This window comes from Triplophysa dalaica, chromosome 12 (assembly GCF_015846415.1).
Source record: "Triplophysa dalaica isolate WHDGS20190420 chromosome 12, ASM1584641v1, whole genome shotgun sequence".
Lineage (NCBI taxonomy): Eukaryota > Metazoa > Chordata > Actinopteri > Cypriniformes > Nemacheilidae > Triplophysa > Triplophysa dalaica.
Window position 1 is genome coordinate 18276041 of NC_079553.1, and position 225791 is coordinate 18501831.

General features: G+C 37.7%; 16 protein-coding genes and 1 long non-coding RNA gene across 26 annotated transcripts in view; 5 read left to right on the forward strand and 12 right to left on the reverse strand.

Annotated features, from left to right (window-relative positions):
* The first annotated feature begins 37760 nt into the window (after positions 1 to 37760).
* Positions 37761 to 45917, forward strand: dpy19l1l (dpy-19-like 1, like (H. sapiens)). Its single transcript, XM_056762866.1, has 22 exons — positions 37761 to 38101; positions 38627 to 38651; positions 38738 to 38825; positions 38934 to 39071; positions 39182 to 39302; positions 39617 to 39710; positions 39852 to 39909; positions 39990 to 40081; positions 40347 to 40446; positions 40965 to 41042; positions 41279 to 41365; positions 41531 to 41590; positions 41685 to 41765; positions 41877 to 41978; positions 42066 to 42137; positions 42908 to 42978; positions 43243 to 43267; positions 43385 to 43504; positions 43692 to 43866; positions 43986 to 44085; positions 44192 to 44317; positions 44393 to 45917. Exons 1-22 carry the CDS (start codon positions 37894 to 37896, stop codon positions 44562 to 44564), a joined length of 2193 nt encoding a protein of 730 aa, XP_056618844.1. The 5' UTR covers positions 37761 to 37893; the 3' UTR covers positions 44565 to 45917.
* A 2484-nt stretch (positions 45918 to 48401) lies between these two features.
* slc4a7 (solute carrier family 4 member 7) lies at positions 48402 to 84683 on the reverse strand. Of its 3 annotated transcripts, none has more exons than XM_056763522.1 (26): positions 84575 to 84683; positions 72321 to 72402; positions 69291 to 69434; positions 68211 to 68349; positions 67732 to 67892; positions 67483 to 67632; positions 66431 to 66832; positions 64399 to 64514; positions 61626 to 61783; positions 61433 to 61520; positions 61081 to 61227; positions 60393 to 60496; positions 59365 to 59539; positions 59023 to 59156; positions 57244 to 57489; positions 57009 to 57114; positions 55785 to 55946; positions 55589 to 55702; positions 54925 to 55086; positions 54599 to 54850; positions 54421 to 54489; positions 54140 to 54313; positions 53880 to 54011; positions 53604 to 53695; positions 51416 to 51511; positions 48402 to 50313 (listed from the first exon to the last, which is right to left on the reverse strand). In XM_056763522.1, the coding sequence occupies exons 1-26, from the start codon at positions 84617 to 84619 to the stop codon at positions 50229 to 50231; spliced, it is 3735 nt and encodes a 1244-aa protein (XP_056619500.1). In that variant the 5' UTR covers positions 84620 to 84683; the 3' UTR covers positions 48402 to 50228. The 3 variants fall into 3 exon arrangements, 2 of the variants coding, with proteins under 2 accessions (XP_056619500.1, XP_056619501.1); XR_008908610.1 differs by having other exon boundaries at positions 50261 to 50313; positions 51416 to 53416; XM_056763523.1 differs by lacking the exon at positions 66431 to 66832 and having other exon boundaries at positions 67444 to 67632.
* A 9755-nt stretch (positions 84684 to 94438) lies between these two features.
* Positions 94439 to 106413, reverse strand: LOC130432815 (ankyrin repeat domain-containing protein 34A). Of its 2 annotated transcripts, none has more exons than XR_008908485.1 (5): positions 106281 to 106413; positions 105849 to 105925; positions 103682 to 104554; positions 96580 to 98338; positions 94439 to 95031 (listed from the first exon to the last, which is right to left on the reverse strand). XR_008908485.1 is itself a non-coding variant. In XM_056762322.1 (5 exons), the coding sequence occupies exons 4-5, from the start codon at positions 98238 to 98240 to the stop codon at positions 94966 to 94968; spliced, it is 1611 nt and encodes a 536-aa protein (XP_056618300.1). In that variant the 5' UTR covers positions 98241 to 98338; positions 103682 to 104554; positions 105849 to 105925; positions 106281 to 106413; the 3' UTR covers positions 94439 to 94965. The 2 variants fall into 2 exon arrangements, 1 of the variants encoding a protein (XP_056618300.1); XM_056762322.1 differs by having other exon boundaries at positions 96696 to 98338.
* On the forward strand, positions 105102 to 109127 carry polr3glb (RNA polymerase III subunit GL b). Of its 2 annotated transcripts, XM_056762324.1 has the most exons (9): positions 105102 to 105296; positions 105817 to 105927; positions 106299 to 106428; positions 106639 to 106704; positions 106788 to 106844; positions 107352 to 107422; positions 108321 to 108437; positions 108536 to 108658; positions 108746 to 109127. In XM_056762324.1, exons 2-8 carry the CDS (start codon positions 105820 to 105822, stop codon positions 108620 to 108622), a joined length of 636 nt encoding a protein of 211 aa, XP_056618302.1. In that variant the 5' UTR covers positions 105102 to 105296; positions 105817 to 105819; the 3' UTR covers positions 108623 to 108658; positions 108746 to 109127. The 2 variants fall into 2 exon arrangements, with proteins under 2 accessions (XP_056618302.1, XP_056618301.1); XM_056762323.1 differs by having other exon boundaries at positions 108536 to 109127.
* Positions 109128 to 116300: 7173 nt separating this feature from the next.
* On the reverse strand, positions 116301 to 120459 carry txnipb (thioredoxin interacting protein b). The gene is made up of 6 exons (XM_056761622.1): positions 118367 to 120459; positions 118099 to 118174; positions 117850 to 117997; positions 117404 to 117763; positions 117018 to 117317; positions 116301 to 116934 (listed from the first exon to the last, which is right to left on the reverse strand). The coding sequence occupies exons 1-6, from the start codon at positions 118620 to 118622 to the stop codon at positions 116926 to 116928; spliced, it is 1149 nt and encodes a 382-aa protein (XP_056617600.1). The 5' UTR covers positions 118623 to 120459; the 3' UTR covers positions 116301 to 116925.
* A 480-nt stretch (positions 120460 to 120939) lies between these two features.
* hjv (hemojuvelin BMP co-receptor) lies at positions 120940 to 128167 on the reverse strand. Of its 2 annotated transcripts, none has more exons than XM_056762504.1 (5): positions 127972 to 128167; positions 123670 to 123742; positions 123201 to 123374; positions 122562 to 123067; positions 120940 to 122000 (listed from the first exon to the last, which is right to left on the reverse strand). In XM_056762504.1, the coding sequence occupies exons 3-5, from the start codon at positions 123301 to 123303 to the stop codon at positions 121398 to 121400; spliced, it is 1212 nt and encodes a 403-aa protein (XP_056618482.1). In that variant the 5' UTR covers positions 123304 to 123374; positions 123670 to 123742; positions 127972 to 128167; the 3' UTR covers positions 120940 to 121397. The 2 variants fall into 2 exon arrangements, with proteins under 2 accessions (XP_056618482.1, XP_056618481.1); XM_056762503.1 differs by lacking the exon at positions 127972 to 128167 and adding an exon at positions 125594 to 125747.
* LOC130432909 (uncharacterized) lies at positions 127530 to 129519 on the forward strand. Its single transcript, XR_008908503.1, has 3 exons — positions 127530 to 127880; positions 128741 to 128920; positions 129431 to 129519. It is a non-coding gene; the product is annotated as an uncharacterized LOC130432909 (long non-coding RNA).
* thbs3a (thrombospondin 3a) lies at positions 129193 to 140722 on the reverse strand. 3 transcript variants are annotated; one of them, XM_056762500.1, is made up of 23 exons: positions 139846 to 140721; positions 139034 to 139240; positions 138706 to 138962; positions 137769 to 137871; positions 137634 to 137660; positions 137471 to 137553; positions 137308 to 137359; positions 136809 to 136957; positions 135969 to 136109; positions 135349 to 135423; positions 135111 to 135263; positions 134916 to 135026; positions 133991 to 134098; positions 133742 to 133901; positions 133545 to 133663; positions 133359 to 133411; positions 133016 to 133218; positions 132746 to 132924; positions 132285 to 132333; positions 132003 to 132199; positions 131352 to 131524; positions 129739 to 129878; positions 129193 to 129557 (listed from the first exon to the last, which is right to left on the reverse strand). In XM_056762500.1, exons 1-23 carry the CDS (start codon positions 139916 to 139918, stop codon positions 129496 to 129498), a joined length of 2874 nt encoding a protein of 957 aa, XP_056618478.1. In that variant the 5' UTR covers positions 139919 to 140721; the 3' UTR covers positions 129193 to 129495. The 3 variants fall into 3 exon arrangements, with proteins under 3 accessions (XP_056618478.1, XP_056618480.1, XP_056618479.1); XM_056762502.1 differs by lacking the exon at positions 139846 to 140721 and adding an exon at positions 139424 to 139493; XM_056762501.1 differs by lacking the exon at positions 137634 to 137660 and having other exon boundaries at positions 139846 to 140722.
* Positions 140723 to 144719: 3997 nt separating this feature from the next.
* Positions 144720 to 154757, reverse strand: mtx1a (metaxin 1a). The gene is made up of 8 exons (XM_056762694.1): positions 154663 to 154757; positions 148389 to 148458; positions 147881 to 147960; positions 146686 to 146778; positions 146426 to 146608; positions 146129 to 146205; positions 145844 to 146001; positions 144720 to 145572 (listed from the first exon to the last, which is right to left on the reverse strand). The coding sequence occupies exons 1-8, from the start codon at positions 154741 to 154743 to the stop codon at positions 145352 to 145354; spliced, it is 963 nt and encodes a 320-aa protein (XP_056618672.1). The 5' UTR covers positions 154744 to 154757; the 3' UTR covers positions 144720 to 145351.
* Positions 154758 to 171963: 17206 nt separating this feature from the next.
* On the reverse strand, positions 171964 to 175538 carry nudt17 (nudix (nucleoside diphosphate linked moiety X)-type motif 17). The gene is made up of 8 exons (XM_056762573.1): positions 175249 to 175538; positions 174218 to 174334; positions 173946 to 174129; positions 173683 to 173708; positions 173298 to 173390; positions 172818 to 172916; positions 172603 to 172739; positions 171964 to 172455 (listed from the first exon to the last, which is right to left on the reverse strand). The coding sequence occupies exons 1-8, from the start codon at positions 175321 to 175323 to the stop codon at positions 172284 to 172286; spliced, it is 903 nt and encodes a 300-aa protein (XP_056618551.1). The 5' UTR covers positions 175324 to 175538; the 3' UTR covers positions 171964 to 172283.
* A 456-nt stretch (positions 175539 to 175994) lies between these two features.
* Positions 175995 to 180235, reverse strand: si:dkey-7j14.5 (uncharacterized protein LOC556563 homolog). 3 transcript variants are annotated; one of them, XM_056763217.1, is made up of 8 exons: positions 180080 to 180235; positions 179822 to 179915; positions 179185 to 179295; positions 179046 to 179102; positions 178618 to 178734; positions 178164 to 178232; positions 177337 to 177450; positions 175995 to 177218 (listed from the first exon to the last, which is right to left on the reverse strand). In XM_056763217.1, exons 2-8 carry the CDS (start codon positions 179879 to 179881, stop codon positions 177132 to 177134), a joined length of 615 nt encoding a protein of 204 aa, XP_056619195.1. In that variant the 5' UTR covers positions 179882 to 179915; positions 180080 to 180235; the 3' UTR covers positions 175995 to 177131. The 3 variants fall into 3 exon arrangements, with proteins under 3 accessions (XP_056619195.1, XP_056619197.1, XP_056619196.1); XM_056763219.1 differs by lacking the exon at positions 178164 to 178232 and having other exon boundaries at positions 180080 to 180225; XM_056763218.1 differs by lacking the exon at positions 180080 to 180235 and having other exon boundaries at positions 179822 to 180072.
* A 921-nt stretch (positions 180236 to 181156) lies between these two features.
* si:dkey-7j14.6 (uncharacterized protein LOC556585 homolog) lies at positions 181157 to 185113 on the reverse strand. Its single transcript, XM_056763216.1, has 7 exons — positions 184958 to 185113; positions 183412 to 183614; positions 183111 to 183212; positions 182713 to 182769; positions 182004 to 182159; positions 181776 to 181877; positions 181157 to 181539 (listed from the first exon to the last, which is right to left on the reverse strand). Exons 2-7 carry the CDS (start codon positions 183580 to 183582, stop codon positions 181474 to 181476), a joined length of 654 nt encoding a protein of 217 aa, XP_056619194.1. The 5' UTR covers positions 183583 to 183614; positions 184958 to 185113; the 3' UTR covers positions 181157 to 181473.
* Positions 185114 to 189130: 4017 nt separating this feature from the next.
* On the reverse strand, positions 189131 to 197312 carry LOC130432314 (semaphorin-4A). Its single transcript, XM_056761624.1, has 14 exons — positions 197170 to 197312; positions 195676 to 195836; positions 195312 to 195368; positions 195112 to 195207; positions 194512 to 194605; positions 194172 to 194291; positions 193836 to 193969; positions 193505 to 193680; positions 192800 to 192938; positions 192528 to 192717; positions 192304 to 192419; positions 191983 to 192146; positions 190769 to 190845; positions 189131 to 190470 (listed from the first exon to the last, which is right to left on the reverse strand). The coding sequence occupies exons 1-14, from the start codon at positions 197303 to 197305 to the stop codon at positions 189800 to 189802; spliced, it is 2331 nt and encodes a 776-aa protein (XP_056617602.1). The 5' UTR covers positions 197306 to 197312; the 3' UTR covers positions 189131 to 189799.
* A 2084-nt stretch (positions 197313 to 199396) lies between these two features.
* Positions 199397 to 213820, forward strand: rundc3b (RUN domain containing 3b). Its single transcript, XM_056762266.1, is given in 12 exon segments — positions 199397 to 199627; positions 202148 to 202263; positions 204102 to 204235; positions 204729 to 204814; positions 205066 to 205081; positions 205083 to 205156; positions 205378 to 205458; positions 205547 to 205718; positions 205907 to 206064; positions 209335 to 209481; positions 210358 to 210485; positions 211144 to 213820. Coding segments are annotated over 12 exon segments (1353 nt in total). The 5' UTR covers positions 199397 to 199532; the 3' UTR covers positions 211290 to 213820.
* A 166-nt stretch (positions 213821 to 213986) lies between these two features.
* slc25a40 (solute carrier family 25 member 40) lies at positions 213987 to 217519 on the reverse strand. Its single transcript, XM_056762268.1, is given in 12 exon segments — positions 213987 to 214714; positions 215046 to 215126; positions 215236 to 215317; positions 215661 to 215743; positions 215746 to 215766; positions 215854 to 216027; positions 216130 to 216254; positions 216354 to 216421; positions 216550 to 216656; positions 216742 to 216801; positions 217026 to 217133; positions 217242 to 217519. Coding segments are annotated over 11 exon segments (1083 nt in total). The 5' UTR covers positions 217126 to 217133; positions 217242 to 217519; the 3' UTR covers positions 213987 to 214532.
* Positions 217520 to 217805: 286 nt separating this feature from the next.
* On the forward strand, positions 217806 to 222651 carry dbf4 (DBF4 zinc finger). The gene is made up of 12 exons (XM_056762265.1): positions 217806 to 218059; positions 218311 to 218471; positions 218941 to 219129; positions 219554 to 219604; positions 219694 to 219769; positions 219972 to 220048; positions 220400 to 220445; positions 220547 to 220592; positions 220680 to 220811; positions 220974 to 221094; positions 221228 to 221343; positions 221508 to 222651. The coding sequence occupies exons 1-12, from the start codon at positions 218023 to 218025 to the stop codon at positions 222331 to 222333; spliced, it is 1878 nt and encodes a 625-aa protein (XP_056618243.1). The 5' UTR covers positions 217806 to 218022; the 3' UTR covers positions 222334 to 222651.
* Positions 222652 to 222871: 220 nt separating this feature from the next.
* The window catches only part of LOC130432771 (uncharacterized), a 4763-nt gene continuing 1843 nt past the window's right edge, over positions 222872 to 225791 (reverse strand). Inside the window, exon 2 of the mRNA XM_056762267.1 lies at positions 222872 to 225326. Coding sequence (XP_056618245.1) covers positions 223886 to 225124 — 1239 coding nt within the window. The 5' untranslated portion in view covers positions 225125 to 225326 and the 3' untranslated portion in view covers positions 222872 to 223885. The remainder of the gene's footprint in view (positions 225327 to 225791) is intronic.

Sequence of the window (225791 nt, forward strand, 5' to 3'; positions counted from 1 at the left end):
TGGGGGGCAGTATTTCATTGATACATACCCCCTCCCTCCCACCCACCCCAAATACTGCCACCAGTCTGTGGAGTGTTATTAAAGAGCTGTCATAGCCAATGAGGTGGCACCGATAGGACGGCATAGGCTGGGTGTAGTGGAAATTAGATTACAATAGCAGACAATGTTATATTAAGAAATTCACCAGATTTATGCTTAGGCTGGCGAACGTGTTGGCTGCAATGTTCTCAGTCTGCTATACCTCTTTTAGCTTGTTTTATATCCAAATCTGCCATGATTTATAAGCAGACGTTAATTGGTTGACATGAGTAAGATTAACTGGAGGGTCAGGGAAGATATTGTAGAAGCACACTTTTCTGATTTGATCTTGGCTCATCATAGACCCTGAAAGAATACAGTAGTTTATTATATTGATTTAGAGTTCAAACAAGTTTTAAACAAACTCATATCATTGAGCCAATATTGTTGCATCTGGCCTGGTCAGGCTGCTCAAACAAATAACAAATCTAATGGCTAACACAACTCGTATTTTCTTCTTTGGCCAAAACAGTAAATGTTAACTGTCAGCAATTATAGTTTGGATAATGGGTCATCAGCCACACCAGACCCGCTCCTGATTCTCTCACACACCAAGTCTGGTCCTCTCATTGACGCACAATCGGGCATCCCATCCATGTGACCTAGGTGCAGACGGCCGAGCAGGTGCAGCTGTTTTAGAGAGTTCTGCAAGAACCGGGTCTGCTTGTTTGTTTTGGACAGAAAGGGTGTCACAGCCCTCAGGGCTTTTCTGTCCAATGTCACAGTCTTAAGTGTTTTGGTTATTTCAGGCCTGTTTTAAATAAAGAGATTAAAGGGAACATTGATTGGTATTATGGTGGCTGGTTTAACCAAAACATATCTTGTTCACCAGCTTTATTAACAAACAAGTCAGATTTTACTGAAAACAGGCTGGATTGTTACCTTACAAATAAAAAGTGTATTTCAAGTTTATTAAGTAGGCTTAAGTTCAAGGAAATTTTAATAAAAATGTGTGTATTGAGTATAATACTACTATGAATGTACTGGAGGTATACCTTTTAGTGCCCACTTTTCAGTTTATAAAAGTATACTGTTAGTACGGTAGTAGAAAAATTTGAGTACACAACTAGTTTACAAGTGAACTAATAGGTATACTAAAAGCATAGTTTAGTCATTGTAGCATATTGTTAATAAAAAAGTTTGAAGTGTACAGTAAATTTAGAAGTATATCTCAGGAAAACACTAGGCCTAGTTAAGTAGTTTTTGTACTGCAAGCATACTTTACAAGCATGAACGTGTTACTGTACTAATATTATATATTATAGTATTACTTAACACACTTTTGCATGTTTCTAGTAGATAGTATGAATGTGGAAACCACTTGAAAAGTATTTAATAGGCTAGTCAATCAATAGAGGAAACACATCTACAAGCCAAGTATACCAAGAATACTTCATTACACTTTTGAGTACAGTATATAACATCAAAACACTGAGAAGAATTAAAGCGGCCCTAACACACTGGGTTTCTGCCAATCTCATATTAATCTTGAGTACCTATAGAGTAGTATTGCATACGTCGTGTCTTCCAATAGTATTTAGTTGATCACATTTATAAAAGATAGAAACAGCTGTAAGATTGTTTCCGAAATCTTACGGCTCGTGCGGGGGGAGGGGTAGGCTGAACTAAACCACATTGTCAACAATACACAGACATCATTTTCCCTCACCCCATACAGCTTCATATATCAGTTTCAAACGATCTCCAAATCCAGCGATATATCCACTGTTAATATAGCATTCATCACCCAAATCCAGTGAACAAACACCTCTCTCTCTCCTGCACACAAGTGGAAGTGACGTCTGCGGATTTTGCATGCTTTTCCGGGAGAATTTTCCAATAAGGGACTAAGAAAAATTGTTACAAAACAGTTTTATATGTTCGAATAAAAAATCCCCGAAACCTGTACACGTTTTTTGACAAATTGAGCATGTTAAGCATGAGAAGACAGCACGTTTAACATTGTAAAGAAGTCCGACTCCATGACACATCGTTGTACAAGTCAAGTGTCATTTTAAGTACACGTCTGAGAAGCACATAAAAAGTAGACTGAAAATGTAATTTTTATTTATTTATTATTTAGAAGTATACTAAAAGCACAATTGAATAAAAAAAATTATAAGGGTGTGCTATCTATCATCTTGACCAGCATAAACCTTGCTGAATAAAGAGTTTGTATCCAACCTAACCAAGCTGGACCTGATCATCTGACAAGTGTTTAAAACCCTTTTAAACCAGACCACACAGAACAACACCAGCAAACCAATTTAGGCAGTTTTATAGGAAGCGTTTTGGAAATGTGTGCTGATCTTTTCAACAGGGTTGCTGTATAGAACATACAGATGTTGACTGAGGATTTGATCATTGACAGGAGAATAATGCGTCCTCGGCGCAAATGATGGATAAAAGCCAACGTGATGATTTTTCTCTCTGCTCCGTGGTGCTACTGTGGTGAAAAGGCTTTGAGTTTGGAATGTCTTGTTTAGGTTTAGAGTGATTAAGGGCTGTAGAGATGAGTGTTGAGGATGTTTTTTACTACTCTGTCGTATGTCAGTGGTTGGAGAAGGAGAGAGAGAACCATGGTGCATTACCTCTGCCCAGCTTAGTTTTAGAGATCCTGATGAGAGCCAGGGATTAACTTTGGCTCCTGACTCCAGATTCCATTGGCTGGGGGTTTGGAGGTCTGGGGTCACTGACTGATTGGATGAGACATGGTGTCTGCTCTTGACCGATCTCTGACATCATAACACTGAGCGTGGAGGATTGGGGTGAATGTGCATTCAACATCTGCTACTAAATCAGAGTGTCAAACTGTAGCATGTTATGCATATCATTTAATTTGCAAATATTTCCATAAAAAACATGTCATGTCAGACAGAGTGGTGCGCTAAACATGACTCTCTCTTCTCTAGTGTCCTTTTACGTTTATCCCTAATTTGCAGGAAGCCTTCCTGACATCCTAAAGATCTTCGTAACCCGGGAAGAATACTTCTCAATGTTGAATTTAGGTCAAAACTACACCTTTAACATATAAATTTATATATTTTGAATGTTGTAAAAATGCATAGGATTTTAGACTCAAGATGTCAATATGATATACTGTTATTCAAATAGCACTTTTTGTTGAACAGTTTCTATAACTTGTACACTTAAATATACATTTAAATGATTTTTCTATTTTTCTTGATAAAATACAACCTTAATACATTTAAAGGGATAGTTCACCCAAAATCATTTACTCAACCTCGGGTTGTTTCAAACCTTTATAAATGTCTTTGTTCTGTTAAACGAAAAGAAAGATATTTGTAAGAATGTTAGCTGTTTTCAGTTCGGTGACATCATCCACTTCCATAGTAGGAAGTTCATATTTTGTTGCACCTTTGACTACCATACATGTTTTCTTACTATGCAGTCAATGATGTCACAGAATTGAAAATTGCTAACATTCTTCCAAATATATTTTTTCTGTGTTCATCAGAACTAAGTAAATCAAATGACAATATTCATTTTTGGGGGAACTATCACTTTAATGGCTAATTTACCAGAACTTTCAAAAATATACTCAATTGAAGATTTGAGTTTATTTTGATTATAAATTTCTCACAACATATTAACAACATAAAATATGTTTTTAATAATGCATTGAAGTTCAAAAGAGTCCGCTCCATCAATGATGTACGTGCATGGCAGACTCTATCCCACTCTATCTAATCCCAGTCCAGCCTCTCTGTCCCCAACACTGAAGAAGAGAAAGAGGCCAAGAAGAGAATGAATAGCACAGGAGACAAAGTGGAAACAGGCCTGCTTTCCCAGACTGTGGCGATAGACTTATCTGCCATGGGCCAGTCAGGAAGGTCTAGTCCGGCTTAAAGGTTCTCATCAGGAGCCAGCCAATAAAACATAAATCTGAGAGGAGCCGGCCAATAAAAGATAAGCTGCGAGCATATCTGTGACTTCCGGTGGATAGCGTACTGATATTCCCGCTGCAGATATTTCATGCTCTTTGCATCAGCTATGTTTTGTTTTATGAAACTGGCTGCAGAAAACATCCCTGTTTCCTAAAAGATAGACATTGAGATAGGTGTCCTGAATATTATTATTATCTCTGACACAGCCCAGGACTTTCTAAAAGTCTGCAAAATCGTTAATGAATGCCTTGAAGTTCATTGCAAAGCTGGAGTCCCTTGTTGAGGTTTATATGATTTTGCTTGCGTTTTACATTGAGATGATGCACTTCAGAAAAAAGTAAAACTCCAGTCGTTCTGTAACATTTATATAATACTGTTGTTTAATGATACATACACACACATGTATGTCACGTCCCCAGGGCAGGGCTCGCTCTATTCAACATATGCACTGGGAATAGTAATATCAGGTCACAGAGAGTCAATCCTGTTACAGATGAAAATGTACCTCTTATTGATCCCGCAGACTTCTATTGATTTCGGTCCTTTCTTGTCTCTCCTTCCCTCTTTCTTTCACCTTTTTCTTTTTTCACTCCCCACTGTCATTCTCTCTATTGTCCAACTCTTGTCTGCTCATTTGGCCTCTCTCTCTCTGTTTCTCTTTTTATATTCCTGTATGGATTCCTCAGTCAATTTGTTTAGCGACCACTGTAACTGCATCCATTATTCTGACCCTAAGAGCTTGAGGACAGCCTTGCGACAGCCATCAGACTAATGCAGCTCTGACACAATAATTACACAATGACCTAAAGAAAGAGGCCCTGCTGTCCCGTTGTACTTGCGGCAGGCAAACCTGGTTACCGTTGCATCCAAGGTTTTGACCACTGCAACCCCCACCAGCTCCAAGAAAGCCCCTTAGAGACACGTGTTTGTGTGATCAAAGGATGTGTTTATCAATTTTTGGTTAAACTAACAGGATTGCCGAAATTAGCTTGCCAATAATCTTACTCCCGTCTGTTGATTTAGCAGATCTGATGTTTTCAAACCAAGTATGTAATGAAATATTCAAAATGTTGCTGTTATTTCAATTTAAAAAATATTCTGAATATTGTCGTCTGTATGTGTTTATGGTGTCTATGGTGAAAAGTGCACTACAATTAAAATGAAAATTTTCAAACATTAATGGTGTACTTAATCTTTATATAATGTCTTTAGTACTTTTTAAGATAAACTTATCAAGATATACTGAACTGTGCTAATTTGAGACACCATGAATAGAAGTACAAAAGAGTATATTTATAGTAAAAGTACAAATTTAATGTGTGAATAAGAGCTTTGAACACTTATGGAAGTATATCATAAAAATGATGCCATCATTTATTCACCTTCACGTTGTTCAAAACCAGTATGTGACTCTTTCTTTTGTGGGACACAAAGGAAGATATTTTGAGAAATGTCTCTGTGGTTTTGTGTCCATACGATGCAAGTCAATGGGGTCCAGTGTAGTTTGGTTTCCAACATTCTTCAAAATATTTTCTTTTGTGTTTTGCAGAAGAAAGGAAGTCATACAGGTTTGAATGACATGAGATGAGTAATTAAAAAAATAATTTTTGGTGTACTGTCTCTTTAAGTCATACAACTTTGAATGTATAACTCATCTCTCTCAGATTTTAAAGGCGTAACTGTCTGTTTTATGGACTTCTGTAAACAATTATCTTGATATTTCTATGTTAAGTGTTAGATGCTTATCGCCTTGTATTCTGATCTCAGTCCCTACCTCTGCTATGAAGTATGAGCCCCCACTCACCACTCGCTAATGACGGACAGCTGAAGGCACACTCCTAGGACTCCAATCAAATTTACAGCCCTCTAATTGTATTAGAAAGAGCCAGGGGGAGGGCTTTTATGTCTGTGTGTTTCTTTCTCTTTTTCTTCTCTTGTTTACGCTTCAGCTTGCATGCCGGGCCGGCTTGTGGCGGACTGAGTGATGGACAAAAGGAGGAGCTGTCAGCGGAGCAAGGGGTTTGAGACGAGCCAATGAGGGACAGGTTCGCTTGAGTCAATTGTGATGGGTGACGGTGTTTTGTCTGGAGGCTGAAGATCTGGCTGAATGAGAGGATGCTATCCACGGCTGACATCGGGAGCGGAAATCAAAAAGGCAGGGTAAAGAGTGAAATATCACTTAGCTCATTCCCGCACTGCCAGCACATCTATTCTCCTGTACCGAGAGTCCAATACAAGACAAAGCATGTCATTCTTGTTTTTCTTGCTGTGGAAAAGTCTAGGAGAGCAAATATCAGAATTAAAAATAGAAAAGGAGAAAAAATCTGACAGTTCCTTACGCTTTTATACAATGGAAAGTTATATTTGTGTATATGCTTTACCATGCCTATTTTTCACAAGACACAAAATTTGAAGAATTCACTGGTGCTAAGATACTGTCCAAAAAACTTAACACATTGCTCAAATTGAGGGGGGGGGGGGGTGAGGAGGGAATGCCCCCATAAGGCATCCCTATCAACAGAAAAAAAAGACTTTTTATATTATAATATAAAAATGAATGACTTAATGTCATTGTAACTAATACGTTTCTGCAGTTAAGATACAGTAAATATTGCAAATAATTATTTACAATAATGAATATGTCAGATTTTAGTACTCTTGTCATGTCTCTTCAAAAATGTGCCTGTGGTAGTTTTGCGCCTCTCTGATAAACCGAAGAAAAAGTATGCTAATAAATCAAAAACATAAAGTTTCAAACTCATTTTAATTTGGATCATTGGTAAGAAAGCTTACATTTGATTCTCTTGCACAGAACTAAATAAGATTCATTTATTTAGTATTGTCTTACAACATTTTATATGAAAAACTAGTTAAGATAATTTAAATGAGTAGTTCACTTTCAAAATATTTTTTATGATAATTTACTCACCCCCATGTCATCCAAGGAGTTTATGTATTTGTTACTTTACTCACAGAGAAATTAAGCTTTTTGATGAAAACATTCCAGGATTTTACATATAATGGACTTCAATGGACTCCAAACGCTTGAAGGTCAAAATTACAGTTTCAGTGCAGCTTCAAAGGTCTTTAAACGATACCAGACGATGAATAAGGGTCTCATCTAGCGAAAAAATCTGTCATTTTCTAAAAAAAATAAAAATGTATATGTTTTATAAACATAAATGCTCGCCTTGCTCTGTTCTGCGATGCGCGTTCATGACATCGCAGAACAGAACAAAGCGAGCATTTGTGTTTATAAAGCATATCCATTTTTTTTTGTGAAAATGACCGATTGTTTCACTAGATAAGACCCTTATTCATCATCTTCAACCTTCAACGGTCCATTAAACTCCACTATATTGAGAAAAACCCTGCAATGTTTTCATCAAAAACCTTAACTTCTTTTCTACTAAAGACACAAATACATAAACATCTTGGATGACATGGGGCCGAGTAATCTATAATGAAAATTTATTTTGAAAGTGATCTACTCATTAAAGAAATATTTTGCTCCCCCCATAAAACCATCTCTTGGCGGGGACCCCCAATAAGACATGATTCAGTTCAAACACTGTCTATATAAAAACACAGTCACCCGACTGCATGGTTACAATATTCCTGCAGGACCTTGGTTCTGTTTCCTTCTAGATTTTATGATCAAAGTGTGAATTATTGGCCATCAGCACCTCAATTGAATTAGTCTGAGAGGTTACAGAAAACAGCCGTGTGAGACAACAACTTCAGCTCTGCCCATGATGTTTGTGTGTGTGTGTGTATTTCTGTTGATGTGTTTACACACACGTGAGGTCCTTGCTTTGCCCCTTTAAAAAGGTGACAGTGGACACGCTTGTCACTTTCTATATTGTCAGCACACTTGCAGGTGTGCCTGACACCCTAGAATACGTTTTTGGGTCGGCCCGTGGGAATGGGCAGAAATAGCTTCCTCTATCAGCCAGTACACACAGGGTCCTGTCACCTTCCTCATCTAACACCTCACTACTGCCATTTTTATCCCAGCAAGACCTATACCGTGGACTCACATCACTGCACGTCACTAGGGACACTGTCCATGCTGAGCACAAGAACCCAAGCTACTGTGAGGGGCATCATAGATAAGAAACAGCACACTGCTATCTGAATGTTTAGAAGAAGAAAATTTGCATTGATGCAAAAAAAAGTATATCACAATTTACCGTTGTCAGTAACCGTGATATTAAAAACCATGTTTATCGATATTGTGTAGTCCTATATATTACAATATATATTTATTGTATTAAATAATTCAGAAACCAGTTACATTTTTTCCTCAAGAGTCAAAATGGTTACAAAATCTCCACCACCTTTCATGTAATTGAGTGTGATTCATTGGCCAAAAAAAAATAACAAAAAAAACACATTCAAGATACATTTCAATGATAAAATTTGGCCACAATAACTGTGTGAAAATCTGATATTGACATAGTCGTAGTTGGAAATCTTCACACAAAAAGTAGCACAAATATCACAAACATACAAAAAGCAGCGCAGAAATAAGGAAATAAAAATAATATCATATAAGCATTAAAATGGTAGAATACATGGTATTAAAATATTTGGTAAAGGGATATATCCCACAAAAATCTAAATTCTGTCATTATTAACTCACCCGTAAATTGTTCCAAATCTGTACGAATTTCTTTGTTCAGATGAACACAGAGACAGATATTTGGAAGAATGCTTGAAACCAGACACATTTTGCCCCATTTATTCTCATAGACCACTTTTACATGGACAACAATAATCCGATATTAACACAATTAAGACTCTGATTAAGAATGGACCACGTAAACTGAACTCTCTGATTAGCCGTATGCATCTAAACTCATAATCGTAGTACACACAAATCGAATTAAGATGGGTGGAGAACTCCTTTAGTCGCATTATTTATCGAAGTGTGGTATCGACATGTATTACCGGCACGTAGGAACTTTCATGGCACTTTGCGACAGGTTACACAAATCCACGGCAATGGACAGCCGTTCCGTTTTATTGCAAACAACATGACTTCACGCAAGAAAGCACATTTTTGGTCTGAACGGGAGACAAGAAAGATGCCAACAACTCTAGAAAATAAATGAAACATCAAAAACTGTATTTTGAAATTAGGGAACGTCGAACGGCGTCGCTTAGGGAGGTAATGACGTATGCCATTAATCAAACTATGTAATGCAAAATGGGAACATGAAAGGTATATTCTTTGAGCAACTCTTATTCTCAGAATAAGGCAAATAATTTGATTACTGACGTCCATGTAAACGTGGTCACAGTAAGAAAAATACAATGGTAGACAAAATTGTCCCAGAACTGTTTTGCTGTCCTACATGCTTAAAAATGTCTTCTTTTGTGTTCAACAGAACACAGTAGGAAGGTAACTTTTCCTACTATGGGTTTCAATGGGGGGCAAAATCTGTCTGGTTATAAGCATTCCAAACTTTCTCTGTGTTCATCAGAACAAATACATGAATACACATTTGGTCAACTTGAAGTTGAGTAAATGATGACATAATTTTCATTTTTGGATGAAGTATCCCTTTAATATTTAATCAGATATACATTAGCAATATTTGTGAATCATGTGAGTGTCTTTGCGTGTGAACCGCTGTGCAGCTGGGCTGTCTGCATACAGTTGAAAACAAACAGAGCATCAGAGCAGGACTCCTGTTGATAAACACTTCAGCGGCTGCCACTCTGCCATGTAGACCCTCAGACAGACTCAAGACAACTTAATCCCATCCCACTTATCTTCATCCCTCGCTTTCAATCTCTCTCTCAGTTTAACTCGGCCGCTCGCTCTCTCGATCTCCTTAGCATACTTAGAACCGGGCTGCGAGCGTGTGGGGTTGAGGGGGGCTGTTTGTCTTCATGAAAATCAACCCAGGTAACCTATGGAAACCTCAGTGCCCCGACACCACAGCTAACGTGCCGTGAGAGATGAGTGCATTAGCAGGCGTCTCACTTTGCGGGGTCACATGGCAGACTGAATTGTCCTATATAATGTTGTTTTTATATAAAAAAGAAATAAAACGATTTTTTTAAACACTAAAATAAAATACAATTTCATAATTTAATTTATATTTATATAGGAATACATACATAAATTACATAAAATGCTATTTTAATGCATTATGTTTTACCTATAAAACATGTTACATGTTATAGTTCTAATAGTTACAAATTATGTCACAATATTACATTTTTACTTTTTTTTTTTTTTACTTTTTTTTTTTTTTATTTTATTGTTTGCGACTATCTCTAGCAGACTCACTTCTAGTGGACTGTGTGGTACTTACTACACAGGGAAGAGTGAATGATTTTAACACGGCATTAGACTGAGTTGTTTAGGAACTGATCCAGACCCTCTCATTCGATAACAGAGCGAAATGCCTGAGGATTATCGCCGAGCACAGAAGTGGAGGCTCTGTTTTCTCTCTCGATCTCCATTAGACACTTAAGTACCTGGTGTTGTGAGCTGGTAATAAATATGCAGAGGCTTTACTGTGGTGTAAACACATCTCTTGTACCAGAAGGTGTAAACCTCCCAATGGTTTCTTTGGGGGGAGTTTGAAAGATGAAGTGCACTCGACGAGAAGTCTGTCTCCACCTGCTGCTTTACGGTGTGTTTGTTAATCTGTGATGTCATATGTAAACTCAGGTGTTTATGTCTGCGAGTGTGAATGCGAGCTCATCCGAGTACACATTTTTCCCACATAGATCTGTGTGATCTGTTTAGAATGAGCTCATCTATACAGCAGGCCATGGCGTGAGCAAAAGGCATTACAGCGCAACCCAGAATACAGGGATACAAGTGAGGTAAGAAGCTTTTTAACCTCTAATTTATCCTGATGTGCATAACTCCCCTGAAGGGATGAGGTGGGAGATGGAGGGCACAATGGCCAAGAGCAATGACTGGTGTTGTACTGGAATGCATCCTAAACCTTCCTACCCATCACTTTCAGAATTGTCAGCCTGGTGCCCTTGAAGTATGCTGGGGATTTGGCTGGGATTAGCACCGTAAAGTTTGTGATTCTGCCTGATTCTCATTAAGCTGCTAATGGAGACAGGAGTCGACCCTGTAGCATGACAAGTCTTTACTTTGGAAGTTAAGTAACTGTCATCATTAGTGCTCTTCTGGAATGCATGTCTTCAGAGAGTAATGTATTTGTAAATATCTAAGAAACCCTGTCAGTGAAATATCACTTATTTAATACTTAATTAAAGGCACAACCTGTAATTTTTGTTAACAAAAAATTAATGTTCAAAATAGTATTCTTACCCTACCGCGAATCACAACGATAAGCTTTTAATAATGGTTTATAATTTGAGCTCGCACAATTTTACAAGAAATGTCAGATTGATGTCATTTGACTTTTAAGCCACATAAAGATAAATAGGTAGATGACAAATAGACGTAAATGTGTCCTATGGCGTGACAGCAAAAATGTAGAAAAAACTAACAATGAATATTCATTTCTCTTATGCAATTTTAGATTATGAATTTAAATGTTAACAATGTAAAATAATAAATTGTTGAAAGTTTTCTAAATGTTGGCAATGTCTAACAATAAGACACATGTAGAAACATTGAAAAATAAATGGAAATATAGAGGCAAAAATTAGGAATTGAAGCTTTAATGATGCATATTTATAACTCATATTTAGGGTTAGGGGTTTGTGTGGCCCACCATAACAAATCCTTCTCTTAAATCCCTTGTCCCAGCGACTGCTTACCACTATTCTGGCATTCAGTCAATACACTGCACTAGGGCTGTCAAACGATTAATCGCGATTAATCGCAACCAGAATAAAAGTTTGTGTTTACATTGTATACATCTGTGTACTGTGCATATTCATTTGGTATTAACATATTAACATTTTCAAACATATATTATATAAACACAAAAACTTGTATTCTGGATGCGATTAATCCCGATTAATCGTTTGACAGCGCTTCACTGCACACTAGAGAAACATGCAAGTTACAGTTTGCCATGATTTTTTGCTATTTTATTAAAATGATGTCCTGTTCCTAACTGTTTTATCTGCAGTATAAAGGTCAATGAATGTATGTCATTTTTTTCTATTATTTCAACCTCAATTACTTATTAGTTAATATTAGTTGGCCATTATCAGCAGGTGCAACTCGATATAATCACTGTATGTATACACGTGTACGTGATGCAAACTTTCAGCCACCGTTATTGTCTCTGCCATTTAAATCAGATGAAAGTAGTAGATAATGCCCCCCTCCAGAGCTTGATCAGTCTGTGCTGCCGGGTGGCGTTCTAACTGGTCTGTGATTAACAGAGGAGACCTGCGGTCGCCCCCTTTTCTTAGTGAAGAGCTGATAGCTATCAGAGCTCAAGTGTAACGTAATTACCTCTCCTCATGCAACACACTCTTTACATTATTTCACATAATCTCTGGGTGTCAGCGTTCAATCACCGGAGACTTACACACAAGTAATGTTATTAATTGTACTATTGTAAAATCAATAACATTACTTGTGTGCAAATCTTGTATTACACACATTTATTAATTGTGTGTTATAAATATGAACAATGTATTCCATTTTTTTTTATTGTTAAAAAACATCAGAAAACGATGTTGTCCATAACAAAGGACATTGCTTAGTCTCCCTTTATGTTTGTCAATCGGTTTTGCAAGTATATCAAACCAATAAAAAGTATTCAAAAGTACTTGTCAACTTTGACAACACAGTATTTAATCATTTAAAAAGTACAGGGTTTTTCCCTTTCCTAAAAAAAACTATGAATTAAGGCATCTGATGTTTCAGAAGAACTTTAATTGGAAATCATAAGTATAACAAACTGAGTATAAAGTTTCATTGAAAATTTCAAATGAATTTCAGTTTTTGGTATTTTGCCTTTCTAACTAAATGTGATTTCATTTGAAATCTTATTGTGTCATCTGGAGATCATCTTAAAGTGTCTTTATTCTATCCATGGGGGCCTTTGCGCGGCCAAGCACTACGGCTTTTGTTAGAAAGTCCAAAGAGAAATGCAAAGTGTGCTCCATTATTGTTTTCAAATCGCCGCAAATCTTTAGCTGTCATTACTCTTTCCATATCTGTGTAAATGGCGTAATTCCACACATCAAAGCATTTGAATGGAAACGATGACAGTTTGACTTCACACTAGCTTATGTTCTTACTGAAAGAGAGCGACGCGCCTGAGGCGTAACTGAAACGTTATTCATATGAATGAATTTGAAGTCAAATATTATATTCCTCTTTAATACCAAAACAAAAGCTCGGGTTCACCTTTGTGACCATCAGATGTGAAATAAATAGGTTACTTACATCCATCAATTAACACTTCTTATCATACTTGGAGTATCTGTTAAAAGCAACTGAAATCCTGTCGGGAATTACGATGTCTTTGTGGTTTCCGAGGTGTGCCTGTGCTTGTCATAACACACGGTTTTAGATCCTCGAAGCGCTTTGGGGAAGTCAAATGCAATAATTACCCGACTGCTTTCATTTGTGTGGTTATTTTTTACACGTTATCGTGATGGGTTAAGACTCACTCTCATCACAAGCCATATCTTAATGGTAAAAATAGCCGTTTAGTTTTTATCATTGACAAGAGGAGAGCTACCTGCCTCTTTACCCATTGATGAACGGCAAAACCGCTCTCTGCAAAATGTTTGAGGAACTGTCAAGTTCAGAACAAAGGTGCTTTGCATAAGAGTGTTAACAAGGTTATTGATGCAAAGCACCTTCTGTTCCTGAGCGAGACGGTGTTGCCAAAAGGTTTGAGGCGTTAAGCACAAACATCAGATAGCATGTGAAAGCAGCGACCTCTTCATTCATTCGTACTCTGGGAAATCGGATGTAGCGTTTTACTCAGATGTTGTTTTCATCCTGGGTATTCAAAAGGGTTTTCCTCTGGTTTGGCACTAGGCCGTGGCTCATGAGCTAAAGAGCTGATTCAAGCTGGCCTACTTCCAGAGAGAATCTGACTCATAGGCCACACACAGACCTTCTCCAGATACGAACTATTTTTGTGTCGCATGGACTTGTTCCAAATCGGTCATAAAGTTTGGATGCCTTCTAGAAGGTGGCTGCCTATGTAGGTAGTAGGCAGCATAGCTGTGTACTAGAATGCTTTCTATTTAGTCTGATCTCGTATCTTCTTGCTATATGGGTCTGGTACAACATGAGGTTTAGTGAATGATGGCATTATAACTCTGACCATATTTGAGGTTTCATTTTCAGACATTATCCTACCATTACCATTTTTATTCAGCTGTCATCACTTCTTGAGCTGTGAGCAAAAAACTACAGCTTGAAATGGAAAATTTATGCTTAGACGCCGTATCAGTTATTTCTCCAGTGTATCAGAAAGACTTTGCGTGTATATGTGTTGTAGCGTGAGTGTGTAGTGTGCTAGGAGGCACGAGGAGATGTGAGGAATGCAAACAGACAGTCGGCTTTATAACTCTATGGCTCCAGTGCTTATCTGGGCTCTTTTGAATAAACCACAGGGCGAACGTAGAATTTACACAAGTGTTAAGAAAAGTCAAAGTAAAGTCAAAGTAAAGCATTACAATATTGTGTTTTTAAGTAACTTACTGCACCATTATGTGTTATGAAAATTAACATGCTAGTTCAACCCAAAAATGAAAATTCTTTTGTCATTTACTTACCCTTAAGTCCAAATCTGGATGACATTAAAGAATATATTTTGAAGAACATTGCCCTCCATTGACTTTCATTGTGGGAACACAAAACCATTGAGACATTTCTCAAAATATCTTCCTTTGTGTTAAAAGTGTCATATAGAGCATTTGAAATGACCTGAATTTTCATTTTGGGTTGAACTTTACCTTTAATCTTATATTGGTAGCACTATAATATAGTACGTTTGGCTTGCAGGTATGTTTCAATTCTATATTCTGACAGTTTGTATATTATAGTTTATTTTTAGAGTTTTTCTGAATATTATTAACTATTTTTCTTGGCACCTGTTCTCAAAGAAGACAGTAGTTTAGTACCACATGTGAACATTTGTGACTTTGAACCCAGCGAAAGTCATTTGTGATTTGTTTCCTGCATAATATAATCTTAAATAATGTAAAGAACTTTCTGTGCAAGTATAATATTTATGTCTTTAATATTGACTGAGTAAGACCATGTCAAAGATTAAAATGACAGTGAAATTATTGATTGAAATCAAACTTTGATGTTCATTGTCTCATTGTTATATTATGAGACTTCAGCCTGGTTTTTACAGACAGAGTCGCACATGTCACCTTATTGAAGAAAGATGACATCTAAGATAAACCAAAGGTAAAATGTCACATGCCAGTCAAAACGGTTTTGTCACTTAAATTATACCAACATGATGTCACTAGAAGAGGTTGTGCATTGTGGGTCATCTGGAAGCGGCGGTCGCTGACTGGCCCTCCCCTCATCACAAGGTGAACCTGGATCTCAGGTCCAGCTGACCTCTGCAGCTTCTCACCCAAATTGTTTATGGAGCCAGACTTGAGATTAGAGTGGCTGCACTTCTCTCCTGTCTAACTCGCTTTCTTTTCCTTCTTGTGAACTTGTCGGCTGCCCCTTCCTCCCTCCCTCACTTCATGTTTTCCAGACATGTCACTCCGGTAACTGTGCCTCTTTTGCCAAGGACACAAAGGCTGCAGTAATTCGATTTTCTGTGGCTCCGGCTAAACATGTGTGAGAGAGTGAGCGTAAGCAAATCTGTTGGGCTTAATTGGAAGAAGTAAAATTAATCAAAATGAAGAGGCAGTCATACAGAATTGTTGCAAATAGCTTTAAAAACAGCTGCACACTGGTGGATGTATATTTTCGTAAGATGTCTAAAAGTGCAAACATTAGCAAATACAAATGTTTATTATAATTATAAAAGGAATAATTTACCCAAAAAATGGTCCCCATTGAATTTCCATTGTAGGAATAAAAAATGACCATGGTCAAGTGAATAGGGACGATGTTTGGGTGAACTATTCCTTTACATGAGAAGTTTATCTAATAATGACAATACTGTTTGTTGCCGTTATTTTATGGGATACACAAAGAAGTTAATATGATGTACTTTTTCTTTTTTGCAGGAATGCAATAGCATAGGGAAGGCAGTAATACATGTTTAGAGTGAAATAAGGTAATGTAAATAATGACAGTTTAGATTGAATATTAAATAAGATTAATATTTGACTTTAGATTACTTAAAATGCTGTTAGGATTATTTATGTGTAATATACAGTGGTGTGAAAAAGTATTTGCCCCCTTCCGGATTTTTTTTTTGCATATTTGTCATGCTTAAATGATTCAGATCATCAAAAAATATTATATTTCTCAAAGAAAACCAGAACAAATACAAAATGTATTTTTTAAATTTTAGTTTTGTTTATTAAGGGAATAAACAATCCAAACATTTCTGACCCTATGTAAAAGAAATTGCCCCCCTTGGTAAATCATGAATTAACTGTGATGAATTGAATAACTGAGTTAAATTTCACTAGCCACACTCAAGCCTAATACTGCCAGACCTGTTGAATCAAGAAATCACTTAAGTAAAACCTGTCTGACAAACTGAAGTAGTCTTAAAGATCTCAAATAGCAACACATCACACAGCAATCTAAAGAAATTCAAGAACAGATGAGAAACAAAGTAATTGAAATGTATCAGTCTATAAAGGATAACAAAGCCATTTCTAAGGCTTTGGGACTACAGCGAACCACAGTGAGAGCCATTGTCCACAAATGGAGAAAGCATGGAACAGTGGTCAACTGTCCCAGGATTGGCCGGCCTACCAAAATTACTGCACGAGCAAAACAACGACTCGTCCAGAAGGTCATAAAAGATCCCAGAACAACATCTAAAGAACTGCAGGCCTCTCTTGCTTCAGTTAAGCTCAGTGTTCATGATTCTACAATAAAAAAGAGACTGTTCAAAAATGGCATCCAAGGGTGAGTTCCAGGGCGAAAACCACTGCTGACCAAAAAGAACACAAAAGCTCGTCTCACATTTGCTAAAAAACATCTTGATGATCCCCAAAACTTTTAGGCAAATATTCGGTGGACTGATGAGCTAAGGTTGAACTTTTTAGAAGGTGTGCGTCCCGCTACATCTGGGGTAAAACGAACACAGTATTTCATAAAAAGAACATCATATCAACAGTCAAACAGTGTGGTGGTAGTGTGATGGTCTGGGGCTGCTTTGCACCTTCAGGACCTGGACGACTGGCTATAATTGAGGGAACCAAGAATTCTGCGCTCTATCAGTAAATCCTAAAAGAGAATGTCCATCAGTTTGTGACCTCAAGCTTAAACGTACTAACCCTAACCCTAAACACACCAGCAAGTCCACCTCTAAATGGCTAAAAATATCAAAATAAAGGTTTTGGAGTGGCCTAGTCAGAGTCCGGATTTAAATCCAATTGAAATGCCGTGCCCTGACTTTAAAAAGGCTGTTCATGCTCGAAGACCCTCCAATGTGGCTGAATCAAAACAATTCAGCAAAGAAGAGTGGGCCAAAATTCCTCCACAGCGATGTGTAAGACTTACTTGGTTTTACTCTGGTTTTCTTTGTGTAATATAAACATTTGTTTGATGATCTGGATCATTAAAGCATGACAAATATGCAAAAAAAACTAAAAGTCAGAAAGGGGGAAAATACTTGTTGACACCGCTGTATACATTAAGTGCTCATTTGCAAAGACTTAGTTTATTTACTTTAAAAAGTTAATTTAAATTAATAATATTTACCATTAAATTAATTACAAAATTATAAAAAAAATGTAAAGCTGTTTTTGTAAAAATTTGAAAAAGGTTGGATCAACTCATACACATATATCAATTAATGACTTAAACCTGTTTTAATATTAATAAATGTCTTTTAATGTCAAATTACAGAAATATAATGCACATTTCAAAGGTCAAGTGTAAAATAACATAAAGCAAAACATTTTATTTTTTTAATTATTTTTCTGGTGCCCTAGCTGCTGGAACAGTATTACAATTTGCGTCTCACTTATAATTGATACCTTTTTTTAGCTTTAATGATTAAGGAATACATTCATTTTCTGTACCGCTTATCTAATATAGGGTCACAAGGAATTATGGAGTCTGACCCATCATATCTCAAGCCGAAGGCACCCTGGACAGGTGTACAATCCATCACATCAAAGTACGAATGATTTTTTCCATCTGGATTTCATTTATCATTTAATTTGCATTAAAAAGTATTTCTCAGACAGGCAAAGTTTCACCATCACTTATCCATAAATTACTTTAAATGAGATTTATATGTCTCTGAAGTTATACATGCATGAATGTTTTATATTTAGATGCATTCAATATTTTATTTATGTCACATATTTTATTGTCTATATGAACGTATAAAAAAGTGTGTGAGTGTGTGTTCGACTAGCTGGATAAGAAAAGGGTCTTGGCGCCCCTGCGATCATCTTCACTGCTGTTCTGGCTTTCCCGACACTCCCTTTTACAGTGCCAATATCTAAGTACCACACAAACAACTGATCTCACAACTAGGCCTACTCATCTTTCAGCATTCCAGTTTTTACTTGGGCACAGCTTCAAAGCTGTGTCATATCTCGCTCAAGAGACAACGTACTTTACTCTTTGAGATGACAGCCTTCAATGTTAACCTGGCAAGGAAATTAATTTTCCTAATCCGCACGACTCATTATTCTTGTGACCTTAATGCCGAACTAAAAACACAGCGCTGAATACTGGTTGTTTGAAAATCAACACAGATAATCACCACGACAGCACACATGTGGCCAAAGCAATCGATGGCGTGGCCGCTCACGGGCAAGGTCACACCGTGACATGCAAACAAGCCCCAGTTTTTCACGTCTCACATGCTAAGCAGCCGTGACTGCTGCTTGGGAGACGCTCATCCCTCGGGGAAGTCATTGCAGTGCCTTTGTTTGTGAAATCTAATAGGCTTGTGTTGTATTCGTTGGCTTTGTGCTGAGCACTGAGCTTTATTCCCTCGTCGCCTCAGCAGCCTGTTTCCCCATTAATGCTCCATTAGGGAAATTAGTGCTGTAATTGGGGAGGCGAGAAGAGAGATCAGGAGCCCAAACCAAAGAGGATGCGACTCACGTTGACGTTAGTCTTAAAGGGATAGTTCACACAATAATGAAACTTCTGTCATTCACTCACCTTCGAGTTGTTCCAAATCTGTATACATTTCTTGTTCTGATGAACATAGAGAAAGATATTTGGAAGAATGTTTATATTTTGTTACCACAAAAGTATAATGAAGTATTTTAAATATACTTGATTTGTAGTTGTTTACTTGTAGTTGTCTTTTGATTGAGTATCCTATTTAATTTTACACATTTTCGCATAAATGTACATGTTTAAGTTTAATATAGCATCATTAATATTTAATAAAATAATAGAAATAGTTAACTTTAAGAATGTTAAGATCACTTAAAGAAAACTTACAAGTACTTGGAGTGTAAAAATGACAAAACTAATAGTTAATTGTGATGAATAAAGTACACTTGCTACATAAAGTGTATTAAAAAACACACTTGAACTTTACTTAAGTATACTTGATAAAATATTTTTTGTTGATAAATCAGTAGTTGGTAAACATGAACTATAAAATCCAGATACAGTGACACTATTTAGGAAATTTGTCACACAATGTATGAATATAATTTCAATATATAACAAAATAACCCACCTGTTGATATTTACTTTAAAGATCTATAGCTCACACTTTGCATGCAAAATACTGATAGATTTACTTTTTAACTTTTTTTACATTTAATGGTTTTCTGGTTCGTAATGCTTGAGAATCTTTACCTGTGGACATCTGTGTGAGGCTCCAAAAATTAGTTTCGAATCTAGAATAAAGTGACTAGCAGAAATCATTTGTTTGCATATTGCACTAATTTAAGTCTTTTGTTATGTAATCCGGTAACGTTCATTTTTAAGCGTGGCTTAAATATAAAGACTTTTTAGGCCTGTATTGCATTTGCAAGTAGATCGTCTTTATCTATTCATGAAAAAAATCTGTTTCTTTTTACAAAAGAGAGGTGGCAGGTGTGCACGTGTGAGAGATTGTGTCAGTATTGCTTGCATCTTTCAAAGCGTCTGTTTGTGTGAAATTCTCCAGGTCTGACCTCTTTGTTGTATGTGGACTCAGAGTAGTTGTTTGAATGAAAGTTTAGTAGTTGAGTGAAAGTTTACAGTAATCCCTATTTTTAGACACTGGGATCTTTTTAAAAATCCATTCCTTTTTTTAATATCGCCTTGCTTTGTCCATCAAAACCACCTAGACATTCCAAATATTAAAAATTGCATGTTTACTTTTTCTTCCAAAGAAATAACTATTCATCTCAGTTTTTTACTGCCCCTCGTGTTTGTTTTGTAAATGTCTGCAAAGTTTTAATAACCTCATATCATTTCAAACATTTATGTCCAGGTCACTGCCCTCTGCGCAGTAGCCCTTGTGAAAGGGAGTCGGACCCCGTGGCTTCCTGCCAGACTAATTTCCTCAGGCTCTTCCTGAACAAGACACCACTAGCACATTTAAAATGAAATACAACCACTTCTTTCTTAGCCCCAAAGCTTAAAATAGTGCATCTGGGGACACCAGTTTGTCCCACCACCCACAAGCATGGCCAGTGCCCCCACCATGATGATTCATGCTCTGTTTTCTCTCGAAACAGCTCGGCATCCTGGCATTGTGACGAGGGCCTGAAACCGGGTCGAAAGAGGCATGAAAAGTGTGGATATGGATTTTCCCGGGTGGTCGAGGAGATGTCCGTCACCATGTCGGAAAATGATTTCTGCTCATGACAACTCATTTCCAGCTCACTGTTTATTTGTTCTGCTCTGTTTTGCCTGAATAATTTTTAAGATCTAGAGTTAACTCGGACCCCTTCCACCTGTCTTGTGAACGCCTTCAACCTCCCAGCGGCCCCGGGAACATCTCACACGACTACTGAAAGCTATTGATGAGCTGCTAAAAGGATTAGTAGCGTAAAGGGGTAATAATATTCAGATATGACTAATGCCTGAGCAGGACACACGAGGTAGAGAGGTGTTAAATCTTTGAATCGTTCGATCGGGCCTACATTAATCCCCTGCACCAAAAGGACCAAGGACAGCAAAATCTAATATAATCTCTTGTCTGAAAAGCATATCGTGTGAATGCATACATAGCCGCGGGAACGTGTTTTGAGCAGGGGGTGCTGTGATTTTTGTGAAGTTATGACTGTACATGGGCGAGCCGCGATATACAGTCTTTACACCTCACGCCACTGCAGTCATTGTTTCAAATGAAGTCATTCCTACACTTTCTCTATTCCGATCACATATTGGTGAGCAGACCTAGTGCATATAGTCTCTGCTTTTATAATTTATCTTTCACACTGTTTCAGATTTTCTTTCGCTCGACCCCAGGAGTTGCTGCCCACTTCCCGCGGCTATGAATGCTTTTCTCTTATCATCATCTTTTCTTTGCAAATGAATACCTGTGCTCTCCCCACTTGGCTAATTTAAAGGAATAGTTCACGCAAAAAGGAACATTTTGGTATCATTTACTCAACCTCAAGTGATGTCATACCTGAATAAATTACTTTGTTCTGATGAACACAAAGAACAAAAATGACAGATTTGCAACAACCTGAGGTTGATGACAGAATTCACCCTCAGGTTGTTTCAAACCTGTACACATTTCTTTGTTCTGTTGAAGATAAACAAAGCTATTTGGAAGAATATAAGAAATTCCGGTAACACTTTCCTTGAAGCATGTATGTATTTTAGTATTTGAATGAACTTCTATTGTATTACAGACCACCACATACATTACGCTCTAAGGGGTCCTAAGGGGTCCTAAGGGGGCTCTAAGGGGTTGGTAATACCTAGAATTTCAAAATCAAGTGCAGGTGGTAGATCCTTTTCTTATCTAGCGCCTAAACTTTGGAATATTCTTCCCTGCACGGTCCGGGAGGCAGACACACTCTGTCAGTTTAAATCTAGACTAAAGACTCATCTTTTTAATCTTGCATACACTACACCTCCATAATATTAATCCTCAGAGGATTTAGGCTGCATTATTTAGATCAACCGGAACCAGGAACACATCCAACAACAAATGATGTACTTGTTGCATCAAAGAGTGCAGAACAGTACTCTACTCTCAGCCAGTCTTGTCTCTTTGTTCCAAGGTTACCGCAGGATGCAGTTCATGCCCAGACCTGATGGCAGAGCTGAGAATGGGAAGCGGTGACCTGACAAGTGCTAAGAGGATAGAGCTGGATAATTGTAAAGAGTTATTAAAGGGTAAATGCATTATAATTCTTCATAATGTTTGTTGTAATGCATTATATTTAGTTGTAAAGAATTATATACCAATTTAAAATATGTAGAATAACAATGAAATGCAAAGTGTTGTATAAACTGACAAAAAGACATTTCCATGCATTAAAAGGTGCATTACAATGCTTTAGAACTACTACTACTACTACATTTTATTTATATGCGCCTTACTGACACTCAAGGACACCGTACAGCAAATAGTCACGACAGTCATCAAATAAAAACAGTTAATACAAGGTAGATATAAACATGGGATAGGCACACAAATAAAATCACAGAAAAGCCAACCAAAAAAAGTATGTTTTAAGACGAAAATTAAGTTTTCACTACTTATAACATCCTGCGGTAATTAGTTTCAAAGGTAGGGAGCTGCATGACTTCATTATGTATTATATGCATTATAATGCATTATACAAACATGTTTTCAAGGAAAGTGTTACCACAATTCCTAACATTCTTCCAAATATCTTTGTTTATGTTCAGCAGAACAAAGAAATGTTTGCAAGTTTGAAACAATTTAATTTGGGTTTTATAGCACTTTATTGCAATGCAAAGCTGCTTTACGAGAGGTAGGCTACAGATGTTGACAAGATTAAGATGTTTTTAAAAACAGACAAACTTTCTCTGTGTTCATCGGATTAAAGAATTACAGATATGCAACAACCTGATAGTAAATGATGACAGAATTCAAGCATAATACTTAATTAGAGGTTTGTTCAAATATGTTTGTTAAGATAGAAGCAATAATATAACTCTATCCCTTTCGTACAAGATAGCTAGCTTAGCTGTCATTCACATGCTCACATCGGTCCATGTGGCGCTATGTTTTTTCAGAGGGGGTGAGGGGGTGGGAAAAGCCCTGGCACTTTTATTCCATTAGATGATAACAAAAGGGATTATGTGTTAAGAGGAGTGGCATTGGAAGGACATCACCCATTAAAGGCCTTTTCACTTTTACCGTCCAGTTTGCTGATTCCACCAAATACTATTAAAGAGCCTTCTGTGGCAATACTCGTTTCACAGGGCTTCACTAAGCTGTACGAGGGCAGCAATGCTTTAATCACGGGTGTGAATAGGAAGATTATTCCAGTGTTTTGCCTTTTTATGGGATATGGAAAATCTATAGGTGTTTCTGTGAGGTCAGAGTGCAGGTAAAGGACAAAGAGGGTGCCTTGACGTTTAACATAATAGACACGATGTGCTTTACTATATTGCTTCACAATTGGTCACCAACGGGACAAACTTTAATATGAAATGTTTTGATGTGAATATCACGGCAGTTTTTGCACTTTTTAAAGGATGTTTTAAGATCCTGCGCAATCTCTACATACATATACAGGCAAAGTGAAAGTTCCCAGAAACACTATTCACCCTATTTTTTAAAACCTTCTGTGGAACACAAAAGGAGATATTTTGAGAAATGTCTCAGTGATTTTGTGTCCATACAATGGAAGTCAGTGGGGTGTCACTGTTGTTTAGTTACAAACATTCTTCAAAATATATTCTTTTGTGTTCCGCAGAATTTTTGGGTGGACTATCCCTTTGATGTAACATTACATAAATCACCTTGTGTTAAAGGAACAGTTCACACAAAAATAAAAAAATCTGTCTGATGACCACAGAGAAGGATTTTTGGAAGAATGTTTGTACAGTTCTTGGCCACCATTGACTTCCATAGTAGGACAAGTTAAGATATTTTGAAGAATGTGGAAAAGCAAACAGTTCTGGGGTACTATTGATGACTATTGTAATTTTTCCTCCAACGGTAGACAATGGTGGCCAAGAACTGATTGGTTACAAGCATTCTTCCAAATATCCTCTGTGCTCGCAAAAAGAAAGACATTTTTCCAGATTTGGAACAACTCGAGGGCAAGTAAACGGTTCCCTTAACATGAAATAAAAGAATCACCCAATTTTTCTTTTTTATGCTTAACATCTCACTGATGGTGCATGTTGTTCCATACAAAAATCATAACATTTACCTTACAACCCCCCCCCCCCCATTCACAGATGACTACAGGATAAGGGTGCAATTCTACCATGGGCTTGTAATAGAATAACTCAATCCCTATAAAAGCAATTGTAAGGTTATTATCTTCTTAGGGTTCCATTTGTACCGAGTAGCACTTAGGAGAGCTGGAGACTAATCTCATAGTTGGGTTTCTTAGTCATCAGATTTACCGGCCTCGGTGAATGTCATTGTGGTTTACATCCATCCTTGCGTTCCCCGGAACGCTAGTGATAGTAGGCAAAGTGGATGTTGGTGGATGGTGGATGACCCTGCCAAGGTGTGAAGGTGTGGTGCACTTGTACTGTGTGTGCTGGAAAATTTACCAGTTTCAATAGTGCGTTTTTCTCTGGCTTTGATTTAAGAACATGTATGTAAAATCTTCAAATTCGTGCCGGTTATACTTTTGTTGAATTTTAGATTAAAATGTTTTGATGGTCTTTGTTAGGTTAGTAGTAGTTTTGGTGGTTAAAGCCTGTATGTTCCTCAAACAGGCCGGCTGTCACAGAGCTTTTATAGACGATGGATGTCACAAGTGTCAGACTAAATAAACGGAGTGCAGCGTTGCTTATTTGTATGGCGTTAACAGGCGCGCAAAACCCCAAAGAGCCACGAAAGAGCCGGGCCGCCACCCAACAAGCAGGTAAGCATGGGAGATGGCCAATTCCCACACACAGAAGAATTTACTGGCAAAATATACACCGGACGCACACACGAGCGCCAGCCCGCGCATACACGCATTTTAGCAAATAAAAAAGGGCCTATGAGCAGGCCAGCTCATATTGATCTTTTAACATAGGATTATACAGTCTGGCTCTATGGGCTTACCCGCTTTAATTCCCTCACAAAATAGATAGACTGACTTTGGCTCTATACATATATGGATCAATGCAAATGTACTTATGCCGCCATGGTTCAATTTTAAACGAATTCCATTAGCCATAAGTAAAAGTTTTCTAGGGTAATGCGATTAGCATTCCCCTCACCAACAGACTTTCTACTCAAGCAATGAAACGCTTCTTGTTTTTTCCTTTGCGCCAGTTGCAATATCCCTCTGACAGACGTTGCCGTGATTGCGGTAGTAGTGTTGTAAATACCACCTGTCTCTTCCTTTCTTTGTTGCTCTTTTCCAAACACCAGTTACGCTCACCCTTGCAGGCTCTCCGGTGTCGGCTTCGCTTATACGGGAATCAGACTGCTCCAAAGGCATCATCTAATAAAAGCTACCTGCGCTCTGCATCTCATTCCCTTAAAACAAGCCTTCATTATTAGATTTCTTGCAAGAGCTGGATGTCAGCTGACATCTTTGCTTCCATCGTAAATGGCGAAACAGTGAGCTGCTGCGACAAATGGGATACTGAGTTATGCACTAACTATGGAAATGGCTGTGTTCCTTTTAGCTCATTAAATTGTATTTCTTATGCTATACATTTTACAGCTGTTGCGGATGCATTTTTGCTGTTTGCAGTAGAAAGAATTGTGGCCCTGCATTACTAGTTCTACAGTTATTCAGTAAATATCCCCCAATGTTTTTATTTTTAAAAAACATTACTATGGAAAAGGCTGTGTACCTTTTTGGCTCATTAAATTGTATTTCTAATATTGAGTTTACGGTAAAGAAAATATATTTTTTATATATTAATTCATTTTATCTTATTCCAAGATAACTCCATCTGATTTATACATATCTCTACGTCTTTTTCCATTTGACATTCTGTACTGCTGGGTGTTAATCATTTCAGACCAGATCATGATCTATTTTTTTATAAATGCATCATCAATGCAGACTGACACTTACTCATAATCCTGTCATGACATCAGACGAGCGGATGCCAAAGCACACAAATAACCATTGTTCGTCGTCCCCGGCAACACATTAAGGAAAATAAACAGACCAAAGAGAAAGATCTTCCACCCTCTGAGGCCCTCGGCCTGACCCAGAGCGAGAGATGTTGACCATCAGGGAGAGAATGATGCTAAGGATGATGATGGCTAAGTACATACAGTACAGACCCGCAAAAAACACATTGTCATCGCCAGAAAAATAGAAGCCATTCAGTTGTAAAAATTTGCTGACAAGGGACATTGTCTCGGTTTGAGCAGAGAGGATGAATGTGAAGATGGATCCAAGTCATTAGGCTCAACATAATCAAATCACTTTTGGTAATTCATAGCTCTTCTGGCTTCTTGAGTGATGCAGAGTATTGAAAATTATTTTCTTCCTGCGACAAACTCATCCCAGATTGTTAAAAGGAATGAAGAATAATTTTCTCATTTTTACTAAAGATATCCACACCACAACATTTGCTCTCACATTTGACAGGCAATTAAATCAAACGTTTTTCGAGCTATAAACATGCTCGTTTTTTTATTCTGAAACATCATATGGTCACCCCGTGAAACAGCAAGCGCTGTATTTAGTCTTCTGTTGATTTCCTATTGAAACCTTAAATATGGGCTGAACCTGTAGAAGCTTTAATCCTTCTTTCTAAATAGCCAGATTTTGGTCAACTTCTCCTTCAAAGTTAGACAAATTGAGATCAATTTTGAGAAATATTTAGAAAAAGTGCACCATGTTTTCTAATACCATGCATTCTATGTTTTATATATTTTCACTATTACATCTCTATGCTTGTGTTACTATTATCTTGTGTAAAGCTGCTCTGCAACAATTCAAAATTGTTAAAAGACGTAAACAACACTGGACCAGAATCGCTTCCTGTTTCAGTTTTTTTACGCTACACAAATGTTAGAACAAAATACAACCAACACAACATTCAGAACTGAAATGTTAAACGCACATGTATGACACACAGAAATATCTGTGGGAACACGAACGGGACAGATTGGTGACTCTTCTTGTCAAAGGAAAGACTGCAAATCTGAAATGCCTTTTTGCATATTTTAGTACGCTTTTAGCAAATAGATGGCTTCGGGTCTCGTAGGCATAAATGAAACAACAAAATTATGTTGAAACAACTCCAAATGTATGTGAGCAGCATTGGGTCAACAGATCTGTTTGGCCAAACAATGGAAGTAATGGGTAGTGTTTGGGAACTGTACAATTTTGTGACGCATGTTTACTTGTGGAGTTTTGTTTGTTATCTTAAGCGTGGTGTAGAAATTACACACTTCACTTTTTACTGTCTCTATTTTTGTTGCGCTGGCCAGTTGTGTAAAACTCTATGAAACGTTGATCTTCATACATTTGTAAGGAGAGACATGAGCCACATATAACACCATCCGACATCATTTCACGTTTCAACGCTCTACAACTTTTTCCGTTTTCTTTTCTCCCCGCTCAGTATCTCCATCCAGCGTGAGAACATTCTCCACCCAGAGTTCCTGGCATTACACTGCAATATAAACACCACACAAACCCAAATGCTGCACTGTATAGTGATTCCGCTGTTTGTCCTATTTATATTAGACATTTATCTCTTAACATATACTTTTTCCTTGTATCCTTGCCGGTTTTGGCTCTGAACCATTTCTTAACAAACACAGATTAAACAAAAGCGCACAGCAACACACATTCGCCCACAGAACAGCATGTTCAAATGTGGCAATATGGAACCAGAGGTTTATGTGGGTGAAGATGTATACCCATAATTGTGACGTGTGTGTGTTTCTGAGAAAGAGAGTATATAAAGGTGCAGGTCCAGCTGTGGATGTTTGTTTGTCTTTGGTCTGTGTGCCAGGATCTGACCCACTACACTGACAGACGGCTCAGGCCGGTGGACGCCCGTGTGCCGCGGCCATGAGAGATATATGGTTGTGTGAACTTGGGTTCACGTCGAGCCGTGCCGTGTAGTTCTCAGATTAGCGCGTGTGTTTGTCAACGCCGTGCCCCTCCATTTGCTAACATGTGGGTGTTTCCGTTCAGAGCACCCGAGGTGTGTGTATTAGTTTTTCCTTATTGCTCATGACATTTACAGTCTCTGTGAAATGCTGCCATTTTATGATAGCATTGTTCAGGTTCCTGTAAAACTGGGAAGTGACTGGCATTTTCACGATCGAACATACAGAAAAGCGTACTGTATATAGAGTCGTTTCAGCCCTGTAATTCTAATCGCTAGAGGTACACAATAGAGATTCCAGAATTCCTAAAAAGTGTCACCAGGAACCAGGAAGAGTAGAAGCTTGTTGTTTATATAAAAAATATATATATATATACAGCTGCTGAAAAATGAAGAGACCAGCAATTCCAGTCCAGTGTTTGTTGACATTTAACAGAAAAAACCTCAGGAATGGCATAGTCACCCAACATTAGTGTGAAAGACTGACAGAATGCAAAGACGCATTATATGTTGTAAAGAAAGTCAGGCTTATTCCATCATATATTCATTTCAGTAACACATAAAACATTTGTATTATTTAATTATGAACTTGTTTACTATTTTTGCAAACATTGCATTTTCTTTCGGTATTTTGACCAGTTTGTTTCAATTTCAAATTTTCTGCAAATAAATGAAAGAAAAACAATATGGAATTTAGTTTAAACAATGTTCACAGAATGAAACAAAAATTATAATTTTAATTAAACAAATACTTATAAATAGTAAATTCAGAAGGACTTAGAAACATTTTAAGCACTCTTGTCAATAAAACGGAAAATATGCTATGGGTTTTTTCAGACTTCAAATACTGCAAAATAAACAAGTTTATATATACTTTTAAGCAGTACAACAGTAACATTTTGTACATGTATAAGGAAAAGGTCAAAATCTTTTTTTATGCGATAACCTGGATTTTTATCACAGGTTTCATGTGTTTTGTCATGATGTCGGTCATTCAAATTGCTGTTGGATGACTTTATGTCATGAAATTCAACAGAAACTTGACTGGAATGGCCAAGCAATACATCTAGAAATGCTGAACAAATGAAAGATTGCAATGGTCTCTTTATTTTTTCCGTGTCTGTATGTATATGTTTCCCATAATATCTGATGTTGGATTGAACATGAATATTGAATATACTGTTCATGTGATAAGTGATTTGAATTTATGCAATGAGAATATGACGTAAAAATAGAACCTGACTCTGGTTGAACAAATTAGCGTCTCAATAACAAAATTAACATTTGCGAATACTAGCGAAGATAAAAAATCACCACATTGATTTTATTCGTAATGAATGGCTTAAAGGGAGATATAATTTGCTCTTAAACGCTCATATGTGCGTCTCGCATCCTCTTTGTGGCCATGATAATTTATACTAATGACCTCAGTTGTCAGTACCAGTAATTTCATAATAGGCTTCAGATGACATGCTCATTTATTTTGGAGAATTAATTAACGTCTCATAATTATCAATCCTATTAATCACAATATTGTCAATATTTGGACCTGAATGAGCATCATGGTTTCACAGACTTTATATTTGGGGTAGAAAACAAAACAGGCTGTTTGTCACTCTCTCATATAAACAGTAGGCCTATACGGTCAGATAAATGAGCGCATCGAATTCAAACGCAGGGAAATAGCCTCTGTTCCGGGAACGGCCATAATCTGTTTCTCTTTATCATTCGTCCAAAGTGACACGGTTTAACATTCGGAAGGACCCCTGTACTCGGCCGCTCAGAATTCCAGGGGCGGGCGAGCCTCCTCGGATGGCGAAACTAAATAAAGATGTTTAGTGACAGGCTAATGAACAAATGGGCCCTCTTGATTTAACCTTGATGAATGGTTCAGCCAGGTGTTTTCAATAACGACAATAAGCACTGCAAGCCACAGGCCCACTGATACTGGTATAATGCATTATTAGACCATTAGAGGCTGGGCATGGGAGACCACTTACGTACTGCCCTATCAATAATGCCGTGTCCCAGTCTGCATTTAGGCCCGGGGAATTAGTCATACTGATATTCTATTTAATAAAAAATCACGAGAAGACGCATAAAGAATCTCATTACATTTTAACAGGGTTACAGTAACCCTGGAGGACCGCAAGTTTAATTTTCATAAGAGCATCCATTCTTCAATTATGTCAAGCAGAGAAAATGTAAATGGCAAATGGAATGCTAACAATATCTCTACAAGCGCATTGGCAGATAGAAGCCCCGGGTTCAGATAGCGAGGGGCGGCTCGCCGTTCGTGTGCGCATGGGCACATGTTTGTGTGAAAGTATTTCAAAGAGAGCAGAGAAAAGTGGAGAATATTATGTCAGTCCGTAATTAAATGTCACACCTTAAGCGATACAAATTTTGATTTTATACGCGCTCAGGTAATACACATTTCAGGAGACTTCTCTATGCCACAATGGCACATTGTAGGTAGCCTAGTTGTTTAAAAGATACATCCATGGTGCCGGCAGGGGTGTAAGTGAAAGGTGTCAGTCCCCCCCCCCCACCTCCTCACTAAAACCGCATACCCCCGAGTGTCAGTAGCTGTATTGGCATGTGGCTATCAGCGCCAGGGCTGTGGGGCCTCTGTAATAATAAACTGCTAATTGAAAGGCGCTCTCAGAGCAGGACTGTTAGCGGGGAGCCAAGTTGCTGAAAGATTACTGCAGCACGCCGGCCTACTTAGGTGCTGAAAGAGGCTATTACGCTTCTGTGCTCTACCTGTGAGGGGTGTTAATACAAACCTGTGCTCTCACTTTCTCACTTCTTTTGCCACGGCCACCAACAAATGAACTAACTGTTAGGGCCAGTTGTGAATAATATGGTAAAAAGCTTTCATAAACAAACATTTCAGTTAGCGAGATTACTTACTATATTTTTCTGATTATGTAATATAATATAAGAAATGACCATAATACTACACAAAGTAACCCAACAGTAATGTGAAAGATATGAAATAAAATCAAGTCCATCATATACTCGTTTATGAACTGATCCTAAAATATTTGTTATTTTTGTTGTTTTGATTGTTATTTTCACAGGTTTTTCCTGTTTCAGTTTTCTTATGCAAATAAAGAATATATGTAATTTGGGAAAAATGCTGTCACAATAGTTCACAGACTAGAACAAAATGATTATTTTACTTAAACAAGTCCTCAAAAATCTTAATTTGTTTGTGATATAATCTTGAATTACAATAAAATAATATTTTTTTGACAAGAATATAAGAAATTACAATTATACTACATGAGCTGAGCATTATCTGTAATAGGTCTGGTGATATCTTACTAAAATGATAAAATTGTAAAGAATATGAGATGTAATTTGCTTAAAAAAAATACTTTGGACCATTACATAAATATTGGATAGCTACTGTACTAATAATAATATATTTTTACATAATAATCCTCTCAATTCTCATTACTGTAATGCAATGAGTTATATTTTTGTTTATTTAAATAATTTACAGTTTGTAAATTTTAAGATTGTAAAACATTTATTAACTGAACTACAGTAATGAAATCAAACCAAGAACAGCAATTGAAAATAATTACAAAAAACTTTGGACATTACAGTAATGAAAATGTGTGTTCAACATTCAAAACAATGTCACAATCCCCCAAATGTTAATGCTTATAAAAAGTCTTCATTGTCTTAACACAAAATATAATTCCTAGATCATATTTCTTGCCCCTTCATCCAGAATTCTCAAAAAAAAAGCCTCTGCCATCCGCCCTCATCTGGGCCTCTCCATGTGCTGGACCCTTTAAAAACCTGCAAAACAAGGGACTGTGTGCCACTCAACCATGCAGAAAGCTCTTAATCTTTTAATACACACAAAGGAAGGAAAGATTAAAACATCTGGGTGTTGACAAGTCACAGGGAGTCTCTTCTAGCGTACAAAGTCATCACACACCAGGAGTTTCAAGATCACCGGCCCTCCACTTTAATTAAATTAATTGGCTTTTTACATTTCAACCTATAGACAATTAGGTATAAGTTTGAGTAAGAGGCTTAGAGGAAATACATGGGATAATTTGCTGCTGGGTGCAGAAGCCATGAAATAAATTGGTTGGATCATGGTACCTATATTAGATGACATCAGTCAACGGTTTTGATAAATAAGATTTGTTTAGTCTTTCTGGTTAAATTTGTGCTTCTTAAACAGCATGGTGAAGACATGGCATCCATCGCTCAGGACCAGCATCTTTAACACAACATATGATGGTGACCATCAGGTCTGTTCAGCAGGGTCCAAACTCCTTTCTATAAGCTACAATGAAACTCAACCTGTTACTGTTTGTCCACTCCACCCAACTACTTAACAATTTGCTCGTATTAACTCAATAGGAGCAGCTGCAACTTTACAGAAAGCCTTCTACGTATTGTGCCGGCCCTGAATGAGAAGACATCTCGCAGGAGTAATTGCATTACAGACCCGACGTCTCTCAGCTGGGGTGCCATATGTGTTTCTGTGTGTGCAGAGGAGGAGGTTCTGTGCTATTTCAACAAATAATATTGTCATAGGCTGGTGACAGAAATATCTTTGCTTCTGCGGCATCAGACCTGATGTTAATACCTTCTGGTAAATTATGTCGGGTTTTACAGCTCTGTCCCAGTAATTATCCCGTCTCCCCCAAAGCCTGATGCACTTCATTTCTCTTAATGCTCACGCCCACTGAGGGCCGGAGAGGACTTGGCCTGTGGCGTGAGCCCATCACATGACGGTATGTTCTGCACATCGGTCTAATCATATGGAAGAGATGATCACAGAGCAGGAAATCGCTGAACACGGCCAAAGGAAACAATCTTTCTGCACTGGATTAAGCCAATCATGTCTTTTCTCAACCTCCAACCACATCTTGTCCACAAAATGCTTTTGATTAAATGCTCGCCTGAAAACCACGTATTTATCATCACAATATGTTTACTTCGGGGAGATTTTGATTTCTCTAAGTGCCGCAGATCGTGTTAGCTTTGGTAGTAATGTCGAGTTTGTATTGTATCATGTGTAATGGAAGTCAATGTACTGTACGGTTTGACAATTTTAAATATGGATACTATAGGTGGAACTTTTGTAGCACTTGTATCACCACACTGAATTACAAAAATAAGGTTTAAAAACATCTCCCTCGTGTTCCATTATTCGGCCAAACAGATGGACAAGTATACTTAGTTTTCTCTGTGTATTAAACTGATAGTTCATCTCAAAATGTACTTATTTACTCATCCTCATCTCATTTCAAACCCGTATAACTTTCTCTCTTCTACAGAACACAAAAGAAGATATTTTGAAAAATGGTTGTAACCAAACAATGGCGTTACCCATTGACTCTACAAAATAAGTGAATATGTACCGCCGTTGTTTGCTTACCAAATTTCTTCAAAATATATTATTTTTTGTTTTGCAGAAGAAACTCATAAAGTTTTGAAATGACCAGATAATTACAAAATGATGACATAATTGTTATTTTTGGGTGAACGATCACTTTAAACTGGGATTAAAGAAATGCTTAAAAGACAGAACATTTTAAGAGAAAAAATACTAATCATCTCAAAAAGATACGATTTAAATGCTTTTGGTTGTGTTTTTGCCATCTAATCTGAAACTCGCAGTGGTCTGAAGAACATGAAACCAAAAGGATAAGCTTCCCATAATAATCATGATGTGTATCTTGGGGATAAGCAGGGAGAAAAGAGAGATAACAAAACATGCGTGATCACCTTGGTGAGGCAGCAGGTGACTGTAAATACAATACAGAGAAAAGAAAGCAACTGTAATCCTAAAAGCGCTGTATTGTAACTAAAGCAAGGTCTTAATGTTAGTAACCCCAAGAGCAGGTGTGCATTTACATTCAGGAGCAAATTAATATAACGGTATACTCAAATATAAAACTGTGACAAAAAATGGATAAAAGAACTGTATGGGTACTATATAACAAGATTATTTACTTTGTGTGTGAACTATTCGTTTAAACTAACATTTCTTAATTCAGCCTTTTTGTTTAATAATTAAATAAGTTATACATAAAACATGTCACAAAGGGAATTAGGCCACAGACACACTTTTCTTGTGCTTTGCTCAGACAGCTGATAAACTCTCACTTTGATTGATGCTCTGTTCTCTGAGATAAATGGCATCTGCGGGACCCAGGAGGGATCTAATTGGATTGGTTTCCAGAGAATACTAATGGGGCGTAATGTTGAGATAACTGAAGCCCTAAGAATAAGTGATCATGGACAGCATGTGTTTCTTGCCAGTAATAAACATGTCACACAGACGGCCAGTCAGTAGCTGCAACACAATTACCTCACTGCACCACACACATTGTTCTTCAACCACAGCATCAAAGATATTACAGAGACGTGCAATTAAAACAATTATTTCAAAATTACACACTGTCTTACAGTACAGTATATTCAGTCAAAATGATGATATTTTATAGTTTTAATACCTATTAGATTAAAATGTGGTAAATACTAACCCCGAGTGTTATAAAACTTGAGACTTTTGAAGTACAGTGGACCAGTTTATGTTGTTTTACACCTGTAATACTGGTGTCAAATCTAGAATGTTTTTCTCAAATCTGATTCCACACATCAAACTCTTTTGAAACTCACATTCATATAAACACAGTACAGCGGGAGAGAGCTCAATGCCAATTCTCACTGTCCCATGGTTACACTGGCACGGTTTTATCCCATCTGGGAGATATTTGTGTGGATTTTTGGGGTGCGTTCAGGGCACTGAAAACTCTTTACATAAACACTGATCCCTGTTTCACACTTCATCCAGCAAAACCTTTCATACATGGCTTTGCTGATTATCCATTTAAGAATAATGCATTTTTTGATTAACGTATTTTTTGGTAACCAAGATTGTCATGACTGAATAGGATTTCTTAGAAAAGATTTAAAAGTAAAAAGTGAGAAATTATTGTTCACATAAATCAGCATGTATTTGTATAAGAAAATTATCTGGTCTTTCTAAAAAATTAAACAAATACTCATATACATAAATTTAATATAAGTCCTCCACCAAGGCACAAAATATATGAATAACGTCAAACATAACATCTGTACAGACTAACGTACATTGAATGTGAATAAACAATCCTAATGTGCTTTGAATGACGACACATCTGTATCTGCTTCTTGGCTTTCATGATGGGCCAAGTATACTGGCAACCCGACCGCCTGGACAGGAGGTGTCATCAGCTAGCAGCAGAACATACGCTCTCGGCCTCTAAACGGGCCAGATCTCAGCTATGTTTGGTAAAAAAACAAATTCCCTCAGTGTGGCCACAAGCTGTGCTAACACCACACACATTTTCAATGGCACCCCAAACCATAACTTTCAAGATTGGCTCAGATTCTACTTACTGTATTTAGGTTTTGTCTAGCACCAGTGATTCGCTCTGAGGCCAGAAAGGGCCACAGTGAGAACACTACAAAGGTAGTACACAATGCATCACACCTGCGATCACACTACAGATATTGACATGATGGAGGTTGAGGGGACTGTATCAGTTTACACATTGTGATTAGACTATTTAAAACATGATAATTTAAACAAGCGAAATGTTACAATTTATATGATAAACCAAAGAGATTAAAAGGATAATTTACCAAAAAATGAAAATTCTGTCATCATTTACTCACCTTTGAGTTGTTTCAAATCTGTATACTTTTTTTTTTAAAGAATGCCTATAACCAGACAGAATTGACTAACATAGTAGGAAAAATTACAATGGTTGTCAAAAGTGCCCCAGAACTGTTTGCTGTCCTAAATTCTTCAAAGTGTCTTTGTTTGTGTTCATCATAATACAAATTTATAAAGTATTTTTTCTTATTATGGGACTTGATGGGCGTGAGATCTGTTTGGTTTTAAGCATTCATTCAAATATCTTTCTCTGTGTTCATCATAACAATTTATACAGATTTGGAACAAATCGAAGGTGAGTAAATGATGTCAGAATTTTTGTGTGAAGTATCCCTTTAAGTGTATGTAATATTGCATTGGAGGGAAAAATATAACTAATCTTATCTTAAGCTTTAAAATGTTTTCATAATATTTTTTTTGTATAGTCAATTTCAAGTTTCCCAGGGACAGTGAGATCCTTTTAATATTAAGACAAAAATTTTTTTTTGAAAAAAGTGGGTGTGATGTCAGCATCAGCAATAATTCCAGCTATATTTCTCAGCATGTTATAATAATCAAAATGTATCATTCATGTTTTTTTTTTTGCCAATCAGCTTTATTTTGCTGCAATTTTTCTACCATATTGTTGTACCTTAAAATAATTACACAGTACATTCCCCACTTATACACATATATTGTGCTGACATATGGGTAGTTGACTATATGTCCTATGGCGTGACACCGCTTTTTTTTAAGAAACGGTTGATTATTTAATATTTTATATTATTAATATTTATAATATAAAACAGCATAAGAGAGCTTCATCTTCAATGTTAGTTGTTTTAATCGATTTTTTGCTCTCACACTATAGGACAAATGTGCATATTTTTCAACTACTCATATAGAGTGGTCCCACAATTGAATCTATTGTATTTTAAAAGGTTTTGAAGCTGAAATTGTATTTTCTTTTTAAATGTGTGGCTTTATTCTTTAAAAACAAAAAAAACGATTTTTTTGTGTAAGTCATAGTCATTGTGTAAGTATGTACTAATAAAAAGATACAGTTGCTAAAATCATGAAACATTTAAATACTTTTTATCATTTATCGTAAACAAAATGATCGCTGATCGTTTAACGTGTTCAGATTTAAATCAGCACTGTACGACATAAACTATAAATGGTGTCCATTTCAAACGTGTGTTGTTAGGATCGTCACACAAGATCGATTTGCTGTTCTACAGCGACACCAAGTGGTTATTTCTTCGAAGTTCTAACAAAAGTTCCAAATTTTTACTACGTCACTACGTCTGGGTTGCATAGCAACCACTTCGTTGCATCGTTTCTGAAGATGTCTATTTCTTGGCCGATTAATACTTTTATTTGAACATTAAATGTTTTAACAATGCTCCTTAGCTGTTCCAAATAAGTGTTTCAACCAAGGGGCGACTTTCAGGGGGGCTTTAATAAGACACAATTATTATTTAGGCCTTTAATAAGACAAAAAACAAGATATGGAATATACATTTTTCTAGTAATGCCAATCTCATTGTGTGGACATTGTGAGTTGGGGACAAATATTCTCCCAACATTGGTTTGGACGAAAGTTCTTAAACTTTGATCTTTTACAATCACAAGACCATTGTTTATTTTCCTAAAGGTTGTTGCTTTAATAAATCGTAGCGGTTGGTGTGTAGGTGAGTCCGTTGTATTATTTTCGTATCAATTCAATGTAAATGTACGATCATGTGCGGGTAAAGAGACGTTGCCATGGTGATCAGGAGGTCTTCTATACCTCGGGTCATTTAAATGCGTTGCCATGGTTACTCACTCTCACTGTTGAGCGCTGCGTCCAGATGGGGGCGATGCCCGCTCCATTCAACAGATCTGTAAAGTCCCAGAGCGCAGGATCTGTGCAGGACTAATGTAACAGATGTGAGACCCTTTAAAGAGTGAAACAACTGATTTAGCACACACATAACCTCCTGTCGCTCCTTCTTAAGAGACATTATTGTGAAACAATGGTAGTTAAAACGAGAAAACCAAACGCAAAGGATCTAAACAGCGAGAAGGACAGGAGTCAACCTGTGTCTGGCAAAAGCAGGCGTGGAAAAGATGGAAAAGGCTCGTCTTTCCAGAGTAAAAACGGAGCGGTTACTGGGATCATAAGAAGCAAACTGGGCTTGAGTTCATCCGCCTTCACGAGAGGAATAACGGTCCTGGTTCTCGGTAGGCTTTGCTTATTAGCCGCTAGGTAGCTAACGGTTGATATTAGCATCTAGCATCTTCTTCTCAGTATCGATAATATAACAGTATGTAGTAAACATAAAAGTTGTCGAATGTTCATTTTTTCAGAGGTTAAAATTATTCTTAAATAACACCAGACTAACGTTGTCAGTTTTACCTCCAGGGTGTGCATGAATTCTCACGTGTTTACTGTGTGCTAGTAACCAATCAAATTTGATTCACTTCACTTCAGTTACTAGCCAATCATTATTGTGAGGATTAACGTGTAATTTCAAGTATTTCCAGTTCAGAATTTATTTATTAATCCAGTTAAAACACGAACACAATTTAACACAAACGTTAGTTGACAATAATACGTATTGTTTTATTATTAATAATAGGACATTTGGGTAAACAATCTCACCGGTGTTCTGGTCGGTCAGAATCGATATGAGCCAGTGTGGCCACAGATCAGCCTCTTTGATCGAGGCAAAGTCTCCAAAACTAACTTGTTTGTTTTTTTCACAGCTTTCATTGTTGGATATTTACACTGGTTAGTATCTTTAAATCTTTTAAAATGACCTTAAAGTTCCACATAGAGATTCCTGTTACAATAAATGAACTGCTTTGAAATTTTAGGTATCATCTCTCACTTCTATTTGAAAATGACAGACACTTCTCACACATGTCATCGCTGGAGAAGGAGATGGCTTTTCGAACTGAAATGGTTAATATTGTTTTACATATATCAATATATATGTATTTACAATATGTGCCATGACATATGACGGCATCCCTCAAAGCTTAATGTCTCTTGTAAATTATTATACTTTAGGGACTTTATTATTCATATTTCAAAACCATCATTGAGGCGCCTTCTTTCGCGGATGGTCTTAACATGATCATGAACGACAGACTCACTGAATATCCGCTGGTGATAAACACTCTAAAGAGGTTTAACTTGTACCCTGAGGTGAGATGTATCTTCACTCTGCTGTTGCATCTTCACTGTGTTTTTATTCAATCTCTTGTTGTCACGCTACAGTGTTTGCCTTCGCTCCAGAGTCTTTTTTTGTACTGCAGGTGGTCTTGGCCAGCTGGTACCGAGCATACACCAGCACAATGAGTTTCTTTGGAGTCTCTACCAAGTTGTGTTGGACCATAAACAGAGGCGAGGGTCAAGAACCTGTGGAGAGCTGTGAAGGTATCACAAAAGCTTTGTTTGGCACAAATATCTATTGAGAGTTTCTGTTTTTTTTCTGATCTTGTCATGTGTAGAATCTTCTCTCCCTAAACTGTTTACAGTTTGGCCATGCTTTATTTAAATGTGTGCTTTATAAATTGTTTGCACTCTATTTATATGGAATGTATTCTCACTCATTATCACATCTGAAAAGTGCCAACAGAGAGCTATTCCTGCACTGAAAGGTTTTGTTTATTTTTAAAGCGAGTGTGTTTATTTTGTAAGGAGGATAATTCTAACAGATCTTTGTACCAACTTCTATGACTTTTCTTCAGGTTTGGGAGATCCTGCATATTTTTATGTCACTTTTGTGTTCGTCTTAAATGGGGCAATGATGAGCCTGTTCTTCATTTATGGAACATATCTGAGGTAATGAAACACTTGTTATCCTAGATAATACATCTCTAAGGAGAGCCAATAATGTACTTTGTTCAATATAGAAAGAAAGTAAAGGTCAATCTGAGCTGTTACAGTTTTATGAAAAAAAAAAACCTTTGTATTCTCCTATAGTGGCAGTCGACTGGGTGGGACCGTGACAGTTTTGTGTTTATTTTTCAACCACGGAGAGGTAATATAATGTTCTCCAGATCTCAGATTGGCAGACATCTGCTGTATTTAAAGCTGTCGTGTCTTTGTTTTAAATCCCAGAGCACACGAGTCATGTGGACCCCTCCTCTCAGAGAGAGCTTCTCTTACCCATTCCTGGTTCTGCAGATGCTTCTGCTCACACACATCCTGCGGTAACTTCACATTTACTGCAATCATTGGATCAGTTACTGAAGTTTCACACTTGCTCTTTTTATCCACGCCACCATTAGAAATGACTGTAGATCGTTTGATGTTATTGCCTATAAGAGCACACCTGCTGTCAGGTGTTAAAACATGATGTTCAGCAAAAAGTGTTAGTATGTCTTTTGTATTTGTGTTGGTATCTATGGTACTTACCATTAAACTGGATGTTTAGACTAGTTTTTCATCTAATGTGCTATTTGTGTATTTTAAAAGGACAAGGAACCCGTGCAGAAATACTATGATGGCTTTGGGTATCTCCAATGTGTTCTTCATGCTGCCCTGGCAGTTCGCACAGTTTGTTTTACTTACCCAGGTGAGTGACCTAAGAAAGGTTACCACTGCCGGTGACATGAACTAAATCAGTGCTGTCTATTTAACTTAAAATCTATACTCCTGCTTTTCAAGTGCTTTCATTATATAAAGAGGATGTGTTGGACAAGTAGCATATTTTTTTTTTTAACGTTTCATCCTTATAGAGACAGTTACCCCCAAAAATGAAAATTCTGTCATCCATTATTCACGACTTGTTTCAAACTTGTATAAACGTTGTTGTTCTGTTGAACACAAAATAATATATTTAGAATAATGAAGGAAACCAAATCGTTCTAGGGCACCATTGACTACCATAGTAGTTTTGTTTCTTACTATGGAAGTCCATTGGGCCTCAGAACTGTTCGGTGACAAACATTCTTCCCAATATTTTGGTCTTTGGTCTTTGGTGAACTATCCCTTTAAAATTGTAAAACATTATTTATATTTCAGGAATACTTGTTCTCTTTTTCAATTTCATGTGTAATGGAAAGTTGTGATGAGTGTTGATGTGTTTTACAGGTGGCTTCTCTTTTTGCTACATATATCCTGGGTTATCTGAGCCCTGCGAAAATGCAGTCTGTCTTGGTCACGCACATGGTAACTGATTCATTGATGAAATCATTGTTTGTTTAACAACTCAACAAACTAAAATAGGACAAATCAATACTACCATTTAAATCATTCTTAAAATGTTTGATCACATAACTAGCAACACAGGTGCTAATAGTATTCAATATGTAGGGGTTTATTTGAAACCCATCTTTTGTTCATTTTAATGTAATTTTAATGTGCTATTGTGTTTTATGTTCTATTATTTTTTATGCACCTCACAGATCTCTCTGGTCGTCTGTTTCCTTCTGATGTTTGGGAACTCGATGCTGTTGACGTCCTTCTACGCCTCTTCACTAGTCTCCATCTGGGTGAGTTGGACAGATGGACCTCAAAGGCTGATTTGTTTAAATTTGTTCATTTGTGGCAATCCATCATAACTACCCAAAATAAGTACCGAATACATGACCTGTAAATTCATTCTATGAAGAAACCAATGATAGCTTGGTTTAGCCGATATTGATCTCTTGTTTCAGGGTATTATTTCTCTCCGGGATTGTTTTGCGGCTGTATTGAAACCTGGACTTCTCACGTGGGTAAGAGTACATCAGTTACCGATGTATCATGCCAATTGAGCTCTACAGCACTGAATGGATCGAGTAACGTCTCATTTTGTTGTTTTGACTGTAGCTCATGCAGTGCCTTGCGTGGGTGGTCTCCACTGTCATCCTGAAGTTCATGCTCTCAAGGATTGTTGGAGCATCAGATGATGTGAGTAAAATGAAAACAGCAGTATGCTCCATGCGGCGATGTTTTCTCTAGCTGTGAACATCGGTTTGCTTTAGCCAGAGGAGTCCATCTAACATTTTGCTTTTGTTACAGGCTCATATCAGCAGTCTGATCAAATCCAAGTTCACAAGCTACAAAGATTTCGACACAATGATGTACACATGCGCAGCCGAGTTTGACTTCCTCGAAGCGGAGGTTTGTCACGTGTTCTCATATTGTAAATTCTGTTCATATTGTTTGGTTTTCAGTTCCCTCTTCAATATTTTTTATTGTGTATTTCAGACTCTTTACCGGTATGTCAAAACCCTGCTGCTTCCAATAAACCTGCTGATTGTGGGTTTCATTGCTGGATGGGTGAGTTGTGTTTTGGTTAGATAATCAAATTCATACTAAATGAAATTATTACAAAATGATTTGGTGTTGGTCAGTTTAGAGCAGTGGTTCTCAACTCTGGCCCGCGAGACGGTCCTGACGAGTTTAGCCCAAACTCTGATATAAATCACCTGAACAAGCTAATCGGCATATTGAGGAATAGATGCGTTCAATTTAAAGCAGGCTGAACCAAAGAACATGCGCACCCATTGTCAACAAAACACAGACATCAGTTTCACTGATTCAAAAGTTGTTGCGAAACAATGTTGAAAAAAACTTCCCGAAACCTGTACGATCGCTGGGGGAGTTTATTGAGCACAGAAATACTACATAATACAGCCAACTCGTTTTGTGACAAGTTGACCATATTAAGCATGAGTAGACAGCACGTTTAACATCCTAAAGAAGTCAGAAAACATGACACATCGTTGCATCGCTGCGCAAATCTAACAGTTTATGAGATTTAAGTACCGCAATAGCATTTCAAGTACAGATTTCTCGGAACTTATTTGAATCGCTCTCGCTGTACTTTAATGCGATATACCAAACAATCTGGGCACCCGAACATTAAATTGAATGCGTCTGTTCCTGAAGTCGCTGGTTAGCCTCTTCAGGTGTTTTATCAGAGCTGGGGCTAAACTCTGCAGGAATGTGGATCTCAGGGGACAGAGTTGAGAACCACTGGTTTAGAGTTTAGTCTCCATACCAAAGCACCCCTTCATATGGTTCCCCTATTTACTTCCTTACTACAGATGATACGAGACGTGATTGTGTTTCTCAGAAGCGAAAGGAAAGACAAATCGGAGGAGGAAGAAACGGAGCAGTGAGTTTTGATATGCACCATAATCCCTGTTGGTTACATTTCAACAGTTCAAATTTATTTTCGAACAGTTTTTAGGTTGCCAAATTATAATAAAATATATGTTATTATAATAATTAAAACATTATCGCTATAGTCAAGAAATTAATTATACTTTTTAAAACATATTTTATGTTGGTGAATGGTTAAAGTACTTGCAGATCATTTTTTTATAATTGCCGGATAAAAATAACAGCATGTTCTAAACGTTTCTTTTCATAATTTCAGGGCCCACGTTTTGGCGAAGGGTGTGGTAAGATTGCTTTAATATTGTAAGGAATGTTGTCGTTTTTGTTAGCAATTCTAAATGAAGATGAATGAGACACTTAGATACACAGGGTCATATGGTTGTGTGTTGTTGTGTGTCTAGCTGGTGTATCACAGTCTGCAGCTGTTGGCGTTTGCAGTGTTGGCTGTGCTCATCATGAGACTGAAGCTGTTTCTCACTCCTCACATGTGTATCATGTCCTGTTTAATCTGCTCAAGACAGGTGACCATCCAAACATTCACTCTTTATCAGTGACCTTCCCACACGTACTATTTTACAATATCACATTAATACTCATCCACTAAAAAGTATGTTTTTTGTAATGGAAAGAAGCTTATAATTCAGAAACAAGCTTGTGGTTACTATCACCTGGTGATTTTTTACCGTAATTTTTTTGCTTTAACCACAGTTGTTTGGCTGGATTGGAGAGAAGCTTAAACTCCAAATGGTAGTTTTTGCAATATTGTCCATGATGGCAGTTCAAGGAGTCACCAACCTACAGAGTCAGTGGGGCGTTATAGGAGAATTCAGTAACTTTCCACAAGAAGAGCTTCTAGAGTGGATTAAGGACAACACGAGCCCTAGTGAGTCATTTTGTTCTAAGCAAACAATATTTTAGATGTACTGTACCTTTAAGATGTACTGTGTCTTTTTTAACAGCCGAAGGATGTGATTTCTATGTAATGGTATTTTTTTTGGCTAGATGCTGTATTTGCTGGTGCTATGCCCACCATGGCAAGTGTAAAACTATCCACCGACAGAGCCATCGTGAATCATCCGCACTATGAGGATGCAGGATTGAGGTAGATATTTGTCTCCCTTAGTCTTCTACTTAAATTTTGAGACGATGATCCAACTAAAATAAAAAATTTTGATACCAATTATGTGATTGAAATTCTTGTTATTCAGAGAAAGAACAAAGATGGTATATGCCATGTACAGCCGCAAGCCACCTGAGGTTGTAAAGAGAAACTTAATAAAGCTGCAGGTGGATTACTTCATCCTGGAGGACTCGTGGTGCACCAGACGCACTAAGTAAATACCTGCTTGTTCATAAACCTAATGATAAATTATATCCTTTATCTCACACATTTATGTGTTCGTTTCCAGGCCCGGTTGCAGTATGCCTGAGATCTGGGATGTGGAGGACTCTCACAATGCTGGAAAAGTGCCACTTTGTACCTTGATGTCTAAGGATTCTCGTCCGCACTTCTCCACTGTCTTTCACAACAGTATTTATAAAGTCCTTCGGGTTCCCAAAACAGCGAAAGATATCAGATAACAGCAGTTTATTTACTCGGTCGAACCTGTTTTTGATATGGTGTATACACACAGCAGTGATTATTTTTGTAAAGGTCACTCTTGTTTTTCTTGCATCTTGCTTGTGACACTTTAGAATCCGTTTTATTTTGATAAGCTGTAACAGATGTTTAAATGTGGTGATTCACAGCAGATCGTCAGTCAGTATTGAATCACCATTTCCCCCTAAACCATCTACTTACTGAAACGTGAGTATTTATTGTATTAGGATGATTGTGATCTTTGCCATCCTGGGTGCTGCTGTTTTATCTTTTAGAGGTGAAAGGAATTCAGCGTTGTTTACCATCATCATCTCACTTTTTGAGATGTAAAGTAAAAAAAATTTGGGGCAGATGCTGTCTTACCAAAGTGACCAACAAAAGATGTATCTATGATTTAAAGGGGTCATATTAAGATTGGCCAGTTAACCAGTGCGTAGTGATATACTGGAAGAGTGTGACGGAAATATAACGCCTCTTACCCTATTTGGAACATCAGGTACTGACAGGTACGACCACCTTACTTAGTCTTAGTCAAGTCATACTACGAACTGATGTAGATTCGTGGGGGTGTGGCTACACGAGGCGTTTCAGGCAGGTCTGGGTGAGCATTCGCTTTTAGATAGAATGCATCTTATAACACACCAAAGCCACAGAAAAACACGTATTCTCGTCATATGACCCCTTTAAACGAACCGTTTGTAGTGTTACTTTTAAAATCGACCAATTTCAGTGTTTATCTGTAACTGCTTGTTACTTCATGTAAAGATTTTATGTGCGGAGATCATGGTTAATGTTTCGTATTATTGTAAGGTATGGTTTTGTGAAATAATTCGTTTTAAAAATTATTTCGTTTGTAGCAGACGTTTACTTTACAACTCCTTCATTCCAATACTGTACAACTCTTTCATTCCAATACTGTACAACTCTTTCATTCCATAACATTTCAGTGTCATTCTCTCTGTATTGAAGTTTATATTCCAGTGTTAAGCGTTTTTCTCATTTCCTAGCCGTCAGCGGAATGAAACAAGGAAACCGCAACATGCAATTAACTGAATTGCGCAATATGTTTTCTTCATGTTATGGGTTTAGGGGTCTTAATGATACAGTCAGTATTCACTGCCATAGGTATTCATTTGTACTATTTGTTTGGTTTTAAATCTAAAGTGTCCTTTACATTTTATTAAGATTCCTTTAATTGTACATGCAGAGGTTTAGGAATGTTCACTGTCTTCAGGAACTCGTTACTCTTCTTGTCCTTTTTATCTGTAAGGTATAGCAGGACTGAAGCCTTTCCTATTCTGGATCTTTCCTCTGAATAAACGTTTTTATTTGAATCATGTCGTATTGCTTTGCAAGTTCTTTTTGAATCTGATTGTGCAAATGCAGCAGTATGACTTTGACAAAAGAATTTCTACTGAATTGGATGAATTTTTCTACAGAGCAAGAGGAAGGTGGTTAGTTGGCTTGCATTTCACTGTTGTTGTTTTTTTCCAAATAAATTAGTTAATTTTTGTCTGATCTTTCAGACAGGCAGATTATGTTGCCGTTCTCTTTAGCTTTCTGAAGCCTTTAAGTGATTTACGAAGGTCACGAACTGAATCAGTTGACACAAGGCTCGGAAGTCATTCCAGAATCAATCACGCATGAATCTGCGGGGCTATCAGTCTCATGTATTTGACGTCAGTCACGCACTACCCTACTCTGTCCTGCGTTGTCATTCTTCACATTTTTTGTGAAGCACTTTAAAAAGCAGTTTTATATAATATTTAAAGATTCATGCCTATTGTTTTGTGTAGATGTACATTTACACAGAGGTACGGTACCGTGATTTTGAAAAAGCAGACCGTTATTAAATCACTTATTCCTGAAGACCCCCAATTGTGTCACCTTTAATGTATCAATATTTAATAAATATAAGTTACTTGAATGTATTGATAGAATGAGCAGAAACTTCAGCACTGGAAGAAAAGATCACTTGCAAAATAAATTTGTGAGTTGATATAAACTCACAAGTTTAAAAATAATCCGATGACAACTACTTGCATGAACGAATATTAAAAGTGATACTAAATGTTAAGTAAGTTTTGTTCATTATTGTCAACAAACACAATCTTATTCTAAAGTGTTACGGGTATGACGAAGTAACAGAGAATAAGTAAACATGAAAAAGACAGCAAACACGAGACGTCATTATTGATCGCTTCAGTCAGTCAGAATGGCCCCAGATTCATGGGGTTCAGAGATTTCTGGTCTCCAAATGGAGGTGTGGGTTCAAATCCCACTTCTGACAGTAGACTTTTGGAGTAATGGAATGCATTTACCCATTAAATTTTGCATAGCACCTATCTATTTATGCAGCAGTTTATTTTTGTTACAGAAGAATTAATATTGCCATTTACAGGGCATTAAAGGTACTATAATCTTGTGGATTTTGCCCAAATTTACTTAAACTGTCAACGTGGCTTCTTTATGTGAATACGAGTGCATTGTCAGGTGGTTTCCACCATTATATGTGAAAGGCGGACATGATTGCACCTGGCGATGAGGGTAAACCAGCATGTCCAGTAAAAAAGGTTTTGACTTTTTAATTTCACATTATTTTATTCATCCGTTATATTGAAGAGACCATTTTGAAGGAAATTTAAGCACTTGAGCTTAAATGACACTTGGGCATTTGTAATAGATGTAGGTTATGGTGTCGACCATGATATGCTGCAATTTTAAGGTGTTCAGTCATATTATGATTTAAGAAAATAAATGCGTTTGCCCTCCGCACGAATCAACGGTTTCTAGTTTTCTACTGACATGTCTCTTTAGTGTTGAGGACTAGTGCTCCTTTGAGCATACATTCAGTACGAGTAAAATACTAAAGTAATGTTAAAATCAGATACTTCAAGGCCCGGTTTCAAAGACACGGTTTAGCTTAAGCAAGGACTAAGACTAAATTGAATAATGATATGCATGTCGCTTTTATAAAAATGCCTTAGAAGAATACATTGTTTGTATGCATCTTGAGACAAAACAATGGCACTGATATGTTAAGATATTTCTGCGCAAGTTATATTGAGTTAAGACAGGTAACACATTCACTTTAGTCTGGGACTACCCTTAAACCTCGTCTGTGAAACCGGGCCTAAGACTTTTACTGAAGTTGTTTTGGAATTTGCGAACTTGTAATGGATGATTTTCTTCAAGGTATCTGTACTTTTACTTAAGTATGGTTTTCAGGTACTCTTTACACCTCTGCATACAGCCATGGAAAAAATTAAGAGACCTTTTCAAATTTTAATTTAACCTTTTTTTTTTGCCATTCAAGTCCAGTTTCTGTTGAATTTCAACAAAATCAAACCTTATGTGACAAAGTGATCCAACAGCAACGTGAAAGACTGACAGCATGACAAGACACATGAAACCTGTGATGAACATCCAGGTAATCACATAAAAAATATTTTTGAACTTTTCCTAAATACATGCAGAAATATTAGGCTACTGTTGTAAGCGAATATGAACTTGTTCTCTTTCGAGAATCTTATGAAAAATTATAGATATAATATATCTTCCTTTTCGGCAAATAAATAATAGAAACAATACTTTTATTTGAAATTTGGGAGAAATATTGAAATGTCAGGAGTTCTCAGAAACAAACTAAAATGATAATTTTATCTAAATACTATAAAAAGTAAATTCAGGAAAACGGCTGAAATATGGCTGTATTACCTAATACTAATTCCCCTAATTATAAAGATTGTAATAATTAAGAATAAAACATATTTAAATTAATAAAAAATTGGGATTAGGTAAAAGAAAAGAGACTGAAAAAACGGAAACATTAGTTTTATTGCTTTAGTTTTAAACAATAAACAATTTCATCAACATTACAAAAGACGACTCCCTCCCATGTGTGTATACAGTATATATATATTTATATTGTACAAATCCAAAACTCTCCTACATTTTTTTTGATAAGGTCAGTTCACAAGGTTAATGCCTCTCTGAACTGGGCTGAAACAGTGAACAGTTCATTTTCATACAGGACAGAGTACATACATGTTGAGCAGCAGAACACTATTGCAGCAATACTTGTTCGGAGTCTTGAGACGATACTAGACAATAGATCACATGTAAATTGTTGTTTTCAAGATTCTCCTCAGAGTTATTCTATAGCGACAAACACGGTATTAATAACTTTACTGAATGAATAAAGTGTTGAATAAACCTATTCATTTAGACGTTTGAAAAAGAAGTCAGAAATCAGAGGTATTTCATACTAAGTTGGAGATTTATGAAGGTCTTTTTTGATCAAAATTAAGAGCATGGGGCAGGCTATATGCTGGCAATTTTGCAACCGAAATCCATAAGTAAACACATGGCGAAGCCAACTCTAAACCAGTTCAAAGTATATACAGAAAAGAATATCAAAATAAAAAAGTTAATTCCTTTAATGTACTATAAATATTGGGAAAGTGTAGCCTTTAAAAATGTTATCCGGCTTAAGAAAAGGTGACAAAAAGTGTCTGCTATCACTTTTCTGTCCAGTGTCAAATTAAAAGACAAGAATTAAAAAAGGGCTTAGAGGAAGGCATTCTTAAAGTGAAAAAAAGCTGCGACCAATAGCTCTATAGGAACAGTAATGTGGGGAAAGAGTGCAAAGGGAGGTTCCTGAGACGGTTCTAGAGTAGATACATTAAATAAGTTGTTTTCAGGCCTATAGCCGTGATGGCAAGCCTACCTAAAGTGCACAGTAACATTAGTAACAGGAAAGAAAAGAAATGATAGACCAACAACACTAGTCTTCCTGCTGCCCTATCGCCTCTGTGAACTTGACCATTACATGACCGTTAATAAATTAATCCAATAACACATTGTAAAAATCATAATTACTAAACAATAGAACATTCCATTTCATAACACGAAACCATGTAAACACATGAAAACGAAGGGGGAAACCGATATCGTAACACAATCTGCAGCAATATACATTGCAAAAAACATGTCAGCAACATTGATACGCTGAATTTAAACATTAATCTACAGAGGGACTGGAAGATTTGAATTTGTTCCCGTTCTGTGCCATCTCACCTGTATTTTCATATTTCTGTTTTAATAAAGGATTAGTATATCTTTTATATAATTGTTCAAGTAATTTGTCAGGGCTTCAGTTGGAGGAAAGTTTACTATTAAAGTACAATAATACTTTTAAAAAAGTCATTCATCCAGCTGGTTCTCTCATCACCTGGCTATGAGAGGTTTCCTTATGTGTGCATTCTTTTAAAAGCAGTACTCAAACTAAAAATAGATCTCGTAACGTCTAAGGTGATCATTTGAAAATCATGGTACCACAAAAAGCACGTAAAACTAAATCTAAGAGACTCCATGTCTTTAGATCGTGAGAAAAATAAACATAAAATATGAAACCTAAGATTCTGGGTTCCTCATAATGTACCCTATGTTCTAATCACTTTAAAAACAAATGATACAAAATAAAAAAGGGCTCATTTGTGTGATATTAAAACAAAAACTTTGATAAATACCTGGAAGTAATTGTTTGGCCCTCTATCGGGCGTGTGTCTACCTTTGGCTTCATTTGGGCAGGCTGGTAGGGCACAAAGAACAGAGCCACACTTTTACAGACCAACTGTTGGCTTTCATAATGACGTTTCTGTATCGACACATTTTTTCCCCAGATCATCCTCCAGGTTGATCCTTATGCAAGCCGTCTTCTCTTTACAGCTACAAAATGGGAGAAAAATAAATAAAAATACGACTTTGTCCTGAATTAGAATCAGAGGATGCAACAAAAAAAACATTTCAGAAACATGCATAAGCATCCCACAAACAAAAACACTGAAGACATTTTTCCCATCAGTATAAATACCTGTCAAAGTTAGATGGAAGTGAAAGATTTTCATATTTTACCTTTTTTTCACAAGAAATAGCAGTGTAAAATTGAAATATTCCCTAGTCCCTGAATTACAAAAACAATGCATCTCCATATTAAGGGCTGTTGGAAATAATGAAAATTAATATACTAAATTATTTTTTTAGGATAACAGGCCAAATTATAAAAATAAAATTAAATGTGATCTTTTCTCAATGTCTCTTAAAATGGAAATATTCCTTGTCCCTGAATTACAAAAAGTATTGGAAATAGAAGAAAATAAAAAACTTCACTAGTGGAAAAAATAAAGAAAGCAAATAACATTTTTTCACAAAAAATTTACATTATTAAGTTTTAACTATTTGAATTGTCATTTCATTTTAAAATCATTTTAAAATAAAATGCAAATTCCTACATATCAATGGATCACTACCGTTTACATACAGTGCCTTGCAAAAGCATTCACTTCATTTTATTCACATTTTCTTATGTTGCTGCCTTATCTTAAACTACTTTAAATATTTTTTTTACATGAATCTACACTCCATGCCCAATAATGTCAAAACAAAAAACAGATTTGTGACTTAGAAGTTTCAAATTTATTAAAACTCAACATTGCATAAGTATTCATACCCTTAACTCAGTAGTTGGTTAAAGCATCTTTACAGACTCAAATCTTTTTGGGTATGATGTGACAAGCTTTACACATCTGCATTTGGCAATTTTCTGCCGTTCTCCTTCTCAGATCGTCTCAAACTGATGCATACTTTTGCAAGGCACTCTATTCTGTTCAAAATCATGGGTGTTTTTTCTAGATGTGGTGCCAATAGACCCAGGACAAAGAGAAGATGTAATAAAACTGAGAAAACAGATATGAATACTGTGGGAAAGTCAGAGTATTGTGACGTAAGTAGAGCTTAAAAACAGAAGTGAGGTTAGAGGATCAATAGCTACCTGATGCTAGGTTTCAATACTTTGGCACTGGAAACAGCTTTCCACATAGCAGTTTTGTCCATCTCATCAGATATGTTAACCACAGAGGGGTCAGAACTGCAGAAAAGACACATCACAGCACTTAAAGCTGGTCAAATATAACAACTATTCCACAGACTGGATCTCTCTTTCTCTTCACCAGCAAAGTGCTTGATGGCCATCCGATTGTTTTAAACATGAAAAACACCTTGAACCTTCCCAGCTCACATATCTTATTCTGAAGCCTCTGTGTTGCATGTTACTTAAAATGTGATACATTTAGAAAGATTAATGTTGCTGTGATTGTGCTTTTACGGGAAAGTAGTTCTTCACATGTTAGGACTCCTCGAGGGCAAATTGTTAATTGCTTCTTGCCGTGTTAGTACTTAAAGTAAATCTTTGCTCCAGTCCATCTGGAATTATTAAATCAGGCCAATACCCTTATCACATCAGATAATCAAAAGTCAACAGATTTTACATTGGAAGACCTTGCACAAACAAAAGAAAATCAATGCAAATCCTTGAAAAAGGACTTGAGTTGAGTTGCATATAATCATCATAAGACAACCCATATTTGAGAGATCTAAAGATAACTGCAAATTCAACGCCAACAGGCTAATAGAGAACTAATATTTTTAGTCCAATATCCTACATAAATCATATATCATCAGATATGACCCATTATACAATAAAATGATATTGACAAATGCAGGGCCACGTAATGTAAATGAATCTGGTTAAAGGAGAAGTTCAATTTAGAATTAAAATTGTATGCTTATTTACTCATCCTCATGTCATCCAAGACGTCTATGTCTTTATTTCTTATGTAGAAACTAATCCAAGTTTGTTAAGGAAAACATTTCCGGATCTTTCTCTAAATAATGGATTTCATGGGGGGCAACCTGATTGAAGGTTCGAATATCAGTTTTTTCTTAGCTTTAAATGGCTAAACGCGACACCAGCCAATGAATTAGGGTGTCTTCCAGCGAAACGATTAGTCATTTTCTATGCACAATTGTACTTTTTAATCACAAATACACTGCTTGCACCCAACCGTATTGTGCGTTCGTGACTTCCCGTAATAAAATATCACGTTGGTCACGTGTCTGAGGACCATTTAAACCATAATCTGGCTCAAAAACATAATATGTTTCGCAAAACATCCAGCAACAATTGAACCAGCTCCTTCTCACCACTCGTTCACAATAGGTCGGTACATCCCATTAACGTCAGACGTGTGACTTTCCAATGTGACTATAAATAAAGACATGGACATCTTGGAGGGTGAGTAAATAATCATAAAGTTTTCATTCTAAAGTGAACTTTTCCTTTCATTTGTTGGACTTTGTTCAGATTTCGGAGGGCACAGATTTACACTGCTTACACATGAAATAACACATGTCTGTGGTGAACTGTAAGCAACAAGCATCTTAAAGGGATAGTCATTATTTTTTCATTATTGTCACTTTTGTCAAATTGAAATGAAATGATATTCTTTCTTTTTTCTGCAGAACACAAAAGAACATATTTAGAAAATTGTTTGTCACCAAAAACCATTGTTTTTGTGTCCATACAATAGTCAAAAGGGACCAACGGTTTTTGGTTTTTAAATATCTTCTATTATGTTTAGCAGAAGAAAGAAACTTGCACGGGTTTAAAATGACTACAGGGTGAGTAAATGATGAGAGAATTTTCATTTTCTAGGTGAACTATTCCTTTAAGCTTTTCTGTATTGGAAAATGATTCCCTCTGCTATAAATGCATGAGCAGTGTATGAGCATGAATGAGCATTCAGAGACTCTTGACCATGCTCATACAGCGCCGGCTGTGTTAAAATCTGAGTATTCTGCGTTAATCAACCGTAATGGATGATTAACTCCAATAGCCATAAAGAGGGAACAAGCACGCCTCCAAATACACAAAAGACCAACCGCTGTGCCTGTGTCTTCCTCATATGACGTGCCAGAGGCTATGCCATCAGATCTGTCTCAGAGGAAAACAAGTCGCATAAACTTACCAAATAAGCCTTTGGATGGGCAATGACCAAAACAAAGTTTCAATAAAACAGAAAGAGATTTTACATGAAACAAATAAAGGTATTATCTACAAAACAATAATTGTAAAATTACTCAAACTACATTATTTGTGAACAATGAACTACATCACTGACCTGATTTTTATGGCCTTTACAGGATCGCCTAAATAATTTCCACCATCGCAGGGGATCTCTATGCCTACGTCCTCCATCATGAACTGTGCTTCCTGGGCAGACAAATATTTTAAATTATTAATAATTATTAAATTGATAACTTTCTGAAAAATTCTACATATTCTAATTGTAATATATATGTATTATATTATCCACAAAAGAGCTCAAACGAATCATAACATTAAAAAGTCCATCCTTTAGATGAGTTTAACAGAGCAACACACAGAGCATAAGTACCTCCTTAGCCTTTTTCTTTTTGTCATCTTCCTTTTTCTTCTTGCTTTCAGGTATGAGATCATCCAGCCAGCTGAGCTCCCTCTTCGTAAAGCAGAAGTCTAGAAGCTTCCGTATGAACACCAGAGCCAGAACCTAGAACAGACAAAAGTAAAAAACAATATAAGAAATGCAACCTGACTGCCTGAACAAAATCATTTTCACGTTTCTAGATATAATCTAGGAATAAGATTCCATTCAATTCATAACATGTATAGACGCACCATCATTGGGAAGACCACGGCAGCCGCAGAAGCTTTGATGACCCACAGGAGCACCAGACAGGTGAGTTGGACTAAAGTGAAAATGTGAACCTTCCACAACGGCACGTATCTCAGGTAGATCAGATCTGGCTGGTGCTTCGCCGGCATGCTAAACAGCTTAATCCGGTCAAAAAACTACACATGATGACAGAAGAATACGAAACCAGCGCTGTTAGAAATCCATCTGGGGCATTTATTTAGATTCTAATATTCGATCACCTCTGTGGTGATGCTCAACTAACCTGTATGCCTTTGAGAGAGGAGACTCCCATATAGAGGAACACACCATACAACACAGGCATCGGTATAAACTAGAGGAAATGATAGATTTATAGTTGTCAAATGTGCTGCTTATTATATACTATACAACTCCAATAATGCAAAATGGATCCAGCAGGCTTTAAAAAAAAATGAAACTACCTTTAGAATGGATGTCATGAAGACAGATAAACCCATAAGTACAAAGATCATCAGTCCGGTGACCCTCTGCTCACGGATACCCAGGAATTTGGGCTGCTCTCCTGGGGCCGAGCATTCCGACTCCACCTTCAGGCTGTTGACGTGAGAGATGGAGAGGACGGTGGCGGCGACGAACCAGGGCAAGCCCATAATAGAACACACGCCGAGCATCACCGCCACCACCAGAAGGTCCAGGTGATACCCGCAGCCTTTCTGCAGGGGAATGAATCCATCAGCACAAGAGATTTAAACAGCTCTGATATGAGCGGACGGAGAGTTGAATCAACCTTGAGTTTGTGTTCTTTACGGTTGATGATCACGGCGGTGATCTGTTGATCCATGAAGATCAGAATGGTGCATAAGAGGGCAGGAATGGCTGCCGCCAGCAACGTCCATGGGGGGTTGTCGCCCAGGGGTGAGATCAGCCAGCCTCGCTTGTTAGAGGTGGGCTGTAGGTCAGAACACAATATGGTTTACATTAACCTTCATCACAAACATAAACTTCCTTTAAAGGTACAAACACCTTTTCGATGGGGCTTTACCGATGGTAGGGATATTTTGTAAACCCTACATCATCGGTTTGTTTGGTTTTGTAAAAACATGATTGCGAGGTTAAATCAACAGTCAAAGTCCACTAGGAAAACAGACAACAGAATCAGACAGGGTGGATCAAAAGCAGCTAAACCTCATTGGCTGCTTGTTTCTTGACAACTAAAGTGACACTTTTCGGTCTTATCACATCATTATACACTTACAACAAGAATCTGTTTTGGTTACACGTACATACAGTATTACAGTAAGTTACTGCCATACGAAATACTGATTCCTAAAGGATGATACTAAAAGTGTTTAACAGTAGAAAAATACATTTGATTCATTTCCTAAACATGGTTCCTAAATTGTTTAAACATGTTATTAAATTAAATCAGTGAAAAATTGCATTCGTTGCACCTCAAACCTGTCCGGGACATGTAATTTAGGAGACGGGACGCCCACCAAATAATCAACCAAGACCATGATCATGATGGTGAGAAAAACTGCAAAGTCACTGATGGAAGAGCGGACCTGCAGAGGACAGGGAGTTATCGTCAGATTTTGACACTGTTTGTGCAGCACACACTCAGGCAGAAGGGACAGAGCCACTGACCTTAGTGGGAAAATAGCGCTTGGTCTTAAACTGCTTGAGGAAGGATGACAGGAAGAAGGTGGTAAAGAAGAGGATGACAGACCAGAACAACACGTCAGGGATATACGGTCCGCTGTGTCCGCAAGCAGGACCAACAAACTGGCCATAGAGCTCCTTGCATGTCTTTAATAAAGGGGAAATTAAATTAACAAAATGTTATCAATTCTGTGTACATATATATATATATATATATATACACAGTGGTATGCAAAAGTTTACACACCCCTTGCAGAATCTGGAAAATGCTGAAACTTTTGGAAAACTAAGAGGATTTTTGAAAATGAAGGTTTCATTTTTAATTTAGTCCTGCCATGAGCAAGTTATTGCACTAAAGAAATGTCAGCTCAGTACAAAAGTTTAGACGCCCATGATTCTTAATACTGTATGATGTTACCTAAACAATCAATGACAGTTGTCATGTTTAGTAATAGTTGTTTAAGGGTTTCTTGTATGTCATGAGTCATTAAGACTGTCCACTGATCTTAAGAAAAATGACCCAGGTCCAATCACAATCTTTCCTCACAACATGATTCATTTAAAGTCAGGTGGGTGTAAACCTCTGAAAATGGTTTTGGTGCAAATTGTTACTATTTCATTTATACAGCTTATTTTTTCATTTACTAATGTCCTTGAGAAGATTTTTAAATAAGGAAATTAAATATACATATTTTTTTACATCAAAACCATTTTCAGAGGTTTACACCCACCTGACTTTAAATGAATGGTGTTGACTTTGCGGGCAGCACTGAATGTTTCTATCTATTGTAATAGTTGTGTATGAGTCTCTTGATAGTCCTCAATGTAAAAAGAGGAAACTCAACATCATACAGTTACTGCTGGACATGAGTAAAATAACCAGAAATGCTGAAAAAGCAAAGATCGTGGAGGACCTGGATAATTTTCTTAAGGAGAAAAGTTTCAGTTTTTTCCAGATTATGCAAGGGATGTGTAAACTTTTGCATACCACTGTATATAATAAAATATGTATAAACAAAAAAAACACAACATGTTTCAACACAAAAATATAAAATCAAATAAAATGTAATATACTGTTAATATTTAAACATAATATTAAATAAAAATTAAAAACAGACGATTTTATTTTATTTTTATTATGTTAACTGTTTTAAACATATTTAATCAAAGCGTCTTTTGGGTAGTCCTGCTATGACATTAAACTCTTACCGGCACGTCTAGCTCACTCCATGTAATGTTATCGGGAGTAAAACGCGACTGATTCCATGACTGGATCATGTTCTGTGTGATATTAGCTGGTGGTGAACACTGACACCTGAAAAAAATAAAAACTTTTATAATTTTTCCAAAGACTCAAGCATTCGCATAGCTGTTACATTTTGACACCTCATCTATTCTCATTTGCCCTTTTATTTCCACAGTGCAATACAGGACAGTGTCTTACGTGTAGAAGGTGAGATTGTCTAAATTGTCATGCATGTTGAAAGGGAACATCTCTCCCAGCTGAAAGAGTTTCTCCAAGGCTTCGTAGATGAATATGATGCAGATAAGAGCAGCAAAGGCCTCCTCTGTGAATCGAGTGATGTAGCACACCAGAGAGCTGGCGTCTGTGGCAACGAGCAAAATGCACAATAAAGCTGTCCACAGCCCGATGCTAGTGCGCAGAGGGAGGTAGGAAAGACCGAATTCACTGGGAAGAGAGAGGATGTTATTTCACTACAGAAAACATCAGTACATGAAAATTCCATAAATGGACAAATAAACAGCTATTGGCTTTATAATGATCTTTTCGAAGCACTTATAATTTATTTTAACACACTTTATCCATTTGTACTGGTAAAGGAAAATGTTTTTAAAAACCTTGACTGCTTTCTCAAATGCAACCTTGACTTCTAACCCTTGGTTTAGAAACAAAGTATACAATACCAAACAAAAACAAGATTGTTGTTGTATTATTGTTCAGGGTATGTTTCAGGGAAAGCTATTCTAATCTTGAAATGCTTCTAGAAAAATCACTTGAGTCATTGTAACAAGGCACACCTCTCACTTTTTGATACACCAGTAGATGGCGCAACAGCATGGTTTAAAACAGATCTATGCTGAAATAAAATAACAGTGACATTTAAACAGACCACTGTTGCAAGATATACTCAAAGTAAAACATTTTGCACAATTTTTACGTCCAGTAATTGGATCGGACAAGTTTAGATATGGTGATACATGACTGGAATGTGTTTTTGATCATTTTAATTTTTTTATCTGTATTTGCTCATTGATCCAGCTTTGGCTTGTTTAAGAACCAATTTGGCAGTGAAGAATGAAAAATAATTATACTCTATATAAACTATACTCTGTATAGATTATAGATGGTTTCAGTGACAACAACATAAACAAACAGTAAGTGGCCCAAACTTAACTTCAGGTAGACCTCCGCAAAGAATCTATTTATGTTATGTGGATTTAATTTAAAACAAATAATCTACAATAAAATAGGAATATAAATAAACAGTTATATTATAACCAAACACAGACCAGAGGTTAACTTCAGGCCAGGCGCGTGTATCTGATGAAACCGTCAAACTATATCACACTAGTAATTATACTTTATGTCTATAAACATATAAAAATATAAAGTGAAAATGTTGTTTAAAAAGGCATTTCACATGATACATACGAGTATTTTATATTATAGCTATTATATATTATATATATATAGCTGAGAGACTACATGGATTTTTTTATCACACAGCAGGTGCAGGATTATTTAATTATTTCACAGTGCTCTGGAATACTTGATTCTGATTGGCCAATCGCAACATTCCAAGGTATGATATTCCCAGCTAACAACAGATCCAAACCAATAACACATGGTAACCCAGATGCTGCAAATCATTTCGAAAGACCCAGTGTAAAACTTTTAATAACATAAATGATATTCTATTTACAAACGATTAAACCAAATAGCCTGTTCAAGTTACCTTGAAACTGAAAGTAAACTTATTTTTCTCTCTGCATTCATTAAAAATGAGCTAATAAAATATTTCAAATCAATATTTTAATTTATTAATTTCCTTAAAACTAAAATCAACAGATTGAGTATTATGTTTTTGTAGCTACAAAAAGGTTATGGGTTTGATTCCCAGGGAAGATACTTATCAAAATGGAAGTAATGAATGCGCAAGTCACTGAAATGGGAAAATCACAAGTGGTAAGTGTTTCTCACCTGCAGAACTTGAACAGAATCTTCTCGAACACCAAAACAGGCCCTGTGCTGCCCAGTATCGTCAATGGCTGCCCGGCAAACAGCGAATAGGCCACACCGGTCATAGAAGCCCCAAACAGAGACTCAATGGCACTCTAGAATAAACACAGACAAACCGCTATAAAAACACCTTCAAATATTATTTGGATGTAGAAGTACATACTGTAAAATTCTACATTAAGAGAGTGAGGAAGGAAGCAGTGAGCTACTTGATTCTAAGCAGGCGATCTAAATCGCGCTCAGATTCACCTGCCAAGAGCTTTAGTGCTCCAATGCTCTTTTAAAACAAAGCCAGCAACTCACTATGTTGTTTTTGGTAGCTTCCCCCAGAAGGCCTCCAAAGGTGATGACAGGAGACATGCAGGCACAATAGAGGAACAGAATAGAGGCCAAGCACTGCAGGCTGAAAGCATCTCGCACGTCGCTCCAATAAAACGGAGCTTTCCGTTTTAAGTCTAGTATCAGACCCCCAAATATCCTGGGTGGGACAGAGAAAGTGTGTTATTTTGTGAATATACCACTTATTTATGATATCTAGTTAAAAAAAACATTTATACAGGCTATGCATTTCTCATTTGGTCCTAATGGTTATGTGTGTCAATGTGTATTTGCAGAGCACTCTGAGGGTCTCAAAACAGCTCTTAATGGAGGGCTCTCTTTCACAACAGTGCCTGCCTGGCCGGCCCTTTAAGCTTCACATCAAAGGATGGATTCCGCTGTTAAATACACCTTCTAAATTCAATGCCTCCAAGATGAAAGGTTTACAAAATTTGCACCATAAAACATTTTTACCCCCTTCATCTAATGCTTGTTTAATAAGGACCCCATTCTGTCGGTTTTCTTTATCAAAAGAGACTTAAACAAATGTAAAGTTCCCCCAATACTTCTTCCTAATGGTGTGTTCAGCAGGGTTCGGCTTTGACACACACTGATCCAAAGCCCAGACACCAATAACACATAATATAAAAGTAAGCTACGCCAGCACAACATTATGTATTTCATTTAACTAATCCCATCAGCCATGTTAAAGGGATAGTTGACTCAAAAGTGAAGTTTTTTTCGTCATTTACTCACACTCATTTTATTCCAAACCTGTTTGACTTCCTCTCTTCTGCAGAACACAAAAGAAGAGATTTTGAAGAATGCTGGTGACAAAATAACATCTGCCCCCATTGACTTCCATTATATGGACACAAAACCACAGACACATTTCTCAGAATATCTCCTTTATGTTCCACAGAAGGAATAATCCTATACCAAATGTAGAGTAGGTGACAAATTTTTATATTCGGGTGAACTCAATAAATGCTTGATGTTGGACAAGCTCTCACCGTCCTGTCCTCTGAAGTTCAGGTCCAGTGTTGTGGTCTTCCTCTTTGATGGACTCCGAGAGCGGAGCAGACCCATTCGGCGTAGAAGGGATCTTTCTTTTCTCCTGTAAACACAAACATCAAAGTACAAGCAGAGATCAGTCCACATTCGTTTTAAGCTGTTACCACACACATGTCAGGAGCCAATACAAAAGTCATGATTCTTTATAACACCTTTGATATACCAGCAACTTAAAGGGACAGTTTACCCCCTCAAAACATTGACTGATCCAAATCTGATGAACACAGAGAAAGATATTTGGAAGAATGCTTGTAACCAAACAGTTCTTGGCCACCATTGACTACCATAGTAGGAAAAATTACAATGGTCGTCAAAAATGCCCCGGAACGGTTTGCTTTCCTACATTCTTCAAAATATCTTCTTTTGTGTTCAACAGAACAAAGAAATTGACAAATAAGTTTTTCCCTTACAAGGTCACTACGCCATATTCTCACTACAGTGACAATCGCCTCGTGGCACCTAACTTGATCCTGAGGTTAAGTGCTTTTCTTGAAGGGATCGTGATCATTAATCTTGCTCCTAGCATAAGTCAAACCAGCAACTTTCTGGTTATCTGCGCTTTAAAATTCTCAGCCCAAACCTTTTTACCATTTCTCTTGCGACAGCTACAAAAGTGTGGCACCTCACCTGAGATGGAACGCTCTTTGGTGGCTCGATTCGTATCGTGGGGTCCCACTCTCCTGGGGGCAGCACGGTCACCTGGTCCAAGAACTCGTCTATGCCGGACAGCAAGTCATTCCTATCTTTGGCTTTGTATGCAACATCATGAAATATCTGTGAAGATGCATCGTGTCACTCAGACAATGGATCATCAGTGTGAGATACAATTCAACTTATGTTTATCACATTTCACATCTTACATTTTAACAAATTAAACTGATTCGATAAAAACTTGGTTAAAAGCATATGTGGTCTTTAATGACATCCATGGAGAACGAACATGATCTCTTCAGAACCCATTCTGAGCTTGTCGGCTCACCTCATCAGTCATTAAAGTAGCTATCGACCTGCCAATCTCGTGGTACTGGGGCCCTTTCCCGAAAGGTCCCAGCAGCAAAAAGAGGAACCTGTTATGAGTGAGAAGAGGAAATAAATGTTAACAAAGATGTAATGGGCATAACAAACAATCAAACACAGATTGAGATGAATGGGAATTAGGGTGTTGGGGCTACCTTGTAGCAACCGGCACTTCCGTCAGTCCAGTGAGGAGAACAGCAGGTGAGAGGCGAATAAAGGCGATGATGGGACACTCCAGAAAATCAACTTCCCCCACCAAAACATTTGAAGCCTCCGCGCCCGCAGGAATTTTCTTCATAAAATTCATGTCCACCTTAACGGGTCAGAGATCACAGATAAGCACAGAGAGTCAGGGGCAGTTGAGAGCAGTGCTGACCTTTGTTTATTTATTATTTATTATACACATGGTTATACACAGTGGTTTACTACAGATACCCAGTTGCTAAAGTAGTTGAACCACATTCCACAACTAGTCATTAGATAACTGACAGAACTGTGTTTAATGTTGTTTTACTTTTGGTGTTTGTGTAATAATAAAGAAAGATTTTAAAACAAAAGACCAAATAACCTACTGCAAAACTCTTGTTGGGTTTTCTGTAATGCTCAATGGCACTTCACATGGGTAGATACGCCACAGAACAGAACAGCATACAGTATGTATATTCATAAGCATGCAATACTGTGATAAAATGGAAAAATATTGCATAACTACTAAACAAACCAATCCATGAAACAGCAGCGACATTTCACAAACCACAGGACAGTGAAACACAAAGACCAGTTCAGTCTGGAGAAATGTTTATTTTCCTGACGAGTAACGTTTTTCTAACCGGCTTCTGTACTCATGGGAACATGTCACTTAACTCCTAATAAAATAAGACGTCACATGAAGTTCAGTATCATGTGCAGAATCAAAATAAACTATCAATGAATCTCAGGTACTTTTAAATGCACATTAACATGAATATTATCTGTTTTCTTTATGGTCAGAAATGTTTGCACTCGTCTAAAACCATACGAGTGCAGAGCCTATAAAAACAGCGTCAATCTAGAGTTTCAGTTTACTTTGAAAGAAAGCTGATGATGTGACCGTGAGAATTTCATACTAATACAATTAGTAGCAATCTGAAGCCTACAGAAATGTGTCACTTCCATGACAAATTTCCCCCAGAATTTTCTTTTCTTTGTTTTACAGATCAATACCGCAATAAAACTGGAAGTCTGTGTTAATACTGTGTCTTAATACTAAAAACAATATTGTTTACTGGACAAGATGCATGTTTATATCAGGCATTGTGGATTATTATCAGATTTTTGACCATCTAGAAATTATTGCCTGGACGACTAAGCCAGGTAACAGAAAAAAGCCAGTTCCAATAATTAATAACAACCTTGTTTACTAACAGATTTGCTTTTATGTACTGCAACAGTAAAACATAGCTGTTCACTTTTAAAATCTTTTCCAAGAACAGCCGGGAAAAAATAGGAGACCATTTAAAAAAAAAATACAATTTACAGGTATATGTTTAGGTAAAATTGTTAGTTTTGTTTCATTCTGTGAACTACTAACAATATTTATCCCAAATTTAGATTTTTCTGTTTCTATTTGCATTTATTTTGCAGAAATAACACTCAAAATACTTAAACTAACAGAAATGATGCTCTATATTTTTAGACCTCAAATACTGCAAAGAAAACTAGTTCATATTCACTTTTAAGCAATACAACAGTAATATTTGTACAAGTATTTTGGAATACAATGTATTTGTATTAGTATTTTGGAAAAGTTGCAAAAACTATTTGTTTATGTGATATCCTTCATTTTATCATCTTATCATGCTGTCAGTCTTTCACATTGCTGTTGGATGACTGTGTCACTTCTGAGGTTTGATTTTGTTGAAATTCAACATACACTGGACTGGAATGGACACAATACATCTAGAAATGGTGAATAAATAAAAGTAGGGCATGATCTATTCATTTTTCCCTGGCTGTATTTTCAACAGATTTGACAAATTAAAAGCATTATCGTATCACATATAATATTTAGGAGGTTATCATACATGACATTTTAATTCAATATTATGCAAGTCTTACTTGACAATAAGCATTTTTTTCTTTTTAAATACTTTTTAATTCTTTTTTATTGAAAATGGTTTAAATACTTAAAAAACTAACACAACTTTATATACGAGTCATTGGCTAAACTGCTATTCAGCCTATATTGGTCATAATGGGCATCCTTCAAAACAACTTGTGATAACGTCCCACGAGGACACTAGTAAAAGGACAGCCTGTCTGAAGGCTTCAGCCAAAGAATGGACGTTCATGGAAAACATTTGTCCTTCTCACTCCGGCTTCACGAGACACAACGAGACACACAGCACTATAACCAATAGATAATTACCAACGTAGACATCACATCGACAAACACAACTTCATGAAGACAAGGGAAGTGACAACTATATAAAGACTTACAGCAGGCCTCCTGCTGGCCCCTCTGACAGAGCCAAAACTACAGCGAAACGGGGAACGCTTGTCCTGATACCAACCAGACAGACGTGGAGAATGTCACAACAGTGTTTGCGGTATATCTGCCATCTTGAATTACAACATACAGCCGTGTTACATTTCCATAACAACCTCAGACCAACCATCAAACACTTTCATTAGCTTATTTGGCTTATCAGGAAACCTCTGAAAACAGGGTAATACATTAATGGACAAATGCCTTTGATTTTAAAACGCCCTTGCAGACAGGTCCTCCAATTACGAAGTGTTTCTATCGCCTGCATTAGTTCATGGGTTGAACCTCTTTTATCAGTAGTTTTAATGAAGTTGAAGCTTCAACTTCATAAAATCCAATGTTTACAATCAAACAACCGTCGCCAACTGGGCCCAGTAGGGTTTGTCGTAGAGGAAGCCCACCTTGCTGAAGTCAACAGTGCTGTTTTCTCTGCTGCCGCTCGCACCATTCATACGGTGCTCACTGGGTTTGCTGTTTTCCAGGTTCCCCGGGGCCGACTGGGGGGACGCGAGGTGGCCTGGTGGGATGAGAAAACAGGACATAGGTGGATGTGGAGAGTTAGATGACTGCTAAACTGTGACTCAATACTTTAATATGCAGGAAAGGTTAGGTACACGCTCATTGTGTGGTCTGATCTGGACATGCAGCGGGTCACATGCTCGTCGATGCGATGCCGTACTGGCCAACATTTAAACATTTATTAAGTGGTCCTAGCAACTTTCCAAACGATTCATTAGAGAGCATCATTTTTTTTTATAAATCCTATTTTCTGAAACATCAAACTGTTTCTAGCTCATATATGACGTTTGGCTTTAAAGAGATGCAGCAAGCAAAACCTATCCATCCAATAACCATAAAGAGACCCTGTAAACATGTGCGAGGCTGGACTTGACAGTTCCTGGAAACAAGCTTGGCTGCTATCGGAGCCTGCCGCTTGACGTCACGCAAGCTTATAAATAAAGAGAGCAAAAGACCCTCCTTCTATGGTCGTCCATGTAAACACAAAGAGAAAAGTATGTCATTGTAACTCTCTGATGTCACTTCCTCCTGGCCAGGGCCCAGTCACACACTTAGAAGTGTGTTTGGGCCAAGAACGTCTCCAGCTGCAGATGGAGGCCCCAGGAGAAACTGATACAGACACGCGGAGTCTTTGAGTCGTACAGCAAGCAAACACCAGCCAACCGGGTTGAAGCATGCCCGCTGCACACTCTGCCAGCAATGTAAAGCACAAGCAACTCTATGACATCACCCAACTCTCATTTCAACAGGCTCCATTTACACTTCTGGAACAACGTATTCCAGGACCAGCTGACCTACACTGTCCCGAGCAGCTTTCTGCTATCACATGACGATTTATTAGCACCCATGAGGTCCTTTATACAGTAGTATGCTTCATTTGATCGGATTACTTTACAGATTTGTTTCCATTTTCTTCTACACGTGTGACCCAATAGCTTCAGTGGAAACCTTAAACCTTAGGCTTATAGCAGAACGTTGAAGGAATGAAAATGCAACAGATTTAAGACTATAACTAGTTCACTACAAATCAAACATTTGCCATCATTTATTCATTCAAAACCTGTATATGACTTTTCTTATGTGCAATACAAAAGAAGATATTTTGAGAAATGTCTCAGTGTTTTCGTTTCTGCACAATGGAAGTCAATGGGGGCCAATGTTGTTTGGTACCCAACATTCTTCAAAGTATCTTCATTTGTGTTCTGCAAATAGTAAAAAGTCATACAACTTTTGATTAATGAAGGTGAGTAAACGATAAACCGAATCTTTAGGAAAATGACCTTGTCAATTAGATTTACCTATTAAGCTACAGGGACCTTTTCACAAATGTCTAACCCCCAGAAACTGTTCAAACAATGTCTAAATACATGGTCGTCTTCAACATCAAATACAAATTTGTGCAGGTGTCTATGAGCCGGCAGGCGCGATGTGACTGGACTTTCTTTGTACATTTGTATAAGCGCATGGAAAGCAAGGACGACACCAACTAGAAACATTTTACAAGCTGTTCAACATCTGTGAATCATTGCTCATAGTGAAATTTAAAAAGTGGCCACATGGTGCAATGAAAACGTTTGAGAGAGATAGAAGCACAAAAGAGTGAAAGAGAAAGAGATATGGAGATAACGTGACAGAAAGAGTCGGGCAAATCGCGTCATAAGTAGCATTAATGTTACACAAGGAGATTATAAAACTAACAAATTTCCTTTTAGTAGGTTTTATAATAAGTTGGATTTTCTTTAGCATTTTAACAATCTTTTGTCACTTCGATATAATGCAAATCATTTTTGTATATAAAACCAATTTCTATAAGCGCTCCCTTAAACTGGTTGCAGATACAGGGAGTAAAAAGCTGAGCAAATGTGATCATGCAGGAGGCACACCGTCATGCTGATGGGCTTATGGGATATTTGCCTGACTGAGGTGGAGGCAGGAGCTGTGCCAGTCTGGCAGGCTCGGGCACCACCTGCTCCTCCTGACTGGCAGACAACCACGGTTCCTCCTCGTCGGGCGGGAACACCATGACCTTCGGAATGTCCGCTCTCTCTCCCCGCACCACGAGCAGCTCGGGCACCTGCAGGGAGGGTCCTGGAAAGCGGGGAGGAGATGGAGCTCTGCGGGGGGTGGGGGGCGTGTTGTGAGGGGTGACATTAGGGGAGGCGGAGGGGGTGGAGTTGGCACTGGGGAGGAGGTGGTTGAGGATGATGGAGGAGCGGGAACCGCGGGAGTCTCTGGAGGGACGGCGCGAGTTGAGGGGAGTGGAAATGGAGGAGCTGCGGAGGAGGAGAGACAGACGGGAGGCGGAGAGACCCTCACCTGATGGGACCGGTGCGGGATGATGAAGAGTATGAAGAGAGGAAAAGAAAGTAAACAGGCTGCGGATGGAATAAATTAACATCTATGAATTAAATGAGAAAAGATCAGTTGGACTGGGGAAGGTGGAAAAGCTGGAATGATGTGAGGAGGCAAAGAACGTACCGTGCAATAAGACGCAGGTTTACAAAGATCAGAGGTTAATCACACCGAAAAACTAAGTGAACTGAATGGTTTATTAATTTTGGTATTTTTTTATTTGCTGAACCTGGGTGCCTAACTGATCAGTGACATGCAACAACAACACTATCAATCAAACCTTTTCTTAAAGGCATTCTGGTGAGACGAAAAACACAGCACGCAATGACGGCCCGAAATCACAGTCAACGAAACTCCCCATGCACATGTCAAACACTGTTTTAGCCCTGAAGATATGCCTTGTCATGTTTACGCCCTGCTGGATACCTTTAAAAATGGCTGGACACAGAAGCAAGGAGCACCGTATTTTTCTTCATTCTTTCTTTGTGGTGGGAACGGAGGGTTATTATTGAGTTAAGAGGATCAAGAGTAAATATCAACACAAAAACTGGGTCAAGCAAAGCAAAAGCCCTCACCATTCCTCTCAAGCAAGTGCGGGTCTGAGTGTTTCTTGCCTATGTCGGCGAAGGAGCGCACGAGCGGGATGCGATTGCTCAGTTTCTTCTCGTTCTGGTGGTGGTGTCGCTTCAGCATGGCTTCCCGCACGTTCTCCCTCAAATCCTCGTCCAGCTGCCCTGAACCCACCATGTTGTCTAGAACCATATCTGAAAACGGCAGATTTTCGATTTATAAATGTTATTTGTGGCTAGATTTATAAGCAAGCTAATCTGAAGAAACATCCATGAGAAAGCTGGGGAGGTGACCTGCTATCTCCTCGATGGTGTTGGCTCTCATGTCCAGCATGACTGTGCCATTGAGAATGCAGCTTCTTAATTCAAATAAACTGTGCAGGGAAAGCGTGGCGACGTAGGGTTTGCTCCAGCGTTCACCTCCGTCCTCCACGTCCTCCTCGAACTTCAACCACCTGCACAAAATTGGAAGTTGAAACTTTTAGGCCCTGTTTCGCAGACAAGGTTTAGCTTAAGCCAGGACTATGCCTTAGTTGAATTAAGATAATTAACTCACTTTTATTTAAATGCTTTAGAAAGAAACATTACTTATGTGCACCTTTAGACAAAACAATGGCGCTGACATATTTTAAGATACGTTAGGGCAAGCTATTTTCAGTTGAGACAGCTCAAACATTCATTAAAGCCTGGGACTAGCTTTAAGCCTTGTCTGTGAAACCGGACCTTAATGTTTAAGTGAGGGGTGATTTCAATTCACAGAACTCTTTCCTTACCTAGCCGTTTCTTTCCACTCGTACACATGTCCTTCACGGAAGGACAGCTCGTCTAACTCTGTGAAGAGGTCGTGAGGGATGTGCTCTTCATCATCATCCTCAGTGCCCAGAATAAACTGGACCCTCTGTGAGGGGGTGTCTGTACCCATTAGAGAAAAGCAAACGCAGATGCACATTACCAAACAGGACACCACTTTTTATTATAAGTCACATTCAGGCCTGTCAGAATAGTTGACTTATCACGCGATATATAAATTTGACATCTGTAGTTTTTAGTGATGCAATAAATCGCAATTCTGTTTATATAAAAATGTTATATTGTTTACATAAAAATGAATGACATTAACATATTATCCGATCACACTTTTAGTGCTGCCCTATGTATGTGTGTCAAAAGCGTTGACATGCTCACAAACCCACAAAATCACAAAGTTATACTGGGTTTTCCTGATGAATAAAGCCAGTTAAATATGACAATATGACAAGGCACATGTAAGAATACACCTAAATATAATACACGTTTTTGGTCCTTTGAAAGGTACCTCACAAATGGAACACCACTTTTTTCGTTGCTCCATTAGGGGAAGTTCACATTTTGCACCTAAAACCGCGCTGAAAGCGAGAGCACTCTGAAAAGTTAAACCATTCCAGCTCGATGCGGCTTTTTGCGCATGCCTGTCGCGTGTCTCCATTTGAAATAACGCATGTGAATCGCCCTTTAGGCAAGTGAAGCTATTTTAAAAGGTCACATAATGATATACAATCGTGCTGGTCTCTTCAGAGTTCACATATCAAGGGCTATGCTTGCCCTTCATTTCACCACAACACCTTGTGACTTAAATCAACCAATCATAATTAGGGACCGAAAGTGTCAGTCTATTTATTTTAAAAAGCACTTTTGTCTTTAAAAGGGTGTACTTGCACTATTATATTATCATTACTTCATCAGTGGCATGAAATATTTATAAAATGGCAATAATATCCACTTTGGCAATTATTGTGATGCAATTTATCGCCAAACAAAAATTTACTATTGTGACAAGCCTAGTCACATTTGTATGCTGTATATTGTAGTCTTACCGTTTGATGGAGATTCTCTGCCGTCTTCTCTATCTGACCCTCTGTCCTTTCTTTTCCGATGGTGCCGATGACCACGGTGACGGTGTCTACGTCTGCCTTCTCTTCCTAGAGGTACATGAACGCCAACGTACACTGCCCTGTGACCTAAAAAGAGAGCGACTTCACGGTGATTCACCTGCCCAGAACTGCAAATGTCATGTTGAGGTTCATCACAGGCATGAAAACAGAGATCAAATACAAACAGTTTTCCAGACATTTAAGCCAAATGATTTCCTGACCCACATTTCAAGTTACATATGCCACAATATTTCTCTATTATGCTCTATCCAAAAACACAGACAACTTCATTCACAACTAAGAACAGAACCTTATTTATTTGTCGGGGAAAGAGACATAATGTCCAAAAATACCATGGTGATAGGGTCTTGGGCTTCTTACATAGTCTCTTTAGCAAACAAAATTACTGAGAACTAACAATTTTAAAACACTTACAACAAACGTGCACATTTTAATGAAAGTTTACAGGTACATTTCCTACCCACGCTTGAGCTTCTTTGTGAAAACACTTCTTGAAAACAGAGCTTTCACATGATCAGTGCGTCATCTCAGTGATGTCAAATAGGAAAGAAAACACCAAGCAATTTAAAGATAACTTCATTAAGTGGAACCTTGCACGTAGAAAAAGGAAGGGAGTGTTTGCAGCGTGAGCGCATGTGTGGTCTATGGAAACGCTTGCCGTGTCTACATCAGTTTCACACGCTTGCCTGCACAGAGAATGCATAGGAGGCTTAAGACGTGAGTACACACTTCGTTGGCCACAGCAGCACTAAAAAACATCTTACAAAACTTTTGGACACTTCTATCATGCCCTCAAATCTGCAGAGTGCTTCTTACATGCAGCACAACACCCATCAACACCACAAAGCACGCATTTTATTCCACAGCAAACAAACATGCACGGTTGACTTTAAGAAAAGCACCACACTGAGGGCAAAGGTCTCAAGGGTGCATGAATAAGACTCGAATACTAATAATAATAATAACAGGTTGGGATTGCATTTAAAACAAAGCAGCTTTTATGTTGATCTGCTTTGTGAAGCAAAAATCAGTTCAGAAACAAAGCAACACATTCAGTTGTGGGCTATAAGGAAAAGAGGAGGAGGGTCAGCCAATTGTAAACCTTCTTCAGATATATCTGTCACTCCCCTAAACAACAACCTTTGAAGGAAGAGCCTGCATGTGGAAAGCTATAATTAAAATAACAAATCAAACCATTGAAAATGATCAGCATTATAAAGATGCAACAAGGGAGCATTGTTTGGCACTAAAAAGAAACAAAATACTGATCTACGATTAACTCATGATACAAGTTTGGCAGAACGGAGTGCTCACGAAGCCTGAGATCCAACTTAACAGTCAGCATAATGAAATGGGAAAACATGCTATTACTATTATGACACGCTTGCAAAAAGTTCCCGCTACATGTGTGCCCAAAAACTGACGCAGAATGAAAAACAAATGAAAGAGACGAAAAACGTGCAGGATGGTGTTTTGCTTAAAGAATGCGTGTGTGGTTAATGCTACAGGAACCGAAGGCATAACCTTGCCAGGAGCAGTTTCGTAAATTAAACCTTGAGCTGGCTTCTGATCCATCTTAATGCTCTTAAAACAAGCGGGGGGTCAGCGTAAAGGCCTGTACGTCCTAGCATGAAAAAACGCTTTGAAAGACTCCAACTCATTACTATCATGTCAGAATTATATTAAACATCTGAGGCACATTGTCAAACGTTAAAACCAATCCTGAAAATCATTGTGAAACTGAACAGTTAGCTTATAGTCAAAATCGACCTATAGCCTTTTTAAAATCTACCGATTTTCTTAATAAAATTCAAGTAGATATTGTGTGAATTGTGATCTGAGAACTTTTGTGTGTGTGTTTTCATAATTAACTGCAAATGATCAGTTTTGCCTGTTTATCGGCGTCTCTGTTTGAAACACATAATTCCAGGTTTTTATGTACTTGCGTATACATGCATAATTAATTGTGCATAAATTGTATTAAAAAAGGCCAGATATTAAACGACTGCAAAAATATTTAAGTTTTCCTGAATTTCCTATTTAAAGACCTGTGTTTAAAAAAAAATCATTTTGTTCCATTCTGTGAACTATTGACTTTCTCCCAAATTCTAATAAAAAATATTTTTATTTGCAGAAAACTGAACATTCAAACAGGTCAAAATAATAAAAACTATCTTGAATACTGCAAACAAAACATGTTCACATTCATGTTTAAGGATGGCCTAATCCTGATTTTTTTTTTTACTTTCTTGGATCTTGGCATTATCTCAGTCTTTCCCATTGCTGACTTTATGTCATTCGTGAAATTTGCATCTATCGAAATTCAACAGACACTGTACTGGAATTTCCACAACACATGCAGAAATGCTTAATAAAGGCATAACTGGAATGGTCTCTCAATTTTTTCCACGACGGTATACAAGGCCAGCATTATATCAACCATTAGCCACCCTGTCTAAAACTCTCCATCCATCATAAAAAGGTCCACACTATATTTAAATCATCCAAAACTCTCAATTCTCTTGTAAGGTAATAAGTTCACTCAATATGAATGTTGTAAAAACCAGATATAGTTCAAGTGTCTCCTCACATGAGTGAAGGAATGAGCAAGTGGTTTGTAAGTTCAAGACATTTCTTGGCTTACTCTTCTGTTACTGAACACCTAATACCTCCAGCAGCCCCGAGAACCCCAGCACACTTCAGACATCTGATATAAATCACCTGAGAACATGGGCCGCTGGGAGATGCCTGAGGAACTTTGAGGTGCATTGGAGGTTGGTAACCTCAGTGAGCAAGCCAGATAGTAAAATGAGGTGACTGGATGGTTTTAATCAGTATGTTTTAAACACATAGCCCCCCCAGACATGCACATGCTTAAAAAACAGATGGTCCTCGAGAAGATACGGCGATGCACGAAAAAGTGCCATGTGTTGACAGTGTTGCATCACTTACTTTCAAGTTCCTCTTTTTCAAAGTTTGTGTTGATGGTGGAGCTGGTTTTCCCATGATCAACAACAGCTTCTTCATCATTGCCCTGAGTAGAAAGAGAGACGCAGATAAATGAATATATCTCATACCCGAACAAGCAAACAGTCCAACATGTGACCGTTCCGGTTTCTGCCGCTCTCATCTGGCTATAGTTTAGAATTGTGCAATAGTTTAGAGTTTATACCATAAGTAGTTTTAAGATTAGTCTCTTTGACAATGCACTATTGCGTTCCTTGGCACAGAGCTGCGGGAACTACAGCCAGTTACAGAACAAACAACTTGAGTTTATTTTCTGGACCCAAACACGTGGAAGGCACCGTCACCTCATCCGACGAGAACAGTCATTAAATATGAAAATACGATGAACTTCAAGACCTGTGAGAATAAAGCATATGAATGGTGCTTGCTTAAATAAATAAATTGCTCTACGTAGGATTCTTGATTTGAGCAAATGCATTTAATAACGTGTCTTACAGTTTTTAAGTCTTATTTAAAGCATTTCTATTTTGCATGAAAACCTCAGATGATTAGGGGTGTAGATTCATTATTTTTATTTGTTTCCTAACTGCATATTTTTGTACAATTGTACAACATGTGAAATCGTCATATCGTGAAGTTTTCCAGTGAAATCATGAAGTAATAATCTGTCTCTCAAATAAGTCTTGCTTTTAGAGCTTATTATCTGTGTGTCTTTGATATCTGCTTTGTGTAGAAAGGTGGGGGCTGAGGGGACGTAGAGCATGAGTCTTGATAAGGGATTGAAAAACAATGATCATCTTCCAAAAGTGAGGGGGACGTGTATCCCCGTGACTGATAATGGCCCCTACGCCCCTGCTGAAAATTTTTTGTCTGCGTTCCATCATTGGGGTCTGGGAACACAGTATACAGAGGATCTTTAATAAAGTATAATTTTGTCTAAGACAGTGCTTAGACTAAACTTCACCTACAAAGCCTTTCTTAAATGCATGTTGCACACGGAACCAGTATGTCAAATTCTAGTCCATAATAGGTCCACTATGATATTTTCCAGCCACTGCTTTTAAACGTTGAGTCATGTTTGGAGACCATATAAATGTAGGACTATAATTGTTGCATCCTGGCCACTAACTTTTAAACAAAGACAATTGGGCCTGAATCAAGTGAACTTCATTTCCTCTGCTATCGGGAACAAACCACAATCCACGGGCAGGAAGATTACCGTGAAATGAGAAACATTTTTCCATTTGCAGCCTATAAGGAATCCAAAAGTACAACTGGGACAGAAAAGAACGCAAAACACAACCTTATCCAGAAATTCTCAGCAGCTCCTCGTACTATATATTTGTGAGAACATTTTGGAGGTTACTTTAGAAGGAGATGGTATATCAGAGACTGTGTATATCAGTGATTATGAGACATTTTTCCAGATGCTACACAGGGTTCTCTAAGGACTATGCCCCTAAGTCCCCCTGGTGCGTATTTGTTTAAGTCCCCCAGACAATAAGACAATTCTCACAATTCCCTAACATTGCTTCTACAAGGTTCAAATCTCCAGATAGTGCACTTGGTGGTAGATCTGTAAGAAAACAAAAGAACCGCTACCTTTCCTGTGATGACACTTAAAAACAAAGCAATATCAAATAAAGAAACATTGCTACATCAATTAAAATACACCCAATTATTTGATAACCTACAAAGTAACATTCTTGTTCTTGCTCTGAATTAAATCTTAAGGGTCAGTGGTTCACTGTTTGAATCAATGGTGAAACAAATGTCACAGCATTCATGCATTTAGTCCCCTGCATGATTACGGACTACTGCAGCAACTTCCATGTCAAATGTAGAGTAAACATGCATAAAAGTACATTTTATCTAATTCTACATGTCTTTGTCTGCGTCTATTAATTGTAAAGGCATCCCGCCACGTAGTCATTTTCGAAAATATGTTGCTTACGTAGTTTTGCACAACGTAACTAACAATTATGTCAACTATTCGGTGACATGTCTTAGTCAAAGTATGATGTAACTGTGGTGAACTTGTTCAACCCAACATTCCCAGCTATTATTTCTTGAAACTATTTCAGACATTTCGTTTTCGTGTGCACCCAAAGTGCAGTGTAAAAATAAATCATGTCATATCCAACAGTTGTGTAATAATCACAATATCCTGGAAGGATAACAGGGATTTAGTTCCAGAGATGCCACATGTCTGTGAGGTTGTCTATGTCTATCTTAAAATAACCACAAGGCAGAATAACTACTGGAAATAAGTTTTAATAAGTTATTATTTTATTGCAAATACATAACAAAGAGACATAAAATAAAGTGAATGAAAATACTTTAACTGAGCATTTTGTCCCTAGTTTAACCAATAATTTTCTTCTCGAACTGCCAGGACTCACAGGAATTCGTAACTGTTTTGCGAGGTGGCTAATTCTCATGTATTTGTAAGAAGTGCAAAAAAAGTGTGAATACTTGAAAACGGCCATTCTGAAGCCTCAAACATCACTGCCCGCGAAAGTCCTACTAAAACGTACAAATATTATCATACGAATTCATACGAATTACTCAATATCAACCTTGTAAAATAGCTATAACTTTCCATGAGATGGTGATACACATTATCCCTGCATCTGCAAGATTGTGCCTGTTGTACTGTATATATACTACATAATAGGGATGTTCTGATCCACCTTTTTTGCTTCCGATACCGATTAGGATACCTGTAACCTCAAGTTAAGTATTGGCCAATATCGAGCACCGTTCCGATACTAAGGTAAAAAGAATTAAGTGCTGAATTACTTAAACTGTATGCATCACTGTGAATGGCATCACAGGGCTCCAGACTGCAAACAAATGGTCGCATTTTACAACCTGTTTTTGAGACGCGCAAAAGTACTCGCGCATGTGCTACCTGCCAATTTTTTCTAGTGGTTTTATGCCATGTGAAAAGACAAGTAAATCGCGAGTCCACCAGTGTAAGCCTATGTGTTTGAGAAGGGGAGAGTCCGGAGCTGCTTGCCGTACTGAGTGACTGATGTTACTCGCTGTCGTTGCTTTCCCATCATTGACAAGTTTACATGCAGAACGTGAGTGCATTTCTACGATTAGCTGTTTGATTTGACAGATTTCTTGAGCCTGAGGATGAAAGATTTTATATTTGAGACATTTAAAACGAAACTAACCAAGGAGGAGTTCAGAATTTTTTTTAACACTAAACAATAAAATATATGCTTTTTCATATAATATGACATGCACGATTTTCATGTTTTAACAAATTTACACATATTTACATTACTGTACAAATGTAAACGCTGCAGATTCCGTATGAATTTGTATTGAGTAATATCATATCACACTGAAATGTAAATAAAACAGCACATCGTAATTTCTGTGATTTGTATTTATTATCAAAGTATTTGTCAGTAGTACAGCTATTTTGTCAATAATTGCATTGCAGGCGGATTTAAGGTGTGCCCATAAATGTTCTGCTTGCGCTCCAAAACATTTTCAGTCATGGGCTACAGTGCCCCAGTAAAAAAAGTTAGTCTGGAACCCTGCATGAGGCTCGACTTGAACAATAATTTTCTAACCAAACAAACAAACAAAATAACAAACAAATTATTCACAAGTTTAGTGAATTATTTATCAAACTAGCATCACTGCAGCAATTGCAAAATAAAACAACAAGTTCACCAACTTAAACTTGACATTCAAAATTAAAGTGCAAATAGGAATTAAACATCCAAAACAAAAGCAGCAAAAAACAACAACAGCTTTACTAGCTTGGTAAACATGTACAGTAAAATAGAAACTAAATCTCTACAACTGCTTAGTTTATAAGATGCTCTTTGCAATGAAATATCTGTAAATGCTTCATTAAATTTGTTTTATTACATATATTGCAAAAAGCGGTGGAACTTGTTTGAATTGCTGTTGCAAAATACCTCTAAATTGCGGGTTTTGTTGCTTGCTCCATGCTGTTCTCTAAATGAGGCTCCATATGTTACTTTGTTCACCTGCATACAGAGCATGTTGCTTGCGTATAATGTCACACTGCGCAGTGCGGAGAGAAGAAGAGTGCGAAAGAGTTTAAGAGCCAACATTGCCCAGAATAAATTTTATTTCAGATTGGGCCAATTGTCACCAATACCCGATCTAGAATTATATTCAATAATCACATTGCATAGACAACGCGGTCATGCCGATATGCCTTATTTCACAATAGAAAGGTTTGATCCCATCTCACTGAGCATGCTGCACAAGTCCTTGTCCAGGCCCTGGTGATCTCAAGGTTGGACTACGGCAATGCTCTCCTTGCTGGTCTTCCTGCAAAGGCTATCAGCTGGTATGGAATGAAGCAGCATGCCTCATCTTCCAAGAGCCCAAAAGGGCTCACGTGACATCCCTATTCATATCTCTCCAGAGGCTGCCTGTTGAAGGCGCCCGTATCAGATTCAAGACACTAATGCATGCCTACAGGACTATAACTGGATCGGCACCGGCATACTTTCACACCCTTCGACAACCCATCAAGAACCCTGCGTTCAGCAAATGAGCGCATCTTGTATTGCCTTCTCAAAAGGGCAGTAAATCACTTTTCCGCTCATTCTCCTTCACAACTCCTTTCTGGTGGAACATTCTTCCTAACTCTGTCCAAAAAACGACTTAAGACAAATCTATTCTTTGAATACAAATAAAAAAAAAAACTCTCTCTTTCTCTCAACAAGTATCGTTCTATAAAACCAATTTAATTATTTCGAGATATTTTTAAAATATAAATATATTGTGTCAACTGTATATTTATAACAATAGCCATCATTGGTTACTTTGCATAACAAAAAAATAAACTACCTTTTAGTATTGGCAGGAGAATTTCCACCGATCATGTCATCTATGAACTCATCCTTACAGACAACTGATTAATATAATGGTGATAATGTTTAGATGCCAGTGACCAAATTAAAACCTCTTCCAGGACTTTCACAGTGACTCCAGTGTATTAAAAAAAACCAAGGTGGCCTTGTCCTACCAAGGGCCTCTGTCCAAGCATTCCTGAGTGTGTGGCATCGGATATCAGCCCAAAGGGCAAAACGTAGCAAATGTGTCTAATGTGGACATAGAATTGAAAGCCATAACCACATGTGACAGACGGGTGTCTCCGATCTAGTGAGAGATTCAGTCCCAATTCATGTGAAAACCACCAGATTTCACTCTCAAGTTAATTACATTTCATGCTAAACCCATGTGCCCTGTGCTCCTATGGCAATATTTTGAAACAGGATCCCACGAGCAAACTCTTGATACAAAGCCAAAACATATTTGATGAGCTACGCAGAATCTGAAATCTAAATCATGCTTAAATCATGCTCATGATAAAAAAATCATCTGCTCAAACACAATCATCAAGCACACAATGATGTGCCCAGAAACATACCGAGAAGATCGTAGCTCTTCTGGTGCTCCTCAGATTCACAATGTCTCCCCAGTAGTTCTCCATTGTTCACAGACCCTGGGGTGGGCCTGCCAAATGTTTTCACGGAGAAATCGAATGCCGGGGAGCACCACATAAAAACAATACTGATGTAGTCACTCAAGGCCAGAGTTAAGAATCATTCAGCAATGCTTCTCATCCAAAGTGTCCGCTACCAGAGTTACAGATGAAAAACACGGATGAATATGAAAGGTTAAAGCAAAAATGAAATAATAGTCTACACAGCTTTTGAAGTGGAAACCTCAACACACTTCCTCAAAACAGTGATTCTCATCTACCAAGACCAAAAAGTGAAAGGTCTGCTTCACATGCGCACCTAACCCGGCAACTGCTCCAAATCACTGGCAACACACTGGTAAGATGTAAGCGAAAGTAAGAGAGACCCGCATGACGTTCGGATGGGATCTTACTCCTGATTCCGAAGACCTCAACAAGAAGTGTTATTTATATCCTGGAGCAGGATCAGTGTGTGTTAATGGGTGTGTGTGTGAGTTGTGTTGTTGTGTTGCATGTATGTGTTTTTCCACAAATGAAAAGAGAGAGCGCTTGTACTGAAACACGACCGGAGCTATACATGGAGTGCGCGCTGGGAATGAGGGGACTGCGTGGCATTGCCCTGCAAGTGTTAAAGGACATTCAGGGCTGGAAGAATAATGTGCTATATACTGTATATATAAAAACACACGTGACCAGTACAAAACAGAAACATTAAAATGATTAATCAATGGATGAATTGTTTTTAATTGGTCATTTAGTCCATTTCAATGTTGTTTCTGGTGGTACAGTTGGCATTCACATTAAAAACTGCTGCTTTAATAATAAACATAATAATTTACAATTTAGTAAACAATGTAATGTAATCTAAAATTGCAAATAATAGGGGGGTTTATGACCTCACAAATGTATGTCAAAGCATACAGTAGAAAGTTAAGGGATTTTAATGGCAAAAAAAATCTGACTTTGTTATGTTATGTTATCTTATATATAAAGCAGTACAGAGACCAAATATTACACACACCACAAACTATGCTATAATGCTAAAAGCATGCATACTTATATTATGCTCTCAAAGAGGAAGAATGCATACTTGTTGCCACTGACAACACAGTTACCATTGTGAGAAGTTGTGCCCTTCAAGCAGTGAAGCTGTAATTAAATACGAGGAGCTGCGAAGTCTATTTGAATGAGGAGTTCCTGCTCTTACCCTAGTAACCATTGTAAGATGTTTGAATTATAAAATAGAACTGCTTGAGCTCCTGCAAAGAGCCACTTGTTGGGTATTGAGAAATGTCTTCATTAAAACTCCCAGAATGAATCTACCATTAGACCATCATTTTGAATTATCCTAATGTATGGCTGCTTTGGCACATTATAATCTAGGCATTTTATTTTAAATGTATTACTCAAAAGTGCATTTCTTTAGCAAAATATTTATAATTTGTCATGACGAGTAATTTGACTGAATGCGAGTGACACTAACCCAGAACATAGTAGGTAAGTTTAAAGTCACGAGCAGCGCATGCAGCATAAAGGTCATCCAGAAAGTTGTTTGACAAATAAAATGAATAAAGGCCATCTAAGTAATAATAACACTACACTCTTAACACACCGTTCGAAACAGTAAACTGAAATATCTACAAGCTCCAGGAAGTCAAGTATTTTCTGAATCATAATTGCAGAACTGATGCCTCTTTATATGGGACTTGTTTATGATAGTACAACCAGCAGTCACACTCATAATAACACCCCCCAACGGGCCAAAACAGTTCACCCGAGCTATTTTATTGAAGGAAAAGCTTTTATGGATTTTATAACGTTTAGGTTGTTCCTGGTTTTTTTTTATAATGTGTGCATGGACAATGTGATTGTGTACAGACTCGGCCCTATATCCTAACGTTACTGTAATACTGTATTCAGAGATAGCACTAGTGTTGCCATATGGATAGGGTGAAGTGTGTTTGTTTAATGATGCAGGATAACAGTTTACCCACACAGCACCCAGTGAGCTATGCATACGGACATCTTTGGTTGGACTCTGTCTAGTCCCATTCAAATAAACATTTGTAAAGATTTTGTTTCTATTAATAGAGTAGAGAAGTAACATTTACTGATGAGATTAGCACAGCAAACAAAACAGAGATGCCTAATACAAGACATGGATATAAATATTACCAATACAGACTTTGACCTGGAGTCTCAAATCATCACTCTGTGTTCTTACTTTCTTTATGTCATATATAACTAAAGAATAAAATATGCTGGAGAGTCTGGCTCTCAACGGTTTTCAAATCTGCAGAAAATGTTAGACAAAAGATGTCTGTACTGTAGATTGTGGTTTAACCTATTTAATACACGCATAGACCACCGTATTGACATTACACAATGTTTAATAAGAAGTTAAGGATTATATTTTCAAAGGATTACTCTAAACAGAAATAAACAAGAGGGACTGGAAAGACTTGTTGTGAATCAGCAGTAACAAACGAACCGTGTTGACTGCTGTATTGGCTGGATGCAGACAGGTCAAAGCGTCTGATAATTGTGTTCAGAACTGTTCTAAACCTGCTGAGCTTATGCCTGTGCCCTCTGTGGCTTTATCAACAGCATTGTCAGCTGGGTTCCAGCACCCCTGAGAGCTGCTGATTCTCCAGACAGACAACAATGACAAACCCCATGCCATCTAATCTTTCATCTGAACAAGCGCAGTACTGCTATGATAGAACACGTTCAACGGACCAAAAAAACTGATCCAGAGAATCTGTGACAATTGTTTATTTCTCTTTTTGGGATGACACTACAAGACTTTGTTCGTTAGCAGAGCGTGGGGATCTGGCGGGTTCATAAATCTGGATTAGCGAGTGAAGATACAGGTGTGTCGAACCGGTGGTGGTCTTGTATGCCCAGAGAAGAGCTTTTAATTTTAAGCGAGCGACTATAGGGAGCCAATGTAACTTAATGAAGAGAGGAGTCAAGTGTGTTCTCTCCGGTTCATTGAAGACCACTCTTGCTGCTGCATTCTGGAGAGGTTTGGTTTTGCAGGCTGGAAGTTCAGCCAGTAGCGGATTAGCGTATAATAGTCCAGTCTGAGCCTAGGTGAATGGAGAGGTTATGATGAATCTTTGGGTCGGGCGGCATTACAAGCAGTTCTGATTTTGCAAGGTTCAACTGCAGGTGGTGGTCCATCATCCAGAGGCAAATGTCAATCAGGCATACTGAGATGCATGCAGAAGCAGTCAGATCGTCTGGCTAAAATAACAGGTGGAGTTGTGTATCATTCGCATAGCAATGAAAAGCCATGTTTCCGAATGACAGAACCTAGGGATGTCGTATACGGAAAAGGGCAACGGTCCAATGACTGAGGCCTGAGGCACCCATGTATTGAGATGTTGGGAATCAGAGACCTCACTTCTCCAGGAGAGGTAAGACTTGAACCATTGTAGCACCATTCCAGAGACACTCACAGTCAAAAGCAGCAGATAGATCCAGTAGGAGTACAGACGAGTTAGAAACTGCCAGTCTCAGGGCATCAATGACCAAGAGAAAAAAAGCTTCGGTGGATTTTTTTTAGTCTCTGGCCATCATTGTCAAATAAATGTATAAAACACATTAAACAACTAAAGGGAATTAATACAACATAGACAATGTTAATATAATAGCAAAAACAATAACCAATTTCTTGTTATGTAACGCAATTGGCTGAAAAGGAAATTTGATGGTTTTTGAATGATTAGGTTAACTGATTAGGTAACACATTTAAGTATCAATATATCTTGGCAGATATTAAATTTTTGCTTAAATACTAAACCATTACTATCTTTAGAAGATATTAAAACTGTTTACAGAATAAACCAATGTAGCAAAGGCCCTCTGCTTGCTGTTTATACGAAAACATAAGCCCTTATGTCTCGCATTATAAACTATTAAGGTAAATCAAAAGTAACCCTATTTACAGACACAATGTTTTTAATGTAAATAAAAGCATGAGTATATCAACCGCATTCGAGTACTTTGGCCTAACTGGTGTCCTGCTAGCATGTCAAGCGAATTGGATGTGAAAAAGCCATTGTGTTCAGATTCAGAACCACCCAAGATGTTATCTTTATGACATTAAAAATCGAATTTTTGTGCCTCTCACTCTGGCTTTTTGATGTTTTGAAGAATAAGCTGTCAATCACCGCTAACTGATATTTTCCTTTCCCTTAAAGATAAAGACTTTCCCATAGCAAAACCACCTTTCTCATATTAAATTAACATGTACACACACAAAAATATATACACTAGCTTTAAACGTTTACAGGGACTGTAAATGGTTGTATCCATTGACAAAGCATGTACAGCAGTGGTGCAGTCTATATGAAAAGCAGGTATACGTCATATACCCATGAGAAAAGATCAAGGATACATAGCAACATCGTTTAGTGTCAGAAAACTGTTCAGTTGCAGCAGGTGCTACAGAAAATGAGCCCGATAAGGCTGAGGCTCATGCTACACTGTACGTGGGGGGTCCCCTTCGGTCCCGAGAGTGTCCCGGAGTTGCAATTGCGTTTCTCTGTTCACCAGTGTATCTTCTGCTAATAACTCAACCCCACATTTAAAACCACTGCGTATTCTTTAAAGCGGTCAGATGACACGGCTGAAATGAAGATGATCTTTTTTTAATGTAATCCAATGTGTATACATGATTTAAGGATAAAAAATGTTGTATTTTCCACATACCGTTCATGTCAGTATTTCCTCTTTGCCCCGCCTCTGTGAAACCCGCAGATTTTTTACTAAGCTCATTGCTCTGAAAAGCTTGGTGTGCTTTGATTGGGCAGTTAACCAGAGCGTAGTGATTGGTCGAATACTGCAAGCGTGTGACGGATATTTAACGCTTCTTACCATATTTGGAACATCAGGTAAAGCAATTGTACTGACAGGTACCCCAACCTTACTTGCATATATATTTGGACGGTCATAGTCAAAACATAACACAAACTAGATTTGAGGGGGTTTGGTTAGACACATACCAAAGACACATAAAAACATGTATTCCCGTCATATGACCCCTTTTATAAAATTAGCATATTTGTTATCATTAACATAACTGTAAAAGGATTATTGGTATATCAATTTGTCAATAGATAAATAGATAAATAGATGAAAGGGAAAGGGAGAGAAAACGTATACTACAATGTTCATTATTGTTTTAGATGATAAGAGATGATAACTCCTGGCCAGCCTTTTGAAAGTCAATCTATAGGCAACAGTATAATTTACTGTGAGTCTTTGATGGCCTTAGTCGAAATCAAACTAAATCCAAATCTAAATAGTACACTTTCACAGGATATTCTTTACATTTGTTGGTTGCCCTGCGGAAAAAAATAATAGTAGCCAGCCTAAAACACAACAGATGCAGATTGTAATCAATAGAACAGCCAATAATGCTGAAGACGTTTATTTACTTATTTTGTAATAGAAAAAAGTGTGGTTCATAATGGTATTTTGTTTGAAATCACTAGAATTTATACAATTGCTTCTATTTTTAGCAGGGTGACTTTATAGAAATAGTATATCACAAATAAATGACTTTATGGGTGGGTTCCAAAGACTGGATCACAAATGTGCATTGAAAATTGCCAGCTGAAAAAACCTGTACTTTAGGGATTGTATACATATAAGGTATACCATCTAAGACTAAATGTTACTCTTAACTGGCTGAGAGACAGTGATTACATATAGAGGAATACTCTCTACATTCGTGAGTGTGGTGGTGTTCATGGGTTGTTGATCTGGGACGGGTCAGTAGGCTGGGGGGAATCAGAGTATACTCTGAGAGAGAGAGAGAGAGAGAGAGAGAGAGAGAGAGAGAGAGACTCAAACCTGGCTGCAAGATCACGACCAAAGAACAACCAGCACAACACAACACTGACAGGACAACACACACAAACTGACACTATCACCCTCATTGAGAACTTTAATTAAAAGTATTTTTCTGTTTATATTGAGATGTATATATATAGATTTTTACTTATAGACTTTTAATTTTATTCTATCTTATTTTTTATCTTAATCTGTATTTCTGCATGTTTATATTTAACCTTGTGCTTTGGCAATGCAAATTTTCTTTTATCATGCCAATTAAGCTCCTTTGAATCTTGAATCTTGAGAGAGAGAGAGAGAGAGAGAGAGAGAGAGAGAGAGAGAGAGAGAGAGAGAGAGAACTTTCTTACTTTTATTTGCATTTTTGTATATCTTATTTAATGTTATTGAAAGCTACGTTTAACATAGTGCTTAGTCTACAATTGTGCCCTTTTTAGCCATTACAGCATACTTCTAACATTAAAACTGAGAGAGAGAGAGAGAGAGAGAGAGAGAGAGAGAGAGAGAGAGAGAGAGAGAGAGAGAGATATTCACAGACTACAACAGTCCCCTCTCTCTCGCCGTTTTTGTGACGCAACGATAAGCGCGATACTTCCTGGCAGAAGCGTGATCACCCCAAAACAATGAAAGTACATTTCCACGACAATATCACCTAAAAGAAAAAAAACATCTTCCAGACCCTTTAAGAAAATCCCCTGGTCGTCAACAACCCTGAGGATGTGATGCTTTAACCCAGACGACAACCACCCGTTCCCCTCATCCTATTTCTTTCTGCCTTTCTTTCTCTCACATCAACGGAAAAAGATTCCGCGCGCTGCGACCAGCGCCTCTGCCACGACTCAACATTCCACCTAACAAAAACAAGATTTAACTTTATTCTTACCGTAGTAAGGAGGGGTTTCATCTGTTCACCACTATCTTCCTCCATTTGTTCGAATTGTGAAGTTCTTCCGTCCCTCGCTCGAGACTGATTTGAATACGGTGTTTCGAAATGCCCCTTCAGTCACTGAATGGTATTTTTACATATATCGGGGCTTGACAAAGCCCGCCTTCAGTTGATTGACAGGGGATTTCATCCGTTTGCTTTTCGGCGACCGGCGTTTTCTGACCAATCACATCCTGAGAACGCCACAACTCATGTATATTAAAAGTAAAAGGAGGAGTCGATTGGCTATTGGTTGGTCTGCAAGATCCACAAGGGAAAAAGACGGGCGATGAAGTTAAGGATGTGGTAGCCAACTGAGTTTTGAAAGAATTATTGGGTTACCGTGCAATTTGGGTCAAAACAGTAGTTGTCACCCTTTGCAAACCAGGGACCATAAAAAAAGAATGAATAAAAGATTTTCTCTGCAACTAACGTTTCTTGAAAACACTAATAACATTAATACATGACAAGTTAAGCAGATCACAGACCACCTCCATAAAACACTAGACAAGTTCAAAGTGTGTTTTCCAGGCCTATTATACGACTCAATATTACATGTACTCTATATCATTATTATCAAATAAAAATATGTTTAAATTGTAGATTGTATAGCATGTTACAAATGTAGGCATGTCCCTTTATATTGCGTTTTAAAGCATCAGTTAAACGCAAACAAAATATCTCAAATTGATATGAGAATACACTGTTGTAATGTCATAGTTTTGATATAATGAGATAATGTGAAGACTACACAAAGTGCGTCAATCTACAGGCACAATGCTTATTTCTATTTTTACAAGGATGCCCCCTTGTGGTGTGTAATAGCTCTACATGTACAATCATGTGACGAGCCAAGATGTGAACTGTAAATGAAGTGAGACTAGAGGAATAGAAAGGTTCGAGTGTCTAGTACAATGAACTAACAAACTGTTTTATCGTAATATAAATATCATATAAAACTAGCAAATAAACGAAAAACATATAGCTAACCAGAATCCACATTGTCTTTTTGTCATGAATTAAAAAAGGAGACGAGAGAATATCAGGAACTGGACCGTAGATCCTTAGCAGTTTCTTAAGTAGTCACTGTAGATCCTGAATTTGATCCCTAAAGGTCAATTACTTAAGAGTAGGGATTAGGGATGAAACGATTCCGTCAGCTCACGACGCGATTCACGATTCTGATCTCACGATGCGATTAAATCACGGTTTTTACAGAATGAATTGAGGACCATTTAAAATGAACAATTGTTCTTTTATTATTTCTCTAATGGTGCACAATTCTTTGTAAAATAAATAAACATTGTATGTCAAATAACAAAGCTAAATTGCAGTTTTAAAACAAATTCCAAATCAAATATAAATAGAATAAAACAAAAGTCTCTTTAATATAAACAAATTAAGAATTTGTCTGTGCTTTTCCAAACGGTTACCTTTTAAGAAATATCAGTATACCATGTTTATCAAGTTTGTAGAAAAGCAGCGGCCCCTGGTGTCCAAAACATGTACCCCGATTTTATAGTTACATCCCTCGTAGGTAAAGTGAATCTTAATTACCTGAGATCACTGTGTTTACACAGAACAGTGGCTCTTCATGCCTTCTCTGAATATTTGGGGAGGAGGACTCTTGTGCTAATCGTGAAAATGACAAAAGAGATGCCACAAGACTCTCAATATAATTATGCAAGTAAAACACAGTTTCTTGACAAATTGCTAATGTGAATGGATTTGAAATTGAGGGAAGAGATATTATAACACACTGTTAGTATTCTGTGGGCCACATCAGTTCTCTCTTTCTGCTTCTAATCAAGGATGTTTTCTCTCATTTGATTTGCTCTTGCATGTGTACTGTTTGTACAGCACAACCTCAACGTGCTGGAAGTCGCTATGGGTTATGGTGTCTTTCAAAGGCATAAATCCTTTCTTTTCTTGCACACACACACTAACGCACATGTTTGTTTTGGTGTCTTTGTGGAAACTTGCCACACAGTTCTATTGTTTTATATTGAGTTAATAATGTTTTCTATTCCCTACCCCCAACCACAATCCTTATCATAACCCTCAATGAAACATTTTTGCAAGTTTCCTCAACGACTTCCTTTCATTTAGATCTCAGGTTGTGACAAACAAGAACACACACACAATTGCAATTGAAAAAGAAAGTTTAAGAAATGACCACCAACATAATCATTTACATTTATGCATTTGACAGACGCTTTTATCCAAAGCAATTTAGATTGTATTATATTATTGAATTTGAATATGTGAATTACCTGCTGAGTAACTTGTAATTCTTGATTTTAAGTTCTGAGAATCTGAACAGTAACACCAATTTCCTGTCAATTATACATGACATGAAAAAGAAAGCAGGTACGGTTGACAAAAATAACAAAACTGGAACCACATAATCATGACCATTAGTAACATTTTATTGTTATGTCTTCATTGCCATGCAATGAAAAACATACCGTGCAGCCAGTGTCATTTTTAATAAACTAAAAACAATATTATTATCAGTTCGAATAAGAGTACAAATAAAAATTGACCCAGATTCATTGATTTGCTTATGATTCCCATCCTGATTATATTAACACATATTTTTTTTCTCAGAATATTCAGAGATGTTAAGATGGAAGGATGGGATCTCTGTTGCAGCAGCATCATCATTTAACCAACATGTTTCTGAGGTCAGACCAAAGATTCTGGGGGTAAACCTAACTTTTCCACTTCAAAGGTTTTTAATACATGCTGATTTTGGTTTGACATATTGTGGAAACTAACATCTTGTACTTTATCGTACAGGCTTTCGAAATATCAATAGGTGTATTGCTGTTCTTCTTAAAGATCGCAACCAACTGCTCACTCCACCCCTCCCGTTCGAAACATTACGACGGCTGACATAACATGGCGAATTATATGCAAGGGGACCCGGGGTGAATGTAGATTGAAAAAGCTCATTCTAAGGTAATAAAAACTAAAGCTTCATTGTGTAAGCTCTTTACACACCTCTGGAGACATGGTTATGTATATTATATTGCATTTCTGTCAATAGATCCTCCGAAAAATGACACACTAGACCTTTAACAGTCTGGTCACCGCTCATTGTAAATCAGGACACTGTGCCATGAACAAATACTAAATCATATTTTTCTAAAATAATAAAATCCTTTTCTTCACTGTAGACTATTTTAACCACAGCTGTAATGCAGCTGCATGCACACACAGTCTTTTTCTGGTTAGTCTGAATATCTGAAGTATTTTACTTTGATTTCTTTATGTGAATGACAATAACAGTATAACAGCACAATACATTCGGTTTAAACCTTTTTGATTTACCCAGTGCAATGTTCGTTTTTTCAACTATCTTCTTATTTTATGTCAGAGCCTCACAATTTCTGATCTGTTTCATTGTTGTAACGTCAGCTATCTCCATCCTCTTTCATTTAAAGTGGCCCTGCAACGTTGTGTCATGCATTCTGACTTCTTTAGGATGTTAAACGTGCTGTCTTCTCATGCTAAACATGGTCTACTTGTCAAAAAACTAGTTGGGCGTATTACGTAGTATTTCTGTGCTCGATACACACCCCCAGCGATCGTACAGGTTTCGGGAAGTTTTTTTTCAACATATAAAACTGTTGGGCAACAACTTTTCTTAGTCCCTTATTGGACAATTCTCCCGGAAATGCACGCGGCACGGCCACATGAGAGCAGCAGAAGGATCATGCGCAGACATCACTTTCACTTGTGAGCAGGAGAGAGAGAGAGAGCATACGTTGTTTGTTCAATGCATTTGGGTGATCAATGTTACATCAACTGTGGAAATAACGCTGGATTTGGAGATCGTTAGAAACTGATATATGGAGCCGTCTCAGCGCTAAAAGATGCTGGATATGAACCAAATCAGTGAGTGAAACTGATGTCAGTGTTTTGTTTACAATGTGGTTTAGTTCAGCCTACCCCTCCCCCCGCACGCGTCGTATGTTTTCGGAAACAATCGTAAAGCTGTATCTACCTTTTATAAATGTGATAATACTACTCTATACGTACTCAAGATTAATATGAGATTGGCAGAAATCCTTTGTGTTATGCCAGCGTTAATTGACGCTAATGTAAGTGCTCCTATTTACTGTTCTGCAAAGTGACTGATTCCAGACCATTGTTTATTTTCTTAAAGAGATATTATTTCATCATTTACTCACTCTCATGCCATTCCAAACTGTATGACTTTCTTTTTTGTGCACAAACATATTTCAAAGAATGTGGTAACCAAATACCATTAGGCCCCATTGATGTCGTGTATAGACACAAAACCACTAAGACATTTCTCAGTGTTTTCTCATCCTCCTGTGAGTGTAAAACTCATCTTGAGGTTCAACATTGATTTTTATGCCAAATGAGCAAATGGAAGTGGACAGCGAAACATTTCATAGGGAAGTTAATGTGTAAATTGATCCTAACAATCAGAAAGTATACAATATTGGATCAAGTATTTAATTGTATGATGAAGATCTAATTGATGTGTATTAAACAAATTGGGTTCTGTTCTCCCTCCAGTCCAGACATGTTGCAGTCAGTTATGTAAACACGGCTGTCCCTAACATAACTGTCAACAATATTGGTTATTGACTCCACCGAATTTTAGTCCAACCCCATCTGCACCTCCACCAGACTCAGGGGCGTGTTAACTATTCTAGGGGCCCTCACACATTGCCTAACATTTATTTTTTAATTGTACCGCAGTATTGAGAACATGGAATCAATGAGACACATATACATACAAATATAAACTGGATTTATTTAACGTTGAACCACATAACAGCACATTCTCAACAATTATCTACAGTTTGTCATATGAATAAACCATCTTGGTTTTGGGAAGAAAATGTGACCTCTGTTTTATTCAGAATAATACAGAATGCTTTTAGCTAGGGTATAAGAAAGTAAAAGGTGCCAGATTCTTCTTTTCATGCATCTTTTCATAGCATTATTTTTTATATTCGTTATATTCGTAAAATTAGTATTATATTTATTTTATTTTGCTTTCTTTCGTTTCTGAGGACCGCTTTGATACGTGCACTTCATTGCGTATATCTGAGAGTCTTAATCAAGCGTCATATGATGTTACCGCTTGTAGCCACTAGGGGCCCCCCAAGCTTGCGGGGCCATACACATTTGCGTAATATAAAACAAGGGGCATATTAAATGTTGTAAAATTATGTTTGTTATAAGATGATAAAAATACAAAGCATTTATACAAAGATCATTACAAGCCCATGTTCCATCTGTTGCAGATATAAGTATGGGACAACCAGCTAAGACGAACCAGATCTCATCCATAAAGTCGCCCTAGAAGGGCTGGATGTGTCAGGGAAAACCAGGGCCGACAGAGCGTGTTTTCCTGAGTTGCAAAGAGGTGTAACTCTGCCTGGCCGAACCTCATCCAGATCTACTCCACCTCCTCTGGGTGGAGTCTCCATTCCCCCGGCCTCAGCCCCTGTCTCGACAGGATGTCTGCTCCTCGGTTCAGGTGACAGGGGATATAGACTGCCCTCAAAGGAGAGCAGCTCCCCCTGAGACCACAGGAGGATCTGACGTGCCAACTTGTATTGTTGCCGTGACCGTAGACCCCGCTGGCGATTTATATATGAGACCACAGCTTTGTTGTCTGCCCTGACAAGCACATACTGGCCTCGATCGAAAGTGGCTCCCCCATCGGTTTTGGCCCAGTTGGCCTTCCATAACAGCTCCGCAACCTGTGAGTGAAGCATCACTAACACTGGGATGCAAACGGCGAGCCGCGCCTGCATCATGATGGAAACCCATATTACTCCTAAAAAAGTGGTTCTCTGCACTGGAGAAAGCACACTTTTCTTGGAATTCAGCCTCAGCCCTAGCTCCTCCATATGTGCGAGAACAACATCTCGATGTTGAACCGACAGATGTTCCGGTTTTGCTAGAACTTCTTGTTCCATCACCAGAGTCTGCTCTGGGAAAAACCTCGGTGTACAAAACCTTGTTGAAGCGGGGCGGGCGGACTTGAAACTGGATCCGGTAACCCCGCTCTACAGTGCGCAGCACCCATTGTCACACATTAGGTAGACTTTTCCAGGTTGCTAAATGGTCTACTAAGGGGACTAGTCTCACGGGACCAGCTTCTGGTGACATCATAACGGGATCCGCTATGGCTCGGCAAACCTCGATTGGCAGAGCCGGCTGAACCCTTCTGGGGAACCGAGGAGGAACGGGCACCGTATAATAAGGTGCAAGCGCACGCTCCCCGGGGGGAAATGCTGACCTGCTGTCAGGACTTTTTCTTGTTTTCCCCTTTCCTTGAATGGCTGCCCTCAGGTCAGTCCTATGTTTGTAAGGCTGCGGATGATAACATCCTTCTGGGGTGGGGCTTGAGAAGCAACACTCTGCCTCTGACGCTCACGACAGCTAGTGGACGCCTGTGGCTGTTCCCGCCCAGCTGCCCCGGGAGTTTCTCCGCGGCGGGGGAGATAAAGTTTAAATGCCGCAGCCTGTTTCTTAGCGTCCTCGAACCACAGCGTTGCCGTAAAGGTCCGTAGGGGATAATGGGGCGTCCAGAAGAAATGATTTGTCAGATGGTTTCATGTCTGACAGGTTCAACCATAAATGCCTCTCAGTGGCTACCATAGCGCCCATCGAGCGGCCCAAAGAACAGGCCCCCTCACGAGTAGCACGAAGAGAAACATCTAAAGCATGACGGACGGGTTGTAAAACATCCGCCGCCACCAGCCCCGTATCGACCAATTCACGTAGCGCATCAGCCTGATACGCCTGAAGTAGTGCCACAGAGTGTAAACATTCCCCGGACTGCCCCGCTGCCGCACATGCCTTGCCGACCAAAGTCGTTGTCACCCTGCATGGCTTTGATGGCAAGGTAGGGGCTTTTAGGGACGAAGCCGTGGATGGAGACAGATAGCTCGCAAGCGTCTGTTCTATTCTCGGCATCGCCCCGTAACCTTGTTCTTTATAGCCATGAACATTAGAGTAAATGCAGGTCTGTGGCGTGAAAACTCACGCTGTATAAGGACGCTGCCACGACCTACACACCTCTTAAAGTAGCTCAGTAAAGAAGGGGAGCTTGCGTTGTGAGGGCTGTCATGACTTCCACCAGATCGGCGTGTACCGAAGCAGCAAGAGTAATCTAACTCTCCTGCTTCGATACTAGTTATATCTACATCCTCAGATGCAGAACATTGCCGACCGGACTCCTTCTCTGAGCGGGAGAAATCACAGTACGTGCTCCCGGCTCAGCAGAGAGAAAGGTGGAAGCCACGGAGGGCAGAGAGAAGTCTGAGCATGTCTCTTCAGCCTCCTTGACGTCCATCTGCGAGCCCCACGAACGAAGCCCTAGCTCTGCCTCGGCAGAAGCTGGACCATCACCGCATGGAGCTCGCACCTGGCCGTGCTTAGAAAATAGTTCCATGCGGGAACGGAGCGTACACCGTGGTAAAAGTCCACAGAGCTCCCTCGAGCCCTGACTGTGCATGCTCCGCTCCCAGACATTCTATGCAGAGATCATGCGTATCCTTGTTCGTGATAAAACGGGAACAAGGAGGAGCACAAGGTCTGAAATTTTTCCCTGACATGTTAGAAAACTGGCTAACCAAACACGCTTCTTTTACAAAACACACACTACACACAGAGCCGTTGCGGAGAAGAAAAGAGCTGAAGTTGACTGTTTCGGATGTCCTTTTATACCTCCTGGTCCATACGTCATCCATGAAGTATCGTTTCACTTCTGGACGATGTTCACACACATGCTCAGAGCTGGTCAGGCTGAGGCGTTCCCTAAAGCGTTGCCTTGGAGACGCAGTGCGAGTTCCCTCGAAAGGGAACATCCAATGTCTGACCTGAGAAATATCCTTACATGTCCGTAGAGTGTGATATTTATATGCTCCAGCAGAGGGCACAAATGAGCTGAAAAAACAACGCAATCTTCTCACACTTTATATGTCACGTTTGTGCTGTTATGTTGGAAGTCTAGCTGTTATATAAACACGTGTGAATATTCTGTTTTGTACCTGAGCATTTTTACACACGTGTACCTATGTTAACCTATGTCTCTCTGCAAAAGCATTTCATCCAAATACAGGCAATTCAGCCAGAGCATCATACTGGCCCTTCAGGACCTGAGATGCTTCATTTTAAATACTTATTAGCAGACTATGTAGAAGAGACGTATGCATAATCTGATTCTTAAAGTGTTAAAGAGATTGACTGTCAAATTTGAATGTTTCACCCAAAAATAAAAAAGGATGCCATCTTTTTTATTACTCTTTCTGCTGTGGAATAAAAATGTTTGGTGTCCATACAATGAAATCAACAGGAATTAATGTTATTTGGTAAGCAACCTTCTTCATGCATGTTTCATTTGTGTAAGAAAGTCATACATGTTTGGAATGAAATAAGTGTGAATAAATGATCAAAGAATGATCATTTGAATGAACTATCCATTAAAAGAACATATGTTAGTGAAATCTGTCAGGTAAAAGGAAGCGTATACATGCTTTTTAAAGAAATTGTTTACAGCCAACCTTTGCTTTCAAACCTGATCATGAGGGGCTTAAATTGGAGAACATTTTCAGTCAAATGTTTTACTTCAGTGGCTCAGAGCAGAGCTCTGTGATCCGTGCTATGTATTAAGGTGTCTCACAGAAGTGTCTCTGGAGAGTGTTTGTGTGATAAACAATGTTTTGCAGGATGTGTTCTCTGGTGTGTGTGACACCGCTGTGTGTCTAACAAACAAAGCTGAGATGAAGTTTTTGAAAAGGACCTAAAATAACCCTCCATTTTTAGAATGTTCATGTTGACTTTACGATATACATTAAATCGTAATGTATAGTATAGTAAAATAAATATAGTATAACATATCAGTAAAGTATTGTAGTATACCTCATTTATACTTTCAAAGCACACATGTTTCGTTTCATAACCTGTTTCGTGAGATAGCACACATACATCTGGTAGGCGTCTAAATGATGTCTGGATTTACATCTGTAAGACATCTACATTTACATTTACTTTAAGGCATTTGGCAGATGCTTTTATCCAAAGCAACTTACATTGCTTTACCCTATACATTTTACATAGGTATTTGCAATCCCCTGGGATCGAACCCACAACCTTGCATTGTTAACGCAATGCTTTTACCACTGAGCTACAATACGTCTCGAGACGTCAGATGTCATAAAGACATCTAAAATATGTCTGTAAGATGTTTATGATTTAGAGTGGATGTAAAACTGTTCTTTCTAAGATGTCTATCAAATGTTTTAACACTGCAGATACTTTTCCGATCTCCAGATCTTTAGCAGACGTCTTACAGACATACATGTGCTACACTCTTAAAAATATAGGTGCTTAAAAGGTTTTTCACAGCGATGCCATGGAAGAACAGTTTTTGGTTCTTCAAATAACCATTCAGTCAAGGGTTCGTTCTTGTTTTTTACAATCTAAAGAATCTTTTTTCGCCACAAAGGCTTTGAAAGGTTCTTCAGATGTTAAAGGTTCTTTATGGAACCAAAAGGTTATTCTATGGCATCGAAGAAACTTTATGTAGCTGCAGCTCCTCCCTTTACTTTTTTTTAGCATATTGAATACCATTCATATAAAATTGTTTTACTAGCATGGCCATGGATTCATTTCTGATAACCATGCATGCTTTAACAATAGCAGCCATGTTTTGGGGTTTTTATTTGTAACAAAACCATGGTTACTTTTAAGAGATGAGCAGAACAATTCCATCCTTTTCAACACAGATAAACCAAGACAAAATGTTTTCCGTTTAAATAATTTAATAGCTTTTAAAATTATTTGGCTTACTACAATTGACCTGTGTATCACATTGAACATACAAAATAATGAGAAATAGTTAATCCATGATCTTTTAAATGATGCGTTGATAGTGTAAATGTGACCCTTCTGAGTGAACGGAGAGCAGAACACTGCACATGACAGAGGTCTATTGTGTACAGCACCTAAAAAACCTTTTACACTAATAACATCATCTCAGGTACACCAGAACACAATTCAAAGTCATTTAAATAGATATTTTGTACAGCAGGTCTTTAGATATTTAGCTAGAAATACTTTAGATATGTAGATACAAAGATATCTAGAAACAAATCAAACTCCCGTGACTCAGTTTTCTGTATGTTCACTGAAGGACAACCGCTAAAATCAATGAATCCAGAAAAAGATGCCAAGATTCCCGTCAGAACATCAGAAAACATCCGAAACAATCTGAGATAACATCCTCATTTCAAAGAGCTTGATTTCAGTCAGTCAGTCAAAGAAACCACTGAGATTGTTAGTTCATATCACAATCGTTTCAGAAAGATTGCTGTTGTCGATGAGTTCCACATGCTCAGTCCATTCATGTCACTCTGAAACACAAAAGCTACCGTCAAAGTGAAATTGCACCACCAACAATTCAGTATTAAACATTAAAATTCATCTCAATATAAATAAAAAACAACAAGAATAGAACCCTACAGGCATAAAAAAATATTCCTCTTTTTGTTTCCATGATATATTTCAAGTACACTAAGTTTATTTCACATCAATTGTAGAACATCTTAAAGCAGAAGCACTAGATTAACTCACATCATACTGTAAGCTTGACGTGTTGGACAGGGACACACTGTGCACTGCAGCTTTTCAGGGAAATTATTTTCACATATTTTGTGCGGAGATCCTGTTTTCGAGTGTAAACTGAGCTTTCAGCTCAACTACCGCAGCATGTCAGAAACACGTCCAAAGTGATTGCTCACATTCACAATAATAATATGAAATCAGTGCTGTGACAGCACCAAATATTGCACGTTCAGACGCTTGAGACACAACTGTAGTCTGTACAGTATGTACACGATATCTTCGGCTCTGTTCCCAGAGAAAGTGTGCGTTAAATGAGGAGTTTTGCTTTCCACTCCTTTCAGGGGTCGGAAGTGGATCTATGTGCTTTTGGATGGGTTTCGTGAGCTTCTTTGGGATTTTGAGTTTAAAGAATTGCACTTTGCTTGTTTTATTTGAGTCCAAGAAAGATAAGCGCCCATCCAAAAGCCCCGGAAACATGCAGTGTGTTGAACAGGTGCCATTTTGTTTCAAATCACATAAAGATCCCTGTAAAAACACTCCTCATGCTCGCCTGGCTTAAATAGTTTCTGCATTTTCATAATGCAATGTTATGTTCAGTAAAAATCTGTTCACCAAACATCATTTTATTTCCGAGAGTCATCTCCGATCTTTTCTAGGGCACACCCTGTGGAAAAATCAGGAAGCTTGTCAGTGCCAAATTAAATGTCCCACAAGGACTACAATTCCTAAGCTTCAGTCCGAAAGAGCAAACTAAATAAATAATTATACATTTTAACTTAATAATGATATACTTTAAATTGACATTTTAATTCATCTATTTTTCTACTTATTATTATTATTATAATTATTGGCCAAGAAATTAGCCTTTGAGATCTGAACTAACCATTAAAACATTTAGCCATGAAAACCAGTGCATTTGAACATTTTCGTTATATAATGGTAATGTTATCAATCTTTAAAGCATTTAAAGCACTTCCCAATTATTCCATAGGATGTTACATCACAGAACCACAACAGTAAAGAAGCTAAAAGCCATAACAGCGCTAATACACAGAGAAACCTGCCGAACACAGAATCTGTGTGGTTTTATCTGAGAATTGCAGCAAATTGAAACATCAACAGCATTAGATTCCACCGACACAGGGTTTATCTTTACCCATCGGATATTCTAGATCTTTCATAGACAGAAAATAATCCAAGATATCATCAGAACGTTATCCATCATGTATGAGTAACAGATTATTTGGAATCATTTAACTGTCTCGTGACCATAAATAACAGCATTTTTCTCTTCCATAAACTGAATTTCAATCCCACAAGGCATATTTTTGACATACATGGTATGGAGTCGAATTAGAGCAGGTGTGCCTCAAAGAAGAAATGGATGAAACGGCCAGCACTGACTCTCTGTCTCTCTCCTCTCTACCGCTCAATCTCCGTTCATTTCCATCACCTTTTCCGTGAGGATTTCCCGGAAAGTCGAAAGCTGCTTCATTTGCTCCGTCTGCATCGAGTGTCTCCTTATCAGTTTCTTCTTCATCTTGAAGTCTGGCCGTTTTGGAGATGAAGGGGCGACCGGCAGCAGGATCTTGCTTCCGGAATGAACCGGAGAGGTGGGTTTTCCATTAGCCCGGATATCAGGAATGGGTCGCTGGGGGTTGACGTTGAGAGGAGGGAGGAACCCGGGCCGCGTATGGGAGATGTGATCCAAAAGGAGAGTGCCGGATCCCCGCCGTTCCAACAGTCCTGGTGGACGTCTCCTCATCGTGATGGGAGACACCGAGTTGGGAATGCTCTCAAGAGATTCTCGGGAGGAACTGGTGAGGAGGGACAGGGGTGAGGCGTTGTATTTGCGACGCTCCACAGAGACGCGTCCGGAATCAGGAGATCCAGGGATGGAGGTTGGACACAGATGGGTGTCTGACTCGTAGTGTTCCATGCGGGTGAGTTTGGGATGTTGTAGGCCACGTATGGCCTGTGCCGTTGCCTGTGCCGCATTGTCCTGGGTTTCAGGGGCCGTGTTTCTGCGATACAGGGACTGGTGTTGATGGACTTTATCAGCCCAGGATGAACCGCACAGCGCTGCACAGTCCTCAGAACAGGACCGATCCATGAGCTTCGGAGAGGATGGGTCATGGGTTTCTATGCTGTGTCTCCTTGACAGAAGAGGTCTGCCTGGACCTGAAACTGACAGCCCGTTCATCTCCGAGACCAACTTATCCTCTTCTGCTAAATCCCCTTCCATCCGCTCGACTCTCTCAGCTAGCACGGAAGGAGCCACCAGCCCCCAGGGCTCAGAATTCAGTCTTTTAAGAAGTTTGCGGGGTGGTGGTCTCCTCTCATTCTGTGGTCTGCTGGAGGGTAGAGGGAGCGCCGAGCTCAAAGTGAAGTTGAAGATACCGGCTTCACCAGGAGCAGAGCCAGATGTGTGGATCTCCACCTCGGATGGAGACATGCAGGCAGGTGTGATTTTGTCCACCACACCTGGAGATGGGGGAGAGTTCAGGTATTGTTTGGTCTTTTTAGTGCCAGAGGGAGATGTATCTGTGGTTATAATGATCACCTCTTTTCCCTTGGCTTTGCAAGCATCTAATAAGACCTGGAGAGTTTCTCTATCGCCCTTATTGATGGCGTGTACGAGCGCAGAGGCCCCAGCGTAGTCTTTCAAACTAGGATCGGCTCCATTTTCCAGGAGCAGGGACACCACTTCTTTACCTGCCTGTTCTGCACACGCATGCATCAAGGCAGTCCGACCTGATTTATCGGCTATATTTGGGTCAGCTCCCTTCTCCAGGAGGTACCGCACCATTCGCTGCCGGGTTTGCTGATCATCATATCCTGCCAGACAGGCTGCTATTACAGGCGTCTCCCCTCGCTCGTTCCCTTCATTGATGTAGGCACCGCCCTCCAGGAGGAGACGTGCGAGGCGGAGTTTGCCTTGGAAAACAGCTTTCAGAAGGGCATTGCCCTCTGTGTGCAAGGCCCCTCCGTCACCCATGATGTCTCACTCTCCGCCTCTAGAATCCCAGAATCCCTGGTCCTCTCCTCCTCCAGCCTCAGCACTGTCGACACATCGCAGCTTAGATCCCGGTCAAGCTGGAATAAAAATAGAAGACAAACTGCATATCGTTAAAAGTCTGAGATTCCAGCTCTGAATTGAAACAAAAAGAAACTGAAGGTTACGAATGTTCTTGAATTAACAAGTCTGTTAAATGAATATGGTGTATTGCAATTAAGTATGAATTAAAATGCCGTTTTTTTGTCACAGTGAGAAGCTTAGTTAAAGGTATGAAAATAATAATACATTGTAATTGAATTGTAATTGTGTAAAATAAAAATATATATATACAATTTGCTAATTATTCAAAATGAACATTTTACTGTATATTTTAGCATAACTTCAAACTTCCGTATTTGTATAATATTATGGTAATGTAATATTATAAAGAATCATCTTTATAATATTATATAATACTTAATTTATTATAAAAATACTAAATTGTGATTAATATAAGAATAAATGTACATTTACATTAAGGTATTTAGCAAACGCTTCAATCCAAAGCGATTTACAGGAGAAAATAGGAAAACAAAGCGATTTGCTGTTGTTGTTTTTTTATGATTTTCAACATCATCATTATAAGTAGTATTATAATATTATCATTCATAAATAGATTTTAATTGTAATTCCTGGTCTGTGTTATTTGGATATAATTTAATATAATACTATGAAGTATCAGTTTTATCATGTGTTATAATACAATATTTATATAAAATAATAGTAAATAATAATTATAGAAAGATTTGAATTAACTCTTTTAATAATTATTACTCTCCTCACTAAAGAAGGTCTATTTAAAAGTTTGGTCATTTCGAAGAGTATTTGTTTGACATGAATATTATTCCAGAAACAATATAAGATTTAGTAACACATCCCACTGTACAAAACACAGACACTAATCTAACACACAGCCACACAAATAAAATCACTGCACAACACTAAAGCATAATTCACAGATACTGTGCATTTTATAATGTGAACATTGTGTTCAGACACCGTGTGCAGCCCTGCTCTCTTTAACCCAGTCTCCTTTTTCTTCTCTGTAATGAAGGCAGAGACGATGACAGTCCACTAAGGAAAAGAAAATTGAATTCCTGAGATGCACAAAGAGCAGGACATGTGACAAGCACGGACGGTTCTGTAAACGTACAAATGACTTATAACAAGTATACTTTACCTTACACAGACACCATAGATTTAGCAATTAAAGAAAAATCTTCTTACACATCTAGTAATATCCCAATTGCAGGGCAGAGCAAATAACTCATGAAAGAAATAGTGATATTAATTACCAGATCAATAAAAAGCCCAAAACTCCTAAAATTTCACATGTTGCATTTACGATAGCCTTCAATTTCTTATCGGTTTGGCAATACAGACTGTTTGAAAGCAGATCATTACATTCACTATCTCGGCAAGACGATTAAAAAGTGACAAGCGATGGGGCAGGAGGGCATCCGGCGCAATAACAGCATTATTAACATGCCACAGCCCTCTGAATCAGCATGGAGTTATTTGAAATTCAATGAGCCCGAAGTCAAAGGCCATAGTGATACAGGCACAGCATGGAAGGAGTCCCGTGTCCTTCCAGAGAGAAACTGATCAATGAGCCAGACGAACACAGGAGGACAGGGGATTGAAATTGGTTGGGCTATAAGTGGATAGTCAATCACATATTATCCAGGAACCTGGTGACACTGACTGACCATTGACTGTAAGAACATTACAACAATCTGAAGCTTGATCTTTATTTTTGTATCTCACACCTGTATTGCAGGTATCCACAGTGTGAATGTGCATATCTTCCACAAATCTGATCCGACCGAAAAAGCGGTCCAATGCACAGAATTTTGTGTGCACATAATTTGTATGATTTATTCCTTACAGCCTTCCTCTCTCCATCACTCTGCAGAAATACCCTAAGCAGAGCACAGGCGATAAAACACAGCAATACGAGAAGACATGGCAGATTCGAGAGAGCAGTGTGTGAGCCGTGCAGCATTCGCATCCTTCCTGCATTACACCGATACACCCACAGAGCCCAAGCTGCTCTTCCAGTCTGCCTCTTTAAGAAATCTCAGAGCTCAGTCCAGGAATCCAAAAGCTTTTGCTTTCTGATTATGAGAGCTGGAAAAGAAGAGGGAGAACACTGTGCTTTTTTCCAAGTGCAGCCGAAAAAATGCGTCTTTAAGGGTCTGAAGTCTCAAGCAATCGAGACGGTGAGGTTAATCTCTCGTCTCACACGCGGGCAGCACGGATGAGTCATCCATGATAGACTCGCAGGAGAAATGTGGCACAACGACTTGGGGCAGATCGCTCAAAAGATCAGTCTCCTGAAATCCAACGTGCTGACCTGATGTCAAACGAGTATTAAAATTGGAAGACGGCGCTTTATACTTTAAAGCTGATTATTGCAATATGAAATGTTTTCTCCTGCCCCATTTTAATGTGACTTCCTAAGTGTGTCATTTGTAGTTCTTTTAAGAACCACAGAGCCCCAAATGTGTAAACACCATGGGCTTTGTGGTGCTTTGAAAACATTGCTGTTTGTTTAAAAATCCCATGCAGCCCAACATAGTAACAATGACTCCACTGATGGTGTTTATTTGGGGTGGGACTGTCTGCTCGGGTGATCAATGGCGGAGGGGAGAGCGTTTGTAGAAACCTGTTTGAAAATAATGATCATTTGTGCTATTCTGTTCTGTGACATTAGTGATGCCAGTGTGATGTCTTTCTCTTCACTCGCATATTCCAAAACAGATATTGTCACACGAGATATGTTGGAGACGCTGAACTTTTATCACCTCGCCTCGATTCATAGACCCGGATAAAATGTCCTGCAATTCATCAAGATCTCTCGCCCAATCATTCGTTCTCATCTTCCCAGCATACTGCGTGCATGCATGCATCTGTAAAGGGAATAGAGAGCTGTTTGACATTCATCACACCAAAATAAACTTGCCTATTTTGCAGTATGTTAAGAAACACTTGCGTGTTAGCACTGGGGGAAAGAGGGAGGGAGGGTTACACACAACGCTGTCTTGTAGGGACAAATCGTATCTAATTCTCTGCAGTCTCTAGACAGATGATGGAAATGAATATCATGTCTTAATCCTCACGCCTCTGAGAGACTCCACCTACTGCCTTTCTCCTTTATGTAACAACATTGTTCGTGTGAATCAATCCTGAATTAGAGGTTGTGCAAGGGACGCCCGTGACCAAAATGGGCTCCACAGTCAGGCGTTAACGCCCTCCCGCCCTTACCGTTAGCTCTGCGGTGCTGTTCGCCTCGTTAGATCACACATTTCCAGGCAGGTGCAATGACTTTTACGGCGTCTGAGAGAGCGCAGCATCCATCAGCAGCATGCCGATGACCCTGTGACCCAGTCACATCAGAAGCGCTGGGGCTCTTCATCACTCATATTGGCAGCTTTAAAGAGAATCGCACTGCAGAGAGGCAATGAGATTATCTCTGTCATACTAAACTTCCTAAGCGATGCTGACACGTCCTCTGAACCGCATTTATTGTTTTTTTTGTGTTTAGCATTTACGGTGGCATGTTTATGCTTGGCTGATATTTTCATCGGCTTGCAGGTTGGGCTGCCGTCATGGTGGACAACAGGTTGTTTGCTCCTACATTTAGTCTGTAATGAGATGAATGACAACAGAAGCACTTGACTCGTCTAGACTAAGTGTTTGTTGATTTATAGAGCTTAGGAATGAATTCTCCTCCAATTTAAGAGCAATCTGCGCCTCTCGTTGAACAACTGTACACAACTTCACTAGCCTCAAACTACAGACAATCAGACAACTGAACTGAACTGTTTCATGGGTATAGAAAGGTGATGTAGAAATGCAATGACTGAGAAACTATTTAGCATGGGTGATATCTTATGTAATTATTTTCATACACATTAGAAAAAAACTTAATCAGCCTTGAAAGATACAGAACCTTGGCATTTTGATGTATGGGTAATTCTGACAAAGATTGTTATTTTTTTACATAAAGGAACATTGGGATGTTTTGAATTTTTTCATTTTTGTCAAGACAGTGAAGAAAATAATTTACTAAAAATTTCACCACAAATTTTACCTAAATTTAAAATCATTTTTTAAATCATTTTTATATTAGAGTTAGAAAGTGAGCATGAAACTCTGTATTCTCTAATGATTATAAATAAGGGAGGAAGATAAGATAGGAAATACCATTTGTTCTGTATATTTAATCATTTGTTATTAATTGTGTCTCTACTCTCCGTACTATTCTGTATTTACTGTAAGACTGCTTTGAAACAATTCAAAACACATTTGAGCAAAATAATTTTTTAAAATTACGTAACAGTGCAAACAGACTTGCTAAAATAGACTCTATCCAAAATTCAACAAAAGCCATTTTTGTAAAGTCAAAAACTATTTAATTTACATGATCATATTCGCAGTTTCTCAAGTGAACACCGCAGTGGGTCGGAAAACATTTCATAATTTTTTTAATGCAAAAAGATTGGCTGAAGCTAAAAAATTTTTCCAAAACAATTGTGTGAAAATGTTCTGTCGCTGTCCGCGGTGCTGAACCCGTTACAGCAACTGGCTGTTAGAATTTCGTGGGCTCCAGATGAGATTTATGCGCCAGCTGCAAATATCTCGAGCTCGGACTATTTTTAGTCTCGAAGCATCAAATTTAGTGTCTACTCACGTCAGCTCTATGACTGACGCAAAGCTCCTGTGTCCACAAATGAACTTCCAATAGCCAGACCTGCATCATACAGGCTTAAAATGTAAGTTTCTGTCAAGTAAAATAAAAGAATGAACAATCTCTAAAAAATGTCTCTGTCCCGCTTCTGACATCAAATTCTCAAGGCTCATATTTGCGTTTTAAAACACCCAAATACCTTTACACGATGTTCAGTGTCAAAGCAGCGGAATCTGAATTGCGGTGCATGAATTCACCCGCTCTCCACATAGCAATAAACGTTTTTAAAACCTTACGAAGCTGCAGGCACATGATGATCAACATTTAATCCTAAAATATCAGCTTGTACATGCAACGATCCTAAAACGAGCAGCTCTGCATCATCTGGGAGATATTTTCATCCTCACACATGCATCCCTATAATGGTTTTGTTTTCATGCATGAAAGGCTACACAGCACCGCAAAATAGCTGCAAAACGCTTTGTAAAAGTGACAATGTAAAATTCAATAAAGTGCAAGAATTGTTTAAGATATGTAGGTCTAAAGTCTGCATACAAATTCTCAGCTAATATCTGTCCTACATCTCTGTATTTGGTTAAATTAACGAGTATAAATTGTATTCAATTAATAAACCTAAATATAATCAGGGACGCGATTTTATTGTCACTTGCAGGAGGAGAGGTTTTACCTTAGAGCTGTTGTCTTCACTCCATCCAAGCGGCTGGTTTTAGCCCGAGAATCCAGCTGCTGTCTGCTGATCCCCGTGTCTTACATCCCCCACATCATCTCTCCTCCTGCGACCGAGAGTTTGGGAGACTCTGCGGGGGCGTGGAGTGGGCAGTGAGCTGATGCGAGTCTCCCACGATCACGGACGGACACACCGAGGTCCAACTTCACTGTGCAACCACTGACTGACTGACACTTCACATAAGCCTCTCTGCTTTCCACTAGGGGGAACTTCTTTAATATTTGAATGTCATTTTTTTTCATTTTCGGTTGCGCCCCCTGGGTGTGGGTGTCATGGTGTGATGCTTGACATGTTTTAATATATAAGACAATACGTTTTTTTGATTTAAAAATCCAATGTCTTTTGATAATATTAAAAAGGGTGACATGGACAAAATATGGCTCTTGTGCATGTGACACATGGAAACATACATGCAGGCTAGGTGGGATGTTAATATGTGGAGATGTTGTGTCTCTGACCTCCGTGTGCAGGTGAGTTGAAATTGTACAGTATCATAGGTTACCTGTCTCTTTCGTAGGCTATAGTCTTCCAAATATTTCAGTTCAATCAAACATTTAAAAGGAAACCACATATTCTGCAGAGGTGCATGTCCTTCCTCAACAGAGACAAATAATTGTGTGATAATATTGCAGGGCTTTACACCTTTTTTAATTTTGGGGGCTAAATATATATCAAGGCCCTCTGCAGGGGGTGTGAAAGAATTCTCAGACTGCATAAATACTAATTCAGTGACTAGCTATTATTGAACACAGTTTCTATGGCAACTGATTCAGTGGATTCCGACAGAAGCGTTCCCACGGTGACATGCACATGCTGCAGGAGAGAGAGAGCCAGAGAGAGAGAGAGAGAGAGAGAGAGAGAGAGAGAGAGAGAGAGAGAGAGAGAGAGAGAGAGAGAGAGAGAGTTAGTTGATACAGAAGGAACTGATTGTTCTTTTTCTTTTTAATTATAGTTTTAATTCCACGTCCCACTATTTTTATTTTTATTTTCTCCACTTTGTTAAAAGATGTAACTATAAATGAGCACATTTCTAATTTCTCTCTCATACGCATATTTTATAAATGTGAGTCAGCAATATTGAACTTAGTTGTCTGTGTTATTTATTTTTTCCACATAAAGGTACTTTAAGCATACCTATAGTTGTGGGCCTAGTTAAACCATTTCTACCTTTCAAGAGGATTTCAGTGCCATATAGAAAAACTTTTTGAAAACAAACAGAACTACATGAACTGATCTTGTTAACGGCACTGTGTATTTTTTAAAGTGCTTAAATATGCTCATTTAATCTTTAAAACATCTTTAATAGTTCGCAGAAGCGGAACTATAAGTGTGCGCAGCACTTGTTTCCGACCGGCGGAGATTTGTGGCAGCGGACGAAAACAATGATGCAGATGTTTGTTTGGCAAACGATTTTTCGGTACAACGTTTCAATAAAATCCGAATTCCAATAAAAGGATTCTGCTAATGATTACTACGGATTTTACGAGATGCTTTGAGAACAATGAATCGAATTTATAACTAACGTTAAAGCAGAAAATTCGTCGCACAGCTGCATGTGAGTGCACGTGGCGTTTAAACGTTACATTTCCCATAAGATATCTAATGAAAATACCTTATACAATCTTATACAAATAAGATCTAATTCATGCACATTTAGTAAAATACATATTGCAAACTGTTCATCAATTCACTTGTATAGTCTGTTTTCTGACTGTGTTAATAAAAAAGCAGCATATTAATATTTACAGGGTACAGTAAGTTAGAAAATGCATTTACTAACATGAACTATGTAACGTTATGTATATGTGCGATATAAATTTCAGCATTTAATCTTTAGTTAATGCTAATACAATGTTATAATGTTAGTTCACTTTCTATTAACTTGTGATAACAGATTCAGCTTCAATTTCGTAAACTAATGTATATAAATTGTGTATTAGTATTTTCTTACTTTATGTCAGCTAATGCATTTACTATTCTTAACAAATACAACCTTATTGTAGTGTTACCATTAAAAGCAATAATATATTAATCACTTATTGAAATAAATCTATAATGTGGTGATTGTTTCTCAGATAATGGCAGGTAGGGGGAGAGGGCAGCTCACCTTCTCTGTGGAGATTATTGGGATCGGTAAAGGCGAAAATCTACCTCCATCCTGCATACAGCCAACACCTGTATATCCTGTGAGTTTAACAAGAGAATAAAAGCACTGATAGAAGACCTGTCTCATGCACATTGATCCAAAAAAGGGTTTAAACAATAAACCAAAATTTATGAAACTATTCATTTCCTGACAATAGGCAGCAAATAAAATGGTAATGGTAATATTATGGTAATGAAATTCTGTTCTGCCTGGCGCTGCTTCTATTGGTTCGTCATTTTATGTCAAAGATCCCTGATAAACAACCCAGTAATGTTGCTAATATCTAGAAATGATTTACGTGTCACATGGATTCAGTATTTCAGCAGGTGTTTGCGTGACCCCTGACACTCGGCAGATGTGCGCAGAAACATCAGCTGTGTCTAGTACTCACACCTGTGTTTGATGTTCCAGCCACTGGAGCAGAAGCCGGTGCCCCTGCAGACGGGCGAAGAGGCCGAATACATGCTAGCACTCAAACAAGAGTTCAGAGGAGCCATGAGAACGCTTCCGTTTTATATCCGCCCAACTGCACCCAAGAAAGGTCAGATTATGGTCGAGGAGAGGCTATTCACCTCTATTAGACATTCTGCTTTTTGATAAAAACACACACAGGTGCATTATGGGTAAAAATCGTATCACAGTGTGTTGGATATCAACTACATTTTTGATTTTAGATGGAAAAGTGGATTTCAGGAATATGTGTGTTTTTGGGGATGTGTGAACTAGACGGTTTTTTTTGTCCCCCAAACAGACGTGGAGCGTTATTCTGACAAATACCAGAAAATCGAGACGTCTGACATTTTGGAATGGAAGCCAGGTGAGTTAACACATCTAGGTTTGCACAGAGTGTCTCTTTACCTGTGAAAATCTGTATTCTCTACATTCATATGTGTATTTCAGACTGGAGACGCTTTCCAAAGGAGCTGCGTGTGCGGGAATCGAGACCATCAAAGGACAGTGAGTCTGTCTGATTTTAACTTACTCTAACTCTGGACACAGAGTTCTGATCCAGTCTAGTTCAGACTCATAAAGCCTCCCATTATAGCGAACACACGTTTGTAATCGTGCTCTTTTTAAAGGCCAGATAAGAGAGCAGGTGAGGCAGACGTGCTCATGAATGAGTGTGTAAAGATGTGCCGCTCCAGCAGGCCTGAGCTTCACTCTGACTCATCACCGTCTCAGGGGAAATCAGAGAGACAGCCGCACTACACACATCTCCAAAATGAAAGGGTGGAGAAAGAGAGAAAGATGTTAGAGAGAGAGTTGGATGAAGGTTTAGGCTGGAAGCGTGTCTGTCACTAAGAAAGGCGAGAGGAGTTTATTTTTAGTCGTTTTGTACCTTTCGTCAGACAAATCAATAGGGAGGCTGTGATAGGAGTGTAGATGTTTTTATGGAAGTCTACAGATGGATGTTGCTGATGTCATTTCCTCTGTTGCAAACACACTTGGGTTATGTTGTTGCAGAAAGCCCAGCTGTTCCCAAAAAAGTCAAAGGGCCGCGAGTGGACAAAGTGGAAATCATGCGTAAACTGGAGGTGCATAAACACACATATACACCTGTTTTATCTGTTGTGGTGGTGACATTGTATTTTTAAAGGAACAGTTGCCCCCCAAAAAAAAATCTGTTTTTGAAAGTTTATTTGAAAGATATTTGGAAGAATGCTTGAAACCAAACAATTCTTGGCCATCATTGACTACCATTATAGCAGGAATAATTGCTTTAAACATTTATTTTGTTTGATTGAACACAAAAAAAGATAGTTTGAAGAATGTTGGAAAGCAGACCGTTCTAGGGCACTTTTGACTACCATTGTCATTTTTCCTACTATGGTAGCCAATGGTGGCCAAGAACTGTTTAGTTACAAGCAAGAGCACAAATGAAGATATTTTGAGAAATGTCGACATTTGTGTCCACACAATGGAAGTCAATGGAGTCCAATATTCTTTGGTTACCAACAATCTTCAAAATATTTTTGGTGTTCTGCAAAAGAGAGAAAGTCATGCAGGTTTGAAATGACATAAGGATGAGAAAATAAGGAAATGATTTACATTTTTTGTTTAACTATCTCTTTTAAGATATCAGAATTGTATCTTTTTTATATTACTCGTGATTACAAAAAGATTTATCATGTGGACCATGATCATACACAATGTGGGTAAAATCTGACACACATATTCCCACACATTTTCCGTACAATGCCAATTATCTGTAATGCACAACATTTCACATTTGAAATCAAGTAAACGCTTTTAATTGACTTTAAACAAGCCATACATAGTTTTACCTTTTTTTTATCATTAACCTTATTGTGTGTTCTGGTTTCTCCTTCATTTTTGAAAAATGTCTTTTCTGCATGTAAATATGTCACTGTGAGGGTTAGGGGATAGAAAATCCATTAATCAGAATATTAACATCTGTGTTTTTGCATTCAGACTCTGGAGCAGAAAGAGAAAGAAGGGAGTTCTGACGAAGAGGAGGCAGAGAAGAAGAAGCCAGAAGAGGAAGAGGCTGATGGAGAGGAAGTCTACGACGAGGAGGAGTTTGAAGACGTAAGATCTTTTGATCAGGATTATCAGGGAACACAAGAATTTTTTATAAACAAAACTAGATCTGCACTTTATACATTGCCTGTATTTGTGTGTAACAGGAAACAGATTACGCCATGTCTTACTTTGACAACGGAGAGGAGTTTGGAGGTGACAGCGATGATAATATGGATGAAGCTGTTTACTGAAGCAGGAGACCGCTCTGTACCACACTCCTCTGGAAAGTGAGCATTTCTGGGGCTGTCAATCCTGCAGGACTGTTCTGTAATGGATCATTTTGTGTGGCAGCTCATGTTGAGATCTGTATGCAGTGAGTTTCTTTTCATCCGGTGGGTCGGCAGAGCTGCAGATTGCTGACGGGGAGCGTTAGAATCAGAGCGCTGGATCTGGAAGATGGAGAGAGACAGAGACTGAGATTTACTTTGATATCTGACTCTACACACACACGCTTGCAGCTGTGTTGTACTAGAGCTTAGTAAGTGATTATTAGAGTTTACAGAAATAGTTTAACCTATTTGTCAGGTTTTAGACCGTTAGACTTGTATAAATATATTTTATACATTTTAAGAATGTGATAAATGGCAGCAATTGTCGATAAGTGTTATGAAGATTATGTTTTACAAACACTCTTGTGCTTGCACAGTTTTATCTGCTTTTATCTAATAAATTGACACGTTGTCAAGACTCTTCAGTGCTAAATAGTACAGTTTGTCCTATTTGGCAATGTTTTTCACCACAAAACTACTGAGGTATGGATCTCTGGGACCTCAATGGTACGTACGGCCATGCCTATAGCAACCATTTTTTTTGTGGATTGATTACCATAGTTTTAATGTAATCTGAAAGTCTCAACAAAGATGTAATTTACTTGCTGACCACAATTTATTCAATTTGATAACTTAATTACAGAAGCTATAACATTAAATTGTTCTAAAATATATTTAGCCTACTGTTCACAAGAAAGAAAGAACTCTACAGAGCGCGTTTCGTAAATTTGTTATCTTATTAAAAGACATGAAGAATGGATAAATGGACAGGTGCTTATAAACAGGAACATAAGAGCATAGAATTATAATGACCTCTGCATGTGAGTTTTTTTCGATGTGGTCTGTAGGGGGTGCTACTAACTTTCTACACCACAATTGTGTATCCCCATACCAGCACTGCTTGCTATACACACATCTGATAATCAAACATAATCTGGACTAAAGTTTATGGTATGTCGTAAACATGTGGCATGCAAAAAATATATTTTGAGAAATGTTGGTAACTCTTGGACCCCACTGACCCATTTCTTAAAATATCTTCTTTTTTGTTCCAAAGAAGAAAGAAAGCCAAACAGGTTTTGACGGCATGAGGGTGAACAAATATATAGAACTATTCATTAAGGGTAACGTGTGTTTTTCTCTGCATCTCATTCACTTTGGCTTTCCTGAATTTGCATCTATTTCTTAAGATGAAAGCTGGGATTCCTTATTTTCTCCCACTTGCCAGGAAAGAATTTAAATACAAATAAAATAAAATAAAACTAAGCTCAGACAATGATAAGCATAGAAGAAAAACATCATTCCTGACATGACCCTTCAACTTGGTCGGTTGAGGTTTAATAGAGGAAAGGCTAAGGGATTCTTCCAGGAATAAATGTGGGCTTCGTTTCAAGGAAGTGGAGTGCTGCTCATGTCCAGTGGAAGATTACAGCATCCAGAGGCCGCTGAAATAAGAGCAAGGCAGAGGGTTGATCACGGAAGGAGCTGCAGGGACAGATTTACAGCAGACAGACTTAAAGTGAATGATCAGACGATACAAATGTACACATAATTTCTTAGGACATTGTAGAGTATTACTTTTACTGTCCTTTAATAAATTACAGTTTAAAAATATATTGACTGTAGTGTAGTTGCACCTAACAAAATCAGGTTTTGGATGTTATTTACATGACCTAAAATTCCTTTCTTTAGCGCAAAATCCAGGTTCTGTTAATTCCTTTATAGGGCCTTTTTCAGTGCTATCATTTTGAATAATCTTTCCAAATCCACGTGGTTAACTTTAAAACAGAAAGAAACAACACATTTTGATTTCAGTTAAGGACACCACATAAAAATGATGTCATTAAACGCAGGTCTGTGTTTTTTTCTGGGACTTTGAACTCAAGTTGTGTCGTCCCTCTCGTTTATATAAAAAAACATGACCCATAAAACATGATGTGTTAAAAAGCGCAACACAAACAAACCTTTTTGAGAGTGTACTGTTTTCGTTAAATATTATTCTAAATTAAACAGTACATGCTGATATTATACCCATTACGGCGCATTTATTCATCGCATGTGTTTCAACAAACCCATTTGCTGTTGTAAGAGTCCAGGTGAAGAGAGCAGACATGACATCTACAGCAAAACATGTACAAATGTGAGCTGAGAGTACACGTCTTCCGGACCCTGTGGTCTAAAAGCAGAGAGTAGGTAAAGTGCTGCAAATACACAAAGAGACACACTTACCGAGGCAGTTATCTAAGTAGAAGTGGAGATGTCCTTGTCCTTCATCACTGCTCATTAGCATGCACTGCTGCCTGTGGTGATCGTGGACTGAAAACAACATCAACCCAAGGACCCTCCGTAACAATCTACAACCTGTCCTGCCCTCCACAGGAGGGTGAATAATTGACTTTTATACACAGAACACTCCATCCATGAACACAAACGCTTTTCTTGGAAAATTTGACACTTGGGGTCTGAGATTGTAAGAAACTCAGCATGGTAAATTCTTCATTAGGCTTCATATGCATTTAAATGAATCTGAAAATATAAGCATTTGCTCCCAGCCATCATACTGGGTTGTGTGATTGACTGTCTTGGGTTGGTTTTGTGTCCATGCAATAGAAGTCAATGTGAGCCAATGTTTTGTTTACCAACGTTCTTCAGAATATCTTCTTTGGTGTTCTGCAGAAAAAGAAGAAGGTTTGGAATGACATGAGTGTGAATAAATGATGAAAGAATTTTCTTTTTTGGGCGAACTCTCCCTTTAAACACTGTCCGGATTTTCTCTAATATAGATCTGAGCACAAGAAAACTTCTCTCTTGGGCCGAAAAGGTCATTGTGTTCAGGTTTACTGTGTTTGTCTGTCTATCCGTCTGGCTGTCTACAGCTGATTATGGGGATCTCCAAATGCCATGATCAGTCATCTAAAGATCAGACTGTCTAAATCAAGTCTGGAGTGAGTCTGCACACTTACACAAATAGTAAAAGTAAAAAAAAACATTGAAGCTAGATTTCAAATGTAGGAAACTGTTAGTGGTGCTTCCCACGCAAAGAAAAGTGGGCACCATGATGCTAGGACGTTGTGGGTGGTTTTTAGCACATTGCTATGCGGTTGCTAAGGTGTTCTGAGTGGCAGTAATAACAGCTTTCAAAGGCAAGCACCACTAACAATCCACTTTTGGCGCTTCATAAAGCAGGACATCCATCATCTCTGTATGTACTATATAATCTTTTCTATCATATAAAATGTCTGCTTCACTCCAGCTATAGGTTATTGGTTACACGCTCAACTGACATCCTCTCTATGATGTATTTTATCAAATGCTTTGGATTCTAGGCCATGCTGCGTAATACAAATATCAAGGCCCATGTTGCACATGTCAGTCAAAGTGGAGAGTCCCGACCTTTCATGGGAATAGACAGCATTAGTCAGCAGTACGACCTGTACTCTGCTCACATTACACTCAAGTAACCAAAGGCACTGGTTAAATGAAAAAAAAGGGAGACTAATAAAGCAGTATCATGGTTTTTGGACACGCACCATGGTAATACCAGAGCAATCTTAGAGGTTCCTTGGTAAATGAATATGGTAAACGTTCAATACAAGTGGCACATTTATTACAGTCTGATATTAAAAATGTCATGGTACTGCCAGTACATTTTTGTAAGAGGAACATCTCTGTGAGATGTGGCAAAAAAAGACTTATAACCAGTCTTGGCCATCATTGACTAAAGGAAAAATGACAATGGTAGTCAAAAGTTCCTCAGATCTGTTTGCGTTCCTAGATTCTTGAAAATATTCTCTTTTGTATTCGACAGAACAAAGACATCTATAAAGTATTTTTTCTATGATAGTTATTAATGGTGGCCAAGAAATGTTTGGTTATAAGCATTCTTCCAAATATCTTTCTCTGTGTTCATCAGAACAAATACATACAGATACAGATATACAGATTTTGAACAACTCGAGGGCGAGTATAAATGATAACAGAATTTTCCTTTTTGGGTGAACTGAATTATAACATATAAAAAATATGAATATTAAGAAATTGTCATCTTTACTTACTTCAGATCTAATGCTACATGTAAAAATTGCTCTGTCGATTCTTATTGTCATTAGACAAAATGTTGAATGCACTCTCATTTGTTAGTCACTTTGGATAAAAGCATCTGCGAATAACATGTTATGATGTAAATGTAAATCTGTCTCACAGCATAAATGGAGTTGACTAATCTATGGATACATTATGTTTGTTGAAATAAGGAAGCTTATAGAAAAGACACGAAGAGAGTTTCACTTTCTAAAGTGAACATCTGAACTAGGCTAAAGTTCAAGAGCTGGATGGGCACAGGGAGAACGTGACGGCTGTCACGAGAGGCACAGATTTTATTCGAGAGCTGCAGTGAAAAAGAGAAACTTGTCTGAACAACCGCATCACGTTTCTGAGTTTCTCAACGTATGATTCCAAGATTGCTTGTGGTAAGATTGATGCAGTAAGTTGCAGGTGAAGATTCTGTGTTGGCTGCCAATTGTTTGTTTATTAGTAGTTGTGTTAAAGGCGAAATGTATCATTTCTGTTTGCCTAGGGTCATGAAACAGATGGACTCATACCGTTAGTTGAGCCAGTGTTTCTCAATTTTGCTATTAGTGTTTTAATAGCATCACAGATCCACAGTGTTTACACTTTCAGCGCATCCATATCTTACTCATAGTTTGTTACAGAATTAAGTGGGATCAGAGAAGGTCATTTAACACAGAAGAAAACACAGAAGACACTCTGTACCTTTATTTTGTTTGTTTTATGTCACTGTTCTTTTGCACAATGGCTGCTGGAGAAAGTACAATATGTCTTTTGCACCACACAGGAGACAAAGGATAATACATTTTGTGACTGACGTGTATCAAGGCTCATCTCTCACCTGTCATTTTTACAGGGTCCTGTCCTCTCTGTTGGGAGTAGACAGCATTAGTCAGGAGGACGTCCAGTACTCCACTCACATTACAATGGAGAAATCAAAGACACCTGGATTATAGAAGACATTAGGCCTAGATGACTGGCAAAATGAGTTGAACTCTAGAATGTTCTTGAATTTGAATGTGTTCCTAGAAACATATTCGGGTGAATGTTCATCGTCTAAGGGCACACATTTTATTTGTGACCCTGGACCACAAAAACATTCATAAGTAGCATGGGTACACCCAACAAAACATTGCATGGGTCAAAATTATAGGTTTTTCTTTTTATGCCAAAAATTATTAGGATATTAAGTAAATATCATGTTTCATGAAGATATTTTGTAAATTCCTTACAGTGACCAAAAATGGCCGGAAACACGCCTATAAACATCACTTGCTGCTGCCTGCTCTTCAAATAAAATAAAATCCCTTTGTTGTCACGTCACCAACACATGTGCCGTGGTGAGTGAAAGCTTGGGAGCGTGCCCCAGACAGTGCAGAATACAATTTACAAATTTAACAAATAACATACACGTTTACAATACACGTTTAACAAATAACATTACACACATTTAAAAATCACCAAAATATACAATATAATACACAAAATAAGCAATCCACAGAGTGGTTGTAGATGTAATGGTGGGTAAATAGATGTTGTCAGAGTATTATTGTTTTAAAGTGTTATTGTGTTAAAGTGCAGTACATGCTACATGGTAACAGGTCAAGTCGGTAAAAATTGTGGTGGTTGAGTTAAAGTGCATTGTGAATGGTATAGGCAGAGAGGTGTGCTGTGCGAGTGTACAGCAGCCTGATCTTTTCAACAACTGCCTGCTACAGCGCATGCGATTAATTTATTAAACTCTTAAAATCCCATGTTTTTGCTGAGTTAAAGGAAAAGGTCACCCAAAAATAAAATGTATTTGTTAACTCACCCTCATGTCATTTTAGACCTGTATTACTTTCTGTCTTCTGCAGGTCACAAAAGAAGATATTTTGAAAAACGTTGGTAGCCAAATAACATTTGTCCACATTGACTTCCATTGATTGGACACAACGCAATGGAGACATTTCTCGAAATATCTTCTTTTTCGTCGGCACAGAATATAGATACACAGGTTTTGAATGACATGAGTGTGAATAAATGATGACTAATTTAAAAGTCAATGGGAGGTGCCTTACTGCACTATATTCAGTACAACGTTAAATATACTCACCAATCTAAAACGAATCAATTTTAACACAATTTTATGCTACAGAACTGTAGATTTCATTACAACATTAAGAAAGTTTATAAATACAAGAGGACACATAAAGACACAGATCTTAGATTTCCAATCAAGGCTCAAGTTCAAGAACTGGAAAGGGACAGAGTACGTGAGAAAGAGATGGGGGGTCCTTGAAAGGTGCAGATCCTTTCTTAGATCTAAAGGAACAGCTGCATTGTGAGTAAACAACCCTATCAGGTTTCCAGGATTACTGAACCTTCCCGGCATGCATGAAGTTCTGCACGAGTGTTTCTGGACAGGGCTGCTCCTTTCGGGGAACGGTCGGATGGTATTTTGTATTCTGAACACTTTTTCACGTAAGTCATTTGATATGCAATCCGTTCTCAGTTTCATCAATACGCCGGGGTCCTGGAGCCACATTACAAATCGGAAATTAAAATATATATTTTTCATGAAATTTCATTTCAAATTTAAGAAATATTTTTTTGAACCTGCAATGTGTTAAAATTAGAGTATTAGAAGACTGTTGTATCCCACCAAAGAATGTTTTTGCACATGAAGCATTTCAACACACACAATAAACCCACAAAGACGTTAGTGTAGTGTACTGTAGATGGTTTGATCTTCCTGCTGAGCATGTGTGTTCGTTGTTACCAACACGTTCACGTTGCCCATTTGGATTACAGTTACATCACTCAAATGCTATTCTGAACGCACGCCCATGAATGGAAGTTTCTGTAGTGATGGATAAACAGCTCTTGAATGTTCTCCAGCTGTACAGAGCCTGTAAATAAACTCTTCCATATAGTCACAATAACAGGTGCTCATCCCGTACCGCTACATTCATTCCATTGTTTCCTGATGTCAACCTTTCCCCTGCTTACCCTCTCGCCTCATCTCACCTCATGAGTCTAAACATAAAATGAGCTGCTATAAACACACCGGATGTTTCATAACATAGCCACACAATGTGTAATAGAATGTGACCCTGTCTGTGCAATCCAGGCTTAAGTCTCACAATATAATCATGATTGTAGGAACATCAAAGTTTGATTTCAGTCATTCATTTTAATATGATTTCAATCTTTGACAAGACCTTACTTAGTCAATGTTAAAGATATCAAGGTTTAAAAACAGCTGCAGAAAAAAATAAGAAACAAAAATACCTTTTTTTGTTTCACTCTGTGAACTACTAGCAATATTTCCCCATATTTCAAATAAAGATACCGTTTCTCTTTGCATTTATATGCAGTAAATGAAAACTGGAGAAATGGGTCAAAACAGATGTTTTTTATAGACCTTAAAAACTACAAAGAAAACAAGATCATACTCACTAGAAAGCAATACATCAGTAATATTTGTACATGTTTTTAGGAGTTGTTTTATTTTTGATGGAGGGATAGATTAGATTTATGACACTTGATTGCTTTTGATTTTTTCAAAGGTTTTATTGTATTATGCATTGCAAACACTATTATATATAACACTGATGCAGTAAATAATGCATTGACTTCAAATAAGGCAAAAATAAAAAAATGCAAAAATATAAAATTCAAATAACAAATTTAGATTTGATTAATTGTTTGATTCATTATTCTACATAAATGCTCTGATTTAAAAATCAAATCAGAAATACAGTGCATGCAAATTGCGATATAAGGCATTGCAAATATCAAAATAATTAAACGTTCAATATTACTTTAACAAAACTGTTTGCAGTTATTAAGCATCTTCAAAATACACTTCACTTTTACGCTCACTTTCCAATTTGGAACAGCAATAACAGCAGACAAATTATTATACCAACATGGCAAAACTTCTCACAAATCCACAAACTCTCTCAGATGCTGAGGATTCGCAATAATGTGCATGAAGATGTGAATAATCTTTTTTCAAGAAGTGACAGCTTCCATAAGGACCATCAACTTGCAAACAGCTGCAATTTGCTGCGCCACAGCATTTCATAGACCGCAGCTCCGGGTAAAAGTGTTCGTCTGTATTCCGAGATCAGAATCTTTTCGTCAGGAACTGTGTTTGTTCTGCAGGAGTTTCAATTCACCTGTGTGATCAGAGGCAGAAGTAATCCTTAGTGCAATCTCAGCTTGACATTGGCTGTGTTTCTATGTGCATGTGTGTGTGTACCTCAGTGTACGCCGGAGGAGGGGGTAGATGGTGTCCGTTCATGCGTATGAAGATAGGACTGTCATCTTCGTCGAAATCTTCCAAGAGTGGGGCGAAGGAACTGTCCAGGTGGTCGTCCTGGGAGATCTCGCTGTAGCTGGGAGGAGATGACGGCATGGACACGCAGGTGCTGGAGTTGACACTGCCATCCTGACTGCTCATGCTGCTAGTTCGACTGTTCAGGCCATTGTAGGGGATCGTCCCGATGACCAGAGGCAGCTCAAGGATCAGCTTCTCGCTGCCTGGGATATGCGCATAGATCTGTCCCGGAGAAAGAGAAACCATGGAGGTTAAACCCTGGCCATACAGGTGCCAGCGGATTATCAATTATCAGATATGTGACTCACCCTCAGTGTGTAGTCAACATGGATGATGTGGCAGCCCAAGATAGTGGGCTTCAGCTTGGGCACATGGAGAACTCGACCCTGCCATATGTCACACATGCCGGAGATAATGTGGTCGCCCCTGACCGAAGTGAGTTTCTCATAAAACACTTTAGTGCGGCCGTTCGCTAGATATCTGTGCTTGGCCATGATGGCAGCTTTAGGAATGATGATCCGAGAGCAGGTGTTCTCAAACTTAGCATTGATGCAAATGTCCTCTCCCTCGCAGTAACCCTTCCGGTCAATGCTGGCCGCCAAGGAAACGCTGCCATCGGGAATAAACATGCAGGTGACTTTCTTCTCTTTTGCACCTGTAATTGGAAGCTGATAGGAAGCGGATAAGAATATTAGGAGCTGAACGATTGTCTCGCATTTCGATCACATCATCATGGCATCTCCGATTTACTCACCATCAGTTCTTGGGTGTTCACATCAATAGGTTCCTCCACCTGAAACTTTTGCTTGCATTCCGCATACGGCCGGCCTGATTTATCTATGACTGCTTTTACGTAGTACTGAACTGAGCCAAACTTCCCATCATATGAGGAAACTAAGCACCTGTTCAGGGGTGAAAGATCTTGCATTAAAAGTATTCACAGTTATGTATACATAAGTATTTGTATAGCTGTTTGTAATGTGCAGTTTACGAATACACTCACCCTGCCTGTGGAAGCTCAAATCCGAACATGAATTCATATCTGTTTCCAGGCCTCAGAGTGACAGAGCCGTCTGTTTCTGTGGTGTAGAGATTGTGCTTTGAGAATTGCAATTTTTTTTACATTTTCCCAAACCAATCTTGCACCAACTTTAGGATATTACTCAACAAATTATGGTTTTCAATATACGCAAGGCAAAAAAAAAGATCATAGACATCTGCCCCTCATTATAAAACTAGCTCACTAGCACATCTGCGTGATGGGGTCTCACCTGTCTGCTGATGATCAAGACGAAGAACTTCTTCGTATTTCAGGTAGTCGATCTCCTCTCTGCAGCGCTGCTTTCCTTTAGTATAATCGACTTTTGCGCATCCGATCCCGAACAGTCGGACGGCGGAGACGCGCATCACCTCCGACACCTCCACTATCACCCTCCCGGCCACTTTATCTCCGCTGACGTACACGAGCTTGCTCGGATCATTCAGCCGAACCTCGAGAGTCTTGAGTTTCTTGGTCAGCACGCCCATTTTTAACTTTTAACTTATGATAATTGGAACACAACTACTTAAAGTGTTGTTCAATTTCACCTTTTCTGCTTCCTTTGTAATGTAGTGTCCTGCGTAAAGCTCACCAAAACCTAGCGACGTTGTTATCTGTATTATTGTTATTATTCTCAATGTTGTGTGTTTGTCATTTAATAGTAACTCTGTTCTGTCGGTAAACACTGAGTTAGAGAGGGTGGTTATATAGTTTAGACGCGGCTCTGCTGATGATGGGAGTTAGAAACACATATGGGCATCGGCGAAGGACACTCACATGCGCCCGTGGACCGCTCCAGGGTCGTCTCTCTCATAGGACGCCCGGGCTACTCGCGTCGACTGCGGCCAATGAGCACTCGGCTGCAGCGCGTGGACAGCTCGTGGGTATGTGGCAATGGGCGTTCTAGGAGGTGGGCTAATTATATGGGCCGGGGTGGGGCACGAATGTCCACTCGAGATACACATGTTCCCTGCTCCACAACAACATGTTTGCGATGGAAAGTCATGTGTCTAGGACACATTCACAAAGAGCTAACTGTAAATATTGTTCACCACCGAAGGATCTGGTATTTATCTAAAGGGGTCATTTGAATAGTATTGTTTGCTTTAGGTGAAATACAAAGTCTATACACGATTTAAGGTTAAAACACGCAGTATTTTTCACATACCGTGCATGTTTATATCTCCTCTTTGCTCCGCCTCTCTGAAACGCGCTGATATTTTACAAAGCTCATCGCTCTGAAAAGCGAGGTGTTCTATGATTGGCCAGGCCACTAGTGCGTAGTGATTGGTCGAATACTGCACGGAAACGTAACGCCTCTTACCATATTCGGAACATCAGGCAGCGCCGGCGACCGTACAATGAGATTTACAAGACCGCCCACCTTACTTGCGGATACATTTGGGCGGTCTTAGTCAAATCATACCACAAAGTGACGTACATGCGTGGGGGTGTGGTTACACGAGGCGTTTCAGGCAGGTCTGGGTTCGCATTCGCTTTTAGATAGAATGCATCTTTTGTTCCGACACTTAAATTTGTGCAATTTTAAGTGTCTAATACATGCATGAGCAACTTATAACGCACCAAAGACACAGAAAAACACGTATTTACGCCATTTGACCCCTTTAACATCCAATGAACAAATAGACAAGGACATATAAATGACCGTTTATGGGCGCGTGATTCACGTGTTTGATAGTTTTTTTCCCTCTGCAGTTTGTGCTAAAATATATTTTGTGCAAAGCTGTTTTGCAACCATATTTATAAAGCATAGTGTATTTTTACACTGTAAATTTAGGCCTCAGCTTCAATCTTCTTACATTCAACATCAACATTTTTAGTAAAAACTAGAATTTTACTGAATTCTATAGAGTAGAAAGAACATTTTATTACTACAATCACATACCAGCACTGAACATATTACTACTCTTTTTGCCATTGCTTAATATTAGCATTAACCTCACTGTGCAGAGATATGAAACAGAACATAATGTAAAGTAAAGTGATGCCATAGGTCATCAGAGTGGACCAAACAATTGCATCCAGACTGTAAAACGTGTCTGAGAAAGATTGATGTTGTCATGGACACCTCTGATTGGATGGGCACTGCCATCTACTGACCGGTCCAACACACTTCACTGCACAGGTTCCTGCTTGAAGTTCAAGATCTTTCCGCTTATATAACCCCATCAATCACTGAGAGTAAATACAAAAACAGCTGCTTACCTTATACATGCTGGCATCATTTCTCCACAACAACACTCTTTTTCTTTAGAGTTATGAGCCTTTCTGAGAAAAGGACACCCTCCATTATGGAGCTAGACTGAAGCTGTCTACATTTATTAAGGGTTTTCAATTTCATACATTACACAAACATAAAACCAGTGAATGGCACATTTAAGTTGAAAGGAACACTATGGGTCACTGCTTAATGGTGTAGAATATCTCAGAATCTGTCAGTACTTGTGGATGACAAAGCACTTGCAGTTATGTATAGAGTGGTTATAGATTATACAAGTTGATTTTCATTCCATGTGGGTACAAGGAGTGAAACAATAAACCGATGTGACACACACAAAGATCAAAATACACCCTCTACCGCACACCACTATTTAGTGAATCAAAGTGAAAGACGCAAAATGAAGATCAGTGGTTAGAGCATGGTGCTAGCAACACCAAGATCATGGGTTCGACCCCAGGGATTGCAATAAAAAATGTATTGTATAATGCAATGTAAATTGCTATGAAGAAACTATTTTAATGGGCATCCACCATAAATAAGTGAGAAATCATATTATACAAATATTTCGTGGTTAATTGATAAATGCATTTATTTTACAAACAGCACAACATTTATATGATTATTTTAATTTAAATATTAAAATAATTTGCTGCTATGTAAAAAATATTTCACATTTTGTAAATACACTTATATCACGTCTGCAAAACCATTTAGAAAACACAACTTTCAATAGCATACGCATGCATCTTCAAGTCAAGTAAAAATTTTCATTTCAAATTTCATATTATGTTTCTCCTGATGGAGATATTCAGAAATGTATTACATTCATAGATAACACACTTCATGCAACAAAATAACAAATAAACAGTCGTTCCAAGGCGGTTCCAGACGGCCTCTGCATTCACAACATACAAATACCCAAACACGACTGAAATCATGTAAACGTTGAACAATTGTATAAATATGCATTAAACATCACACAATCCCTGGTCAGGCTTTCAGTACACCTGCTGCATTTCTATCATGACAAAGCACGTCTGAGGATTTCTGCGAGGACACTTATCACCACAACCATCGGCAGAGACGCAGGTCTGTTACCGGCCCTGCCCATCACCAGGTGAATCCTCTTTGGGTCAGAGATCATCGCTCGAGCGTCCTCTAACGCAGCCACAGCTGATGCACTAGAGTTCGTGCTCCCTGTGACCTTCAGGTCAAACAGGCAGGCCTGAAAATACACATCCCGCACCGGAAGCACAGACAAACAGTGAGAGTACGCAACCGCGGACGGAGGTGGGGTTCCTAGACGCTGTGAGACCGGACACCCCCATACACACAGCTGCAAGTCTTGCTCGGGTGTGTAAGAGTCTACGATCGCCCGAGGGGAGCGGACAGACAGGCTCAGCGACCGGTCTATCTGACGCACCACGAGCGTCGTTCCGATGTGTGTAGCGCTGATCTCAGCGTGTCGGCCGGGGTCACGCGAGGTGACCCGCAGGCTCTGATGGCCTCTGCGATCGCTGCCCGTCATGGAGCCATCCACAAATGCTGGCGGGACGTTATCTACCTCTGCTTGGTATATCTGTAGGTCAGCGCACTCACGCCAGTTCTTGAAGATAACGGTGATCTGATCATGAAACAGACATGAGAAATGTTACACAAGGGTATATAAAATATTAAAACATTCACAAAACTGATGTGGGCTTTGAAATTTTGTACATACTGTTATTCCATTATATTCTACACTTAAGAGTCAAAAACTTACACTTTACATATATTCATTTATTTGATTACAAAATTAAAATGTTACTTTATATAACTAAAATGTACTTTGAAAATCCTGCAATAAATAGCTTTTTCAACCTCAGACATTTATATTTATAGTAAACAGTTTTAAATCCTAATAAACCATATGTTTTCTATGGTTTCTATGCTATCTTTGTTCCTTGTGATAGAGCCATAAAATTTCATTTCGTTTCATTATTTAATTTTATTTAATTTTACAATTCAGTTTAATTTTATAATTTAATAAAAAAAAATCTAATAAATTGAACTTGAAATTAATTGAAAATTAATCTATTTATTAAAAAATAAATAATAAGTAAGTAACCCTTAATTTTGACTAGTGGCAAACATTACATCACTTTGCTGTCACACTACAAAATGTGTTTGTGATTTTTTTCCGCACCTTTGTGAGGACAGTGGTGTAAGAGCTCCCTCTAGTGGGTGAGCTGGTGGCCTGTATATACAGGTACTGATTATCAATGAGAGGCCAGGCTCCCTGCACAGCACATGTCTGGAACTCATCATTAAAGGTGCGGATATGAGGGTCCCCAAAAACCCCACAGTGCAGGTATTCTGGGGTCCGGCCTTCCCTCTTCACAAAGGCTTTCTCATAGAAGCATCCATCCCCTGAGAGAGGGGCCTGGGGCAGGGGTCGTGGCTGAACCGTGGGGCCTGTTTTGGGGCAGCGGTGCTGAATGAGCAGATCCTCAATGCCCTGCACTGCAGAATGGAAGGCCAGGTCTCCGCGGCACCTTTGGGCGGTCCGCTGGGTACAGAGAGCGTAGGATCGCAGGGCACTGCAGTAGCCGGCGTTACCCCCTTCCCGTCCCCCTCCTCCTATGACCCCCATCTCCAAAGTCGCAGCCACAAATTCGGAATTGCATTGTAAGATACGACACTGTGCACATTCTGAAGAAAAGGAAAACAAGATCAGTTTACTGTAATTGCATGTTTAAACTTTTTTATTTCGCACGTTGCAGGGAATTTTGGTAAATGAGGGCACTTTTTAGCACATTTTAGTAAAGTTTACATGGGACCTTACCAGAAGGGGCACTTAACAGCAGGACTGATGTAATAATGAGATAAATGTGTTTCCTTGATGTGTGTGAGTGATTCCCACAGGCAACTGGTGCTGCCATTCCCATCCATACAGACACAGGCGGCACGGCCTGCTCGCAGGGGTCCGCACAAGCCCTACAGCTCTTGCCACTGACCCCTGTTACATAGTAAAAAAACACACAGGGGAGACAAACACAACCAATTACAAATCTGAGAAAAACAAACGTATTATTATTTCTAAAAAATAATTTTGTTATTGTTCAGATTCTATTTCAAATATTATCTTATTTTCTAAGAGGTATTTATTTATTTATTTTTTAACAATTGTAGTGTTGGAATCGATTACAATGTTTGTTTTAACAAATATGTAATTCAATCTCAAGACCAAATATACGATTAATCATACAACAGATATAATAAATAATGCATATATTATAGCTCTTAAAACATACCTTGAGGTCATTGAATCTCTTCAGGTCTTGAGACCCATCAAAGAACTGGTGATGTCGAGAACATGTTGAACATCTATTGGAGGAAAACATGTCCATAATAAAAACATTAAGAAATACAACACCTCAGACAATCATTTCATTAGGTTTTAGATTGTTAAAGAAATTATAAAGTATAAGACATTTATACACTTTGACTCTGGATATTAAACTTTAAGGTCACTCTGTTAGCACACCTGTGTAAACTTCTGTGTAAATTAACATCCATACAAAATCACATGAGACCAGCTGGCTAACGTCTTTGCAAACATGGCTCAGAAAAGGTAAGTTTTGAGGGTTCAGCCTCACTTGGTTGCAGATGCCACTCGGTTTTAAAATTGTGTCTAAAGCTGTGGCATTCAGTCAGATCATTATTTAATTTCATTAACGTAAGCCTCTTCAGAGAGAAAAACAGTCAAACTTTTTCTGAAGATATTTTGCAGTTTGAACTCTCGCTCTCATGTTATTTACTAAGAGTCCAAAGCAAACATTGGTGGAACACAAGAGTAAACGCAAAATACTCTGTGTGTGTGTGTGAATATCTTACTGTAAAGTAAGCTAAATCTTACAATTTAGGACATAAGAGTTTTGTATTCTTCCATTGAATATGAAGAGTTAATTTGCAAAACAGATAACTCAGTATTTAAAAGTGCACAAAAATCATATTATTTATTGTGCATTCCAAGATATGTCAGTCAATCTGCAGTTAGGCTAACTAACACATTTAAACACAATTAAAAAGATGATTTTTGAACATGTATAAAAACAGAGTTATCAATTTTTGCAAATTAACTCTTAATAAAAGATTAATGTACGTTTAATAACTAAACATGCAGTGCTATATCTCCTTGATCCATTTAACATTTTCCGTTGCACAACCATCTCTTCTTACTATACTAATTCACTGCAGCAGAGATTTTGGATTTTACTGTTCTAGCACCGACAGCTGATATTTATTCTAGTTCATGGGATGGCTGGGAGCATATGGGGCAGTTACGGGAGTTGCAGGGCAGAAATAGAGGGGTCTAAATATACACCGCCACACCAGCACCTGCCTCAGTGGAAATAGTCAGAGCTGAGAGCTCTGCAGCACAGAAGCAGGTGTGAGACGGACTGCAGGAACTCTACAGCTCTGTTACCTTCTGCAGTCTAATTTCAGCGCTACATCTCAGATTCATTCTTACCGTGAATGATGTATAACTGCACATGGAAACTCGTTTTTAAAGAGAATTCATCTCTGATCCAAACTTCACACTAAATGTCCCAAACACTTTGTATATGTTGAAGACTGAAACATTATTGTCCTTTAAACTGCAACTTCTGTTAGATTGTGTTTCGGCATCAAGCTTTAAGTTTTAAGGATATGTTTGGCTGTATGTGCCATTAAGCATGTGAGCTTTGTGTGTGTGTGTGTGTCTATCTGTCTGTGAAAACTTTTAAAAAAGGCCCAAAAGCTACTTTAATACCTTATTGTAAATACATACATTTTTTCAAATTCTTTAGTAAATTTCCTTTTTCCCAAATCCTGATATCAAACTTTACTGATGCTGTTTACCTTTCAAGTCTTGGAAACAAAAGAAATTTAAAATAAATTCTAAACCGTCAAAAACACATTATTAAAACATAATATTAGTATAGGCCTACCATTACAACAGTATATTATATACCACCAATGGAGCCTACTTTAAATAAAAAAAAACACTGATCGTTGCTAGGATTGAATGCTTGGATTGATCACCATAAAATAGTAAATAGTAAAATATCGCTCATATTAAACATTAAAAAAGAAATGTACTCCAACTTGAGAAACGTACTAAGACTCCATACATGTAATTTATTATTAACACAACAGATATTAAATAAAGAATTCACTTTTAAATACACTTACAGAACTAGAAGACGCTCTCCTGTAGACCGAACAAAACGCTGAGATCTTTTCCCGTCAATAATGTTTCGTCAATGGGACACCGACACTCGAATGTGACGGAATCTTGTGCGGTGTGACCCCCACGTCACGTCACAGACCAGCACGAGTGAGACGCGTAACCACCCGCAGCGCGCACCTGCCACGCGCGCACCAGCTGACGAAGAGCATGCTCCAGTCTCACTGTTTGTCAACATATCTGAACAGAGGCCTACTCATACTTCAAGCAGATTAGATTCGTGTAGACTAGTGTTCAATAGTGTATACAAAAGTGTTCGATGTAGACTACTCTAACTCAAACAATATTACTATTAAATGATTACTTAAATGTATTCAGTTGGGAGCAGTGTTGGGTAAGTTACTCTAAAAGAGTAATTAATAACTAGTTACTGATGACATGTTCAATAGTGTAATTAGATTACTGTAAAATCACTCTCTCCAAAAAAGTATTTAATAACTTGTGGTAACACTTTACTTGAAGCATGTATGTATAATGCATTATAAAAATAGTTTTAAAGCATTGTAATGCATCTTTTCATGCATTTTAATGTCTTATAAATAATTTTTATTACAGTTAATGCATTATAACACTTAGCAATTTATTATTACACAACACATTTTAAATTGTTTATAATTATTTACAACTACATATAATACATTACAACACACATTATGAAGAATTATAATGCATTTTACCCGTTAATAACCCTATATAATGCATTATACATACATGCTTCAAGGAAAATGTTACCTTACTTATTACTAACTACTTTCTATATCCTATACTTCAACTATGATTAGAATTGATTCAATGATAGACATGAAAATGCTTATCATTTAATTCATTTAAATAAATAATAAAAAAGTACATAAATGATTCTTATTAACTTATTAGAAGAAGAATAAAGCATACACTTTAAAGTTAGACATGTCATTTTGATGTAATTTGCACTATAGAAAATATAACACAGTATTAAATTCAATTACATCAGAAATAACTGTAATTAAATTAAAGAAAAACAAGAGTAATCCCTCACTTTACTTTTCCAAGGGGAAAGTAATTAAATAACAGTAACTAATTACTTAGTAACTAGATACACCCAACACTGGTTGGGAGACGCTTTTATACAAAACATTTTGTCAATAGACTTATTATATAACATGATATTTACAGAATCAGACAACAAATGCATACAACGAAAATTATGCAGTCACCAAAAACCATAATTATAATTTAAAATACGTTGCATTGATTTGACTGTAGGCTACTGAACCAACTTGAGACGTTATAATGTCAGCTGCTGTTTTATCATGATGCTCAAAGTTGTCTTTTATAAAATAACATTAGGCACGTAGATACAATGTCAAGCTTACAAGCTAGAAACTTTTTAGATGATACATCAAAGCACTCCATTTCACTACAAGTGTGACTAATTCTTATTTCGCCTGCTCGAGAACACGTGTGTGGGTTCTCTGTTTGGCTATAGATGTGTGTGTTTGCACATCTTGATTTTATTTAGCGGGTGCACTACATCCAACAGGCATAAGAGAGACACTTTTACCGACTTGTGTTATCCAGTTTGCACATTTTAAATGTATTTCCTATTGTGTGTTTTGCGTAATGCGTAATCAAATGTGACGTAATTCAGTATGCTATCGGCAGATGGTACTGTTGACCAGCAAAGAAATACATGTGGGCGAGAGTTTGTTGTAAATAGCATTAAGTGAGTTACAACATGTGTTTCTGTGATCAGAATACTATATTTATTGTAACGCTGAAAACTTAAATAAAGCCGTTATAGATGTTATATTGTTTAGTGAAGCGGAATGTGAAGCTCTGTGCTGAGTTGTGTGCACGTATCGCCTCAGTGTATGCTGATGCATGCATTACTGTGTGTGTGTGTGTGTGTGTGTGTGTGTGTGTGTGCGTGTGTGTGTGTGTGTGTGTGTGTAGTATGCATGCATTAGGGAGAAAGTGCGATCCGGGTCTACTGTGTGTATTTGTGTGATCTGGGCTGTTGTCCACAGTATGCGTGCATGCATCACTGGGTTTCAGACTCTTTGTTGGCTAGTTGGAGGCGGGGCCGCAGGTCCCTTTGTGCCGCTCAGTTTTCGGTCAAAACCAGAACCACCGAGCTGCAGACGCGCCAAAAGCGTGACAGCGGACTATACCAAGTTATGTGTAAAAAGACAAGAAGTGTATAAACGGTTTCGTCAAGATGTGATTTTTAGATGAGTCGTTAAACAGTAGGTAAGTAAACGCTTTTTACGTTTTGTTGAGAAGTTGCGTTCAAAATGTAAAATATTTATTGTAAATGGTTAGGTTGGCGATCTTTACTCACATTATAAGAAGATTGTGTGTTTCTTACAGACAGACTTTCACTTTGGTGCTGTACATTTTGTCAACTACACAACTCGTTGTTCAACAGATTACCCCGTTACTAAGCAACCGGGCGTTTAGGACAGTGATTTCCAACCACGGGTTCGCGCAGACCAGGGGATTTGGCTATGCCTTATTTTAATAAACAATTATCAAGGACTTTGATTAAAAATATCAGAACTGTGAATAACCAGATGTGATTGATGTCATCATTTTTTGTCATGTTAAGGAAATGAAAGCAGTGTCTATAAAAAACCGTGTCTGTGAGACTCGGAGCAGAATTCACGTTATGTACACTGGACAGGTGCACGAGCGCGTTTTACTCTCGTCTCCCTACTATAGAACAGTTTTTCAAAACGCTATATTTAAATAACAATATTTAATTATGAACATAATACTTTATGGTATAAAGGGCAGTATACATTCATCATTTTTTTTAAGTTAAAGATGGAAAAAGTGGGGTTATTTGGGCTATCAAAAATATTCAATCGTATATATGATCATTTTGAAGAGTTTAAAGATCACGGCTAATAGATAACGCCTCAGTACAAACACGTGTATTCTGTAAAGTTTGGCTGTAGGGGCCCTCTGGGGGTAAAGTCCACCTGCCAGTCTGCCACATTTCCCTTCTTCAGTTTTGTAAGATAACACAAAGGAAAATGAATTTTTTGTTAAGAATTATGTGTGCTATTTTATTTAAAAGAAAGCTCATGTATGTCTCTATTTTATAGTTGTGTTGAGCTGTCCTGCGGTCTGGCAGGTGTGGGATGTTGTGCATTGTTGTTCAATCTCCCGCCAATATTGCACTCGTCCCGGCCTCCCTGACCACGAGGAACACGCGACTCCCCGCTGGAATCTCCCGCCACAGCACGTGCACAATGCGACCGCTAGGACGGCGCCAGTCTGCCTCCGTAAGGTTTTGAACTGCACTTCTGTATCTGCTATATTTTATGTTTACCGTTAAAATAATTTACTAGAAAAAAAACTAATGGTTTATAAAGATTTAGATAAGAACCATTATTTAGATCCCACAGTGGTCAAAATAATTGTACATCAATTTCTAGACACATATTTGGGTAGTTCAATTGTGGAATTGAGACAAAAGGTCAGGGTGACCTTTTTCAAATGTGATTTACATTTGTATCAATCATAATTATGGGGCTGAAGTACTGCAGGGTGTATGTTATGTTGTATAAAAACATTCCTTTATTTAAAAACATTGTTATTGCATACGCACCCTAATGGACCCTCTCACGCATACACACGCTCACAGTAGCACACGTAATACCGCCCCTGCATTAACACGCAAAATATAAAATAAAAGTCTTTTCTCTCATTTCACCCAGGCGTTTCAGTTCAGAATGACACAGGTACTGGGTAAATCTCTCTTGTGTCCTGATTGTTCAACCTCTCACACACAGGAGTTCAATGGCCCCATACTGAGTCTCAGGGGCACTATAGAGAGACGGAGGGCGTTTCGATCTCCTCACACTTTTATGTGCATTAGAACCTGTTTACGGTGTGGACTGAAGTCCTCCGGAACGGTATCTGTGAGAGAAAGTACAGATTTGTATTTCGTTCGTAAATGCATCATCATATTTCTGTTTTAATGATACTTTTGTCAATAAAGAACTTTGATTCAAAACTTTGAGATTGGTTTTGTGTTCAAGGTTGAATGTGAGAAACTGAGGATGACGATTTAAATAACAAAGAGTGGATTAATTCTTACCGTTGCAGCGGTACCGCAGATTAGACCAGATGATGTTCTCCTGAGAGAAGCAGAATACGCCCAGACGCCCCCCTCTCATAGTGGTGTCAATCACAACGTCTGAGTCAGCTACCAATTCTGTGCCCTCGTAGAGCTTCACTCTGCCACAGGAACACATATTTTACACAAACGTATTAACTTCTATTGCTTTTATACAAAGCTAATATTATTTTTACTCTTATACATTAGAATTCCAGTTTTTTGTGTATTTTTGTAAAAAAAAAATTGTTTTTTGTGTTAGGAATGTTGGGTCTTACCCTTCCACACACTCAAGAGTTGCTATTGGATGTGCTTTACTGCAGCTAGACTTTCACTCTATAGCATTCTTGACTTTATTATTGAATATTTTAAATTATGTTCATATTATTTTAAGGCTATATCTTTATTATATATTTGTAAAAAAAAATCCGCTACAAATTGTAAAAAAAGTAAGCTTGACTTGATCCAAAAAAAGCAGAGAGCTGCTACTCTCGGCTGTTAAACTCCACCTGCTCAGCCTGTAAGTAACTGATAATAAATGAGATCTGATTTGATTTAGCACCAGGCTGGTTCTACATAACATTATGTATGAGCTGAGCACGGCGCGGTGTTCTGAAGTCCAGTGTTCTCTATTCAATCCTCTGAATACAAAGCAGGTGTGTGTGTTTGAAAAGGGATGTACAAAGCCCAGGCTACAAATCGTCTCACACACACAAATGTGGATACACGTGGTAACACACACAATGTGAGCAGCAGGCAGCTCTTTCTGCCTCTGTAGGTATTTATTCAAACAGACTTTGTAAACCTTTGATCTAAACAGCTCTTTTACTCAGATAGATACAGTGTAAATGTGGGTAAAATCTTCAGAACTGTTTGACCGTCAAATAATTATTTAGTCTAACAGGAACATAGAATTTAGGCATTGGTATTGGGGAAAGAGCGTGTTATATTTACACAACAATGCCAAAAAATGATTTAGCACAGGAAATCATACACAATACATCTTCCACTGTCCTCTGCAGTTTGCTCCCTCTCTCTTTTCTCCTAACGCCTGTCCACTACAGCAGTTTCCATTGGATCTGCATATGAACAGGCACCAAGAAAATTCTTGCCAAAGGATTTCATTGGCATGGCAACCACAACAATGGGCAGCCAGGGGGCCCAACCACTCAACGGAGTCTCAGGGGTACGAGGGGGCAGAAAGAAGGGGCAACTGAGAAGAAATTTTAAGGATAACCAGAAGTACGCCCCCATCCATTCCTAAACGCCCATGCTTACTTCACATTGCCCCTATCTGATACAGCGCCCTCTTGTGACTACAGAAAAATATGAACGCAGTTTTCAATGCCAGAGACCAAAAGATGGCAAGGAGGTGTATGTGATAATTGGGCAATTTGTTGAAGTAGTTCTGAATAAACATAGACTAGTGGAGTCCTAGCTCAGAGTAAATATCTTAATCTCTAGAGCAGATATAACATCAATTGTATCTCGATGTAATCAATATTTTAAAATTTGTATTAAATACAGAATATTTAGTGAACATTTTAAAGGCATTGAGACAGAACTGATCAGTTAAAGTCAGTTGAGAGCCTCACCTTATGTAGCCGACCTGTGGCCGGTGAGTGAGATGCCAGCGGTATGAGGTTTTATCTTGCCAGCCGACATTTCGTGGGTCTTTCCAGAGCAGTTTCACCTCTCCGTCTGTGTGCCCCGTGTGCCATAGAGCATTACGAAGAAACTCACCAGGACCGGTGCGAGATTTCACCGCCTAGAGCAGATAAATACAAAACAATTTTTAAATAATAATAATATTATAGTAATATTAATTAGAATAAAAAATACAGATTTTCTGACTAACTCTGCCTAAGTATTTGATGGTCATATGGGCATTAGTGATCTTTATGAGGGTGTGCAAAATTCTGAGGCTAAATTAAAAACCAAGGATTAAAAAGCTAATTAATACTTGAAAAAAAATCTGTGGAATATAAGAAAGATAAATCAAAGACCAAATAAATAAGATATTTTTAGCATACTGCAGTATTATCACTATTCCATTAAGCAAAATAGTTACATTTTATTCATCATTTGTATTTTCATATTTTCATACATCAGATTTTCAGATGATCCGATTTTTCACAAACTTTTAAAACCATCAAACAACAGTGATGAGAGCTAATAACATAATTTTGTAAAAAATATATATTTCCACAAATGGATTCAAATGAAAGTGAGCTGTTTCTGTTCACCTTCAGCTGTAATCCCGGTTCAGCCATGGCTCTAAACGGGACGGACTGCCAGTAAGTCTGCTCCGTCTGTTTCCACATCACCACATAAAAACTGGACGAATCCTGATAGCCAAAGATGAAGCCGGCATAGTCATCATCGGTCACTGTGTTAACGTGAAATGTTCCTTCGAAGTCCACCCCGTTAAATGCTGTGTAACCTGTGGATATACGATTTATAATATCATTTATGTTGCGCTACAGGGGTATGCTGGATGCTTGGCTTTTAAACACTTTGAGACTCACCCACTGCCAGACCCGGGTCGCTATTCATTGTTTGAACAATCTCCATACCCTAAAAACCAAAGATCATTTTTTGTCACACAAGCAACAGTAGTACATTGAGAAGTCTTGACACAAAACGAAACTACTACAAAACTAAAAAATTCTGCTTTTACTCAGAAGTGCTGGATTTTTGTGCCACTAGAAGCACCAAAAGTAACCAAACAGAATTTGTTTTAGTGACCTGACTGGGCCAGACATAACATTGTCTCAGCCAGTGGCACAAGTTTGGGGCAGGAATATTTGTTTAAGCAATGGAGGATATGAAGAGTGTTTAAAACTTGTTCCATTGTTATTTTTGAAATTCTGTGGCATTTTATTAATAATTCAAACAATATAAGTCACTGGAAAGAACAGTGGCTTGATTCAGTTATACCTCATAACATTTCTGTGAATTCCTAAGTATTCCACTTGATGCTTTTTACCTGATTTAGCACCACCCAGTTCGGGTCGATCTGAGCGTCGCCCTCCGGGTCCAATATCACTGTCTGATAGGCTCTGAAATCGGTAAGTGTGACTTCTGCACTTTCTGGACACACGTCAATAAAATCCAATACTGCATCATTGTCAAAGTCATTCTCGCATACATCACCGACTCCATTACCTAGAGGATGAGAAACATCAAGATGCGACATTTAGCGATCAATCCAAGATTATTCACCATTAGTTTATTCAGCACGAGAATCCGCTCTTACTGTCTGAGTCTTTCTGGTTGGGGTTAGAAATCAGTCTGCAGTTATCTGGTCCAATTCCATTGATGGCGTGGTTGTCTGGAACACCGTCGTTATCATCATCCTCGTCACAGTCGTCACCGATGCCGTCGTTATCCGAATCAAGCTGAGAGCTGTTCGGAATGTCAGGGCAGTTATCTCGAGTGTCCTGATGTCCGTCTCCATCACTGCACAACATACGAGACTTTGAATGTTATGAATCGGATTGTGTTAGACATCGACTTTGAAACACTAGATGGCAGCAGAGCAATCCTGCCATAAACAGATGAATAAATTAACAAATTTTCAGCCAGTTGTTTGTACTCACTTATCTTGATTGGTGTCACAAACATCGCCCACTAAGTCGTTGTCAACATCAGTCTGCAAGAGTATAAGATGATTTTATGAAAAAGAAAACATTTTTCTTTGTTATTCAAATCCTACATGTTAAGGTAGATTTGTTTTTTCAGTCATAAGTTTCTTAAATGAACTTTCATACAATGAGAATGGATACCTGCATAGGATTACTGATCTCAGGACAGCTGTCGCATGCATCACCCACGCCATCTCCATCTCGGTCGGTCTGCATGGGGTTTGGCACTTTGGGACAGTTATCCAACACATTCTGGATTCCTGCAAAACACCTACAGACATCACACACGGAACAGAGACACAAGGCTTGCTGATTTCACAAATCTGAACTTTGTGTACCATCTCCATCGATGTCGTCATCGCAGGCGTCTCCCTCTCCGTTATTATCCGTGTCTTTCTGGTCAATGTTGGGAACCGTAGGACAGTTGTCGCATGCGTCGCCAAAGGAATCCGTGTCAGAGTTCTGCTGGTCTTTATTAGACATCAGCCGGCAGTTATCCTGTAATAACACACACCAAAGAGTCTGAATCAATCCACACACAGACAAGATTGGGAATCTGTGTGGGATTTTGGGTCGTAGGAACACACCTCTACGTTTTTTATTCCATCTCCATCTGCATCCTCGTCACACTGGTCTCCGATTCCATCATTGTCTGCATCTTCCTGACCAGAGTTTGGTGTGAACATGCAGTTATCCTGGAAAACACAGATTTAATTTAAATTTATTCCCAAAACACAATAACATAGAATCTACATCTACTTTACAAGAGACTTTTATCCAAAGGAACTTATTAATGAAGGAACATAACAAACACAAAACAAACTTTGAACATTTAGATGAATGATCTCATCTAGGATGAACAGCTTAATCTTTTTGAAAAGTACATCATCTACAAACAATTTTATCTGTACTGGAATAAATCAAGTCTTCTATTTTTCTATAAACCATCAGAGGAAAAAAAACAACGTTGTCACAAAACATGAACCAAACGTTTGAGAGCACTAACAAAAACTTCAACTTTGTGTTTTTCTTGTTCAATATTTTTACGAGTTAAATGATTATAATAACAATGTGAACAGAAAATGACGTACTGCCCATTTTTCCTAATGACATCATAAACGTCCAGCTGGCATCAACTATACAAGGTTGGGCAACAACTTGTGATTCATGTCATCCCAGCACGATTCGAGAATATTCCAAAAAGCATCTTGTGCATTTCAATTTGAGGAAATATGTAGTTTTTTGTAAGTTGTTTAATTCCAATTCCGCTTGTTTGATTACTGATTTAGAAATGGTGCTGTATGAAACATTTCTTATTCATTTTACATCATTATAATCTATTGTCGAAATACGTAAGTTTTCTAGAACTTTGTTTATTTTCAAGTTTAAATGAAACTTAAAAACCAAGATAGTCCGTTTTTAAGAACCAGACTTTATAAACTGTCACATCATCTTACACAAAGTGAAGGAGGAAAAAGGTCAAAAGATTGTGTCAGTGCTATAGCCTCTAACCTGTTTGCAGCGCTTGTTGTTGTCCATGCAGGGCAGCGAGCGGTCTGGATAGCCATCAATATCTGTGTCTTTCCCACAGGTGTGACCATTACCTGCCCACCCGACATTACACTGCAATAGGTCAACATTCATCAGACAGCTTATAATAACCAGAAGATGTAGTGAGGTTTAAGCGTCTGGAGGGTTTAAACGTACAGCGCAGGTGACATCTCCATTTCGCTGAATGATGCAGTGTGCGTTGGTGTCACAAGGGTTGAAACTGAGGGAGGCACATGATTTCCGAGGAAGACATCCGACTGTCTGATTCCCGACATACCCGGGTTTACACTGACCACATCTGTATGATCCCTGATGGGGGTAAAGATTAAACATATTAGCACTGAATGTCTTATCTCAGAGAAAACATCTCGGACATATTCTGCACCATACTCACGATAGAATTTGTGCAGACGGAGTTGGGTGTGCAGGCGTTTTCGAAATTGACACACTCATCCATGTCGAAGCATTCCTGCAGGATATATTATTCTGATTTATCCGAATTCATTAGATAACTAAATATCAAACTGTAATATCAATTAATAACCAATAAATATAAATAGCATTGATCTTGGATATAGACTAACCATACTTTTCATGCATTTATTTGTTTATTAGAATTTTCCACAATTAAGAATAAGAATTATATAATCAAAACTATGGCACATTTATCTACAAATAACAATCTCAAGCATTTAAATACAAACCTTTATTCTAAAAGGTTTTAACACTTTGAGAAACAAACTTGCCTGACAGTCAAACTAGTTTGGACACTTTCTGGGTGTAAAACTATTGAAATGCATCCAAAATGAATGTAATGTAACTACATGTATTGCTTCTTTACCAAGACACCCGTGAGGGGAACGATTTTAATAGGTATCCCCAACAAAAATGACCATCTGAGATCAAATTGAGTCAAAAAAGTAATATCTTCAATATTTTGCTATGTAATGCAACAACATTTAGACATTATTAGACATAGTTTTCTTGTCTAAACAGAAGTTGGTGCTGCTGTACCTGGCGGTGGCTCTTGGCATGTTCCACACCGACACCGGAGAGAGGTGGACCCCATAGCCCCAGTGGGCAAGGCTCACAGGTAAAACCTTTCGCCGTGTTAATACATGCACCTGGTGTATAACAGGGTTGAGCCTCTGCACACTGAAAAAATGTAATATGAATCAAACTTGATGAATCTGCAAACGTGATTAAAAGTAAATGCATGCTTGGATCCTTGGAACCAGCACAAAGCATTTAAAGGGGTCATATGACACGGCTAAAACGAATATTATTATATGTTTTAGATGTAATGCAATGTGTAGTCACGGTTTGAGTTAAAAAACGCTGCATTTTCCACATACCGTGCTTGTTTGTATCTCCTCTTTGCCCCGCCTCTCTGAAACGTGCAGATTTTAGACAAAGCTCATCGCACTGAAAAGCGAGGTGTGCTATGATTGGCCAGTGAACCACTGCGTCGTGATTGGTCAAATACTGCAAGCGTGTGATAGAAGTGTAACACCTCTTACCCATATTTGGAACATCAGGTTCCAAAGTAAATTTGCGGATACATTTGGGGGGTCTTAGTCACATCATACCATGAACTGACGTGGATTTGTGGGGGTGTGATTACACAAGGTGTTTCAGGCAGGTCTGGGTGAGCATTCGCTTTTAGATAGAATGCATCCTTTGTTACAACACTTAAATTTTTGCTATTTTATGTGTCTAATACATGCATGGGCAACTTAAAACGCACCAAAGACACAGAAAAACACGTATTCGCACCATATGACCCCTTTAAAAATCATTTAGAACCAAGACTCATCGCAAGATAAATACTAAGACGATCTGTGCTTTACCCACCTCATCTATATCTTGACAGTGTGTGCCGTTCCCCTTCATGCCCTCTGGACAGGGACCGCAACGGTACCCCGGGTAATCAAATGTCTCCATGCAGGCAACTCCTTTAAAGCAGGGGTTAGGTTGACAACGAGACTGCGGCTCATGAAATCCTGCAACCCAACAGGGATGCTAGTTAAAACAGATAACTTATGATTCTCAGTTCTGCTTAAAAATAAATACATCAGTGGAAACATCATACAAATACACAAATGAACAGCCCCAAATCTGAAAAACCCAAACACTATCTGTCAGTCAGTCCGCAGATTGAATTAAAGTCTAAGTGGGTGTGTTCACACAATCCAAATGTGCATTATGTATTAAACATTATACACTTTAATTTCTAACTGAACTGTATTGGAACTATATTCAGCACTCCAAACGCGCTGGATAGCTACATTCTGATAACACCCCATAAACTTATGACTGGAGATGTACATAGTTTTGCAGTTCTGCTACTCACCACACATCTGACACTCCAGAATAGCATTCCTGATGAGAGACATTTCTTTCACCTGACGAATGAAAACAAGTGAAAATTAAACCACACATATTTGGAACAGAAACATGTGCATTTATAAACATAAACTGTACAAAATATTACAAAAATGCAGGCGCACACACACCTGTTCTCTGATGTCCTGTCTCAGTTCACCCAGGATCTGATTAAAGATGATGAGCTGTCCAATCAGAGCTTTAGTGTGGTCACCTAAACAAAACAAAAAAAACTTTAACAGTAAACAAAATTTTAAAATATATATTTTGTTTAAGTTATTGTGAGGCACTCACCTAGAATTGAATTTACCTCACCGTTCACTAAAAATAGAGTTTGAACACAAATCTTTTGGTCAAATCTTTTTCAAGCAATCACCTATGTAAATATCCAATCCCCATATACACAGTTTCATGATGTTTCTGGCTCACCTGCGTTATATGAAGAGGCGTCTCCCTGAAATGGACAGTCAGTGAGGGCTCCAGCCTGAGCCACAGTGCCCCCCAGAGCCACTTTGAGAAACTCCACTGACCCCTTAGAAAAACAGTCGCTGTAGTTATAATCTGATACAGTATAACATCAGTATTGATATCACTTGTATTTATTCAGTGAAAGAAATCATTTACCTGTAATATTCTACAACTGATTAATATTGTGAACCATTATACCGTCGCTGTCCTTCCAAAACCTCAGATGTCCAATTCGCTGTAGTTTTAAATGATTAAATACTGTGTTGTCATAGTTGACGAGTACTTTTTAATACTTTTTATTGGTTAGATATTTGCAAAACCCAATGACAAATAAATGGTCACTATTAATGTTTTATTGGAAAAAATATATAAATATGGAGATACAAGGTTTTAGAAGGACAGCAGCGATAGTTGGTCTATGAAATAAAATGTGTACGCCTTCATGTCATACCAACCCATGGTGTCATTTTTTTCCATTGAATATAAATAAAGAATTCTTTGAACACTTTAAAACACATTTAATTCCATATTCACAATTTGTTCTGCTGTGTGGAAAAAATAACAGAATACAGGACTGAAACAACATGAAGTGAGTAAATACTGACACAAGTGTCATTTTTTTACTGGATCCATTCAAAAACAGGAAAACTCATTTTAAATGTCTCACTTGGTAGACACTTTTATTCAAGGAGACATGTGGTGAACAAAAAAATTATACATTTTAGTAGTTTCTGTGTATTTTTGGTCCTTGCAGTCTTGGCATTGTAAGCGCCATGATCAGCCAGTCAGCTACAGAAACATTTCAAACCATAAGAAGGAGCACGTTGTCAAGTTTTACACAAACTGTTGCCATGTGCATCAAACCACGAAAACGTTAAATGTACCGGACTGATCTCACCTGCATCCGAGCATATGCCTTGTGGCCATTACGAATCTCCACCATTTCTGCATCTCTAGGCAAATCAACCAATTGGGGGAGCCGCTGGGCGGAGTCAGCCAGACGACAGTTCACATAGAGCTCCAGGTTCAGGTAATCTCTGCGCAGACCACCGACACGCAGAATAATAGACTGAGGTCGTCCGTCTGCCACATTCACAAGAGTCTGCATATTCACTGTGTGCAGTTTTCCATCTTCACGGACGTACCGGACCAGAACTGAGATAGAACAGAGCTTTTAGACAGTCCTAAGAGATTAAGTTTCCCAATGTGTTTCAGAACAGAATTACCTTTGTTGATCTTGCTCATGATGGCCATCTCAAGATATTTCTTGTTGTCCTGCTTGTTGTAGAGGCCCAGGAGAACTCCACCCAGTTTGGGAGGCAGACGGAAGGTAGACACCACATAGACATCACTGAGAGTCTTCAGAGCTAAAGAAATCTTCTCCACTGCTGCTACGCTCTGCTTCACATCATCCAAACCCAACGCATCTATCACTGAGAAAACATAGAGAGATACAATTGAGGGAACTGTTCGGCCCAAAATGTGTTTTCATACATGTATTCTTGTTCCCACATGCATTAAAAGGATGGCACAAAAATAATAACTCCATGTTTCCCAAGTATTCTAAACATAAATAAATTTACTTTTATAAAGCTACAGATGAATTTGTTACTAACAGGGTAAAAGCTGCACAGAATTCCACTACTGCAGAAATACAGTGAGCTCTCTCTCTCTCTCTGTCTCTCTCTCTCTCCAACTAGTGCCTGGAAAAACCACATGCTTTCTGTCTTTTCCAATACCCTTCTTCCATAATTTTCATCTCCTCTTCTTCATGCACGCGTACCTTTTTTCATCATTGTTTTCACGAAACTAGATGTGGTGCGAAAACATGCATACACATGAAGTCAGAAGATAGAGGAAAGAGTGCATGGGAATTAAAGAGAGAAGGAAAAGGGTGAATTCGATTTACAGGCACATCGAAAACAGTGAGAGACAGCAACGGGCGCCTAAACAAACATTGAAGAACCTGAAGGCATCACTGCATGAGGAAGTTTCAGAAGTTTATATAGGCTAAATAATGAAAGTTCATAGGAATTACCTGGCACGTCTTGCTTCAGTGAGCATTCTCCAAAAGCGAACAGCAGCACGAACAAAGCAACCCAAACACCCATATTCACAAAATACAGCACCAAAAACAGAATATCGGATCCGTCAGCTGTGCATTGAAGTAGCGTTATGTTCACAGGAGCGCAACTTTGTGCAGGAGAGAGAGAGAGAGAGAGAGAGAGAGAGAGAGAGAGAGAGAGAGCAAATCTAAGAAGTGGAGAGAGTATCCGCCCCCATCATCATCATCATTCAACAAATGTACCGCATGTTAAACACGCATGATTGATCGCACGACTGTTTACAGACACCAGGGACGTTTACACAAGACGGGTTATTGCTTTCCTGAACAACAAAAAGGGGTAGAACAGAACGCAATTGGGTTTTAAAAAGGAAATTTAAAACTACGTTCAAGTCGCAAGACTTTATGGCACGATAACCAAACACGTCTTCCTGCCTGCCTCGAATGCATCCACAGCTCGGCCAGCTCAAAGGCGCGCGTGCACTCGATCGTTTTTTTTATTTAGCCAAAACTAAACTAAAAATCATTTTATTTGTTGAAAATTTTCACTCGACCAAAACTCATTTGTCAAGTCAAACGACCCAAAAATTCATTTTTAATATAATGTTATGATTGACAGCCAAAGATATGAGCGTAATAGCTATAAGCTAGCCATTGCCATGGTTACCGCCACATGCTAAAGCAATTTGTAATCTGGTTTCTGAGGCAACAACATAAACACACGTTGTGTGGCCGAAAAATAACTTCAACAAATAATACATCGTTGTTGAGTAGTTTTAATTGAACTCAGTATAGTTAATATACAATGAAATTATAAAATTAACCAATATTAATTCAATATAATAAATGGTTATATTTTAAGAAAACAGAGACCGGAAGTCAACTTTACTTCGGGCAAGGCGATTCGTCCGATGAATCCGATAATAACCAGCGTGTTCTTTTTTAATTCATTCATTTAAAAAACGCTTTTAAAACGTATCTTTTTTGATATGTAGACTCAAAACCATCTAAATATACGTTTAACAGTAACTTTTATGCTACAGATTTGCAATATAAAACGCAAGTCATATTGTCGCCATGGTTATCCCCTATAGTTTTCGTGACTTGTTTGAAATGTGCACTCTGATCCTCAGACAAAGCCTACGTAATACGTTCTGGTCGACATGTAGCCTAATTAAAATAAAGTGGTGAGTGTCCTTTATGTGAAATAGAAACTCTCTTGTTACAAATCCCAATGTTAAAATGGTATTTAAAAAGGCCTCCATTTGTTTTGACTTCGTTTTGGGTCAGACCCCCAACCCAAATACCCAAATGCACACTGACCTCACACTGACCCAAGACTGGCTGACTTAGACATGCATAAAGCAACACCCTCTATAAACAACAAAAAAAGGAAAAAGTAAAGGAGCATTTTCATTAAAAAAAAAAGGTTTCCATTTTGATGAAACACAGATTATACTACCACATGTTTGCAAAAAAGGTAAATGGTACTTTTGTACCAGCGAACATAAGAATTAAGTGAGAAACAAATACAAATGACCATATCTGTTTCATAATTTTTGTGTCAGCTCCTCTTTTTGTCCAACTTCTAAACACAAACACTATTGGCAGAATGAAAGAAAGCATTGGGTGTTCTAAAGCAAAGCATTATAAGAGCTCTGTTCAGTTTCAATGTCTCGTCTCAGCAGTCTGTCCCAGAGTGATGTTTATTTTTCATTACCTCCGAGTTTCCTTAGAAACAGCCTTTAACAGCAGGTGTCAGGGGAACATTTCTGTCAGACGTCAGCTTTATACTTGACCCTGCAATCAGAAAAAAAGCATTTGCTCTACACAACATCTAAAACAGAGTCTACTTCAAATGAGGGTCTTGTTAAATTGCTTTCTTCCCAAAAGGGAAAATCTGAGTTTTAGTGAAATGCTCACAATCGTTTAATTCTGAGTCATGAATTTAACTTTACACCCTGAACAAAACCAGAACCCGTTGGATCCGTAACACAAAGTTCAAAGCACAACAGCCCCCCACACACTTTTCTCATCTGAATAAGTGTGTGGAAAAAAAAAAGAGCACAATCCAAACACATTTTTCCTTCTCAAACAGGAATTCTTTCCCAGACGTTTTTTGGAGGTCATTATGATGGCTGTGGGGAGCTCCCGATCGCTCTGAATCGGGTGGTGGGGGTTACGTTTCCACACAAATAGATGGAAACAAACTCATGAGAGAACAGGAGCCAGAATGAAATTCCAGTCTGGTTCTGTAACACACACAGCTGTGTGTCCTCGGGGCGTGTATTCACAGAGACTCCCTCAATGCACTCTGATGTTCGCAAACACTTGCCGGCAGGTAAATTGACCCTTAAGGAGGAGAACTTTCTCTGTTACAATCTCTGCATCTCTTACAAACAAACACATTAAAAGCTATATCAGCAAGAACGTCTAGACACAATGGATTTTATTCAAAGATACATTTCAAAACATAAGAGCTGCTTGGTATTGCATCAGCATCAATGTGTATAGTCAGCCAATGATAGAGCTCAACACAAAATCAGGACACATACTGTTTATTTGTCCTTTAAATTATGAAAATAGAAATCCATTAACAATATTTACAGAACATAAAACCCAGAAAGAAGAGACGAACAGATGACCGTCCAGTCTGATGAGTTTAGATTTCTTGAGCAAGACTACAGAATCCTATCCTTAACTAAAACAGCTAACTGTGACTTATTTCTCCACAAACATACACATAGCTATAACTTGTGAATGGATGTTTGCTAGGTATGGAACATTACACAAACAATCATTTCCTGGATATTTGTTGGCCATTTTCATTAATCTATAGACATGATGCATAATTTCTCTCATACATGAGTTCATAAGAAAGCAAAATCAGTTTTACCTGCATTTAAAACTGGACCTTAAATCACAGCAACTTTAATGACAAAGCAAAGCCAGCTTTGTGGTTGGTCTGCAAGTTGTTTCAACAGCATCTTTTAGTTTTCTTTGGATCTTTTGGTCTCCTCGGTTTGCGCAAACAAGCACATCATTTACAGTTTTAGACATGTTTCTCTATCATAGGTCTAGTTCCACCAAAAATTATTTTATTAACTAAAGGTCCAATGGTTGAATTTTAGCACCATCTAGTGGTGAGGTTTCAGCAACCGACGGCTCACTCTGCCCTCCTTTTCGAAGCACTACAGCGGCTGACACAGAACAAAGATTTTTTTGACATTTTCGCTTCTTTACCGAAGGAGATAATGTATTTACGATACGCGTTAGAGCAGTTTGTCAGTTTAGGGCTACTGTAGAAACAAAATGGTGAATACCAGAGCCATTGAATATCAGAGTCACGACATTCGCGCTGCGTCCTTAATCGCATATTGTGACAGAACGTACTAAATTTGAAGTACCTACCTATCGGCCATTAAAACAGTGTGTTCTATACATTATCAGTTGGAGTATATGAATACATTTTGGCCATACTGCGTCAGCCGGTCATGTGACCCGTATGCTCTTCGACCTATGACGTATTAACAACAACCTATACGTGAGCGTTGATAAAACATTATTGTGTCACGAGAAACTCATTTATTGCCACTTACATTAAAAACAGACATCTGCCTTAAAGTTTTCCGCTACATTTGTTTGATTTGCTTTTGAAATTTGACCTCTGCTTAGCTCCCAAAGCATCATGGGATAGATAAGTGTCCATCCGTTCCACACCAGCGAATCTCGGCAGAAGTAGTAACGTTAGACCATTCAGGTATTTCACGCCTACTGTTTTTGCATACTGAGGTTTCGCACATATTATTCATGACTAATCCTCATATTCACTTACTGTATAGTTACTACCCAGATAGCACAATCCATCTGGCTCACGTCTATTTGACGACTGCATTTACATCTGCAAGATACCTGCAATACATAGTTTGCTCATCTGCAATATGTCTCGGAGACGTCTGAACGTCTGTTATACGTCTGTTAAAGATCTGGAGACCTGCTGTGTAAAAACATCTGCTAAACATCTTAGAAAGAGCAGCTTTACATCCATTCTAAATCACAAACATCTTACAGACATCTTCTAGATGTCTATATGACGTCTGACAGCAGACATCTCTGAGACGTATTGCAGATGAGCAAACTATGTATTGTAGATGTCTGTAAGATATAAATGCAGACGTCAAATAGACGTAAGCGAGATGTATGTGTGCTATCAGGGTATATAGTATGGAAGTAGGCGATTTCAGACGCAGCATTGATATCTCTGACGTGTGGTCACGTAGTTCATGGAGGACTCAATAGTTCCCAAAAAATCTGTGCTGTCAACCTGTTTAAATGGATTTTAGCGACAAACTATATTTGCATAATTTTTGCTAAATATATTACCACATTGGGTACACCGAATACTACGTTGACTACATTTATAGCAGCATTTTGTCTAGGGAGTAATATGAATATAAGATGATCTATGAATATAAGTTCTGTGAATAAGATATGACAACCAAATCGTTAAAATGTATAAACATGCCGTTATTTCAACAACTGTACAGCAAATGCGTTTGGGAGACATTGAAATGAATGGGCTTCGGTGCAGTGTTGGGAACTAATTGGTCACTCCATGACACCAGTTACTTCCGCATTCCATTCTTCCAACGGACATCTATTTGAGTGACTGTCGTAACTCTGTTTTCAACCGCTCTGGTGAATATCATACAACCCGTGGTGTATGTAGATAGAAATTGCTCACCAAGGTAGTAAAAAAATAACACTTCATTATGGTTATGCATCCCATGACCGTTCGTTCAAATCTTTGTGGTCACTAGAAAAATTATGATATGGAACATTGCATGTTCATTTTAGGGGTACTATTTTTATTTCAGGAATATTGTCATTTTCTACTTCCCTTAATGGCATCAAAAACATTTGAGTTTATATCTTACTTACAACAGCAGACCGATACCGATGGCAGAAAGACTGACTTGTAAAGGTAGAAAATAAAGAATGCATAAGAACGGCAGGATAAAACTACAGGGAAAAAATAAGGCAACAGAACAAACAGATTTATATCTCCCATTATCAGAGACTATAAAGTTATCAAAAGGGTCTAAAACCCTAATGCAATAAAAGCCTCATCTGAAAAGTGCCGAAATCTTTCATCGGCTGGTTTTAAGTGCTTTCACATCTGATCTTGATTTTAAGTTCCTTAAAAAGCATCTCTAAACAGTCGCCCTGTTTATTTTTGGTAGAAAAACAAGTGAACACTTGTGAACAAATGACCAGTTAATAGATGTAAGCAACAGTACAGCTGTATGAAAAATTAAAGCAGTCTAAATACAAGATTAAAGATCATCATGCAATTAAAGCTCAAATAAACGAATAAATAATAAATAATGTTCTAACAACATATGGTTGCACAGACGAGTTTCTCCCTATTATAAAAGTGACCGCTCCCAGCGCAACTGATATTAAACCTTAATTTCATTTACTCCTCTTCCTCCTCATTTACAGGGCCCTGCAGAGAGGCGTGGCCTCCAGGCTCCTCCTCGCGAACATGCTCAATAGCAACAATGCCAGTGAAGAGAGCATAGCTCAACATCGCTGCCACGGCAACCAGCACTGACAGCAGCTGTTTGCGTCTCTTGTACGGTTCGTTGTCAGGGTCGCTTCCCTGCTGTGCTTGGGACACTGGGCGGCCAACTCCCTCTGCACACAAACAGATACCATCATCAAACACCAAATTCAAAAACAGAAAAACAATCTCAATGGCACATTTTGTTCTTTACAAACTTCACAATTGTCTGTGTGAAGCACTAATGTGTCCAATATTAAGGAGATAGGTTACACTAAGGTATATAAAGTATGGTGCCAAAAAGCTTTTACAATCCATTTTCCTGAAATGGAAGTTGTACAAGCTTGAATTGAATTAATGTGAATAAAAAGTCATGGTGTGTATATGAAATTAATGGTTGCTTACCAGGACCCTCGCTGGGAAAGTATAGGCTCAGAATGGTGCTGCAAAACGTGTTCAAGTTGTCAAGATGTTTCAAGTGGTGTTGCAGTCGACAGTTGGGCAGCTGAATCTTAATAAGTGGGGCTAAATGACCGAACACATATGCATCCAGAGAAGAGGGCCTTCGGAAAATACAGAAATCAAACCAAAGCTCAACCATCATCATCTGAGATGCTCAAAGTGAACTCAAAATTTTTCATGACATCAAGAACACACAGCGCCTTTACAATTTTTTTGTATATGACTTACGAATCTCCAAAGAAAAATTTGTTTGATCCCAGACGTTGAGAAAGAAGATTCAGGCACTCCAGAGCATCACGGTAAAGCTGAAGAGGAAGATACACAAGAACAGTTATAGAGAATCAAAACAGATGAAGAGAACTAAAGCAAAATGCTACAAAGAATGTTTGTGTTTTCTGTGCTAAAAAACAGCAGTACTGTTTTAGAAAAACTGATTATGAATAGCTATATCCGAACCCATATCCCAGAATTCATACTACTTGTTTATCAACACGCACTGAATAGAGCACAAATCTATCTTCTCACCTCTTTCTCCGCCTCTTCTCCTGACTCCAGCGAAGCGTTTCCTCGGATGAGACGGAGTCTCTCCAACTGCTTGTTCTGCATGCGACTCGGAAGGAAGAAGTTGAGGGGGAAGGAGATGTTCTCTGCGTGCCAGCGACGCGTCACCTCCACGTAGTTCTTAGAATCGACCCATAAAGCGTAAATCTGAAAAAAAAGGAACGAAAAGTTTGCCCGTGTATCAAATGAAATCTCTCTTTTGAACGTCCAGTTTTAAGTCTCACCAGCGCGGGTAAAAGTCGCTCCTCGAGCAGCGAGATGAAGGCCAGCGTGTCTGCGCCCTCTTTGGCCGAGAGATCGTAGTCTGCATTGTATTTCTGAAAAACAAACATCAGTCTTTACTACAGAAAGTCAGACAGAAACGCATGGGGTTCAGAACAGAGCCTTGTCTACCCAAAAAGGAAAATTCTGTCATCATTTACTCACCCTATTGCCTTTTCAAACCTACTGACCTTCTTTCTTCCCCAGAATACAAAAGAAAATATTTTGAAGAAAGCTGGTAACCGAACAGCAAATTCTAATGTATGGACGCAAAACCCATGCAAATAAACGGGGGCCAGTTAACAAAATTCTTGGGTGATCAGCAAAAGAAATACAGTCCAACTGTTTTGGAATGACAAGAGGGTGTGAAAATGATAGAATTTCATTTCAGTTTCTCAGTCTAGACATGAAATGCACAGAAATATCAAATATTATCAAGAGTTCATTATGAATGTCTTACAGGAGCCGTATGCGCAAAAATTAACATAGTGTAATTTCAAACCCACATAACTCTTCTCAAATGTCTTTTGCAACCAAACGTCAAGTGACCTTAAATATGATGCAACATGTTGGGTTTTTTTTTGACAGCTACAGCTACAGGAAAGGAAAAGATTAAATAATTGTGGCCTGTTTGGCCCATCTTCATATTAATCTGGGATTGGATAAAGAATTCTGACATCTAAAAATGACACACTTCACCATTTAATTTATGTAGTGCTTTGTGAACGAGGCTGCAAATTTGATTTGAAACATATTTTAGTTTAAAAGCTTCTAAAATCTGAGAAGTTTCCAGTACAAAATTCCATAAACAGTTCTGGGTAGTAAAGCACTACTACTGGGAAGAAGATGACACAATAAACATGTGTCTCCGGGAAAGGTTGTAATTATATCCACGTGACATTCCTTTATAAACTAAAACAAATGGGTACATTCATTACGCAATATAACAGTGCCACATCTAAACTATTACATCATTGTGGCAACGTAAATCTCTGGAACTTATTCGTGCATGTCATTTAAGACTTATTTAAGATTTCAAATGAATACTTTAAAATGACAAAAGTTTGGTACAAGTGAGCCGATGACTTCATTATCTTTGAAGCACAGCACCCCATTATTGAGGAAGATGATTTTCACTGTAAGTAAGAGAAAAATCACCTGTTTTCTCAACTGTATGATGATCTGACTGGGTTGAGAACAGCTGCCCTCCTCTCTGGTCCTGAGAGCTGGAAGTGAACCTTCAGTGAAGAGAACAGATTCATTTAAGCACATTTATTGACTCCTTTATCATTTTTATTTGTTCTATGCACAGAATTGTGTGATACCACAGACATTAAAATTATATCTACTCTGTCTTTAATGGAAGCGTTTTTTCACCTTGTGCACACAATTTGATGCTGCTGCTAGTTGTGCAGAAATCACACACTTCGCATTCAGTTTAGAAGAACTCAAGAATCATGGGAAAACGATAATGGAGACTGACAAGGATTTGGAAAAACAGAGGGAAAGAAAGTGAAACCAGACAGACGCCAGTTATCAGCAGCACTGCTGGAAAGAGGAAAAGGTTAAACAACCGACTCCAGTTGAAACGTGCGCTAAAAAAATCCTCTTTAACAAACGCTGAGGGTTTGCCAAGAAGCAGATTGTTAAATGTGGAAGTTCTTACCTGTAGGGCTTCTCCAGGGGTTGGAGATCTTGTGAATTTTCAGCGGGGCTCCAGCAAAGCGAGCGTATGCCTGGAATATTGCATAAAAGACATTATTAAAATATCGACTAAATTAACTTTTACGGTTCACGTTTATTGGATCCAAGCTTCCTGATTCTGTCTATTAAGGTATATTTATAAACACAATCTCCAGAAACAGAGCAAGATAAGAGCAAATGAACACAACTGTGTCCTCTTTGAAGAGAAAATGTGCTGAAAAAAGTTACAATTACAAATTATCTCAATTCTTTTTAAATATCCATTTAGAATATCTTGTACTTTTTCTTGTACTTAATTGAGTAATTTTAGCTTACAAATGTATTTCTTCCAGTCATAGATTCTAACCGGAGAGTTTAACAGCCTTTAAACACTCAAGCACAACATATTTGTAAAATAACACACGTAGTGCTGCCAAAAAAAATTCATATGATATGAATACGCACGCACGCACGCACACACAGACGCACGAACACACACACACACACACACACACAAAACAGCTGTTTCTTCATTCATTATTATGAAAAACACCTGTTAGGACATAGTTTGTTTCCAGATAAATAAAATGAACAAATCCGTAGCCTCTTAGGAGATAATAAATATCAAACAAGTTACGACATATCTCACAAAAAAAAGCTACGACAGAATTTGAACAAGCAACAGACCTATGGAAGCATATCCGTAGCTATTTTCAATTTGAAATGCAACACGCAAAATGGCAATGCAATTGTATATTTAAATTAGGGATGCACCGAAAGGAAAATTCTTGGCCGAAACCGAAAACCGAAAAAGAGGAAACCAAGGCCGAAAGCCGAAAACCGATACACCGAAAGAAATTTGGCCCATTATTAGTACCCTTGCATTTACGGCTATTACTGTGTACTAACTTTACTAAAATCAAGGCATTGCAATTGCATAATTAAAGTTTCAAAGAATAAATCAATTACAAATTATGCAAATATTTATTTAGCACATTGCAACAATGCACAGTATAAAATAAAATTCAACTAAGATGTTTAACTTGACCCCACTCATGTGTATATTAAATAATAATGTACAGGGTACTAGCCTGCTGAAAAGCTGTACAATTAAATGTTCTCACATGAAAACAAAGTGCATTTAGGTCAAGTGCATTTTACATTTTTCTCTGTAGGACTACTACAAGAAAGTCTATTCAGAACAAGTGCAACTGCTTACAACAATACAAAAGATACAACAATATTTTCTCTGTAGGCCTTCAACATAATAGTGTATCCAAACAAAGACTCCCATAGCCCATATGTTAACTGTAGAACTTTAACAACAACAAATGCACCAAGAATTGCAGATGTCTAAAGTTGATAATAAGTAGCGTAAGAATAGAATAACCTACTTATTCTTTCGTCTGAAGCGCTATGATGTTCAGGAACGGAATTTGGAGAAAAACGTGTTTAAAGTTAAGTTATGAAAATAAAAGCCCAACAGTCCAATATCACAAGTAAAAATCACTTTACAGTGGTAAGAGACTTACTCTTATAACAATTTAGTAAAAAATACATTTCCTAGTGTTGAAGTCTATAAAAATACTGTACAAAACCGTTGGAATAAAACGAAAGTAAGGAAAATGGTGCAGCGCACATTTAAAGAACGAGAGCTCTGCCATTATCACTACACGAGGAAACATTACGGACAACAACTAATAAGCAGTGAAGCAAGTTGTAAGTTGTTTATCATGCGCATAGTGTCTGGACTTTTGATCATCTCTTGTATATTTTGCGATCGCCGTCCGGCTCGCGTGAGCAGTGGAGCGGGCATAACTCCTGGTGCTGTATATGGGGGGCTCTGTCACCTCGCGAAAACATTGTATAAAAAACTTTGCATGCCATAGTTTACACAGGACTGGCGGGAAATGTGCATTAATACTTCTTCATTCTTCATGTTATGTGGTTTACTTTGATAGGTGAACTGTCTTTCCCGCGTCCCAGCGTGACATCCGACGGGTTTTCCCAAATCGCATCACATGTCTAGTCAGTCAAATGACAACGACACGCAGATCGCTTCACGAGCATATCCAGCTGAAGGGAAACGGGTGTTTACAAATTGCCCTCATTGTAATCTGCCAGAATGACGGCGTCACTGGTAAAAAAATCTGTCAATGACAAAGAATCTTTCGGATTACGCGACCTCTGGTTCACACACGTAAAGGAATATTGGTCGCACTCTAGAGGCCTGAGGGTGAATGCAGTTTAGGAGACGCTTTAGTGCTGCGATTAAAGGAATAACGTCCGCTGCAGATGCATCAAAGGAGAGGTATCTGTTTGTGTCATCACAACATTTCGGCCGTATTGTTTCGGTGATAAAAGTCTTTCGGCCGAAAACCGAAAATGCACTTTTGGGCCATTTTCGGCCGAAAATTTTCGGTGGCCGAATATTCGGTGCATCCCTAATTTAAAATATACATTTTAAATAACATATGTGCAACATTAAGTGCAAAGTGAAAGAATAATATAATTACATTTGTCAGTTCCTACACTAGTTTAATATGTTATTTAAATTGTTTTTTTAAGTTTAAAGTTAAAAAAAGAAAAGCATTCCCCGGATTGATTATATACGTTTAAGATAGTCAAGCAGACTGGGGCAAAATGAAAAAAATGTATTTTCCCTAAATCCATTAACATTAACAGGTTGAACATTTGGGATAGCATTTTCACACAATGACGCTGTACCGGGGAAGTGGGCTTGGCCAGCTCGAAATGTATTTTCAAGTCCACATTGAATTTTGTGCCGACTTGCTATGTGTAAATGAAATTGCAATCCCAAATGTTCAACCTGTTAATGTTAATGCATTTAGGGAAAATAACGTTTTAATTTTCATTTTGTTACAATTTTGTTTGACTATGTTAAACATATATAATAAATACGAGGAATGTTTTTTCTTTTTAATTTTGCAACTTAAAGAGTGTTATAAAATATTATATTAAACTAGTGTAGGAACTGACAAATGTAATTGATATAATTGATTTTTTATTTTCATTTTGCACTTAATGTTGTACGTATGTTATTTAAAATGTATATTTAGATACACAATTGCATTGTCATTTCACATACTGCATTATCATTTTGCACTTTGCATTTTAAATTGAAAAGAGCTACCGATATGCTTCCATACAGACCCTCACACTGTAGTAGCCCACATCTAACTAGATAAATCCCTAACTTCAACAGTAATGCCAACAAGCTCAAACAACAACCCTAAAAATCATAGTAAGCGACAACACAATAAAAACATAACCTAAAACAACAGTAACAAACCAGTAAACATGATTTTCGGATCGCATGCCTGTTTTATGGCCGATCCGGAGGGACATAATTTCACGTTCCAGCACATCCTGCCGAGAGCGAACAGATTCAACGCTTTACACCTGGCTGTGAACTTCAGCATGTTGTTAAGCAGATTCTTTCCATAAAAATATGTTATTTTATACTGTTATACTATAGTGCCCAAGGCCCAAAATGGGACTATTATGGCCAACCCTGATTCTTGAAAGGACTACTGTACAGCACACAAAAATAAGGTTATTTGATGTGGAAAACAACTGTTAATCTTCACTATTTAACTATGGCTGTTAAAGGGATAGTTCAGACCGGAATAAAAAATTCTGTCATCATTTACTCACCTTCGAGTCATTTCAAACCGGTTTAACTTTCTTTAAAGAATGTTGGTAACCGATCAACGGTGGTACCCATTGACTTGCATCGGTTTTGTGTCCATACTATCAAATTGAATTGTCATTTTTTGGGGTAACTTTCCCATTTATTTAACATTGTATGGACATTTAGGTGAACTATCCATTTAAGCTTTAAAAAGCACACGCATGAAAAAACTGCAAAGGATTTATTTTGTCTTTAGTGGCTTTTGTCAGTTATGGTCACTATGAAGTGACCATAACAAACAGTTTGGAAGAACATGACTGCATTTTCAGTCTCATGTGAAATTAGCTTATCAGCAGGGCTCAAAAACTCACTTTGACTGTAAATGGAGGAGACTGTAAATGGAAAGAGTCTAGTGCAGAGTTTCAAGATTTTCCACCTTTTACCGCTCGCGGCCGACCGTCGAGCTGGAAGGGCCGTTCAGACTGACATCATCGCCTCAGATTTATTACTGGACCGATTCCGACAGAATCCTAAACTGCGGCTCGTAAAGTGGAGAGGATCAAGTTTAGAAATAAATCACTTAAGTGAACACCCGGTGCCGTCCAAAACAAATACGGGGGAGGAAAAGTACAAGTTCACTTTGCCAACGAAGAATTTACAGTTCACAAAGACGTTCATCAGACTCCTGGCGTACACATAAACACGCCAAAATGAGGCCACGGATGACAGAACGGCTGCTCTTGAAGGTGCAGATGGTAATAATTAGATACGTACATAGCGTGGTGCAGATGAGGATCGGGCTGCCCTGATTTTATGTCCCGCCCCGCCCTACTGTTCGTCCAATCAGAGCTATTTTATTTAAAACAAAAAAGAGTCCTACAGCAGGGGTTCACTCATTCATAAACTAAACAAATGCTGGTGCCTGAGTTTTTGCTGAACCATAGTATTTAGCGTTTCTGTGTATGGGTTTGAAACACAACTGATAAAAATAAACACGAGTGCACTGTATCTAACAGTATTGTCTGCAAATTAGATTAAAAACACGTACTATCACTTTTTTTGACATTATTTAAAAGGCAACATAACCACCTTCAAAAAAAAAAAATTTGGTAAACAAAATATTTTGTATGATGCTGGAATCTCAGTAGTTGTAACCATAAAAATCCATGGCTGTATTAATCGGAAAACATGAATCAAAACAAAAAGCACAAACTAAATACAAGCATATAATTGTTCAACATTTTACTGATACACAAAGAAAAAATTATGATACAAAAATCATAAGAACTAAACATTAAAGTGCAGATCAACTTTTCAAATATTTTCAATTATTGGTTGACTGAAAAGTAGTACTGCAAAACCCTCAGGAAGTTGGAGACTTACTTACCAGCTGTCAAAAGCACAATGATGGGGAAAAATCTATAATAATGTAACGCTGTTGGATCTTTTTGACGCGGTGAGATAACCTGGAAAAATGAATTTAACATTTCCAAACAGTGGGAGCAAAAGCACACCAGCGGTTAGCACACCAGCTAACCACCCACAGTCAGACAAACTGTAACACACATGCCATTATCCCAACCGCCAACATGCTGGAAAAATCTCACCACAGTCCAAAACCCACAGCACTGATGTAACATAATCACTTTTACTCACAAATTCAGCAACAAACACAGTCTCTTTGCCCACATCCAATCACATCCAATCTGATCTCAGTGTCCAAGGAATCTGATCTCAGTGTCCAAGGAATCTGATCTCAGTGTCCAAGGAATCTGATCTCAGTGTCCAAGAAATCTGATCTCAGTGTCCAAGGAATCTGATCTCAGTGTCCAAGGAATCTGATCTCAGTATCCAAGGAAGCTGATTGGAGATGAGACTGATGCTTACTGGAAATGACAGGGATGGTTTGTGGTGTGGAAAATAGAGCAATGTATTCCACATGATTTATTCAACAAAAATATGTATTGATCAGCACAGTAATTTGAGAATAAATCAATGCTATGAGTTTGGGTCAGGAGAAACAAGGACGGGAAACGTGTTAATAAAACCAGTGTTCACATATAAGTGGTCAATACACATATAAATGATATGCAAAGAAAATAACATAAATAAATAATTTATCGGACTACAGTTTCCAGATATATTTGACAAAAGATGCTGTCAGCAAATCTACAATGACAGCCATAGACATGACGTGTAAAAACAAAATGAGTAAAATGCTGATGTTTGTTCAAAAACTATACATGTTCAAATAAACGAATGCTATTATATTGTCAATTGATGACGTAGAACAGCTTTACATTAAGTTCTCTCAAACATCTGTCATTTACAATTACGCAAGATAGAAACAGATCCAATACAAAGAAAACGCAAATCTATCACATCGTTGACATGTGCCACAATAACATGGCATTCTTTTCTAAAACGTACACATGCTGCATCATGATACACGTTAAATATGGTATGGTCATTGTACCGTGGTAGTGTCACGGTGTTTGTAAGGGATATTAGTTTGGATGTAATTTACCGAATCTCTGTACAAACACGTGAGCACAACCCAACAGAACGTTCAATCTACATTACACTGTCCTAAAAAACTCACCAGAACGATGAGACTGTCTGTGTCTACTGAGGGTAACCCCAAACCAGCCTTCCAGCAAAACAGCTCACAGGGCGCCGCCATCTTTACCGCGCGAACGTCGCAACACCGGAAGTGACGATTCCGCAAATAAAAGTCCCCACAAAAGTCTCGGGTTCGATGATTTAGGTCTGAAACAGCACAAAGTGCAGCTTGGGGTCAAAATGATTCATTAGAACCGTTGAAAATACCAACCTGTTTTAAAATGTTTTTTCTTTTGATTCATTTTCCAGCTGGAACAGATATGTATAGCTAGCAGAGCATACACGTTTGTAAAGCATATATTTGACAAATAAGCTTCTGGTGTGTGTCTAGGCCTAAACCCTTGAGCACATGTACAATCAGCTGCATGTGTTGTAACTTTTCATTTAAAGCAGCTGCCAAGTCTCCACAAGCCAAAACTACATCCACACATGATGACATCATCAGTCCCAAGAGACAAAGACAAATCCAACACATTCCTGTTCAGGACATGGCGACCCATCTTTTCCCCTAAACTGAATAAGTTTAGCAATTTCTCAAATCTTTTGTTTTATTTAGAGCTCATTTTCTAAATCTAAATGGCCTGAATAATTACACATGTAAGCAATTTGTGTGTTCTCGTTCAAATAATGTTTCATAGACCGCTCTTTGGAATAGAACTGTTCTTCATGTTGCGATGATGTTGGAACAGTTCTAGGAGATTGCTCCGCTAACAGGCTAAATAATGGAAGAAAAAACGAGTGATCTCAACCATGTGCCTTTTCCTTATTGAGCACATTTAATTGCACATAATTTCCCCAAAAAACTATATTTTAGTTTAGCATATTGTTCCTGAATATTCCTAAATCCTATATGTTTATCACCATAATCAGAGCGCCCCAATATACGCTTTCTAATAGGCTTATTATTTTTCTATTCTCTTTTCTCAGAAAAGAAAGAAGAAAAATAGAAAGATAGAAAAAAATAGAAAAATGTAGATGCACACTCCTTCCATTCATTACACGGTCTTTTAGTAAATTGCACAGTTGTTGGGTCATTAAATTAATAATTTTCATTCAGGCCTATGTCCTTAAAAATACAAATGGTTGTAAGATGTTCAGGTCTCAAACTAAGCTTTTTTGTATTTAAAGGGGAGATACAACTGCATCTTCTCATGCCTCGACATGGTCAACTTGTCAAAAAACGAGTTAGACGTATGAGGTAGTATTTCTGTGCTCGATACAATCCCCCAGCATTTGTATAGGTTTCAAAACATTAAGTAAGGGAAACTAAGTCATATGTCTGTCTGTGTTTTGTTGGCAATTGGTGAGCACACATAGTTCCGCACCCCATATGTCCCCTGCACGCTTTGTATCTGTCTTTCGTAAATGGGATCAAACTAAAGACTATACGGATATTTGAAGGGTGCTATACTATTCTTTAAGTACTCGAGATTAACATAAAATATGCAGAAACAGTCTGAGTTATGGCCACTTTAAATCTAAAACAATGCAATGTTACATAATGAAACCAATTTAAAGCATTTTACTGAAAAAAGAAAATGAGACCAGATACACACACACACATTCGAACCCCAAGTAAATAACAATACCACAGAACCAAGTAAGAGAATTGAAAAGTTCATAATATCTGACCTAGAAGAAAGAACGTCAAAATATTATAATATTTTAATATTTAACATTGTAAAAAAGGGATACTCAACCAAAAAATGAAAATTCTGTCATGAATTATTTTTCCTACTATGGTAGTCAATGATGTCCCAGAAATGTAAGTGGCTTACATTTTTCGAAATATCTTTCTTAGTGTTCTGCAAAACAAAGATAATGACAGAATTTTCATTTTTGGATGGAGTGTCCCTTTAAAACAAAAAAATTAAACAAACAACCATTCAGATTTTACATGTCTGAAAGATTATGTCAGTTAATGAAATGTGTGCAAGGAGAGAGAGAGACCCCTGCTGCAGCAACTGGAAAAGCACATCTTTGGATAGTGTTAGAGCTGACGTCACTGCTTATGTCACAAGTGATGTCATCATTTTGGCACAGATAGCCATACCGTGCGTTGGTTATCAGTTATGTTTAAGGTATTACAGGATAATGTGTTTAATTAATAATTACTTCCTGGTTTATTTTAGGCCTACTATTTGTATGCATTGACAAAAAAAGATAAGAATAGAAAAAAAAGGGCGCCAGCCTCTGATATTTTCATTCAATTGTCAGATTTAATCTGAATATTTTAACATGGACAGACTGAATCTAATAGTGTTTAAATGTTTGAAATGATTAACTTTTAGTTTATAAAAGCCATAAACCTTTTTATAAAATGATGTGATCTCTGTCAGTAGCTGGCGCTGCAGAGTAAGAAATACGTTAAAATGAACCCTTTGGCAGCTGCACGTGTACGTTTCATCTTTCTCTTCAAAGCATACCAGACTTTTTCACTGCAAGCATTTTTTAGGAATAATTACAGAACTTGTTCAGATGTTTTTTTCATGCACATTCATATAAGAATCTAAAAAAACCTGATAAGTTATTTTCCTCTTTTATTGAGGAGACAATAAAGTATTTTAAGTATTAACTTTGTTTTAAATGATTCTCTTAAGATTCATGATAAGAAAAACAGTCACTTGTTGAAATGCAGTAAGAGAGTTGAAGAATTTAATATAGTTAATTGAAAGACATTTTTGAAATATGTGAAACTTTTAAAAAAAACATTTTGAGAGTAGTATCTTTCCTGGGAGAAAGTCTGAAAAACAAAATATCCATTAAATATCGATTCAGTCTGAGATATATTAAAGATATCTCTTATCTTAATATTTTTGTCTCTCCTTTAGAGAAAAAGAAGCACAGAAGCTCCACCCACTTGAGTTCAGTACCTGCTCAGGTGCTTAAACAATAAAAGACTGTTCAGTCTTATAAAGAGGTACTTTCTCCTGAGCATTACTTGATTTTGACTCAGGCCACTGGCAGAGAACACAAACTAAAGGATTATTCCTCTTTAAATATGATGAAGATTATCCCTGCTATCCTAACTTTTGGTTGGCTTGTACTTTTCATGGGTATGTAGAAATGTTTTAAAAATATGACTTGTGAATTGCATTAATTTTACTCCAGGAATATTTCTGTAATATATTTAACTTAATTTGATCCGTTGCAATTGTGTTGAAAATAAAACTTTTTAATTAGCTGTTGTGTATGTGATTCAATTTAGCTAATGTGATGAATTTTTTTTCTGCAACCTAAATTCAATGGCCTATTGAAATAAATGTATATTGAACAAATTAATCATATAGAAATGTTTACAGTATATTTTATTATATAATATAACAAACTTTATATGCAAAGCTGTAACAGTTTTAACTAATCAAAGTTAAAACTTCTCATTTTAAATTCATAAAGATATAAAATCTTTCAATCTGCAATGGAAAATTGTGTTACTCTCAATAAAAATGTTTTATTACCAATCTATCTAAATCTGACTCAGGTGTGAACTCTGTTGATATCCCTGGGGTGGAATCCCTACGTGAAACTACAGTTGTCACGACCCCACACCCGAAAACTAAATTTATCATGGACCTTAGAATAACAAACCGGATTTATCATGACTCACTAAGCGATCAGGAATCAGAAGAGTATCAATCACTCAAGCAGGAGGTGGAGCAACTGGTAAGGTTCTTTTTAATACATCATGTTATGCATTTGAAAAAAGTTTTGAATCCGGAATGATTCATGGTTGTATTCCCTGGAAATAAGGGGAATACAGGAATTTTGGGGACAGCGTGATAAGGCATGTAGAATACACCATCTAGCAGGTGGTACATGTCTAAGGGACCATTGTGGCATTACCCTGGCCTGATGCCCCCCCCCCCCAAAGTAAATAGGCCAAGAATAGAATGGGATTATCATGACACGACAATAAAATAAGGGATACCATGGCACATTTTTTGTAAATAAAAACTTTTAAATTATGCATTTAAATGTCTATAATCTCTATGATGTTTCTTCTTCAGTTTTATTATGTTTATGGTCTTACATCCCTGGAATATTTGGGGACAGATCAGATGACCTTCAGGTTTGTAACAAACTCTCACATTGGCAAAAGGATTGTATCTTAAGAATTGAACTCTTTCGACAGTCTAACTACACTCTTCACAAATTTGTTCTTATAAATCCACTCCTGCAGAAATGGGTCTGTTATTGTCAGCACTCAACTGCTGTTTGGGACGACCATGATCGATCCAGTGCTTGGAAGAAGTTTATTTTTTTCAACGTACAAAAATTTTCCTTCATCAACACTAGAATTTGCCATGGACTACACTTCAAGTAAAACACCTTCTGTATCTCCTATATTACAACTTCGCACAAATTTTTGACAATTATTTTTATGCATTGTTGCACTTAAGCAAAGCACACTAAGAAAGTATCAGATTAAAATGATGCATCATGAAAATCACATTTGAATAAATTGCTTTACTTCAAATCCATCAAAATCTCATTCAGGTGCGAACTCTGTCGACATGTTTGCGGTGGACTCTATAACCGAAAATGCTGTCCCATCTCTTTTCGCGGAACGCATAGAAACAAAATTTTACATGGAAATCAGAATCACCAACCGGATTTACAATACCGCACTGGAAGACGAAGCATCAGCAGAGTATGTTACACTCCAGCACGAGGTGGATAAGCTGGTAAGGGTCTCTTTTTAATACATCATGCTTGTCTATATAAAGAGTTACAATTGTTTTGGGACCATGGTAGAGTGACGTTATCAGAAGATGATACCATGGTACATGTCTGTAAGTGTAAATGTCAATAAACCTTATATAGCCACAGAAAAATATAATAGACCATTTAAAAAATGATTTTATCATTTATAGTGTTTATGTAAAATTATATTTTTATTTCATTCTGTGAACTTGTTACAATATTTCTGCCAAATTTCAAATAAAAACTTTTTGCGTTTATTTGGTCAAAATATCAAAGATGCTTCGTGTTTTTTCAGACCTCAAATACTGCAAAGGAAACATGTTTCTATTCACTTTATGACATGTATTTAGGAAAAGTTTAAAAAAATATTTGATGTGATAACTTTGAAAGTGTTTCATTTGCTGTTGGATGACTTTGTCACTCCTTAGGTTTGATTTTGTTAAAATTCAATAGACACTGAACTGGAATGGCCACAATACATCTAGAAATTAAGTTTGAAATGGTCTTTTAAATGTTTCTGGGGATGTATAAGCTTTTCAATAAACCATTCATGGTAGCATTTTGTACGGTTAGGATGAAATATTGTCATTATATAAAACATTTTGTCTTACTCTTTTAAAAATGACTTCTTTTCAGTTTGTCGACAGTTTTAACTATACTCTTTTGGAATTCATAACAACAGAACAAATATTCTTCAGGTTTGAAAGCAATTTACATAATTCCATATTTATATACAATTCTGCCAGTGGTAAAAAATGACACCATTTACAAGCCCTTGTGGTCATGGAGTGTCTAACTGTATTATTTTATTTGTAGAAATGGATCTGTTATTGCTGGAGCTGTTCTGCTGTTTGGGGGACCCTGGAACGGAATGATCGTGAAAACCCTGTTTCTTGATGGCTACCATAAACTTATAGCAAACTCCACACCAAATCTAAACATCGACACCGAATTTTTTATGAGTAAAATAACAGATGTGTTATTTATAAACAGCAAATAATGGTTTATTATGTTGTTGTGAAACACACCAGATATATGCAGAGATTTATAAAAGACACATTAATGTCATTTCTGTAAATTCTCTTCTCTTCCACTTGCAGATGAAATCCCTACTCCATTACCATTGACACAAAACACCACCACGCCAACTTTAACAACACACCTCTCTTCCACTTCAGACATCACATCGCACACAACATTCCCCAGCAGTACATCCACTCATTCTCCAACAGAGACAACCACACATACCCTCCACTCCTCCACGACTCTGAACCCCACCTCGACACCCCATAACACCACAATGCACCCAAACACCATTACACCCCACCACAACACCAACATCACTACATCTCCCCAAAATGGCACAAACAACACAACATTCCCCCCCAGCGGCACCAACACCATTACACCTCACCACAGCACCATCATCACATCATCCCCACACAACGGCACCAACATCACATCATCCCCCCACAATGGCACCAATATAACATCAACCCCACTCGACATCACCATCACCACATCATCCCCACACAACGGCACCAACATCACATCATCTCCCCACAATGGCACCAATATCACATCATCCCCACTCAACAACACCATCACCACATCATCCCCCCTCAATTTCACCAACATCACATCATCTCCCCACAACGGCACCAATATCACATCATCCCCACTCAACAACACCCTCACCACATCATCCACCCTCAATTTCACCAACATCACATCATCTCCCCACAACGGCACCAATATCACATCATCCCCACTCAACAACACCATCACCACATCATCCCCCCACAACAGCACCAACATCACATCATCCCCCCACAACGGCACCAACATCACATCATCCCCCCACAACGGCACCAATATCACATCATCCCCACTCAACAACACCATCACCACATCATCCACCCTCAATTTCACCAACACCACATCATCTCCCCACAACGGCACCAATATCACATCATCCCCAGTCAACAACACCATCACCACATCATCCCCCCACAACAGCACCAACATCACATCATCCCCCCACAATAACATCAACACCACTACACCCCACAACGGATCCAACATCACTACATCCCACCACAGTACCAACACCCCCACACCATCCAATGCCACGGCCTCATCATCTATTACTGACATAACCAACAGCATCTCTACGATTAGTTCCAAACCAACAGATTCACCGACCAAAGCTGGTGCTCTGGTACCTGACTGGGGCATCGCTCTGTTAGTGCTGGCAGCCATAAGTCTCCTGCTTCTCATCATTCTTCTCATCATTCTGGTAAGTGATTTAAAATATGGCCAATTAAAAGGGGTTAAATGATTATGCTTGTAAAAAGTGAAAACAAGGTGAATTAATATTATAACTGATATTTATGTATCTTTTGGATAGTAATATGAATACAGTGTTTCTATGAAAATGGCTTGATTAAAATCATCAGGTCAGAAGAATTGTGGTGATCATGACGTTCTTTTCCACTTAGCTGGTGATGTGCTGCTGTTGGCCGAACAAAAGGACTGTCGTGAAAGCGCCTGAAGTCATTATTCCACCCATGTACTTCAATCCAGACATCCCCATGTACTCGACACACAGCACAATTGATACACCCAATGGCAAACAAGTGGTGAGCTGCTTTTCGCATCTCATTCTTATCCAGCTGTTTGTCTGTGATTCATATATCCAGTTTCTTATGGTTGAAAAGCATCAGCCAGTCGAAATGACTAAAAAAGACTCAGGACATGAAACAGTACTGTATGTTGAATCCTTGCTAACAGGGAACGTTCTTTAAAGGTTTCTCAAAGGTATCAACTATGTTCTTGCATTAACTTTAAAAGATAGATAGCAAAATTCTATGTCATTGCAAAATGTTCTAAAATGTTGACGGTGGGTATTAAAACAGTTTTCTTATATTGATAGCGAAAAGTTCAAACACGTCCGGCAATGTTTTCATAACTTAATGGGAATGTTAGCAAAATGTTCTTGGAACATAATTTTTAGCTGTGATTTAATTTAGAAAGAATCAAACAACAAAATATAAAAATCAATTCACTATCTTGACAGAACGTTGCATGTCAAGATACAACAAAAACAACACTATTTTTAAAGCTAAAGTGTGTCATTTGTTAACTAAATCACTAAATTCCTCTTCCTATCTTTTCATACATGCAGGGACCACAGCATAGGTATGCCATGACTTCCCTGAATAGTGTAAACACATGACACATGTAAAAAATACTTAATCTGAGGATTCTGACAACATAATGCCAAGTTTTAGATGGGACTATATGTTTGCCTGACAAATGGGAGGAATGGAAACCTGTTTAAAACCAACATCATTTATTTTGGAAATCTGTTTCATTAAAGTTGTTTACTGTGGATGTTGCTGCTATGTTTTGAATGGAAAAAGAAAAAAGCTTTTCTCCACCACCATCTCCTTGCATGTTAAACACTGACCTCACGATCACTAATCTGAAGTAGGAAAAATTGGCTACTGTTTCCAAACCTTCCAGTGTCCCTATGCCTGCACAGGCACCTCTTTGTGCGGTTCTGACTGGGAAACCTGAAGCGTGGGAAACTCGATTCCCGTTCAGAGACCATGAGGCCTTCATCTGTGTCTTCTCCATCGTCCAGTAGCCACAGCGTCACCGCTCACAATACCCTGCCCACATCCAAACAAAAACATTAGAGAAAGAATCGAATTTTGAATCGAACCCTCACAGAGGCCTCCAGGGCATCTTAGTATTAATTTTGGGTCGACAGCTGAGCAGAGCATAGAGTTATTTACATCTCCTCTACGGAGCGCTTTTCATAATTTCGTTATCTTCGAAAAAGTGACGTCATTTTAGTTCTGTGTCAGCCATCGTAGTGGCTCGAAAGGGAGAGGGTAAGCGGTGGATTGAGCCGTGGATGGGAATTCACAGTCTCATCACTAGATGCTGCTACCTGTCATACATTTGACATTTAACACACTGTAATAAATTTTTACTAGTTTTCATAAACATGTATAACTAATGTTAACCAACTCTGTATCAACAGGACGACAGAGAGAAACCTCCAAAAAACCGAACAGGAATGTACGTGGTGAACAAATGAAGGACACAGGTAGAGTAACAAATGTTTGAGTCACTTCACTTCAGTAACGCATTTTGTATGAAAAATAGCACAATCTGACACTTTTAACTTCGTCATTTAGGTCATCTGAACCACCCACTTCCACTCCCTGTGTGTTAGGAGTGAGGAATGACTGACGAAATCTCTAAAGGACTATCTATGCACAGGGATAAGATTCTCCATGACATTTAACATGACAGAGTCCATTTCCATGTTCATTTATTTTCTTACTACTTCAGACAAAACCTCAATTTACTTTATACTTTTATTATACAGTATGGTCAACACTAGTGAGCTTTATTTTTTATGATTTAGCCAAATTAAAATTATTTCCCGAGAAATGCAGTAAATAAAAAAGCCATTTTCACTAAAATGTGAATAAATGGTTTACATTTGACATTAAATTGGTTAAAACATACACTTACATAAACAAATCTAAATAATCCATTAAAATATGTAGAAATTAGAGATTTCACTTTTAATTAAATGCTACTTCATAAATGTTACATTTACACTAGAAGAACCTTGTAACATATAAAACTTTCAAGACTCTTGACATTTTTTTTTATCAAATGTTTCTTTTGAACTGTCAGATCAGTAATTATTGTATTCATCAATTTTTGTTAAAATAAATCTGTTTTACTCTATATTTTCTATGCCATTTAATAACTTTGTGCCATGTGTGAAGATAATCTCAAACCATTTGTTTGATGGCTGAATTTTGTTGTTGTTGTTTTTTTTGCATTGACTATATTCTTTATTCTCAAATACTTTTACTGTTCAAAAAGTATTTAAGATAAAATATTACATTATTTCGACTTGTTCTATGTATGCTTTCAGCTCAATACAATTTTTGCCTCAAAGCTGTTGATCAAGTTGTCGAGGGACACACCCTGGTTCCACCTATTTAGATCGATGGCAGGTGGAGCTGAATCTGATAACACTTAATAAACTCTACAGCACAATGAAACAATATCAAACTGTTTAGTTATATGACACATTAATCTAAAAAAAGCTACCACATATGTGAGGCTCACCCACTGCATTACGCTGTCTGTGTGGTAAAGGTAAATAAATGGAGTTTAAGTCTTAACATCACGTGTGTTATTGATAACACGTTTCTTCTCAGTGACTGTACTTGTAGATTTTTGTAACTGTAATAAAATTATACATTTATAAACCTAATGGATTGTCAATATTTTAGTTAAACTACATCTCAAAGGTTTGGAGACATTTTAGATATGATGCGTTTGAATACTGCTTGAGTGTTTTGCCACATTGCTTGCCTATGATCTGATCTCTTTCTTTAAACTGAAATTTGGAAGCACTGACAGATTGGCATCTGTATGGGAGCCCACGGCTCAAAGGCGTATATTAGAGGGAAATTTATAGCTCAAGCAGCAAGAAAGAAAAAGAAAGGAAGACATTTGGTTAAGAAATTGGAAACAACTATTTTTAAAATGGAGAAGGGGCTGGTCAGACATTAGATAACTCTAATGATTTATATCAGGGTATGTGTAACACATTTCCGTTACATAATATTGTCATGCCCCTGGTCTAGGGTCAGAGGAGAAACATAAATAAATTCACAAAACAAAATGTACTCCTTAAAATTATTTTATTACTCTTACTTTCCTTTATTAAAGAAGCATCTCTTCCGGAGATGGGTTAGTGCTAACATAATAAACACAACGGGGCAACTAACTAAACCCATTGTTGCTAAATAATTTAAACATTTACTGTGGGGAACAAACATCAAATTATAATTCTTAACGGGGAAGGTAGAAGAAATAACAACATAAGACATCACAACTGAATATAGTAACCATCAACTAAAGTATACACAAATTCGTATCCCCCCACAGCATAGTTCAACACACACAATATACAACAGCATGCAATCTGGTCCCCTGGGACTCAGCAGCATCGGGCGAATTTAAACAAATGCCGGATCCCCAGCAGCCAATCCAGAGCCACGCTATAAACGTCCAATTAGGGCGGAGCCTCCTGTGAACAAGAGCGAGAGTAGGAGAGGGAAAAAGAGAGAAACAGAGCGCAAAAGTACAAAAATACGTCTTAAGGACGTAACAATATGTATTATAAGAAAACTGAATATACAGTACATTATTTAGACGATGGACTAGGTTTCATGAAGGATGTGATAAGGGGGTAAACTCCTTGCCAGACAAGTAAAACAACAAAATCCTGCTAACATTATTCCGGCCATTAAGAAAGGGAATAGAATGGTATCACCAACAAAGGAAATAAATTTGTTTTTTCAGAACTTTTATTGCCAATCATATACATCTTCTGGTTGTTTGGATGAACAAAGCTGACACCATTTTATTCTAACATAAAGATGTCATAATTAGATGTCTTGCCATCAGAGTCTCTAGACATTCCCATTACACAAGAAGAGGTCAAAACTAACATAATGAAGCCTGGAAAATCACAGAGGGCAGACGGGCTTCCACCAGAATACTACAAAAACTATACTGGAATATTTGCTCCAACTTTAAAGGAACACTCACCTTTTTTTGGAAATAGGCTCATTCCCCAACTTCCCCAGAGTTTATAAGTTGAGTTTTACCGTTTTGGAATCCATTCAGCAGAGATATCACTGCGCCTGCTGTGGCCATGTAACGGCAGTTAGCTTCCTTGATTATCGACCTAGAAAACTGCAGTCTTAGCACACAATATAACTACAGAGGAGTCAAGTCTTATAAAAGTGCTATCGCCAGAACTGGAGATCGGCTATTATATAATAATTCTCAAAATTTGGAAGATATAATGATGTTGAATTATGACCAACTTCCCAGGATGTATAATTTCTCTTCTGAAATGGCCAAACTAGCTAAACATTGGAGTGAGAAAGACTCTGAGTTGGACTGAATCAAATAGAATAGAAACTGACATCACAGTTTCATTCCATTAGTATTCTCTTGCAAAGCCCTGGAGCTAAATTAGACTCAAATCCAGTGATAACACACTCAAGACAGGTCTGGAGCAAAATTCATAAACTGCAAGACATCACATCATAAACAGTCATATGCTTCATTGTGGAAGAAAACTGAAATTTGTATAGGAACAACAGGGGTGTTTTGGAAACAAAGGGGTAAATGTAATTGCCGATCTATATTCAAGTATAGATGGATATCTATATTCAAGTTCTTGAATTTCTTTGCAGTAAAAAATGAATATTCATCAATCCATAAGCTCTGTATCTCTTTGTGCACCTTTTGTGATTCATTCGCTAATTCCTCTTTCAAATTTACATTTAAATTTAGTCATTTAGCAGATGCTTTTATCCAAAGTGACTTACAAGTTGGGTAAACAATGGAAGCAAATGGGACAACATTAGGACAACAAATAGCATAAGTGTAATGAAATATGTCTCACAAACCCTACTACAGTGTAAAGTGCTAAGTTTAATTGTTATTATTTTTTAAATAGATAGAATAGATAATATATAGAAAACAGAAATGATCGGTCAGATGGTCACGGAAGAGATGTGTTTCCTGAAGATTCTTAAAGATGGCCACAGAATCTGCTGATATTGTAGGAGCAGGCAGATCATTCCTCAAATGTGGAACTGATCCAGAGAAGGTTCATGAGAGCGATTTTTTTCCTTTTTTAGATGGCACCACAAGACGTAGTTTGTTTTTCAAACTTCGAAATGGTTACTACTAATTACATTTCCAATTTAATTATAAAAATGAATTCTTACACGTGTATATTGGATCCTACTCCATCTTTTGTTCTTAAAGAGTGTTTGTTATCTATCAGTCCTCTCATTTGAACATCGTCAATACCTACCTTGCTACGGGATCCGTTCCTCAAGTTGCTGTCCTCACATCAGTTCCATAAAGTCATAATACTTTTGACTTATCAAATTGTCAGCCCATATCTAACATCCCTTTTCTGGCAAAGGTTTTGGAACATGCGGTTGTATCATAACTTCACTACCACTTGTCCCTCAACAAGTTGTAAGAAACTTTTCAGTACTGACTGTACTGACACTGCCTTGGTTTGCGTTATGAACAACCTCCTTATCTCTGCTGACACTGGTGCCTTTCCTTTATTGTTACTGTTAGATCTGAGTGCAGCTTTTCATACGGTGTGTCACCCAATATTAATTGATAATGCAGACCTGCCTTGGTATCTCTGGTATTGTGTTGGAGTGGTTTAAATCTTACCTCACAGACCGTTCCCAGTTTGTTGTATTAGGTAACTGTAAATCCAAGCCTGGGCAGGTCCGTTACGGTGTTCCTCTGGGGTCAATCCTAGGTCCTATGCTCTTCAGTATTTACATGATCCCTCTGGGGCAGGTCATTAGGAAGCAAGTGTAAGGTTTCATTTTTATGTTGACGATACCCAAATATACTGTACATTACTACGAAAACTAATATTGCGGGTATCACTGCCACACTCTAGCATTGTCTGCATGAAATTAAAACATGGATTCACAACAATTTCAATAAACTAAATGGTTCAAAAACAGAAGTCCTTATCGTTGTCTCCCCAGCAGCTGTCTGTAACAGTATCAAAATTGGCACATAAGATCATTTCTAAATCTGCATTTTTTAATCTCTGAAACATTGGCAGGACCAGGCCTTTTCTTTTGCAACGTAATGAAGAAAGGCTCGTACATGCATTCGTCACCTCTAGGGTGGACCATTGTAATGCCCTTTATAGTGGTCTGCCTGCTAAATCATTGAAGCTTCTGCAGTATATTCAGAATTCGGCTGCACGTGTTCTTCTTCATTCACCTCATCGCCAACATATCTCTGGTGTGCTGAAGAACCTGCACTGGCTTCCAGTGAAAGCTCGTGTTGATTATAAAACACTCACTATGACCTACAAAGCAGTCCCTTATATTTATGTGAATTAATCCCTCCGATCGTCAGACTCGCTCTGACGAGGTGACGTATTTCCTGTTCGAGAGTGGAGCTCCACTCGCCCCATCGGCTGCAGCTTGACCCCTCTCGAATTTTTAACACCGCTCTGAAAAGCTTGTTATGCTATTGGCCACTTAACCAGTGCGTAGCGATTGGTCGAATACTGCAAGCGTGTGATGAAAATGTAATGCCTCTTACCATATTCGGAACACCATGTTCTCAAGCAATTATACTGACAGGTGATAATATGTCATCGGTACTTTCCTTATCAATTCAAGCCCGAATCTGATCCAGGCAATGAAGATGATCAAGCCGAAGTGGTTATGGTTGGAATTGCCCCACTTTTGAACAAAAACTTGTGTACAGCTGGCCTTGATCTCTCCCATGTTCATGAAGCAATCATCTGTGAAATGCGCTTGCAAACACTTAAAAATTCAGGTTTTAAGGTTCTGGAACAGTATTGTACATAAAATGTAACCATTTGTTTTTAGTTGTCTCATCTTTTGGAATGGAAAACAAAAAGGCTTTCTTTACGCAACGAAACACACAGCGTCTCCACGACATGGATGCGGCAACTAAAATAGGCTAAAGGCTAAAATACACAACAAGATTTTTGCTCAGATTTTCAGTCTGGACTTGTTGCAGAAAGTCTGTGCCAGTCTGCAGATTTGATATGTACGTGTGTTTCTATCTGAAACTTTCCAAAAAGTCTGCAGGTTTATGATGTCTATGAAAGTCTTGTAGTCTATTCCAGCCATTAGTCAAGTCATACCACGAAGTGACGTAGATTTGTGGGGGTGTGGTTACACAGGGCGTTTCAGACAGGTCTGGGTGAGCACTCGATTTAAGATAAAACGCATCTCTTGTTCCTACACTTTAATTTTTGCAATTTTACATGTCTAGCATGCAGGGGCAACTTATAACACACCAAAGAAAAAGAAAAACACGCATTCACGCCGTATGACCCCTTTAAAAATGCGAAAATCAACCCAAAAAATACTGCCGTTAGTGTTATTTAATAATATGACTTTTACTATTATTCTGACAAATACTGTTTTCATGCATTTACTACAAAAGTTTGATTTGATTTATCTTTTCAACAAAGATTACTGAAAGGTGAAAAAATATATTGCTCATAGTGAGTTTGAGTTAGCTAAAGCATTTACTTATGTTAACAAATAACCTTATTGTAAAGTATCACTAAAATGTTTAAGAATACGTGGGTACAATTTCCACTATATGTCTGGTAGTGTAAAAAATATAAAATTGCTGAGTTACATCAACTACCAAACCATCAAGTCGGTATATTAAAAAAGGCCATACATACAAGAAACACCTCATTAGTAATTTCAATTGGCATCAGATTAAAGGTTAAAAGTTTGGAAAGAAGCTGGGACTGTTTTACACATAACTTGTTTTGTGTGTTGATTGCAAACAGCAGTTCCTATCAGAGCAATGACGAACAATTCCTTTAAGATTATTTGCATTTGAAATCAAAGTCAGATATGATGATTGAATATAATAAAAGAACATTCAGCCCATGTTCTTTACTTAAGGTGTAATAGGACGTAATTAAAGGAACGCCCACTTCAATGGCCCCATAATCCACCAAATATACCTAAGAATTAACAATATTAATTTTGGCACAGCTGGTAAAACACAATATAACTTAATTTAAAAAGTAATTCCATGCCACCAAGCGGCATGTCTTTCACTAGCCGGTGATAATGGAATATTCACACGTACAGGCGTGTAAAATACTTGATCCTGCTTCAGTGCATAAACTCTTTCCATCCTGTCTTGCCTTCTGTATGATGCAAGTTTGCATAAGGCGTGTCTGTCATAATGCACACAACCATATAACATGTGTCCTAATGAGAGGTGATTGCCAAAGCAAACATGACTACTAATATTACTCATGAAATACCTAAAGATTGGGATTTAAAACAAACCTCCGGACCCCAAGTCATTCTGCATAATTGTGACACGTGGCATATTGAAGAGAGATGTCAACGAGTGCCTTTCTAGATTACCATTTTCATGGGGCAGATGTTGAAATTAGACTATGTTCAGAATGGCACAAGCCATTTCTATAGAATAGTTTAAAATTCAGGGAGGGCTTTCTGACTTGTGCCTAAAAGCAAGCAAGCAAGAGTAACACTCCATAACAACTCCTTAGAAAAACAAAAACAACAGCTCAGAACACCATAGCAACTGCATTAACATGCCTTGGAAACTTCTACACCTAAGCATCCAGATTTCCTTAAAAAATGTACCAACCTAGCAACCCTAACTATAAGTGTTCATACAGTATACAATCTTTATCAACAGATAAATTTTACATAAACATTATACTGGCTTAGATTGTTATAGTAGGTAGATATAGGATGTTATAATTAATGTTATTATCTTTTACCTTACTGAATATTGACACTTTGCTGAATCACTAGCACTATAAATAAATATAGAGTACGATTGGATAAAAAGCCAGCAAGCAAGAACACATTGACGCACAGTGACATAAAAACATTTATGATCTGAATTTTGTTAGAGGTGGACCACGTAAATTGTATTTTCTGTTTTGCTTGACGGATTCAACGCTGACTATTGAAGAAAAACTATTTACAAGTTTATTTAAGTGTTAATCATAATTCACTTTATTCTGTGTCTGCTTATAAGAGGGTTATGATGAATAACATTTAGCTTTATGTCATTACAGTATATTTCAGAGTTTGGTTTTGTTTAAAGTTCTGTTTGTTTGTGGGGGAAATTCTTAGCTTTAAAAAGTGTTTGGTGTGGAAAAAGACATAGCTACTGAACAGACTTTCATTAGAGACACTCGAAGTTTGTATTTGTTAACATTAGTAAATGCATCAACTAACGTGAACAATGAACAATACAGTTTTTCAACATGCACTATTTTTTGTTTGTGTTAATTAATGTCAATACTGCTCAATTGTATATGCTTAGTTTGTTTGTATTATTAATTCAAGTTTATTTATATAGCGCTTTTCAAAATGTGCATTGTTCCAAATCAGCTTTACAGGAGCAAACAAGAAAAACACAAAGTTAAAACACAGCACAATGCATGGTGTTTATAGAACAAGCAAGATCATTCTAATAAATATTAACTAATAAATAAATAAATGCACTATTAGTATTGTTTATACTGCTATTTATAAGTATTGATGAAGAGCTGCTAAACAAATCTCGTTGTGTGCACCACTGTGTCCATACAGTGACGATAAAGATTAATTCATAAAAGGGACGCAGTGTCTGTCGCCCTCTTGTGGTGGGAAAGGACATTGTTTGTTTATTTTTATTGCAAAGAAAACCACATCCAGATTCCAGCATCAAATCAAACTAATGTGTTTTTGATCATTCGAAATGCAATTCGAAATCAAATTCCAATGACGACTATTTTTGCTGAAAAATAACAATCAGATCTTTCATTTAAGATTGGACTGTCATGACTGTCATCGATTATTTCTATGCGGTCATTGTGGCCAAAATAATTCACGAGATAACATTTTTTTTACAATCAGTCAAATTCATCTTTAATTTGGTTTATTTCATGTTTTGCTTTTTATTTGGTCAATGAATCATGCTCAAAACACAAATTTAGGAGGCAGAGAGGGTTTGGGGTGACTCTTAGGGCAAATTTGTAAATATGTGCTTAACAGTTTAAGATATGTGTGAATTAACATGACTGATAATCATGTTTTTAACATCACGGCTATTTACGATACCGGTAATGACACCCCTAATTTAAGACATATGACTGAGTACCGTGCCCTGCCTACACAGCTTCAGTCTTCTGAAGGCACATCTTAAATGTTTGCTTGAACAGAAACACATAGACGGGAGTCATTAGCCCATCTCGGCTTGAGGTTCCAACGTTTTTAACCACAGTTCTAAGGCAAATTTGGTTCCAGTACTGACTCGCTCAATGTCCTCACCATGGTCTGGAGCCCGGTTACAGAACAGAGAAACGGGCAAAGAGGTCTCTTTTAGATCACCGCTTGGAGAAACTTCTGTTACGCTGGGAACAAAAAACAGCAAAAATTCTAAATGCTGACATATTACAAAGGAACACAGCATGTTTGTAGCTCATTCGGTACAGTATTGCATTAGCAGTGAAAATGTCATGGGTCTGGGGTCACTCAGTATAATTCAATGATCTTGATACCTGGCGGTACGTGGCAGGTCATCTGGTATTTGAACAGAATCCTCCTCACCGTCCACAGCAGATACCACAGCTTTAACCACATCTGCATCAACCCAGACACATCCACTGACCTCAGCAGGATCAGGCCTTAAACAGGCCTGAAAAAGGGGAAAAAGAATGATTCTAACCATAAATCAGCAGTAAAGTTGTTTTCTGTGTGTAAGCCGAAGCAGTACCTGAAGCTGCAGGTGCGACTGAGAGCTCTTCAGAAGTATGTAGGTCACAATGTGGTGTCTATGAGGTAGGCCTCTGGACAGCATGGGGGGATACACTGACTGAACAGAGAATGAGTGTGCACCATATATAAAAAAAAACACAATGACCTGAATTCAGGAATAGTTCTGTGTTCATTTAACAATAAATAAATGGTTATAAAAATCAGTGCAGCTCTTTTGCATTCCATTGAAAGATGGTGAAGATTTATCCTGACTTAACCATATGAAAAATAAGGAAATCTTCAGTTTGATTCGATTTAATTCCAACAACACAATAAATATTAACTTTGAGATGGACTATGTACTGTATATGTTTGCAAACAGTCTGCTGGGATCTATACAGTAATGAGTCTCTGCGTGGTGCCCTGCTGGACTTTGGCTGTATTTCTGTTTTTCAAAACCACACAACTTTTATCCTTCTGACATGCAGTAAACACACACCTCCCATAAGCCGAGGAGCTGAGAAGAGATCTCATCAGGACTGAGTCTCAAACCCGTTTCTTCTTTCAGCTCTCTGAGTCCTGCATCCAACAGCTACAGTTTTACAAACACAGAAAGATGAAATGGAGGCCATTCATTTTATAGTAAATTAATATTAAATTACATCTTTTAAAATGACATAGAATTATATAAAAACGTTTTAAAAACTTTTCTTTACTTTCTGTAGTGTTTCTAGGTCACTAGATGTAATGTCACATTGTAACAAAACATATAGAAATCCTCAACGATTTCTGTCCTTTTAAAATAAATTTGAAATCGCTTGTAATGCTTATTATTGCGTTGATTCAAGGATTTATTTTACGGTACTATGTAATGGAGAATGTACCTTTTCATCCAGCTCCACATGACCACCTGACCAAACAAATTTCATCCATTAGTCTTAAATACCTAAATATTGTGACACATATGCACTGGCCACATTTATCTTATCCCCAAATAAAATCTTAGAATCTAAGGTCTGGATCTCAGATTTGAAAGATAAGAAAACAGTTCATAAAATGACCTGTAAATCATAAAAAGTATATTCTATACACGTATCTCTAAGGAGTACGCTTAGGCATTTGGGTCAGTCCAATATGAAACACTCACCAGGTGGAACCCAAACATTGGGGAAGATCCGGAGACTGGAGGCACGACGCGTTAGCAACAGCTGCTGATTGGCTGACTGCAGTAGCACGGCAACGCCCACGTCTACCCCACGTGCAAGGGTATCAGGGGCCAGGGACGCTGCCTCTGAGTGAGACAGGTACTTGATGGGGCAAAACGACGCCCTCTAGAATCAGATAGTTTGATTCATAAAAACTAACAGTAATGTATCATAACTGACATGAAAGTGAGTTCAGTTCAGTGTGTGATCTTACCTTTAGAGGAATACCAGCACCACACAGCTGATCACATACAATAAATCTGTTGTCCTCCAGAGAACAGCTCACCGTCGCCTTGTCCTTAACATCCCCGACAAAATGTCCAGTTATGCTCTGTACAAAAACAATTTTACACAAACATGTTAAGCCAACTATCAAAATGAGAAAATATAATTACAAAAGGCTAGATTTAAAATATATTAACCAAGAATATTTTCTATTTATACCATTTTGTGATGGTTTCAATTCCATGTATCGATTATCAATAAAATTGATGTAAAAAGATACAGAAATTATATATTGTTGTGTTTTGGGCCTTATTACAGCGGTGTTTAGCTGGTCTTCATCTGCCAGATAACATCCCACTAATACAGTGGTTCTTAAATAGGGGTATGCGAGAGAAACTGACATTTAGGATTACATAATGAAAACCAATAAATTATGATAATAGTATTTTTATATGAAATTAGGACTACACAAAGATGCATAAAAAAATAATTAATACATTTAGATAAAATAACTGCTTGACTCTCATTCTCAAGGTAAAAAGTTGTTGTCTGGTCAAGGGGTACTTCAGTACTTAAGCCAAAAAAGTTTGAGAACCACTGCACTAATAGTTTAACTAGTAACCATGTGATTTGCAGTAACACATATTAACTACAAAATGGTCTTACCATACTTTAACCGACAGTTTAATCATGATATGTGCATGTCACAAACATGATTGTAACACTACTATGGTAAAATCACGGTAAATATTTATTAGGGAAGAACTTAAAAGATTATCACTAGAGACCATTGTGGCTTCTTTTAAAACTTATACAATAAGCATTATAACCCTTAAATCCAATAGAATTTCTGTGATTTTGTTTCTGCGGGGATATGTATTATTTTGTTTGTCACTGTCAACAATACATTATTGTTTATGTATATTAATTGGTAATGATTATGGTCACATTAATTATATTTAAATCATATTTAAATATTTTTTATATTTGATATAAAACACACATATGAGCTCAGCTGACCTGCACGAATCGTGCGCACTGAGGAGCTGCTTTATCCTTCGACAAATGAACTAGAATCTTTCGGACCTTCTCCATGCTGCATTACACCGTCACACAATATGACACTTTAACTTCTTTCATTCATGCCTTCATAACTTATATCGTAAAATGCAATCGCAGTTATTATATCAGTAAGTTTAGACAAAACTGTCCATGATGAGATCATACAAAAAACAAGACGGACATTTCACCCAAAACACTTCCAGTCTAGACCCAAACCCATCCAAGTATCAAAACATGACATCCCCGGAAAACAATTCATTAGGCTTCAAAATAAAAGTCTAACAAGCGTGAATAATCATGACAAATAACTGCGTTTCACAGGGATTGCTTGACAGGTTACAAGTACGTTACGTTATGTCACTATATTAATATTTATATATGTTAGAGTCATACAATTCATCACAAACATTGTCGCAAACCAAGTGGCACAATGTTGCATGCGCTTCTAGAACTCTCTGTTTATGATGTTTCAAAATAAAAGTCTTTTTTCTTTAGTGTTGACCAGTAAAATGTCTATTAATTATATTTCTTTTATAAATATTAAAATAAAAACGGATTACATTAAAACTGCAACTTACCTTGTAAATTGTATTCCCCCTGATAACGAACCACACATCTGCTACGTTAAAACTCTAATATAACACTTTTTACACTGTGAATGACAACACAATTTTTACACTGTTAAATAAAGCGAGAGCACCGGATTGTGTATTAAATCAAGTTTATTTGAAATATCGAATACAAACACAAACACAGCCATGTTACTACAGACTACATTTTCATGTTTACTACACGTCAAGAGATCACTGACCACAGGCACAATGTAAATCTCACATGCTGTCATAATGACAAAGATCTACTGACACGAAACAGACGGCACATGCTCCCACGAGAGGATTTTACATCACCAAAGTCGAGCCCTTGACCGAGGGTTCAACCTCTGACCTTTAGTCATTAGCGTGTCCATGATTTTGGTCAAAAATGGTGGCACTTACAGAGTTGGCAGTCATCATAGCTTTCCTGAAGAGTCAGTACGGATAAAACGAGATGACAAAAAAGCCAAGCGATGCTGTTTACTTTAGTCACTGGTGTTGAAATTCAGATAACTCTGCTTAAGAGGGGATTCTTTGAACATGGGTCACATTTATCAAGCTTTTTATATTATTTCAATATTTATTTTATTGAGTCTATTTTTTGTAAGCAAATACAATGTCCTTTGGCCTGCTTACAACAGTGGGGAATTTAAGTTTTAGTGCTTTCATTGTTAGGTTATTCTTACAAACCAATATAAACTTGATAAATGTTGCCCTGCATGTCCTCATGTGGCTAAAACAAACATGTTGATCCATATAAAGATTCATGCAAAAGATGGTACAAATGCTACAAAACAAGAGGATATTACAGATCTGTCTTACCGTTTTTATTCACTGTAATTTCTCCATAATGTTCTGTACCTAATATACCTAAAGCTGAATTTCACAAGTTCTCAGACAAAGACAAATACACGTCCCCCTCTATCATAACACTGGATTCTGGGTAAAAATTTGGTTAAATTTCATGATAGGAAGCTTTAAATTGTAAGTGCAAAATCAATCAAAGTGCGAATAACTATTAAGTTGAGCATTTAAAATTACAGCACTCCTAAAGCCTGTGACAGCAACAGCCAAGCAAAAAGGAGAGTTCCGCTTTACTTCCAAAACTTTATTTACAACATCACAAAAGTTTTTTTTTGTAGTTTACCTGTGAGTGGTTTGTGGGTGAAACAGTCCTCTTTTTTTCAGTCAGATGGTGTAAAACTGTGCTAAAACTGTGCCCTTCTGTTCTGAACGTCTCTTATTTTGTCAGTTTCCAGCATGAATTGAATTCTGGGCCTGAAGGCCAGCACCATAATGCTGTTTTTCTGTAGCATGTGGGATGGGGGTCAGCTCCTGATAGCAAACAGTGAATTAGAAAACCAACAAAACAAATAAAAAACACCAAACAATATATCAAATATGAAGGTCCGTTATTTTAAATCATCCTTTTTGGTAATGATAAAACAAGTACCTTTATAGCACTAACAGACAGAGCGTAGACTCCAAAGAGAGAAACGACCAAACCGATGATACATGCTAACACAAGGAAAGCGATCAGTGTCCCCAGGATTCCATTCACTAGGAACTATAATTCAATCCAGAAAACGTAGAGTCAAATATATGCGAATATAGATTATAAATGCAGATTACAGTTATGTAGAAGGTGTTAGTGGACGCAGGCGCCTGGCACAAAGTCAAATGTGTTTGGTTATAATATAAATATATATTTTATTTTTAGTTTACATTTATAGTAATATTTTATTGTATATTAAGATGATTAAATTTAAGTAAAACTACTTAAAGTTATTGATTCTTTGCAGAGGTCTACTTGAAGTTAAATTTGGGCCACATAACGTTTATATGTTTATGTTGTTGGTGCTAAAACCGTCATCTTAAATGTTATTCCACTTCAAGATATGTACTTCCCATGGAAAATAATGCCAGGAACAATTACTACACATAAAATCATCTCTTAGTTTAATAACAAAAAAATTATGCATACGCACCAGACACAAAATATTTGGTTTGATACAATTTGTAAAATGGGGAAAATGTTATACTTCAATAAAAAAAACCATTACAGTTCAAACTTTACAGCAACTATACAGCTTTTGTTTATAAAAGAGTAAATGTTATCTCCGAAAAATATCTATACATGCTTAAACCAAGTTTTGGATTCAAATACAGAATCTGAATTATAGTTTCAGCACATTGCTTGAAGTCTTAGCTCTACTCCATGGGTTCTCGCAAGATGTGTTTGTGATAGTCTTGCTGGATCGTGAAGCTTGTGTGACTCACCTCTTTGTGTCCACCTGTCTCTCCTTCTCCACAGCAACCCCAAACAGAGTGAAGTGGGTCACAACACCACTGAAACAAGCAGGACAGAGCCTGAAATCACATCTCTCGCTCTGTATGCTGATACACACTCAACCACAGAGGTTCGGTCTCGTTTTGACATTTCACAGGATTTTTTTACTTCCAAACGCCTACTCTGGCGTTGATCTGCTCTTTGGTTCAATGTAAAGAAATGAAAACTAAACAGATGTCTTAGATATGTCCATGCTCAATTTTCAGCAACAAACAAGCAGAAGAATCTTAAAATACAAGCTGATTGAAGTATAACATTTTCCCATTTGTTTAATAATTCAACCGGAGTTATTTTGAATAGCTTATTTATAATGTTCAGATGATTGTAGAACGGAAGAGGTTTATGCTCGGGGGCGAGCAGATTGCGGCGTCTCTGTTTGTTTACCTCTGTGTCCCTGTAGTAGTACGACTCTCCTCTGAATGGGATGTGTCTGGCCATGAGCCCAAATCCAACAATATCAAATGCTGCTGTTAGTAACTGCAGAACAATGGATGTCAGCACCTGCGACAAAGGAAATCTATTTTAACAATACTTCAATCCATTACCTTATACATGTACATGTACAAAAACAAATACACTTGATCGGTGTAATAGTATGTAATGAGAGAAGGGTTAAATACTGTATGAAATATATCAAATTTCATAATCCTATCTGTGGTTACAAATGGCACAAACTGTGGACGATCACTTTACATTCACGTTGGGTAAACAATCTCTTCTACTGTAAGTATTGGGCAAAATAGGATGCATGGAAACCATTCTTAATGTTGCCATTTACTGCACTTATATAAATGATGGTATTATTAACATACCATACATTTCGATGGCTTCCTCCCAGTATGCACCAGAACAATTCCAGTTATGACGAGCTGTAGTAAACACACTTCATTACATGACAGATAATAAACTTTACTGAGCTAAATGAAAAAATATAAAAAAAATTGTTTGTACCTGAGCACCATTGACGATGAGGATGATGATTTCACGCTGTATGTGATAATGAAGCTTATACACAATTGTGCTCATAATCACAGTCAAAACTCCAATTATGATCTGAATAGCCTAACAAAAACAAATAACAAAATGGATTACCAGTACAAACAAACTGTAATATTTTCATAAACTTTGAGCTGTTAGAAAAACTCTCATCTGAATGTACACTTTTTTTTACCTGGGATGAATTATTAAATAATACAATATTATTTTGACACACAGTAATTATTATCAGTAGAATACATAACATGTTCCAAAATTTCTATATTCTATATCATAATATTACAACAGAAATGTCTGTGTGTTTATATCTGTCTGTGAAGATATGGGTGTGTCCTTGGATGTCGGCCAGTTATAATTTCATAAATACACATTGTGCTTGATAATTATAACAACTGAAGCCTTTTGAATAGTATATCCTAAAATACATTATAGATTTAATAACAACAAAAAATGCAATTTTCAACGACATGTAAACAATCTGCTCAAAACTATAATGATGCAGGCTGATCGATCAGATATTTCTAACAGAGTAAAAAGAGCAACAGCAATCGATGCAATAACGTTTGATTGTGTTCGTTGCGGTGAAACTCACGCCAAGCGTTTTGGGCTCCGCGCTCTTAAACGCTTTGATCTGAGACGCGTACAGCGACATCCTTATATCTCACCAATCACTCATCAATAACACACTGCGAACGCAAGTACAACAGTTCGCATTAAAAACGCGCACTATGGCGTTAATGAAAACATAGTATTCTTCATGCACTTTCGGATATATGTGTGATTATTTTAAAAGCGCGCTTTAGGCGCAATAACATGCACGTGCGTGGAGAGGAGAGGAGCGCTCGCTTACCTTTGCGCACTGGCGTTCTGCTGCAGACTCTGCGCGCAATGCGCGGCGCGGCTCCGCAGTGTTGATGTCATGATGGGAGGCGGCTAAACAAGCAAGGTTGGCTGGGTCCCGAGAATTCTCAATCATTCCACCGGCCTATATTCCCGTTAACAGCCCTCCACACGCACTTTTTTTCTAGCGGATATGAATTATGTAGACGACTCGAGCTGAGTCAAGATTGCGCGCGAAGAAAATGCTGGCTGTGGGAATCATGAAACATCTGTTTATATTCTTCACTTGTGAGGTGTGTGTATAGTAAGAAACTATTTAATAAGATGAAGGGACATCATCTGGAATATTTCTTAAAATATCTGTATTTTGCAGACACTTTTATCAAAAGTGAGTTACTTTGGACTCAATCTACACGTTTTTTCATCAACATGTGTGCTCCTATGGATGGAACGCGCGTGCTACGGGAATGGGATGGTTAGAGGTTTGCAACAATACTATGAGTGAGATCTACCTGTTAGGATTAAATCCTTTGGACAGCTTTTTGTCTGAACAAACGAATACCAGTGTGAGAGTTAGAAACTGTAAGCATACTCTGTTTAGTTGATGGGAAACCTGTCAATTGAGCAATGCATATGTGTGTTTGCATATTCTACAAGGTAAAAGGGATGTAAGGTGTCGATTTATTTTCTATGCACGTCTGTTAAGCCTTTCCAAGTTGACTGCATCACAGATTATTTCACAGATTTTCATTCTGGATGGATAATACTTTTAAATGTAGTACTGTGCTTATCAAACACAATGGGAAAAATAAGGATTGTTTCGACTAAAAAACTTGTCATGGCATTAAGCATTTTCATTGTAGTCACCTTTTAGTCACTATTTCCGATTTATTTTTATGAAATTAAATGTTATTCATTTATAATGAAAAAAGAATATATTTGCACAGTTATATTATTGTCTATAAAACTTATTTCAGACAATAAAGCATACACATTCATCTGAGACCAAAAATAAACATTTCATTATGTTTTCAAAACTTTTGATCAGTAGTGTATATAGGTCTATTTAAATGATGACAAAAATATATACAGTATATTTCAAACTTTTTTAATGTTATATGAAACCCTTAAACAGTTCTTTCGTATTTATTTTCTCTTGCATGCGATTTGTATGAAAAATAAGAACCGAAATATAATTAAATGTGATTACATTCTATTAATAGAAAGTGCTCTAGAGGTGATACACAGAAACTACATAGAGCTTGCAGGAACTACACCCCTAAGGTCCCACAGAGAATAAAGACTACCCTATACAGAAGTGCATTTAAAAAAAATAAAGTGACTTTTGTCAGCCTATGATTAAACCTTTGGACAGATCTGTCAGTATAGAAAGTACGCAAGTCCTCAGAAATCCACTCCATCCTTCAGAAGGCTGCAGTCACTGCCAGTGTGGTCATAATCTTTTTCATTCTGGATTAAAGAGATAATTGATCCATTACATCATATCTGTATGTTATTTTTTCAGTGTAGGCCCTATTGCAATTTTTAGAATTTAATTGACTATTACTTTGCTAATATGTAATTTAGGTGACAGAGTGAAATTTAAAACAAAACAGGATAAAGGCCCTGATTCACTCCTGCAGTGTTCCAATTGGTAGATCATAAACATGAATCTCTATTGAGGTTTACGCAGAGTTTAGTCTCACCTGGCGGATGGCCCGGATGGAGAAGACAGATAGGGTGATGCACACACACATTTCGAGACAAGACAGCACCAGCAGGAGACCCCTTATTCCATCCAACAAACCCTAATAACAAATAAAAAATTGAATGCACATGACATGCATATAAGATAGGTCAGGAAAGCTAGGTAGGACAACATCTACAAAATGAAATGTAATCTTGAGTTCATCAATAGTTAGAAACAAACATACATAATATCTCATTCTCATGAATGAACATTCCCAGTAGTACCCCCCATTTCTACACTCCTCATTCTCCGGTCGAAAACTGAGCTCCCAGCTGAAATAGCCGATTCCTGCAGCAGCCAGCAGAGCACAGATGATGCTCATGGCCAGTGTGGCTGTGATCTGCTCCAAGACAAAAAATATATATGAAGGTTTTAACAGAATTTATTACCTGACAAAGTGTAACATGATGATTGAAATATCAATAAACGGTTTGATCCAAAAGTTTGATAGTTCTGATTTTGTTTGTTTTTAATTCCATTCCATTCCATTTTCTACCGCTTATCCGAACTACCTCGGGTCACAGGTGTTTTTAATTCTTGAAAGAAAATTCTGTCATAATTTATTCACCCCTTCCGAAGAAGACAAAATATTTTGAAGAAAGTTGGTTATCCGAATAGCGCCGGCACCCGTTTACTTGTAAGGTCACAAAACCTATGCAAGTGAATGGGTTCGGGTTAACAACATTCATCAAAATATCTTCTTTTGTGTTCTGCAGAAGAAACAAGCTCGTACAGGTTTGAAATGACAAGAGGGAGAGTAAACGATGACAGAATATTCATTTTTCGCTTTCATTTTCATCACTATAAAGCACAACACAAAGTGGTTTACAAAAAATCTGAGCGGTGTGTTTTAACAAAGAAAGATGAGAATCTGTCTTTTACAATTTACGCACCAGTAGAGTACTGAGACGTTTGTGTGCAGTAATGGCCACAATCCCAGAAATGATAAACTGCAAAACAAACAAAAATATATCATAGAACATATTGCAATTATTCATTAAAATGCATTTTTTTTTAGATTCTAGATTTAAAATGGAGACTCTAGAAAAAAAAATTAAAAAGTTATATGCAAATTCATTGGGCTTAACAAAGTATACGTTTTATTATAGTATAAGTCTTTAAATTGGTCCTAAAATGTTTATGACTGTAAAATCATTTTAATACAAATTTAATGATAAATCATGGTCTTTGTGTAAAAATGTACGCAGACAAGGTTAACACAAAAATATATAAATGAGTCTCAATTGCATAGATGAATTACAGGTAATGTAAAATTTAGTTTGTCACTTACAGGAAGTCCAAGAGTGACAACAAAATCAGCATGCAGGGTGTTGATCACCATTGTGATGGCCAACAGCGAGGTCATCACCACACCAATAAACACCTGCATCAACTGAATAAACACACACACACTTCAGGAAACTGTTCAGTGCATCTCAAAAACAGTACTTGAAACTTTCAAGTAAATGGAACTTAAGACATTGTACAGAACTTAAACAAAATATGCACTGGGAAAAGCGTCATATAAATCAAGTTGAAGAGTATAATTCCGATTTTTCCATGATTAGTGTGAAACTGGACTCAAATCTCACCCCCAGCGTCAGGGGCCTTCCTTTCAGAAACATTCTAGTTATGGGTGGCAGTTTGGCCGTTTCTGGCTCCATGCTCGCTTTCAGGTCTGTAGATTCTATTTTCTCATCCAGTGGGATAACATGAGTCACAACCTTCACTCCATTGGCTGTAGTGGTCATTGAAGATACCATGTCTCACAGGAATCTGTCAATAGGCCTTTATGCTGTAACAAGGAAACAAAAAACACATTATACATAAGGTGTACACATAAAAACTGCTTTTTATTTCCTGATTAGAAAAGTCTTTAGGTCTATCTGCCATATTAGTTTGCAGTTAACTTGTAAATGTGTAGACTGTATTACGTAGTTACAGTATTTGATCCACATTATAAGGTACTATAAAACAGGTGTGACAAAGGTGAAAACTTACTTCCTCAAATACACACCGGAGAAACACATAATGGTTGTGTCTCAAATCCTAGTAAGCCGACAAGCTAGCTGTGTTAAGAACATATTCTTATCTTACTACTAACTAGACACTGTGTTATTCTACTAAATATAGTATGTTGTATACAAAATTATATTAACAAACAAAAAGTATTTTGCCTCCATAAAGCATTTGTAGGATGTTACCCTGTTGTCACATGACATGACCTCACTACATCCTTTACACAAAGAATATATATATATATATATTTCCCCCCATATATTAACTCTCAATAAATTCAGTCATTTAATATATATTTGACAATATCAGTGGTTAGAGCATGGCGCTAGCAATGCCAAGTTCATGGGTTCAATTTCTGGGATTGCACATGCTCAGATCCAAACGTATAATATAATACAATGTAAGTCGTTTCGGATAAAAGCGTCTGCCAAATTCATAAATGTACATGGAATTGCTGTTTTCATATTTTTTCACAATACAAGATTTTCCTTATATATTTATTTGATTTTATTTGCATAAATTATAATTTTCTCGAAAATATTGTATGTTTGAATGTCCAGTTAACGTAAGATATTACATTGCTCATGCATCACAAATGACATCCATTACAGGACAAGGAATTGTGGGTGAGATACAGTATTACATTTCGGCAAATTTGAGTATTTTCGGGTTTTCTGTGAAACTTCAAGAAATAAAAAATCATACCGTAAAAAGTATAGCAGGGTCTTTAAAAACGCCAAGCAATGAAATTGTTGTGTCCTTATATATAGGAGGGCACACTATTATTGCAGCTTTTACTAGGAAGTAACGTTATGCTACTTGTTTATGCTATGCTCCTGAATTTCTTCAGAAACACGTAAGAGTTATCTAAACAGGCACAATACCCCGTTCAGGGAGCAGGTACCCTAACCCCACTAGGTTTGGAGACTATTACACCCTAAACTCTACTAACAGGGCCCTCAAAGCGCTGCCCATCAAACACACGAAAGCTAAGATTTGAGGAACAAAATGAAAGCACAGTGAAAACTAATATAATACACGAGGACCTTCGAATATGTTTCATAACCAGATTTACATATAAATAGTTTGTCTCCATACAGCAGAAATTATATTTTTTACCGATTCTTCAGACGGGCCTTTACACCTGCGATCTCCTTTGACGACAAAACAAACTATTGACGGGAAGCGACTTCATTCTCCTCCCACTAAACTTGTTTAACCCGTTGATTCCACATTTCTCCAGCTCAAAAGGTTTCTCAACAGGTTTAAATGAAAGCATGCCAAATCGCAATACTCTAAATTTGACACAGAAACACATTTTACACTGAAATCAATATATTTTTTAATATCACCGATTGTTGAGTTAGCTGGGTCCGTCCAAGCAAACAATTTTTGGTTCCCAGAACGTTCCCCTAACGTTTTAGTTTTTGGTTCCCAGAACGTCATTTTCTATGGTTCGTTTTTGGACGTTATGTTAATAGAACGTTAGTTTCTGGTTCCAATAACGTTCTGGGAACCAAAATCTGACGTTATGGGAATGTTATCCTAACGCTATAGAAACCATGAAACTAACGTTTTATTTCCGTAAAGATAATCAAAAACAAACCTTAAAAAACTACCTGGGAACCAGAAACTGACGTTTGGAGAACGTTCCGAGAACGTTAGCCTAAATTATTTTTCTCGGGTCCGTATGACCTTGACGTCAGTGATGAATACATTCATGCTGTTTTATCCATCGCTTTTCTAATCTGTTTAAAATAAGTCAAATACAGCATCCCACACAATATGGAGGATGAAATCAATGCCTTAGATTCTCCTTTTAGCCAAATAATTCTTTCTTCATTTCGATTTGCACAACACAGTATATCATTATTAATAAAACCACACTATGTGTAGGCCAACCTCAACATCAGACATTTTAGATATTGATATAAAATAACCAATGACTTCAACACAATATTTAAAGCAGTTTTTTATTGACAGAAGAATAAACATTTAATTATCTTCAGGCTTACAATATTCTTGTCTCGCCACAGAAGTTTAGCGCGGCTCCGTCTTTATATAACAATCAAAACCCTGAGTTACAGTCCTTACATCATGGTCTTTTGATTTAGATGTGTCAAATCAATCGAAAATCATGAAAATATAAGTTTTCTCTCAAATCTGAATTATTTTAAATAAAAAAATAAAATAAATAAACCGCTAAACTAATGTGTTAGTGGGTGAGTTAAAATGAAATGACCGTTAGTTTTTAAATGACGGGAGTGCGCGGCGGAGAATGCACGTGCTCAAGCGCATACACATGCAGTGACAGACAACCACGCAAAATAAATACACATGGATATATATGATTGTATTTTAATTTAGCTTAACTAGTTTATGATTTTCAGCCATTAAAGGGAACATTTATTAATTAATTTTGGACAGTATAACATTTGTTAATGTGATCTTATAATTCCAGTTTGGACTATTTTTACCATTAAAAAATAACGTTATAACGTCTGGTTACAAAAAAAACAGCCTGCAACGTTCTGGAAACGTTATTTTCTGGTTGCAAAAGTCCCTGAAAAGAACGTTCCTAGAACGTCTTTTTTGGATCCCAAAAAACCCAAAAGGATCCAAAAACTAACGTAAGGGGAACGTTCTGTGTTCCCTGCGGTGTACCTTGGATAACTCATTTATTCGTTTTTGTTTTCAAAACAGAAAAATGAATCACCCGTTCTTTTTTAACAAATCCCACCATATACGAGACACATTTTGGGTTTGTTTTTCTCAATATTTCTTTAAGTGCATCAAATTTATATACAACAAAACCAAAACGAAACATCGTATTTTTCTTAACATCGCGCATATTAGTCCATCACAAGAAGTTCCGCTGCACTGCAGCCTCTGGCGACGAGTGGTGGTAGCACAAGACCACTCTCTTAAAATAAACATGTGTTCACTGGTGTGTGCCACTTAGTAAACAACCATATCTAAATATGTAGGTATACACTTCTGTGCAATGCTGCAGTATGTACAGTTACTGAAATAAAGAATGTGTGTGCGTGCCTGCGTGCGTGCGTACGTGCGTACGTGCAAAGCTGACAGCAAGGGAGGTTAACCATAGCCCCCATTTAAATTCATAGTGAGGGCAGCTCGTTTTGCACTTCTGATTAATTTTGCACCTTTGTTTGCACTAAATATGTGAAAGTTGTTAAATGTTAAGTTCATGAAAATGTTAAACATAAAAGACTAAACATTTCTATACAACTCTACATCCATAGCTGTTTTCAAAAATAAGATGAGATAATAATAATCTGTCTTTATCATTGCATATTACATAATAGGCTAGCCAAGTTTGATAAAAATTTGAATCTACTGAGAGATGAGAGTGTCTAAAATATACTATTATTAATATTAATTTGTTTGAGAATCAAAAGAATAACCAGAGACTGCTTCCACTCTGGTCACGGTCTGTTTGAACTGTTACAGATCAGCCAAAACACACTCTAGCAGATTTAGGGACAGTATCTATCCCAGGGCAATAAACATCCTAAACAGTTATCTAAAGTAAATGTTCAAATGTGACTCTTCTATCTCTCTGCTCTCTCCCTTATCTGGTCTATTTCCTTATTGGTCATTTTACAGTGATTATTCAAAATGCTTTGCCAAGTGTGCTTAATTGCACACACAAGGAATTTTCTAGTGTTGGAAGCTTCTGGTAGAGACATTCAACACAATGACAATACAAATATAATAGATTTACAGTCTAAAAGATTCATGCACATGTAATGCATATATAAAATAAAAGACTATTGTACAGAAAATGGGGGATAATAACATAAGAGACATTGTACAGGGTAGTTATATGTATTGTGCAAATGGATAATGTTGAAAGTAGAGGTAGTGTTTGATACATGTAGAAATAAATATAATAAGGCACTATAGTGCATACTATAGGAGTGGTGAAAGTGAAATATTGCTCTTAAGGAGCAGTTATCTGTTTAGGGGGGAGACTGCATGGGGGAAGAAGCTGCTTCTGTGTCTGGAAATCCAGGTGTTTGGTGATCTGAAGAGCCGGCCAGAGGGCATTTTTGTTGTATTATATTACAAATATTTATTTATGTCTCGTGTTTTGTGTTAGAGGTGCTCAAAGAATTTTGTTGTTTGCTTTGCCTGCAATGACAATAACAGCTGTTCATTCATTCATATTAAGATATGCGAATGTACTGTAAAGGTTAACCGGTCAGTGACTCATGATAAAAGAAGAAGTAGTGAAGAAATAGTTTTTATACTGTCTGCTTGATGAACATGTGACGTCTCATATTACTACACACCACACAAAACTTTTTATTAAAAATAAAAAAACACTAGAACACTTCCCAAAACACAAAAGAAAGTGTAATGGATTTATTAGTTATAATGGGAATGTAGTTATGCTTTTAATGCATGAAAACCCAAAGGCTCATAATGGGATTTACAAGGAAACCAATACATTTTCAATTGTGTTTTGGGTGGAGTTATATAGCTATGTATTAGAATGTAACGTGCAATGAAAAGTACAGGTTTTTGAATAACTCATCTTATTTTTATAGACATCATGTAGCCTATGTATATCTACATACAGTATAAAATGTAAATGGCAAAACACTTCTACCTACAACAGATGTGCAAAGCGTGTCTCTATCACTATACATCTTAACGGGGGCTGCGCGAGCACTGGCGCGTGCGGTTTCATACGTGCATTCTTTTTTTAACTGTATACTTCTACATTGTACAGAAATGTCTACCTAAGTGTCTGTGTGGTTGTTTACGGATTTAGTTGCACACACCACGGAACACATATGTATAATTAAAGTGAGTGGTCGTGTGCTACCACCACTCGTTGCCAGAGGCGCAGTGCATCTGAACTTCCGGTGTTTTTTAAAACTGCTTTATAAATAAACTTTGAATTGACTTGACTTTGAAAGTCATCTGATTCTTGTGAACCGTTTCCTTCGGATGGTTCGTAAGATAAAACGACTATTCTGAATGTAAAGCTTGCATGTATTATTATATTTTCTGAATTCAAGATTTAATATAAAAGTATTTCCCATTGCTGTCACTCCAGAAATATTTAATTCGTTCAAAACCTCCTTTTAATTGTGTTTATACATTTCCCTATATATCTTTAGACATATTTTAAAGCATTTTTTTTGGTATCATGTGAGTTTTTCAGGTTGACTGGGAGCAATTATGGGAAGTATGTAATTCTGAATACAGGAACAATAACAAAACAATGAGGTTTCATTTTAAATCATGCAACACAAGGACATTTTACAAACAGGTTTAATTTATTATTTATACTTTGTATCATGCAGTTGGTTCTTTAATGACTGTTAGCTAAAACTGATCTTTAAAACTGATTTCTAATTAAACACACTTATTTTTACTCACTTTTACAGGACCTTTATAGGGCTGAAAGCCCAGACAATGTTTCTAAAATCTGGATGATAAAATAACAAACATTTTAAATAAAAATGAAATTTCTTTCATCACTCTCATGTCATTCCAAACCTATATGACTTTCTTTCTTCTACAGAACACAAAATATATTTCAAAGAACTTTGGTAACAAAAAGAACTGGTCTCCATCCATTGACTGCTACTGTGTGGACACAAACCACACATTTCTTAAAATCTCTTCTTTTGTGTTTCACAGAAGAAAGAGTCATGCACAGATTCATATTTACAAATGAGGCAAACAACGACTTGGAGCAACAAAAAGACGACGATGCATGCTAGGATGCTGGTCTCAGTTAACCTGCTATAACGCATATCACAAAGCTATATAAATACATAGTTTTCTTAAGAATGCAAAGAAAAAGTGACAAAAAAGAAACTGAAACATTGACCTGACGCGACGGTCTCATTTCACAGTGCTTTGTAGAAATTTTCTTTGTGACACCCAGCATACATAGGCTACTTTTCTTTTTTAGGGTCAGCTGTTAAGAGTTTGCTTATCCTCCAATTCTGTTTGCCAGATATTGTCTGTCTCTGTGTCTTTAGGGTTTTTTTCAGGAGTGGTTCTGTTACATCGCATACTGTGCTTCCAGAGAACCACAAAAGCAATAAACAAACATGCACACATGACAAACAGAAGACAAAAGGCAACCATTTCAGCGTAGTAACTCTTCTTTGAGATGCAAACAACTTTTTCAGCTGAGTTCATGGGATTATGTCTGGCTTGTATTATGTCTTGACCACTATCCGTCCCAGTTGTCCATGCAGTTGTCTTTTTTCCTTCAGTGGGTTTAGTTTCATCAAATAATATTTCCTCCTTAGGGATAGGCTCCATATCAGTGACCTTGTTTGAGTCCTGGGTGACGTAGGGATGCTCGTGTGATGGGTGAGGGAACGATCGGGGGGTTACAGGGAGCGTAACAGAGAAGGACACTATGGTTTGCCTGAAGCCCAGTTCCTCAGAGACGCAGCGGTAGGTGCTCACAGTATCCGGAGTGACGCGAAAGGTCAGACTGTTGTCGGCCTGGTGCAGGTATGGATACTGGGACACAACGCTGTTGTCTGAAAACCTCCAGGTCACTTCAGCCAGTCTGGATCTCGACTGACATGGTAAAACCACAATCTCATTCAACTGTGCAGTATGTGTCACTGAAGAGAAACACATGCATGAGGTGTTAAAGTTCACAAAAGGTAAACATACACGCTTATTTTTGGATTGTACATTTTTTACACCAAAATATCTAACTTTGTATTTAGTGGTAATAGCAAAGAATGTTTAGAAATCTATTGTATAATCTATACAATCTAGGATAATCAATACTATTTCCTACTGACACGTCAAACTGGTGTTTAATTTGCACAGCACTGCACATTATGCAAATAAAACTTTTATGTTTGATATGAAAAGCAATGACCGAATTTATGGGTAGCACAGGAAATGCATCACCTGTCGCAGGACCTGCAGCAGTATTTTTTAACTCTGTGCACAGTTGTGTGACATTTCCATCTTCTACATCCTGTTGTCTGTGTTTGATGACAAAAAAAGCCCCGTTAGGCCTATGCATACTCAATTTGTGCAACTATATCATCGACAAGATCTTACTGACAACACAAATACAAAGCAGATCAGGTACGCTTTTGTACAAAATATAATGATAACAGATCAGAGATGGCTTAGATCAGTGGTTCTCAACTCCAGTCCTCAGGCCCCACCTGACAGAATATTTTTAGATGTCTCCCTATTGAACGCATGAACAAGTTAATGAGATAATGAAGTGATGATTGATCAATAATGATGAACAGGTGATGTTAATCGCTGAAGAAAACATCATAAGTTCAAAAACCATAATAATGTTTCCTTTAGTGTGGCTCTTACCCTTGATTTATTTTTTATATCAGCTGTTATAGTGTGTTTCTGAACAGCCATACAAAAGACAAAATTGTTGGAATGAAACCTTCTTAAATTGTTATAAGACAGATACAAATAAGGGGGATTTAAGTCTGACAAATATCGTGACGCACCAAAAATCAACCAACATTTGCACAGCTATTACCAACACCAGGACGAAATAATTTTGTCTTTGTCAGGGTCTTATTAATATGCTTCAGAAACATAACTTCAGCTAGCAAAAAATGTAACATAATAAATCAAGGGTAAGAGCCACACTTAATGAAAGCTCAAAACTATTATGGTTTTTATTCTAGTGATTGTGTTTGTTAACATCACCTGTTCATCATTAATGACTCAATCATCACTTCATTATCTCATTTACTTGTTCAGGCGTTCAATAGGGAGACATCCAAAGTATTCTGTCAGGGGGGGCCTGAGGACTGGAGTTGAGAACCACTGGCTTAGATCAACTTGTTCGTTGGCCCCCTTTGAGTAGGGTGCATCGCTTTGAGGTCCCCCAAATAATGACTTATAATCCTAAACTTAAACCAAAAACATATTCAGCATTCATAGAATGCTGGAACAACAATTCTTTTGGATGGTGGGCTTATTATTCTGATGTTTCATTGCATAAAATTTATGGTTAATTTCTATATTTAATAAAATGCCAGGAAATCTTTGTCCCCCCGAATCTATCTTGGGCCCTCCCAGGGGGACACGTCCCACAGTTTCTGAACCATTGACTTAGATCACAATAAAACAGGACTTACAGATTGGGCCTCGTGCTGGATACAGTAGTGCACATTCCAATCTCTGAATCCCAGCCACAAAACGGGTCACGGGCCAACACACACTCTGCACAGTTAGGATAGACTGAACAGCTGGACACAGGCACTCTGATGACACCCTCAGAACTGCCAATGAATATCACACCCTACAGGAATTCACAATATCCATAGAATGTCAATGAATGAAACCCATCACATGCAGAATACAAAGTGCACTTTCTGTTCTCTTTTTAGATGAAAGTGTCAAGTTCAATCAGCCGAGGGATAAATAAACAAATACATAAAAAGCGTTAAGCTTCAAACCTTGCTGGTGGACAGAATGAGGTTTTTCACAATTTGGGGTTGCTTAAAAATCTGGATCTCCTCAATGGTATGAGGACCTTTATCCAGAAGTACGACTTTATGAAGAAATCCAGACTCTAAAGACAACAGAAGAACAACTTAGAAACATTCTGGCATAAATAAACATCAGAAAAAACAAATACACAAAATGTTAAAATTGAAAGTAAATAAGTTGATGTGGTCACCTGTCAGCAGGTACAGTACAGTGTACTTCTGTCCATTTGCAGCTTGAATTCTCTGAACAGCTAAACGGCTATAAAGCTCTTTTGTGGAGGACAGGAGGAGTTTGTTACCCTCAGGATGCACTGCACGTTCAGTGAGGAAAGTCTTTTTTACAGTGTTTAACACACTGTCGGTGTCATTAAACAATCCACACTGTGAAAAGATCAAATAACTGTGGGTCATTTTTGGTGTTTAAATATTTTACCCAGTGTAAAATGCATTTGGTATTCGTTACCTTCCCGAGTTTGCCATCTCCGTTTGAGTAGTGTGTCCAGTGATTTAGATTATTAAACTTTTTGTACTGCCCTGAAAAGGCCACTTTAATATCTCCTAGACTAAAAGCACATACTGCTGACTGACCAGAGGAAAATGACCTGAGAGAGAGACGTGAAGATTCATAAGTCTGTCATCGCACAAAATCTTACAAAACAATCAATATACAGCCTCGGACAACATTAAGAGACCATTCTAATTTTTCATAATTGCCGTTTCTAGATGTATTGTAGCCATTTGGCTCCAAAATCCAACCTCAGGAGTGACATAATGTCATCCATGTGAAAGACTGACAGCATGACAAGACAGGAAAACTGTGATAAAAATCTTAAACTGTGAAAAAATATATGAGATATTACTGTTGTATTGTTTAAAAGTGAATATGAACTTGTCATCTTTGCAGAAATTGAGGTCTGAAAAAAACAGAGCATGTATTCTGTTATTTACATCCTGATTTTACAGTTTTTATTTTCTGCAAATAAATACAAATAGGAAACATATTTTGATAAAAAATTGTAAGCAATTCACAGAATGAAACGAAAATGATAATTGTACCTAAACACATACCTATAAATAGTAAATTCATAAAAACTGATTATGAAATGTTCTCTTAATTTTTCTGCGGCTGTATGTAATAAAAGAGACTGCAATTGCTCTTCATAAGCACCATTGGGGAGTAAAGACTCCGTAGAACAGAGTGTTGTCAGGGGAGTCATCATCTGACAGCGTGACCATATCCTGCAGCATGTTGAACTGGAGCTCATCACCTTGTTGGCACACCAGCTGAGATTTAACAAAAGATGTCCAACGCTTCTGTAGGACCCTGTGTCCTCCGTTGTCATCCTGGGATAAATAATTAATTGAGGAGAGAGTTTTAATAAGACTATCAAAACCAACCATGTTTTATCTACTTGCATGCTGGCCGTTTTAGCATGGTTTAGGTGCATTCACGGCCTGAAAAAGCTTTATATTGACTCAGAATCAAGAAAAGACCTCACTGTGCAAACTTGGGCCACTCGAGACACGGTGAACGATTTCACGAATGAGTCTCCGATCAAATCCCCAACCTCAGTAAAGAACAGCAGGATCTTTCCTTCACTGGAGATGTGAGTGGAACTTATGAAAACCGGAGCTATGAGAAGAAGATAATATTTCACTTCTCAAAGCCCTATTATTGTTCATCCGTAGAGCACAGAAGGAAATTTCCCCTACTTTTCACAAACGTGATTATTGCAGTACAACTTAGCATTTGCATGTGAAGCTTCTGCAAAATAGTTTGAACTGCACTAGAAGTTAATCTGAATGAAGTTGAGCAAATGTTCAGGTGTACAAACCGTTTAACAATTTTGGTTCGCTGTCGAGCATCAGGTTGTTGCGCGTGCCTTTGCTAAGACAGCGAGAAATGACTTTGTCATCAAAGTAGCCAATATTGGTTGCTGTATACAGCTCTTCATCTGAAAAGAAACAAGAATGAGAACAGTATGTAAGGCTGAAATGTTAGTAAATTTGGTGTTTCTGTAATAGAGCGTTGGACTTGGCCAAGTCATGGGTTTGGTTCCGGAGGCACAGACAAATAAATCAAATTTCTATCTTGACATTCCATTTTTAAGGATGTTTGCCAAAAAAAACCGCCAAAAATTTAAAATCTGTGTAAATCTGTGAGGTCAACCTCACCAACAATGGTGGCAGTATTTCTCTGAGTGGAGCTGTGGGGACAGCAGTTTTTGGCTTCCGATGTTTTCCTCGTGGCATTTAGGGAATCCGCTGGCTAAAACAGAGATGGTAAGAATGTTATAACGGTGACATCTACCCTTATCCATAACTGAAGTAATAAAACTAATGATTAATATTTTTTTGCTAATGTCCCACATGCATGTAATGCATAGAAAGATGCATTTGATTGTAATCTTTATGTTAGTTTAGGTAACAATGAACAAGTTGGAATCACTGAATTGGATGCCATAGGAAACTGACAGCCCTTTCTTTATCTTGTGTATATGTGCACTGTGCAACCAGTTTTATCTGCACCTGAACTGGTGATCGGCGACCACTATAAAGAGGCAAAGTATGAGTTCCTTTAACCCTGAAACTTTAACCCTAACCCCTCGACTTACATTGTATGGACACAAAACACAGAGACATTTCTCAAAATATCTTCATTTGTGTTCCAAAGAAGAAAGAGAGTGAAGAAATGATGACAGAATTTCATTTTTGTGTGAACCGTCCCTTTAATTTAATTTACAATACAATATCAATCAATATACTATAACTTACAATTATGATGCTTTCTGGTCCATATGCATTTGTCCCACATGCATAGAGATGTGTGGAGTTAAAAAATTGCAAAATACGGATGAAGTTTCCACAGTCCTGCAGAGTTAAAGTCAAATGTAAAGCAGATATGTTACAGTGTAAATATCTAGCTTCAACATTTATTAATCATCAAGTGTTTTTATTTCAACAATAACACATACCGTCTTTGAGGCCATTTTACATTTATTCAGATTGTCTTTAGATGGTTTCCATTGCAACTGTTAAAACAACAACAACATTATGTTGTATAACATTCCATCCAAACATCCTATCCACTTTGGCATTCTGTCTTCTGCTCCAGCTACTTCATGGTTTATTGTTGAGACTTGGCAGTAAATTACAACACACTCTTGTTTGGTAAATTGCTTTTGGTGTTCCTCATTTGTAAGTCACTTACATCAGCATCTGGTCAATGATTAAATGTGATTACACGATCTCGAAAGATGATCACAACAAAACACCTGTGAATTAAAGTATAGCATATGTTTCTACCCAAAACGTGAACAGTAACAAAATCTTGCTCACCTTGTCTTTCAGTGTAATATTATCAGGCTGGCTGACATCCAGTGAGAGCACAGAATCTTTAGCGCCGACAAACAGTGTGTTAGCATCAGTGCTGAGCAGCAGGGTGGTTAGGTTCTTTGCGGTAGAGCTGTGATAGACGCCCAAACCACGCTCAAGAGTACCTGAAAAGATAACGTAAGACAACTAGTTAGATATGTTAGTCTGAGTTGCCAAACGGAAAAAAAATTCTGCATGATATTTGGGATAAAACAAATAACACTGTTATTTTCTCATGTATAAAATACATCATATAAAAAAAAATACATTATGCTTATTTTTTATTGATGTATTTTTTTTAATACCAAATACTTATTATTAATATTACATAATATTAAATAGCCTACATTATAATACAATTCATATAATATTAATGTGATTCATACATAATAATTATTTATAAAATTATTTAAAATAAGGACAAATTATTAAAAAACTAACATGAATATAAAAATAACAGTCTTAAAATTTGGCACATATTTTAAAAGGATGTTTGATCTATCATCTTGTTGTATTTTGTCATGACCCTTAAACAGCGATTGTATAAGAGTCACAAATGTTTGATTTAACATTTTACAGTAATTTGTCATGACCCTTATACAGCAATTGTATCTCACTATAAGTAATGAATCAGCCGAGCTCAGACTCTTTTCCTCTTTTTTTGTTCTGAGGAAATAAGTGTGTCAACGAGTTTGGCAATACTAAGCAACATGCAGAAATGTAACCCTGTACTTTTTGTGTAACTGTTAGTTGCTCAAACTGTTTTCCTACACAATGTGTTGTTAACAATGTTATACTTTCATCCACCCTATACATCAAAACCATTTTGACATTAATTTTTCATTGTGATGTTTCCCCAGTAGCAACTGAGATGCACATTAGTGTCATTTCCTGACACTTTTATCACATTCTTATGGCTTGAGCTTCTCTCTTCTTTTACATCCTTGAACCACAGTTAACACATTAACAAATATAGACCGCAAATATATGTTGGTTAACACTGTATCTCACAAAAAATAAGTGACATAAGATTTGTTGCTGCCTGGCAACAATTGAAACAGTCCAGCAAATTTGTTCTGTTTAGTTGACGTTTGTTTGATTTGTCAATTATTTTAAAAGCAGTTGTACCAGTAACATTTCTTCTGAAACAACATTTGTGTTTACTCAGTACTACAAAATGCTTTGTTCATTTGAACAAAACCTAGAAAGACATTTTGTATAAAATCACATTTTGGTTCCTTGACAAGCACTTGGAAAGAAGTGATGCAAAATTGTGACTATTGACTCTTGTTTTCTTTCTTTTTCAAAGAATACTACATTATATGGCTATGTTAAAGCCAAGAGCCAGTTTTGTTGTTTTACATTTATATAAAAAAACAGACCTTAATACCTTCTTTTTTGAGTTATCTACTGAATAAAATAACAACATGAGTAGAATATATTTGGCAATTGACTCACCTTGAGGGAAAGAGACGCGAGGGCGCATGGAGGCCTCTAACGAATCTATCAGCCCCACAACAAAAACAGTAAAAATCCAGATGCTAAGTGATCCTGCCATCCTGACACAAGCTTTCAGCACAGAAACTGCTCGCATGTGTTACTGAAACGCTCTAACATTGGGTGTATGTATGTCCACTTCCTCTGATGAGAGCAGAAGGAAAGAAGATGGAAACCTCAAACCACATAAGGGTTACTTCTCTCTTACTCTTTGATGGCACATTTTCTGAAAGCAGCACCAAATGAGCTGCGTGCCATTGAATTATGCTGATGTCATCTATATATTTAATTAGTGCATAAATCCTTCTTTTTGCTTTATTTTTGGATTATGATTCAGAGTAGTTTACGTTAATTACGTACTTACTTGCAAGTTTTATGTATTGCAACTAGGAAATGTTTTTGATTCAGCAATTTTCAGATTATTTTCTCTATAATTTGTATTATAACTAAAATAACACTTCTTCATTGTCTGTCACCTTTGATACTCGTTTGACTGGGCTACAGAGAGCGGACAGGATTTGTTTTTTAGAGGTAATGTGGGTGGAAAATGCACAGTAAATAGGCTATAAAAATAGAAAACTATTTAAGCCATTATCAGTAAAAACGCTTTACAGTAAATGAATAGCACACTTGGAACTATATTTTCTTATTCCGTTTAGTGATGCTTACAGTACCGAAATTGCAGACAGTTTCATAACCATAATCATAAATCCTTCCCCATCAGTTTCAACTTCTTCAAGGACGGTTTTGTTTTTGTTACATATAAGATGGTTTTAAGGATCTAGAACTGCATGAAGGTGAGCAAAACAATTTGGGGTGAACTTTCCTTTATCCAATCAAAATACATGTGCCCACAAGCATGAAAGTGAAAGCAATGAAATGACTGCCACCTCATCTGTATTGAACAGGGTTCATTTTCTCTCTGCCACAGTGAGGCTCACATCCGGCTTCAGGGGCCCCACCAAGCACTTCTCAAACACTCGTAATTCTTCAGATGAGAAGCAGAAGCTTCATGACCTGAATGGGATGTGTCATATTGATCAGACAGCTAAAAGGTGCATGTCTAAGTGGGCCCAGAAAGCAACAAATATCTGCCACCATTTGACTTAAAACATCTTTTGAACATTGCAGCTCTTGACAATTTACTATTTTTGTTAATTATGTTTTGCAACTAGACAGTGCTTATAAAACACCTTTTACATTACATTACATTTATTCATTTGGCAGACGCTTTTATCCAAAGCGACTTACTATAGGAGAGCATATAAACAGTCCACCCTTTTAAAGTCCACCCTAGCTCAATCTGTTCTTCAATTACTTCTCTATATGACTAAACATTTTGTTTATTTGATAAAGCGTGTGTTTTTTTATTAGTACGAAAATATGAAAACATGTAGGGACTGTAAATATATTATAGCCTACTATTACTAATAATAGGCTAATACAAACAATAATAATATGAATAACGATAACAGTCATATTGACGCCATGAATCATATTTTTTATTTGACTTTCCATTCCTTTATTTGGCTACAACAGTTGGGAAATCTGTTAGATATAAAGGTTTAGTTTGTTTTTTTCGTGGCTTTGTCGCTCCCTAGCGAACTTAGTAATGATTTTACAAGTGCATAACTGTTCGCTCACTATAACAACTAATCTTAATAGCTTTATTAGAACCAGTTTTCCTCGTGTCACAAACGGGTCTTTATAAAACTATGGATGCCGCTGCATAATGACAGACTGATCACATGCGCGCAAACAAGCGGTCAAATTTGTCCATGGGACTTAAGTCCTCCAGGGGCGCGCGGAGGCTCACAAAGGTAAATCATCCATTGAGTCCTGGGCATCCTGACGTAGATTATCATGTATGATTAACTATATGTTATAAATCCCAGATTTTATTTCTAACGCGGAAACTGAATGACAATTCATGAAACTGTTCTTAAAACAATATTTTAAATCAATGATCCCGCGATTTAACAGTGTTGAAAAAACAGGTATCACGTGGTCAAACAGCCATTTCAGTTTAGATGTGGACGATAATTTACACCAGATTAAATCTTTAAAATTAATTGAATTGATGTGGACAGTCAAAATAAGATAACAACAAACAATTGTTTTACCCACCGTCCCTGACCAAATATAGAGAACTTCCGGGCCGCTAAACCACGCCCATTAATGTCTCGGCTACCTGCTACTGGACTCTCTAACGTTACTTACATTTCTATGGCTTCAGCGAAAGTCAGTCAGTCAGTCAGAGACTGATAAAAGCATCCGAGAAAGACACGCACGGCGTTATAATAAAGAGCTGGACAGGAGAAATCATGGCATCTTTAAATCTCGGATTTAACGGGGCTCGGAAAAAAGCAGCAGCGCGAATCAGAGCCGTGGAGAGGAGGAATCTGATCACCGTGTGCAGGTAAAGTCTGATCACATGAATTGTGTCTGACATACTGCATCGGCGAACGTGTGCGCTGATGTCATTGCTTACAAGTTTGTTTTTTGCACATTGCTGATGTTGGACCAGGAGAGATGATGACGATCATCTAGATGTACGTGCGCTGCACACAGTAACGTTGATCTGAGATCTGTCGTCAGTGAGCATCACGTCATAATTGACAGAGCCCTTAGAAAAAAAGTATTGTGGTAATACCAGAGTACAGTGACATACAAAATTGCACTGACCACTGCATTCACTGTGTTGTTTTTCCCCCGGGTGGATCAGCCTTTGTATTATACGTTTTACTATAAATATCAATCTTGAAATAGTATTACTCCAGTGAGACTATGGTAAATTTGTGGTTGCTATGGTTTTAACACAAATACTTTGATTGATATATAGGTACTGCGGTACAACCATGTAATTTGTGAGATTTCTACATTAACATGTATTATTTTTCCATCAGATGCTTTCATCCAGATGGATCCACACAAATGAGGATGATGTCTAGACTGTTATTTGCCATATTTTTTAAGTAGCATCTTCAATTTTGACTTCCTTTGATCAAACTACAAAGGGTTAGCATGTTTATACACAAAAAAGAGCAAAATTACAATGTTTGTTTGTTTATGACAAAAGGACCTCACTGCAATGAGGTCTTATGACAACAAAATGTCATGCTGAATGGTTTATTGTTGCATACTATATACAATTTTATGAATACTGATACTGTTGAGCATGCAATAAGCAGTACACTGGTTTTCTAAATATCTCAATTATCTCAATTATTTTTCCATTATTTTTTATTTCTGTAACATTTTCACAACCTGTTGAAGGGAGTAATGTCAGTGGTTAGTTTCTGACTTTCCTTGATGGTGACTTTGAGAAATGTTTATTTCAGAAACTTGTAGCTGAATATGACTTGTCTGTGAGTAAGTCTAATGAGACAGCATCACACAGAGCATGTTTGAAGCAGGAACAGCAACACAAATAAATGTCATGCCTATTAAGTGAGCACAGCAGGTATCAGCCAATGGAAAGGCTACGAGTGTTACGTGTGTGAGACTCAGACTGTCATAGTCATTTTGCTGTTTGTGTGTGGGAGAACAGAGGGACAGATAAGCAGAAATCCATTTCCACCAGTTTATCCTGTTTATCCTGTGATCTCTGATCCAGAGTTCATTCAGAGCCAGAATAAATCACCTCAGGTGGGTTTTTGGTGATAACATGTTGACGTTCAGAGTGTCTGAAAAGGGTGTCACAAACATACAGTACGTGTAACACATATGCATGATATCACTCAATACCAAAAATGTAGGCATTTTATGGTACGATGTGTTTAATTAATTTAATTTATTGGTTGAGCTGCCAAACCAGTTGAGAAGTTAGTTTAGCTTAGTTTAATTTAGTTTTTCTTAATTCTTAAATAATTGTTAAAATACAGTTGTATTTTTCAGCGACAAGCCTAAACAGTGTTCAGTTTTTATAAATTTACTCACAGATTTCTTCGAAGAATTTGATTTAATCCTTGAATTTTGTAAAAAAAAAAATGTATTAGTTTGGCAATAATATGCTGTTTGAATTTGAGTTTCTTTTTAGTTTTGTAATTTTAATTAGGAAAATTTTATAATATCATGTAATGAAGCAAATTAGCTATAATTTTATCGTTACACATTAGTAAAAACATTATGTAAGTAATGTGTTTTGTTTCTGACATTTTTTCAACACCTAAAACTACCCTTATTTTTTTATAGGGAACAGTTTATTCTTTCTTTATAATGTATAGAAAAATAGGTTCGCAGGTGTTCACAGGTTGTGCATCAACCCTGCTGCTTATTTTTATGTTTGATTTATATAAAAATAAAAAAATAGCACGGGTATATTTCCAATTTAATATTCCCTATGTTACCTTCAAGAAAAGCGATTTGGAGTCTGGTTATGTTATTATCTTTCTGCATACTGGACATCCTACCTGCATTTCTTTTCATAAAGTGAGATTGTATCTGTTATGCATCAGCAAACATTTTGAACAGTTGTGTCACATGACTTTAATTCATAGAATACAATTCATCTTTAATGATCTAAAAAAGTGAAATAAAAATTGATCTCAAAATTTTGCATTTTTAATCCAGCTTTAGTTTGTAGTGAAAGTCTGGTCAAAGAAAGAGTCGAAAAGGTGAAGGAAAAATTATCATTTCATCCTTGTTTTTCTACATTTTCGCTGTGTTTTCAAAATGAAATGTCAGATGTGAAATTATCTCTGAAATGAAAAAGTCACGACTCATAAAAAAGCTGGTGATAATAAACTGGACTGTCATTATGCCAGAATTACATGTAATGAAACCGTAATAAACGCCTCCATTAAACACGTGGCGTCTCCTATTGAAGAACTCCTAAAAGCTCATTTAGTGTTTCTGAACAGTGTTTCTGTTGTCTGTAAAACTGGATTATGCAGATAAGATGTCAGCGTGTTCACGGTTGTGTGTTGTGAGTTCGCAGGTTCTCGGTAAAGACCCTCATTGATCGCTCGTGTTTTGAAACAATAGATGACGCATCTGCTGAGTTCATCAACTTTGTGTCTATTCTGGAACATATTCTGAGCCACAGACTGAAAGGTGAGACAGAAACTGTGTTATATTGGTGCACGTCATTTGTTTCTGAATGCCTTTTCTTTCCATGTGTGGCATAACCCTTTAATTTGATCAAGTGTATGCAGGTCATTATAAAACAGATAAAGAAGGATGCCAGATCTTCTAAAGTTTGATACTAGTAGTGGTTGAAATATTTAGGTCACAACAAAACTATTGTAACAGGCCACACGCAATTTCCTCACGTGTGAAATGAAGATATTATTTTCCCCCACACACACAGTGTCTGTGAAAATTAAATTTTCCCAGAAGCCTGACGTCTCACACGCATCCCCATCCATTATATAAGGATGCTAAGATGTATGCTGCTCGAAGACACACACGCACACACACTCCAGTAGAGTTAATGAGGTATAAAAAGAACAGTGACTGTCTCATTTTGGGTTCGAGAAGATCAGACTCTGACACAATAACATTTCTTTCTCTCTCTCTAAGTTCTAACCTGTTTATAGACTCTGGCTCTGTATATGAGTTATAGGTCTGGGAAATATAGATAATGTACATCCACAGTTTTTAAGCTTTTGAAACAAGATACTCTCATTATTTCTCTGTTCATCAACCAAATCCTATATTTCTCACACAGTTTGAAAATATTGAAACTAAGTTATATCAAAATTCACCCCAATTTTTTTTTTTTTCATCATTTACTCACCCTCTTGTCATTTCAAACCTCTATGGTTTTCTTTCTTCTGCAGAATACAAAAGAAGATATTTAGAAGAATGTTGGCAGCCAAATCATGGTGGCACCCTTTGACTTCTTAGTGGTTTTGTATGATTTAAGTCATTGGGTGCCACCGTTGTTTGGTTACCAACATTCTTCAAAATATCTTCTTTTATGTTCCACAGAATAGTCTTAAAGCGGGTTAACATCTCATATTAATCTTGAGTACCTATAGAGTAGTATTACATATTCGTATCTTCGAAGAGTATTTAGTTTGATCACTTTACGATTCTTTCTGAAAACATACGGCGCATGCGGGGGGGGAGGGGTAGGCTGAACCAAAGCACGTGCGCACCCATTGTCAACAAAACACAGACATCAGTTTCACTCACCGCATGCGGTTCATGTCCGGCATCTTTTAGCGCAGGGACGGCTCCATATATCAGTTTCAAACGATCTCCAGATCCAAATCCATCGTTTATATAACATTCATTACCCAAATGCAGTGAACAAACAAAGTCCTGAACTTCGCGAACGTATGCTCTCACTCTCTACTGCTTACAAGTGAAAGTGACGTCTGCGCATGCTCCTTCTCCTGCTGTCCTGTGGCCGTGCCGCATGCTTTTCGGGGAGAATTTTCCAATAAGGGAATAAGAAAAGTTGTGCCAAACAGTTTTATATGTTGAAAAAAACTTTCCGAAACCTGTACGATCGCTGGGGGTGTGTATTGAGCACAGAAATACTACGTAATACGCCCAACTCGTTTTTTGACAAGTTGACCATGTTAAGCATGAGAAGACAGCACGTTTAACATTGTAAAGAAGTCAGAATGCATGACATCGTTCGCTTTTAACATGTTTTCAACCACATAAGGATGAATTATTGATGACAGAATTTTTATTTTTTGATATGCAATAATATACAGTAAAAAATGTTGTTAAAAATGTCAATGTCAGTTTGTAATATTTTTTATACACGAAACAAGAGAATTACCAATTCAACAAAAAATATTTCTATTAAGTCCATTAAATTGATGACTTTAAAATAATTTTTTGCTGTAAATCTGTAAACCGATTAACAGAAATAAGTTATATACATCTGCTTATACTCATGGGGTGTGTGTATACCTGTTTTCTCTCTTTAGGTCAGGTCAGTTGGTTTGGCTATGAGAGTCCACGCAGTTTCTGGGATTACATACGTGTAGCATGTAATAAAGTACCGCACAGCTGCATCTACAGCATTGAAAACATGGAGAACGTCCGCAGCTCAAGGGCAAAGGTCAGAACACACAGCCAAAACATTCACAATGTTTTACTTCCCACAAGAAATGTTATATTGCATTATATATAATTATAAATGTTATATATAATTTTTTAAAGTTAAGAGTAAAAGTATATTATAAACAGAATTTTGGATATGTGTAACAACATTCATAAAGTCTTGTTTATGTATTTTTTTTTTTTTTTAATAATCCTGGCGTACGCCCCAGTTTAACCTAGTTTGGCTTGTTATATGCGGAGATGGTCCTTCGTTGTTGTCCGGAATGCATCAGGATGCATTAGCCTCTACAAATATGATGTGGTCAAATGCGTTTCTGACCATCTCTAACGTGGTTTGAATAATCCGATCGCAAAAGTTTTGGACTTGTGTTCCGTGCTGTCCGAGATGAACGTTAATGCCAGGCTCTCTCGTCTCTGCTGAATTACTTTCGTTTTAAAGGCTTTTGTGGTTAAAATGGTAAGAGGATTCTATCTCTCTATGTTTCTCTTAGGGTCGTGCCTGGATCAGAGTAGCGTTAATGGAGAAACGTTTGTCTGAATACGTTTCGGCAGCTCTGAAAGATTTTAAAACTACCAGGTTTGAGCCTTGAACGAGTCATGGAAACGAATGAAATGTTACACGTGAAGTTCTTTTGTAAATATATTTATATCCATAAGATACAAATCGCTCTTTGTGAATGCGTTACTGTAAAAATCTAAAAAGATAACGAAAATAATTGAGTAAATACAAAAGACAAAATGATTGGTAAAAAGTGTGAGAAATCTAAAATACAAAAGTGTTTTTTAATTCTTGGTCTTCATCAGATTCATTTTGTGTTTGTTTATCAGGAGGTTTTACGAGGAGGGGGGCGGTAGTTCTGTGCGAGGAGGCAGGGCTTCTTGCGGATACTCTGATTGGCCTAAATACCATTGACTTTAGGTACGTTTAATCATTTCCTGTCTGTAGGGTGGCTGTGACATTCAGCGGGACAGGATGTTGATCAGTCATTATATGGGTTACGCTTCATAAACACCTGCTGACATAAGCCTCCCACACACACTTATTTCATCACATCCCATAATCCTTTTACACTGTGACAGTGTATACCGATGAAGTGCACGTATTGAGTTTTGCTAAAATTCTCATCTTCTATTTGACAGTTTCTGTCTAAAGGGGGAGGGGCTTGATGAGAGCTGTCCAGTGGTCATTGACTACACTCCGTACCTTAAATTCACACAGACGTGAGTGCCACACACCTGTCATACGTGTGAACGCGTCTGTTAACGCATCTCTTAATTCAGGCTGTGGGTGGCTGTGTTTATGTGTCAGATCTGACAGCATCAGCAGTGATGAAGAGGAGATGAGGACGCTTGGCAGCAGTGGAAGTGAAGCAGGAACTCCTGAAACATACATGGCGGCAAGTCTGATGGCCGATCAGAGCACCTGGTACAGCAAGAGTAAAAGACTGGAGCAGAAATACAGAGTCGTGCTGGAACAGAAGGTGAGAGAATTGTTTCTGCAGTATGCATAACTTACCAGTAATATGTGAATTGTATTTTGATTACTGCCTCCCACAATGCAGTGCGCTGGACTTGACCATTCCATTTCGCTGTGAGCAATAGCATTGTTGGATTGTTTATACATTTGTACCGTCAGCCCTGATTCCAGTTGTGTGTGTCGTGTGTTTAGGGTTATCTGGAGGAGCTTGTGCGTCTGAGAGAAGCTCAGCTGTCCGAGTCAGATTCTCAGAATAAATCTCTCCTGCAGCGCCTGACAGACACTGAAATCAGCCACAAACTGGAGAAAGAGCAGCTTGAGATCATCATCCTTGAGCTTCAGGATCAACTGTAAGAGTCTTTAAAACTATTATACAATTGGAAACATTAGTGAATTCACTCACTCTGTGAAAGTTATTGATTTATGGTAATGAAAAGTGCTGGTCATGGTGAGAAATATTGTTCCAAGAGGTCTGTGAAGTGTATTGATTTATCTTTTTTATTTGTATTAGCTCTTTAATATTTGTTTTACATTTTTTTAAGAGATGCTTTCATGCAAAGTGACTTACAAATGGCGAACATCACAAGCATTTTGTCAAGAGCATTCCATATTTATAGTGTACGATTGCAAGTCGTATACATTTAAGAGCTGAAATAAAACCATCTAAAGTGAAAAAGTGAAAAGCAAAAATCACTTTTTAATATTTTGTTGGGTAGATGGATTATCTGAATCTCAATACTCATGTCCAAAGATGTCGACTGGATTTTTCACTCTGTCAGACTGAAGTTCATGGTTCTTCTGAGCACCGGAAAGCTGTCTGCTTGTAGAGATGTCACCCCCAAGAACAGAGCAGGGTTGCTATGGAGACAGATGCATAGAAGTTAATCGGTTATTGCAGCATGTAAATCAGGAGGGGATTTGATGGAGAAACTACTGGAAGAAAAAATAGTACATTCTTTATGTATATGTGTTAAAGGTCCAGTGTGTTGTATTTAGGAGAATCTAGGATCTATTGACAGAAATGCGCTACCCAGCAATCACAATACGTTCTGACGACGTCGTCAGTTCGTCTTCATTTGGTCAACGTGACATTGCTTTGTGACCACGTTCTGAGGACGTCTTGGCAACGTTCCATTCTTAGAATTTGGTCAAACTTCAGTATAGGGGGCAATTCTCGCTTTTAACAAACCATTAACTACGACTTTCCCCCCATTAAACTGGGTAGGATTAGGGATGTAGAGTATTGTCACACAGAATATATGCTTTAAAAATACTAATAAACAGCCAATATGCCAATAACAGGCTTGGTAATAACAACTAGTTAATAGTGAGGATTGCCCCCTATATTGAAGGGTTACCTAGAATTTTTGCTAACGTTTCAGAAACGTCTTAGCCATCGTGAACTGAACCCATGGAGAACGTTGTAGCGACGTGGTGTACTGGACTTCAGATAACGTGGGCACTGGTCATTTGATTAATGAATCTGGTCCTTTCTATTTATTATGCTATGATATGGAAAATTTATGATCAGTAAAATCTGTTATAATGTCAGGATGAAAGCTATATTTAGGATTAAAACTGCATTTCTATTTATTTAGTGTGTGCGTCTGATATGTGCGTTCCGTGCAGGTCATGGCTAGAACTGGGCATCAGCACTTCAATACCACATAATTTTTGTCACAGTGAATTACTATTTTTATTTTGTTATTGTAAGTTCAGGGTTGGCCTAGGTGTAGGTGTTAGGGCTAAAATATACTACAAGACTTTTGCTCAGATTTTGCCTGGATTTTCAGTCTAGACTTATTGCAGAAAGTCTGTGACAGTCTGCAGATTTGATCAGTTAGTGTGTTTCTATCTGAAACTTTCAAAAAGTCTGCAATTGTATGATGTCTAGTGTAAAAAAATCTGTTCAGATTTTAAAAGTTTTGTAGTGTATTCCAGCCATTAGCAAAGTAATTTATTGTAATTTTATGGCGTGATTTTGCATTACTTTGGGCCGTAGCTGTTCTAGCCACAACGGTGTTATACAAAGAGCGTTTGATGTGTTTCCATCATTTAAACGTTAACGGTCATTTCTTTTGACCTTACTGGCTGATGCGAATTAAGCGGTTTATTAATATTCTTTCTTTACTTTATACCTTACATATGTGAGCATATTTTCACATATTTTAGTGATTTTCGATTGATTTGGTGGGTTTAATTGAATGGACCCTGATGTTTGGGAATGGGACTAAAGAAGCTTTTGTTTGTTGTCACTAAAAATGGACAACCTGCTAAATTTATGTGGTAAGAATATAATGTTAAGCTTAAAGATAATGTTTTTTCATCTCTGTCAATAAATATCTGCTTTAAATCCTCCATATTGTGTTGAAGTCTTTGATTATTTATGTAATTTACTTCAGTATCTAAATAAAATGTGTTGAGTTTTATTGATCGTTATACTGTGCTTTATACATATTTGAAAGGAGAATTATTCCAATTGTGCATAAAATGTAATCTTTAACACACAGATTAAATCACAAATTAATTAAATCCTTCCTGTGATGGATGATAATTGTTTGAATTATAATGGACAACTGCTCTACAGAGCGTGTTTTGTAAATACGTTATCTCCTTCAGCAAAGAAACTAAAAAATGCAGACATCTTAGTCCAGTGGAGTGAGCAGTTGGTTGCAATTCACAACCTCACCACTAGATGCCGTTAAATTTCAAACACTGGACCTTTAAATGATAAATACTTTTAGTGTCTCAGTTTATTTCAGTTTATTCCTAAATCAAATGTTTGATCTCTAAGAAACACTTAACTAATAGAAAAGTATAGATTGAATGCACTGTATGCTGCTTTAGATAAGCATCTGGCAAATACATAAATGCAAATGTAAGGTGCTTTGAAACAAAGCATCTGCTGAATGAACAAATGTAAAGGCATTCGTTCTGATAGCATCCTTACTGATGACGAATGTTTTAACAAAAGCAACACATTACCTCACAACAAACGTTTAGAGATTAAAGTTGTAATCTGAGAAGATATAAAGCAATCTCTTTCCATGTAAAGCTGTATGTGTATCCCTGTATCAATTGCAACATCAGAGGCTGAATCAATACGAAGGAGCGTGTTTGTTCTCAGACTGCTGTGAGTGATTTACAATGGGTCATTTCCAGCTGTGGGCAGTTTTGAACCTTATTGTTGAGGTTGAAGACTGTTTGTTTGTTTGTTTGAGAATATTGGCAGGTTAAGTCATTGATAGATAAACAGACACTCACCATGTTTTTGCAAGAAACCTGAAATTATTTACGTTTATGCAAACGTTTTTAACCAAAGTATACCAGACATTTGATCAGTGTGTGTGTTCCCTGGGAATCAAACCTATGACTTTATTTGTGCAAAAAATCCTCTACCAGTCGGGATACAGGAACACATGCAGGTTCTTAGACCTATTCAAGAATATTGCTTTAAAATATCAGGATAGGAAGTGAACTTTAACAATTTAAAGTTAGAAACACCAGGCTATTCTTGTCTGCCTAAATATGTTAGTTCAAAGACTTCTGGTTCTATGTTGTTCTTATCTTCATCATTGTACTTTATCTCTTTGTGTCCTTCCATGTATCTGTTCACTCAGGACAGTGATGAAGAACCATGACCTGCGCTCCAGACAGGAGCTTACGTCCCACTTGACAAATCAGTGGCCCTCACCTGCTGCCTTGGATACTAACGCTGTTGCCTTGGATACGCTCCTGTACAGGAAACGCATAGGACCATGGGATGAGTATGTACTTCCTGTTTTTGTAGTTTATATCCGAAGTATGAACCTAGTATTGATACATGCAGCTTTACCTCAGAGCTTGTATTGGATTTCATTCAAAGGTCTGTTCCTGTTCAACATAAGCAAACGTCAGCTGTGCGCAGCTGTATTTTTGGCCTCTATCTCAGCTTCATTTTGATTTTAGCTGATGTATGCAGCTCTGAAATCACATTATAGTGTTGGCACACTTTGAACTGCCATCACTGTCATTCATGAGGAACGTATACAGGGCTATTTAAAGGGTTGAGGTCATTGTAAACCAAATTTGGGGTGAATCTCACAAAAACATGCCCAGAAACGTTATTTTTTTCATCACATTCTCCCCAAATTTTAGTTTTGAGCTTTTGTTATTTCACTTTTTACCAATGGTGACTTGCATTAGATTCTAATTACTGTAATACAGTACGCTATAAGTGCATCACATATTTGAACGGATAGTTCACCCAAATTTTATTCACCCTCATTTTATCCAATACATGTTTATGACATTGTTTTCTGTCAAAGGGGCCAATGTTTTGGGTTTAACATTCTTCTAAATATCTTCTTTTGTGTTCTGCAGAAGAAAGAAAGTCAACAGGTTTGGAATGACATGAGTGTGATTTTAGGTGAACTGTACAACAGAGACTACTGGATGATGTACTTAACTGTAGAATTTACATTATTAGTTTGTTTCACACCACAGAAAGTCAAAGGGGAAAAAATCATTCATTAAATTCACTTAACGTGTTATCATAATCGTAAGATTCTTAAAATAGGCCTTTTTTTGCTCTATTTTGGGTGAAATGTGACATGTTTTTGACAAGTTTAATAAATGTGCCCGTGCGTGTGTGTGTCCCACAGTAAGAGCTTCCAGAGTTTGGAGCATCTTTCTGCAGATATGAGTCTATCTCAGGCGTCTCTGGATCCACCACAGCTGAACCCTCACAGTCTGGACAGCAAGGCAGGACTTTCACACTGGCACAGAGAAGGTTTGTGTTGTGTCTGTGTGTTATGATTCAGCTCTGGTGACATCATCATACTCTGATATCGGACATCTAGAACTGACTTAATTATAGATGATGTCATTTCTTCATACCATCTGAGGGTAAGATATCAGCAGCAGTCTTCCTACAGCGTTCATGTGAATCTCATGAAAATATGAGACAGCGTCTGGGTCATATTTTACCCTGAAATCAAATGATATTTCTTTTGGCATCAAATCTCCTTTCATTTTATTCTTTTAAAATAAAATATTTTGTATTATTTTATTCCTTTTATTCTCATTACCATAATGTGTAATGATGTTTTTTGTCTTGTTTCAGATTCTTTACTGTAGTAAATCAACAAGTTTGTTGTAAATACCGCTATATACAAATATTGTATATTTATGTGGTCAAATTGATCCAGGCCTTGTGCGTTTTCGTCCATTATACATTTATCATTTTGTGCATTTCCAGGAAAACGAACCCATGACCTTGTCGTTGCTAGCACCATCCTCTGACCTGTCATCTTTCTCCTCAGATGTTGCGTCTGCAGCTCTGTTTTTCCTCACTTTAAAATAATCACTAATACAATTAGAAGATATCACATGTGAGATGTTGATGTCTACTCACTAATGTGTGCCTATGTGCGGTTGTGTTTTCACAGGGAAAGAGGATACTCCATCTCTAAGGGGTTTGTGTGGATCATTGACCTCGATGGCCAGTTACAAATCTCTCGCCAGCCTAAAGTCAAGTGAGTATCTGGCCAGTCCCACAACAGACATGACCAGCCCAGGAATTACTCCATCCTGAACACGCAGAAAAGTATGGACATTATACGCACAGACAGACACATTCACACAAACACAACCTCCTACTTGACAAACAAAGGTTTGGATGGTACATGAGAGAAAATGGAGGAAAAACGATTAGAAAGAAAACGACACTACCATGCTCAGTGTTTCTCTGAGAGACATTTCTGCCAGACAAGGCAACGCCCCAGTTCTGGTTTTATTTGTTCAGTATGTCATTGAAGTTTGTGTTTATTATTGTTTATCAACGTCCTCACACACACTTACCATCTGTTTAAAGAAACACATGAAACGACAATCTTGACTCAGGACATCAGGAATTCAAGCCTTTTGTAAAACAACCCAGATTTCGCATTTTGCAGTTTTATTTTGTTATTTTAATTTTGTGCTTGAGGTCAAGTTGTTTCTAAAATCTGTGAGGAATTGTAAGTTAATATGAGTGGAACTTTGGCTCCCAGCTAAATTTTGACATTTCTCCTTCTATTAGATACATTTAAAATTTATTGACACCTAATTTACCAATTCAAATATTTATTCATCCTTAAGTTAAAAATTTCCAACACTTATTTATATTGAGATAAAAAGTGTAACTCGCTGAGATCTTATCTTTACAGAAAGCTTAACATACAGTCAAATCCGTGCAAAGGGCATAGGAATCTTGTATCCTCCTAAAGAGCTGTATGTTGCGATATTGACTATTGAGTCTACATTACGCTGCTTGATACATGGCTACTGACTAGATTAATAAATAAATGAACAGGAAATATTGATTTGAGCTGAAGAGAGAGGAGGCAGAGTGATATGTGAAACGTAAATTTGCTATAGCTATACACAAATTAGCACAGCAGGATTGTGGTCAATTAAACGGTTTTGGTGGTCATTATATGAAAATATTAAACCTCAGAATGCCGTTATTGACCAAGAGATGTGTATAATAAATCCCTTGAAATGCGTAATGAATTCACACAGTATAAGTACTTGGTATTTGTAATGAGAATATTGTTTTTTTTAAAAACAAATAGACTGTTTTAATGGTAATTTTCATGATGGTGGTTGTCAGGAATTTTTTTAAGGTGGCCCGCTCTTTGCATGAGTTTTTAAAAAAAAATTTATGTAATTGGGTTGGTGACCTTGACTGTAAAGAAAAATAGTTAATGCATTTCCAGTACAGATAATAGAAACAATCTGTTTTTTCAGAATAACATGAGTCATGCACAATAACACAAGAAGTGTGCATTGCGTAAATAATAAAAATTCGCCATAGACATAGACAACCTAAAGGTTTTGACTGCTTTTGATGTATGACATTGTTATGTTCGCCTTCTATGTTTGCCTTAATTCTCACACATACGTCTGGTGTTCTGTATGTAGATGTTAACAGGTTTTAAATGAAGCATTTAAGATTCACTCCGTATTCAGAATTCTTCAATCAGTGAAAGTGCCCTCTTACATGGAGTGCACATGCATATGTATGATCAAATTTACATATCCACACACCACTACATATTCATCAAACACAAGGTATTAGTTATGCATAATTTCTCACCATCATTCAGATAGTGGCTGATGTGCATACGATAAAAATACAGTATATAAGACAGAACTGGAAAGAATAGTTGTTTTCTTAATTTAAAAAGTAAAACCTTTAAAACTTTTTTTTATCAAACTAGCAAGTTACTTGTAATGCTGTAAAATACAAAAAAGTGTTCATAGTAACAATTATAAACTATTATATTCAGGTCATTAGGCATGCTAGGCCATGATTTATAATAATTTCACGTTCAGAAATGCGTAATAGAATTTCAGATTAAAGGCAAAAGCGTATGCAGAGCTCCTGTTGGTCGCATAACTGTCTTGTTGGCTCTTACTGTATGTTGCCTTGGCGAGCATCTGTGTTTTTAGCCTTTTAGATCGTCTCGTCTGGCCGTGTGATTTTCTTTTGTACCACAGAAATACGTTTTACATGTAAACGCATGTTGTACACTCTTCAGAGCTAGATATGAGATGTCGTTAGAAGTCAGTACATTTCACAGTGCAAGTTTTCAAATACATTCATTCAGTACTGCCTGATTCTACACATGCAATGAAACATATTTGATGTGTCTAGTGGAATGAAGGAATGCAGCTGCGTACATTAAGAAATGCTTATGAAATACTGTAGGACTTAGTGTATTAATGTTCTCTTCAAGGTAGGTTGCTGACACAGTCATTGTTATTAAATGGAAAAGTTATCATTTGTTTTTAAATGGAATACTTATCATTTGTTTGAGTTGAACTGCTGAATTTTGATGCCTTTACTGACATTTTTGAATGTATTCTTTTTTATGACTTTTTACATTTTGGGCGATTTAGCTTTTGTCAAACTTTCTGTTCTATTACAGTGTGACAGAAACAAATGCTGTGAGCACAATGAAGGGACACTGAGATGAATATCATATATTCAGCATCATTTTGCATTAATTTGTTCAGTCATTTAATTTTGTGTCCGTAATTACATCCATGATTTTTCAATAAACTGAAATGTAAATTCGATCTTGGCTACAGGCTGGTTTTGTCTGGAACATGTCTGTAGTGTGTTGTGATATCTCAATGTGGATTTTAATCTTTTAATTTATCTATACTTAAGAACAGTTTCTAACCCTTGAAATATTGAGAGCTGTGCGTAGCTCAAATTCAATGAAAGGCAATATTCTGTATATACAAAACAAGGCACAGATATGTTTTATATACAGTATGCATTTTGTAGGCAACATATACGACGTTTAAATACATAAGAAATCAAACATCCAATCAGTTATTAGGGCTTTTACATAACACAGTACCTGAGTTTTAGGGTTTTTGGCACCATTTACACACCCTGTCCTTATTTATTAACAAAAACAAACAAATAATGAGATCACTAAACGGCAGACTACAAAGACTAAAAAATCATATACAAAAACTACTAAATCAATTACATTAATAAACATGATATCTAATGGTATCCAAATTGTTTGTGTAACAATTAAAAATTCCATAAATATCAATAAATAAAAATATTAAAGATTAAATCTGATCTGATTTATAATCACAATAAAATTAATATCAATTATGTAATTTAAAAAAATGTCTGCCATGTGTTCCTTCTTTACTCTTTTGAATATATGTTCACTAGAGACAGGCAGTTATTTCACAGCATGACATCATGCATGATGGGGAATAGGTGAGATAACCAGTTATTAATTCCTCTTGTTTTTAAAGAAATCTATCTGATGAAGTGTTCAGTGGTTTGTTGCAGAGCTGTCTCAGGTGTGTGATGGATGAGGTGCTGGGCTGCAGTCCGGTCTTTCTCCAGGTTACGTCTGCGGAATAAAGCTTTACCAAACTCATATGTGCTAACCATTATAGCACACGCAGGTGCCACTTTTATCAGCCTGGGCATAAAACCTGAGGATGAGATGATAGAGAGTCAGTGCTGTTCCACTGAGACATCTAGTGGTAGTTGTTAATAGGACTGTGCAATATAAAGAAAATAAAGCTTCACTATTTGCATCTGCATCAACCTAAAACGTTCACTATGCATAACTTTTTATATTAAATGTACTAAAATCATTTGGTTAATGCAAACCACTGTCATATGAATATTGCAATATGCACATTTGTGATCTTTTGATTCATTTGGCAGCCCTAATATAGTTATAGTTATTTGTCTAGTCAAAACATTTTATTTTTGGTAATACGGTTGAAATGATAGTGGGAGAAATTTAATACAGTCTACCTGCAAACAGTCCAGATAGGCCATTCTCTGCCACTATTCGCTTCATCACATTGTATGTGCTGGATGAGACTTGTTTGGACACTGCAAAGAAAAAACACGGTTCCCACATTTAGACCAACAAATTTCAAATTCTTTTCCATGATTTTTCCAGTTATTCATCATTACTTGTAACTAGAATTTTCATCCTCACATTTCGTTGCCTGCAATTCACCAAGTTCCACTTGCCGCCTCGTCTTCACCACGTCAAACGGCAACGTGACTATCGCTGCAATCTTAATACAATAACAAAGTTCTTAGGCGGATGTGCTTGTGTAACTCACAAGTTAATCTTAATGATGTTAAAAATAAAAGGAAAAAATGATTTGTATATTGAATACAGTGTTATGTATATATTGTCCGATATGTCAAATTCTTGCCCATGTACAGTATATCCAAGGTCTCTTCAAAATTCATAGATGTGTTTTCATTAAAGCCAGACAAGTTTGAAACGTGACCGCATGATTTGTTACGAGTAAGCAGGTCTATTAGGTGGGATGCATCAGGATGCAAACAGCATTTCACACAACTTGACCTATTTTGCTCCAAATTATTCCCATGAGACACACGCAGACTCACCGATCCAGACACCGCTCCGGCTGTGAATGTGATAGCAAAGGTTGGATTTGAACTGTAGTAATCACAGGACCAGGATTTCCCATCTCATAGTTATACCAGTACATAGCTGAGGAGAAAAGCCAAACACACAAGGGTTCATATGTAGTCTTAATTTAACCGCCGTTGGCTATGGGTCTATTATAATGTGAATCACCTGAGAAGGGGACGTCTCGAAGCAGCGTGGGACCCCAGCCTCTCCACAGTGACCGCAAGCCCTCGCTGTGCACCGATGACCTGATCACAACGCTCAGCTGTCGGTACGACTGTTTTTCAGACTGAAGCTTTGTGCGGATCAGCTCCAGGGGGCTTATTACTGTGACCGAGCCCACTGACACACACACAAAACTCAGGTAAAGCAGAGCCCGCTTTGACACCGTAATTAAGAATGTGGTGGAAAGGTCAAACACTTATCAATCTGGTTAAACAGTACCTCTTGCGAAAGCACCGGCCAGTAGTGGAGCCGTGTCAGATCTGTCACCCATCCTGACCTTGAGAGCACCGCAGAGCTGATCATAAGATGTAAAATAGATCACAGTCGCAGGCACTGCCATCATTCTGTAATAAAAACACTTCATTGTTCTTGCAGTAAAGGTCAGATGTGTCCAGATAGCCGTAAACATCCTCAGGGTGTGGAAAATGAAGCTGAGCACTTACAGCGTTGGTGGAAGGCCACTCCACAGAGACCTGATTCCCTCCCTGCGTATGATCTTAATAAAGGCATCCTAGGACAAAAAATGTTAAAAATTTAATTCTGCAACGCTTCAGTCTGTAAGTTATCAACATGTACTGTAACAGTCCTTGAAGATTAATATTTTAATCCTTAAAACTGCTTTTTGAATGTTTGTCTTACCACTGTGCCGTTGAAATGACCAGGTGCTTTGTACCACGCTTTACCATTTCCATTCTCACAGACGCATATATGATCCATCAAGCCATTACAGTACAAAAAACATTTTCCTGTCGGTTAGAAGATCAAACAAATAAATAACTAAGGTTTCAAACCACATCAAAGTCTGATACAGAGACAGTCACATATGTTTACCTTTGGGAAAAGGATTCTTCTGTGCCTGCAATCTGATCTTCACAACATCAAGAGGCGTCACTGTGAACAAATTTGCAAAAAGCATTTGCATTTTTTATGTTCTTGAGTTTTATACTCAAGAACATACAGCCTGAAATAAACCATTGCTTTGCCCGTCATAAACATAGATTTAACTGCATACTTTATGAAATTCAGATCTGTAAACAAAAACAAGCCTGTTTAACATATACATCCAGCATCCATTGCTATTTGTTTAAAATATAAACATGTGATCATCACCCTACCAAACAGTGAAGTAATAATTGCCCCAGAGCAGGACGCCACCATCTGCTGGAAGGGTGTAAGGCCCTCTGTGGCTACTAGAGAACTTTTCTGAGAGACCATTTCAACACCTGTAATGTATTTTAAAGTTCCGTTCATTAAGTACTTCCTTGTTTTTAGAAGTTCCATTAACAACAGTCACGTGTCAAATATGAACATTATTAAGTTGTCTCCCTTACCTTGGACTTTGTTTAAAAAAACTCACATGTTCGTTATGCATACAGTCATACAAGAACACTCCCCCGGTTATATAGACTATCATCAGCTGTCAACTACAACTGCCCCACTACTGAGTTTTTAAAGAACGTCAGCAGCAAACACTACACAAAATCGACAAAAACTGTACACTGTCATCGGTGTAAATACTACTAGTAAAATACAGAGTTAAAAACAAATTTACATGATTCGCCTGGAGTTTCATGCTGCTGCGCTAGTGTGCGCCATTGGGCTTACACAACACATGACGTGCGTGCCGGTGTCTGGTATTCACAGCAGCACATTCGTTACTGCTTCCTTTTTAAATTTCGTCATAAGTTCACGGTTATGAAACTGTATCGAGGTTTATGCCCTATTAATATAAGTAAAAAAAAAATATTTCCTGAATACAGGCAATAATCGTCATATGAGAACGATTGTTGCTCAATGTTCAACATTTTTAAAGATCTGTTTTCATAAACTTACTTCGAATATATGTCGAATCTACCTCGGTTAATTGCCAGGATGACATCAGGCTTTATGGCGAAGCGGGAAAATAGAAAGAGCTCGCGTCGAGTGTTTGTTATGAAGATGTTTATAAACACAGATAAGAAACATAACATCTAAAAAGCCTTTTTTTTGTTTTTATCTCAAACGTTTTAAACTAACCAACACTTTCGAGTAATGGTAGTTCGTGTTGAAGGTGTAACTGGCTGCTTTGGCTGGGCTTAGGGTTGTGACCGTTAGGACTTTAAACTTTACATTATGAAGCACGAGTCATTCTCCAGATGTGTGGATCGAGGTAATGTATTTGTTAATTGTTTACATTGCGTCTACTTTTCGTATCATACTTACACAAATATTATGGCAATGCTATGCTTTTTGACATGTATTCTTTAAAAATACTTTGCACCATCATTTAAATGCATGAGTACAGATGGTGTAGCCTAAAGTACTGAGTATAAGTCCATTTTGAAATATGCCTGTATTTGCTTATGTATTTGGGTGTATAAATTGATTTAGCTGTTGTTGTACTGTTGTTGGTCTTAACAGATTCAAAACTGGAACAAAATGCTGCATCATCTAAAAGCATCGTAAAATCAACATGTGCTGTTCTACAAAACAAACCATTCAAAGGAAGAATATTTTACATTGATTTGCCATGGAATAAGAGGACACAAACCTTAGAAAGTGACATTAAAAGTCTTGGTGGGGTAAGCCAGATATCAATTATTTTTCTTTTGAAACAAGTAAAAAGGCAATTGTTTACCAGCACCAAGGGAGTTTATAAACAAAGCTACTAGTTTGAATGCTTCAGAATGCATACAATGCAGTCATTGCCATTGACCATTTAAAAGGCTGCAAAACTTCCTTTTTATTTTTTATTTAAGACTATTTTAGCAAAATTAATCCATTTAATCAATACAGTTTATAATATTAATGGGAACATTAAATAATTTGAAGACAAGTGTGAAAATGTTTTGTTTTCCTGTATTTGGTCCTGCTATTCTTTTGTTATGGGTAAATCTATAGCTCCATTCAAATCACTGATGTTGGTTTGATTGTATTGGATACAATTGTATGGGATGGTTAAATACTTCAACATGTTTTATACTGTGTATTCTGCTTCACTCCAATTTATTACAATTTCACATAACTTTTCTCATCTGTTTTGTTTATCAGACCGTGGAGAGGTTCTTCAGTAAGGAGATCAAGTATCTGGTGTCCAGCAAGCCAGAGGCTCGATATGCTCAGCGTCTGCTGCCGGACTCTCCAGCTCCCAGCCCAGATTCAGGGGTCAGCTCTCCTCATCCCAGCAGCAAGAGGGACAGCCATGTACACAGGGGCAGCTCCCAGGGACCCACAGATACGGTTAGCGATGACACTTTTGCTCTGCTTGTCTTCACCTGCACATGCAATTTTGTATCTGTGTACTTTTCTCAAAAATTCTGATTAATTTGAGTAAATAAAAGTTTAGTAGTTTCCTCATCTTGTGTTTTTTGGGGGGGGGGTAAATTTCACTTTACTAAATGGGCTGCATCATACCTGCAGTAACATTTTGTCCATTTTTATGTTACAAATGTTTGACAGTTGCTGTGAAGAATGAATATTAAGAGTTTCATTGCTTGCATATCTGTTTTGTATAATGTATTCTATCATCTATATATACTATGTTTTTAATTTGTCTTTGTTTTAAAAATCCTTTACTGTGTCTAATATTTGAATTTACATTTAATTTTTACGCTACATTTTCCTGTGTTATTAGAAATGTTTAATTTGTGTTTGCGTTTTTCAGGCGACTGTAAGTCGAGGAAAATCACTTGTGGAGAGGGTAGTTAAGGAACAAGTGAGTTGGTCTTTGTTTTGTTAATTTTCTTTTTTTGTTTGTAGATTAACTCTTTGAACAAGTGAGTAAATTGTGTGTTTTTGGTTCAGTCTCAGGAACGCATTCAGATGAATGGAATCTTGGCCAATGCTTTGGAATGGGGGGTCAAAGTCCTGCATGTTGATGGTATCATCAACACCTTTGTCATTTACATTTTTTTCACCATTAATGCTTGCGTTGTTAGTAAAATTAGATGCTTGTTACCCAGCTAAATCAATAATGGCCAAAAGGCAGAGTATGTAATTCACAGTGTTATACATATTTGAACTGTGATTTTGTGTTTTCTGCAAGCTTAAGGGTTGAAGTTAATCAGGTTTGTTCTACACAGATGTTATTTCCTACATTGAAAAAAGGAAGGCAAAAACCATTTCAGCAAAAAAAGTGGAACCAGTCATAAAAGGACCTGTAAGTAATTTATATTATTTACACATGTTATCCTGAAATATAGTTAATGTTAGCATTTTGGGTGGCATTATACTTTTACCTATAAATTTGTTAGTAGAACATTTGAATGATATTTGTTCGAATTCTACAGAAACCTGAAAAGCTTTTTGTATAATTCTGAGTATGCATATTTCAGACAGGGTTACATAATTTACATTTAGTCATTTAGCAGACGCTTTTATCCAAAGCGACTTGCAAGTTGGTTAAACAATGGAAGCAATTGGGTCAACATTAGGACAACAAATAGCATAAGTGCATAATAGCTCACTTATTCAATATCTATTCAGTTGTTTATTTGCTCTTTATTTGTAGGTTAAAATCAAACCCCCAGAGAAAAGTACATTTCTGAGAAACCGTGGTAAGTACGATTGTTTGCAGCATTATTTGTTTACAGAGTATAATTATCTCCTCCCGATGAGAAAAAGTTCTAGTTGATTACAATTTTACTTTTATTTTCAGCTGGAAGAATTAGTCGACCGTTTGTGAAAGTGGAAGATTCAAGCAGGTATTTACTTTGTTGTGATTAAATTGAATGTGTCAGGAACTTGTCTTGGTTTTAGATGGATAACAGTCAAATTTTTCTTTTTTTCAGACATTATCGACCCATCTACCTCCCTATGACCAACATGCCTATATGCAACCTACAATCTGCTCCACCCTGTAGTCCCTTTCTGATGGAGCAACATGGGAAAGATGATGCAAAGAAGAAACTGAAAGAGGAGAGGTAAAATGAGAAATAGTAACATTTTTAGTTAGGGGTAGCATGACCATGAGCCATATTCAAATTTGTGGTGTCTGATATTTAAATGCACATCGTAATATGTGCCGTGATGTTGAGTTTTTAATGCTTTTGTATGTGTGAATAAAAATGTTTGTTTTGGTGAAGGTCTGGTGGTGACCGTGGAGCTAGGGGAAAGAAAGATAGACGAAGAGGACAAGATGGGAGAGAGAAAAGGAAAGGAGGATACTGCGAGTGTTGTGAGGTCAAATTCGACAACCTAAAGGCGGTATGTGCTAAAATCAAAGTGTAAAAAGTATTTGTTGTGGTCTCCATGCAATAGATAATTGACAGTATTGTAATTTTGAGCTTAAACTAGGATGTTAACATCTGAATTCACTGTGTGATATTCTGACCCCCAGCACCTAGATGGCACACAACATCAGACTTTCTCTAAGAGCGAGGAGTATGCAGTTGTGGATCGTGTCATCGCGGAACTCACCTGTGATCTCACTGACATCAGCACACACTCCAAAAGGTACAGACACGGGTCACTATTTTTAAGAATTTTTAACAACTCTGCTTTTAGAAGATGATTTTATCCAAAACATCATTGAAGGTTCTACACATTTGTTTAGTGTTTCGGTTAAACCCTTGACCTTGGTATTTAGGTGGTGTTCTTTCAATTTGTATCTTTTGTAGGGTGAAATGTAGTGTTTCCACCCCCCTTCTGCATGCAGAAACCATACATGTGGTGAAGGAAGATATTGTAGCTCTGGCTGGTCATGGGAAGCCAAAAAGCGAGGGCTTTTTACATTTGGACTCTACAGCCATACAGTCTCTGTCAGACCAAGCCAGAGAAAAATCTCTACTTGTTCGGAAACGCAGCAGGGGCCAATATGATTTCCCGTGGAGCAACAGGGACAGCTTATTGGACCCTTTTGATCTGGAGAAATCCCAATCCAAGCGTGGATCTTTTGAGTTGGAATTCCGCTCGCAATCTGTTGTACGGACATATGAGCGTAGATCTTTACTCAGCGGAGAGAAGAAATGCGCCTCCTATACGCTTGAATATAGGACAGACCACGACATGAACCCAGGTCAACACTTCAGTGATGGAAATGTAGAATCTATACCAGGAAGAGAGTGCTTCAGGACTAACTTCAGTGACATGTACACAAACAGCGTGCTGGAAAATCGGGCTGAAAATTCAACTTTTTGGCCTCAAGCCAGTACAGAACCTGAACCAAACCTGGACAGCCCCTGTAGTTCACTGCGGCGTAAGGTTCGAAATGTCAGACCAAGGAGAAAGGAAAGACCAAACCTACACATCCAGTCCAGTAAAGAGAGAGTATCTTTGAGCTCTCTGTCACCCGTTAGAGTTGTACAGCAGCGTGAGAATACATCTGTGTGTACCCTGGACCTGTGGCAGCTATTCCAGTCCAGTGACGACATGGATGAAGACTTTAAAGGTTTTTCAGATCAAAAACCAGATGGTACAGGTATAAATGGAACAGGTAAAAACTAGAGGAAGGACAAATGGAAGTATGCATAGAGCACGTAGAGTGTGTTCTAAAAGTTATGAATACACCAGTTAATATATAAATATTCATAGATTTGTTTTCTTTAATCAGTAGGATGAAAAATGGTCTCGTGACCATACTGGCTTTAAAAGAAACTCTTTATTATAAACTGGAAAAAGCATACTTGATAATACCTACTGATTAAAAAACACACAATGTTTGTTAATTGCATTTTTACATTTATATTGTGTATGTAACTGAATCACATAATGGCATGAAGCTTATATGATTTTCTGGCTTCTGTAATAAATTGCAAGTATTTTTTAAAATTGTTTGAATGTTTTTTTGGCTATAATGCATGGGGGAAAGTACCAGGGTCTCTAGCACATTATAACATGCGTTTGTGTGTTAAATGCTTGACTTATAGCAAGAATTCCCTTCTATTCATAACATCTATAAAGGTTAACAAACGTTCTATAGGTATGCATTAACTTTCAGTAAATGCACACCTATGAAGGTGTTCCAGGTCTGCCGCCCGCATTAATGGCACGGCATAGTCCGAGCGAATTGCGTTTTCTTTCTGCGTTTGGGGTGAAAAACAAAGCTTGAAATTGCTGAGATACGTTATACTGTTTTCGAACATTCCAACGTCCCTTTATGTCTGGATGTGGGGTATGGGCCTCCAGAAACATGATTTAGTATAATAAGTGTGCCGATGTGCACGTAATCTCAAACAACAAACATGACTGCTGTGATACAAGAACAGAGAATTTGTATTTTATAAAGTATGTATACACTCCTGAACCAAATCTTAAGACATGGGTAAACATTAGAAGAATTCACATTTCTCGTTGGTGGATCCTAACCAGTGTTGTAAGTACTGCTTTAAAATGCCAAAACTAGAAACGTGAGCAAGAGACAAATAACAGAGTAGGCAATTTAATGAAAACTTCATTTAAACTCAAACAGGTTGTTCATCAGCTGATCAAACGTTTAAGGCCATAGCCCCCCCCCCCCCAAAAAAAACAGAACTAAACGTGTCAAAAATGGACTCTGTAGTGAGTAGCCGCACCGTTCTTGTTGATCACTTCAAACACTGGTGTCGGTAGGCTTCATACGAATGATTCCTGGAGGCTGGTCGCAACGTTGCTCCATGTGGTGAAGATGGCTGACGTCGTTTGTGTAAACATCCCTTGCCATCCATCCTCAAACGTTCTCAATGGAATTTAGATCAGGGGAACATGCAGGATGGTCCAAAAGAATGACTCATTGTCATGCTAGAAACGTTGAAAGCCATCAGGACCGTCCAGGTTACATGTTTTCCTATCAGAGAATACAACTTTTTCCACCCTTCAATGTCTCGTGTGTTATTACTCCCTTGCAAATTCCAAACGGGCAAGATTGTGGCATTGAAGGAGATGTGGCTTTTGCAGACGTTTTTTGTTCTTGAAGCCCCTTCTCTCACAGATGCCGTCTTATGGTTATTGGCTTGCAGTCTGCATCAGTAAGGGCCTTCATTTGGGTTGAGGATCGCCCTGTGTTTTTACGGACAGCCCGTCAGATCCTCTGGCTCAGTGCAGGTGAAATGTTTTTGGTCAGGGCAAACAACCTGAATGACTTGATGTCTCCACTCTGAATATTGGGGCCATCTATCAGTTCGGCAATACGCTGAAGGGCGAGTTGGTGTGGCTGTCCGTACTGCTGGTTTAAAGCTGCCATAGTGTCAGTGAAGGGGTAGTCAGAATTACTGTAAGAATCTGCCACCAGCAATGCTTCCTCCAGCTTCAGATGATCCACTAATATCTGGAACTTGAAACGTTCAGTGGCTTCTCTAGGAAGGAGATTGTCTAAGGCAATACGGAGTCTCGCAAAGTCTCTTGGGTTAGGACGGTTGAAGTTCGGGATTGTAGGAGTAGGCCCTGTGTATGTTTTTTTCCTGTCCACCAGGGGAGTCACTGAGCGTTTACATCTGGGCTCGTGCCAAGGTGAAGGGGAACTACGTCTCTCACGCTGATCTGGAGAGTAGCTGAAGCGGCATGCAGGAGAGTAGTCACCTCGGCATGATGGTTCTCTGTATTCTCTGGAGGAATGACAAGAGGCTCTGTAGCTGGCATAGCGCTCAGGTGAGCGGCGGTGGCTACACTGCTCATAATTATGTTGAGAACTGTAATGCCCTTCTCTGGACTCATAGCTTCGTCGCGAAGCCTGGTGCTTGCTGAGTTCTGGCTCTGGCGAGCGTTTAGGTGAGGGAGAGTCATTCCTGGTTGTTTCCCTGTAGTCCTGACGCCTGTCAGAGGACCGTTGTGGTGGTGTCTCCCTGTCTCGGAAGTAGACTGATTTGTACTGTGTTGAAGCACCTCCGTATTCCAGCCCTTCTCTGTAAAGTCTATCTCTGGCAGCCACAGTACGTGGCTCTGAACTGGAATTGCTGGGCTCCGCCCTGGCTCTGAGCTGCTCGTTCTGTATTTTTAATTCTTCAACTGATGCTAGAAGATCTTCCCTTTCACGCTCTAGTATGCTGCACTCCCTTCTCCACTCATCTGCAGAATATTCACATTTATCAGTGACTGACCGTCCCGCTGGGCTGTGGTACAACTGACTTTCTGGTGGTGCAGAGCGTGAATCAGGTCTGCTGTGGTCCTCTTCGTCTAGCCGCTCCCTAGGCTGTGACTCGGAAGGCTTCATGGTTTGAGATCTGTTCGGGATATCAGACAAGTCATAATCTTGCAAGTAGTTAGGGAGGGACCGCTGCCTCCTAGATCGTGGACTATACTCGTTATCCGAGGTGGTAGACATCTTGCTCCGCTGCAGGCTCTGGATCCGGCTCGAAGGACCACTTAGTTTAGAAGAGAACTGGCTTCTTTGAATTTTGATAGTTTGTGGATCATTAGATAGAGCTCACAGCGGTGATCGGTCAGAATCACGCAAGATTTCTTCATTGGAAGTATTTATTGGATATACAACTGCAGGATTGAGATGTACATTGAGGTGTGTGGTTCTGAAACAATAATGAAGTGAAAACAAACATAATTAGTTGAAAGAAAATGAATGATTATCATGCAACAAACCATTATGTGTATTAACTGTATCCTATTCTAACAATACAGCAGAAATAAAATACAAGAATATTATTTAAACATGACCGAAACTGGCATTAGAAGAATGAAAAAGTCTGTGCAATGGTTCTAGGCTGCAATAACTATAACAATGAGAAAGCATAAACCATTCGCTATTCAAAGCCTCCCTCTGCTGGTCACATAAATAACTACAACAGGCCGCTCTGGTGACGACCAGTGTTCATGCGGACAGTGCGTGCTCTATAACCAATTAACTGGATTAAAGGCGAATATCTCCGCAATAGCTTACAAACTATGTGCAGAGGGTGCATAACTGGTATTCTACAACGTGTAACAAAGGAATAATGCCCGAGTACAGACTTATACATTTATACATAATAAGAAGC

What these genes read in the sequence shown, in the direction of transcription:
- dpy19l1l (XM_056762866.1), top strand. Translation starts at nt 37,894, where the DNA reads ATGGTAGTTAAAACGAGAAAACCAAACGCAAAGGATCTAAACAGCGAG. An exon ending in ATTGTTGGATATTTACACTG is followed by an intron (nt 38,652 to 38,737) that starts GTTAGTATCTTT and finishes TTGAAATTTTAG; the next exon opens with GTATCATCTCTCACTTCTAT. An exon ending in GTTTAATCTGCTCAAGACAG is followed by an intron (nt 43,505 to 43,691) that starts GTGACCATCCAA and finishes CTTTAACCACAG; the next exon opens with TTGTTTGGCTGGATTGGAGA.
- slc4a7 (XM_056763522.1), bottom strand. Translation starts at nt 84,619, where the DNA reads ATGGAGGAAGATAGTGGTGAACAGATGAAACCCCTCCTTACTACG. An exon ending in GACAATCTCACCTTCTACAC is followed by an intron (nt 57,115 to 57,243) that starts GTAAGACACTGT and finishes TATTTTTTTCAG; the next exon opens with GTGTCAGTGTTCACCACCAG. An exon ending in GTAAAGAACACAAACTCAAG is followed by an intron (nt 54,851 to 54,924) that starts GTTGATTCAACT and finishes ATTCCCCTGCAG; the next exon opens with AAAGGCTGCGGGTATCACCT.
- LOC130432815 (XM_056762322.1), bottom strand. Translation starts at nt 98,240, where the DNA reads ATGGGTGACGGAGGGGCCTTGCACACAGAGGGCAATGCCCTTCTGAAA. An exon ending in GGGAAATCCTCACGGAAAAG is followed by an intron (nt 95,032 to 96,695) that starts GTGATGGAAATG and finishes TTTGTGTTTCAG; the next exon opens with AGTGACATGAATGGACTGAG.
- polr3glb (XM_056762323.1), top strand. Translation starts at nt 105,820, where the DNA reads ATGGCAGGTAGGGGGAGAGGGCAGCTCACCTTCTCTGTGGAGATTATT. An exon ending in AGCCAACACCTGTATATCCT is followed by an intron (nt 105,928 to 106,298) that starts GTGAGTTTAACA and finishes TTGATGTTCCAG; the next exon opens with CCACTGGAGCAGAAGCCGGT. An exon ending in ATCGAGACCATCAAAGGACA is followed by an intron (nt 106,845 to 107,351) that starts GTGAGTCTGTCT and finishes ATGTTGTTGCAG; the next exon opens with AAAGCCCAGCTGTTCCCAAA.
- txnipb (XM_056761622.1), bottom strand. Translation starts at nt 118,622, where the DNA reads ATGGGCGTGCTGACCAAGAAACTCAAGACTCTCGAGGTTCGGCTGAAT. An exon ending in TCTTGATCATCAGCAGACAG is followed by an intron (nt 118,175 to 118,366) that starts GTGAGACCCCAT and finishes TCTACACCACAG; the next exon opens with AAACAGACGGCTCTGTCACT. An exon ending in ATGTTGACTACACACTGAGG is followed by an intron (nt 117,318 to 117,403) that starts GTGAGTCACATA and finishes TCTCCGGGACAG; the next exon opens with ATCTATGCGCATATCCCAGG.
- hjv (XM_056762504.1), bottom strand. Translation starts at nt 123,303, where the DNA reads ATGGGAATGGCAGCACCAGTTGCCTGTGGGAATCACTCACACACATCA. An exon ending in GCTGTTAAGTGCCCCTTCTG is followed by an intron (nt 123,068 to 123,200) that starts GTAAGGTCCCAT and finishes CCTTTTCTTCAG; the next exon opens with AATGTGCACAGTGTCGTATC. An exon ending in ACACCACTGTCCTCACAAAG is followed by an intron (nt 122,001 to 122,561) that starts GTGCGGAAAAAA and finishes TTTCATGATCAG; the next exon opens with ATCACCGTTATCTTCAAGAA.
- thbs3a (XM_056762500.1), bottom strand. Translation starts at nt 139,918, where the DNA reads ATGGGTGTTTGGGTTGCTTTGTTCGTGCTGCTGTTCGCTTTTGGAGAA. An exon ending in TGACGACATCGATGGAGATG is followed by an intron (nt 133,664 to 133,741) that starts GTACACAAAGTT and finishes GGTGTTTTGCAG; the next exon opens with GAATCCAGAATGTGTTGGAT. An exon ending in CAACCAGAAAGACTCAGACA is followed by an intron (nt 132,925 to 133,015) that starts GTAAGAGCGGAT and finishes CTCATCCTCTAG; the next exon opens with GTAATGGAGTCGGTGATGTA.
- mtx1a (XM_056762694.1), bottom strand. Translation starts at nt 154,743, where the DNA reads ATGGCGGCGCCCTGTGAGCTGTTTTGCTGGAAGGCTGGTTTGGGGTTA. An exon ending in TCATACAGTTGAGAAAACAG is followed by an intron (nt 146,779 to 147,880) that starts GTGATTTTTCTC and finishes TTTGTTTTTCAG; the next exon opens with AAATACAATGCAGACTACGA. An exon ending in AAATTTTTCTTTGGAGATTC is followed by an intron (nt 146,002 to 146,128) that starts GTAAGTCATATA and finishes TATTTTCCGAAG; the next exon opens with GCCCTCTTCTCTGGATGCAT.
- nudt17 (XM_056762573.1), bottom strand. Translation starts at nt 175,323, where the DNA reads ATGGAGAAGGTCCGAAAGATTCTAGTTCATTTGTCGAAGGATAAAGCA. An exon ending in AGCTCCTCGGCTTATGGGAG is followed by an intron (nt 172,917 to 173,297) that starts GTGTGTGTTTAC and finishes TTCTCTGTTCAG; the next exon opens with TCAGTGTATCCCCCCATGCT. An exon ending in GACCTGCCACGTACCGCCAG is followed by an intron (nt 172,456 to 172,602) that starts GTATCAAGATCA and finishes TTTTGTTCCCAG; the next exon opens with CGTAACAGAAGTTTCTCCAA.
- si:dkey-7j14.5 (XM_056763217.1), bottom strand. Translation starts at nt 179,881, where the DNA reads ATGTCGCTGTACGCGTCTCAGATCAAAGCGTTTAAGAGCGCGGAGCCC. An exon ending in TCATCGTCAATGGTGCTCAG is followed by an intron (nt 179,103 to 179,184) that starts GTACAAACAATT and finishes TGTTTACTACAG; the next exon opens with CTCGTCATAACTGGAATTGT. An exon ending in AGACAGGTGGACACAAAGAG is followed by an intron (nt 177,451 to 178,163) that starts GTGAGTCACACA and finishes ATTGAATTATAG; the next exon opens with TTCCTAGTGAATGGAATCCT.
- si:dkey-7j14.6 (XM_056763216.1), bottom strand. Translation starts at nt 183,582, where the DNA reads ATGGTATCTTCAATGACCACTACAGCCAATGGAGTGAAGGTTGTGACT. An exon ending in TCATGAGAATGAGATATTAT is followed by an intron (nt 181,878 to 182,003) that starts GTATGTTTGTTT and finishes ATTTGTTATTAG; the next exon opens with GGTTTGTTGGATGGAATAAG. An exon ending in CCATCCGGGCCATCCGCCAG is followed by an intron (nt 181,540 to 181,775) that starts GTGAGACTAAAC and finishes TCTTTAATCCAG; the next exon opens with AATGAAAAAGATTATGACCA.
- LOC130432314 (XM_056761624.1), bottom strand. Translation starts at nt 197,305, where the DNA reads ATGCGAGCAGTTTCTGTGCTGAAAGCTTGTGTCAGGATGGCAGGATCA. An exon ending in TCGCGTCTCTTTCCCTCAAG is followed by an intron (nt 195,837 to 197,169) that starts GTGAGTCAATTG and finishes TTATCTTTTCAG; the next exon opens with GTACTCTTGAGCGTGGTTTG. An exon ending in TCCAGCACGAGGCCCAATCT is followed by an intron (nt 190,846 to 191,982) that starts GTAAGTCCTGTT and finishes CATCAAACACAG; the next exon opens with ACAACAGGATGTAGAAGATG.
- dbf4 (XM_056762265.1), top strand. Translation starts at nt 218,023, where the DNA reads ATGAAGCACGAGTCATTCTCCAGATGTGTGGATCGAG. An exon ending in TACATTTCTGAGAAACCGTG is followed by an intron (nt 220,446 to 220,546) that starts GTAAGTACGATT and finishes TTTTATTTTCAG; the next exon opens with CTGGAAGAATTAGTCGACCG. An exon ending in AAGAAACTGAAAGAGGAGAG is followed by an intron (nt 220,812 to 220,973) that starts GTAAAATGAGAA and finishes GTTTTGGTGAAG; the next exon opens with GTCTGGTGGTGACCGTGGAG.